This window comes from Bos indicus x Bos taurus, chromosome 3 (genome assembly GCF_003369695.1).
Source record: "Bos indicus x Bos taurus breed Angus x Brahman F1 hybrid chromosome 3, Bos_hybrid_MaternalHap_v2.0, whole genome shotgun sequence".
NCBI lineage: Eukaryota > Metazoa > Chordata > Mammalia > Artiodactyla > Bovidae > Bos > Bos indicus x Bos taurus.
The window spans coordinates 30455549-30666024 of record NC_040078.1 but is presented as its reverse complement, the minus strand read 5'-3'; the positions used below and the strand labels follow the sequence as shown (position 1 = coordinate 30666024).

Here is a 210476-nt window from a genome sequence, read left to right as displayed (position 1 = left end):
TGTCAAGCTTAAAAAAATAAACCTCTGGAATTCCCTGTCAGTCCAGTGCTTAGGACTCTGCACCGCACTTCCACAGCAAGGTACAGGGGTTCATCCCCTGGTTGGGGACCTAAGATCCCACATGCCACACAGTACGACCAAAAAAAAAAAAATCTCTAAAAGTATATGGAGGGCAACACATGAAAAATGGTCAAGATCATTCATGTTCAAGGAAATGTTCCCCAGTACATTCCAGCTAGAAAGGGAAAGTTAAAAAGATCAGCAATGTCAAGTGCTGACAAGAATGCAGAATAGCTAGAATTTTCATACATCATTAGTGAGATTAGCAAATGGTATAGCCACTGAGAAAATAGTGTGATAATTTCTTACAAAGTTAACCATGCATTTGCCATGACTTAGCAATTCCAATGCTGGGCATCTACCCAAGAGAAATGAGAGCATATGTCTGCTAGACCCCTATGTGAATATTTACAGCATCTTAACTTGTAACAGCTAAAAAGTAGAAACAGCTCAAATGTCCAACTGGTGAATGGATATACAGAGTATGGTACATCTGCACAAAGAAATGGGCCTCCTGGGTGGCTCCATGGTAGAGAATCTGCCTGCCAGTGCAGGAGACTTGGGTTCAATCCCTGGGTCAGAAAGAGCCTCTGCAGGAGGAAATGGCAACCCACTCCAGTATTCTTGCCTGAGAAATCTCATGGACATAGGAGCCCGAAGGGCTACAGTCCATGGGGTCACAAAAGAGTCAGACATGACTTAGCCACCAAACAACAAAATAACAACAAATACTCCTCATTAATAAAAAGCAAAGAATTACTGAAAAATGCAACAACAGGATGGATCATAAAACATTATGCCATTGTGAAGTCAGACACAGAAGGCTGCTCCCAACTGTTTTTACTCAAACACTTCTGACACTAAATGTGTGGGTGATTTTCACACCAACAACCCCTTTGCCAATTCTCCAGACACCAAGTGGGTGTCCTACAGTTCAATTCAATTCTGACATAAAGTACCCAGAGTTAGCATCAGATTCCACAGATTTAAAGGCTTAGTCTCAGGAGACTGCCTTCACTTCAGATTCCATTCTCAAGTCCCAGGTTGCCACCCGTACTTGTGACCAATCAGCTATAAATTGGGAGTTCCCATGACTCATTTGTCAAGGTTGATAATTTGCTAGAATGGATCACTGAACTCAGGGAAACACTTTGTTTACATGCAGTGATTTATTATAAAGTATACATTTCAGAACAGCCAGATGGAAGAGATTCATAGGGCAAAATATGGAGGGGAGGAGTGGCAGGGAGCTTCCATACCTTAGCTGGGCACACTACTCTCCCAGTACCTTAGGGTACTCACCAGCCAGGAAGCTCTCTGTAGTTTAGGGGGTTTCATTACATAGGTGTGATCGATTATTTTATTGGACATTAATAATTGAACTCAGTTTTCAGTCCGTCTCCCCTCCCCAGAGGTCAGGGGAAGGGGCTGAAAGAGCCAACCTTCTAATCATGCCTTGGCCTTTCTAGAGACTAGCCCCCATCGTGAAGTTAGGAAGCGTGTCTCCAGCCACCAGTCACTTAATTAGCATGGAAAAGATACTCTTATCACTTCCAAGGTTCCAAGGGTTCTAGGAGCTGTATACCAGGACCTGAGGATAAAGATCAAATATATGCTATCATGCCACAGTTACATACTATGTCATTCCATACAGACTTCCCAGGTGGCACAGTGGTAAAGAATCTGCCTGTCAATGCAGGAGATGCAAGAGATAAGAATTGGGTGGGGCAGATCCCCTGGAGGAGGGCATGGCAACCCACTCCAGAGAATCCCATGGACACAGGAGAGAGTCGACACTACTGAGCATTCAGGCATAGGGGAAGCAGGTACCAGGTGCTTTAGTTAAGGAGAGGATTGACTGCAAAGGAGCAGAAGGGAATTATCTGGGCTGTTCGAAATGTTCTACATTGGAATGGTAGTTATTTGACAAAAGAACTTTGTCAAAATTCATTATACTTTATAAAAGGAGTGTGAACAGTATATAAACATACCTTAATAAATATGACTTCAAATAAAAGCTATTTCCTTCTGTCACCTTTTGCAAATGTCCCTTGCCCCTAAAAAGTGTGACTGTAAGTGGGTGTAAAGGAAGGAATAAAAGTTCATCAGTGAACAGCTGGTCTGACTTCCACACAAGTGTCCACTGTCCACGGTAAGCACCAAGAGCAGAACATGATTCAGTAGTATTCTTCATACATCTTTGGGCCAAAGCTTCTGTTCCTCCCTGATTTCAGCCTCAGAGTTCCTCCTCTTTTGGTCCTTCTGCTGTGCCTTTCAGTTCTGGAGACTGAGTAGCTTGAATAACTTCCTTTGGTTGCATCTCTTTACTTTCCTTTTTCTGTTTCTCTTCTGCCTTTTGTTCTTCAGCCTCAAGTCGGTAATTGATGCCCAGGCCGATGAAGAGATAGATGCCAGAGACAATAAGGATTATGCCACATGCCCAATATGTGTATTTATAGTCTCCATATATGTCATTGAGACGACCTAAGGATGTCCAAAAAAAAAAGTTATGTGGGTAAACAATTATACCCTTTCCCAAATAAAGGTTAAGGATCCTTTCAAAGAGCCTATAAATGGCAAATTAGTCTAAAAAGAAACTGCTCAAAATTGTATGATCTTTTGTTTATGATGTAACACTGATTTTAGGGTGTCCCTGCACATTCTGTTATCTTTAGCAACTTGAAAATAATTAAATCTTGGCAAATTTGAATGGAGAAAGTCCTGGAGATCACTTAGAATCAATTCTCTCAATATCCAATGGAAAAATTTGCTCAAAAGAGGTTTAGGAGTCTTGACCAAGGCCACAGAGCTAATTCCAGTCTCCCAGGCCAATGCACTCTTTCTGACATCAGCATTTCCCAAAGAGCATTCCTGGGAACGCTCACCCTCTGCTAAAACATTAACTAACAGCCATACTTTCCACCATTCTAACCTCAAAACAGGAAGATTCTATCATCATTCCCACTGTATAACATAAAAACTGAAGTACAGAAACTTTAAGGAAGTCATCCACGGTCACAAAGCTTTAAGTGAAACAAGTTGGCTTTAAACCCAGGGAGTCTGACTCTGAGGCGTGCACCCATAACTTCTTTGCTTCAGGCTACCTCCCTAACATTTGCACAGTCAAGTAAATTTGGAAATGACATATCATAGTCTTTTCTATTCAAGTTTTTATGAGGTCTGATATTAAAGAAACTTATTTAATCCTCGTTATAGTAAAATTTATTAGCAACTCATCAAACTAGTATTAAGAAATAAACTTTGGAAAACTTGACACATATAAAGGCTATCATAACCAACTCAAATATGATTCCATATGGTTTTCCAATGCAGGGCATCACTCACTCAGCAATACTTAGTTTCTATATATACAGCCCTGGGTCTGCTAAGCCCTGAGTGGAGAGACAGCAAAGGCGATAACAGTTCAGTGGAGAAGAGAAATGTTAATCCAATAACCACACAGACTGTGACCAGTGCTACAGGTGTGTTTGAAGGCAGATAATAGGGGTTTGGGGCTAGCAAGGAGGGTCAGGAAGGCTTTTTTAAAGTGTAAACTTAACCAAGACTTACAGGAGGATAAGAGTTAATCTAAGAGAAAGGAGATGGGAAAAGGATCCGGGCAGAGAACAGCCAGTGCCAAGGCAGGTGGTATGGGGAAACACCAGGTGTGAGAGGGGACCACAGAGAGCAAACTGGGTGGTAGGAAATGAGTCTGGAGAAGGTGGGCCAGGCCATGCAGGAACCAGGAGCCATAGTAGGGAATTTCATCTTCACCCTAAGAACGCGGGAAGCAACTGGAGTGTCCTAAGAGACTGGAGAACAGCTAGAGTGGATATGGGTAAAGTTAGAAGGCTACTGATAGAAGATCAGAGACCAGGATAAGAGCAGTAGTAGTGATGGAGGAAAAAATGAACGGGTTAGAAAGAGATTTAAGAAGCAAAAAAGAACAGGATTTGAAACCTCCTTGGATATACTGGGTTGGCCAAAAAAGTTCATTTGTGTTTCTGTAAGAGCTTATGGAGGAGAGAAGGTGGAAAAGTTTTGACAGGTCAGCAGTGGGTCTTTCATTATGTGTCCTTCTTAACTTTATAGTGCATAATCTCAAAAACATGCATCACATCCAGAAGTCCAAATTATTGTTGTATGTTGTATTACCGATAATTTAAAAATGTAAACTGCTTAGCACTGACTGAGAGAATAATACCTCAGGTTTTATGGTCACTTCTTAGCTATGTGATCCTGGGCAAGTTATTTCACTTTCAAAAGCCTCTATTTCTTTAAAGTGGGAACAATAATAGTCTGACATCATAGTCTTGCAATATATGACAGAATATAGAAATGATTAGGACAGTCCCTGGTATACTGTGAGCCCGCATCTGCTACCTACTGTTATTATTTTAAATATTACTTTTGAAACAAATTCCACAATTAAAAAGAAATCACCAACAGTATTTTAAAGGTAGTTATACATTTTTCTACAATAAATGTTAGGATTTTTTTAAATCAGGAAAATTATTAGAAATACTTAAATTTATAATAGCTATAATAGCTTTTTATTCCTCTTTCAGCTTGATGATTCACTTTAATTCAGTTCTATAAGTATTTGAGCAATTATGCTGTGCCAAGCACTGTGTCAGCCCTGAGGGTACAGAAATGAGGACTATCAAGCAGCTCACTGACTTCTGCTTTCCATCACCTTCCCAATCTTCTCTGCCTGTTTTATGTTAATAGAACCATAGAAACTGGGAGACATACTGTACCTAAAACTGGTGGTCCCAGGAGGACAGGACAGCACTCCACAATGGTCACCAATCCCACAGCACTGGAGAATCTCTGGGGTCCCACAAGGTCCATCAGCGTTTCAAACAGTACGGCACCAAACCACCCAAAAGCAAATCCAAGGACTCCCGAGTAGACACAGAACCCTATGTAGCTGGAAGATAAAGGTACTAGCATATGACATACTCCGTTCATGGTAATAGAAGCAGCCAAAAAGTACTGAATCCATGGTCTTACCCACTTTGTGTTGGCTACAAATCCCATACAAGGTCTGGCTACCATGTCAACAAAAGCCAGAATGGAAAGAAGGAAGGCAGCCTTCTCATTAGAGTAACGTTGACTCTTGGCGTAATTGCTAATAAAGACTAAAGGCGTAGCCACCCCAAAAGACACGATCATATTCCCAGAGAGGTACAGCAGGAAGCCTCTGTGCTTCAACAGGGACAGGTCCAAAAGTTTGTTAACTCTTTGAAAAAGTGATTGTTTCTCCTTTGGGGAGTTTCCGCCATTAACTCCTGTCTTTGGATTACCTGCCCCCTTGTTTGTATCACATTTTCCAGCTTCCTGAAGGAATTCTTTAGACTTCTCTTTCTCTGTAGTGGTTGGCTTGGGCCCTATTGGTCTCATCAGGGCTCCAGCCACACAGCAGTTTAGTAGGAGGCCCCCCAGAATTAGGAAGCTTCCTCTCCAGCCAAAGGTAGCAAAAAGAGCCTGGTTGAGGGGGGCCATGGCAGAGAGGAACACAGGGCTGCCTGCCATGGCTAGTCCACTTGCTAACGGCCGCTTCTTGTAGAAATACTTGCCAATGATGGTCAAAGCTGGATTTAAGTTGAAGGCAAGCCCAAGACCTGGGGAGAGGAGAGGAAAAAAAGAGTCTCATACTATCAGAAACATATTTGGAAATGATTAACTAGGGAAAGAATTGACATGGAAAGAGGTCAAAATCATGAGAGGCTATTATAACTAGTGGGTCATGAAGTGGACTATTATCAAATAAATACAGACATAAAATCTCTTTATGCAGCAAATACTAGATTTATACACACACATACACGTGTGAGTGTGTGTGTGTGTGTGTGTGGCATGCCATGTGGTTTGCAGGATCTTAGTGCCCTGAACAGGGATTGAACCCATGCCCCCAACAGTGGAAGTGTGGAATCTTAACCGCTGCATCACCAGGGAAGTCCCTAAAAAATGTATATTATTAAAAACAATTCTTTTCACTTTAGCAACAAAAAGAACAATAGAGATTCTTTGTCCAATTTCATAATTACAAATGTATTAGAAGTATTGGAAAAGGATAAATAATTGGTGGGCCTACCCTCACAAATAAATAAACATATTGTACAGCTACAGTAATAGAATAGAACACTTACTCAAAATTGAAAAACTGATTTCTAAAAGTGGGAAGAAAGTCCAGAAATAGAACCAAAAGATACATTTAAATTAATAGGGAAAAAATGGATTTTTCAGCTAATGGGGTTGGGACAGTAACTATACTGATAACCTTTTAAGTGGTCTTCCAAACTTGCTTTTCTACAAGGTAAACCAGGTTAGGGTGCTTGCCCGTTTCCATCTCTCTAATGACTGCCTGTCCATAACTTTTCACTCTGGATTAAGAAGTCCTATGACTTGGCTCACACCTACCTCCCTGCCCTCACTTCAGTCTGTTCTTTTTGTGCAAAGTGGAACTATTACTCTAGGTTTCCACAGAGCCTTCTCCTGGCTATCATTCAGATCTCAACTCAAAATCAATCTCCTTCCCCTTAGGGAACATTCGATCCTTCTCTATCAAATTCTGTTTTAAGTCTTTGCAAAGCCCTTATTACTACCTGAATTTTTCTTATTTATTCACTTATTTGTTGGCCTGTTTATTGTCTGATTCCCTCCACTAAAGATCAGGAATTTTGCTTGTCATGTTGGTCTCCCCACAGAGCTTGAACCAGTGCCTGGCATATAGTTAGGGACTCAATGAATAGTTGCTGAGTAAATTAATGACATGAAATAATGAACAGGTTGAATAACCACATGGGAACAAATAAAGTTCTATTCCTTCTTTGTGTTATTCAGATATTCCAGATGAATTAAAATATTTAAATATTTAAGAATTTAATGCAGTAAAAGTATAGATTTAAAAAGATAATTGCCTATTATTAGTATTATCTCAGGTCCTGCAGGTGGGGCTGTAAATTATTAAAACCTTTCTAAAAGAGTACTTGACCAATCGTATCCAAAACCTTTTCTTCCCCCAGCAATTGCACTTCTCCAAATTTATCCAAAGAAAATTATCCTTTTCAAAGATGCATACAGAGGCACTCTCATACAAACACTGTTTATTAAGAGTGAAAATACAAACAATCTAAATGTCCTTCAATTAAAGTGAAATAAATTATAGTACATCTATCCAGTGAAAAAATAATAGCTGCTAAAGTATATTTACTGAGATGGGGAAACTATTAATATGTACATGATGTATTACTAAGTAAAAAAAACTGGTTACAAACATTTCACATAATCTGGTCAGTTTTCATTCCAATCCCAAAGAAGGGAAATGCCAAAGAATGTTTAAATTACTGTATAATTGTGCTCATTTCACATGCTAGCAAAATAATACTCAAAATCCTTCAAGTTAGGCTTCAGCAGTACATGAACTGAGAACTTCCATATGTACAAGCTGGGTTTAGAAAAGGCAGAGGAACCAGAGATCAAATTGCCAATATTTATTGGATAATAGAGAAAGCAAGGGAATTCCAGTAAAACATCTATTTCTGCTTCATTGACTATAGTAAAGTCTTTGACTGTGTAGATCACAACAAATTGGAAAATTCTTAAAGAGATGGGAATATGAGCCCACCTTACTTGCCTCCTGAGAAACCTGTATGCAGGTCAAGATGCAACAATAGAACTGACATGGAACAACAGACTGGTTCAAAATTGGGAAAGGAGTATGTCAAGGCTATATATTGTCACCCTGCTTATTTAACTTATATGCAGAGTACATCATACGAAATCCTGGGCTGGATGACTCAAAAGATTGAATCAAGATTGCTGGGAGAATTATCACAATCTCAGATATGCAGAGGATGCCACTCTAATGGCAGAAAGGAAAGAGAAACTTTAGAGCCTCTAGATTAGAGTCTTTCACCTCATCTTTCACCTCAGCCAGAGTGAAAAAGCTGGCTTATAACCCAACATTCAAAAGACTAAGATCATGGCATCTGGCTCCATCACTTTGCAGCAAATACAAGGGGGAAAAGTGGAAACTGTGACAGATTTTATTTTCTTGGGCTCCAAAATGACTTTGGAATGGTGACTGCAGCCATGAAATTAAAAGATACTTGCTTCTTGGAAGGAAAGCTATGACAAACCTAGACAGCATATCAAAAAGCAGAAACATCACTTTGCTGACAAAGGTCTGTATAGTCAAAGCTATGGATTTCCCAGTAGTCATGTATGGATGTGAGAACTGGACCATAAAGAAAGCTGAGTGCCAAAGAACTGGATGCCAAGGATATCAAACCAGTCAATCCTAAAGGAAATCAATCCTGAATATTCATTGGAAGGACTTATGCTTAAACTGATGCTCCAATACTTTGGCCACCTGATGCAAAGAGCCAGCTCATTGGAAAAGACCCTGATGCTGGGAAAGACTGAGGACAGGAAGAGAAAGGGGTAACAGAAGATGAGATGGTTAGACGGCATCACTGACTTAACGGACAAGAGTTTGCACAAACTCTGGTAGATAGTGAAGGATAGGGAAGCCTGGTGAGCTGCAGTCCATGGGGTCACAAAGAGTTGGACATGACTTAGTAACTGAACAACAATATCCCTTTAAAAAAATTTTAACTTTATTGGAGTATAACAATTTTGTTAGTTTCAGATGTACAGCACAGTGATTCAGTTTTACATATACATATATTCATTCTTTTTAAGATTTTTTTTCTCTTACAGGTTAGCACAGAGTACTGAGTAGGATTCCTTGTGTTATTGTCCTTGTTCATTATCTTTCTTAAATACAGTAGTGTGTGCATGTTCATCCCAAGCTCCTGATTTATCCCCTACCCCTCAACATTTCCCCTTTGGTCACCATAAGTTTTTTCCAATATCTATAAGTCTGTTTCTGTAAATAAGTTCATTTGTATAATTTTGAAAAATTAGATTCCACATATAAGTGATATCACAACATTTGTCTTTGACTTACTTCACTTAATCTCATCCCTTTTTGTTCTAAAAGTTCTATGTGTATAGAAGAATTTTTAAAACAAAAATTTTTGTTTTGTTTTTAGAAAGAATATAGAAAACTGTAGAAAAATCAGTGGATATGGCATAAAAATGTTTTTCTTTTTTTTTTCTTTTTCTTTTTTTTTTTTAAGTCCAGGTTCGATGCACAATACTGGACAAAATGTTTTTTAAATAAATCTTATTGGAGTATAGTTGATTTACAATGTTGTGTTAGTTCCAGGTGTACGGAAAAGTGAATCAGCAAAGTGAATCGTTATACATGTACGCACATCTACTCCTGTTTTTTTTTTAAGATTCTTTTCCATATATGCCATTACAGAGTATTGAGTAGAGTTCCCTGTTCTATACAGCAGATTATTATAAATTTATCTTCTTTACACATAGAAGTGTGCATATGTCAATCCCAATCTCCCAGTTTATCCCTCACCCACCATGTTATCAAAATATTAATGGTAGTTTTCTCTGAACTGTAGAGCTTTGGGTGTTAACAGTATTTATATTCAGCAGTTCTGTTTTTTAAATTTAGCTATTAGAAATGGAGTTTTCCCATGTGTGCCCTTTATCCTTTGAAATGTATCTGGCTTTTCTATCAGAAAACTCCTTCTATGTATCTGACATTCTCTCTTTCTCCAATTTGAGCCAGTGTCTTCTTAGGCAGAAGGGGAAACGAGTGGAATGGTTAATGACCTCCCTTTCAACAACTTTTTACCTATCACTGCTATCTTCTTTATAAAAAAAAAAAAAGAAAGAAAGAAAAAGAATTCTCTTTCACTGTATTCATTCAATAAAAAATAATCACTCATTAAGTGTGATTACTTTTACACTTAATGTGAACTTTCTTTAAAGACTGCTTTTCTAATACTATTAAATTAATGTATCAACAGCTCTAAAACATAGTGACCTAGTAATTTTCTAACAAAGAATTTTCATTTTTCAAAAGAATTGGCAAATGGATGCTATAAATAGTCCACAAAGAAATTATTGCCTGAAAAGGCATTAGTACAACTCACCTACAATAACTCCGATACAAAGGTAAAGTTGCATCACAGTGCTACAGAAGGAAGCTGCAATCAAGCCACAGCCTGACAAGCAGCCACCAAGAATCATGACGGGGCGACTGCCATATTTATTCACCAGGACACTGCTGATAGGACCTATGAGAGAACAGACAGGTTAGTAACAATATAGAGGAGAAGCCCAGCCCTCCCATCCACACCTGCTCATACCATTATTGACATGACAGCATGCCATCCCAGAAAATAAACAGATAGAAGATAGTGCTAAAGAATATTGCCTTCTATCTTTATTTCAGAGTCACAGGTTTGTCTTAGGGAAAAAAAATATAGTATTGATTATACATCTTCTATATACCTAGGACATGTTAGATGGGTTTTAACTGAAGTATGAAAGACCATAAGCTAACTCTTTTAAGGCAGAAGAGGCTGCAAGTACTCTGATTATAAGTGCTTATAGGATTCTTCATATATCTAGGATATTATCCACAGATATGTAGCAAGTTTGCTTATTTTAAATTTTTTAAAAGATATTTTAATTTATGTATTCAGTTGCTCTGGGTCTTAGTTGCAGCATATGAACTCTTTAAGTTGTGGCATGTGGGATCTAGTTCCCTGACCAGGGTTGAACCTGGGCCCCCTGCCCTGGGAGCATGAAGTCTTAGCCACTGGACCACCAGGGAAGTCCTTGTTTTAAAATTTTAGATGGAATTTAAACATACACGACTGATGAGATATATGAGCCAGTCTGATCATACTTCTGACTTAAGGGCATATTTACTACAAACTACCTAAAATATTGTTTCTCATAGAAAATAACAAAAACCAAAACAGGCCTACAAAATAAGAATGCCTACCATCACCACTTTTCTTCAACATTATACTGGAGGTCCAAGTCAGTGCAGTAAGACAGGAGGAAAAAAGGTGTAAGAAAAGGAAGAAACCAAAGTATCAGTATTTGTAGAAGATTTGTTTGTCTATCTAAAATTTTTGAAAAAGAAATCTACCAATAAACTACTGGAAGTAAGAGTTTAGCAAGCTTACAGGATATATGATTAAAGTACAAATATCAATTACCTGTCTATACCCAGCAGCCAACACAAAACATATTTTTAAAGAAAGCTATCCTTTATAATGACACTGTTTTCTATTATAAGTGAACCAACAGAGCACACAATTGCTATGTTTCATTGTTAGAGTGAAAAACATGATTCTAATCCCATAACTCCAATAACTAACATTTCAATTATTTTTACTGATAAAGATATCAAGAGCAAAAAGTACTTAATACAGAACTTCTGTCTACCCACTGAAAGTTAAAAGAGCAAGCCTTCATGGGTACTTACCTCCAGCATACATGACAGCAAACACGATGGAAGATAACCATGACACTTCGCTGGTGCTGGCTTTAAATATTTCTCCAATTTCTTTGTAAAATACACTAATAGATTTGCCAAATGCACAAGCGAAGCCAATGGAAATGAAAGCTCCAACTACCACTGCCCACCCCCAGCCTCCATCTGGTGGGGTATATCCAGCTGGACCTCCATTTGATGGTGGCATTGTAAGTAAAGATGAATTCTAAAATCCAGTTCAAATCCAGATATCTAAAGGGTATGAAATAAAAACAGTACAGAACAAGCAGATCAATACCAAAGCACTTCCAGAAAATCCCTTACATTTCTGAAATAAATAAATAAAGGCATATAGCCTAAATTTTCTAAATAAAAGGTCAAACATTAGATTCTCATTTAATGGGCTGGAAAGTTATCTCAGTAAAGTTTGTTTTTCATCCAGACGCTTAGACTTAAGTTTTTTGTTGTTTTACTATTATGTGACTAGAAAGGGAAAGTGAAGTTGCTCAGTCGTGTCCGACTCTTTGCGACCCCATGGACACCAGGCTCCTCCGTCCATGGGATTTTCTAGGCAAGAGTACTGGAGTGGGTTGCCTTTTCCAATCAAACCCAGGTCTCCTGCATTGTAGACAGACGCTTTACCGTCGTCTGAACCACCAGGGAAGTCTCCATATGTGACTAGAAAGATTCCTAAATGATAGCTAGCCAATACAGTTTAAATCTGCAAAATGAATCCTGATATCAGAGACTAGTAGTTTTAAACCAAAGATTTCACTTTTTCTTAAGCCCCAGCATTAGTGAAAAACATAGCTAGAAAAAGAAATTTAATATGATTATGAATTACCAGCAGGTGGGAGAAGTTAAGAGCAGATTTACCAGTCTAGAGAAATTAAGTTCTCCTTGGATTTACTTAAACCGGATTCTATTTTATGTCAAAATTAACAACAATGATATGTTATCATACACATTTCTGGCCACCCTAACATTACCTGGAGAGATCTAGTACAATATTGATACTGTACAATGACAATATGATATAAATGATATAAAATGGTTAACAATAACAATATCACATTTCACTATTCCTTTTTAATACAAATTCTACCTTCCTCTCCATAGAAATTAACTTTTAAATAGCTCACATTCTAACTAAACACTTCAAATATAATTTAGAAAGTGATGCTGTAGTGATTAAAAAAAAAAACTCAGAAAGAGTTCTGCCTGAGAAGCTAAAAGACTAAGTTTTTAAAATAAAACTTTTATAGAAGTTTCTAAAACCTTTATAAAATTATAAAACTCCCAGAGTTTGCTAACTTTTGTTAGACTTTTTATTACTCTTATAGATAGTAGTTATAAAAAATAATTTTCTATTAGTTGCTGGTGTATAAAGACACAACTTATTTGTTTAAATAATAGCTTTACTGAGATATAATTCACATATAAAACTTTAAACTTTATATTTCAGTGGTTTTCAGTATATTCACAGAACTATCAACTATCATCACTAATATCAAGCATTTTTATCACCCTTGAAAGAAACCCTGTACCCATTAGCAATTTTATTGCTAAATATTATTTTTTTATGATATTGTAAATCAAATTGTTTTCTGAATATCACTTTTGGATTTTTCATTGCTAATGTCTAGAAACTGATTTTTTGATGTTAATTTTGCAGCCTGCAAATTCGCCAAACTCATTTATTAGTTCTAATAGGCTTACCTAAGTATCTGTGGATTTCTCAGGATTTTCTATTTACAAAAGCACGTAATCTGTGATAATTTTACATCTCTTTCATTGCCTAATTCCTTGGCTAAAACCTCAAGTACATGTGGTGAAAGCAAACATCCTCATCTTATTTCTGACCTTAGAAAGAAAGCTTTCAGTATTTTACCATTAAGTGTGCTGTTAGCTGTGGGTTTTTGTAGATGCCCTTTAGCTCAGATGGTAAAGAATCCACGTGCAATGCAGGAGACCCAGGTTTGATCCCTGGGTCAGGAAGATCCCCTGGAGAAGGAAATGGCAACCCACTCCGGTACTCTTGCCTGGAGAATTCCATGGACGGAGGAGCCTGGTGGGCTATAGTCCATGGGATCGCAAAGAGTCAGACACGACTGTGTGACTAACTTTAACTTTATTAAGTTTGGGAAGTTTCCTTCTATTCCTGGTTGTTGAGTATTTTTATCAAGAAGGATGTTCAGTTCAGTTCAGTTCAGTCGCTCAGTCATGTCCAACTCTGCAACCCAATGGACTGTAGCACCCCAGGCCTCCCTGTTCATCACCAACTCCCAGAGCTTGCTCAAACTCATGTCCATCAAGTGGGTGACGCCATCCAACCACCTCATCCTCTGTCGTCCCCTTCTCCTCCTGCCTTCAATCTTTCCCAGCATCAGGGTCTTTTCCAATGAGTCAGCTGTTTGTATCAGGTGGCCAAAGTATTGGAGCTTCAGCATCAGAAGGACATTGGTCTGTGGCAAATGCTTTGTTATGCATCTATTAAGATGACCTTGTGGTTTGGGACCTTTATTCTATTAATACAGTGTGGTTTGACTGACTCTTTTAAATTTTGACCCACTTACGAATTCCTGTACTCCTGAGATAAGTCCCAGTTCGTCATGATATATAACCCATTTTAAATGTTGTTGGATTCTGTTTGCTCATATTTTGTTGAAGATTTGTGTGTCCACGTTTACAAGGGATGTGTAGTTTTCTCCTCTTGTGATGTCTGATTTTGGTTTCAGGGTAATTCTGGCTTCAAAAAACAAGTTGGGAGGTGTTCTGTTCTTTGGAACAATTTGTAAGAGTTGTGTTTGTTCTTTAAATGTTTCATAGAATTCACCAGTGAAGCCATCTAGGCTTCAGGTTTTCTTTGTGGGTAGTTTTTTTTTGGTGTGTGTGATGATTATGTCAATCTTTTTACTTTCTATAGGTATATACAGATTGTCTATATCTAACTTGAGTCCTTTAACAGTTTGTCTTTCTATAAATGTATTTATTTCATTTAGGTTATCTAATTTGTTGGTCTGCAATTGTTCATAGTATCCCTTTATAATCCCCTTTTTATTTCTGTAAGATTAGTAGTGATATATGAAGAGTTGCTCAGTGGTAAAGAATCCACCTGCTAATACAGGAGACATGGGTTAGGAAGATCTTGGGTCAGGAAGATCTTGGGTCAGGAAGATCTTGGGTCAGGAAGATCTCCTGAAGAAAGGAATGGCAACGCACTTCAGCATTCTTGTCTGGGAAATCCATGGGCAGAGGAGCCTGGCAGGCTACAGTCCATGAGGTTGCGAGAGGCAGACATGACTTACAGGCTAAACAGCAACAATGCCATGAAGAGTTTCAAGAGTACGATTAGAGGGAACAGGCCTCACAAAATCGACCTCACTTCTAACACCATCTGCAAGTTTAGGCATTGGAGGTGCGGGTGTGTGGTGGGAGGTAGTTTCACAGTCAGGTTTGGCAATTCTACAGGACTCACAGAATTTACTGAAAGCTATTATACCCATGATACAGGGGAAAGGACACAGGCTGAAATTAGCCACCGGAAGAAATGCACAGGGTAGGGTTTGGGAGAGGTTCAAGTGGGGAGGTTTTGATCATCCTCTTTCCATGAAGTCATGGAAGCATCACCTTCTCCCAGTCACAATGTGTGACAATACAGAGTATCACCAACCAGGGAAGCTCACCTAAGCTTTTAGTGTCTAGAATTTAATGGGACTTGATCACACACTGCCCACATGACTGCTGAGTGTTAGTCTCCAGCTCTTTTGGAGATTGGAAAAAAGACAATATGGCTAAAAGGCCTAGCAAAGACACTCTTATCAGACAGGACTTTTCAGAGGGCTAGAGATCATATTCCTTGTTTTTCATAAGGTTAATTCTTTACTATACCTACTGTATCTTGCATTTCTGACTTCAGTAATTTGAGTCTTTTCTCTTCTTGGTTAGTCTGGCTAAAAGTTTGTCAATTTTATTGATTTTTATCAAACAATCAAACTTGGTTTTATTGACTTTTTGTACTTTCTAGTTTATTTCTGTTCTAACCTTTATTATTTCTTTCCCCATTTGCTTACATTTAATTTGCCCTTTTCTCCCCACATTTCTTACGGTAAAAGTTTCCGTTATTGAGATTTTCTCTGTTTTTAAATATAGATGTATATAGCTATTGATTTCCTGCTAAGCACTGTTTTAGCTGTATTCCAGAACCTTTGATATTTTGCATTTGTTTTCATTCATCTCAGTGTGTTTCCTAATTTTTTTTTTTTTTACAATTCATCCTGTGAACCACCACTGGTTATTTAGGAATGTGTTGACAATTTTCACATATTTGTTCATTTCACAAATTTTCTTTTGCTATTCATTCCTGATTTTATTTCACTATAATCAGAGAACATACTCAGTCCTTTCAAATGTACTGAGACATGTTTTATGGCCTAAGGATGGTCTATCCTGGAAAATGTTCTGTATGTTACTTGAGAAGAATGTGTTTTCTGCTGTTGTTAGATAAAATATTCTATGGATGTTTGTTAGATTTATTTAGTTTATACTCAGTATGTACTTGGTTGTTCAAGTCTTCTATTTCTTAGTTGATTTTCTGCCTAGTTATTTTATTGAAAAAGTGAAGTAGCTCAGTCATGTCCAACTCTTTGCAAACTCATGAACTGTAGTCTACCAGGCTCCTCTGTCCATGGGATTTTCCAGGCAAGAGTACTGGAGTGGGTTGCCATTTCCTTCTCCAAGGGATCTTCCTGACCCAGGGATCAAACCCAGGTCTTCTGCATTGCAGGCAGACGCTTTACCCTCTGAGCCACCAGGGAAGCTTATTTTATTGAAGTTCTGTTGAAATCTTCAACTATTGTTACTGAGTTGTCTATTTCTCTCTTTAATTCTGTCAGTTTTTGCTTTATGAATTTTAGGGCTCTGTGGTTAGGTGAATATATGTTTATAATTTGGAGAAGGAAATGGCAACCCACTCCAGTATTCTTGCCTGGAGAATCCCATGGACAGAGGAACCTGCCAGGCCATAGTCCATGGGGTCACAAAGAGTCAGACACCACTGAGTGACTAACAACAACAACATGTTTATAATTGTTATATCTTCATAGTGGATTAACCTTTTACCATCATAACATGTACTTATTTATGTCTAGGTCTCTTTGGTTACTGTTTCCCCCTGCATCTGTATACTCTGAGTCAGTCTGCCTTTGAATCTATAATGTGTCTCTTGTAGATAGCATAAGGTTTGATCCAATCTTCCAATCACTGGTCTTTGATTGGAGTGTTTAATCTATTTACATAGTGGCTCAGACGGTAAAGCATCTGTCTGCAATGCAGGAGACCGGGGTTTGATTCCTGGGTTGGGAAGATCCCCTGGAGAAGGAAATGGCAGCCCACTCCAGTACTCTTGCCTGGAAAATCCCATGGATGGCGGAGCCTGGTAGGCTACTGTCCATGGAGTTGCAAAGAGTCAGACACGACTGAGCAAAGGGAAGAAGAAGAAAAATGATAAGGTAGGACTTGAGTCTGCTGTTTTACTATTTGTTTTCTCTGTCATGTCTTTTTTGTTTTTCTAGCCCTCCATCACTACCTTCTTTTATGTTAGGTATATATTTTTAGTGTGCCTCTTTAATTACCTTGTTGTTTCTTTTATTATGCTTTTGGTTATTTTCTTAGTGGTTGTCCTATGAATTACAATTAACATCTTAAAACAATCTAGTCTGGTTTAATACCAATTTAATTGTAATAATGCACAAAAATTTTGCTCCTGTACACTATCCCCTTTCGCACTATTGTCTTACAAATGACCTCTTTATATAAGCCTATCAAAAGTTGTATAATTATTGTTTTAAAATTGGGTTGAAGACAAAAAAAAATGAGTTTACAAAGAAAAAATACATTTTACTGTCTTACTGTATATTAACCAATGAAGTTGCCGTTACTGGTGGAGTTATCTTTTTTCCATGTGGACGCAAGTTATTGGGTAGTGTCCTTTCAATTCATTCTGAAGGACACTCTGTGGTATTTCTTGTAGAGCAAGCTTGCTGGCAAGAAATTCTCTCACTTTTTATCTGGGAATGTCCTAATCTCCCCTTCATTTTGGAAGATAGCTTTGTTGGATATAGAATTTTTGGTTGACAAGTCTTTTTCTTTCAGCACTTTGAATATTTTCTCCCATTGTCTTCTTGCTTCTATGGCCACTAAAGAAAAATTACCTGTTATCTTATTGAGAGGAGATACCCCCCACATCCAAGGTCAGGGGCGGTGGCCGAGAGGAGCTACCCCATGTGCAAGGTAAAGAGCAGCGGCTGTGCTTTGCTGGAGCAGCTGTGAAGAGATACCCACGTCCAAGGCAAGAGAAACCCAAGTAAGACGATAGGTACTAAGAGAGGGCATCAGAGGCCAGACAGACTGAAACCACAATCACAGACAACTAGTCAATCTGATTACACAGACCACAGCCTTGTCTAAATGAAACAAAACCATGCCGTGTGGGGCCACCCAAGATGGACGGGTCATGGTGGAGAGGTCTGACAGAATGTGGTCCACTGGAGAAGGGAATGGCAAACCACTTCAGTATTCTTGACTTGAGAACCCCATGAACAGTATGAAAAGGCAAAATGATAGGATACTGAAAGGGGAACTCCCCAGGTCAGTAGGTGCCCAATATGCTACCGGAGATCAGTGGAGAAGTAACTCCAGAAAGAATGAAGGGATGGAGCCAAAGCAAAAACAACATCCAGTTGTGGATGTGACTGGTGATAGAAGCAAGGTCCGATGCTGTAAAGATAGGAACCTGGAATATTAGGTCCATGAATCAAGGCATATTGGAAGTGGTCAAACAGGAGATGGCAAGAGTGAACATTGATATTCTAGGAATCAGCGAACTAAAATGGACTGGAATGGGTGAAGTTAACTAAGATGACCATTATATCTACTACTGTGGGCAGGAATCCCTTAGAAGAAATGGAGTGGCCATCATGGTCAACAAAAGAATCCAAAATGCAGTACTTGGATGCAATCTCAAAAATGACAGAATGATCTCTGTTCATCTCCAAGGAAAACCATTCACTATTATGGTAATCCAAGTCTATGGCCCAACCAGTAACACTGAAGAAGCTGAAGTTGACTGGTTCTATGAAGACCTATAAGACCTTTTAGAACTAACACCCAAAAAAGATGTCCTTTTCATTATAGTGGACTGGAATGCAAAAGTAGGAAATCAAGAAACACCTGGAGTAACAGGCAAATTTGGCCTTGGAGTACAGAATGAAGCACAGCAAAGGCTAGTAGAGTTTTGCCAAGAGAATGCACTGGTCATAGAAAATACCCTCTTCCAACAACACAAGAGAAGAGTCTACACATGGACATCACCAGATGGCCAATGCTGAAATCAGATTGATTATATTCTTTGCAGCCAAAGATGGAGAAGCTCTATACAGTCAGCAAAACCAAGACTGGGAGCTGACTGTGGCACAGATCACGAGCTCCTTATTGCCAAATTCAGACTTGAAGAAAGTGGGGAAAACCACTAGACCATTCAGGTATGACCTAAATCAAATCCCTTATGACTATACAGCGGAAATGAGAAATAGATTTAAGGGACTAGATCTGATAGACAGAGTGCCCGATGAACTATGGATGGAAGTTCATGACATTGTACAGGAGGCAGTGATCAAGACCATCCCCAAGAAAAAGAAATGCCAAAAAGCAAAATGGCTGTCTTAGGAAGCGTTACAAATAGCTGTGAAAAGAAGAGAAATCAAAAGCAAAGGAAAAGAGGAAAGATATAAGCATCTGAATGCAGAGTTCCAAAGAATAGCAAGGAGAGATAAGAAAGCCTTCCTCAGTGATCAATGCAAAGAAATAGAGGAAAACAACAAAATGGGAAAGATTAGAGATCTCTTCAAGAAAATTAGAGATACCAAGGGAAAATTTCATGCAAAGATGGGCTCAATAAAGGACAGAAATGGTATGGACCTAACAGAAGCAGAAGATATTAAGAAGAGGTGGCAAGAATACACAGAAGAACTGTACAAAAAAGATCTTCACGACCCAGATAATCACGATGTGATCACTCACCTAGAGCCAGACATCCTGGAATGTGAAGTCAAGTGGGCCTTAGGAAGCATCACTACAAACAAAGCTAGTGGAGGTGATGGAATTCCAGTTGAGCTATTTCAAATCCTGAAAGATGATGCTGTGAAAGTGCTGCACTTAATATGCCAGCAAATTTGGAAAACTCAGCAGTGGCCACAGGACTGGAAAAGGTCAGTTTTCATTCCAATCCCAAAGAAAGGCAATGCCACAGAATGCTCAAACTACCATACAATTGCACTCATCTCACATGCTAGCAAAGCACTGCTTAAAATTCTCCAAGTCAGCTTCAGAAAAACGTGAACCATAAACTTCCTGATGTTCAAGCTGGATTTAGAAAAGGCAGAGGAACCAGAGATCAAATTGCCAACATCTGCTGGATCATTGAGAAAGAAAGAGAGTTCCAGAAAAACATCTAGGTCTGCTTTATTTACTATGCCAAAGCCTTAGACTGTGTGGATCACAATAAACTGTGGGAAATTCTGAAAGAGATAGGAATACCAGACCACCTGACCTGCTTCTTGAGAAATCTGTATGCAAGTCAAGAAGCAATAGTCAGAACTGGACATGGAACAACAGACTGGTTCCAAATAGGAAAAGGAGTACGTCAAGGCTGTATATTGTCACCCTGCTTATTTAACTTATATGCAGAGTACATCATGCAAAATGCCGGGCTGGATGAAGCACAAGCTGGAATCAAGATTGCCAGGAGAAATATCAATAACCTCAGATATACAGATGATACCACCTTTAAGGCAGAAAGTGAAAGAGGAGAGTGGAAAAGTTGGCTTAAAGCTCAACATTCAGAAAACTAAGATCTTGGCATCCAGTCCTATCACTTCATGGCAAATAGATGGGGAAACAATGGAAACCATGGCTGACATTATTTTTGGGGGCTCCAAAATCACTGCAGATGGTAATTGAAGCCATGAAGTCAAAAGACGCTTACTCCTTGGAAGGAAAGTTATTACCAACCTAGACAGCATATTAAAAAGCAGAGATATTACTTTACCAGCAAAGGTCTGTCTAGTCAAGGCTATGGTTTTTCCAGTGGTCATGTACGGATGTGAGAGTTGGACTATAAAGAAAGCTGAGCACCGAAGAATTGATGCTTTTGAGCTGTGGTGTTGGAGAAGATCTTGAGAGTCCCTTGGACTGCAAGGAGATCCAACCAGTCCATCCTAAAGGAGATCAGTCCTGAGTGTTCATTTGAAGGAGTGATGTTGAAGCTGAAACCCCAATATTTTGCCCACCTCATGCAAAGAGCTGACTGATTTGAAAAGACTCTGATGCTGGCAAAGATTGAGGGCAGGAGGAGAAGGGGACGACAGAGGATGAGATGGTTGGATGGCATCACTGACTCAGTGGACATGAATGTGGGTAAGCTCTGGAGTTGGTGATGAATAGGGAGCCCTCGCATGCTGCAGTTCATGGGGTTGCAAAGAGTCAGACATGACTGAGCGACTGAACTGAACTGAATCTTATTGAGGCTTAGTTTGTAATGAGTTGCTTCTCTCTTGTTGCTTTCAAGATTCTTTGTCTTTGTCTCTGAGGTTCTATTCGTTTTTCATTTATTTTTTTCCTCTTAGATTTGATAATTGACCGATGTTCAGGTTTACTGATTCTTCTGCCAGCTGAAGTCTGCTGTTGAGTCCCTCTTACAAATTTTTTCACTCAGTTACTCTACTTTTCACCTCCAGAATTTCTATTTGACTTTTTTGTTTTTAAATAACTACTGTGTATTTGATGAGATGTTGTTCCAAATCATTTCTTTTAGTTCTTTAGACGTGGTTTTAATTCTTTAAAAAACTTTGTAATAGCTAATTTAAAGCCCTTGTCTAGTAAGTCCAAATGTCTATTCCTTGGGGATAGTTTCTATTTAATGACTTTTCTGTCTACAGATCGTACTTTTCTATTTCTTTGAGTATCTCACCTTTTGCTTTTGTTTTTGTTATTGTTGCAAACTGGACATTTAAAATAATACAATGTGGCAACTGTGGCGATCTGATTTCAGATTCACTTCCTCCCCATGGCGAGTTGTTATTGCTGTTTGTTATTCATGTTGACACTACTACTATTGCCCTTTGTTTAATGAATTTCCTAAATAAATTGTGTGAAGTTTGTATTTTTTGTCATATGTTACTCTTGAAATCTTGCTTAGCTCAGTCATCAGCCAACGGTTGGACAAAAATTTTCTTAAAATGCCTTGAATCAGTCAGTATATCTCCCAGGCTTCACCAAAGGGTTTTATGTGCATGTTGGGGCATGCTTTCAATTATCCAGCAGGCAGCTTACAGTTCTGCCTTAGCCTTCAATTCCTGCTTGTATAGAGCTTCAAGGTCAGTCAGAAGAGGGAGATTCAGGCCTTCTCAGGTCTTTCCTAAGCATGGGCCCAGAGTGCCCATGTGCATGACCTTCTAGTATCCTAGGACTATGGCAGAGCTTTTCAAAGCCCACTGTGAACATCTCACTCCCCAGCTTTTGTTTTGAAGTGCTTGGTCAGCTTTTTGTTGCCCCAGTTGTTTTTTCCAATTCAGGCATCTGAGATATTAAGTAATTGCCCCTGATTGTTTTCAACGAATGTCCTGGGGAAAAAACTTTTTGCACTGGGCAAGCTCTGATCAGGTCAAAGGCAAGTCCTGTGAGTTAGAGTTTCCATGACTGTCAGACATGTTGGCTAATAATAATTCTCTAAGATTGGGGCTTTTTTGTGAGTTCCAAACAATTCTGTCCCCACAGTGATTACTACACTGATGAGGTTCAGTTGTTTCTTGATTATATTCTCTTTGGATTACTGCAAGCCTTGGGTTAATTTTGAGTTTTGAAAAGTGAGAGTTTTTTGGGGTGTGTTTTTTTTTTGGCCAATGTTCTTATTGCTTTTATGAAAGAGGAAAGTTTCAGAAGACCTTACTTTACCATTCCAGAAGCAATTCCACTACAGTTGATTTTTGTATATAGTAAACCCACTCCGGTATGGCTCAATGGGTAGGGTCCACCTGCAATGCAGGAGACACAGGAGATGCAGTTTCAATCCCTGGGTCAAGAAGATCCCCTGGAGGAGGAAATGGCAACTCATTCCAGTACTCTTGCCTGAAAAATCCCATGGACAGAGGAGCCTGGTGGGCTACAGTCCAAAGGGTCCCAAAGAATCAGACGTGACTGAGCTACTAAGAAGTCCCCCTTTATCTGAAGTTTTGCTTTCTGCAGTTTTACTCATTGTCAAACTGCAGTCTGAAAATATTACATAGAAAATTCCAGAAATAAACAACTTAATAAGCTTTAAATTGCATGCTATTCTGAGTAGCATGATAAATCTCACACCATCCCACTACCTCTTGCCTGGCATGTGCATCATTCTTGTGCCAGCAGCTCCATGTTGTATGTGCTACCAGCTCATTAGTCATTTAGTAGCTGTCTCAATTTTCAGATTGTCATAGTATGGCAATGCTTGTGCTTAAATAACCTTAATTTTATTATTAAATAAAATTATGTATATAGTGTCTCATCATCAAGAAAAGTATTTACTCCAAAGTTTGCCAAATACATTATCAGATTTGGGAAGTTTCATTCCTAGCTCATTAAGAACTTACTTTAAATCCAGTGACCACTGAATTCAGGTATTTTTCTCCCATAATACCTTCACAAGGCATTTCTTCTTTTATCTGTACAAATAGTGAGTAACATTTATAGATTTTTATTTTTACATGTTAAGCCACCCCTTGCATCCCTAGAATATATCCCACTTGGTCACAATATACATCATTTTTTAAAGTATGTTTCTAAGTTAAATTGTTACTTTGTTTGGATTTTTAAAAAATGTGTCCATAAAGTATTTGGAAATATAATTTTCCCTTCTCATATTGTCCTTTTCTGACTTAAATATCACTTTTATATTAGAGTCATAAAGTAAGTTAGGAGATGTTTTATTTTTTCCTCCTCTCAGAGAGAGATTATATAAGATTGGAATGATCTACTCCTTTTAAGTTTGGTAGAATTTACTGGTAATACTATTTGGGCACTTTATTTTTTGGGGGGAGATTTCAAATCTTATCTTCAATTTTCTCAACAATTATAGGTCTATTCATACCTTCAGCTGCATTTTGAGTCTATCTTTTTAGGATTTTTTCTACGGCTTCTTCCATTTTGTCAAAGTTTTCAAATTACTGGCATAGAATTTTTATATTTTAATCTCTTTATGGATATAGCTATATCCTCTTTATCACTGATTCTTGTGTTTTCTTTTCCCACTTTAATCTCAGGAATTTATCTATTTTATCAGTTATCTTCAAAGAACATTCTCACAAGAACCTGTCCTGAACAGGTTTTTCCTCCAACTGCAGTATACCCATAAAAAAGAACATTTTCAGTTTATCAATATTTTATTGTACTTTCCTCTTATTTCATTGATTTTCTATTATTTTTACCATCATTTGTATTCTTCATATTTGGAATTCATTCTATTCCATTATTTATTTATTTTTGGCTACACTGAGTCTTCACTGCTGTACGTGGGATTTCTCTAGTTGCAGCGAGTGGGAGCCACTCTCTAGTTCCGGTGCTCAGGGTTCTCACTTTGCAATGGCTTCTCCTGTTGCGGAGCACAGGCTCTAGAGTGTGAAGGCTTCAGTAATTGTGACACATGGGCCCAGTAGTTGTGTGGTGCAGGCTTAGCTGCCCTGTGGCATGTGGAATCTTTCCAGACCAGGAATTGAACTCCTGTCCCTTGTACTGGATGGTGGATTCTTTACCACTGGACCGCCAGAGAAGTCCTATTTGATTCCTTTTCAAACATAAAGGCTACTTAGCTGACTAATTTTTAGACTGATTTTTTTTTCTAATATGAGCATTTAAAACTACAAATTTGCATACTATATAGTTTTATATGCAGTACTCTTACTATTGTTTGTTCCAAGTGTTTTAAACATTTCCATTGTTAACCACCCCTCACCGCACCCCCCCCCCCCAAAAAAAAAAACAAAGACTTCCCTGGCAGTCCACTAGATAAGACTCTGTGCTACCAATACAGGGGGCGTAGATCCAATCCCTGGTCAGCGAACTAAGATCCTGCATGCCATGTGCATGGCCAAAAGTAAATAAATAAAATTAAAATTTACACTGTGATTTCTTCTTTGACCCAAGAAGGGGGTTTTTAACTCTCTAAAGGACATCTTTTATTTGCTTTATTGACTTGTACTTAACAACACTCTGGTGAGATGATATGGTTGGTACAATTCAGTTTTTTGATATAAGACTGGCATTTATGGACTGACATATTAGTTTTTGAGAATATTTCATGTATGCTTAGAAAGAATATACATTTTCTAGCTGTTGGGTTGAACTGTTTGTTGAATTAAACTTTAAAAATTTCTAAATCTTTGCTATTTTTCTATTTTCTGCTTCATCTATTAATAATTGAAGAGAAGTATGTTGAAATCTCCTAATGACGATGTTTCTCAATTTTTCTATGTTATACTTTTGGTAATGTTTACAAGCTTAGTTGGCTGATTTTAATCTCTGAGAAACCTGAGGGCCTAAACTGAGGACACTTTCTTCCACAAAGTGGGAGATGCAAATATTTTTCTGGAATAATCTCCCAGAAACTAGGAACTTTATGGACCTGGATGATGTTAGCCAGGATTCCTGGCTTAACATGGAAGCTATGGTTAGTTTTCCTTTGGTGCTGATCCCACGCTTACATTCCAATTACTGGCCCAAGTATGCAAAAAGCACAACCCTATGAAGTTAGGTACTACTAATTTCTAAATCAGAGTTGAGCAAATTGAGGAACAGAAAGGTTAAGCACCTTAGGACATGGCATTCAAACCTAACCAGAACGGCTGCCAAGTTTGTGCTCTTAACTACTAGACCATGTTAGCTCTTACTGTTTTCAGTCTCTCCACACCAAAAAAAAAGGCTGCATGAAAATGGGGACTTTTTATAGTGACATAGCTCTATATGTCCTTTGGCATCTAATAATAGATACTCAACAAATATTTGATGAACAAAGAAAAGAGGAGGCCAATATAGCCAGAAGAGGAAATGAACGCTTAAACTTGAATTACACACAAGCTGCCCTAAATAAACACTGCAAACTCAGAGCAAATCTATTCCAGTGGTTATCTTATCACCCATGTGATGACTCAATCGCATAGTTCCAGCTAGGGAGTCCAAAATCCTGGAGTCACCCTTCTCTCGTGTGCCTGCATGCCCCATATTTTATCGATCTGAATAGCTCTAAATTTGTCCACCTCTCCACCCTCACTGCCACTACGCCTTAGATAAGGTCACCATCTCCCATGGGTTAATGCAATAACCTAATTGTTTTCCCTACTTTCCACCTTTCGGTCTCCCCTTTTCTTTCTCCACACTGCAATCCAAGTGATCTTCTGAAAGTAAAGTCTGGTCATTTTGCCTTTTAAACAATTCTTCTCTGGCTCCAGATACACTACCCTTGGAATAATTTATTAAAGCATTCAAAACCTGTTCTAATCTCATCCTTGTTTGCCCCTTCAACTTAAACTCTTCCTGATTTCCACTATACCCTATGCTCTAGCCTGAATAAGTACTTGAACTTCCTCAAAGTGCCATCTTCTCTCATCCTCTGCCTTTCACACACTTCTGTTTCCCTGTGCTTAGTTCTGGTTCTCCCATCACTATGTTGTTGTTTAATCTTAAAGTCGTGTCCAACACTTTTGCAGTCCCCCATGGACTACAGCCTGCCAAGCTCCTCTGTCCATGGGATTTCCCAGGCAAGAATACTAGAGTGGGTTGCCCTTTCTTTCTCCAGGCGATCTTCCCGACCCAGAGATCAAACTTGCGTCTCCTGCATTGCAGGCAGATGCTTTACCGCTGAGCCGCCAGGGAAGACCCTCCCATCACTTGGCTAACTGCTGTTTGTCTTTTGGGTCTCGTTTTTCCTGAAATGCCAGAGACAGGTTTGTCATCTCTGCTGTGAGCACTCATAGTCCCCCAGTCTTCGTTCTATCAGAACAGCTCTGTTGTGGTATAATCTGTTTGCCCATCTGTCCCATTAAACTGTATGCTCTTGTGAACAAACACCATTATCTACTGTGTTCAGCCATATACTTTCATTATCTAGGTCTGACAGATACACAGCAATTATATTATTTGGAAAATTAAATGAAGCCCCATTTTACTGGTGAAGATGTGCTTAAAGTTGTTAAATGGTAGGAGCACATATCCAAATTCAAGTGAGTCTGGTTCCACAACACATGTACTTTAATGTACAGACCCCCTTTAAAAGGGGAAGATAAAAATTCTTCTGATCATTGGGTTGATAAAATTATCTTATTTGTAATGCTACTAACATTGTAATGCCATTGCTATATTAGATACAGTACTACTAAACAATCACGGTAAACAAACATTAATTTATAATTATATAATTGTAATTTATAACTATGAATTAATGCTGTGATCAGATTAGTGCTATAACAGCAAATATGCTTATCCTATTACATATGTTTTTCCTACTTAAACTAATACTGAATTTGTTTTTACAGTGTTTAGATTATGCCATAAAATCATCTGGTCTACGTTTACCTAAACCTATTACCTAAATATTAAGTATTCTTCCATATTCTTCACTAGCCTGTGTCTTTAAACCCATCCTAGTTTGTGTCTGCATTAATTTTAATCAAATACAAATGCAAAGCACTTTCCTTTTAAAAGAATGGTCATCCTCAATATAAAAAAAGTACTTTATCTATTTTAGATCGTCAATTAAAAACAAATACAAGATATGTAAAATTCTCCTACAGAACTAGTTATCTCTAATAATATGCACACATGAACACAGATATCTAAGACTTATTTTGCAATCTCAATTAAACACACACACACACACACATACACACCCAACCCCGCCAAAGCAATTGTCACCACAAACAAGCCGGGGCCTGGGCAAATTTTTCAGATGCCTCCTGTTCCTTCAGGAAGACTTGAGACTTCATCAACAATGTTCCTTAAGAAACTCTGGCCTTGCCCCAAACTTCTCCAGGACAGTCTGTCTAGAGAAAACATAATGGAGATATGACCAGGACCAGCAAGTTCCACTAGGCTAGGCCTGTTCTACAGAAGCTCAGACAGATTGCTTCAAGTCCTTTAAAGTGATTTGGCAAAACAGCCCTTCTAATATTTAGATATCACCTTCTAATATTTAGAAGCTTCTACGTAGCTGCTAAAGCCCAGAAATTGATGAAATCAAATCAGAACATGAAGGCACCATTATTCTAGGGTCTGGTAACAATTACAGATCCATCTCCTTCAGAGATTTCCTATTATTTTGACTATTCATCAGAATGAGTAAGATTATACCATGACATTATCAGAAATATAATTTTCCACCCACTCCCATTCATTGATGGAGACAAACAAGGATTAGTGAAAGTCCTCAAGTAAATATAGAATATGTCGTACATTTCCCCTGTGTGTTTGGTGAAAGGAAGGAAAAAAAAATCAGGCAAAATTCTTGGTTGATATAAAATCCTAAATTATACAATTGTATCCTCTCTTAATCTCTTCGATTATAAAGTCCTAAATTATACAATTGTATCCTCTCTTAATCTCTTTGATTAAGTGTACAAGTGGCTCCCAAGTCTGTGGTATTCAATCGTTTTGCTGCCCCCACCCCCCCAAAAAAATCTGGAAACTGTAGTTCCTCACACACTGACTACTAAAATGTGTTCAGTTTAATAGTTGCAAATATGTAGTTTCTGGCATATTGTACAGTGTGTTATTTGTGCATTAAATAGATTATTGTCAAAACCTTGGCACTTGAGCTCATTCAGTTTTTGGAAAATGGCCACCATATAACTGGCCAGTTCTCACTATCAGAAAAGGTGTGACCTCATTTGAATTTGAAAGGGAACAGAATATGCCACCCCAAAACATGCCATTTGGCATACTGTTTACTTTGAATTAATATTATTTAAGAAATAACTGATATAAGAAGAACACTCTGATTTTCTGATTTGCTTTGCCCCCATGACAGCAGAACATAAGTCTCCCACTGGGAAAGTATACTCCCACTACTCCCACTTCTAACCCAGGAGGTTAGAAGGCATCCTTATTATCATAGATACGGAGTTTAGGACTGATAAGGCTGTATAAACATATCTTGTTACTTCTTTACTGATTTACCACCCAAGCCAATTTTGTCAATTCTTCACAAATGTATTGTTTCCTTGTCTAGAAGGTAAAAAGCTGCCTGCTTAGGTCACTTCTTTGAGTGTCATATTTTTATGGCTCGCATATGTATGAAATTGTTTTTCTGATGTTAATCTGTCTTACGTCAATTTAATTATTATTAGTTTAATTATTAGACCAACCACAGAGCTTAGAAGCGAAGAAGGGAAAAGTTTTCTTTCCCTACAAATTCAAAGCAGTGAAAAACATTCCTGTTATAACCTATTCCTGTCTCCTTCCAAATTTCTCTCTATGAGGCAATGCATTCTGGATGTTTCTCTTTGTTGGGACTGTTTGCCAAACATTTTGATAGCGTGGAGCAGCACACCAAAGAACAGGGATGAGTGAGGTAGCCTTTCTTTTGTAAAGAAGGAGAAGGGAATAAACAAGGACCTACTGCACAGCAAGGGAACTATATCTTGTAATAACCTATAATGGAAAAGAATCTGAAAAAAGATACATATATATATATATAATATATATATGAATCACTTTGTTATATACTTGAAACACAACATCGTAAAGCAACTATACTTCAAAAAAAGGATTTTTTTTTAAAGACAAAGATGAGATTTAAGTCCTGAGGCATCCACACATCTTACGAGAGCTCATTCTAAATTCCAGGTATATTTTGCAAACTGAGGATTTGCAAAATTAGTCCTTAAAACTATACCACCATGTGACAATGAAGATTACCTGTCCCAGAGCATTGCACCTACCTTTGCTGAAGATAGGATAATAAAATATCTCCAAGATTTCTAAAATTTCCATTTGAGTTATAGAAGCTGTCACATTTCAATTCAAAGGAAACAATCTGGGTTCTGAGGTTAAATAGAAATGCTCCATGGCATAAATTTTACAGATTTTTTTCTGAAGTAAGAGTTAAAACAAAAGGATTAAATGTTAATTAATCTCAGAATACTTATGCTTAAATTTACATACACACCCAATGATGGTAGAGCTGTTTGATACAGTAAGGTTCAGTTGGAACAGCTAATATAATACTTATGGAATCCAATTACACTTTGAGCTTAGTTGCCAGTTATGATTTCTCACAATTTTTTGTATTTATCTTATTTTTAATTTTTTTTTTTTTTTTGGCCACATCTTGTGGCTTATAAGATCTCAGTTACCCAACCAGGGACTGAACCATGGCTATGGCAGTGAGAGCATCAAGTCCTTACCACTAAACAACCAGGGAATTCCCACAATTTGTTTTTTATTTTTTAGTTTAAGATTTATTTTTGCTCCACTGGGTCTTCATTGTTGAGTGCTGTGGTGAGCGTGGGATACTCTCTAGTTGAGGGTGCAAAGATTTCTCATTGCAGTGGCTTCTCTTGTGGAACACCCGCTCTAGAGCCAGGGCTTCCGTAGCTATGGCTCATGGGCTTAGTTGCCCTGTGGCATGTGGAATCTCCCCAGTCCATGGATTGAACCCATGTCCCCTGCACTGGCAGATGGGTTCTCAAGCACAAAACCACCAGGGAAGCCCCTCAATTTGTTTTTTAATGGTTACAATTTTTGGTCACCAACAACTGTCTCATCAGTCTTAACAATAACACTGCCTTGTATTAAAAAATTTATTCCACAGTGTCAAAAGTAAATTTAAAACTGCAAGTATCTTCAGGAAGAAAAAGATTCAGAGAGAAGAAGAAAGTGAATAAAATATAAGCAGTCAAAAGAAAATTTATGGATAAAAAAATTCAAAACCCCGACATCGACTCAACACAATTCTGCCAAATTACCAAATTCCTGTCTTTGTTATTTGAAATGTCTTATTTTGGCATGATTTCTTAAATACCAATTTTCTTCACATTTTAAAAAGGACATAAAAACCTGAAGTAATAGTGAAGAAAGGGAAGTTACAGACTGTGTTCTCTGAAGTCCTTTATACCATGCAGGAGAGTTTTGCTCAGTAGAATTCCAGATTATAATCTAGGCTATCATATATAAATGTTATTTTCTGCAGCAATCCAAAATAGACTATTCAAAACCTAAATATACTATTTTTACTTATTAATATATGACTGATTTTGTCCCAGGGTTTGAGGCACAAAGGTATTGGTACTTTAAAATAACAAACAAACAAGAATGGAGTTAGGGTTATGGTCATCTACATTACTCCTTTTGAATAGAAATGCTAGTACACCACTGCCAGTATCTACTACATACCCAATTCTTTGAGGCCGAGTTGGGAAAATAAATAATCATAAAGAAGACAGCAGAGAAATTTGTTTCTTTTCTTGAAAAAAAAAAAAGTATGAATGGCTCACAGAAATACTTAACATTATAACTAGCTCCATGATTTTCAATAGTTTTATAGTTCATAGTTAGTTTTATGTAACAGTATCTCATGTGCTTAGTTGTATCCTACTCTTTGGGACCCTTTGGACTGTGGCCCGTCAGGCTCCTCTGTCAATCAGATTTTTCAGGCAAGAATACTGGAGTGGGTTACCATTTCCTCCTCCATGCAATCTTCCTGATCCAGGGACTGAACTCACACCTCCTGTGTCTCCTGCATTCTAGGCAGATTCTTAACCTGCTGAGACACTGGGAAAGCCCTAAAATATCTCATAGGTTTTTAAATTTTATTTATTTTTAATTACAGGAAAATTGCTTTACAATGTTGTGTTGGTTTCTGCCATATATCAACATGAATCAGCCATAGGTACATGTATGTCCCCTCCCTCTTGAACCTCCCTCCTACCTCTCACCCCATATCACCCCTCTAGGTTGTCACAGAGAACCAGATTTGAGCTCCCTATATCATGCAGCAAATTTCCACTGGCTATCTAATTTTACATTCTCACAGGTACTGATGTTGTTTTGTTGTTGTTTATTTGCTAAGTCTTGTCCATCTCTTTGTGACCCCAGGGACTGTAGCCCTCAAGGCTCCATGGGATTATCCAGCAAGAATACTGGAGTGGGTTGCCATTTCCTTCTCCACGGGATCTTCCTAATGCAGGATCAAACCCCTGTATCTGGCACTGACTGCGCTGGCAGACAGATTATTTACTGCTGAGCCACCAGGGATGACTAAAGACTAAAATTTTACCTCTACGATTTACTCATCTTTCTTAAAAGTTTTCATCTCAAATGCAAGACAACTGAATTTGTCTCTTTTTAGTTCTCTCCTGTATATGTAATTGTTTAATATCCATGACTGAGTCTGAACATCATTATAACTGTTACATCTGAGCTCATTACTTCAAAGAAGTAACAAAGTTGTTTTGTAAAGAAGCTGATAATCCACAAAAGACTAATAAATTAAGTATTGTTTGTCTAACATTACTTACACTAAGCACAGATAAATACTTATTGGCAAGGTTGTTTTAAAGGGCCTTTCTGGACACTAAAAACATATCAAAAATGAAATTTTATTACCTCAAAATACTATTATAGGTTAAACTTAAGGGTCCTTAAATGTTGACAATGTAAGTCCTAGACTATTCTATCAGTAAAACAAAAAAATCACTTTATAATACACTTACAGTAATTTCAACAATCTATTTAACTTCCCTTAAAAAAAAAAAAAAAGACATTAAATTGCTAATCTACTCCCCTTCCGGGCTGTTTTCTTTTTTTATAATTTATTTATTTTTTTATTTTTTATTTTTTTATTTTATTTTATTTTTAAACTTTACAATATTGTATTGGTTTTGCCATATATCAACATGAATCTGCCACAGGTATACATGTGTTCCCCATCCTGAACCCTCCTCCCTCCTCCCTCCCCATACCACCCCTCTGGGTTGTCCCAGTGCACCAGCCCCAAGCATTCAGTATCGTGCATCGAACCTGGACTGGCGACTCGTTTCATATATTATATTATACGTATTTCAATGCCATTCTCCCTTATCATCCCACCCTCTCCTTCTCCCACAAAGTCCAAAAGACTGTTCTATACATCAGTGTCTCTTTTGCTGTCTCGTATACAGGGTTATTGTTACCATCTTTCTAAATTCCATATATGTGCGTTAGTATACTGTATTGGTGTTTTTCTTCCTGGCTTACTTCACTCTGTATAATAGGCTCCAGTATCAGCATAGTGCAATCACAACAGAGTGAGGTCAAGGGGTGCATTCCTAATCTGCATCCCAAATCTGAGTCATCAGCCTCTAGAGGTGTTACTGGCAACTGGTATGACACCGGCCTATACATTCGAGTGAATTACTGAAGACAAGGTTTGGGACTAATTTAAATAACGTAACTGATGTTACTGGATCCACAAGAAGAGAGAATTCCATGGGTCATGGTAATTAGCTGAAAAATTGCGCAAGACACACTGTTCCATTTAACTATGCTTATGGGAATTTCAAAGACAGCTACTACCTTAGAAACTCACAAGAGTGGAGAGAAAGTAAAATAATACAAAATTAAAAATTCACATAAAAGGGAATTCCCAGGTGGTTCAGCGGTTAAGTATCCACCTTTCAATTCAGGAGACCTGGTTCCATCCCAGCTCTGAGAACTAAGAACCCCACATCAGGGAGGAGGGTGCAGCCGCGGGGAACTATGCCAAGTAGCCACAATTACTGAGCCTGCTCCAAGCAGAAAGATCCAGCCTTAGGCAACTAAGACCCAAGGCAGTCAAATAGATAATTTAAAGAAAAATCAGTAAAGATTCTCACATGGTGGTTTAGTCCCTTAGTCTTGTATGACTCTTTGCGACCCCACGGACTGTAGCCCGCCAGGCTCCTTTGTCCATGGGATTTCTCCAGGCAGGAATATTGGAGTGCGTAGCCATTTCCTCCTCCATGGGAATCTTCCCCACCCAGGTAGTAAACCCGGGTCTCCTGCACTGCAAGCGGATTCTTTATTGACTGAGCCACTAAGATTCCCATCAGTTCAGTTCAGTCGCTCAGTCGTGTCCGACTCTTTGCGACCCCGTGAATCGCAGCACGCCAGGCCTCCCTGTCGATCACCAACTCCCGGAGTTCACCCAGACTCACATCCATCGAGTCAGTGATGCCATCCAGCCATCTCACCTTCGTCATCCCCTTCTCCTTCTGCCCCCAATCCCTCCCAGCATCAGAGTCTTTTCCAATGAGTCAACTCTTTGCATGAGGTGGCCAAAGTACTGGAGTTTCAGCTTTAGCATCATTCCTTCCAAAGAAATCCCAGGGCTGATCTCCTTCAGAATGGACTGGTTGGATCTCCTTGCAGTCCAAGGGACTCTCAAGAGTCTTCTCCAACACCACAGTTGAAAAGCATCAATTCTTCGGCGCTCAGCCTTCTTCACAGTCCAACTCTCACATCCATACATGACCACAGGAAAAACCACAGCCTTGACTAGACGGACCTTTGTTGGCAAAGTAATGTCTCTGCTTTTGAATATGCTATCTAGGTTGGTCATAACTTTCCTTCCAAGGAGTAAGCGTCTTTTAATTTCATGGCTGCAGTCACCATCTGCAGTGATTTTGTGAATAAGGAGGGTTCCACCAGCCTGAGGACTGTCAGAGGGCAGGGGAGCTATTGCTAGGGTTCAGTTCAGTTCAGTTCAGTCGCTCAGTCGTGTCCGACTCTGCGACCCCATGAATCGAAGCACGCCAGGCCTCCCTGTCCATCACCAACTCTGGGAGTTCACTCAAACTCATGTCCATCGAGTCGGTGATGCCATTCAGCCATCTCATCCTCTGTCATCCCCTTCTCCTCCTGCCCCCAATCCCTCCCAGCATCAGAGTCTTTTCCAATGAGTCAACTCTTTGCATGAGGTGGCCAAAGTACTGGAGTTTCAGCTTTAGCATCAGTCCTTCCAAAGAACACTCAGGGCTGATCTCCTTTAGAATGGACTGGTTGGATCTCTTTGCAGTCCAAGGGACTCTCAAGAGTCTTCTCCAACACCACAGTTCAAAAGCATCAATTCTTTGGCACTCAGCCTTCTTCACAGTCCAACTCTCACATCCATACATGACCACAGGAAAAACCATAGCCTTGACTAGATGGACCTTTGTTGGCAATGTAATGTCTCTGCTTTTGAATGTTCTATCTAGGTTGGTCATAACTTTCCTTCCAAGGAGTAAGCGTCTTTTAATTTCATGGCTGCAGTCACTAAGCCATGCCAACAAGGTAATGTCATCAGAGTCCGACACGACTGAGCAACTGAACTAACTAGAAGAGTTTAAGGATTAGAACGTTACAGGTGGCAGGGCACGCCACGCCAGAAGAAAAACAACTCCTGCCCACCTACCCCTAGCTGAGGCACAACCCCACTCAGAGATGTTGCAGGCAAGAGATTAACCAACCCTATCAGATTTTACACCCTAGGTCACTCTACTCTTCCTGCCAAAGCATCCCCACGGGGGATGAAACGATTTCCCCCAGATCACCACCCCAGATCACTCGTCTCCCCTAGCGGGTAGCCAGGACAACAGCCTCTCGGTGATTCACAGGCGCTGCCACCAACTAAGCCCCTGGCGGACCGCTCCCATCCCCGTCCCGGAGACCAAGCTCTCCGCTCCCCAAGGCTCCCTCCCGCCCAGCCCAAGCCGCCAGGGCTCCCGGCTTGCAGCCAGCCATCATCCAACTAACCGAAGTCCGCGGCTCCCGGCGCCGCGTGTGCATGAGCGTGGGCGGGACAGACCCGGATGGCGCTTGGCAGAGCTCACCTCCGCAGCACGCGCTCAGCACGCAGCCGGAGTTCTCCAGAGTTCCGCACGCACCGGTTCGCAGCGGTGGAACCGGTGGGTGCCGCCGCCTTATACCCCGCCGCCGGGGCCGGAGCTGGCGCGCAGTGGGCGGAGTCGGCCCTCCCGGCCACCCCCCTCCCCCCCCACCCCACAGGCGCTAACTGCACTGTGGCGCCCTCCTGGCCGCGGGCGTCGGCTCCGGCCCCTCCAGGTGTTCCTCCGCCACCTCCAGGTCCCACCGGCACACTTGCGTGACGCCAGTGTCCGCCTCTCCCTGAGTCTCTGGAGGAGAAAGGGGGAAAGCCGCCAAGGACGGATGGGGCGTGCCCCCAGGGCCTTGATTCAGGTTTGAGGGGCGATGGTGCGGGGAGGAGCGGGGGACTGATGGAAGTGGGGGACCCGGCGGAGTTTGAATGGACGCGGGTGTACCTTGAACCGCGGAAGAGGCCAAGAGCCAGAGGTTAGGAGGTGGGCTGTGACCTGGCCACTGGTGTTCAGTGACCTCAGGGAAGTCACTCAAAACCCTCAGGGCCTGTTTCCGCTCTTTAAAATGGCAACAGTAATATTGGAGACCTCATTTAGATTTTAATGGTCTTTGAGGGATGGTAGGTACATAGAGGTCGGGAAAGAAGAGCAAGTCAGAGGGTGGCAAGATTGGTCCAGAAGGGTAGGGGTGGGTGTGTGTGTGTGTGTGAGAAACATGGAATAATGCAGAGGCCAAATTTCTGTAGACACAGTATTTAGGACATGATGTAATTATGGTTGGCAGTTTCGGGGGAGGGGTGGTTGTGTTGATTATATTACTAAGCACTTCACGTGAACCTTCATGACCCTGTGAAGTAGGTTCTGTTGACAGTTGACAGATAAAGAATCCAAGGCTCAGAGAGAAGCTGAGTAACTTTACAGAAGTCACTGACCTAGTAGTGGCCAACCTTTGAATTCAGACTTCAGAGGCCGATTTTCTCATAAGAGCCTTGGTTCTTAAGCAAGTCCGGATACCAAAGTGTATCTGTTAAAAGTTATATAATTTTTATTTAAGAAATACCAAAAAAGTATGTCGAAGGCCCTTGTCGTCAAAGAATTTAGAAATTCTTTGTGACTGCTGAGATACAAATCAGCCTACATTTGCTGAGCATTTGCTCATGCCAGGACCTGTCCTACTGCTCCTCTCTCGGTCTGTCTGTCTTTCTCTCAGTTCAGTTCAGTCGCTCAGTCGTGCCCGCCTCTTTGCGACCCCGTGAATCGCAGCTCACCAGGCCTCCCTGTCCATCACCAACTCCGGGAGTTCACCCAGACTCACATCCATTGAGTCAGTGATGCCATCCAGCCATCTCATCCTCTGTCATCCCCTTCTCCTCCTGCCCCCAATCCTTCCCAGCATCAGAGTCTTTTCCAATGAGTCAACTCTTCTCATGAGGTGGCCAAAGTACTGGAATTTCAGCTTTAGCATCAGTCCTTCCAAAGAAATCCCAGGGCTGATTTCCTTCAGAATGGACTGGTTGGATCTCCTTGCAGTCCAAGGGACTCTCAAGAGTCTTCTCCAACACCACAGTTCAAAAGCATCAATTCTTTGGCGCTCAGCCTTCTTCACAGTCCAACTCTCACATCCATACATGACCACAGGAAAAACCATAACCTTGACTAGACGAACCTTTGTTGGCAAAGTAATGTCTCTGCTTTTGAATATGCTATCTAGGTTGGTCATAACTTTTCTTCCAAGCAGTAAGCGTCTTTTAATCTCATGGCTGCATTCACCATCTGCAGTGATTTTGGAGCCCCCCAAAATAAAGTCTGACACTGTTTCCACTGTTTCCCCATCTATTTCCCATTAAGTGATGGGACCAGATGCCATGATCTTCGTCTTCTGAATGTTGAGCTGTAAGCCAACTTTTTCACTCTCCACTTTCACTTTCATCAAGAGGCTTTTAGTTCCTCTTCACTTTCTGCCTAAGGGTGGTGCCATCTGCATATCTGAGGTTATTGATATTTCTCCCGGCAATCTTGATTCCAGCTTGTGTTTCTTCCAGCCCAGCGTTTCTCATGATGTACTCTGCATAGACGTTAAATAAGCAGGGTGACAATATATAGCCTTGACGTACTCCTTTTCCTATTTGGAACCAGTCTGTTGTTCCATGTCCAGTTCTAACTGTTGCTTCCTGACCTGCATACAGATTTCTCAAGAGGCAGGTCGGGTGGTCTGGTATTCCCATCTCTTTCAGAATTTTCCACAGTTTATTGTGATCCACACAGTCAAAAGCTTTGGCATAGTCAATAAAGCAGAAATAGATGTTTTTCTGGAACTCTCTTGCTTTTTCCATGATCCAGCGGATGTTGGCAATTTGATCTCTGGTTCTTCTGCCTTTTCTAAAACCAGCTTGAACATCAGGAAGTTCACGGTTCACATATTGCTGACGCCTGCCTTGGAGAATTTTGAGCATTACTTTACTAGTGTGTGAGATGAGTGCAGTTGTGCGGTAGTTTGAGCATTCTTTGGCGTTGCCTTTCCAATTAATTCCTACAACAACTTTTGAGAGGAGACCTTATAGTTTGTTCTGCAAATGAATAATCTGAGACTGAGAAGTGGAGTTTGTGGGGTTAGGCTTTGTGCCCTCCCCTCACCCACTTTGCCTCTGTTCAAAGCAAAGTTTTCAGTAAGAATTCAATGCTAGTAGAAGACACTGCAGAATCTATGGTCAAGTACAGCTTATGAGCAGTAATTGTTTTTTATGTTCATAAATGCAGAGAAAGAAGGCACTTCATGTCACTGGAATGTCCAGGACTTAGATCAGCAATGCTTCAGAGTTGTTAGAGTGGAGGCAGCATTCGGGGTACGTGGTAGACAGATGAATTAGGAAGACAGTGGGAAGCTCTGGCTCAGGGTTGAATTTATAAGGGTCTGAACTACACAATGACAGTGTGAAGAGGTAGATAAGAGGTTCCCAGGAAACTTCTTGAAGGCTCATGAAGCAACAGTATGGTGAGTTCAGAATACAGACTCAGGAGGCAGACTACCTAGTTTTCAACAAAGTACCTTAAGGTTGCCAGGAGAATAAAATTAGGGTTGTGAAGCACTTGGAACAGAGGCTAGTATACAGCAAGTGCTCAATAAGTATTTTTAAAACATGAATAAATAGGAAATTAAGGAATAATTTCATTTACAACAGCATCCAAAAGAATCTCAGTCATGTCCAACTCTTTGCAACCCCATAGGCTGTAGCCTGCCAGGCTCCTCTCTCCATGGAATTCTCCAGGCAAGAGTACTGGAGTGGGTTGCCAGTCTTTTCTCCAGGGGATCTTCTCGACCCAAGGATAGAACCCTGGCCTCCTGCATTGCAGGCAGATTCTTTACCATCAGAGTCCTCAGGGAAGCCCCAAAACACCTAGGGAGTTGCCTAAACTCTTTGCAACCTCTTTAGTTAAAACACTTAGGGATAGATTTAACTAAGGAGGTTGTAAACAGTTTAGGCAACTCTACTGCCCTATTTCAGATACCATCTGCAAGGTTGGGAGTCTCCAGGGCCGCCCTGACTTCAGGCCATCTGGCCACAAATTCAAGTATTCTCATAACCTTGCTTAGACTCAATAATTTGCTACAAAGATTGGCAGAACACACTGAAAGCTATTATATACACAGTCACATTGATTACAGAGAACGGATACATTGAATTGAGGCAGCAGTAGGGCAGCATCTGGGAGGGGTCCAAACTGGAAGTTCTGGTTGTCCTCTCCAGGTGGGGTCCTGAGTGGAGTTGTCTCCTCTCATATATGATGTGTGAAGTGCTCTAAGAATATTGCCAATCACAAATGCTCACCGGTGTCCAGTGCTTGATGAGGCTTCTTTACTTGGGGAGAATTATTGTCCATGTGATTGAACTAAAATCTCTATCCACCTGCTTCCCTGAAGTTTGGGCTGTTATCTTGTGACACTCAGTCTTAACTTTCCAGTCACATTGTTGGCTTTTCTAACGTTGTCAGCTGTACCCTGAGTCATTTCATTAGCCTGAACTATGAAGGGGCCCACCCTGAGACACCTTATTAGCATAAAACTATGAAAGTTGGTCTGAGAGACTCCACTATGAATTATACTCCTGTCTCTTGGGAAATTGCAGGGGTGTGGAGGTCATCTCCCTGGAGCTGGGGCAGAGGCCAGACCTCCCTTTAGGAGGCCAGATTCCTTACTACACAAAAGTGAAAGACTTGCACACTAAAAACTATTAAATATTGCTGAAATATACTAAAGAATACCTAAATAAGTGGAAAGACGTCCATGTTCATGTATTGGAAGACAAGATTGTTAAGATGGCAATACTACCCAGCTTGCTCTACAGATTCAATGCAATTCTGATTAAAATGCCAATAGCCCTTTTTGCAAACGTGGAAAATACATATGGAATTGCACAGGACCTTGAATATTTAAAATATTTAAGAAGAACAAAGTTAGCGGACTCACATTTCCTTATTATAAAACTTATTACAAAGCTACAGAGATCAAAACATTGTGGTGTTGGTATAAGGATAGATAGACAAGAGAATAGAATTAAAAGTCAGAAATAGACTTATAAATCTATGGCAAATTAATTTTTTTCTGACCATTCAATGGGAAAAGAAAAGTCTCTTCAACACGTGGTTCTGGGACAACTGAATATCTATATGCAAAAGAATGAAGTTGCACCCCTACCTTATGCAATATACAAAAATTAAAAATGGATTAACTGATAACCTAAATATAAGAACTAAATTATAAAACTCTTAGAAGAAAAATATGCATGGTAAATCTTAATGACCTTGCATTTGGCAATAAATTCTTAGATATAATACCAAAAGAAGAGTAAAGAAGAAAAAGATAAATTGGGTTTGATCAAAATTAGAAGTCTTTGTGCATCAAAGGGCATTATCAAGAAAGTGAAAAGACAACCTATAGAATGGGAGAAAATATTTGCAAATTAGGGTCTAATGTCCAGAATACATAAATAACTCGTACAACTCAACAACAAAAAGACAACCCAATTAAAAAATGAGCAAAGGACTTGAATAGGTGTTTTCCAAAAAAAATGTGTTAGTGACCAACAAGCACATGACAAGATACTCAACATGGAGAACAGTGTGGAGATTCCTTAAAAAACTGGAAATAGAACTGCCTTATGACCCAGCAATCCCACTGCTGGGCATACACACGGAGGAAACCAGAATTGAAAGAGACACATGTACCCCAGTGTTCATCACAGAGCTGTTTATAATAGCCAGGACATGGAAGCAACCTAGATGTCCATCAGCAGATGAATGGATAAGAAAGCTGTGGTACATATACACAATGGAGTATTACTCAGCCATTAAAAAGAATACATTTGAATCAGTTCTAATGAGGTAGATGAAACTGGAGCCTATTATACAGAGTGAAGTAAGCCAGAAAGAAAAACACCAATACAGTATACTAACGCATATATATGGAATTTAGAAAGATGGTAACAATAACCCTGTATACGAGACAGCAAAAGAGACACTGATGTATAGAACAGTCTTTTGGACTGTGTGGGAGAGGGAGAGGGTGGGATGATTTGGGAGAATGGCGTTGAAACATGTATAATATCATATATGAAATGAGTCGCCAGTCCAGGTTTGATGCACGATACTGGATGCTTGGGGCTGGTGCACTGGGACAACCCAGAGGGATGGTACGGGGAGGGAGGAGGGAAGAGGGTTCAGGATGGGGAACACATGTATGCCTGTGGCAGATTCATGTTGATATATGGCAAAACCAATACAATATTGTAAAGTTAAAAAATAAAGAAAAAAAGATACTTAACATTATTAGTCATTAGAGAAATGTAAGTTGGAACCACAAGATGCCAGCCTGTACCAACTAGGATGGTTATAATAATAATTTTTTAAGGAAAATAAGAATTGGCAAGAATGTGGAGAAATCTGAAAATTTGTACATTGCTCATAAGGTATAGCCACTGTGGAACAGTTTGGCAGTTCCTCAGAAGTTAAACATAATATTACCACATGACCCAGCAATTCTACTTCTAAGTATATACCCAAAGAATTAAAAGCAGGTATTCAAACACATTTTCTGTGACCAGTGCATTCTCTTGGCAGAATTCAGTTAGCTTTTGCCCTGCTTCTTTTTGTTCTCCAAGGCCAAACTTGCCTGTTACTCCAGGTATCTCTTGACTTCCTACTTTTGCATCCACAAAAAAGTTCTTAATGAACCAGGTTACTACGACGGTGTGGTCAGTCACCCAGAGCCAGACATTCTGGAGAGCAAAGTCAAGTGGGCCTTAGGAAGCACTGCTGTTAATAAAGCTAGTGGATGCAATGGAATTCCCGTAGAACTGTTCAAAACCCTAGAGGATGATGCCATCAAGGTGTTGCATTCAATATGTCAGCAAATCTGGAAGACCCAGTAGTGGCTACAGGACTGAAAAAGGTCAATCCTCATTCCAATTCCCAAGAAGGAAGTACTAAAGAATGTGCTAACGATCGGACAGTTGCATTCATCTCCCATGCTAGTACCTGGAGGAGGGCATGACAACCCACTCCAGTGTTCTGGCCTGGAGAATCCCCATGAACAGAGGAGCCTGGCGGGCTACAGTCCATGGGGTCTCAGAGTCGGACACAACTGAGCATCTAGGCACAGCACCCATGCTAGTAAGGTCGTGCTTAAAATTTTTTGCATGCTAGGCTTCAGCATTATGCAAACCAAGAACTTCCTGATGTCCAAGCTGGGTTTAGAAAAGGAAGAGGAACCAGAGATCAAATTGCCAACATTTGCTGGATCATAGAGAAAGCTAGGGAATTCCAGAAAAACATCTACCTCTGTTTCATTGACTGCACTAAAGCCTTTGTGTGGATCATAATAAACTGTGAAAAACTCTTAAAGAGATGGGAATACCAGACCATCTTACCTGTCTCTTGAGAAACCTGTATGGTGGTCAAGAAGCAATAGTTAGAACCCTGTATGGAACAACTGATTGGTTCAAGATTGAGAAAGGAGTACGACAGGGCTGTCTGCTGTCACCCTGTTTGTTTAACCTGTACAGTGAGCACATCATGAGAAATGCCAGGCTGGATGAGTTACAAGCTGGAATCAAGATACGCGGGAGAAACGTCAACAGCCTCAGATATGGGGATGATACCAGTCTAATGGCAGAAATTGAAGAGGCACTAAAGAAGCCTCTTAATAAATATGAAGGAGGAGAGTGAAAGAGCCGGCTTAAAACTAAATATTAAAAAAACTAAGATCATGGCATCCTGCCATGGAAAACTAGAACAGACAGCTTTAATGTGTATACTTCAGGTCCCACAAAACAACTTGTATCTTCTCATAAACAGTGAATATTTCATGAAGAGTAAGGCTTTGGAGTGGGAAGAAGTGAAGTCGCTCAGTTGTGTCCAACTCTTTGCGACCCCATGGACTGTAGCCTACCAGGCTTCTCCGTCCATGGGATTCTCCAGGCAAGAATACTGGAGAGGGTTATCATTTCCTTCTCCAGGGGATCTTCCCAACCCTGGGATTGAACCTGGGTCTCCAGCATTGGAGGCAGACGCTTTAACCTCTGAGCCACCAGGGAAGCCTTGATGGCTCTTTTTCTGCAGGCAATTCTCTGAACTCTTCTAGGCTTCAGTTTCCTCACCAGGTACATTGGAGATAATACCTACAAACCTAATTTGTTGTGAGAATCAAAAGAGAAAATAATAAGTGAAACTGGGAAAGTACTCTGAGAATGTTTTTTTATCATGTTTTTATAAATTATCAGTTGTTTAATTGCTAAGTCATGTCTAATTCTTGCAACCCCATGGACTGTATAGCCCACTGGACTCCTCTGTCCTTGGGATTTTCCAGGCAAGAATACTGGAATGGGTTGCTGTTTCCTTCTCCATTGTATCTTCCTGATGCCAAAGGTCAAACCCATGTCTCCTGCATTGGCAGACTTATTCTTTACCACTGAGCCACCAGGGAAGACCAAATTATCAGTAAAGGGTGCTTAAGTGAAACTGAAAGTCGCTTAGTAATATCCGACTCTTTGCAATCACATGGACTGTACAGTTCATGGAATTCTCTAGGCCAGAATACTGGAGTGGATAGCCTTTCCCTTCAGAGTATCTTTCCCACCCAGGGATCGAGCCCAGGTCTCCTGTACTGCATGTGGATTCTTTACCAGCTGAGCCACAGGGAAGCCGAAAAGGGTGCTTAAGGGGGAAAGAAAATTCAGAAATAAAGAAGGTGGGAAGAGGAAACAGTTTGAGTGAACTGGAGAAAACGATAAAATAAAGCAGGTGTATTCTTACTCTTTTTCCAGATGTCATTCTTATTTTAAGACAGTATAAGATAGGAATTTCAGGGTTGACAGTCAGTTCAGTCACTCAGTTGTGTCTAACTCTTTGCAACCCCACGGACTGCAATATGCCAGGCTTCCCTGTCTAGCACTAACTCCCAGCGCTTGCTCAAACTCATGTCCATTAAGTCAGTGATGCCATCCAACCATCTCATCCTCTGTTGTCCCCTTCTCCTCTTGCCCTCAGTTTTTCCCAGCATCAGGGTCTTTTTCAGTGAGTCAGTTCTTCAAATCAGGTGGCCAAATTATTGGAGCTTCAGCTTCATCATCAGTCCTTCCAATGAATATTCAGGACTGATTTCCTTTAGGATGAACTGGTTTGACCTTGCAGTCCAAGGGACTCAGGAGTCTTCTCCAACACCACAGTTCAAAAGCATCAGTTCTTTGGCACTCAGCTTTCTTTATGGTCTAAATCTCACTTCCATACATGGGACTACTGGACACCATAGCTTTGAATATACCGACCTTTGTTGGTAAAGTAATGTCTCTGTTTTTTAATATGCTGTCTAGGTTTGTCATAGCTTTTCTTCCAAGGAGCAAACATCTTTTAGTTTCATGGCCTCAGTCACCATCTGCAGATGCTTGGAGATCTTGTACCTAACCTCCCACATTATGCAGATGTGGAAGCTGAAAGCAGAGACTGGAACAGTTTCCTCAAACCTCAGCTAATGAATGGTTTGACCACATGAATAGACAGACTTCCTGAACTTTACTGTCTGAAGCGTGATCTTGAAGATAAAAGGTATTTCTGCACAAGTATCTTTACTGCACACCAACACAAGAGAAGACTCTATACATGGACATCACCAGATGGTCAACACCAAAATCAGATTGATTATATTCTTTGCAGCCAAAGATGGAGAAGCTCTATACAGTCAGCAAAAACAAGACCAGGAGCTGACTGTGGCTCAGATCATGAACTCCTTATTGCCAAATTCAGACTTAAATTGAAGAAAGTAGGGAAAACCACTAGAACATTCAGGTATGACCTAAATCAAATCCCTTATGATTATACAGTAGAAGTGAGACTTAAGGGCCTAGATCTGATAGATAGAGTGCCTGTTGAACTATGGAATGAGGTTCGTGACATTGAACAGGAGACAGGAATCAAGACCATCCCCATGGAAAAGAAATGCAAAAAAGCAAAATGGCTGTCTGGGGAGGCCTTACAAATAGCTGTGAAAAGAAGAGAAGCGAAAAGCAAAGAAGAAAAGGAAAGATATAAGCATCTGAATTCAGAGTTCCAAAGAATATCAAGAAAAGATAAGAAAGCCTTCTTCAGCAATCAGTGCAAAGAAATAGAGGAAAACAACAGAATGGGAAAGACTAGAGATCTCTTCAAGAAAATTAGAGATACCAAGGGAACATTTCATGCAAAGATGGGCTTGATAAAGGACAGAAATGGTATGGACCTAACAGAAGCAGAAGATATTAAGAAGAGTTGACAAGAATACACAGAAGAACTGTACAAAAAAGATCTTCATGACCAAGAGAATCACGATGGTGTGATCACTGACCTAGAGCCAGACATCCTGGAATGTGAAGTCAAGTGGGCCTTAGAAAGCATCACTATGAACAAAGCTAGTTGAGGTGATGAAATTCCAGTTGAGCTATTTCAAATCCTGAAAGATGATGCTGTGAAAGTGCTGCACTCAATATGCCAGCAAATTTTGAAAACTCAGCAGTGACCACAGGACTGGAAAAGGTCAGTTTTCATTCCAATCCCAAAGAAAGGCAATGCCAAAGAATGCTCAAACTATTGCACAATTGCACTCATCTCATATGCTAGTAAAGTAATGCTCCAAATTCTCCAAGCCAGGCTTCAGCAATATGTGAACCGTGAACTTCCTGATGTTCAAGCTGGTTTTAGAAAAGTCAGAAGAACCAGAGATCAAATTGCCAACATCCGCTGGATCATGGAAAAAGCAAGAGAGTTCCAGAAAAATACCTATTTCTGCTTTATTGACTATGCCAAAGCCTTTGACTGTATGGATCACAATAAACCGTGGAAAATTCTGTAAGAGATGGGAATACCAGACCACCCAACCTGCCTCTTGAGAAATCTGTACGCAGGTCAGGAAGCAACAGTTAGAACTGGACATGGAACAACAGACTGGTTCCAAATAGGAAAAGGAGTACGTCAAGGCTGTATATTGTCACCCTGCTTATTTAACTTCTATGCAGAGTACATCATGAGAAATGCTGGACTGGAAGACACACAAGCTGGAATTAAGATTGCCGGGAGAAATATCAATAACCTCACTTATGCAGATGACACCACCCTTATGGCAGAAAGTGAAGAGGAACTAAAAAGCTTCTTGATGAAAGTGAAAGTGGAAAGTGAAAAAGTTGACTTAAAGCTCAACATTCAGAAAACGAAGATCATAGTATCCGGTCCCATCACTTCATGGGAAATAGATGGGGAAACAGTGTCAGACTTTATTTTTGGGGGCTCCAAAATCACTGCAGATGGTGAATGCAGCCACGAAATTAAAAGACGCTTACTCCTTGGAAGGAAAGTTATGACCAACCTAGATAGCATATTCAAAAGCAGAGACATTACTTTGCCAACAAAGGTCCGTCTAGTCAAGGCTGTAGTTTTTCCAGTGGTCATGTATGGATGTGAGAGTTGGACTGTGAAGAAGGCTGAGCGCCAAAGAATTGATGCTTTTGAACTGTGGTGTTGGAGAAGACTCTTGAGAGTCCCTTGGACTGCAAGGAGATCCAACCAGTCCATTCTGAAGGAGATCAGCCCTAGGATTTCTTTGGAAGGAATGATGCTGAAGCTGAAACTGCAGTACTTCGGCCACCTCATGTGAAGAGTTGACTCATTGGAAAAGACTCTGATGCTGGGAGGTATTGGGGGCAGGAGGAGAAGGGGACGACAGACGATGAGATGGCTGGATGGCATCACTGACTCGATGGACGTGAGTCTGAGTGAACTCTGCGAGTGGGATGGACAGGGAGGCCTAGCGTGCTGCGATTCATGGGGTCGCAGAGGCAGACACGACTCAGCGACTGAACTGACTGAAAGGGGATACAGTGCCCTCTAGTGGCTTTTTATTTTATTATACAAATCCCCGTTCACATTTCTGCAGAAAAGAACTGAGATGATGCAAGGTAAGGCAGAGGAACCAGAGATCAAATTGCCAGCGTCCACTGGATCATACAAAAAGCAAGAGATTTCCAGAAAAACATCTACTTTTGCTTTATTGACTACGCCAAAGTCTTTGACTGTGTGGATCACAACAAACTGGAAAATTCTTCAAGAGATGGTAATACCAGACCACCTGACCTGCCTCTTGAGAAATCTGTATGCAGGTCAAGAGGTAACAGTTAGAACTGGACATGTAACAGCACACTGGTTCCAAATCAAGACAGGAGTACATCAAGGCTGTATATTGTCTCCCTGCTTATTTAACTTCTATGCAGAGTACATCATGAGAAACACTGGGCTGGAAGAAACACAAGCTGGAATCAGGATTGCTGGGAGAAATATCATTAACCTCAGATATGCAGATGACACCACCCTTATGGCAGAAAGCGAAGGAAAACTAAAGAGCCTCTTGATGAAAGCAAAAGGAGAGTGAAAAAGTTGGCTTAAAACTCAACATTCCAAATACTGAGATCACAGCATCTGGTCCCATCACTTCATGGCAAATAGATGGGGAAACAGTGGAAACAGTAATAGGCTTTATTTTGGGGGGCTCCAAAATCAGTGCATATGGTGATTGCAGCCATGAAATTAAAGACTCTTGCTCCTTGGAAGAAAAGCTGTGACAAACCTAGACAGCATTTTAAAAAGCAGAGATACTACTTTACCAACAAAGGTCTGTATAGTCAAAGGTATGGTTTGTCCAGTAGTCATGTATGGATGTGAGATTTAGACCATAAAGAAAGCTGAGTGCTGAAGAATTGATGCTTTTGAACTGTGGTGTTGGAGAAGATTCTTGAGAGCCCCTTGGACTGCAAGGAGATCAAACCAGTCAATCCTAAAGGAAGTCAGTCCTGAATATTCATTGGAAGGACTAATGATGAAGCTTAAGCTCCAGTACTTTGGCCATCTGATTCAAAGAACTGACTCATTGGAAAAGACCCTGATGCTGGGAAAGATTGAAGGCGGGAGGAGAAGGGGATGACAGAGGATAAGAGGGTTGGATGGCATCACCGACATGATGGCCATGAGTTTGAGTAAGCTCTGGGAGTTGATGATGGACAGAGAGGCCTGACATGCTGCAGTCCATGGGGTCACAAACAATCGGACATGACTGAGCAAGTAAACTGAACTGAACTGAAGCTGCCTTAGAAACGTCCCTTATAGTTATTTTCAAACTCAGAAAGATTTCAAGAAATTTTTTTTCCGCTTTATTTATTTTTTAATTGAAAGATAATTGCTTTACAGAATGTTTTTGTTTTCTGTTAGACATCAACAAGAATCTGCCATAGGTACACCCGTGTCCCCTCCCTCTCAAACCTCCCTCCCATCTCCCTCCCCATCCCACCCTTCTAGATTGTCACAGAGCCCCATTTTGATTCCCTGTGTCATACAGCAAATTCCCATTGGCTACCTATTTTATATATGGTAATGTAAGTTTCCATGTTACTCTCTCCATCGCATCTCACCCTCTCCCTTCTCCGCTCCTCCTGTGTCCATAGGTCTCAAGCAAGTTTTTTTTTTTTAATATATAATTTCATTTGTATTTTATTTTTGGCTTGCTGGGTCTTCGTTGCTGCACAGGCTTTTCTTCAGTTGCAGTGAGCATGAGCTGCTCTCTAGTTGCAGTGCACAGGCTTCGCACCGCAGCGGCTTCTCTTGTTGTGGAGCACAGGCTCTAGGCCTGTGGGCTTTAGCAGTTGCGGCTCCTGGGCTCCTAGAGCACAGGCTCAGTAGTTGTGGAGCATGGGCTTAGTTGCTCTGAGGCATGTGGGATCTTCTTGGACCAGGGATCCAACTCGTGTAGCCATCAGGGAAGCCCTCAAGCAAGGTTTTTGGTTTTTGGTTTTTTTTGGTTGCACTGCGTCTTTGTTGCTGCACACAGGGTAGTTGCAATGAGCAGAGGCTGCTCTCTAGTTGCAGTGCGCAGGCTTCTCACTGCAGCGGCTTCTCTTGGTGTGGAGCAGCTACGGTGTGTGGGCTCAGAAGTTGCAGCGCTCAGGCTTAATTGCCCTGAGGCCTGTGGGATCTTCCCAAACCAGGGATCGAACCCGTGTCCCCTGCATTGGCAGGTAGATTCTTAACCACTGGACCATCAGGGAAGTCCAAGCAAGTTTTAACTTGAGAAATTAGGGGCTAGGATGAGAAATATCATTAAAGGAAAGGGGTAGAGGATTTAAGTGCAAAATCAGAAATGGTGGCTCAAACGGTAAAGAATCTGACTGCAATGCAGATTCTATCCCTGGGAAGATCCCCTGGAGAAGAGAATGGCCACCCATTCCAATATTCTTGTCTGGAGAATTCCATGGACAGAGGAGCCTGGCAGGTTACAGTCTGTGGGGTCGCAAAGAGTCAGACACGACTGAGTAACTAATACCTAATGGTGAATACATTGCTCAAATATTTTATCTGGAAAATACAGAAAATAAATTTGTGTTGTGTTTTCATTGACAAACTCAGTGAAATAAAAAAGGTTCATTTATTGTTTTATTGACATATAATCCTTATAACATAAAATCCATCATTTTAAAGAATACATTTAAGTGATTTGTAGTGTATTCACCACGTTGTGCAATCATTACCACTATCTAATTGCAGAATATTTTCATCTCTCCCCACATCCCCACAACCCCCAAACAAATTAGCAGTTAATTCCAATTCCCCCCTTCTCTGGGTTTCCAAGGTGACTCAGTGGTAAAGAATCCACCTGCCAATGCAGGAGATGCAGGCAAGAGAGGCAGATTCAATCCCTGGGTTGGGAAGATCTCCTGGAGGAGGAAATGGCAACCCACTCCAGTATTCTTGCTTGGAAAAATCCCATGGACAGAGGAGCCTAGTGGGCTACAGTCCATGGGATCGCAAAGAGTTGGACACGACTGAACAGCTGAGCACACACTCACCCTTTCTCCCATCCCTTGGCAACTGCTAATGTACTTTCTGTCAATGTATTTGTCTGTTGTAGATATTCGATATAAGTGGAATCATACAGTATGTGAACTTTGTGTCTGGCTTCTTTCACTCAGCATGTTCAGTTTTCACCCATGTTATGCATGTATCAATGTTTAATTTCTTTTTATAGCAAAATACTATTCTGTTGTGTAGATATATCACATTGTAATTATTTGTTTATCAGTCCATTGGTATTTGCGTCGTTTACACATTTTGACTATTATGTATCGACTTAAAAAATATTCACATCCAAAAAGCTGAGAGTTGCGTTTTATTTACTGGAAATGTTTTGAACTTTAAGCCTGGGAGACAGGATCTCAAGTAACCCTGAGAGAACTGCTTCCTGGAGGTGGAGGGAGGAACCAGGTTATATAGAAGTTTTGCAACAAAAGACAGGTAGTCTGACTGTCAGAGGTTTTTTTATAAATAGAGAAAACCAAATATCCCACGTTAAAAAATTTAGCACTTTTCTGTGTAGGGAAAGATGCAAGAATCTGGGCTCACTGAAACCTTTCCTTTGGTAGGCACCTCGGCCATCTGGGGCCAGCTTCCTGTTTTCACAGACTGAGCTTCCTTTCCTCAGGGCAGATTTGTTTCCTCTCTTTTATTTTTTATTTGTGGTAAAATACACAAAACATAAAATGTACCGTCATAACTGTTTAAGATACATAGTTCATTAATGTTAAGTATATTCGCATTGTGGTGCAGCCAGTTTCCAGAACTCAAGCTTGCAAAACTGAAATGATGCCTGTTAAGCAACCCCCACTCTCCTCTCCCCTCGACCACCAATCTACTTTTCTGTCTCTATGAATTTGATGATTCTAGGTTATCTCATATTAATGGGATTATGTAGTATTCGTCTTTTTGTGATTGACTTATTTCACTTAGCATAAGGTCCTCAAAGTTCATCTGTGTTGTAGCATGTGTCAACATTTCCTTTCTTTTTAAGGTTGAATAATATTCCATCGTAGGACTTTCGTAGTGGTTCAGTGGTTAAGACTCCACGCTTCCACTGCAGGGGATACAGGTTCCATCCCTAGTCAATCCACAGCTGCACAGTGTGGCAAAATAATAATAATAACAACAAAATAATAGTATTCTGCTGTGTATATATACCACATTTTATTTATTCATTTCCTTGTCGATGAACTCTTGGGTTGCCTCTACCATTTGGCTTTATGAATAACACTACTATGACTGATGCTGGGAGGGATTGGGGGCAGGAGGAGAAGGGGACGACAGAGGATGCGATGGCTGGATGGCATCACTGACTCGATAGACGTGAGTCTCAGTGAACTCCGGAGTTGGTGATGGACAGGGAGGCCTGGCGTGCTGCGATTCATGGGGTCGCAAAGAGTCGGACACGACTGAGCGCCTGAACTGAACTGAACTATGAACACGGGTGTACAAAGATTTCTTCAAGACGCTCTTTTCCATTCTTTAAATGTATGGTTAGAAATGGAGTAGCTGCATCATATATAAATCTGTTTTTAATTGCTTGAGAAACTGCCACGCTGTTTTCCATAGCGGCTGTACTATTTTACATTCTCATCAACAGTGCACAGGGGCTCCAATTTTTCCATGTATTCTAACATTTGTTTTATTTATGTATGTACTTTGGCTGTGCTGAGTCTTCATTGCAGCGCTCCGGTTTTCTCTAGTTGTGGCACACAGGAGCTTCTCTTCATGGAGCGTGGGCTCCAGAGCACACGTGCTCAGTAGGTGCAGTGTGTGGTCTCTAGTTGTGGCTCACGGGCTGTAGAGCGCACGGGCTCAGTGCAGTGTGTGGTCTCTAGTTGTGGCTCACGGGCTGTAGAGCGCACGGGCTCAGTAGGTGCAGTGTGCCGTCTCTCTAGTTGTGGCTCATGGGCTGTAGAGCACACAGGCTCAGTAGGTGCAGTGTGCCGTCTCTGTGGTTGTGGCTCACGGGCTCTAGAGCACACAGGCTCAGTAGGTGCAGTGTGCCGTCTCTGTGGTTGTGGCTCACGGGCTCTAGAGCACACAGGCTCAGTAGGTGCAGTGTGCGGTCTCTGTGGTTGTGGCACTCAGGCTGTAGAGTGCACAGGCTCAGTAGGTGCAGTGTGTGGTCTCTAGTTGTGGCACTCGGGCTGTAGAGCACACAGGCTCAGTAGGTGCAGTGTGCAGTCTCTGTGGTTGTGGCTCACGGGCTCTAGAGCACACGTGCTCAGTAGGTGCGGTGTACGGTCTCTCTAGTTGTGGCTCACGGGCTGTAGAGCGCACAGTCTCAGTAGGTGCAGTGTGCGGTCTCTGTGGTTGTGGCACTCAGGCTGTAGAGTGCACAGGCTCAGTAGGTGCAGTGTGCGGTCTCTAGTTGTGGCACTCGGGCTGTAGAGCACACACGCTCAGTAGGTGCGGTGTGCAATCTCTAGTTGTGGCTCACGGGCTGTAGAGCGCACGGGCTCTCTGTGGTGTGTGGGCTCAGTTGCCCTGTGGCATGTGGGATTCTAGTTTCTCAACCAGGGATCAAACACGTGTCCTCTGCATTCAAAGGCAGATTCTCAACCACTGGACCATCAGGGACGTCCCCTCAAACGCTTGCTCTTTTCTGTTCTGTTTTCTTTTTTATAATAACCATTCAGTTGGTGTGAGTTAGTATCTCTCTGTGGTTACGATTCCCATTTCTCTAATGACTAATTATATTGAACATCTTTTATGTGTTTGTTATCTATTTATTATATGTATCCTTGGAGAAATGCATTATGAATCCTTTGCCCATTTTTGAACTGGATTGTCTTTTTGTTGTTGACTTGGATGAATTCTTTATATATTCTGGATGCAAATTCTTTTTATCAAGATACATGATTTGCAAAAGGATTTATTTTAAATTTGTCTTCTATTGGGGTATACTTTACATAAAGTGAAATATACAGATCTTAAGGGAGCAGCTGAATGAAGTTTGACAAATTCATACATCCCTGTAACTCTCATCCAGGGCCAGTTAAAGGACATTTTTGTCACTCCAGATAATTCCCCTGGGACACTTTCTGGTCAGGACCCCCATTCCTCTCTACCCAATGCAATGACTTTCTTTATTTCTGTCAATAGTAATTAGTCTTGTATGTTTTTGAAATTTATAAAACAAGTTGTAGGGACTTCCAGGAATCCACATGCTGCAACTAAGACCCGGTGCAGCCAAATACATTTAAAAACAAAACACCAATTGTGTAATATGGACTACTTGTGTCTGGCTTCTTTTACTCAGCGTTACATCTGTGAGATTCATCTGTTATTATTGCATGTATTCAGTTAACACTTTTTATTGCTGAGTTTTAAATTTTGATGTAGTCAAATTTATTTACTGTTTTCTTTTGTGGGGGAGGGCTATTGTTGTTTTTTACAGACAGTGCTTTTTGTGTCCTATATGAAAAATGTTTTCTGACCTCCTATTTCTCTACCCCCAAGTTACAAATATATTTTACTGTATCTTCTTCCGAAAGATTTATAATTTTAGTTTTCACATTTAGGCCTACGATGCATATCAAATTAATAATTTTTGTTTAACATGCAGTGAGGTTGAGGGGTAGTTGGTGTTCATTTTTTCTCCCACAGTTATCCAGTTGTTCCAGCACCGTTTATCGGGGAACTTTTTCTTCCTTCATTGAATTGCTTTGGTTGTTTTGTTAAAATTACTATAGGGTACAGTCTATTTTTGGACTCTCTGTTCTGTATTACTATTTGTTCATTCTATTGCCATGACTACCTTGTCTTTCAATATTATAGCTTTTTATTTAATAAGTCTTGAAATGAGGTAAAGTTTGCCCTAGAGCTTTGCCCTTCTTTTTCAATATTGTTTTAGTTATTCTGAGTCCTATCCACTTCCATGTATATTTTAAAATAAGTAGTTGATTTCAACCAAAAAAGCCCTCATGGAGTTTTTATTGGAATTGCCTTGAATCTATAAAAGATATGATGAGAATTATCATCTTAACAGTATTAAGTCTTCTAATACATGAACATAGTATATCTCTTCATCTGTTTAGGTCATTTTTAGTCTTTCAGCAAATGTCTTGTTTTTAAATAGAAAATTTGCACAATTTCATTAAAATTATTCTAGATATTTTTGGTTATTTTAAAATAGCATTGTTTTATTTTAATTTTTGAGTTGTTCATTGCTAGTAGAAATAAAATTTATCTTGCATATTAAATTTGTATCCTGTAACTTTCCCAAATTCACCTATATTTCATCATTAAGTTTGATGTCAGTTATAAGATTTCATATACAACCTTATTAGATAAATGAATTTCCTTTCAACTCTTAGTTTATTAAGAGTTTTAATCATGAACAGGTGTTAAATTTTATGAAATGCATTCTGGATGTTTACTGAGATAATTACATGCTTTTTCTCCTTGGTAAATCACCCTATTTTTTTTTTTTAATGTCTTTTATTATGGAAAGTTTCAAATGCATATGAAGCGAATAGAGTAAACTCCTAGGCCGCCATACCTAGCTTTCCTATCATGTGTACCTTCATTAACCTCCACACTTAAACACCCTTTCAGGTGCTTTCCCTTGAATTTCCTCCGTCTGTCACTTTCTGATTCTTTTCATTCCCCATTTTCTCCCTCTTTCACTCTCCCTCCCACCTTGTCTTTCTCCTTCTGCCTCTTTCCTTCCCTTTTTCCTCCCCTCCCATCTTTATCTTCCTCTTCTCCTCCCCTTCTCTCTTTCTCACATCCTCCTCATCTTCCTCTTCTTCTGGTAAAGTTGACAAACTCCTCATTGTTATTTAATTAAGATACATGAACTCACATAAAACTCTTTTCTTGTATTCCCTTTCATAGACTTCAAATCAGCAGTTTTCTGTATGCAACGTAATCTATTAGAATCCTACCAGAATTTTATCAAGCACTGAAATATTATACATTAGTCATGATTATCAATCCCATCAGTGTAGTCTAAAATACGTAAGTGCATTAACTGTAACTTAGTTAATTGCACAGCCTTCTTTCTTTCCTAAGACATGTTAGAGCCTTGTATCATTTTTCTATTTTGGTAAATAATCTGAAAATGAATTGCATATGGCTGTGCTTAAAAAGTTGTGATATATTGTGGAAAATAGGAGCTACACAGAACCAAAAGACGACCTTTAAGTGTTATGTTTTTTGACTTGGGGCCCATGCAAGTTAAGTGAAAAATTTGAAGTTTATATGGGGTTTTTTTGTTGTTTTTGTTGCAGGTTTTACTCTGAAGAGGATAGAATGAAAAACGAGATCAGAAATCAGCTTGTTATGAAGCACATGAGAAAAAAAGCAAAAATAAGGTAATTTGGATGTTGTATGAGAGAATATCTTCAGGCCTATGCTTATTTTTCAAAATTAAAAAAATTTTAATAGCAAAATATAGCTGGAAGAAACAGGATAATAAGGGATAATAAATTAATTCCCATCTTACTTTAAGAGGAATAACTTACTAATAGAAGTCATGTAGAATAGCCAACGAAATTAAATGTGTGAAATCAAATGAAGTGAAGCTTAATATTTTCATTATCTGGGTACTCTTAGTAGTGTTTATCTCATCAAAAGTGTTGATCTGAAGGTACTGTCACATATTAGTAAGAAATTGGAAAATCATCTTTTATCAGGTAGCTTCATTTTTTATATGAAAGATCTAAAAATAGTTCTAAACATATTTGTGCTATTCCAACCCTTAACATTGTATGGAAAAACTTAGAGCAGTTAAATTTTGTTTTTCTGGGAGAAGATTGCATTAGCTTATCACCAAATTCCTCCAAACATTTATTTGCAGGTGCTGGTAATACACACCATTTCAAACAATATTTCCACAACAATCATCGATCACATGAACATGTACTCCCATAGCCAGATTCCAGATCCAATAAAAGCATTTGCATTTATCCTTCTTTCTCCTCTACCCCCAAATGGGAAATAAACAACACTTCAAACTAGGGAGCTACGGGAGACAAGGTGGAGCTGGGCTGAGGGCAGGAGCTGCTGGGCACAGTGATCGCATTTCTTATCCTTCCCTCCCTTTCTCCCCTATCCATTTTAAATTGAGGTAATACAGGTAGAATTATACATATAGATCTTATGTGATCAGTTTAATGAGTGTTGACAATCTTATATTCCTTTCTAACCACCATATGAAGAAAAGGTGAGGAACATTCTGGCACCCCAGCAGGTTTCTTCATGCCCTTTCCAGTCTGTTCTCTCTCTTTCCAAGGAAACACATTCCTGATTTCTCTCTCCACAGACTTGCTGAGGCTGGTCCTGGGCCTCATATATATGGAGTCATACAGTAATGCACTATTTCATGCCTGGCTTCTTTCAGCATGTTTCTAAGGTTTATCCACGCCGTTGCTGAGTTCAGTAGTATGTTACTTTTAGTTGCTGAGTAGTATTTCATTATATAAATACATTAATACCACATTTTTTGAATGTTTATTTTTTTTAACAGTTTTAGGTTTACAATAAAACTGAGAGGAAGGTAAATAGATTTTCCATATACACATGCATAGCCTTCCCCACTGTCAACATTACTCCCCAAAACACTATATTTTACCAAAAATGACCCTACCTTGATGTGTCATAATCTCCCAAAGTTGATAGTTTACCTAAGGGTTTATTCCTGGTGTTGTATGTTCTACAGTTTTCAACAAATATATTCATGTATCCACCTTTATATAATATCATACACAATATTTTCACTGCCCTAAAAATCCTTTGTCTTCTGTCTTTTCATTTCTCCAACACCCCCCAACCCTTTCATATCCCTGACAACCATTGGTCTTTTCACTGTCTTTTTAGTTTTCTTTTCCATGATGTCATATAGTTGGAATCATATAGTATGTAGCCTTATCAGATTGGCTTCTTTTAGTAATATGCATTTAAGATTATCCCATATCTTTTCCGGAGAAGGCAATGGCACCCCACTCCAGTACTCTTGCCTGGAAAATCCCATGGATGGAGGATCCTGGTGGGCTGCAGTCCATGGGGTCGCTAAGAGTCAGACACAACTGAGCGACTTCACTTTCACTTTTCACTTTGATGCATTGGAGAAGGAAATGGCAACCCACACCAGTGTTCTTGCCTGGAGAATCCCAGGGACAGTGGGGCTGCCGTCTATGGCCTGATAGTTCATTTCATATTAATGCTGAATATTATCTCATTTTCTGGGTTATGTTTATGTATCTGTTCATCTACTGTAGAGTACCTTGGTTGCTTCCAAGTTTTAGCAATTATGAATAAAGCCGCTCTGAACCTCTTTGGGCAGGTTTTTAAGTGGATATAAGTTTTCAACTCTTTTGGATAAATACCAAGGAGCACAATTCCTTGATTGTTTGCTAAGAGTATATTTAGTTTTGTAAGGAACCACCAAACTGTCTCATCTTCCAAAGTGGCTGTAGCATTTTGCATTCCCACCAGTGATGAATAACAGTTCCTGTTGCTCCACATTCTCCCCAGCATTTGGGGTTGTCATGTTCTAGATTTTGACCTAATTAGGTGTGTGGTAATACCTTACTACTGTTTTAATTTGCATTTCCCTGATGATGTATGATGTGGAACATCTTTTCATGTGCTTACTTGCCATTTGTATGTTGTCTTTGGCCCATTTTAAAATTCAGATTTTCTTATTATTCAGTTTTCAAAGTTCTTTGTATATCTTAGATAATAGTCCTCTGTTAGCTGTGTCTTTTGCAAATGTTTTCTCCCAGTCTGTGGCTTCTTTTCTGATTCTCTTTATAACTTTGTTTCACAAAGCCAAGTTTTTAATTTTCGTGAAATAAAGTTTATCAATTATTTCCTTCATGTTGTACACCACATTTTTAAAAAGTACTTGTTGATTTAATTATTTGGCTGCTCTGTGTCTTCACTGCTGCATGTGGCGCTTTCTAGTTGCAGTGAACGTGGGCACTCTAGGGGTGGTGCCCGGCTCCTCACTGCCCTGGCTTCTCTGTGGCAGAGCGCGAGCTCTAGGTGCGTGGGTTTTAGTAGTTGTGGTTTGAGGGCTCTAGACCGCAGGCTCAGTAGTTGTGGTGCTTGGGTTTAGTTGCCCCAGGCATCCCAGAGCAGGGATTGAACCCATGTTCCGTGCATTTAGCAGATTCTTAACCACTGAACCTCCTGAGAAGTCCTGCACCACCACTTTTTAAACCCATCCTTCTGTGTGGTGGCTCAGAGGTTAAAGCGTCTGCCTGCAACGCAGGAGATCCAGGTTCGATCCCTGGGTTGGGAAGCTCCCCTGGAGAAGGAAATGGCAACCCATTCCAGTATTCTTGCCTGGAGAATCCCATGGAGCGAGGAGCCTAGTAGGCTGTAGTCCATGGGGTCGCAAAGAGTCGGACATGACTGAGCGACTTCACTTTCACTTTCTGTGTGTGTGCTTTTAGTTCATTTCTCATTTGAGACCTCTGTAACAAACACTGCTGTGACTGTGTAGTTCTCTTTGGTAGATATCTAGAAGTATAATTATTAAGTCATAGGGTAAAGGTATGTTTGAGTTCATTGGAAACTACTAAGTCCTCCAAAGGGGTTGTACTGGTTTACCAGCAATGTATGATGGGTCAACTTGTTTCATATTCTTGCTAACATTTAACATTGCTAGAGTTTTTTTTTTTTTTTGACTGTGGCCATTCTGATGTGTAGGAAATGGTGCCTAATTGTGGCACCTAATTGTGGCATTTTAAATTATATTTTCTTGGTGACTCATGAGGTTTAGTACTTTTTTGTGTGCTTGACATCATATGTATTCTTCTTTTAAACTGAAATATACTTGATGTACTGTATTATATTAGTTTCAAGTATAGTGATTCAATATTTTTATAGGTTATACTCCATTTAAGGTTATTATAAAATATTGGCTATGTTCCCTCTGCTATACAGTATATCCTTGTAGATTATTTATTTTGTACATGGTAGCTGTACCTCTTAATTTCTTACTCCTATCACTCTCCTACCCTCTTCCCTCTCCCCAGTGGTAAGCAATAGTTTGATCTCTGTATCTGTGACTCTGTTTCTCCTCTGTTGTATTTATTCATTTGTTTTATTTTTTAGATTTCTCATGTAAATGATAACATCCAGTATTTGTCTTTGTCTACCTGACTTATTTCACTTAGTGTAATATCCTCTATATCCATCCATGTTGCCTCAAATGGCAAGATTTCATTTTTTTGTTTGGCTGAGTAATATTCTATTGTATGTATACACACACACACACACATATGTATATATGTTGTTGTTTAGTCACTAAGTCATGTCTGATTCTTTTGCCAACCCATAGACTAGCCCACCAGGCTCCTCTGTCTGTGGGATTTCTCAGGCAAGAATACTGAATTGGGTTGCCATTTCCTCCTTCAGAGGCTCTTTTGACCCAAGGATCAAACCCATGTCTCCTGCATTTGCAGGTGGATTCTTTACCACTGAGCCACTAGGGAAGCCCACTGTATGTATATATGTTCGCCATATCTTCTTGTTAATTCATCTGTTGATGGACACTTTAGTTGCTTCTATATCTTGGCTATTATAAATAGTGCTGCAGTGAATATCAGTGACTTCCCAGGTGTTTCAGTAAAGAAATGGTAAAGAATGGTAAAGAATCCATCTGCCAATGCAGGAGATCCAGGAGACTCAGGTTTGATCCTTGGGTCGGGAAGATTCCCTGGAGAAGGGCATGGAAACCCACTCCATTATTCTTGCCTGGGGAATCTCATGGGTGGAGGAGCCTGGTGGGCTATAGTCTATGGGGTCCCAAAGAGACAGACATGACCGAGTGAGCGCACATGCATGAATATCAGTGTGCTTGTGTCTTTCAAAGGAAATTACAAGTATTCATAAGTTTCCCTCTTAATAGTTCAACATACTCATCACTAACTGCATGCATATGTGCTCAATCGCTCAGTCATGTCCAACTCTTTGCAACCCCATAGACTGTAGCCCACCAGGCTTCTCTATCCATAGGATTTCACAGGCAAGAATACTGGAGTGCTTTGCCATTTTCTTCTCCAGGGGATCTTCCTGACCCAAGGATCGAATCTTTGTCTCCTACATTGGCAGATGGTTTCTTTACCACTAAGCCACCTGGGAATCCCATATCACTATATTTCAATATTTGTTGATAATATTTTTTCTTTTCAGGAAAATTTAAGTGAATATATTTTATAATTGTAATTGGTAATATAAACTTATTGTGGTCAGTGACTTTACCAGAGTGAACTTTTGATCATTATAAGATAAAATTTTGTAACTGGAATATTATACAATAATTTCTTCCTCCATTTTATTTTGTTTGGACAGTACTGAAATGATTGATCAAAATAAGTACTCACAGATATAGCAGATTTTTAAAATATCTCATGTAATTTTAGGAAATTAAATCCAAATTTTGTAATTTAGGTCACTCTTCAGTGACATTAATTCTAAAGCTGGAAGGAAATATATTAAACATTTTTCTTTTCAGGTTGGAATCAAATTGTATCTAATAAGAGTTCAGATTTTTTTTCATATATTTAATAGTTGGGCATAACTAATCTCAACTAATAAAAAATACTAGAAGTGTCTGTAAGTGTTCACTGATTATTATACAACTGATCATTGCAATGTGGTGAAAATTTGTTCCAAAAAAATGAACCTTATACATTTGTTGTTTTTTTTTTGTGTGGATGTCCTGTGTTATCTGCTCATGTGTAATATCGTACAATCTGGATTTTTGAGAAGGAGCTACCATCTACCTAGTCAACCACATATTCAGTTCAGTTCAGTTCAGTTGCTCAGCCGTGTCCAACTCTTTGCGACCCCATGAATCGCAGCACTCCAGGCCTCCCTGTCCATCACCAACTCCGGAGTTCACTCATACTCACGTCCATCAAGTCAGTGATGCCATCCAGCCATGCAAAAAAGCAAAATGGCTGTCTGGGGAGGCCTTACAAATAGCTGTGAAAAGAAGAGAAGTGAAAAGAAAAGGAGAAAAGGAAAGATATAAGCATCTGAATGCAGAGTTCCAAAGAATAGCAAGAAGAGATAAGAAAGCCTTCCTCAGCGATCAATGCAAAGAAATAGAGGATAACAACAGAATGGGAAAGACTAGAGATCTCTTCAAGAAAGTTAGACATACCAAGGGAACATTTCATGCAAAGATGGGCTCCATAAAGGACAGAAATGGTATGGACCTAACAGAAGCAGAAGATATTAAGAAGAGTTGACAAGAATACACAGAAGAACTATACAAAAAAGATCTTCACGACCCAGATAATCACAATGGTGTGATCACTGACCTAGAGCCAGACATCCTGGAATGTGAAGTCAAGTGGGCCTTAGAAAGCATCACTACGAACAAAGCTAGTGGAGGTGATGGAATTCCAGTTGAGCTATTTCAAATCCTGAAAGATGATGCTGTGAAAGTGCTGCACTCAATATGCCAGCAAATTTGGAAAACTCAGCAGTGGCTACAGGACTGGAAAAGGTCAGTTTTCATTCCAATCCTAAAGAAAGGCAACCACATATTAAGAAGTTTATATTAAGTATACAGCAATGCATAAGAACTCTTCAGAAAGCTGAGTTTCTGCCAAGGGAGGACCCTAGAATGCCACACTTAAAAATCAAAGGAGGTCCCTGGCAGTCAGATTCAGCTGATATAACAGATTAGTCTTTTTCATCCCTGCCTGGGAACACTCTGCTCAGTACTATCTGCTGTGGTGCAGGAAGCTTTGTGCATAAAGAGGGCGCCACCAGCCTGAGGACTGTCAGAGGCAGGGGAGCTATTGCTACGGTAGCTGACTTTTTTTTTTTGCTTCAGGGCACTAGGCTAGTTGGAATGCCTTGGAGAGTCCAGCTGGAAAAAGTCACAAAACCTATGCAAGGCATCCCAAATAACCACTCTTAAATCAAGGTAGAGGGTTGCCTCTTGAAGAGGTTTAGGACCTTCAGTCCAGGAGTGATTGGCACTTCATTTGATTTTACATGGAGAGGAAGAAAAGAGTTTTTAGGATATTTGAAAACTGCCCCAATGACCTGGTTTCATTGGAATGGGCCCTTTCTCTTCTGAGGCAGTCACGCTGCAGTTGTGGTATGGCAAGAAGAAAAGTATTTTGGGAATAGGGAGTATGTTAGCTTGGAACATAAAACTCACAAGACCTTGAACAAGTCATGTAACCTCAGTTTCCTCATCAGTAAATGGATTCTGTGGCAGGACTGCATAAAATAATCTATGTGGAAGTACCCAACACTAATTCTTAGCATATATTGCTAAATCTGAATAGTCTCCTAAGTAAAATAGATATTCCTTAACACACCAACAGATGCTCTGAGAGAAGGAGAAAAGAAAGGGGGGGACTTTTGGGGGACTTCCATGGTGGTCCAGTGGCTGAGACTCTGTACTCCTAACACAGGGGGCCCAGGTTCCATCCCTGGTCAGGGAACTAGATCCCACATGCTGCAGTGAAGATCAAAGATCCCACATACCCCAACTAAGACCTGGCATGGCCAAAAATAAAATACTTTTTAAAAGGAAATTTTTAATCGAACTATTACAAAATAAATTAGGTGGTTCATGTAATTGTAGCTATTATCATTTCACCTTTTAGAATTGAAAGGGATATGAAATATCAGCTGAGATAATGCTGAGGTAAATACATGTAACTTTTGCGTCTTGTGTACTTCTGATGAGGGCTTCCCTTGTGGCTCAGCTGGTAAAGAATCTGCCTGCAATGAGGGAGATCGGGTTCGATCCCTGGCTTGGGAAGATCCCCTGGAGAAGGGAAAGGCTACCTACTCCAGTATTCTGGCCTGGAGAATTCCATGGACTATACAGTCCATGGGGTCACAAAGAGTCAGACACGACTAAGTGACACTTTCACTTTCACTTCTGGTGAGGCCAAGTCACAAGATGGCCTTAAACATATACAATAGACACCTTTTATTCTTGTCCGACTAACATCCATTCCTCCTTTTTATGTTTATAGCATCTGGTTTTCCTCTGTCATGCTCAGTTCATCAGTCTTGGGGGAGAAGAGTCCACCCCAGCTTCAGAAGTGGACTTGCCAACCAGGCTTTGCCAGTCAGAGCATTACATGTATGGCAGATCCCATTGATTGGTGAACCTAATTCCCATTCTCAATCCCCTTCTTCCCAGCCTAACTCAACTAGAGAGTCTGGAAGAGCAAAATACTTGGCTTCCACCTCCCTTGAAGGTAGGGGTAGCCTTGTGACCCACTTATGATCAGTGAGTCATAAGCAGAAGTCTGCCAGGTGGTTTTGGGATAACTTTTGCTTTCTCCAAAGAGGGACATTTTCTTCCCATAGCATCCTTTTTCCTGCCTAGAACCTGGATGTGGTTTTTTGGAACTGCAGCAGCCGTCTTGTGGGTAAAAAAAAAAAAGAACTAAAAAAAATGTTAATCCATTGAGTCATCAGCAGTGGCTATCTACTCCACACATCTTTTAATATAAGGAAGGTGAACTTCATTTTGTTTTATCAAGTTTGCTGTTGTCTGCAGTTGAAGGCATCTCTAATTGATAGAATCTCTCCTTGGCTGTACTGATTGATTCAAGGATGGCCGTGTGACTCAAGTTAGAGCAATCAGAGCCAGTGAGACTCAGTTTTAGGACTCTCACTGAACTGTAAGAATAGAAGTTCTCTATCTGTAGTGTTAAAACTCTTTTTAACACTTTGTGACCCCATGGACTATAGCCTGTCAGGCTCCTCTGTCCATGGAATTCTCCAGGCAAGAACACTGGAGTGGGTTGCCATTCCCTTCTCCAGGGGATCTTCCTGACCCAAGAATTAACCCCAGATCTTCTGCATTGCAGACAGGTTCTTTACCATCTGAGCCACCAGGGAACCTGAAAGTAAAAAAAAAAAGATATTAGCCTAGAATGTCTGGCAGCCAACTTGCCCCAACATGTAATCAGCAGGATGAGAATGAAGCCAGTAAAGAGGAAAATGCAGATGAGATAGTGAATTATGATGATATCTTTTGAATCCCTGATTCAGATTTGCCTAAACTGAGACTGCCTCTGGACTTTTTAAATACAGGATGCAATAAATCCCTCTTGGCTCAAACTTGTCTGAGATATGAGTTTTCTGTCACGTATGATAACCTGACTAATACTTCACAATGTATTACCTGTGCTGCTGCTAGTCCATATTTTCTCCTGCCTTCACTGCCGCAGGTAACTAAGAGCAGGGCTTAATATTGATCCCTTTTTAGTGAGTTCCTTCCTCCTTCAGTTTCTCTGCTGATGCTTTTGTGGGTCCACCCCTCCTGTCCATGTATAGGGACAGGCCTCTCTTCTTGGTGAGAAGAGAGGAAAGATCCACACATTTTAGCTGAGACTTTCCAGCACAGGGAAGAACCGTGTACATGTTTCTTCTCCAAAATTCATGAAAAGGTTGTTCAGAGAGGAAAGGGAGACTAAAAGACATTGCTGGGAGGAAGGATAATTTGGTTTATTACAATTCAATTGTTTCAACTCCCCCCTCTGCTTACTATCATGATCATACAGTAAATACAGAAAGAGGGAATTCCCTGGCAGCCCAGTGGTTAGGATTCTGTGCTTCCACTGCCCAAAGTAGAGATCAGTGTGTTTCTGTAGTCTTCAAAATTATATCTGCTGGCAAGCATTCTTTGATAATCAAAACAAAATGATGGTTGAGTCAATTTGATAGCAACAAACCAGGTGTTCAGGGCCAAGGGATAGAATAGTCTGGTCCATTGTCAGGAGAGTCCTCACCACTGGACTACCAGGGAGCTGCTGCTGAGTGCTGTGTGTGAATGTGCCGCCTTCAGGCTCTCACGCCCACAGCTCCAACAAAACTGCCTGTGCTGATACGAACACACTGCCAAATTCAGTGGTCAGTTCTTGGTCTTTTTACCTCACCTGACTGACGGTATGTTACGCAGTTGTTTGGAGTTCAGGTAGTGAGGCTGTCAGGACGGTGGACTCTCAAGCCAGCAAAGGTTCAAAATTAGAGCTCCAACCACCACAAGCTCTGTAACCTGGATCAGTCAGTCAGTCACTTCAGTCACTCAGTAGTGTCCAACTCTTTTCGACCCCATGAATCGCAGCACGCCAGGCCTGCCTGTCCATCACCAACTCCCGGAGTTCACCCAAACTCATGTCCATCGAGTTGGTGATGCCATCCAGCCATCTCATCCTCTGTCATCCACTTCTCCTCCTGCCCCCAATCCCTCCCTGTTTTCCAATGAGTCAGCTCTTCGCATGAGGTGGCCAAAGTATTGGAGTTTCAGCTTCAGCATCAGTCCTTCCAATGAACACCCAGGACTGATCTCCTTTAGGATGGACTGGTTGGATCTCCTTGCAGTCCAAGGGACTCTCAAGAGTCTTCTCCAACACCACAATTCAAAAGCATCAATTCTTCGGTGCTCAGCTTTCTTCACAGTCCAACATTCACATCCACACATGACCACTGGAAAAACCATAGCCTTAACCAGACTGACCTTTGTTGGCAAAGTAATGTCTCTGCTTTTGAATATGCTATCTAGGTTGGTCATAACTTTCCTTCCAAGCAGTAAGCGTCTTTTAATTTCATGGCTGCAGTCACCATCTACAGTGATTTTGGAGCCCAAAAAAATAAAGTCAGCCACTGTTTGCACTGTTTCCTCACCTATTTGCCATGAAGTGATGGGACCAGATGCCATGATCTTCGTTTTCGGAATGTTGAGCTTTAAGCCAACTTTTTCACTCTCCTCTTTCACTTTCATCAAGAGGCTTTTTAGTTCCTCTTCACTTTCTGCCATAAGAGTGGTGTCATTTGCATACCTGAGGTTATTGATATTTCTCTCGGCAATCTTGATTCCAGCTTGTGCTTCTTCCAGCCCAGCGTTTCTCATGATGTACTCTGCATAGAAGTTAAATAAGCAGGGTGACAATATACAGCCTTGATGTACTTCTTTCCCATCTGTTGAACCAGTCTGTTGTTCCATGTCCAGTTCTAACTGTTGCTTCCTGACCTGCATATAGGTTTCTCAAGAAGCAGGTCAGGTGGTCTGGTATTCCCATCTCTTCAGAATTTTCCACAGTTTATTGTGATCCACACAGTCAAAGGCTTTGGCGTGGTCAATAAAGCAGAAACAGATGTTTTTCTGGAACTCTCTTGCTTTTTCGATGATCCAGCGGGTGTTGGCAATTTGATCTCTGGTTCCTCTGCCTTTTCTAAAACCAGCTTGAACATCAGGAAGTTCACAGTTCATGTATTGCTGACGCCTGGCTTGGAGAATTTTGAGCCTTACCTTACTAGCATGTGAGATGAGTGCAGTTGTGTGGTAGTTTGAGCATTCTTTGGCATTGCCTTTCTTTGGGATTGCAATGAAACCTGACCTTTTCCAGTCCTGTGGCCACTGCTGAGTTTTCCAAATTTGCTGGCATATAGAGTGCAGCACTTTCACAGCATTGTCTTTTAGGATTTGAAATAGCTCAACTGGGATTCCATCACCTCCACTAGCTTTGTTTGTAGTGATGCTTTCTAAGACCCACTTGACTTCACATTCCAGGATGTCTGGCTCTAGGTCAGTGATCACACCATCGTGATTATCTGGGTCATGAAGATCTTTTTTATACAGTTCTTCTGTGTATTCTTGCCAACTCTTCTTAATATCTTCTGCTTCTGTTAGGTCCATACCATTTCTGTCCTTTATGGAACCCATCTTTGCATGAAATGTTCCCTTGGTATCTCTAATTTTCTTGAAGAGATCTCTAGTCTTTCCCATTCTGTTGTTATCCTCTATTTCTTTGCATTGATCACCGAGGAAGGCTTTCTTATCTCTCCTTGCTATTCTTTGGAACTCTGCATTCAGATGCTTATATCTTTCCTTTTCTCCTTTGCTTTTCGCTTCTTTTCTTTTCACAGCTATTTGTAAGGCCTCCCAGACAGCCATTTTTCTTTTTTGCATTTCTTTTTCTTGGGGATGGTCTTGATCCCTGTCTCCTGTACAATGTCATGAACCTCCATCCATAGTTCATCAGTCACTCTGTCTATCAGATCTAGTCCCTTAAATCTATTTCTCACTTCCACTGTATAATCATAAGGGATTTGATTTAGGTCATACCTGAATGGTCTAGTGGTTTTCCCTACTTTCTTCAATTTAAATTTGAATTTGGCAATAAGGAGTTCATGATATGAGCCACAGTCAGCTCCCGGTCTTGTTTTTGCTGACTGCATACAGCTTCTCCATCTTTGGCTGCAAAGAATATAAGCAGTCTGATTTTGGTGTTGACCATCTGGTGATGTCCATGTGTAGAGTCTTCTCTTGTGTTGTTGGAAGATGGTGTTTGCTATGACCAGTGCGTTCTCTTGGCAAAACTCTATTAGCCTTTGCCCCGCTTCATTCCGTATTCCAAGGCCAAATTTGCCTGTTACTCCAGGTTTTTCTTGACTTCCTACTTTTGCATTCCAGTCCCCTATAATGAAAAGGACATCTTTTTTGGGTGTTAGTTCTAAAAGGTCTTGTAAGTCATCATAGAACCGTTCAACTTCAGCTTCTTCAGCGTTACTGGTCAGGGCATAGACTTGGATTACTGTGATATTGAATGGATTGCCTTGGAAACGAACAGAGATCATTCTGTCATTTTTGAGATTGCATCCAAGTACTGCATTTTGGATTCTTTTGTTGACCATGATGGCTACTCCATTTCTCCTAAGGGATTCCTGCCCACAGTAGTAGATATAATGGTCATCTGAGTTAAATTCACCAATTCCAGTCCATTTTAGGTCACTGATTCCTAGAATGTCAATGTTCACTCTTGCCATTTCCTGTTTGACCACTTCCAATTTGCCTTGATTCATGGACCTGACATTCCAGGTTCCTATGCAATATTGCTCTTTACAGCATCAGACCTTGCTTCCTTCACCAGTCAAATCCACAACTGGGTATTGTTTTTGCTTTGGTTCCATCCCTTCATTCTTTCTGGAGTTATTTCTCCACTGATCTCCAGTAGCATATTGGGCACCTACCGACCTGGGGAGTTCCTCTTTCAGTATCCTATCATTTTGCCTTTTCGTACTATTCATGGGGTTCTCAAGGCAAGAATACTGAAGTGGTTTGCCATTCCCTTCTCCAGTGGACCACATTCTGTCAGACCTCTCCACCGTGACCCGCCCATCTTGGGTGGCCCCATGGACATGGCTTAGTTTCCTTTAGTTAGACAAGGCTGTGGTCCTAATGTGATTAGATTGACTAGTTTTCTGTGAGTATGGTTTCAGTGTGTCTGCTCTCTGATGCCCTCTCGCAACACCTACTGTCTTACTTGGGTTTCTCTTACCTTGGATGTGGGGTATCTCCTCACGGCCACCCGTCCTGACCTTGAACGTGGAGTAGGTCCTCTAGGCCCTTCTGTATCCATGCAGCCGCCACTCCTTGGACATGGGGTTGCTTCTCTGGGTAGGGACCTTTAAACTCTGTGCCTCAAAACGTGGGGGTGATAATAATATCATCTAATTCATAACGTTGTTGGTACAATTAAATTGTACCAAGAACAGTAGTGGAAGTAATAGTAGTAGTATACTGCTTGACTTGGCTTCCAGAATCTCATATTCACTCTTTTTTTTCTGACTTCACTAGCTACTTCTCCTAAACTTTTCCTGCATCCTTCTTATTCCCCTGATCTCTCAGGGTGTCTCGGAGCTCTGTCATTGTACCTCTTTAACTGCATCACTCTCTTGGTGAGCTGATCCAGCCTTATGATTTTAAATACTATCCATGGTGGACACTCTGATGGGCCATCAGATGCACCTTCAAGGAAGGACTTGTGCCCCAGCTGCTAAGGCTGTTGTCAGTGGACAGGCTTCATCTGTCAGCCCTCTCAGGGATTACCTCAGTTGACAGAACCTCCTCGCCTGAGGTCATGTTCTTCTGGAGATGGTCAACATTTGATAACTGGTTGAGGCAAGAGTATCAAGGGCTTACTATCTCAGCCTCACATAGGACAACTCTGACAGCCCATTTCAGCTCCAGAGCTGCTCATGTAGTCATCTCGGGTTGTCAGGCCTGCATCATAGCTCACCTCCCTCCTGCCTTCCAGAGATGTTGATTCCAATGACATTCTCTATTCAACATTCTAAACACAGAAGTCTGCCTTAGAATCTGCTTCCCCCAAAATCCAATGGGATGCTATTTATATGTTGCTCCTGCTACTGCTAAGTCGCTTCAGTCGTGTCCGACTCTGTGCGACCCCATAGATGGCAGCCCACCAGGCTCCCCTGTCCCTGGGATTCTCCAGGCAAGAACACTGGAGTGGGTTGCCATTTCCTTCTCCAATGCAGGAAAGTGAAAAGTGAAAGTGAAGTTGCTCAGTCGTGTCCGACTCTTAGCGACCCCATGGACTGTGGCCCACCAGGCTCCTCCGTCCATGGGATTTTCCAGGCAAGAGTGCTGGAGTGGGGTGCCATTGCCTTCTCCGATTTATATGTTGATGACTCTCAAATTTGTATGTTGATGACTCTCAAATTTTACATCAACAGTCTAATCTTCTCTGAACTCCAAATGATATCGTTAACTGCCTCCTTGGAAATTTAACAGACGTCTCAAATTTAACATACCTAAAATTGGGCTCTTTTTTTAAACTAATTTTTTGTTGAAGTCAAGGCTATGGTTTTTCCTGTGGTCACGTATGGATGTGAGAATTGGACTGTGAAGAAGGCTGAGCGCCAAAGAATTGATGCTTTTGAACTGTGGTGTTGGAGAAGACTCTTGAGAGTCCCTTGGACTGCAAGGAGATACAACCAGTCCATTCTGAAGGACATCAGCCCTGGGATTTCTTTGGAAGGAATGATGCTAAAGCTGAAACTCCAGTACTTTGGCCACCTCATGCAAAGAGTTGACTCATTGGAAAAGACTCTGATGCTGGGAGGGATTGGGGGCATTAGAAGGGGACAACAGAGGATGAGATGGCTGGATGGCATCACTGACTCGATGGACGTGAGTCTGAGTGAACTCCTGGAGTTGGTGATGGACAGGGAGGCCTGGCGTGCTGCGATTCATGGGGCCACAAAGAGTCGGACACAACTGAGCGACTGATCTGATGTGATCTGATCTGATAGTTGGTTCACAATGTTTCAGATGTACAGCAAAGTGATTTAATTATGTATATGTAGATATAGATATATGGAGAAGGCAATGGCACCCCACTCCAGTACTCTTGCCTGAAAAATCCCATGGACGGAGGAGCCTGGTAGGCTGCAGTCCATGGGGTCGCTAAGAGTCGGACACGACTGAGCAACTTCACTTCTACTTTTAACTTTCCTGCATTGGAGAAGGATACGGCAACCCACTCCAGTGTTCTTGCCTGGAGAATCCCAGGGACAGGGGAGCCTGGTGGGCTGCTGTTTATGGGGTCGCACAGAGTCGGCACGACTGAAGTGACTTAGCAGCAGATATAGATATAAGAATATATATTCCTTTTCAGATTCTTTTCCATTATAGGTTATTTCCATTATAGGATATCAAATGTATTTCCATCACTGCAGGTGGTGATTGCAGCCATGAAATTAAAAGACGCTTACTCCTTGGAAGGAAAGTTATGACCAACCTAGATAGCATATTAAAAAGCAGAGACATTACTTTGCCAACAAAGGTCCATCTAGTCAAGGCTATGGTTTTTCCATTGGTCATGTGTGGATGTGAATGTTGGACTTCGAAGAAAGCTGAGCACCAAAGAACTGATGCTTTTGAATTGCGGTGTTGGAGAAGACTCTTGAGAGTCCCTTGGACTGCAAGGAGATCCAACCAGTCCATCCTAAAGGAGATCGGACCTGGGTGTTCATTGGAAGGACTGATGCTAAAGCTGAAACTCCAATACTTTGGCCACCTCATGTGAAGAGTTGACTCATTGGAGAAGACCCTGATGCTGGGAGGAATTGGGGGCAAGAGGAGAAGGGGACGACAGAGGATGAGATGGCTGAATGGCATCACTGACTCGATGAGTTTGGGTAAACTCCGGGAGTTGATGGTGGACAGGGAGGCCTGGCGTGCTTCGATTCATGGAGTCACAAAGAGTCGGACACGGCTGAGTGACTGAACTGAACTGAACTGAATAGGTCCTTGTTTTTTATTTGTATACAGTGTATATATGTTTATCCCAAATTCCTGATTTATCCCTTCCCCCCCCTTCCCCTTTGGTAACCATAAGTTTGTTTTCTGTGTCTGTGAGTCTATTTCTGTTCTGTAATGAATTCCTTTGTATCATTTTTTTTTTTTTTAGATTCAGAAGTGATACATATTTGTTATTCTCTGTCTGACTTCAGTTAGTAGGATAATCTCTAGGTCCATCCATGGTGCTGCCAATGGCATTGTCTTATTCTGTTTTCTGGCTGAGTAATATTTCATTGTGTGTGTGTGTGTGTACCGCATCTTCTTATCCATTTGTCTGTTGATAGACATTTAGGTTGTTTCCATGTCTTGGCTATTATAGATAGTGCTGCTGTGAACATTTGTACATGTACCTTTTCGAATTTAGAGTTTTCATCTTTTCTGGATATATGCCCAGCAGTGGGATTGTTGGATCATATGATAACTCTGGGTTGAGTTTTCCTAAGCAGTCTCTGTGCTGTTCTACACAGTGAGTGTACCAACTGACATTCCCACCAACAGGGTAGGTGGGTTCCTTTTTCTCCACACCCTCTCCAGCATTTATTATTTGTAGACTTTTTGATGATGGCCATTCTGACTGGTGTGAGGTTTTGATTTGCATTTCTGTGATAATTAGCAATGTTGAACATCTTCTCATGTGCCTGTTGGACATCTGTGTGTCTTCTTTGGAGAAGTGTCTGTTTAGGTCTTTTGCTCATTGTTTGGATTTAAGTTGTAAAACTGCTCTTAACGTTCTCATTTCCAAAACTTTTCTTCTTCTCCTCCCAGTAAATGACAATTCTTTCAGTTGTTCAGACCAAAAACTGGTAACAGTACTTGATTTCCTCTGCTTACTTTATACAGGTGTACCCTAATTCCTGCTATCAGTAAATCCTATCTGCTCTACTATCAAAATGTATTATAAACCACTTATCATTTCCATTGCTAACAGCTTAACCTACACCACAATTATCTCTGCTTTGGACTAATTTTATACTCTTCTAACTGAACTCCCTTCTTGTCTTTTCCTCTTCTACATTCTATTCAATTTATCTTTTAATGTGTGTGGGTCAAAATACAGATTTTGTTGTTGCTGAGTAGTTGATTTACAATATTGTATTAGTTTCAGGTGTACAGTATAATCATTCAATATTTTTGCAGATTATGTTCCATTATGGTGTTATTGTTTAGTTGCTAAGTTGTATCCAACTCTTTGTGGCCCCATGGACTGTAGCCCTGCAAGCTCATCTGCCCATGAAATTTTCCAAACAAGGGTACTGGAGTAGGTTGCCATTTCCTCCTCCAGGGGATCTTCTCTACCCAGGAATCGAACTTGCATCCCCTGCATTGGCAGGCAGATTCTTTATGGGTGAGCCACCAGGGAAGCACTATATTCCCTTGTAGGTTATTGCAAGGTAATGGGTATAATTCCCTGTGCTATACAATAAATCCTTGTTGCTTATTTATTTTATATATAGTAATTTGTATTTGTTAACCCCATGCCCTAATTTGCCCCTCCCCACTTCCCTCTCCCCTTTGGTAAGCACAAGTTTGTTTTCTATATCTGTAAGTCTGTTTTTCTATGTCTGTGTTTCTGATTTGTATATAAATTTAATTTGTATTTTTAGATTCCATATATAAGTGATATCACATACATTTGTTTTTTTATCTGACGTATTTCACTAAGCATAATATTCTCTAAGTCCGTCCATGTTGTGCAAATGGCAGTATTCATTATTTTTATGGCTGAGTAATATTCCACTGTGGATTTATATAATAATATTATATATACATATGTATATGTATATACACACCTGCTACTGCTAAGTCGCTTCAGTCGTGTCCGACTCTGTGCAACCCCATAGACAGCAGCCCACCAGACTCCCCGTCCCTGGGATGCTCCAGGCAAGAACACTGGAGTGGGTTGCCATTTACTTCTCCAGTGCAGGAAAGTGAAAAGTGAAAGTGAAGTCGCTCAGTCGTGTCCGACCCTCAGCGACCCCATGGACTGCAGCCTTCCAGGCTCTTCTGTCCATGGGATTTTCCAGGCAACAGTACTGGAGTGGAGCATCTTCTTAATTCAGTTATTTGTGATGAGCACTTGGTTTGCTTCTGTGTCTTGGCCGTTGTAAATAGCAGTGCTAAACATTGGAGTGTGTATCTTTTCAGTTTACTGTTTTTATTTTTTCCAGATTATATACCATAGAGTGAAATTTCTGGATCATTTGGTAGTTCTGTTTTTAGCTTTTTAAAAAAAATCTTTTGGCCATGCATGTGGTGTGCGTGTTGGATCTTAGGTCCCCAACCAGGGATCAAACCCTTGGCCCCTACAGTAGAAGCATGGAGTCTTAACCACTGGACTGTCAGGGAAGTCCCTATTTTTAGCTTTTTGAGGAACCACCATACTGTTTTCCATAGTGGCTTTGCCAATTTATGTTCCCACCAACAGTGTACAGGGATTCCCTTTCCTCCAAATCCTCTTCAACATTTGTTATTTGTAGAGTTTTTCATGGCAGTCATCCTGACAGGTGTGAGGTGATACCTCACTGTGGTTTTGAGTTGCATTTCTCTAATAATTAGCCATATCAAGTATATTTTAATATGCCTATTAGCCAGAATCTCTGTGTCTTCTTTGGAAAAATGTCTGTTCGGGTTTTCTGCCCAGTTTTTGATTGTATTATTTATTTCTTTGATATTGAGTTGTGTGTGCTTTTGTATAGTTTGGATATTAACCTCTTGTTGGCTGCATCATTTGCAAATATTTTCTCCTACTAAGTAGGTTGTCTTTTTATATTATTGATGGTTTTTTGCTGAGCAAAAACTTTTAAGTTTAATTGGGACCCATTTGTTTTTTGTTTTTGTTTTTTTTTTGCTTTTATTTCTTTTGCTTGGGAGACTAATCTGAGAAAATATTGCTATGGTTTATGTCAAAGAGTGTTATGCCTGTGTTCTCCTCTAGGAGTTTTATGGCCTTGTGTCTTACATGTAGATCTTTAAACCATTTTGAGTTTATTTTTTATGTGGTATGAGGGAATGTTCTAATTTCAGGGTTTCACTTGTAGCTGTCCAGTTTTCCCAGCACCACGGCTGAGCTGACTGTCTTTTCTCCACTTTGTGTTCTTGCCTCCTTTCGTCATAGACTATTTGACTCTAGATGCGGGAGCTTATTTTTGGGCTCTTTTCTGTTCCATTGATCTGTGTGTCCGTTTTTGTGCTAATACCATGCTGTTTTGCTACATTCTATTTTAGATCGAGTAACTAGAATGATAGTACTAGGTATAAATCACATCATGTCACTCTCCACCTCAACACCCTCCAGTGTGAAAAGAAAAATAAAATTGGTAAATATCTATCCAGACTTAATAGATAAATAAAATGTAGTGTGTGTCTACACACACACAGTGGAATATTATTCAGCCTTATAAAAGAATGAAATTCTGATACATGCCACATTTTGGCCAAACTTTAAAAACATTTTGCTAAGTGAAGTAAGTCAGTCACAAAAGCACAAATGATGTGTGATTATACCTATCTGAGTGGTATCTAGAATAGTAAAATTTTGTTTAGTTGCTAAGTTGTGTCCAGCTCTTTTATGACCACATGGACTGGGGGCCACCTGGCTTCTCTGTCCATGGGATTTATCAGGCAAGAATACTGGAGTACATTGCCATGTTCATCTCCAGGGGATCTTCCTGAGCCAGGGATTGAACCCGCATCTCCCGCTTGGCAGGTGGATTCTTCACTGTGGACTCACCAGGGAAGCCTATTTAGAAGGGAAGTCACACTTAGAAAGACATGAAGTATAATGTGGTTGCCAGGGCCTGGGGGTAGAAGGGAGTAGGAAGCTGTTGTTTAATAGGTATAGAGCTTCAGTCTTGCAAGATAGACAGTCTGGGAGATTGGTTTCCCAATGTGAATATACTTAACACTATTGAACTGTCCACTTAAAAATAATTCAATTCAATTCAGTTCAGTTCAGTTGCTCAGTCATGTCCAACTCGTGACCCCAAGAACCGCAGCATGCCAGGCCTCCCTGTCTATCACCAACTCCCGGAGTTTACCCAAACTCGTGTCCATTGAGTCGGTGATGCCATCCAACCATCTCATCCTCTGTCGTCCCCTTTTCCTCCTGCCTTCAATCTTTCCCAGCATCAGGGTCTTTTCAAATGAGTCAGCTCTTTGCATCAGGTGGCCAAAGTATTGGAGTTTCAGCTTCAGCATCAGTCTTTCCAATGGACACCCAGGACTAATCTTTAGGATGGACTGGTTGGATCTTCTTGCAGTCCAAGGGACTCTCAAGAGTCTTCTCCAACACCACAGTTCAAAAGCATCAATTCTTCGGCACTCAGCTTTCTTTATATTCCAACTCCCACATCCATACATGACTACTTTGGCAAAGTAATGTCTCTGCTTTTGAATATGCTATCTAGGTTGGTCATAACTTTCCTCCCAAGGAGTAAGCGTCTTTTAATTTCATGGCTGCAGTCACCATCTGCAGTGATTTTGGAGCCCCAAAAAATAAAGTCAGTCACTATTTCAACTGTTTCCCCATCTATTTCCCATGAAATGATGGGACAAGATGCCATGATCTTCGTTTTCTGAATGTTGAGCTTTAAGCCAACTTTTTCACTCTCCTCTTTCACTTTCATCAAGAGGCTCTTTAGTTCTTCACTTTCTGCCACAAGGGTGGTGTCATCTTCATATCTGAGGTTATTGATATTTCTCCCAGCAATCTTGATTCCAGCTTGTGGTTCATCCAGTTCAGCATTTCTCATGATGTACTCTGCATAGAAGTTAAATAAGCAGGGTGACAGTATACAGCCTTGATGTACTCCTGTCCTGATTTGGAACCAGTCTGTTGTTCCATGTCCAGTTCTAACTGTTTCTTCCTGACCCGCAAGAGGCAGGTCATTAAGATGATAAATTTAATGTTATGTGCATTTTACCACAGTTAGAAAAATATTTTAATTAAAAAAGAGAAGAAGTAGTGGAGCTAGGATTCAAATCCAGGTCACCTGATGACAGTGCATGCTCCTAACACTAGGCTACATTTGTCCTGCAGGTAATAAGACCCAGGAGACTTAGACAGCTGTTTATCTGGCAGCCCATCTTGCCAGAGCATGTCCCTTTGATTCCACTTATATGCGGAATAGGCAAATTCATAGACAAAAAGAATAGAGGTTACCAAGGGCTGGAAGGAGGAAGGAATCGGGCGTTATTGTTTAATGGGTACAGATTTTCTATTAGAATAATTAAAATGTAGCCCTCATGCCATAGATCATTCTTTTCTCTTGTGACATGACATCTAATAACTGAATAGTGCAAATGGTATTGCCAGAATAAACATTTTTCTGATTGCTACTTCTTGAAATTCATGCTGCTGCTGCTGCTGCTAAGTCACTTCAGTCGTGTCCGACTCTGTGCGACCCCATAGACAGCAGCCCACCAGGCTTCCCCATCCCTGGGATTCTCTAGGCAAGAACACTGGAGTGGGTTGCCATTTCCTTCTCCAAATTCATGAGGGTTCTTCAATTCATAATGAGGTTATAGTTCATTTGGACCCAAACTTACCTATATTGTTCTGTTCTAATAAAGCCCAATCTGAAGATCTCTGCAGAGGTCTTTCAGGGGTTTACTTAAGCACCCACCTACTTTTCATAAATACGTGTAATTTAGTTGGTAACTTGTGTCTGACTCTTTGTGACCCCATCCTTTTGTCCATGGGGTTTCCCAGGCAAATACTGGAGTGGGTTGCCGTTTCCTTCTCCAGGGGATCTTCCCCACCCAGGGATCAAACCCTGTTTCTTGTATTGTAGGTGGATTCTTTACTACTGAGCCACCAGGGAAGCCCCTCATGGATTCTTACTAGGATTACTAGGACTTTAAAAGCCTTAGATTACCTTGTTATTTTATGTCCATCGAATACATAGTTAACATTTTGTTGCATTCTAAAGATGAAGTGAGCTCTAGGACTGGTATCAGTCCATTTAATTTTTTAGCTAAAATATCCAAAGTTTTCAAAGAAAGGTTACAATTCTGTCAAGCCAAAGCTCATTTCCTAGGGCGTGATTTAGACCAAAAAGGCAAAGCCCTCACTTGCAGGCTTGAAAGGCTTTATGGAAGCCTTTCATTTTTCCAGGCTTATTTTCAAGCCAGAGGATTCTTGGCTAGGACTCCTAATTATTGCCAGCAATGGGTCCCCAACTTTTCTGAGGTTGCCATTTAACAAAGTTCTCAGTAACTCACCCTCTTCTTTGAAAACCTAAACATGACCAGGCATTGTGTGATACAGATTTTGTTATCTAATCATCTCCTTCAATCTGGAACTAACTAATATTATAGATCTTTTTTTGTTTGTTTGTTTGTGTATGTGTGACCTGGACCTAGGCAGGCCCTTGGTGTTCTGACTCAGTTTCATAGGAATCTGACTCAATTCTGACTCAAAGCATGGAGACTAGTTGCTTAACACAGCTCTCTCTAATAATAGGTTTATAATAACTTTTTTTATGTTGATTTTTTAAACTGAGTACCTTTCAAACCCCAGTGGATTGCAAAATGCCCCTTCTTGTCCTCCTCTTCACCCTGGTCTGGGCTACCATCCACTGGGGGCCTACCTTAGTCCTTTCAAGCTGCTGTAACAAAATCCCACCGACAAGATAAAGTTTTTATAAACAACAGAAATTTATTTCTCACAGTTCTGGAGGTGTGATGTAGAAGATCAGGGTGCTAGCACAGTCCGGTGAGGGCTCTTGTCCAGGCTGTAGGTGTCTCATTGTGTCCTCATGTGGCTAGAGTTCTCTCTGGAGCCTCTTTTATAAGTTACTAGTCCCATTTATGAGGATCCCCCCATAACTGAAGCACCTCTCAAAGCCATTACCTATTAATACTACCACCTTTGGTGTTAAAATTTCAACACATGAATTTGTGGGGTTCACAGAATCCCAGGGACCGGGGAGCCTGGTGGGCTGCCGTCTATGGGGTCGCACAGAGTCGGACACGACTGAAGTGACTTAGCAGCAGCAGTAGCAGCAGACATTCAGACCACAGCAGAGTCTGTCCTCAGTGGCTGTGAGCTAATTCTCCGTTAAATCAATCATCCAGTCTCTTTCTAATTCCCTGCCCGTCTTCAAGATGATGCCGCAGAAAGACAAGAAGCCTGAGAAGTCAGCCTGGAGGTTTAATTTGGACCAGGCTCATCCAATAGAAGATGGATTTTTGATTCTGGAAATTTTGAACATTTTTTTGTTAGAGAAAGTTAAAGTCAATGGAAAAGCTAGAAATCTTGGGAATGTCGTTCATATTGAATGCTTCAAGAATAAAATGATTTTTCCTGAGAAACAGTTCTCCAAAAGCTATTTGAAGTATCTTACCAAGAAATATCTTAAGAACAATCTTCATCGTTGACTTTATGTGGTTGTATCTGACAATGAGACTTATGAACTTTATTACTTCAAGATTAGTCAAGATGAGGGTGGATTTGAATCTGAGGATTAGGTAAAACTGCCCCTTACAGGGCTTTGTTTAGTAATAAAACAAATGAGGCATACAAGAGGAAGAAACATCTAGAAACAGACTTTTAGTTTATTAGTGAATAAAAAACATTGTACTCTATTTTTAAAAAATGAGTCACCCAGGAACGCATACCTGGACTGATTTACCTGTGCTTCCTTCCACCCCATAGATTTATTGTTTCACCTAACAATACTTTGGAAAATCACCAAGAGGTTTGCAAACCATACAGGCTAGACCCCATGCAAAGCCTTCCCTGTGGAGATGAAAAAGGTAGCACCACAGCAGTGTCACAGGAGGTCTGCTGAAACATAAAATTTAAATAAAGCCCAAAGCTTTATAGCATAATACCCCAAATGTTTGTGCTTTGATAAAAAATCACTCATACCAAGAATCAGGAAAATCTCAATGTGAGTGAGAAAAACCAGTAATCAGATACCCATATCTAGATGGTATAGGTGTTAGAATGACTTGTCGAAGAAAGATTTTGAAGCAACCATCATAATAACGTATCAGTGAGCCGTTATGAGCACACTTGAAACCCATGAAAACAGAAAGTAAGAAATTAGAAGAGAAGGAAGGGGCAAATGGAGATTTTAGGACTTAAATATAAAATACAGTAAGTTCAAACAAAAAGTTCAGTGGGTTGGCCCAATAGTAGAACTGTGGAAAGAATCCATGGACTTGAAAATAGAACAATAGAAAGTACTCAATCTGAACAACAGAGATAAAAATAGAAAAAAATGAACGTAGAATCAGGGACTTATGGAGCTATATAAAAGATCTTAGTGTTGTGGCACCAGAATCTTGGAAAAAGGGTAGAGATTAAAAAGTACTCAAAGAAATAATGACTGAAAAATTTCCTAAGTTTCCTGAAAATTTGTCCAAAAAACATAAGCTTACAAATTCATGAAACTGATGAACCCAAATATCATAAACCCCAAAACTTTATGCCAGGGCACATCATAGTCAAATGTTTGAAAACTAAAAGCAAAGAAAAAATTCTTGAAAGCAGCAAAAGAGAAAAGATGTATTATTTATAGGAGATAAACAATTTGAATGACAGCAGGTTTTCTTATCAAAATCCATGGAGGCCAGAAAGAGGTGGCATGTTTTTCACGTGTTAAAAGAAATGTCAACCCAGAATTCTATATCCATCAAACATATCCTTTAGGTATGAAGGAGAAACCAGGACTTTCTCAGAGGGAGGAAAATTAAGAGAACTTTCCCAGAAGACCTATCTTAAAGGAATGGCTAAAGGAAACTCTCTAAACAGAAAGAAAATAATGAAAGAAGAAATCTTGGCACATCAGGAAGGAAGAAAATAAAAGACAAAGATTAAAAGTATAGTGACAACATATTGAGATAAAGAATACTTTGAGGAACTTCCCTGGTGGTCCAGTGGTTAAGAATCCGCCTTCCAATGCAGGGGATGTGGGTTCAATCCCTGGTTGGGGAGCTAAGATCCCACGTGCCACAGGACTACTGAGCCAGAGCATTCTAGAGTCTACGTACCACAACTAGAGAGAAGCCCATGTGCCGCAAGGAAGATGCCAAGTGCTGCAACTAAGACCCAACAGCAAAATAAATAATATAGGAGCCACCAAAATGTCCATTGACAGAAAAATGGATGAAGAAGATGTGGTACATTTATACAAAGAAACATTACTCAGCCATTAAGGGAGTGCCATCATACCATTTGCAGCAACATGGATGGACCTAGAGATTGTCATCCTGAGTGAAGGAAGTCGGACAGAGAAGAACTGTTGTATGACATCCCTTATATGTGGACTCTAAAAAGAAACAATACGAATGAACTTACAAAGCAGAAAGAGAGAACAAACTTGTGGCTGGTGGGCAAAAGGGATCTTTAGGGAATTGGGGGTGAGCATGTACACACTGCTATCTTCAAAACGGATAACCAACAAGAATTTATTTTATAGCACATGGAACTCTGCTTGATGTTATGTGGCAGCCTGGATGGGAGGGGAGTTTGGGGGAGAATGGATACATGTGTACGTATGGCTGAGCCCCTTTGTTGTTCACATGAAACTGTCACAGCATTGTTGATCGGCAATATCCTAACACAAAATAAAAAGTTAAAAAAAAAGACTACTTCGAATTGCTACTATAGGTGGAGAGAAGTCCCGCTAACCCATATCAGAGAATTTAAATTGTGTTTTTGTAAGTCCTTACAGTTTTGTTTGATACTTTCTTCTGCAGTATATCCCATTTATGCTGACTGATTAAATCACAATGAATTGTTTTAACTTTGTGATTTTAATTTTCAATTATATTTATGTTCACTATAAATCTTTAAAAAATATTAATATGAAATTTTAAATTGTCTTTAAAAAATCCATATAACTTACCTAACCCTATAAGAGTGAAATCATTATGACCGGCTCAATAAATTCAGAGAAAAATATTGTCAAAAAAAAGTAATTAAAGGAATACTCAATTAGAAAGAGAAAGTAGATCATGGGTGAATTGAATAGAATATAGACTTTTAGAGTCAGAAAGACCTACATTCAAATTATGATCATGTCATAAAATTTCCTGAAAGTTTGACTCTTCAGAGACTGTTTCTTCTTTTGTAAAATGAATTGTTTAGAAGATTAAAGGAGGTACTGCTTATCAACAAGCTGTCTACCACATAATAGGGGCTCAATACATAACTGTTACTGATAACATTTACATAGGATATATATACATCCTTAAAAGTCCTGTACTAGCGGAAGACATAAAAAGAGAGGATCTGTTTGGGAAAACATATGAACTAATACTTGTATTTTAAGAAGTCCCAAAAGGTTAAAATCTATACTACATAAATACCTTATTCAAAGTTATACTTTGTTTTATTCATTTTTTAAAAATTATTTATAAAAGTAATATTTTTAATTGAGAAAGAAAATCACACAAAAAAATAATAGTAAGAAATCAAGAGATGAGACAATGAGATGAGATGGGACAAACAAGATGAGGTTATAAGGGCCCTGCATGAGTGCTTTTTGAATTAGCAGCAGACACTACTTCTCCCAAACCACTCATCTGTAAAATTGTCCCTGTCAACCACACTTGGGTATGACCAGTGTGGGAACAATAAAAGGCACACAAAAATGATACTTTTCCTAAATGTGCCATATTATCAATCTTATATTTAATTTTGTTAAGCTTTGACATGTGCAGAATTCCATCAAAATGTCTCTGTGTAATTTCATGGGAAGTATATTTAACCAAAGCTCTCTTTGGCTGATCTTGAAGGAACCATTTTCCAAGCTTGTTTGCCCAGCTGCTGCCTGGAACCCGTGGGGCTAGGATGAAATCAGTGATGAGGTTGGCAGGTGATCAGCCAGCCTTGAACAGAATATTTCAGATAATCGCCTGTATATTGCTTTTTAAGCTTCTGTAGTTTTAACTTTAATAGATTTTTAATATTTTAAACATGTTTTAAAGTTCACATATTTTTAGTTTTTGCACAAAGGCTCAAGTTGGATCCAAGTTTTTGTCCTGCTATTGCAATGAGAAGGTACAGGACTTGTTTTTAGTCCCATCGTCCTCACTGAACAGTGGCGCCTGTGGCCAGTCTTCCCGGGCCCTGCTAACGTGGGCACTGCAGCACAACTCAGAAGTTGGCCACATTTGGTTATTTGACTGTGTCAGCTCTACACATTCCACTTAACATTGCTGACTTTTGAGTCACCCGTAGAGACATGACTTCCTGCTTCTTCTCGGCAGCTGAGAAGACTGAACATCATAAAGGAGCTAGTCAAGGCCACATACGTGCCTCTACCATTCAAATTTTGAGTCCTTTTCCATTAACACACAGACAGCACTGACACTTGAAACATGCCACTAATTAAATGCCTAGATGTGAAGAAAAAATAAATAAGATTATGCTTAAAATAGGCCCTCAATAGATAGAAAATGAATAAGAAGAGATAACTCATAAACAGAAAAAGAGTAGACTACTATGCACAAGTAGAAGGGAAAATGTTTATCTTTAAGAATTTTTTTTCCAGGTGTGACAGCATTTAATTAATGAAAGAAAAAATTACATTTCCCTGTGACTTCTCTGGTAGTCCAGTGATTAAGACTCTGCACTTTCACTGTAGAGGCATGGGTTCGATCCCTGGGCAGGGAACTAAGATCTTGCATGTCACAGGGCCCATTGCGCGTGCGCACGCACACACACACACACACACACACACACACACACACACACACACATTTCCAGCCTCAGTCTATACTTGTAGGATCTACTATTCTATTGAGATTTTCTTGGGCAGTGTGTCATCTAAGGTGATCTAAGAATAATTTTTTTGAACAATAACATCTCTTAATTATTAAAAAAAAACCTTATAAAAAATGTTTAATGAAAATACCCAATTCTGATGAAGCTGGGGTGAAATAGGCGCATTCATCTAGGGCTGCAGCAGCTCAAGTTGATACAAAGTAGACTTGAAAGGCCAGAATCTCATGAAAAATAATGCAGAATAGTTTTGTATTGTATTACTCCCAGAATATATGATTAATAGTTTGATTTCCTTAACAGTAAATTAATGTGTGTGTGTGCATGTGCTCAGTCAAGGCTGACTCTTTGTGACCCCTTGGACTGTAGCCCACCAGGCTCTTCCCTCCATGGAATTTTCCAGGCAAGAATACTGGAGTGAGTTGCTGTTTCTTCCTGCAGGGAATCTTCCTGACCCAGGGATCGAACCCATGTCTCATGCATCTCCTGCATTGGCAGGCGGATTCTTTACTACTAGCTTCACCTGGGAAGGACAAATTAATATGTACAGGATAACAAACTACAAAAATGTACAGGTTGGGCTTACAGCCTTTTTTGAGGTGGTCAGTTCTGAGGAGTCCAAAGAATTAGCTCACCACTTCAGCTTTTCCAGCCAGTCTGAGTGTCCCATATCAAATGCCTTTCTACTCAGAGTACCTAGAACACCCAGAGGGGTTTCAGTTCCTTGTGCAAAACCCTAACCACTGAATGGGTTTGATAACATAGGGAGCAGTGTAATAGACTCAACCGGATGAAAATAGCATTACTGCTTGCTACTGTGAGTTTCTCTCAGTTCATTTCAGTCAGTCACTCAGCTGTGTATGACTCTGTGAACTCATGGACCGCAGCACGCCAGGCCTCCCTGTCCATCACCAACTCCCAGAGTTTACCCAAACTCATGTCCGTTGAGTCAGTGATGCCATCCAGCCATCTCATCCTCTGTCATTCCCTTCTACTCCTGCCTTCGATCTTTCCCAGCATCAGGGTCTTTTCAAATCAGTCAGCTCTTTGCATCAGGTGGCCAAAGTATTGGAGTTTAGGCTTCAACATCAGTCTTTCCAATGAATACCCAGGACTGATCTCCTTTAGGACTGTTTGGATCTCCTTGCAGTCCAAGGGACTCTCAAGAGTCTTCTCCAGCACCACAGCTCAAAAGCATCAATTCTTCGGCACTCAGCTTTCTTTATAGTCCAACTCTCACATCCATACGTGACTACTGGAAAAACCATAGCCTTGACTAGATGGACCTTTGTTGGCAAAGTAATGTCTCTGCTTTTGAATATGCTATCTAGGTTGGTCATAACTTTCCTTCCAAGGAGTAAACATCTTTTAATTTCATGGCTGCAATCACCATCTGCAGTGATTTTGGAACCCCAAAAAATAAAGTCAGCCACTGTTTCCCCATCTATTTGCCATGAAGTGATGGGACCAGATGCCATGATCTTAGTTTTCTGAATGTTGAGCTTTAAGCCAACTTTTTCACTCTCCTCTTTCACTTTCATCAAAAGGCTCTTTAGTTCTTCACTTTGTGCCACAAGGGTGGTGTCATCTGCATATCTGAGGTTATTGATGTTTCTCCCGGCAATCTTGATTCCAGCTTGTGTTTCATCCAGCCCAGAGTTTCTCATGATGTAGTCTGCATATAAATAAGCAGGGTGACAATATACAGCCTTGATGTACTCCTTTTCCTATTTGGAACCAGTCTATTGTTCCATGTCCAGTTCTAACTGTTGCTTCCTGACCTGCATACAGTTTTCTCAAGAGCTAAGGCAACCTAAATCCCTCTTAATACTAAAAAGCTTATTTACTTCTTGTCGATCCCTTGCTGAATAGCTACAATGTTGAGCTCCAAATCAAGTGTCAGGACTTAATATCTCTGCTAGAGAAAGGTGCATCTTAGGCCAGACTGGTGGTGCCTGGGACCTAACCATGGCCCTCCCTACCCCACAGGATGGTGTTTGAAAGGCCCTCATGATGAGTCCCTGGGAGAAGTTTTGTGCAGTTGGATGATACACTTGGTCACATTAGACTCCAAGCTAACATCCATCTGGTTGATACTGTGCTGCTAAGTCTATTAATACCTACAATGGGTGATTAGCCATTAACAAATCATGTTATTGTTCTACTCTAACCACCTGTCATAAAATATTCAGAGCGAAAAACGAGTTCCAGTTTAAATGGTCTGGGCCTCCCAGGTGGCACCCATGGTGAATAACCTGCCTGCCAGTGCAGGAGACCGAGAGATGCCGATTTGATCCCTGGGTCACTAAGATCCCCTGGAGAAGGGCATGGCAGTCCACTCCAGTATTCTTTTCTGGAGAATTCCCATGGACAGAGGAGCCTGGCAGGCTACAGTCCATAGGGGTCGCAAAGAGTTGGACACAACTGAAGTGACTTAGCACGCACGCATACATGCAGGCCTTTGGTCCAGTTCGGTAGGGAGCTCAGGTTTTATCATATTTTTGCATAGGCTAGATGTGGACCACAAACGGAAGAGTCCCAGGAGAAGCACCAAATGGCCCACCTCACACGAAGGTAGGGGCCTGGGTGGTGCAGGAATATGTGATGGGAGGAATGTCCAGAGCCCTCCCGATGGCTAGTCCTATCCCGAGCCTGACACTGACTCTGTAAGAGGTCCAGAGCCCTCCCGATGGCTAGTCCTATCCCGAGCCTGACACTGACTCTTGTGAGAGGCCACCTAGGGCTTGCTTGATGGCGGAGTAGAGTATCTATCCTCCCCGAGGTATTTGCACCCTTATCAAGAGAGATACTTCTGAGAGGCTTCCCTGGTGGCTCAGATGGTAAAGAATCTGCCTGCAATGCGGGAAACCCAGGTTCAATCCCTGGGTTGGGAAGATCCCCTGGAGAAGGAAATGGCAACCCACTCCAGTATTCTTGTCCTTGGAGAATCCCAAGGACAGAGGAACCCAGCAGGGTAGCTGAATCTTCTGGAAACTCCCTGGGTAAAGCGGGTATTGATATTTTTCAGGAGGCTCTCCTTTAGGCAGATAAGATTTCTTTCTGTATCTTTTAAAGCTTAAAATTTTCACTTTACCAACTGTGAGGGGCTCAGTGGCTCCACACCTCTCACCCTCCCAAACACTTGACTGGCTTCCTTACTTAGCATGCTATCGGCTGTGTTCTGAGAGAAAGCAGAATCTACGTGTCCTGAAACCGAGGCTCTGAAATACGTACTGAGACAGGAGGGAAGGGGGAAGCCTACAATCCTTAAAGAATGACACAGCTGTTGAGAAAACTGACTATGACAAAAACTGGGTAGAGCAAAGTAGTCCTAAGATGGCAGAAGATTCGATGTGCAGTGGTCCTGAGCCTCATTATAAGCTCATTGTAAAAGGTTAACGTGTGCTGCAAGAACACACCCACAGGCACCATGGCAGTTCCGAGGTATTTCATAAAAGGCCAAAAAGTGAGTGGCCCAATTCCTGGAATTCCCTGTCTCTTCCCCAAAAGAGTTGTAGCAATCTTCCTGCTTGTTAGCCTCAGAAGTTACCCAGCCCTTAAAAACTAGCCACCCCATGCGTCAGGGCGGCTCTCGCCCTCTGAGATGGAACGCTTCTGCCTGTGGAATGTGTCTCTCTCTGCAGACCTGCTGTCACGGCACTGTGGCTCACTCCGGAAGCCAGGACCCTCGCTTGGTATCCATTCCAGGGACTCACTTAAGACCTAGGACATGACCATCCCCGTCCCCCATTTTCCTGCAACATCTCTACAAAGGAAGAGGAAGAAGGTAGTCCCTCTCTCCTTCCCCACTTTTCCTTTGATTATAAAAATGTAGGCAACTTAGTTCTTGAGCCCTTCTGCCTACCCGTTTCTATCCCTCACAAGTGTAGTATATTAATAAATCTACACAAATTAGCTACTAAACCACCACCACCACTTCTTACCTATCACTTTACCCCTCACTGAATTCCTTTTGCACTGAGACATAACAAACTTGAGCTTCATTCAGTCCTGGGACAAGTTGTGCAGTTTCAATACAGTAGCCATTCTGCTGTATTCTACTGATCTAAGCAAGACACAAGAACAGACCAGACTCAAAGATTGGAGAAATAGACTATACTTCTGAGGGAGGGAGAGCGAAGAATCTGTAGCCATATTTAATCTTCCACAAAGAGTTTGACTGGTATACGGAGTTGTTATTGTTGTTTATTTGCTAAGTCATGTCCGACTCTTTGCGACCCCATGGGCTGTAGCCCACCAGGCTCTCTGTCCATGGGATTCTCCAGGCAAGAATACTATAGTAAGTTGCCATTTCCTTCTCCAGAGGGTCTTCCCAACCCAGCTATTGAACCTGTCTCCTGAATTGCAGGCAAATTCTTCACCACTGAGCCACTGGGGAAGCCGGGAACATGGGTTAGGTGAAGGCAAACCATCCTTTGCCTTACTGAGCTGGAGTCTTGAAGGAGCCATAAACCTCCTTCCCTACACACTGCTCTGCTCCCTTTAGAAAGAAATCAGCAAAAGCCTGATCACTCCCAAAAATGTTCACCCGAAGCTCCCAGCATCTCTCCCTTCTCACAACCTCTCTCTGTTCTGTAGCTAAACTACAGCCAGGCTCTATGAGCTTGATTTGTTTTTGTTTGTTTTTAATTTTGTTACTTGTTTTTGGCTGTGCTGGGTCTTCCTTGCTGTGCATGGGCTTTCTCTAGTCGCAAAGATTAGGAGCTATTCTCCAGTTGGGGCATGCAGGCTTTTCATTGCGGTGGCTTCTCTTGTTGCAGAGCATTGGCTTTAGGTGTGCGGGCTTCGGTAGTTGCAGCACACAGGCCGAGTACTTGTGGTTCACCGGCTCAGTTGCCCTGAGACATGGGATTTTCGTGGGCCAGGGAGCAAACCTGTGTTCCCTGTATCGGCAGGCAGAGTCCCAACCACTGGGCCGCAGGGGAGTCGGCTCTGTGATCCTGGGCGTGCCACTTTTCCTCTCTGGCCATCCCTCTCAGACACCCACTGCTCTCCCCACCTTTCACAGCCTGAGAAGTCAGCTCAGAATGAGTTGAGTGGAGAATCAGAAAAGCTCTTTGAGGCTCCTTAGACCTCCCAGTCACAAAAGAAAATTTAGGATAACAAATCTGGGTGGAAAATGAACGGTAGAATGGAAGGGCCTGGTGGGGGCACTCACAGGAAGTGGCATGGAAGGGAGCTAAGAACAGAAAGTCACCTTTAACTTCCCTGCCTCAGAGGGGTCACATGCTGCCCTAGGCATTAACTGTAACACTTGGGGCCAGTTGTCTTGCTGAGATGATAGCAACTAATAGCCCATAATTACCCATAATGACTTCACAGGGCTCAGCTCAGGTAGGAGCCCTGGCATTTCCAGGTAATGGCTTTTATTCCCTTTTAATTTTGAGTGTGTTAGCTCCCTGTATGGACTGAAAGGCATTCATTAACACAAGTGCCTTTGATAATTAGGTTGATTTTGACTCATGTGCTTTTCATTAACTACTTCAAGTCAGTATGGGTTAGGGCCCCACTTCTGGGCCAGGACAACAGAGACAGAAAACTCAAAGTTTTCTCAAAAGGGGTCATTGGTGTCCAGAGAAGACAGAGGGAGCTTCATTGCTGTGCTCCTGGGGGAAGAGGAAAAGCAGGCGGAAGACGCTTGAGGGGACAGCTGCAAGGGACAGCACCCACAGGCTGAGCCTGTTTTCTCATTGGTGAATTGAGGCTTACAATTGGAATTGATCAGGGATTCCTGCCTGCATTTTTATTCATGTAAGGACGAAAGGCTTCCCTGGTGGCTCAGTGGTAAAGAATCTGCCTGCCGATGTAAGAGATGCAGATTCGATCCCTGGGTCAAGAAGATCCCCTAGAGAAGGAAATGGCAACCCACCCCGGTGTTCTTGCCTGGGAGATCCCAGGGATGGAGGAGCCTGGCAGGTTACAGTCCATGGGTTTGCAAAAGAGTTGGACACAACTTAGCAACTAAAACAACAAGGAAAAATAATGAGGTGAGACTTTGAAATTAAGTGGGAGTCCTGACGTGGACAGCTCATAGATCCAGGTAATCTCTGCCTGGTTTGTCTTTGACTGGGCTATTTTACAACCTGTAGAGGTAAAAGTTTAAATACACACGCATGCATGCATGCCTAGTCACTTCAGTCGTGTCTGAATCTTTGCGACCCTATAGGGTGTAGCCTGCCAGGCTTCTGTGTCCATGGGATTCTTCAGGCAAGAATACTGGAGTGGGTTGCCATGCCCTCCTCCAGGGGATCTTCCCGACTCAGCTATCGAACCCAAACCCTGGTCTCTCAGTCTCCTGCATTGGTAGGCGGGTTCTTTACCACTAATGCCACCTCATAGTAGGGCAATTAATTCATTTCTAAAGAAATGCAAACTGGCCATTTCACAATGGATGCTATTGATTCCTATGGGTATTGGCCAGTTTTGCCAGTTCTTTGAATTTCCAACTATTTGTTTATTCATTTTGACATTCCTTATCTGACTATAAATCTGTAGTCCTTTGGCATTCTTTGGACTTGGTTGTAATACCTCAAGGCTTCCTCATTAAATAATGAGTTAAGTTTTTGACACAGGTGCATTTTGTATCTGAGTAAGAGGTGTATCCTCTTCACATCTTACAGAGAAGCGTAGGTGATCCAGAGAGGGGATGGGACGTTCTCAGGATCACACAGCTTATTTGTGCCAAAGCTGTGACCAGAAGCAGGTTCTTTTGACTTATCTGTGTTTGGTAATCCCTGATGTAACTCACAGAATTGTCATGAGAGCCAGAAGGTGGAAGAGAAAAAATGGTGTGAAAAGTGAGACACGCTGCTGTGAAGAGGTGAGGGGTTCTTGTGTAGCAGGTCAGGGTGGGGAGTGGAGGCTTATCAGGTCCTGGGTTTCAGCCCCACCCACCAGGCGTGTGAGCATGGCCAGGTCATTCCGCCTCCCTCAGTCTTATTACCTGCCCTGCTTACCTCACAGAGCCCTGGTAAAGAGGAGGTGAGGTGAGAAAGGGCGCTTGCAAAAGAGTTCTGATGATTTTTTTAAGTGTACCCATGTATTCTGATACTCCTCTCTTCAAGAGATGGAGCCGCATTCCCCTTGCTTGCATGTGGGCTGTATTTTGTTAGATGTGACTCAATTCTGACAGGGTAAAGCAGAAGTGAGGGTTTGTTATGTGTGTGACTAGGTCATGAAATAGCATGGTGGCTTCCACTTGGCTAAGCTGTCTCTTGGGTTTCTCTTGCGGGGAAAGCCAGCTGCCCTGTCTTGAGAAAACTCAGGAGAGGCCCTCATGAGGAACAGAGGCCTCCAGCCAACAGCCACGTGTAGTCACTTTGAGAGATTTCAGGGCTGATCAAGGAAAAAGATAACCAGGAGGTTGGCAGTAGCAGACAATGAGCTTTATTTGGGTTTACACTGGTAAAAGGGCTTTCAAGTCCTTTATAACATGAGACCTTCCATGGTCAGTCACTTGGGGCCATCACCGAGAAAAGGAGGGCAAGGAAACTCCTGGAGGAGAGGGAGATGGAGAGGCCCCCTCATGCCTAGATGATGTGGTCCAGCAACGTGATGGGGAGTCTCACGATGAGAGAGCCCCAAGGGGCAGCGGTAGCTTGGATCATCAGTAGCCCCAGAGTTTACTGTACTGATGGCTTGCAGATGGGGTTCAGTGTGGGGAGGAATGCAAAGCAGGCAGGGTCCAAATGGCTAGAGATAAATTTAAAACAACTGGGGGTGTAAAAATTTGAATTTGGCACCAGTAGGCTCTTGAGCCAATGGTCTCAGCTGGCTGTGAGGGGCCATCTTTGCCTCATTAAATAACCGTGTCCATCTTAGAAGCAGAGACTTCAATCCCAATCAAGCCTCAGGTGACTGTAGCCCCAGAAGAACTTGACTGAAATTTCATGAGAGACTCTGAGCCACAACAACCCAGCTGCCACATTTCTAACCCCCAGACACTGTGTGAGATACAAATGCTTGTTGTCTTAAGCTACTAAGCTTTGGGATCTTTGTTCCACAGCAGTAGATAACTGATACAGATGCACAAAGCCAATCAAGTGGCAATAAAGGCTGGCTTTGTGCTCACTCCCTCTTTCTCCCAGGAGACCAGTTGTTGCTTTGGGACCGAAAAGGCACAAATCCCATTAGCAGCAGCCGCTTGCTTTCTAAATTATTTAGCCCTCCTTTGCCTTCATCCACGCCCCAGATCTTTTAAAATATTAAGACTTTAAATAGGCTTGGGCTTCAGCTTGGGAACCTATCGATACATTTCTCTCCCACCCTGCCACACTCTCCTCAGCCCAAAGCCAGAACGGTCTTAAAGAAAGCTGTGTCTGCCCTGATTGATCTTTCCCCTCGGCTGTGGCTCAGTGTGATTGACTCCAGCTGAGTTCTAAGTAGGGACTTGGCTTCACCAGTCCTGGGAGCTGGATGATGGCACTGCCAAGTTGGCGGACACCTGTCCCCTTCCAGTCTCACCACCCTCAGCCTGGATGTTCTTTCAGGGCTCTGGCTTGAATCTCTCCTGATCCAGCTTAAATCTGCACCCTTCTCACTTTCTCGACAAAGGAGTTTCTTCCCAGCAAATGCAGCCTCCTGTTTGCCCCAGCTCATGGGGCTTTGTCAGAACTGGTGGTCTGAGCAGCTCCTCTCGCTCCCAGCATGGCCCATTGACCCCCTCCCAGAAGAGGACAAAACCCACACTGTGTGTGGCATGCTTCATCATCAGCCAACTGTCAGCTCCCTTGCTGCCCCAGGGAGGCCGGTGAAGCTTCTGGGGATCCCTGCACCCCACACAGCTGAGACCAGGAGAGGAGTCCCAAGCTCTCTTCTCAGCTCTGTCCTCTGCTCTCCTAGGGTGGCTCCTCTTGACCTCTCTGTCCTCACCTGCTAGTCGAGTGGGGGGCATCTGTCTGTCTGGGCTGCAGAAGCTTGCGTCTCCATTTGACCTGTAGAAAAGCCAAGACAGGCAGTCCAGCTTGGCTGGGTCCCTGGGACTGGAGTTCCTGCTCGGTGCTCAGTCCCCCAGACAGCCAGGCTAGCCCTCACCTTCCACCCAGACCCTGCACTGGGGGTGGGAAAAGTGGGCCCCGGGATTCAGGGATGGTTCCCTCCTGTTTCCCAGCCTCCCCCGGGGTTCTTCCCCCGTCTCCTCTGTCTAGTGAACTGGGACGCTTCCTTCTGAGCTCAGTGCAGAGGCCACCTTCTCTGATCCTTCCCTGTCCCCTCAGAGGAGGACTGGAGGACCCGGGCACCCCTCCAGCCCCTTCCCATCCTATCCCGGTGCTTTGGGGTCACTCCCAATTTACACTTATTCTCTCTCCCCCTGTTGATTTCTCACCTCCAGCCAGGACAGGAAAGGGCCCCTGGTGCTCATGGCTGTGTCTGTATTTCAGCCCTTCCTGGTTGTTGCAGCCGTAAGTTTGAGAACCGCTTGGCGAATTCCCAGCCTTTCCTGACTAGGGTCAGCTTAACATACCCCAGCTTGGGCTACTGGAAGGGAGGGCGCAAGATCCGGCTCAGCCCAGGAATACCTCAGAAGGGCCTTGGAAATGTCTGACTGGAGCCAGCGGCTGACTGGGCTGCTTACAGAAGGCCATGGGCTGTCCAGGCCATGGGGTGACCGTCTTACTACGCGTCGGCTCTGCTGTCAGGGAGCGGTGCGGCGCCTCGGCTGTGGGTCACGTGCACGTCCTCAGGGCTGCTGAGGGGCCGGGGCAGGGTCTACACATCCTGTGTTCCTCACAGCCAGGCCCGTCCTGGCCCCACACAGAACCTTGTGCTGTGGCTCTGCCTGGCAGGAGCTGACTGGTATGAGAAGAGCCGTCAAGCAGTCCCCACTGTGCAGGCACCGGAAGGGCCACTCTGAGATGACATGTCCCTTCACGGTCAGCGTTCCGCCAGGGCCCCATCAGCCGGGTCAGATCTAACCGCGTCGCTGTGCTGGGAGGGAGGCTGCGCTAGGTGACTCCTGTAAGCTGTCAGTTGGTCGGTATGAATTCCTTTCCACCACAGTTTAATACCTGAGTAAGTAAAGTTCCTGTGGTGAGCCCTTAGGTGATAGGTGAGGGAGGTAGTTTTTGGACAGTGGATCCAGGTCAGCGTTTCTGAAATCACTGCTCCTGGACAGTTAGTACCCTGTTCCTCTAACTGAGCTGGGTCACCCCAGCTGACCTGTCCCTGAGAGGTAGGAGCCAGGGTCCTGATTGGGGTGGTCTGTTTCCTCTACCCCTTCCTCTCTGCCCTCCCCTGGGAGTTCCATAGAAGGAGTGAGTAAGGAAGAGGCATCCAGAGTCAGACTCTCTCTTTAATTATCATCCAGAAGTTCCAAGAGAAACCAGCTCATTCCAGTTCCCACCACGCAGAAAAGTGAAAGTCGCTCAGTCTTGTCCGACTCTTTGCAACCCTGGGGTAGCAAGAGACTAGCCTCACCTGAGGAGGGCTCACGGGTGCTCTGAATGGAGCACCTCCCACCACGCAGAAGCCCTAAGGAAAACTTAAAATCCTGTCTCCTTTTTTTGTGGGGGGTGGAGGGTAAGCAATTAATGAGTGCTCTGTTCATCATGATGGAGATCAGAATTGTGATTTGTTAGCAAGTTTTTCATTTTCTTTCACTTTCTTGAGAAGTGGCTTCAGTGCAGGAGAGGAACAAGAAAAAAAGGGAACTAATACTTAGTGAGCATTTGTTAAATGCAGCAGGATTCTTAAGGGCTCTCATGAAATTGCTACCAGTTGCACAGTTCCTGTTCCCCCTTCTTAACATATCAGGAGGAAATACGTGATTTTCCTTTGGTCAACACAAGACCTGGGTGCAAAGGTAGATATCTCCATTCAGAGCACCAGTGAGCTTTCCTCAGGTGGGGCTAGTCTCTTGCTTCCCCAGGGACACAAAAATTTATCTGTTGGCTGGGATCCATGAAAGCCTCTCTCTCGCCTTCCAGGCTTCTGGGCCCCTCCACACACATACAGAGGCATATGTGGAATTTGAATATGTGAATAAGCAGGATATTATTGTATACAATGCAGTGTAAACTGGAAACAGATTGACAGTTGCCTGTTAAATGGGACATTTGTATACCCTAATACCCAGCATCTTATTGCTTATATATACATAGGGAAATGTTAGGACTGTATACCGGAACACATGTACAAAATGTCTTGGTATCATTGTTCAAAGTGAAATAGAAGTAGAAAACAGAAACAGTCCCAGCATCTATCAAAAGGTGAATGGGTGAATAAATAATGGCATATTCACTGTATGAGCTGGGATCCAGTCTGGAAAGCAGAAGTTACACTTTCAATCAGAGAAGTTATTACAGTGTATTGTTAGCAGATGCCCCTGAGGGCTGAAAGAAGACAGAGGGAGTGCTGAGCTCGACCCTTAATAAAAGTCAGAAAGCATCTCCCCGCTCCGCTCCGGGGTGGAGAAACAAAGGGTCAGGAGAGGGTTTTATAGACTTTGCAGGAGCTTGGAGGAAGAGCTCTAAGGAAGTGGAACTCTGACCTCCAAGGACAGGGCACCACCCACTGCTGCCTCTGAGAGGAAGTGAGAGGTTTGAGGGGAGTGAAGAAAGGACTGGAGGCTGGGGTTAAGTGCCACCACTGGAGAGTCACTGGAAGGAACCAGGGATGGAGATAAACAGTAGTCTTTTCTTCACTCCTCCACCCTTTAATTTTTCTTCAGTGTCATTAGCAGAATCTAACAGGATGCCAACTGAAAATGAGTCAAGAACCTAAATGCAAGAACTTAAAAAAAAAACAAACATTTATTTTTTATTTCTTTTTGGCTGTGCTGGATCGTTGCTCCACCAGTTTTCTCCAGTTTCTCTTCATTACAGCACACAGGCTGGATCGTTGCTCCACCAGTTTTCTCCAGTTTCTCTTCATTACAGCACACAGGCTTCTGGTTGTGGTGCCTTCTCTTGCTTCGGAGCGCAGGCTCTAGGACATGCAGGCTCTGGAGTTCCGCCTTGCCGGCTCTAGTGCATAGGCTCAGGCTCAGTGTTTGTGGAGCATGGGCTTAGTTGCTGCTAGGCCTGTGGAATCTTCCTGGACCAGGAATCGAACTGGTGTCCCTTGCATTGCAAGGTGGATTCTTAGCCACTGGACCACCAGGGAAGCCCCAAACTACACACTTTAAAATGGCTAATTTTAAAAGGAAAATTGGGGTAAAAAAAGGCAAGAGAAAATATGAAATTTAGGACAGTGGTTACTTCTCGTTTGGGGAGAAAGAAGGGAATGGGGATGAAGAGCAACACAAAGGAAGATGCAAGTTGTTGACATTTCAGCTCTCTTGTTGGGTTGCAGCCTCATGGGTGTTAACCATATTATGTTTTATAGATAATATTTTCTTACGTACGTGTTTTAAAATGCATTGTTGTTCAATCAGTCATGTCCAACTCTTTGTGAGCCCACGGACTGCAGCATGCCAGGTTTCCCTGTCCTTCACTATCTCCCAGAGTTTGCTCAAACTCATGTCTATTAAGTCGATGATGCCATTCAACCATCTCATCCTCTGTCATGCCCTTCTCCTCCTGCCCTCAGTCTTTCTCAGCATCAGGGTCTTTTCCATTGAGTCAGCTGTTCGTATCAGGTGGCCAAAGTATTGGAGCTTCAGCTTCAGCATCAACCCTTCCAATGAATATTCAGGGTTGATTTCCTTTTGGATTGACTGGTTTGATTTCCTTGCTGTCCAAGAGTCTTCTCCAGCACCACAGTTTGAAGGCATCAATTCTTCAGCAGTCTGCCTTCTTTATGGTCCAGCTCTCACACCCATACATGACTACTAGAGAAACCATAGCTTTGACTATATAGACCTGTCGACTAAAAAAAGATGTACAACTTGGGAGTTGTGAGTTAAGTTTTATTGGGGGCAAAATGAGGACTGCAGCCCGGGAGGCATCCCCTCGGATAGCTCTGAGAGACTGCTCCAAAGCAGCAGTGGGGGAAAGTCAATATATAAGGTTTTGGTGAAGGGGGAGTTCCATACCATGAAGATTTATTTTATAAAAAGTTTGTTGCTAGTCAGGAGGACCTGATGTCACCATGAAGGGATTTAGTGCTTTTCTAGATACGAGGAGATGCAAAGATTGGATCATAAAATTTGTTCCTAAAACATCTGTCTAAAGATCTGTCCCACCAGATTCCCTTGAGCACAGAGTGCCTCACTCCACCCTGAACTCCCTCAGTGAGTGTTGAAGGTCAACAATTTTGACACTGCAGGGTTTGATCTCCGCAGAGGCAGATGGCGAATGCCCTTGTTGTTCATTCATCGGCAGCCATCTTGGCAAGTGCCAATCTGTAGTCGACAGACCTTTGTCAGCAAAGTGATGTCTCTGCTTTTTAACCTGTCTGTGCTTTTTTAACCTGTCTAGGTTTTAACAGCTGTCTTGGAGACCCCGGTTTGATTTCCTGGGTCAGGAAGATCCACAGGAGGAGGGATAGACTACCCACTCCAGGATTCTTGGGCTTCCGCCTGCAAGGTGAGAGACCTGAGTTTGATCCCTGGGTTGGGAAGATCCCCTGGAGAAGGGAAAGGCTACCTACTCTTGTATTCTGGCCTGGAGAATTCCATGGACTGTGTAGTCCATGGGGTCACAAAGAGTCCGACACGAGTGAGCGACTTTCACTTCACTTCTAGGTTTTAAAATGCGTAGAATTTTGAATTTTAAAATATAAGTGAGAAAACCTTTTACTCAGAGATAAAAGGAGGGAATGTAGCTTGGAGGCAGGCCAGTTGGAATAGTGGACATGGGCGGTGCAGAGCCCTGACATCTGTGGGACAGCCCGGGAGGGGCTACAGGAGGAGGGCAGGGGGTGTGCAGGAAGAGGGCAGCCCGGGATCCTGGCGGTGGGGCTGCAGGGCCGCCCTTGCCCACACGAGGGCACCCACACTACTGCATCTAAGCGGCGGTGGCGGCCGGGCGTGCCAGGATGGGCTGGGGACAGGAAAGGAAAGCAGCCCGGGAGAGGCCTTCTGGGGAAAGTAGGGTGGAGGAGAGCATCCTGTCCACCTACAGACTGGCCCCTCAGCTTTCTTGTGTGGTCAAACCTTGAAGAGAGTCAGTGTGAGATTCGAATGGAAACAGAGCCGGCTTTCAGGCTGGGAGGAATTCATGGGAGTCTCCATCAAGCCTGCCTGTGGGGGGCGGGGTGGGTGTTTGCTATTTATTGAGGGGTGTGTGGTATGCCTGTGCTGTGTTGGGAGTGACTATTTAGGTTAGAGGGTGTGGGTGTGTGTTTTCCCCAGGAATATAGTGGAGAGTGGGAGCAGGGCGTGGAGAGGGGCTGTTCCTGCTTCCCTAGGGTCTGATGTACAAACAGGAAGGGGAACCTGCAGCAAGATCCAGCTGGTGAGGACTCAGAACTTTTCCCCCTCAGAGGAGCCCTGGGTGTGAAAGAGAAGGGAGGAGCCTGGCTGCTGGCCTGTGGAGGACACCTCCCTCAGTCTGGCCCAGCAGGATTGTGTATCAGTGCCTTCCTCGTGGGTCTGCAGACAACCCCCTACCCCACCAAGCCTTCTAGTGATGGCTCAGCACCCAAGGCTAGCATGCCACAGGGCTGCCAGACCCTGGATCCTGCCTCTTCCTGCTGCTCCGGGACTTGGTGTTACAACTTGTGCCCCAGGGCATAGCCCAGCAGAGGTCTGTGACCTGAGAAACCCTGCTGACCTCACTTTAGACCAGAACATTTTTTTTCTCCTAAAACCAGTGGCAGGGAGCCCAGGTTTGAGGAGGGTATGAAGAGTGGGAGAATACGCCATCTCAAATACGCCTCCAGGGCAGAAGGATTATTTTGAGCTGATTATTTTCAGAAACTACAGACAAAGGAAGCTTCTGAAAAACAGTAGAAATGACTCTTTTGAGAGAGATGTGCATTTATAAAAGAAATCTCCATTTGCGAGGGTGTCTCCCTCAGTGGGTGGGGAAGTTGACTATAAATCACAGAATTATAAAAATCTGTGGAAAGGGCGTTTACTTAAATCTACATAACAAACCTTCCCCTTGTTTACTCTGCTTTTCCGGGTAATCTCCCAGAACTGGCTTGCTCCCTGACCTGCCCTCACCTTTGCTTCCTGTTTTTGGCGGAAGGTAGTGTTTAAACTGCTAGCTTAGACCCCTTGGGAGAGTTAAGTTTTTGTCCCTGGGTATCTCCCTGGTGTACAAGTATATGTGGATAAACTTTGGTTTCTTTCTTATCTTTTTGTTTACAGAGGTCTCAGTTGAGAGCTCAGAAGAGTTGAGGAAAGTTACTTTTCCTCCCCTATGGGGGATGGGGGTGAACGGGGTTGAGGGGACAGCTAGGGGGACCTGGAGGCTCCTCCCCATCCCACCAGTCACAGCTACTGCGTGTAAAAGTGCTCTGCGGGCTGTATCCTGGAGTCTCAGCCCAGATTTGAGAGCATTATAGTGGAAATTAAGCCCAGGGTGGGAGCCTCTGGCCAGTAGGCTGAGGCCCCAGGGCAGTGTCCCAGAGCAGAGAAGAGAAAGTCCTGCAACTCCTCAGTCAAAGGAAGAGGAGGGATAGGAAGTCACAGGTGTCCTCTGGATGAGCAGGACTTTGCGGTGCCAGGAGACACCCTGTGGGGGAAGGAGAACAAGAGCGAGGCTCCAGACATCTCCCCAGTGGCCTGGCCCTGGCTCTGTACACCTCATCTTTCTAGGCGCCTCATTTCTAGGTCCAGCCAAACAACCATGAGGAAGCTGTGAGAGAACAACATTCTTCTGGGATGGGACCACCCTGGGGAGTAGCGGAAACCTGGCTGGTTCAGGGAGCAAGGCTTAATGACCATGTAGTCATTAAGAAGGCATTAGTGGGCTTCCTTGGTGGCTCAGTGGTAAAGAATCTGCCTGCTAATGTAGGGGACATGGATCTGATCCCTGGTCTGGGAAGATACCACATGCCACAGGACAAGTGAGCCCATGCACCACAATGACTAAGCCCTCACTCTAGAGCCCATGAGAACAAAAAGAGAAGCCACTGCAATAAAAAGCCTGCAAATTGCAAGTAGAGAGTAGCACCTACTTGCTGAAACTGGAGAAGTGCCATGCACAGCATTCAAGACCCAGCACAGCCATAAATAAATAAATCTTTTTTAAAAAAAGGCATTAGCATCAGTCCTGGGTTGGCTGAAATTCCACTCAGCCACCTACTAGCCATGGGAACTTAAATGAGCAGATTACTTAATTTCAGTTTCATCATCTGCAAAATGGGGACAATAATTACATTGCAGAATTATGAAGATATAGAAATTAGGAATGTGGAATGCTGAATCAATAGTAAATGCTGTTACTATTGAAACTGACACCCCCCCCAAAAAAAAATAACAACTGAGTTCCTCTGCTGAGTTTATGCTTAATCTGTCTATGCAAAACTTTATTCCCTTTCTTGTCCCACATGTGTTCCCTTCAGGATTGAGGATTATCAAAGATAAAAGTGAACTGAAACCTAGCAGAGGTCTCCCAACTACAAAAAACCTTTCCATTTGTAGGAAAAGGCCTTAGTCTTCTAGGCCTGAGTAGATTCAAGCAGTTACTGACTAGGGAAGTGAGGGAATGCTGAAATAAAGGAAAAGCAGCCAAGAGACAATAGTTGAGTGATAAATCAGAGTCCTGATATATAGCAATCCGACATGTATCTTTGAGTTGTTCTGCAGGAACTGAGACCCCTACTCAGGTGGAGGTCAAGCCAAGCACAAGCACACAGATCCAGACTGGTAGGAGCCAGAAGGCTGGTGATTAAGATTCCTGAATTATCACCCTGTTACCTCATCACCAGCCAGTCAGAAGAAAGTCATGCACCCTGCAGCCCTTCACCCCAAATGTTGCCTGTAAAAACACTTCCATGAAAACCATCTGGGAGTTTGGATCTTTTGAGTGTTCAAGCCGCCTCTCCACCTTGCTGGGCCCTGCTGTGCCTGCCTTCATCACAACTTGGAGTTAGTAAGTTGGCTTTGCTATGCCATGAGCAAGCAGACCCAAGTTCAGTTCGGTAATAGTCATTATTTTCCAATACCCAGACCCATGTAGGATGGATGGCTCCAGGCCTCTCTTCCAGGCTCTGACCAAAGCCAGCCTGTAATTTGCCTGTACTACGGTACTGTGATAGTGAATCACTAAGAAGATTCTATGTTATAACAGGAGTGGATTCATGTCTCTCTGTTGAAAAGAGCCTCTGGGGAGATGCCTTGATTCCAAAGGCTGAGTCTGTTGGGTGGTGGGCCTGTCCTTTCATCAAGAATCTCACAGCAGAAGGAACATAGAACTTTCAGAGAAGGAGACCGGGGGTGGCGTCTGTCTCCACTGCCTGCCTCAATAGAAGCTGGGGGCCCAGGAGCTCTGTGTAAGGCTGTGCTGATGTCCCTTGTACCTTTCCTATCTTGAGGGTCAGAGGTCAGGGGTCAAGTCCCTTTGGTGGTAGGATGAAGAGAAAATGGCCTGAACTTAGGCTTTCCTAAATTGTAACTTGTATGTACAGCTTTCTCCTTCTCTCTGCTCTGGAGTCTCTCAGACATCCGGTTAAAACTCCCTTAGGTGAGGTAGGGAGATGCCTCCCTGGTTCATAGCACATAATAGCTGGTTAATAAATGTTGCTGGAACTGAATTGCATACAGCCACTAAGGTCGATGGGAGGGAAGGGGCTTTATGTGAGTTCAGTCTACAGGCAGGAGCCTGTAGGTGGGCACCACCCAGGATCAGGTGCCAGGAGTTGATGGGGGCCCCGCCCTTCCAGGTGTGCCTGCTGCTGAGACCTGGCAGCCACCCTGAGTTTCGCCCTGTTCCCACTCCCACCTTACTCTGTCCACTCTGCCTTGTAAACTCGATTGAATCTGCTCAGCCTTTTCTGTTGTCCTCTTCTTGGCAACCCTGTTTCCAGCCCAGACTACTGTAACATCATACCTGAAACCCTCGCTTCCAACTGATTGCACAAAATGCATCGAAGTGATATCACTGAAACCAGAATGGGAGAGTCTTCTCCCTGCTTAAACTCCACTGTGTGTACCCACTGCACTTCCCTGGTGGCTTGCCTGCCAATGCAGATGTGGGTTTGATCCCCAGGTCAGGAAGATCCCCTGGAGAAGGAAATGACCACCCAGTCCAGAATTCTGGCCTGGGAAATGCCACGGACAGAGGATCCTGGTGGGCTACAGTCTATGGGTCATGAAAGAGCTGGACACAGCAACTAGACAACAGCAGGCATCCCCATTGCCCACAAGATAAAGCTCAAATTCTTCCAAAAATGACATGTAAAGCTGCATGCTCCTGCTTTCTTCTCCTTTCTTATACACGCCCCACCCCACCCTCACTCTGGGCACTGGTCAGACTTAACTGTCCACTAGTGGGGAATGCCAAGCACTCTTTTTTATCTTGCAGGGTTTTGTGTATGTATATGCTTCCTCAAGGTGGAAATTAGCACACACACACACACACACACACACACACACACACACACACACACACACACACACACACACACACACACACACACACACACACACACACCCCATTTCCTCCTGCTTAGTCTGGTTAATTTCTAGCTCTCCTTCAAGCCTCTAACTCCGCTGCTGCTGGGAACTGGCACTTGCCTCTCTCCCCTCCCCGCCCCACCAGTGCTGGCCTGGGTGTCCCCTCTCTGTGCTCTCAGGCCTTTACAGAACACTTTCGCATCAACTCCTTGCCTTCGTGATCCCAGTGTTTGCTCCCCTGGACTCTTCTCACTACTTCAGGATCTGGCCCTGCCTTGTTCACTGCTGTATCTCCAGGCCCTGGCCCAGCGCTCGCACGTGGCAGGCATGTAGCCATAACCACTGTAACATTTGCCAGAGCCCAGGACCTGGGAGGGTGCCTCCTGACATAAATGCGGTTAATCCTCACATGGTTAAATAGCACCCAGAATCCATTCCCACCTGTTTCTTGTCCTATAGAAGCGGAAAGCTAAAGCCTTACCTCCCAGACTCACTTCTTTGGGAGTGGTGGGTGCACACTGAGACCCTCACATGGGATTTGGAGGGTGGAAGGGAACCAGAGACCGCCTTCCTGCTGCTTTGGCTGCTCCCTTCTGGCAAGCAGGGTCACACAGATGGGCATCATTTCTGGCAGCGTGTCCAGTGTGCGGTCCCCACCCCTAGCAGCAGCAGTGGAGCCCCTGCCTGCTCCCGGGATCACAGCCAAGTCAGTGTATCCTGAACTGAGAACTCGGGTTGCCAGTGGCAACCTCCATTTGCCCACCTTCCTCTCCTGCCCAGGACTAGGGAGCAGTTCTCCAGAGACTCAACCTTACCTCCTCTCCTCCCCCATCCAACCATCCCATAAGCATCTAGCCCTGTCTCAAGTCACTTTGCTCAAAACACCTCGAGTGGTTCCTATTTCCTGCACTGAACTCCGGCTGATACGACCGTTGTCATCCATATTTTACAGATGGGGAAACCGAGGCACAGGGAAGCAAAGTGGTCTTCCCAGAGCTACACAGCTGGTGAGTGGTAGGGCCAGGCTCGAAACCCAGGTATTCCTGAGCTCTGAACTGTTAGCCCACCAGGCTCTTCTGCCAATGGTATTCTCCAGGCAGGAATACTGGAGTAGGTTGTCATTTCCTTCTCCACGGGAACTTCTTGACCCAGATGGAACCTGCATCTCCTGCTTTGGCAGGTGGATTCTTTACCACTGAGCCATCAGGAAAGCCCTCCTGCCAGCATACCATCTCCTGTTAGGCAGCTAAGAGTATAGAGGAAGCCAAAGGATTGTCCCGTAAGGAGAAAAGTAAATCAAAGCAGTTGGTTGACACTTAAATACTAATTCCTTTAGTATTTAAAGGACACCAGTCTTGCTGATGACATGTGTGGGCAGCCACTGGGCTAGCCCGTCTCCCTGGACAGATCCTCCTCTGGAGTCTTCACTCACTTATTCATTCTTTTATAGATTCAACAAATATGTGCTGTCACATAACAAGCATAATCAGATCTTCCATGCCTCACACAGATGTTCCAGGGGAAACAAGTCTGCATTTCGTTGTTGACTAGTCCCTCTTTCAACATCCCCTCTTTCCACAGGTGGACACCAATTAGCAATGACTCCAAGCGTGCCAGTTGCCTGTGAGACGTGGGGAGTGGTGCTGGATGCCTATGCCTGTAATGAGGATTTACATTCCTAGAGATCTGAGATAACTCGGATGTTAATTCTCCACAGCCACAGGTCTGCCAGCAGAAGTTCAGCCAAAAGGTAGGAAGGGAGGGGAGGGAGCCTAACAATGGGTATAGAACACAGATGCTTTTTTACTCATTTCTCTGAGGCTGTGCATAGGCTTCACAGGAATCTCCTGTGTTTGTCCCTTTATAGACCTGGGCTTGGAAACTTGCTGGTAATTCACTCGAGCTCCTGCAGGTCACCTTCTGGATTTTTAGGGTCCTCATCACACTGCACCGTAAGCATCGATTTTCTGTTGTTGCCCTCATCAGACAGACGGGCCCTCCTCCGTTATCCTGCGTTCCTAGTCTAACGCAGGGCCTTGGGCACGGTCTGCGTCTCACACTTGCTTGCCAGTCGTTTCTACCTTGGTGCCACCACAGGTCTCTCTGGATGCTTTTCTCCAGGAGAAATGTCGCTTTCTCTTTCTCTACCCGGCTCAAATCAAAAGGGCTCAACAACTGTGCATGAACTGTCTCAAGGAACTCAGAGTCTGGTACAGGTTTAGAAAAGCAAACTGATGTGTGCCATGCACTGCAGTGCTAGGAAAAACTGTAACAGACTTTGAAATGGGCAAAGGCTCACTGAATGTTCTTTCAGTGGAACGCTCTGAGTTGTCTAGGATTCCGGGCTGTCTGATCCTCTAGGGAACTAACTGCGCATTTGATTGTCTTTTGCTGGGCCATTTTATAACTCTGCAGTGATGGAAATTAACTTGTAGAGGGCTGATGATGGTGCACATGCTTCCTGTCTGATGTGCGACACAGACTGTTTCTGTTCAAGGCAGTGCAAATGAGTTTTGTCCAGTAGAGAGTCTGTTGTTGTTGTTCAATCACTGAGTCATGTCTGTATCTTTGCGACCCCATGGACTGCAGCACGCCACTTCCCTCCACTGTCTCCAAGAGTTTGCTCAAATTCATGTCCATTGAGTCGGTGATGCCATCTAACCACCTCATCCTCAGTTGCTCATTCCCTCCTTTTGCCTTCAGTCTTTCCTAGCATCAGGGAATTGGCTCTTTGCATCAGGTGGCCAAAGTATTGGAGTTTCAGCATCAGACCTTGTAGTGAATATTCAGGGTTGATCTCCTTGCAGTCCAAGGGACTCTCAGGAGAGATAAGTCTCTATAAGTCCAATTCTCATTTAAAAGTTGTAAGATCTTACTGATTCTTTCCTTAATTAATGAGTTATATAAACATGTTAATTTTACTATTTCTCTATGGGAGGCTTGATTTTGCCACTTTCACTGTTTGTGACAGAGGCAGTGAAAATAGGTATTGAGTGTTTATTCTGTGTCAGGAAGTATGCTAAGGGTTTTATAGTTGTTGTATTTAATTCTCATAGCAGCCCCATAAGGTAAGTTATATTTATTAGCCCCATTTTATAGATATAGGAACTGAAGCCTAGAGGTTAAGTAACTTGCTTAAGGACCGAGAGATAATCAGTGGTCTGTCTGCACTTTGAACCCAGAGACCTGGGATTTGACACTAAGATTCATGCTCTAACTACATTGTAGACAGAAAAAGACACTCAAAAACAAACTGGGGCAGCCACTGTGCAAAGCAGTGTGGAGGTTTCTCAGAAAAACAAAAATACAACTACCATATGACCCAGCAATTCCACTCCTGGCTATATGTCTGGGAAAAGATACATGCATCCCAGTGTATATAATAAAAGCATTATTTGCAACTGTCAAGATACGGTGACTTCCCAGGTAGTCTAGTGACTGAGACTTTGAGTTTCCACTGCAGGGGGTGAGATTTCAATCCCTGATCAGGGAACTAAGATCCTACATGCCATATGGAGTGGCCAAAAAACTGAAGAAGAAAAAAAAAAAAAGGATACGGAAGCAACCTAAGTGTCTATCAACAGATGAAAGGATAAAGAAGTGGGTATATACACATACACACACACACACACAATGGAATACTCATGGGAGGTCCTGCTGTCAGTCACTAAGTCCTGTCTGGCTCTTTGCAACCCCACAGTCTATAGGCTGACAGGCTCCTCTCTCCATGGGATTATCCCATTAACCCACTGGAGTAGGTTGCCTTTTCTTTCTCCAGGGGATCTTCCGGACCCAGGGATTGAACCTGCATGTCTGGCATTGGCAGGCGGATTCTATACCACTGAGCCACCTGGGAAGGCCACAGTGAAATACTATTCAGTCATAAAAAAGCATGAAAATTTCCCATCTGCAGCAACATGGATGGACTCGGAGGGTGTTACACTGAGTGAAATAAGTCAGACATACTATATGTTATCATTTGTATGTAGAATCTTAAAATTACAATAAACCTGTGAATAAAACAAAAAAGCAGCCTCACAGACATACAGAACAACCTAGTCCCACTACCAGTGGGGAGAGAGGGGCAATATAGGGGTAGGAGGAAAAAAATGTGTTATTAAGAAGGGATTATATGAAATCATATGTGTGAAACTTCTGAAGATTGTAATGCATTCATCTCCTCCTGAGAGAGCACCAAAATCACAACTAGCTGTTGGAGAACCATCAAAAGGAGGATGCTGGAACCCACTTACAAAGACAAAGAAGAAGAGACAGTAGGAGGGGTGCAGAAATGATAAAATCCAATCCTAGACCTGTCAGATGGGCAACCCACAAACTGGAGAACAGGAATACCGAAGAAAGTCTCCCACTGTTGTGACAGTTCTGAGCCTCATATCAGGCTTCCCAGCTTGGGGATCCAGCAAAGGGATGGGGAATCCCCTGGGAGTCTGACTTTGAAGGCCAGTAAAATATGATTACAGAACTTCCACAGGACTGGGGAAAGAGACTCTTGGAGGACACAAACACAACCTTGTGGAAACTGGGACCCAGGAGAAAGGAGCAGTGACCCCACAGTAGACTAAGCCAGACCTGCCTGTGAATGTCTGAGGGTCTTCTGCAGAGGTGTGGGTCAAGAGTGGCCTGCTGCAGGGACAGGGGTCCCAGTAGCATCTGTCCTGGGAGGTACCTGTTGGTATAAGTCCCCTTGCTAAGTCACTTCAGTCGTGTCCGACTCTGTGCGACCCCATAGACGGCAGCCCACCAGGTTCCCCCATCCCTGAGATTCTCCAGGCAAGAACACTGGAGTGGGTTGCCATTTCCTTCTCCAATGCATGAAAGTGAAAAGTAAAGTGAAGTCGCTCAGTCATGTCCGATTCTTAGCGACCCCATGGACTGCAGCCCACCAGGCTCCTCCATCTATGGGATTTTTCAGGCAAGAGTACTGGAGTACTGGAGTGGGGTGCCATTGCCTTCTTCAAGTCCCCTTGGAGGTTGCCAATAGCCCTACCACATAGCCTGTAGACTCCAGGACTGGGTTGCCTCAGGACAAGCAACAGGGAGGGAGCTCAGCCCCACCCTTCAGCAGACAATTGGATTAAAGATTTACTGAGCAGGGCTCTGCCAACCCAGATTTCCCCATAGCAAGTCCCTCCCATCAGACACCTTGCACAAGCCTCTTATCCTCATCCATCAGAGGGCAGACAGAAGAAGCAAGAACTACAGTCCTCCAGAAGGAAAACCACAATCACACAAGGCTAACCAAAATGATCACATGGATGACTTGTCGTGGCAAAGGGGCCTGTGTAACTCAATGAAGCTATGACAAAATGTGGCCCACTGGAAAAGGGAATGACAAATCACTCCAGTATTCTTGCCTCAAGAATCCCATGAACAGTATGAAAAAGCAAAAAGACATGACACTGGAAGTTGAGCCCCTCGCCCCCAGGTCAGTAGGCATCCAGTATGCTACTGGGCAAGAGCAGAGAAATAGCTCCAGAAAGAGAACTGTGCCAAAGTAGAGACAAGGCTCAGTTGTGATGTGTCTGGCAGTAAAGTCAAGTCTGATCTTATAAAGAACAATATTGCATAGAAACCTGAAATGTTAGATCCATGAGTCAAGATAAATTGGAGGTGGTCAAGCAGAACATGGCAAGAGTGAACATCAACATTTTAGGAATCAGTGAACTAACATGGGTGGGAATGGGCAAATTTAATTCAGATGAGCATTACATCTACTACTGTGGGCAAGGATCCCTTAGAACAAATGGAGTAACCCTCATAGTCAACAAAATGCAGTACTTGGGTGCAACCACAAAAACAACAGAATGATCTGTTCATTTCCAAAGCAAACCATTCAAAATCACACTAATCCAAGTCTGTGCCCCAACCACTAATGCCAAAGAGTATGAAGACAAACTTCTAGACCATCTAGAACTAACACTCAAAAGAGATGTCCTTTTTAAAATAGGGAATTGGAATGCAAAAGTAGAAACCCAAGAGATACCTGGAGTAACAGGCAAGTTTTGCCTTGGAGTACAAAATGAAGCAGGGCAAAGGCTAACAGAGCTTTGTCAAGAGAACATGCTGGTCATAGCAAACATCCTTTTCCAATAACACAAGAGACAACTCTACACATGGACATCACCAGATGGTCAATAATGAAATCAGATTGTATAGAGCTTCTCCATCTTTTATATTCTTTGCAGCCAAAGATGGAGAAGCTCTATATAGTCAGGAAAAATAAGACCTGGTGCTGACTGTGGGTCAGTTTGTGAGCTTCCTTTGCAAAATTCAGGCTTAAATTGAAGAAAGTAGGGAAAACCACTAGGCCATTCAGGTTTGGCCTAAATCAAATCCCTTATGATTATACACTGGAGGTGATGAATAAATTCAAGGGGCTAGATCTGGTAGACAGAGTGCCTGAAGAACTATGGATGAAGGTTCATAGCATTGTATAGGAGGCAGTGACCAAAACTCTCCCAAAGAAAAAGAAATGCAAGACGGCAAAGTGGTTGTCTGAGGAGGCCTTAAGGATAGTTAAGACACATGAAAGGCAAAGGAGAAAGGGGAAAACATACCCAAATGAATGCAGAGTTCCAGAGAATAGCAATGAGAGATAAGAAAGCATTCTTGTGTGAACAATGCAAAGAAATAGAGGAAAACAATTGAATGGGAAAGACTAGAGATCTCTTCAAGAAAACTGGGGACATCAAGGGAATATTTCATACAAGGATGGGCACAATAAAGGAGAGAAACAGCAAGGGCCTAACAGAAGTAGAAGAGATTAAGAAAAGGTGGCAAGAATACACAGAACTATACATAAAAGGTCGTAATGACTTGGATAACCATGATGGTGTGGTCACACACGTAGAGCCACACATCCTGGAGTGTGAAGTCAAGTGGGCCTTAGGAAGCATTACTACAAACAAAGCTAGTGGAGGAGATGGAATTCCAGCTCAGGTATTTCAAAATCTAAAAGATGATGCTATTAAAATGCTGCACTCAATACTTCAGCAAATTTGGAAACTCAGCAGTGGCCACAGGACTGGAAAAGGTCAGTTTTCATTCCAGTTCCAAAGAGGGGCAATGCCAAACAATGTTCCAACTACTGTAAATTGTGCTCATTTCACATGCTCGCAAGGTAATAGTCAAAATCCTTCAAGCTAGGCTTCAACAGTATGTGAACTGAAAACTTACAGATGTACAAGCTGGATTTAGAAAAGGCAGTGGAATCAGAGATCAAATTGCCAACATCCATTGGATCATAGAGAAAGCAAGGAATTCCAGAAAAATGTCTACTTCTGCTTCATTGACTATGCTAAGGCCTTTGTGTGGATCACAACAAACTATGGAAAATTCTTAAAGGGATGTAAATAACAGACCACCTTACCTGCCTCCTGAGAAACCCCTATGCAGGTCAAGAAGCAACAGTCAGAACCAGACATGGAACAACAGAATGGTTCAAAATTGAGAAACAAGCTTGCCAAGGCTGTATATTGTCACCCTACTTATTTAACTTATATGCAAAGTACATCATGCAAAATGCTGGGCTGGATGAATCACAAGCTGGAATCAAGACTGCCAGGAAAAACAGCAACAACCTCAGATATACAGATGATACCACTATAATGGCAGGACGCAAAGAGGAACTGAAGAGCCTCTTGATGAGGGTCAAAGAGAAGAGTGAAAAAGCTGACTTAAAACTCAACATTCAAAAAACTAAAATCATGACATCTGGTCCCATTACTTCATGGCAAATAGATGGGGAAAAAGTGGAAACAGTGACAAATTTTATTTTCCTGGGCTCTAGAATCACTGTGAATGCTGACGGTAGCCATGAAATTAATAGACACTTGCTTCTTTGAAGGAAAGCTGTGACAAACGTAGACAGTATATTAAAAATCAGACCCATTACTTTGCCAACAAAGGTCCGTCTAGTCAAAGCTATGGTTTTTCCAGTGTCATGTATGGATGTGAGAGTTGGACACATTTGAGCACTGAAGGAGGCTAAGCACTGAAGAACTAATGCTTTTTAATTCCCTTGGACTGCAAGGAGATCAAATTATAGGATTTAAGTCCCTTGGACTGCAAGGAGATCAAATCAGTCAATCCTAAAGGAAATCAACCCTGAATATTCATTGGAAGGACTGATGCTGAAGCTGAAGCTCCAATACTTTGGCTACCTGATGCAAAGAGCTCACTCATTGGAAAAGACCCTGATGCTGGGAAAGATTGAAGACAGGAGAAGGGGTTGACTTAGGATGAGATTGTTGGATGGCATTATTGACACAATGAATTTGAGCAACTCTGGGAGACAGTGAAGGACAGGGAGCCCTGGCATGCAGCAGTCTGTGGGGTCGCTAATAGATATATGCCTTTGCAACTGAACAACAACAACACACTATAGAATTTAAAGAATCCTTCATTCAGTTAAAAAAAAAAACCAGATCAGTAGGACAAGAAAAATGATCTGGGGACTCAGATAAGGCCCCCTGTAAAAGCAGGCATGAACCAAGTTTCAGAAGTCAGATAGAGGTGGTGCTGAGGAGAAAGGAGAAGGGGCTTCTGCTGCTAAGTCGCTTCAGTTGTGTCCGACTGTGTGTGACCCCACAGACGGCAGCCCACCAGGCTCCCCCGTCCCTGGGATTCTCCAGGCAAGAACACTGGAGTGGGTTGCCATTTCCTTCTCCAATGCATGAAAGTGAAAAGTGAAAGTGAAGTCGCTCAGTCGTGTCCGACTCTTAGCGACCCCATGGGCTGCAGCCCACCAGGCTCCTCCGTCCATGGATTTTCCAGGCAAAAGTACTGGAGTGGGGTGCCATTGCCTTCTCCGGAGGAGCTTCTAGGCATTAGCATTTAGGAAGGCAGGGGTCTGAAACAAGGTCTTAGTTAACTAAGTAATTCAGTTGGGCTGGGGAGCAGGGTGCGGGCTTAGGACTGATGCAGAAGCTAATTAAGAAGGGCCCTATGGGTCCTGCTAAGGACTTCGGACTTTATCCTCAAATTACAGGATTTAAAGCAGAGTAAGTGATTAATGAGTTTTATTATCCTTATTGCTTTGAGGTTATAAAGGCAGCTGAAAATCTGGCCTTTTTAGAAAAGTCATTTTAGCAGCAGTGTTGAGGCTGGATTGAAGGTGGTGAGAACTGACAGGGAGGCTGTTAAAAATGAAGCCTATGGCAGGGAAGAGGGCACTGTAAGGAGAAACAGTAAGTCAAGTCTAAATATTTGGACAACCAAAGAGGAATGTGGGGGTGGGAATGGGGAGGGGTGTGGAAGGGGCTGCTGCGCAGATAAAGCTCACACTCTGCTGCAGGCCTGTTTATGCTCATTTTTTAAAGTTAACTGATTTATTTGGCTGTATCAGGTCTTAACTGTGGCACACAAGATATTCATTGCATCATGGGGGATCTTTCCCTGTGGAACAAGGACTCCCAAGGGTTGTTTTTTTTTTCTTTTGGTTTAGTTGCACCATGCATCTGGCATGTTAGTTCCCCATCCAGGGACCGAACCTATCCCTGCATCCCCTGCATTGCAAGGGGGTCCTTGTTTATGCTCATTCTTAGCATCTGAGAAACAAGATAGCGCTGGGAATTTAAAAGGTTGTTACCAAAAAGCCTCTAAAGTTCCCATGCTGAAAAGTATATATAAATAAGGCCTAACACAAAAGCAGACCCCGGTTTCATTCCTGGGTCAGGAAGATCCCTTGGAGAAGGCTTAGGATACCCACTCCAGCATTCTTGGGCTTCCCTAGTGGCTCTGATGGTAAAGAATCTACCTGCAGTGCAGGAGACCTGGGTTCGATCCGTGGGTTGGCAAGATCCCTGAAGAGGGCACGGCAACCCACTCTAGTATTCTTGCCTGGAGAATCCCATGGACAAAGGAGCCTGGCGGGCTAAAGTCCATGGGGTCACAAAGAGTCGGACACGAATGAACGAGTAAGCACAGCATAACACGAAAGCACCCAGGTGGTACTAGTGGTAAAGAACCCACCTGCCAATGCAAGAGATGCAAGAGACATGAGTTTGATCTCTGGTGGGAAAGATCTCCTGGAGAAGGAAATGGCAACCTACTCCAGTCAGTGTTGTTGCCCAAAGAATCCCCTGGACAGATGAGCCTGGGGAGCCCATGAGCTGCAAAGAGTCAGACACGACTGCAGCGACTTAGCAGACACACATTTTTGTTTTGGTTTCAAAGGAAAAAAAAATAAGATAGGGAAAGATAGACCACAATGACAAGAACTATTACAAACCTTCTCTTGATAACTATAGATGTACAGATCGTCAGCAGACCAGGTGATTTTTAATCACCTCCTGGCTTCTTAATGGCTGCTAGCCACTTCCTCTTGGGACCTGGCCAGAGTAAGCTCCGGAAATGCAAATTTTTAATTCTGGAATCAGTAAAGCACATTAGGAAAGGAAATCTCACAAGTAAAGAAATCACATTATGAATTCCAAAGCCAAGGAAAATGACTGTAAGTCAGATTGTGAATTCATTGGTGCAGAGTCCAAGTGATTGGTCTCTATTCATCCTTCAAGATTACCCAGGATACAACCTTTCTCATTCTTGTGTGTCCAAACTTCCATCCAGTACAACCTTCAGCTCCAGCAGTTGAGCTGTATGCAGGGGTTGGGGAGAGTGGTAAAACCCAGTTAAAGGGTGTTTTTCATTTATACCCACTGGTGGTGCAGTGGTAAAGAATCTGCCTGCCAATGCAGCAGATGCAAGAGACAGTGGTTCAATCCCTGCGTAGGGAAGATCCCCTGGAGTAGGAAATGGCAACCCACTCCTGCATTCTTGCCTGGGAAATCCTGTGGACAGAGGAGCTTGGTAAGCTACAGTTCATGGGGTCACAAAGAATGGGACATGACTCAGTGACTGAGCACACACACAACACACACCCCAGGATATTGCATGAATCAGATGATATACTGGAAAGGCCTTTATGTACTCCAGTGATTGTTCTGCTTGATGACAACTGACCCTATTTAATTTTTAAAACTACTATGAGCTCAACTAGTACTACTGTTCAGTCAACTGTATGCAATGTACATTCACAATCCTCACAATAATTAACTTGCCCAAGAATATATACTTTTCTGTCTGCTTTAGGCCCTCCTGAGGTTGGGTTAGAGACTTCTCCATGGGATGTCCTGTCACAGCACTTACTGTGCAGTCTTCCCTCTGGAATAGAAGCTGTGGGTGCCAGGAACCCTGAGCATTATTATGCCTTCTATCTAGAAACCAGATAAGCACATAGATAGCACTCCAAAAATACTAGGTGAATGAATTAATAAAAGTTTTATCTTATATCCATATTCCTGTTTTCCTTATAACTTACTCTTCACTGTCTGCTTTCCCTTACTACAAAGTAGGTAGGATGCATGCATGTGAAGACATTATTATGTTCATGGCTGGATTCTCAAAACTTAGAACAATGCTTGGGAACTAGTAGTTCAGTTAAGTCGCTCAGTCGTGTCCGACTCTGCAGCCCTATGGACCGCAGCACACCGGGTTTCCTTGTCCATCACCAACTCCTGGAGTTTGCTCAAACTCATGTCCATCGAGTTGGTGATGCCATCCAACCATCTCATCCTCTGTCGTCCCCTTCTCTTCCCACCTTCAATCTTTCCCAGCATCAGGGTCTTTTCCAATAAGTCAGTTCTTCGCATCAGGTGGCCAAAGTACTGGAGTTTCAGCTTCAGCATCAGTCTTTCCAGGAAATCAGGACTGATTTCCTTTAGGAGGGACTGGTTTGGTCTTGCAGTCCAGGGAACTATCAAGACTCTTCTCCCACACCACAGTTCAAAAGCATCATTTCTTCAGCGCTCAGCTTTCTTTAACATGCTGTCTAGGTTTGTCATGGTTTTCCTTCCAAAGAGCAATCGTCTTTTAATTTCATGGCTGCAGTCACTACCTGCAGTGATTTTAGAGCTCAAGGAAATAAAGTCTGTCACTGTTTCCATTGTTTCCCCAGCTATTTGCCATGAAGTGATGGGACCGGATGCCATGATCTTAGTTTTCTGAATGTTGAGTTTTAAGCCAGCTTTTTCACTCTCCTCTTTCACTTTCATCAAGAGGCTCTTTAGTTCTTCTTTGCTTTCTGCCATAACGGTGGTGTCATCTGCATATCTGAGGTTATTGATATTTCTTCCGGCAATCTTGGTTCCAGCTTGTGCTTCTTCCAGCTCAGCATTTCGCATGACATACCCTGCATATAAGTTAAATAAGCAGGGTGACAATATACAGCCTTGACGTACTCCTTTCTCAATTTGAAACCAGTCAATTTTTCCATATCCTGTTCTAACTGTTGCTTCTTGACCTGCATACAGATTTCTCAGGAGGCAGGTCAGGTGGTCTGCTATTCTCATCTCTTTAAGAATTTTCCAGTTTGTTGTGATCCACACAGTCAAAGGCTTTTGCGTAGTCAATAAAAGCAGCAAAACTTTGCCAATATGTTGTACCAATTTATTCAGCCACCAACTGATGACAATTTATGATTTAAATCATGTTATCAATGTAGTAGGGAAAAATTCAAAGCTCATCAGTCTTTCAGTTTACATTAAGAACATTTACATTTAAGAACTAGGTAGAGAGGACTTCAATCATGAGTGGCTGCTTATTATATTTCTGCTCTTTTTAGAATCAACACAAATATTGAAGGAAAAGGATTATCAGTTACTAATCAGGTGCCTCTTCCTTGTAGGGGCAGTGTACAAAGACCAAGGGCTTTGGGATTCAAACCTACCTACTTAAAGAGCACCCCTCTCAGGCGGTGTTAGTTTTCATTCATTACCAAACAGGAACCATTACATTTCTAAGAGTAAAAGGAGGATAGGTCTGAAAGGAGTTTGATCATTTAGCTAAGAGTCTTACCTTTAAGAGTCACTCCCAAACTACCCTCTGTGAGGCTCCACCCACCTTGGGAATTAGAAGAGCTCAATTTTTCCCCAAGTACTACATATCTTTGATATATATATATATATATATATATATATTTTTTTTTTTTTTTTTTTTAAATAGGTGCTTACACTTATTAAGCCCTTGCCTAGTACAAGCTGTCACGTATCAACTAAACTTCATGACAGCCCTGGGGCAACAAATGGCATTAATTATTAACACCTTTACAGAAGAAAACACCTGATGCTTAGGTTTGAGGTCACAAAGCCTTTGTTTGAACCCTGGCAGTCTATACTGTTAAACAACCAATAGGCTGTGATTTCTTTACTAGCTATTCCAGTGTCTTCTAGCAAGTCATGGTAAAAAGCCAGCAAAAAGTAAATCAGTGCTGTATAGCCAAGAAGAGATATTCTACTGAATGACTGTCACAACGGCCCAGACTAAGTGGGGAAAGGATGACTGAATCTGAAATCTTAAAGCTAAAACACATTTCAGGAATGATGTATTTGAAACCGCCTTGCTGCTGCTGCTGCTAAGTCACTTCAGTCGTGTCCGACTCTGTGCGACCCCATCAACGGCAGCCCACCAGGCTCCCCCGTCCCTGGGATTCTCCAGGCAAGAACACTGGAGTGGGTTGCCATTTCCTTCTCCAATGCGTGAAAGTGAAGTCAAAAGCTCAGTCGTGTCCGACTCCTAGCGACCCCATGGACTGCAGCCTACCAGGCCCCTCTGTCCATGGGATCTTCCAGGCAAGAGTACTGGAATGGGGTGCCATTGCCTTCTCCGTGAAACCGCCTTAGATGCTTCTAATCTGAAGCAACTTGGCTTAATTGCTCACATTTGGGCAAGCCAGGCAAGCTTGGGCCATCACTTCCTTACAAGTTTTCATAGCAGCCGAAGTCTGTCATTAACCTCTTTCTTCAAGTACCTGATCTGATTATTAAAACAAGCCGTGTTGCAAAGGTGGACATACACTGTTCACCTTTCCTCATCTTTCCAACGACAAGAGGGCGGGTGATGCACGCCTGATAATTAAATGTATTATACTATGAACCATTTCCTAGGGAAGATGTAAAACTTGGACATTGAGGTTTTTCATATAAACCAATTCTGAATTTATCAATCTGAAATTCAATATAATAAAACAAGAATAAGATTATTCATTAGTATGATTAAATCAGGGATAAAAATACCTCCCTGAATTTTCTATAGTTTGTTTTAGCATCATCCTTTTCTGAATACTTTTGTAGAAATTATTTTGAATAGGTTAAGATGATTTCAGTTCTCAAAAAATGACTATATAATGTGATAATATGGTCTTGTTGCCATGATCATCTGCAACTGTCCAGTCTACCAGTTTCTTAAACAATTTTTCAGCTTTGAATTGAGACTATTTCAGAGCATACTCTTGACCAGTCCCACGCCTCTTTGGGCACAACAATCTAGACAGCTATATGTTTTGTGACTTAACAGAATGTGGGACAGAGGGAAGCAAGGATAGGCAGGCACTCTATTTTCCCAAAGCAGCCACTGAAACTCTGTCAAGTGAAATAAAACTTAAGAAGTCTAGTCAGTCCTTACATGGAGCAAGGGACAAGACTGCCCAGTCAGAAAGCTCAGATGCGTCCGGTGTTGAAAACAGCACTGCAGCACGAGAGGATTAGCTGATTGTTAGCAAGGACTAGATGGCAGAGCAGGCCTATATTGGGCTTTAGTGTTGGCTCTGTTACCAAAACTGATCCTGAATAAATCCCTTAAGCCTGTGTCTTCAGCGGGGAAAAAGTCAGAGTTGGATTGGGTGGTAAAAGGTTTTGTTTAGTCCAGCTTTGAGCCAGTTTTTAACCTTTTGCTTCTGAATACAGCAACTTGAGAACCCTTCCTCCTAATAAATGGTGATCATTCTGCACCAAAATTTCATCACTTCACTAACAAGTTTCAGGTAGTGGAAAAATACTAAGCAGGGTCTTATGTATAGATGCAGCTTAACAACTGGGATGGGGGAAAATAATCTTATACTCCTGGTTTACTCCCCCACCCCACATTTTTTACTTAGGGTGATCCTCACTTTTTAGAAAGGGAAAGAGGCATACAGAGGTTAGGTCGGTGGAAAATGGCGGAGTCCAAACTGGAGCCAAGCCTGTCAACAATCACAGCAGGCTTCTCCCCTAAAATTCCTCCTCCATCTGCCATGATACCTGAGCACAGAAAGGGAGTTTTCATTGTGTCCTTAAAATTAACTGCTCTGCTTTCAAAACGCTTTCAGAGAAGTAGTTTTAAAAAATTTCTCTCCTGCTTGCCTGGAAGAAGAGGTTAAGGAGAAAAATCAAAATAAGCCATATACACAAATTCCAATGCACATGTGCTGAATTTTTAACATTAGCAAGGGCCAGATTGAATCTTGATAAAGAAAATGAAGACAGACAATATTTTCCTCAAGAAAATAAACATTTGGAAGAAGAAACATTTCTTAAAAAAAAAAAAGAAAGAAAATTTTTATTTTAAAAAGCCAGCCTGTTAAATAAGGTTTTATGTCTATACTTTCACACTGTCAACCGCAATATTTTAAAATGCATTGAATATAATTCATTGAATGTCTAACATTATCTTCCTGCTGTAATTTAAAAGATACTAGGTTAAAAAAAATTTACAGTTTTCATTCTGGTCTGTCCCCCTCCCTATCTGTATACTAAACCCATTTCTTTACATTTCAGATAAAGTGAAAAAGGGTCACAAAATCTTTAGGGTTGTGTGAAGAATAAGAATATGCCCAATAATTCTAAGCAAAACATAATTTCCTTTAAGGCCTTATCAGAAAAAGAAAAGGAGTTATTTATTGATAAGCCAAAATAGCAACTTCTCTCCCAATCTTATCCCTATTGGTTTCTGTGGGCCAAATTTCTATGGTTCTCTTTAATTAGCAAACACTACAAAGACTGAGTATCTCACACTCAGTGCTAAGCTAGATATGGATATAAATGAAACCACTGGGAATCAAAGGCATAAAATTCCAGGAAAACAGCAACAAAAAAAGATTCCAAGTCTCACAGTTTAACTGAAGTTTTGGAAAAGTTTAAGCTGAATTCAGCTGCTGTATGAAATAGCTTTCTACATTTAATTTAGTGAGGAGGCACGAATACATAGTTGTGTATTTTAATACTAATTTTTACATTGAAAAAAATAGAATGTAATCTCAAAAAGGGCAATTATCTATGACTACGCAAAATGTATCTTTGGAAAGGGGAAGAAAAATAGTAATTTAATGAAATCAACTCTCAAGCACTTGACTTCTAATAAGCAACCCAAGAAAAGACACTGGAGGGTTGATGATGAGTAAGTACAATGCATCCAGAAAAGCCAAGATGTTTTCAAAGTTTCATGCCTTAAATTTCCTAAATACATATCTAGCAGGCATATATGCCAAGCAACTACTGATGCTAGGAAAATATTTTAGTCAGGGTTTTATAAAACCACCAACTTTCAAATCTTCTAGTGACAATATGAAACAAAATTAATTTAAAATTTTAGATTTGCCTCAAAGCAGTTATTTTTATTTGTAACGGAACACTGAAAATGGATGAGTTAAGCAGAATAGTTTTAATAGTTAAGGCTCCCTAAAGACTAAAACTTAAGGCACGTATTATAATCTTCATGACACTGTTAAAAGCAAAGATTTAAACAAACAAACAAACACACAAACTGACTTCCTTTTCTCATTCTTTTTCAACCACTCCCTTCCCAAGGCTAGGCATTTTTAATCCAGGCTACTGGTAAGGAGTGAAACAAAAATTCCATCAATAAACCCCTGGTATGATTCCCACAGAAATGTCCAGTATTTGCACTGAGCACCACTGGTAGATCACAGGCCAATAGAATATTTTGGGTCATGAGCTGCACCATTTACCCTTCAGTCCCACAGGTTCAAACTGGACTCTCCGCCTCTTTGGGGTCTTCTTCTGTGGCTTTATGTTCTGGAGATTCTGCTGCATCGATGACTTCTTTTGGCTTCTCAGCAACATCTACATTGGTCTCCTCATCTTTACTTTCCTTTTTCTGCTGCTTCTCAGCTTTCTGTTCTTTTTCAAGAAGTCGGTAATTGATGCCCATGCCAATGAAAAGATAGATGCCTGCGACAATAAGGATTATGCCACATGCCCAGTATGTGTATTTGTAGTCTCCATATATGTCATTGAGACGACCTGAGGAATGTAAAAAAAAAAGTTATGAGGGTAAACAATTATACCCTTTCCCAAATAAAGTTTAAGGATCCATTCAAAGAGCTCATAAATGCCAAATTAGTGTAAAAAGAAACTGCTCAAAATTATTTGATCCTTCGTCTATGATGTCACACTGATTTGGGGTGTCCCCACACATTCTGTTATCTTTAGCAACTTGAAAATTATTAAATCGTGGTAATTTTGAATTGCAAAGTCCTTGAGGTTACCTGGGGCTCTCTAGTGGATCAGACAGTAAAGAATCTGTGTTCAAAGCAGGAAACCTGTATTTGATCCCTGGGTCAAGAAGATCCCCTAGAGAAGGGAATAGCAACCCACTCCAGTATTCTTGCCTGGAGAATCCCATGGACAGAGAAGCTTAGCAGGCTACAGTCCAAAGAGTTGGATACAGCTGAGGGACTAACACTTGAGATCACATAAAATCAGTTTTCTCAATATACAATGGAAAAATTTGCTCAAAAGAGGTTTAAGAGTCTTGCCCAACGTCACAGAGGTAATTCCAGTCTCCCAGGCCAATGCACTTTTTCTGACATCAGCATTTCCCAAAGAGCATTCCTGGGGACACTCATCCTCTGCTAAAACATTAACTAACAGCAATACTTTCCACCATTCTAACCTCACAACAGGAAGATTCTATCATCATTCCCATTGTATAACATAAAAGCTGAAGTATAGAAACTTTAAGGAAGGTCACAAAGTTTTAAGTTATACAGGTTGGCTTTAAACCCAGTGAGTCTGACTCTGAGGCGTGCACCCATAACCTCTGTGCTTCAGGCTACCTCCCTCATGTTTCCGTAGTCAAGTAAATTTGCAAATAACACACCACAGTCTTTTCTATTCACGTTTTTATGAGGTCTGATATTAAAGAAACTTATTTAAAGAAACTTTGGAAAACTCTACACATATAAAAGATATAATAACCAATTCAAATATGATTCCATATGGTTTTCCAATGCAGGGCATCACTCACTCAGCAATACTTAGTTTCTATATATTAATACAGCCCTGGGTCTGTTAAGCCCTGAGTTAAGAGTGAGCAAAGGCGGTAACAGTTCAGCAGAGAAGAGAAATGTTAATCCAATAACCACACAGACTGTGACAAGTGCTACAGAAATGTTTGAAGGCAGAAAATAGGAGGTTTGGGCCAGTAAGAAGGGTCAGGAAGGCTTTTCTTTTCTTGGTAAATATTTATTAAATGGAAAAAAAAGTTTACTAAAAAAAAATGCTGGGGGTTGGTTAAAACTCTATTAAGGAGAGGGCTTCCTGGGCTTTCGCTGGTGAAGAATCCACCTTCCAAATGCAGGAGACATGGGTTTGATCCCTGGATTGGGAACATCCCTTGGAGGAGAAAATGGCAACCCATCCCAGTATTCTTGCCTGGGAAATCCCATGGATAGAGGAGCCTTGCAGGGTACAGTTCTATAATAAGCAGGCATTAAAAATATTTTTTCTCAAAAAAAAAAAAATTAAAAAAAAAATTTTTTTTCTCTTTAAGGAAATTGATTGAAATGTAATCAGTGCAAAGAGGTTCCAAAAGGTCATTTACGGCACTGCACACATTTTCTTTGAAAGAATATGTGCTTTTATCTGTTCCCCCAAATAGCAAATTAGCTACCAGCAATGGTCTCTGTGTGGTGGGATAACAGGTTATTATTTTATTGCTTGCCGTTTTCTGTTAAAGCCTTAAGACATGCTAACAAAATAGTTTACCCCAGTGTGAAACTCAGTACCAGGAAGGTTTTTATCTTAAAAAAAAATTTTTATGACTGCACCAGGTCTTCATTGTGGCACACAGGATCTTAAGTTGCGGCATGCAAACTCTTAGTTGTAGCATGTGGGATCTAGTTCCCCAACCAGGGATTAAACCCAGGCCCCCTGCACTGGGAGCAAGGAGACTTAGTCACCAGACCACCAGGGAAGTCCCAGGAAGGCTTTTCTTAAAGTGTAAACTTAACCAAAACTTACAGGATAAGAGTTAATCTAGGAGAAAGGAGATGGGAAAAGGATCCGGGCAGAGAACAGCCGGTGCAAAGGCAGGTGGTAGGAGGAAGCACCAGGTGAGAGGGGACGCACAGAGAGCAAACTGGGTGGTAGGAAATGAGGCTGGAGAAGGTGGGCCAGGCCATGCAGGAACCAGGAGCCACAGTAGGGAATTTCATCTTCACCCTAAGAACGCGGGAAGTAACTGGAGTGTCCTAAGAGACTGGAGAACAGCTAGAGTGGATATGGGTAAAGTTAGAAGGCTACTGATAGAAGATATGGATGAGAGCAGTAGTTCTGATGGAGGAAAAATGGGCAGATCAGATAGAGATTTAGGAAGGAAAAATGGACAGGATTTATAGTCTCCTTAGGTATAGGGAGGGCTTCCCTAGTGGCTCAGATGGTAAAGTGTCTGCCTACAATGTGGGAGACCCGGGTTCAGTCCCTGGATTGGGAAGATCCCCTGGAGAAGGAAATGGCAACCCACTCCAGTACTCTTGCCTGGAAAATCCCATGGACGGAGAAGCCTGGTGGACTACAGTCCATGGGGTTGCTAAGAGTCAGACACGACTGAGCGACTTCACTTAGGTACAGGGAGGAGAGAGGGTAGAAAAGTTCTGATGGGTCAGTAATGGGTCTTTTGTTATGTATCCTTCCCAACTTTATACTGTATAATCTGAAAAGCTGAGTCGCATCCAGAAGTCGAAATTATTGTTGTATTTTGTATTAATGATAATTTTTAAATGTAAACTGGTTAGCATTCTTGAGAGAATAATACATCAGGTTTTATAGTCACTCACGAGCTGTGTGATCCTGGGCAAGCAAGTAATTTCACTTTCAGAAGCCTCTATTTCTTGGTTTATAAAATGAGGACAGTAATAGTTCAACATCATAGACTTGTAATATATGACAGAATATAGAAAATGATCAGTAGGACAGTCCCTGGTATACTATAGCCCTCACCTACTGTACCCATGGTACCTACTGTTATTTTTAAATATTTTAATAAATATGTGTTTGAAGTAGTTTTTATTCTTCTTTCAATTTGATGATTCACCTTAATTCAAGTATTTGAGCAATTATGATATGATAAACACTATGTCAGCACTGAGGGTACAGAAATGAGAAGGACTATCAAGCAGCCCACTGACTTTTGTTTCCATCACCTTCCCAATCTTCTCTGCCTGTTTTATGTTAATAGAACCATAGAAATTGGGAGACATACTGTACCTAAAACTGGTGGTCCCAGGAGGACAGGACAGCACTCCACAATGGTCACCAATCCCACAGCACTGGAGAATCTCTGGGGTCCCACAAGGTCCATCAGCGTTTCAAACAGTACTGAGCTGAGCCACCCAAAAGCAAATCCAAAGAATCCCGCGTAGATACAGAGCTCTATATAGGTAGAGGATAAAGGTGCTGCCAGATGACACAGTCCATTTGCAATAATAGATGCGGCAAAAAAATACTGAACTCGAGGTCTTACCCACTTTGTGTTGGCTACAAGTCCCATAGAAGGTCTGGCTACCATGTCAACAAAAGCCAGAATGGAAAGAAGGAAGGCAGCCTTCTCACTAGAGTAATGCTTACTCTTGCCATAATTGCTAAGAAAGACCAATGGTGTAAATAGTCCAAAAAACATGAGCACATTTCCAGACAGGTAAAGCAAAAAGCCTCTGTGCTTGAACAGACTTAAGTCCAGGAATGTATTAAGTGTTTGGAAGATTGATTTTTTCTCTTCTTTGGGGTTTCCTCCAATGAGATCTGTATTTGCATCACTTGCCCCCTTTTTCGTCTCATATTTTCCAGCTTCCTGAAGGGATCCTTTAGACTTCTCTTTCTCTGCAGTGGTTGGCTTGGGCCCTATTGGTCTCATCAGAGCTCCAGCCACACAGCAGTTTAATAGTAAGCCCCCGAGAATTAGGAAGCTTCCTCTCCAGCCGTAGATCATAAAGAAAGCCTGGTTGAGGGGGGCCAGGGTAGAGAGGAACACAGGGCTGCCTGCCATGGCTAGTCCATTTGCCAGCGGTCGTCTCTTATAGAAATACTTGCCAATCATGGTCAAAGCCGGATTTAAGTTGAAGGCAAGCCCAAGACCTGGGGAGAAGAAAAAAAAAGAATCATATATTACAATAAATGTCAGAGACATATTTTGCATTACTTAACCAGACAAAGAAATTAAAATAAGAGGTATATAATTCAAAAAGATAAAAATAAAATGGAAAGATATTCTGTGCTCATGGACTGGAAGAATCAACATTGTCAAAATCTCCTTATTACCTAAAGAAACCTACATCTTCAGTGCAATCTCTATCAAAATCCCAAGGACATTTTCCACAGAAATAGAACAAAAAAATTCTAAAATACATATGAAACCTCAAGAGACCCACTGTTCATCACAGCATTATTCTTCCTCTGGGGATCTTCCCCACCCAGGGATCAAACACGCATCTCCTTCATCTCCTGCACTGCAAGCAGATTCTTGACCGCTGAACCACTGGGGAAGCCCAATTGATAAATATATGCAACTAAATACTACTCAGCCATGAAAAAGAACAGAAAAAATTGGCTATTTGCAACAACATGGATGGACTTGGAGGGTATTATGCTGTGAAATAAGTCAGACAGACTAAGGCAAATACTGTATGTTACCAGTTATACGTGGAATCTAAACAATACAAACTAGCAAATATAACAAGGAAAAAACAAGACTCAGAGAACAACCTGGATGTTGTACCAAATAATTCGTGCTTTATGTTTAATACTCTCTGGTGCTCCAATAGATGTCTATTCCCTGGTAAGAGGAATAGGTAATAAAATAGTAACCAGTGACCACTCTTGCAACAAACTGCAGAACACATTTTATCTACAACCATTGACTATTCTTAGGACAAGAAATAAATGATTTCTTTCAATTCATTCATTTATTCAACAATGTATACCTATGGTATGACAGCAATTTCTTTAAAAATTCTTTCTATTGCTCTTAAATTGCTTGTCAAAATGATAATCAGCTAATTTCTATGAGGGACTTTCATTCAAAATATCTGAAAGACCAATGTAGGTGAATACCAAATAACCAGCAATATTAATATATTGAAAATGAATCAACTCACCTCCAATGACTCCAACAGAAAAGTAAAGTTCCTGCACAGTGTTACAGAAGGAAGCAGCAATCAAGCCACTGCCTGACAAGATGCCACCAACAATCATGACTGGACGACTGCCATATTTATTCACTAGGACACTGCTGATAGGACCTAAAAGATAACCAAACGTTCAGTAGTACACAGGCACTGATCACTGCATTAAGTGACAAGTCCTCCAAAATTAGCAGACACACAAAGGCAATGATAAGAATATTGCTACCTATCATTATTTCATAGTCTTATAGGTATGTGTGCTGGAAAATAAAGATGGTAAAAGAATCATTAACTCTGTACCTTCTCTGACTTGAAACACTGGATGGAATTTTACTAAAATATAAGACTCTAGCCTATCCTTAATCTTTCTCTTATAAGGCAGAATAGGCTGAAAACACCTTGATAACATGTTCATAGGCTTCTTGATTTATCAAGGATATGATCAAACACATATTTAGTAAGTTTGCTCTATATTTTTGGACAGGCAGTCTGATGAGATAATGTGGTTTGTGTTATATTTTTTAAAAACAAGAAAAAGCAAAGGGAAAAATAATTATTTTTTCCAAGTTCAGTAGTTTTGTGATTAGGACATCTAAATTTAAAACAAAACTGTTCCTAATTACACCTATATATCTCAGGTACTGAATTGAATGCCTTTCAACCTGGTTCTATGCTTATATTTTGTGGTATCAAAACTATGAAAAAATGTTCGTAGGAGAAGATTTAGTCAGATAATGGTCAAAACATCATCAGGTCTAACAATGCAAACAAGATTAAATTTTCTCAGCTAAAGATACGCATACCAAAAAATCAGTTTTTCCTTAACGTGAGAGAAGAAACCAAATAAATGTGTAGTGTTATAAGAATCACGAAACGATTTTGTGCATTTCATGTATTTTTCAAATACAAAAAAATCAAATGGCCTCTCTCTACTTGAAATTGTAACTCCCCTTTTAAGTCTTAATTATGTGTCTTATCCAAAGCAAACAATGTTTCAAAAGCTGTTACACAACTTTTAAGTAGACTAACAATATTTGTTGATTACAAACTTGAATGACATTCCACATTCACTGAATTTCATTTATTACAAGAATACTTACATCCCTACTTGGTGGCTCTGGACATGACAACTTTGTTTACATGACACCTGGTTAAGGCAGATGACTACAAAAAGAAAGGGTCACTGCAAGGATCATCAGGGAAGGGGACACAAGGAGAAGAACTGATATTTGAACTTGCAACATCACAAAGCTAGCGAGAACCAAGTTTCAAAACTATCCCGTTTTCTCTCCATTACATATGTGTTTCTGGAACTATGGTTTCAGAGTTACAAAGCAGAAGACATACAAATTCAAATTTTTCTTCCATTAGCACAGTAAATTCTTACATTATTCTGTTTATTCTATCTTAGCTCCTGAGAAGATAGTAAGTCTATTTTTAAAAACAGAATACACATATTCTGAATATCGTATGTATATACCATATGTATGGGGCTTCCTTGGTGGCTCAGACAGTAAAGCGTCTGCCTGCAATGCGGGAGACCCGAGTACAATCCCTGGGTCAGGAAGATCCCCTGGAGAAGGAAATGGCAACCCACTCCAGTATTCTTGCCTGGAGAATCCCATGGATGGAGGAGCCTGGTAGGCTACAGTCCACGGGGTCGCAAAGTCGGACACGACTGAGCGACTTCACTTTCTTTTCCCTATACCATATGTGTATGTATGTACGTTCAGTTGTGTCTGACTCTGTGGGACCCCATGGACTGTAGCCTGCCAGACTCCTCTGTGGGATCTCCCAGGCAAGAATACTGGAGTGGGTTGTCATTTCCTTCTCCAGGGGATCTTTCCAACCCAGGAATCAAACCCAGTCTCTTGCATCTCCTGCATTGGCAGGCGGATTCTTTACCAGTGTGCCACCTAGGAAGCCCTGTATATGTATACATACATACAATAAACACGCAAGAAGTAATTAAAGCTTTTGATATCCTAGTATTTCAGAGGACCAATTCTCTTTAAAAGGCTGGGTCAAGAGATGACTGCAAGAGAGAATTCAGCCTCAACCAGGGATGTGTCTAAAGAAGTTTTCATCAAACTTCTAAGTCACTTCATGAAAATATTAGGCCACGGCTGGTTTGGAAATAATTTGAATTTACAGTTTATATATGATGAAAGAATTAAATACTGAAAAAATATCATTAGTCATTAAACAGATTTTTGTATAATCAGAGTTACAAAGCCCACAAAGACTGCCACATTGTTGACACTGTGAAATAAAAGTAAAATGCTGTAAAGTTTGAAGTATTTTAAGTTAGGAATGTTAAGATGACATTACTGTGGAACTAAAAATATGTAAATTCATACTTTCATGTTAAAAAAGAGGGAAAAAAATCCAGCAACCCAAGAGTAGGTAACTGTAGGTAACTAAGATCCTATCCTTTAAAAATATAATTTAACAAGAACCAGTATGTATCTGTGAACCAAAGCACACAAAAAGAAATTAAGAAGAGAAAAGGAAGGAAGGAGGAAGGCAGGCAGGCATGAACCCTAAACCACTCCTAAAGCAAAATGATTAGGGTTGAGGGAGTGGCCCAAATGCACAAGTTAAAGGTTAAGGCAGTTTTAAAAATAATTCTTAAAGGGGCCAACCACCTAGGAGCCAAACAAAACAAAATAACCATTTGGTAAAAATTATGCCACGAGGTTCTTGATATGCAATTCGTCTTTCAGAGTTATTTCAGGAAGGATGACCCCAATTAGCTATCATTAAAAATAGAGAAGGGTACAGTTTATAGGCCTATTATAACACAGATTCAAAGAAATGTGCTAGTTATCTCTGGGTGAAAACAAGAAACTGTTCTCCCAAAAGAAAAGTGTCATGTGCAGTCAGCACTACTGACATCACTTACTTCTGATGCAAAATGCCAACAGCTTTCAAGCTCTTGCTCTCAGAATTACAACATGTGAACCTGTTGTTTGTAGTCAGCTTAAAAATACTCTGAACACCTGGAGTACCTCTAGATAATATCAATTTCTTCAAGCCATCAGAGTCAAAATCTGATTAGAAATCCTAGCAGATGGAGTTCAGAGCCTCCAAAATTAATGGTTCTCAGAAGCTAGAAAATGTCCAAAATCCCTTTTAATTTCTCTGGACTCATGAAAAAAAAGTAATATAATAATAAAAAAAAGTACTTAATCTTATAACAGACAAAACAAACATGCATTCAGAATTTAAAAAGCACAAAGAAACATTCTGCAGAAAAAAAAATAAATCTTCGATCTCCATTCCCACTTTATGTCCCCTTAAGGCAGCCAGCTTACCCTTTTTCTGTGCAATGAGATTAAGCACTGAACTAAATTATGACTTCAAATACTTATTCCTGTTTCATGAGTTGTTTACATTATTGTCTCAACAGGATTACAGACTTTTCAAGGGAGAAATCAAGATCAGTGTCCTCTATAACTTAGACCTAGCCTAGTGAGGAATATGTGTGTACAGCTTGATAATATGGGTTAAAATATACATATATATATTGGTGGAATCTGCCACCAATTTAGAAGCCTAAAGCTAAGCTTTTACAGATGAAATACAGAATCTCTTTAAAGGCCTTATGTGAAAATAATTTGAGGTACTAGTGAAAGTCGCTCAGTCATGTCCTGCGACCCCGTGGACTAATATAGTCCATAGAATTCTCCAGGTCCGAATACTGGAGTGGGTAGCATTTCCCTTCTCTCTTCTTGGGATCTTCCCAACCTAGGGATCAAACCTAGGTCTCCCGCATTGCAGGTGGATTTTTTTACCAGCTGAGCCACAAGGGAAGCCCAAAAATATTGGAGTGGCTAGCCTAGCCCTTCTCCAGTGGATCTTTCCGACCCAGGAATTGACTGGGGTCTCCTGCATTGCAGGTGGATTCTTTACCAACTGAGCTATTAGGGAAGTTCCTCTGAGGTACTAAATTATCATTAAAAAAAAAAAAGCGAAAGCTTGGCTACATAATCAACATGTGAGCTGTCAATCCCAGTAAATAAATACACTTAACTTTAGAATTTCTGCTAACTAAGCAACTACTTATTATTATGAGAGGTTTTGACTTTTATATGTTAAATTGTGATTTGATGTTCCAAGGCAAACAAATAACCCCAGTTATTTTAAATGATGTTGAGGTAAGCAAGTTACTCTCCACATTTCCTTCACTCCTTTACAACATGTGGAAGAAAACAGAAGGGTAAAAAATGATAAAACTTAAGCTGAGATGCAGCTGAAATGCTGTAGAACTAATTACATCACAAGGAACAAAACAAGGAGGGGTTTATCCAGTTCTTTAATTCTAACACCATGAAAAGATTTTACGTGAGACTTTGAACTGTGATAGTCAAGTTAGCCTGATTTACTTCAATCCTCCCAACATCAATTAAAAAGAATTTTTATTTACATTTATATCAAGAATCTAGCAGAAGCAATAAGCAAAATCAGTTGTGCACATGAAATTTTTCTAAGAGCTTTAAGTCCAATGATACTGAGCTGGAACAAAACCTAACAATTTCTTATTTCTGTTTTTGGAATACTATAGTGCAACAAGCAAAGCAAGAGTTGTCATTGTTAATTAAAATTAAAACTGTGATTATTTTAAACACAAAGCTTTAAGGAGTATGATTTCAAACCTCATGAATAAAACATTTTTTAAAAAGTTACCTAAAACAAAGTATCTGGTTGCTTAGTGAAAATCAAAAAATCAGGCCTTAGTGGATACTCACCTCCACCATACATGACAGCCAACATGATGGAAGATATCCATGACACTTCACTGGTGGTGGCATTAAATATACCTTCAATTTCTTTGAAGAACACAGTAATAGATTTGGGGAACGCATAAGAGAAGCCGATGGAAATGAAAGCTCCAATTACCACTGCCCACCCCCAGCCTCCATCTGGGGGGGTGTATCCAACTGGACCTCCAACTGCTGGTGGCATTGTAAATGTTGATAAATTCCAAAATGCAGTTCAAATCCAAGTATCTATACAATACAAAATTTAAATGCAATGTCAGCAATAAAGCACTCCCATCTAGAACTCCCAACAACAAAGTACACTTTACACGTAGCTCTCAAGTAACAGAACTATTTTTCAATACTCTATGAAGGTTCTAGGTTTTAATACAGGCTTTGTAAGTTTTTCCCCTTTCTCGTGTATTCTTCAATACTCTTTCTCTTTTAATATGCTGACTTAAAAGTAACAGGAAGTAGGCACCTGACTTACTAGATACATAGCAATTTGCAAAATACAAGATCATTCTGAACACATAAGAATTGCATTTAATGAGCTGGAAAATAATTTCAAAAAGTTTCCTTTTATCTATCTAATTTCTTTGGTTAAACTCCTAAACATATAAGTTGAACTATAAAGTCAAAAGATAGTAGTTTCAAATAAAAGATTATCCCTTTTTCTTGAAGCTACCCAATACTAATATTTAGCAAGGTTTAGACTGTTAGATTTTGAATAGTTTTGGAAAAGATGGGAGTGGGTGTTTGATAGTAGGCTTACCTGTTTTCTCATGAAGGTCTCTTTTATTTTAAGCCAGCTTCCACCCTATGTTTAACTCATCCTACAACAGTATGTGAGTATGTCCACTTCAAATTATCTTCAGTCAGACTGTATTACTACAATAAATATAGGTCATAGATGACAAGCTCACTCTTGGCTGCAGCTGTCTTTAGTCTAAAACACAAATCCCTAACTTCACACTGTAGGAGCAGTATATTGGTTATCTTCTAAATACTGTTCTTTCCAATCCATCTGAACACTTCCAATCTGATTTAAGACACTGGACATTGTAGGGTAAGGAAGAAGACAGTCCCAAAGGAAGGTTTCTGTAAAGGCAAGGATATAGTTTCCTCACTCCTACAACATTGCACTAAAGGTTCTAAGCCAGCTTGTGCAGGCAAGAGAAAGAAATTACAGGCATAAAGACTAGAAAGGAAGAAGTAAACCTGTCTTCATTCACAGATGAAAAATTGTCTATGTGCATAATGCTAAGAAATAAAAAAAGTATTAGAACTAAAAATGAACTTAACTAGATAGATCTCAGGATATAAGACCAATAAATTGAAATCAACTCGTTAAGCCAATTTTGAGTTTTCCTTTCATCTAATTGGGCTTCCCTTGTGGCTCAGCTGGTAAAGAATCCATCTGCAATGTGGGAGACTTCGGTAGGGAGGGTTGGGACATCCCCTGGAGAAGGGAAAGGCTACCCACTTCAGTATTCTGGCCTGGAGAATTCCACGGACTAAGTCCAAGGGGTCACAAAGAGTCGGACATGACTGAGCGACTTTCACTTCACTTCACTTTCTTCATCTAATTATGAAAAAAAAAAAAAAAACACTTGAATTTTTTCAATCAAAGAAGCACTAAAAGATTAATCTGCCTCAGAATGTTTACACACAGAGAAACCCACAGACAGTAGAGTCACTTAACACATCAAGCTCTGACTCGAACAGCTAATTCATGCTGGACATGATTAAACTTTGAGCTTAGCTGCCAGCTACGATTTGTCCCAGTTAGTTACAGCAGTTACAATTTTTAGTCACTAAGACTTGCCTCATCATGTTAATAATATCTTATCCCATTGTGTAAAAATTAAGATTTAAAACTTGAAGCTTTAAAAAGATTCATTAGGAAATAAGTACAAGAAATAAGAGTATCCAAATTTTGAAAGAAAGAACACTTCAAAACCCAGACATGGATTCAACAGTTCTGCCACCACCCAAAAAATGCTTGTCCTTCCTAACTTAAAAATTCTGACAGTACATAATAGAAGGTGTGTAGTATCATCTAAACAAACTATTTTCTTTCAAACTGACCAAACTTGAGCTATGAACAAAAGGGTTCATTCAAAAAGTAAAATATGTGAGCAGGCTTCCTTGTACAGTATTCACAGCCCCAGTGAGAAGAGGGAATGCGCAAGTCCAGAGGCGAAAAGAGATTAAAGTTTTATATTTTAATCCTTACAGTGTGCACAGTAGCCTTCTTATTAGCTATTAGTTTATGACTCTCCAGTAGTTGCCTGATAGTGATAGGAAGATTTTTTTTTTTTTAAGTGATAAGATAATGAGAAAGTTCTTCATCAATTGACTGGGAAAGAATAGGAAACAGTAAATAATCCTAACTTTTCTTAGCAATGATGGTGGTGACAAGAACCACCTTCTAGATTTTCTGATTTCTCTCCTTTTCTCATAACTCTCAGGAATTGTGCAAGTAAACATTTGGAAATTCAAAGTTGAGCTTCCTACCCTTCATGCTCTGCCCCTACTCTAGAAGAGTTATAAAAGCCCCTGCAAATAGTATTCATTATGTTCTCTACACTTTTTCCATCAACATTTAAAACAACATTTTAAACACTTTTAGGAAATGACAATGGCCCGTATGTGAACTTAAAAGAGCAGAAAGTACCTAAAACCAATTATCGAAAAGAATTTGTTACTAAGTGTAGACCAGTTTTACATATCAAATTCACAAAGAACATTCAAATCCAGAAAGGCTGATTAACTGAAGCTATTGATGCTGAAGTAGCCAATCTACTGCTCTCTATAACTGGCCCCCAGTCCAGCTTCACGGCTTTCAGAACCACTTGCCCCAAGGTAGACCGCAAGATTCAAGGTCTAGGAAACCTCCTTTGCCTTTTCTATTTTAAATGGAATACAATGAAGAAAACCAAAACAAACTTTTAAAAAAAAAACTACAAACAACCAGAAGGCACCAAAGAAAATGAGAAAGGAGGGAAAGGGACAGGGCATAATCTTTTTTTTTCCCCCTGCAAGATCTTAGTTCCCTGGCCAGGAAACACCAAGCCCTACCCACTGGACTGCAAGAGAATTCCCAGGATACAACTTTTAAAACAAGGTCATAGCTGTTCAGGACAAAAACTGGTTAGAACAGATCAGGCCCAAGATGGTGGAAGTTTCAACTTCATGGATGTTGAGCATCCTTACACATTCATTATTACATATTAGCATACGCTACATGAACACACCCATACATGCTATAACAGTTCTAAGGTCAACCATAAAAGACCAAAGAGTCGGTGGTGACCCAATTTCTAAAAATCTTTGCTCCTTTCCCACAAAAAAATGGAGTAATCCTCCCCCATAGTGAAATTAGCCAGCCCATAAAAACTAACACCCCATACCCTGGGGCCGCTCTCACATTCTGATACAGCCCACACTCTATGGAGTGTTATCTCCCAGGGCTGCTCTTGCCTTTTGAGATGGACCACATTCTATCTGTGGGGTATGTATCTCCCAGGGCATCTTACCTTCTGAGATGGCACATACTTGTCTATCGAGTGTTTATCTCCTTAATGGACTTCCCTGATAGCTCAGTTGATAAAAGAATCTGCCTGCAATGCAGGAGACCCTGGTTCAGTCCCTGGGTTGGGAAGATCCCCTGGAGAAGGGAAAGGCTACCCACTCCAGTATTCTGGCCTGGGAAATTCCATGGACTGTATAAGTGCATGGGGTCACAAAGTGGTGGACAATACTGAGCAGCTTTCACTTTATCTTGAATAAAACTGTTTTCCCACTTAGTTCTGGGGCAGAGCCTCTTGCCTACCAGTTTGTATCCTTCCAAGCATCCTATACTTAAATCTGTTTCTTGTCAATTGCTTTTCCTCTCACTGAATTCCTTCTGCACTGAGACAGAAAGAACCTGAGTTTCATTACATCCTGAGACCAAGTGTGTGGTTTCAGCTGAGAGATTGTGGATTTGTTCAGTTCAGTTGCTCAGTTGTGTCCAACTCTTTGTGATCCGACTGCAGCACGCCAGGCCTCCCTGTCCATCACCAACTCTTGGAGTTTACTCAAACTCATGCCCATTGAGTTGGTGATGCCATCCAACCATCTGTCGTCCCCTTCTCCTCCCGCCTTCAATCTTTCCCAGCGTCAGGGTCTTTTCAAATGAATCAGCTCTTTGCATCAGGTGGCCAAAGCATTGGAGTTTCAGCTTCAACATCAGTCCTTTCAATGAATATTCAGGACTGATTTCCTTTAGTTTGGACTGGTTGGGTCTCCTTGTAGTCCAAGGGACTCTCAAGAGTCTTCTCCAACACCACAGTTCAAAAGCATCAATTCTTCAGCACTCAGCTTTCTTTATAGTCCTAAACCAGAGTTTGTGTGTTCAAGTCCCATCTGAGAGGTATGTATGGGTTCGAGGTGTGCAGTTTCAAAAGGATAAATACTACTGTAACTGATTAGGCCAACACTCAGCAGTTTTGAAATGCATGATTTTTGATCAAATGGCATATAAAGAACTTTTAAGAATCTCCCTTATCATTCAAGGTAAACCCAACCAATATTATAAGAAATTATACATAACACCCTTGAAGAGAAATGAACTATTTCCTAGCCAGAATGCTTCAGAATACATGAAAATTGATTCTAAATCTTGTTTTTAGTTTAACACATATTTATAATTCCCAAAATGTCAACATTCATTACTAATTATTTACAGATTTAAAAATAATTTACATGATCAGATCATCCTACAAATAAGGTTTTTTATCTACAGCAATTCTAACCAGATATGTTGTTGGAAAAAGAGATTTTAATGGTCAGCTTCTTCAGATGATTGTGTATATTCTCTGATATGTTACCCAAAGTTGAGAAGTGATGCCTCCTTGAGACCTCCCCTGACTTCCCAAGTGCAGGTTCAAACAGTTGCTAATCAGGAAAGGGAGAAAATGAAGAAACCAGGATCAGTCAAGAAACAACAGTTCAGTTCAGTTCAGTTGTTTAGTGTGTCCAACTCTTTTCAACCCCATGGACTGCAGCAGCCTTCTCTGTCCATTACCAACTTCCGGAGCTAGCTCAATCTTATGTCCATTGAGTCCATGATGCCATCCAACCATCTCATCGTTGTCCCCTTCTCCGCCTGCCTTCAATCTTTCCCAGCATCAGGGTCTTTTCCAGTGAGTCAGTTCTTCACATCAGGTGGCCAAAGTATTGGAGTTTCAGCTTCAACATCAGTCCTTCCATGGAACACCCAGGACTGATCTCCTTTAGGATGGACTGGTTGGATCTCCTTGCAGTCCAAGGGACTCTTCAAGAGTCTTCTCCAAAACCACAGTTCAAAAGCATCAATTCTTTGGAAACAACAGTGTTCAATATTAATACTATACAGTAGCTCTTTAATATTGCTATAGTGACCCCATTTTACAAAGGTGAATCTGAATTTTCTTGTATCTTCTTTTAGAAATGAGGATAAAAGCTTTATAAGTAATATAGAAAACTGATGAAGCTGATCGTATCTGCAAATAGTCAAACATACAAACTTAAAGGGAATGAATATATTTACATGTGTATATTTATAGTATGTAGATACTGACTTCAAAAAGAAAAACATGAAGTTCATTAGCTATTAAATATACCATCCGAGAAGAAAAGTAATCTACAGTAGGAGATTAAACCCTCTTGTCTATAACAGCTTCCTGTGTGTCATGCTGTATTTCTTATCCATTTCACTCTTGCCACTATCCAAGCACAAACTGTGGTACAACTTTATGAACTATATCATCCCAAAGAACAAGGGTTAGTTTTTATTAGTGCAATAAAAAAAAGCATACTGTTAATAAAGATTCTTTCAGAGGCAGGATTTTAGGGGCATTAGATCCCAAGAGGATCAACTGTCAATATGCTAAATCATCAAATTTCATCTGATTGTTATTGCAATTAAGACTTTCAAAATTATGAACTGTATAATCATTTAAAAGTTATATTAGGATACACACCACTTTTTTGCTTTCATATAATAAAATGTGAGTGCCCCCCATTGAAAAGCTGTAAACAAGACAGGCATGGTCCCTGCCATTGTAGAAATTAGATTCCAAGGAAGAAAGAAAACAAACAGGTAAACAAATTAAGTAAACTAAATATGTTCTGCTGCTGCTGCTAAGTCGCTTCATCATGTCTAACTCTGTACGACCCCAGAGACGGCAGCCCACCAGGCTCCTCTGTCCCTGGGATTCTCCAGGCAAGAATACTGGAGTGGGTTGCCATTTCCTTCTCCAATGCACGAAAGTGAAAAGTGAAAGGGAAGTCGCTCAGTCGTGTCCGACTCTTAGCGACCCCAAGGACTGGAGCCTACCAGGCTCCTCTGTCCGTGGGATTTTCCAGGCAAGAGTACTGGAGTGGGGGTGCCATTGCCTTCTCCGAAATATGTTCTAAGTATACCTAAAACTTTACAATGGTTGGAGGTTGGGAAGGGGAGATAACATCCTCTTTCCACATCCTTATTGTTTGACTTCTTCCAAAGAACATACATTGCTTTATAATAAAGAAAACAGAAAGCAGCAAAGTTTTAAAAGATGACGAAGTTATATGTGCTTATGTGACTAAAAACGTTAAATGCACCTGTCATTCTATCATCCTCATGTAGTGAAAAGTGAAAGTTGCTCAGTAGTGTCCGACTCTTTGGGACCCCATGGAGTACAGAGTCCATGGAATTCTCCAGGCCAGAATACTGGAGTGGGTAGCCTTTCCTTTCTCCAGGGGATCTTCCCAACCCAGGGACTGAACTCAGGTCTCTCGCATTGCAGGCAGATTCTTTACCAGCTGAGCCACCAGGGAAGCCCTGGTATAAGCCCTCGTGTAAGTTAGTTACATTTAATGTAAATTCTAAACTTCTTTCTAGGATAGTCATGCATAAACACAAAAATAAACATGAGACTGTATTTCATGCTTTATAGCCTGCTTTTCCTATTCAATGTCTGAAGCATTTTTTGATACGTGCCTAGTTCTGTAACTTTTTTTGGCTACACTATGCAGCATGCAAGGTCTTAGTTCCCTGATCAGAGATTGAACCCATGCTCCTGCAGGGGAAGCATGGAGTCCTAACCACTGGGCTGCCAGGGAATTCCCTCTAACATTTTTTTAAAATAGTGTTATTCTATTCTGTGGATGTACCATACTTTAAAAAAAAAAAATCACCTATTGTTGAGCACATAGATTGTTACATGGAATTTCTACAAAATTCTAACGTTTTTAATTCATATTATAAAAAATAAAAGGAGCCTATTTTTCACTCTTTCATTGTATTTTGTGGCAAAAGCATTTTAAAACTAAGAATCACACTAATATTCAGAACTCTGAGAACAGTATGTCAAAAATGTTAAGGTTCACTTTAGACAGGCAGTAACATTTTTTTCTACATTAAAAAAGAAGCTAGTGCTCCAATATAAAAGTCTTTGGATTAATTTAGGGCTGAGCATGAATTAAAATCTTTGGGTAAAGGTGGACATCTACTCAAAGAAGTAGCAAATTCATTTTTTTTAAAAATATTTATTTATTTTTGGCTGTGCCCTGTCTTCAGATGCTTGCAGGCTTTCTTTCTCTAGTTGCAGGCACTCTCCAGTTGCAGAGCGAGGGTTCCGAGGGCTTCTCACTTCGGTGCTTCTCTTGTTGCAGTTCATGGCTCCAGAGCATGGTCTCAGTAGTGCACAGGCTGAGCTGCCCCACGGCATGTGGGATCTTCCTGGACCAGGAATCAAACTTGTGTCCCCTGCACTGGCAGGCAAATTCTTAACCAATGGATCACCAGGGAAGTCCGACAAATTCATTTTTTACTTTTCACTGCAAATTCCTAACTTGCAGAACACTATCCCACCTCAGTGTGGTTAGGCATCTGGGCTACCCTCAAATGTCACACCACAGAGAAGCTAAAGTACTATATATCTGTATATAAGTATTTTAGAAAATAGCAGCATAATTAACTAAACAAAAAACCATGAGATCAAGTTAATTTAAGTACTCTAACACTGGGGCTTACATATGGGGTTAAGGAGGCAAATGAAGATGTCCAAAGATTAAAAAATAACTTCTCTGGGGGAATACCCTGGCGGTGCAGTAGTAAGGATGCTGCGCTTTCACTGGTTTAACTGCTGTGGCAGTTATTTGCTCATTAAAAAACAAAAAAGAACTCATGGATATTTCAAAGCTTTTAAGACACAGTTGATACTCACAAGAGGCGCCAATGCTTTAGGATACCTTAAAGATCAATTCAGAAACAAAAGCAAAGACAGGAGTATAAATATGTTCCAAATCCAGAAGCATTTAGTAATTTTCAAAAGTGAAATTATTTTTCATTAATACCATAAGTTTATTTAATGCTAAAAGTCTATTTCAGTCCACTAATATCATTACTGTTTTTCTGAATATACCTTGCCACGTGAAATTAATGGCCTCTATGACAACTTAACTCAATGCTTCTTGGCTGCTGCTGCTGATGCTAAGTCACATCAGTCGTGTCCGACTCTGTGCGACCCCACAGACAGCAGCCCACCAGGCTCCTCTGTCCCTGGGATTCTCCAGGCAAGAATACTGGAGTGGGTTGCCACAGCATGCTGAAAAAAACTAACAGAATAATTCCCACATTTGTTTCTTTCTTTGTAAGTAACTATTTCCCTCACTAGCTTAGGTGTGTGCTTCTAGATCTTGAATTAAAGACAGAAGCTATTGTTTCAACTTATAAAAAAGCTAAGGAACTCCCTGGCAGTCCAGTGGTTAGGATTCCATGCTTTCAGTGCCAGGGGACACGGTTTGGTTCCTAGTCAGAGAACTAAGCTGGGTGCAAAGCAAAACAAACAAAAACAAAACAAAACAAAAAACATCAACTAATCCCTCCTCCAGGACCAAATGATGTTAGGATTCAAAGAACGTGACTTTCCCAGTTTTTGAGGGTGCAGGGAAAATATGAAACAAAGAACCCTCCAGTGATGTTATGCTTTCTGTGTTAAGAAACACAGGCAGAAAGGTTTTTTGTTTCAGCACATAGAGCTTACCTGATCAGTCTCACTTTCTGAGTGATTACTACAGCAGATTTTGTCTTTTTTTTTTTTTTTTAGTTCTACCAGTTTATTGCTACCAACCTGTGACCCTCCACCCTCATGCACACATGCTCAGTCATGTAACCCCATGGACTGCAGCCTGCCAGGCTCCTCTGTCCATGGACTTTTCCAGGCAAGAATACTGGAGTGGGTTGCCATTTCCTTCTCCAGATTTTGTCTTCTTTAATGCTTCATTTTCACTTGATTCCAGCAGATTAAGAAAGTTGGAGGCTGTGTCCTCCAAAGGTAGGTTTTGCTTGGCAGAATTTCAGGCTATATTTTGGAATACCTTTATATGTTGTTTTCTATAGCACTACAAATATATATTCAACAAATCAATATCTAAGTGGGCCATTTCAGTTTATTATTATATGACCTACCTTGTTCCAAAATCTAAAGAAGAAACATAGTGGACTGAATTAAAATTATAATTAGACATACTGTCAAAACAGTGTCATTTATGTTACACTTTGAATATAAATGAATATTTGAATACAGTTAATGGTATTTCTGTTAGACTCTACTTCACTACCAGTATTCTGAAGCTTAATGGGGAAAATTACAAATTATTAACAGATAAACAACAAAGAAAGCTTTTCCTTTTCTTGCAAAAGGCTGAGTTGAACTTCTCACAGTGGTAATTAACACTATACTTAGTTTCATATTAAAAATTTTTTTTTGAAACCCAGAAGCAACAAAGTAATATGTGGACATTTCATTTCATAGCTTTATTTTCATCCTAAAAGTTTCAAGCCATATTTTAAAATATGTATTTCTTCATCTTTTAGTGAGTTCTTGTATACATATTTGTTTAGTAAATATCCTTTGAATTGAGTCTGAACTTCATTACTGTGCTACATTTGACCCTCATTATCTCAAAGAACCAAGTTCAATTTTCTTACTTGTCTTATTAGTACAGTCAAACTACATAAGAGTATTGAAACTGAGTACTCTTTGGCATTAAAGCATTATCCACCATTCTCAAATGTTTGTTTACAAAGCTTTTTAAGACTAGACACTAAAGATGTATCAAAAAAGTCAGCATTATCACCTCAAAATATACTATAATTAAACTTAAATACCCTTTTTAATTGCTGACAATATAATTTTATGTTCTAAGATAATAATCAGTTCCTTTATTAGAAATACGTAATTTTCAAGTGAATGTTTTATTTTCCCAGAAACAGGTAATTGTTAAGCCATTTCTCTGCCCTTTGCTACATCAAGTAGATATACATCTAGGAGATGGAGACAGTAATTTTAAAAATATGCTTCCTGAATACAAGGGAAAATTATTCTGTCTCAATTTGTGACACTCATTTTATTCTCCCTTAGCATATTTGTTAATGTTTAGTCGAGTTGTTTAAGTCATGTCCGACTCTTTGCAACCCCATGGACTGCAGCATGCCAGCCTTCCCTATCCTCCTTGATCTCCAGGAATGTGATCAATCTCATGTCCATTGAGTCAGTGTTGCCATCCAGTCATCTCATCCTTTGTCATCCCCTTCTCTTCTTGCCCTCAATCTTTCCCAGCATCAGGGTCTTTTCCATGTGTTGGCTCTTCACATCAGGTGCCAAAGTATTGGAGCTTCAGCTCCAATTGGAATTCATATTCCAATGAATATTCAGGACTGATTTCTTTCAGATTGACTAGCTTGATCTCCTTGCGGGCCAAGGGACTCTCAAGAGTCTTCACCAGCACAACAATTCAAAAGCATCAATTCTTTGGCACTCAGCCTTCTTTATGGTCTGACTCTTACATCTGTACATGACTACTGGAAAAAACCATATGGACCTCTGTGGGCAAAGTGATGTCTCTGCTTTTTGATACACTGTCTAGGTTGGTCAGAGCTTTTCTTCCAAGAAGCAAGCGTCTTTTAATTTCATAGCTACAGTCCCCCTTTGATCCCTAGGTCAGGATTTATGATTTAGTACACAGAAGTCGATGGCCAAAAAATTTATTTACTTAACTGACATCATGAGTTGTGTGCTGTGTTGCATCACAGGTTCTGGCTAACTTCATTCTCACATCAGAAGTACAGGAGTTAGGAGCAGGAGCTCTTAGCTTTTTTGGTGCCACAGATTAAATTCTAAATTTTACACAGAGGTCAATGAAGTTTTTCCCCAACCAAGTTCATAGCCTCCTTGAATTCCTTCCAACATGGAGTATCAACCTGCATATCTCAGGTTAAAACCTCTGATTGGGGAATAGAAGAGAAAGTTAATAAAGTAAAAAGCTTTGGTTCTCAAAAGCTCAATAAGGCAATTTACAAAAGCTCTGTTATTATCCAAAACAACACACTAAAACAGTGTCATCAGGTCTTCATTCATTCAATAATCTTCAGAAGATTTATATAAGAAGAGCAAAATCAGAGGGAAGAAATATTTTTCAGTGAATGATCAAATATGAAGCTTACACTGCCTGTATATTTTGAGGAATTTCTCCTTTATATGAAGGCTAAATCACTGTAATCAAATCAGATTCAATGTTATGAGTAGTTGTAATCAGCAATAGGGTAGTTTGGACAACCAGAGGGGCTAGATCTCACTGTTTCTGCATAAATGGTGAGTAGCACTCTTCAGTGACTCAGCCCATGCAACCAATAACACTGTTGTGGCTGTGAACTCATGTAGTTATTGTGCATAATGTACCCCTAGAAGAGAAATCACTATTTCAATAGGATTGTAACTGCTCTTTTAATCACTTCTCTGCAAGACACCACAGCTCACAAGTCACCTATTCTAGTCTTTCTGCCATAAATCCATTATGAAATGGATCCTACAACCAAAAAGAAAGAGGGGAAGCAGAAGGGGAAGAGGCATAAGAAGAGGGAGAAGGAGGAGGAGGAGGAGAAGAAATTACAGAGGAAAAAAGAAATATTTGTCGGGGAAAATTAAAAGATGAATAACATACAACTTAAAAGGTCATGCTGCTGCTAAGTCACTTCAGTCGTGTCAGACTCTGTGTGACCCCATAGACGGCAGCCCACCAGGCTCCCCTGTCCCTGGGATTCTCCAGGCAAGAACACTGGAGTGGGTTGCCATTTCCTTCTCCAGTGCATGAAAGTGAAAAGTAAAAGTGAAGTTGCTCAGTCGTGTGCGACCCTCAGCGACCCCATGGACTGCAGCCTTCCAGGCTCCTCCATCCATGGGATTTTCCAGGCAGGAGTACTAGAGTGGGGTACTGCTGCCTTCTCCTAAAAGGTCATGGTACTAATCTAATAATGACAACAGCCTAAACTAGGGGTGGGGTGGGATGAGAAAAAGTGGACATAAGAGATAACCAAAGGAAGAAGGGGTTGACACTTAAATGCATTTGGTAGGGAAGGAGCCCACTAGAGAAGTATTAAAATGACTCAGATTTTAAGCCTGGCTACCTGGAGTAATCAATCCCTGTCCTCAAGGAATTTAAAACCTGTAATCTGGTTTAGATTTGGTTTAGATTTGGTAGTAAGTGATTCTACCAGAAATTCCTTCAAACCTATTGTAACAGATAAGCTCTGCAAGAAAGAACAAAGACCAAAAGAATCCCTGCCAATTTAAGAAATTCTAAATGTTCCAAATACTAAAAGCCATTTGAAACATTAAGGACAAACGCTAAAAAACATTCTAATAAAATATGTACTGGCTTTCAAAGAAAATATACCTTGGTACCTTTAAATACATTTCTCCAAAAAGACAGTATTGCAATCATATATGATATGATATGATATTGTGCTTCCCTCGTAGCTCAGTCGGTAAAGAATCTCCCTGCCAATGCAGGAGACCTGGGTTCAAGTCCTGGGTCAGGAAGATCCCCTGGAGAAGGCAATGGCACCCCACTCCAGTACTCTTGCCTGGAAAATCCCATGGATGGAGCAGCCTGGTAGGCTACAGTCTATGGGGTCACAAAAAGTCAGACATGACTGAGCGACTTCACTCTCACTCATGATATTATATTAAGCACATAAATTTTTAACTTGCCCTTCCTATTCAAACTAACTCTTTTTTGTAGAGGTATTCTAGCTACTCAATTAAGACAGAGGGACTTCCCTGTGGTCCAGTGGTTAGAATCTACTTTGCAATGCAGGGGACATGGACTTGATCCCTGGTCAGAGAATAAAGATCCTACATGCCTCAGAGCAACTGAGCCTGCATGCCACAACTAGAGAGCCCAAGTGCCGCAACTAAGACTCAACACAGCCAAATAAATAAATAAATATATTTCTTTTAATTAAGAAGGAATGTTAGAATTAAACTGCCATTTGCAAACCACCAATGAAATAACAGAATTAGGCCATCAAGATAGCAGTATGAGGGACAAACATCATATTCCCCCCAATAGAAATACACACCATCACCTATGAATTATATTTGCCTTTTCCACCACACCATACCTCCTCTCAGAAATCAAACCTCAATCTAGCTACCAGTTTACAGAAAATACAATAGAACATGTTAAACTAGGACATGTTAAATCTATACCAGTGGGACACATTCAACACAATCCAGAATGAGGGAAACTGCATAAAAATAACCTGGTACCTTCAACAAATAACTTAAGAGGAAAATAAGAAAAAAGGGAAGACATACCAACCAAAAGTAATGTGTGGTCTTATTTGGATCTCAAATCAAACTGATCAATTATTTTGAAACAGTTTAGGAAAATGTGAATACTGCTTGGTTATTTGGTGATGTTAATATTTAAAGGCAGAACAATGGTTATGGTTGTTTCTTTAAAGCGTCATCTTGGTTTTTTTTAAGGAAGAGTTACTTTAAAAGTTTTTTAATTTATTTTTTGTTGTGCTGAGCCTTCAGTGCTTCACGGTTTTCTCTAGTCGTGGCAAGCAGAGGCCACTGTCTAGTTGTGGTGCTCGGGCTTCTCATCGTGGTGGCTTCTCCTGTTCAGAGCACCTGGTCTAGAGCCTAACTGCTTCAGTAATTGCGGCTCCCAGACTCTGGAGCACAGGCTCAATAGTTGTGGTACAAGGACTTAATTGCTCTGCAGCATGTGGGATCCTCCGGAGTTCAGGAATCAAACCTGTGTCTCCTGCATTGGCAGGCAAAGTCTTTATCATGGAGCCACCAGGGAAGCCCAAGAGTTATATCTTCTAGGGATATACTAAAATATTTACAGGTGAAATACCTCTATCTGTTTTGCTTCACAATAATCTAATAGGGGGCAGAGAGAAGTAAGTAGGAGTACAGATGAAACATTATTGGCTGTTTGAAACTTCAATTGGGTATTGAAAGTTGCCATAATAAATTGTATAGAAGGGGAAAAAATCACTAACTGCAAAAAGACATTTCCAATCTTTACCAGCTGAACAGCCCTGGGCTAGTCACATAACCTCTTAGTGTCCACATTGGGTAGATGGAGAAAAAAAAAAAACAAAAACCTCATATTTGCTCAAGCTAGAAACCTGGGAAATATTTTTAACTTCTCTGGCTTTCCCTGTCTCCCACATATGGTCTATCATTGAATCCTGTCTGTTTCCCTCTCTCTTCCATTTTCCCCATACTGTCCATCTTGTCCATCACTGTGATCTCACAAAATTCCAAAAGCCTCCAACCTATTCTCTACTTTGTAATCAGAGTGGTATTTCTAAAATTCAGTCTGATTGTGCCCTTCCCAACCCCATTTATAACCATTAAACTTGATTCATTTAGCTTCAAGAGCACTTCCTTAAATCTTTTTACTTAGTCCCTTCTTTACTTAAAATGACTAAGGCCTTTCATTATCTGATATTGCCCATCTCTCCAACTCCCATCTTTCCGTGTTCTCTGTGCTCTATTTTTATGCTTTAGCAAAACTCTTTTAAGTTTTTCTAATGTACCCTGTATTCTGACTGCAGCTTCAGTACTCAGATCTGGAATGCTCTTTTCACTATTACTCTCTGGCTTTAGCTAACTCCTATTCATCCTTCAAGTCTCAAGTTAAATCGCATTTCCTTGGAGAGGCGTACCTTTGCTTCTATACTAAGCTGGGAGTTATCTCACACCTACATAATACAGTATTTGTTCCCATAGGAACCTCTAGGAACCTCTACTTCCTCTATTACGTACTCAATAGTTGTTTATAAAGAGCATATGTTCTGGTATTTATATCAATATATATTATGCTTTCCAGTTAGACTATAAACTCCAGGAATGATAGGGCTAGAACTTATTTCCCAAACAGGGATCAAACCTGGGCCTCCTGTATTGGGAGTACAGAGTCTTTTTTTTTTTTTTTTTTTTTTTATTTATTTATTTGGCTGCACCAGGTCTTAGTTGTGGCATGATAACTCATAGTTGCAGAATGTGGGATCTAGTTCCCTGACCAGGGATTGAACCTGGGCCCCCTGCATTGGGAACATGGAGTCTTAACCACTGGACCACCAGGGAAGTTCCAGGGCTAGAACTTGTTCTTGCTGAATCCTAGGTGTCTCTGAATCCTAGTGGCTGGTAGCCAACAAATCAGGTCCCATCTTCCTAATCCTCTTCTCTAACAAAATGCCATGTAGACATTTGCAGGGACCTAAATCCTTCATAGGAAGGCATATTATGAAGTGGATGGAAAACACAGTTAGAATGAAGGTATAAGTTGGGAAGTTACTAATTATTCAAAATAACTTTTTTGGCATAAGATAATTCATATCTAGGGCTTCCCTGGTAGCTCAGATGGTAAAGAATCTGCCTGAAATGCAGAAGACTGGGGTTCAATCCCTGGGTCGAGAAGGTCCTCTGGAGAAGAAAATGGGCCTGGAGAATTCCACAGATAAGCCTGGTGGACTACAGTCCATGGGATTGCAAAGAGTCAGACATGAATGAGTGATTCTCTCACACACACAGATATTTCATACCTATATTTATAATTTTTAGAGAAAGTTCAGGAGTGCTGAACTCATTAAATGGGAGTCAAAAGTTACATAATTCTCACCTAACCATTAAAGTTTTCAGAACTAAGATTAGAAGTCACTTAACCTCTAACAGTTTCCTAATCTATAAAATAAGGAAAACTGACCACCTGGTCAGTAAGATCTTTTCCGGAGTTATATGAATTAACATTTAAAAGGCCAAAAGATACATAAACTATTTAAACACTGATCAGTTGGTTCATCCTATGGTAGCATGAATCTTTTTCCTTTTTAATCTGTTTAGGTATGTTATAGCCTATTATGTTAAGCTTACAACTAAACCTTTAAACCTATTCAGCTATAAAAATATCCCCAGACCATTAACTTGCATTTTTAACAAGGGTCAATGCAGTCCAATGAAAGAACAGCATCCAATCCCTGAATTAATTACTAAAGTTCAACTTGTGTTTAAATAATACCCAATACCTGTTTTAAGGGCTAAATGTCTTAAACTATTTATTTTCTCTATGGCAACCTGAAGGCAAAATTGTACCCTAAGGCATAAAACTTGGTCTTATGGGTATTTTTAGTGCCTAACTAAAAAACTACACTAAAATACATATTCTCTGCATCACCTCACTGGGCCGGTAGCAGCCATCAAAATTGCTTATTAATGGCTAATTCCTACTTACACTCTAAAAAACTCACAATTCAGAGTTCACCGTATCATATTCCCCTAGTAACTATATCCACATTTGTTTTATCAGGGCACTGAGGTGTCCACATTTTATTTCAAAACCAGAATAATTTTTGGAAAAACAAGTTTCAAAACTAGTTATGACAGAGCAGATGCCAAGTATAGCACACTAGGAATCTGACTCAAGTAGTACTTTTTTGGGGGGTTAAGATTAATTACAAACTAATTTTGGCAACTGCCTGTCGCATTTGAGTCGTGACAAAGAAATGAAATGTTAAAACGCACGTGGGGAGAAAGTATGTATCTGGAACAAAAAGCGAGCATCATACCGAGTGTAATGCTATGCTTCAGACTCCTCTCCTCAGGGCCGCCTTAAAGTCCCAGAGTGAGGGCGCTGCGGCGGACGTTCCGCAGCCACAGGTTGAATGACAAAGAGTTCCCGTCAGCACGACTCCGGGAGTCTGCCAGTTGCAATGTTCCCTCGGCAAAGTCCACTCAAACCCTGCAGTCACGTCTTGGCTACGGGGACTGCAGTTCCCCCGAGCCACTGCCGCAAGTCACCAGGTGGGACAAGGATTGGCTGGCCGAGGAGGTTGGGGCGGGCGTGCCACGAGTCCAAAATAACTCCCGCCCTGAATCCCTACCCTCGGAGAACACTGCCAGCAGCTTGAAGGCACCACGTGAGTCAACCTCACGTCGTCCCTTTCCCAGATCAAGCATCTCTTGAAGAGCCTACTTAAGACTAGAGGGGAAGCGACTTTCCCAAGGTCACCGGCACCACTACCCAACTCCCCGGCCAGGCCGGTGGCCCGCACCTGACAACGGGGCCGCAGCTCTGCTGAGAGGCGCTGTCCCCAGCGCTTCAAGGTCTCCTTCAGCAACGCTGCGCTCCGAGGCCACGTGGCTGCGGCGGTCCTAAGCCCCCGCCCGGCCGTCCCCCCTCCCCTCGGAGACCAAGCCCTCCACTCCCCCACGCCTCCCTCCAAACACGCGGAGGAAGCAAGGACACCGCAGGGTCCCCGCCAAGCACGCAACTGGCCGTTAACAACTAACCGTTATACGCGGCTCGCGGCGCCTAGCGTGAGCGTGACGCGGCGGCGCGGCTGGAGTTTTCGCTGGGCCCACGGTCCAGGTCGCGTCCTTTGCCGGCTGCCTAGTTCGCTCGTCCGGGCACCCACGCGCCCGGCTAGTCACGTAGCAGCTCGCCAGCACTTTGTCGGGCCCGGCCCGCGAGGCTGCCTTATAACCCGGGGCCGGAGCATGCGCACAGGGGGTGGAGTTGGCCCTCACGGCCACCGCCCCCTCCCCCCTACACTTACACCCGAACCGCGACTCGCGCCTCCACAGCTCTCAGGCGCGCGCCCGCAGAGTCGCTTTCTCTCGCTCGCGCGCGCTGGCGCCCCCCTCCCCGCCACGTGACCCGCGGCCCGGCAAGACCCGCGCGCGGCGCCCCCGCTATGCGGCAGGGACCTTGTAGCCGCGCTCCTCTGCGGAGTCTCCCCTTCGGCCCGCCGTCGGAGGACCTCGGGGTAATCTACTCGCCTCTGGGACACCAGCGTCGATCTCACCCTTAGTCTCTGGTGGAGAAAAGGGGAAAACTGCCAAGGATGGATTGGGCGTGCAGCCTGGGGCCTGACTCAGGTGTGGGGGGCGATGGTGCGCGGAGAAGCTGGGAACTGACTGGAAGTGAGGGATTGGGCGGGGTTTGAATGGACGCGGGTGCATCTCGGACCGGGGAAGAGGCCGAAAGCCGGCAGTTTAGAGCGCGGGCTGCGGCCTCGCTTCTTGAGATCAGTGACCTCGGGGAAGTCACTCAAATCCTCAGGGCCTGCTTCCTGCTCTCTGAAATGAAAACAGTAATACAGGCGACCTCATAAGGGCTTTTGGTGATTTTGATGAGAGAATTTATGGAACTTTTTTACATTTGATGAATGGTGAGTATGAACACAGAAGACGGGAGAAAAGAGCTGGTCTGACGGTGGTGACACTGGCCCCACGAGAGGATCTGTGTGTCGGAAATATGAAGAAATGAGACTGCAGAGAGGCCAAATTTTTATGGACGCTGAGGGTTTGGAACAAAATATAATTATAATTAAAGGTTCTGAAGGGCCGATTATATACTTAGCAGTTCACCTGAACTATCCTCAGGACCCTATGATGTTGAAGTGATCAAACTGAATAAACATGGAGTGCCTCTGATGTCCGAGACTTTTGAGAAGTACCGAAAATGTATGGATCAAGGCGCCTAACTTAAAGATTTTGGGGGGAGGTCGAGTCAGATGGAGATAAACCAATGTTGACCAGCACAGGAAGCCTGCGTTCCTCTCCTCCCCTCACCCCTCCTTACTTAATTCTCTTTACAATCCCGAGTGGTTCAGCCTTTTGTTTTGCAAATGAAGAATCTAGATTGTAATGGAATGGGCCCTGAGGGATACGATTCTGAAAGTTTCCAAATACTTTCTCCCTCTCACCCACTCCGCCTCTGTTTCATGCTAGAAAAAGTTTTCAGTAACAGTTCAACATGTTAGAAAACAGCATGGAATCTACAGCCAAGTGCTACTTATGAGCAATAATTGCTTTTTACCTTTGATAAATACAGAGAAGGAAGGCTCTTCAGGTCCTTCAGTTGGTCAGGACTTCAGCAGCACTTCAGGACTGTGACGGGTATAAGCAGCATTCAGGGTAGATGGAAGCGAGTTAGGAAGACAAACTAGGACTGGTTCAGATATGAACTGTCAGGACCTGAACGGTGGAATGTAGGAGGAGCATAGTATAGTAGATTCACAATATGGACCCAGGATCAGATCTGAATTCGAGCTTGAATACTTGGCACTTACCACGTCTTTGTCCTTAGGTAAATCACCCCCGCTCCCACGCCCCCGCCGCTGCTCTGAGCCTCATTCATTCTCTGCTTTGTAAAACAAGGACAGTACCTTCCTCATAAGGTTGTTATAATAATAAAATTAATATTTACTTTAGTGTCTGGCATATAGTAAGAACTAAATAAATGTATAACTAGGGGAAACTGTGAAATTGAATGCTAAAGATTAACCCTAAAGTTCCCTCACTTGGTCCTAACAGTGTAGTCACAGGATCATACTTGGTGATGTATTGTACTTTTGTATTCCTTTTCTTGAAGATGTCCACCAAAAATATATATACCACAAGCCCCATAAAATCTGGATCTGCCCCTAGTAGGCTTTCTAATGTGAAAAGAATACAGGCTTTGGAATCAAAAGACTTGTTCCCAAAACTTATCCCTGTTACTTTGGGCAATTAATTCACTGACCTATTCTGGGCCTGTTTTTTTTAACCAGGTAATTTGAAGATAGTATCCATCAATCTGAATTGTTGTGACAGTCAGGTAAGATAGTATTTGCAAAAGTGATTGGTGGAACTTGATAAGTGCCCTATAAATGTTTATGAATTAATATTATAATTTTTCCACAAAGTTTATAAAAGGCAAAGATAAAAAGCAACTCCATTGACATATATACACTACCATGTGTAAAACAGATAGTGGGAAGCTGCTATATAACACAGCAGGCTCAGCTTGGTGCTCTGTGATGACCTAGAGGTGCAGGATGAGGGGAGAGGGAGGGAGGTTCTAGAGGGAGAGAGAGAGATGTATACTTATAGCTGACTCACATTGGTGTACAGCAGAAACCAACAACAGTGTAAAGCAATTATCCTCCAATTAAAAAAAAAGCGATTCCAAGATTCTTAGCTGAAAAAGTAAAAACTGGGGTGGGTGAGCTGGCAAAAGTGATGAAATGGTACAGGTAAAATTCTTGCTTTTCTGCCAGGTTTTCTTCCTGATTAATCCATGAGACATTGAAGAGGTAAACTAGTAAGTGTAAAATCAGAAATTTAGAGCTGAGAGGAGGTTGAAAATCATTTAGCATAACTCCCTAATTTTACAGAAAAGGAAATTAAGACCCAGGGAAGCTAAAAGACTTTTCTGAGGCCACCCATCTAATAAATGGCATGATCAGAAGAACCAGATATCTAGGCTGAAGGTTATTGTACCAAGGAATTTTTAAGTTAAAAGCATTTCATCACAGGGTCTTGCAAAATCAGAGAAGGTATGGTGCTCTCTAGTGGCTTTTGGCTTTATCACAAAATTTTCCAGATAGACTTTTCTATTTTAAAGGTTGATGGACTGTTTGCAAGCTTGTTAATAAGTGAGCAAAATCTCTGAAGATTTCAAGGTAAGAGTTATAACTTCACAAATTAGTAAGAGAATGAGAAAACGCAAATTTTGAAGGTTCAAAACAACTAGTTACTATTCAGACTGAAAAGCTACTCAATTTTTTTATCTGGAAAAGGAGAATAAAATTACTGTGTTTTTTCTGAGTTCAGCTGCATACTTCACTTCCATTCCCTCAGTTACTCCATCATTTCTGTGAGATAGGAAATAACAGGAAAGCATTCTTTTAAAACACAAGAATACTTAATAGATTAAAAATGTTTCCCCATTTAAAATTTATAGTATTTCGATTGGGAATATGGGAAGAGAAATTTACAGAACTATCCAAATAGGGAATAAGAATATTCCTTTTTGACCTGTTTATCCTCTTAATTCAATTTGATTTCAGCCAAATTGGGTGAGGCTCTTTTTTCCGAAGTCCTTTTCCCATATCGTCATTCCATTCAGTGGTCTGATGTGACTTGTCTCCTCCTTCTTGCCTCTGCCAGCACAGGCTGGTTTGGGCTGATGCACTTCATAATCTACATCACTGATTATGATCTTTCCTAGCAAGCATTTGTTTTAGGCATGGTCCTACATATTTACCAGACCTGTCTACTTTCTTGACCCTGGCTGACCCTGAGCTTGCTCCTTCCTTCTTTTTTCCTCTCTCCTTCTGTCCCTTCTTCTATCCTCACTCCCTCCCTCCCTTCCCTCTTCTAGGCAGGTGGGCTGAGAGTGGGGGAATAATAATACCAATAAATTGATGATAGCTAAGATTTAGGGGATATTTGTTATATGCCAGGCATTGATTGATCTAAGCACTTTACTCATATTAACTCATTTACTCTTCATAAAAATGCTATGGACTGGGTACTATTATAATCCCCATTTTACAGACCCGGTGGCTCAGATAGTAAAGACTGCCTGCAATGCAGGAAACCCAGGTTCGATCCTGGGGTTGGAAAGATGCCCTGGAGAAGGAAATGGCAATCCATGCCAATATTCTTGCCTGGAAAATCCCATGGACAGAGGAGCCTAGCAGGCTATAGTCCATGGATTCGCAAAGAGTTGGACACGACTGAGTGACTAACACTTTCACTTTCACAGTTACAGAGGTAACAGATACAGAGAGGTTAAGTAACCCAAAGTCACACAATTAACATTGGAGTTAACAGAAAATAGTCATTATTTGGTTCTCAGTATACCCGCCTGCCAATGCAGGAGAGAAATAGATGCAGTTTCAATCCCTGGGTTGGGAAGTCCCCTGGAGGAGGGCACAGCAACCCACTCCAATATTCTTGCCTGGAGAATCCCATGGACCTAGGAGCCTAGCGGGTTAAGGTTCATAGGGTTGCAAAGAGTCAGACATGACTGAAGCGACTTAGCCTAGGCTATAAATACATGAGTAGAAATGGTCATTTGCGACTTATTAATACCATAGGAGACTAATCAATAGACTTTGAAGGTCATCTTAGGAAGACCATGTTCTAAGTTGCTTCTACCTCAGCTAAACAATCATTGCCAAAAATCTATTGGCCATAAAAGCTGCCTTTGAAGCTAGAAAGTTCCAAGAGAACCAACCCCTGCTTATCTGAATCTGGAATAGTTGTGAATCTCTGGGCAGCTAAATTGGGGGTGGAGATGTTAGGACATCTTTTTGAACAGCTAAATTTTAAGGTCACCTATATTCCAGAAAGTTCTGGGTATCCTGGCACCTACATTCCATGCTGTGAGATCCTTCAGTGAGAGTACTTGGACTCTTCTTATGGCCTTCATCCAACAGCAGCAGCAGGCAGTTGGAACTCCTGAACATCTGTACCTCAGACCTAGTGTGAGTCAGGAGAGGGTTGCGTGCAGGAGAGGGAAGCCTCTAAGGTCATAATGATCAGCTTTATGTATCCACTTGGCTGGGGAGCCAGGCCTGGTTGTTCTAACTGAACCTTGATACTGCTGCACTGGTGTACAAGATGAGGCTTGAATAAAGCACAGAAATCAATCTGTGGTGACCTCTGAGAACCCTGAATCTTCCACAGTGCCCTGCACCAGACAGCACCTGTGACACCTGTGAAGCTGTATGTCACACTAGGTCTGAGGTACAGATGTTCAGGAGTTCCAACTGCCTGCTGCTGCTGTTGGATGAAGGCCATAAGAAGAGTCCAAGTACTCTCACTGAAGGATCTCGCAGCATGGAATGTAGGTGCCAGGACACCCAGAACTTTCGGGAATATAGGTGATCTTAAAATTTAGCTGTTCAAAAAGATGTCCTAACATCTCCACCCCCAATTTAGCTGCCCAGAGATTCACTTCACCTGTGACAGGTGAAGTCGGGGACTACCAATACTACTTCTGAGCTGTGTATTAATAAAGTGAAGCCTCTCCCCACCCAGGAGTTCAGATGTCATGCCTATCATATTTTACCCTGACAGGCCTATTTTTTGAGGTTGTAGAATAAGGCCATACTCCTTTGGATAGGGTATAAAGGTTTTCCTAAATAAGGTAAATGTTTTCATCATCAGTTGCTCAAAGAAGAAGAGAATTCTCACAGAGGACAATTTGGAACATGGAACAGGTAAGGTGGCACTTCTCAATTTACCTTCTAAGGGTTTGGACTTAGAGGAGTTAAGAAATGTTGAGGATCCCCCTCACTGATGCTGGGGAAATGGCCTCTGCCACAGAGTTTCCTAATATTAATCAGGCAAAGAGGATTTCCTGGAGACCCCAAAATGAAGGTAAATATTTATGTTTTGTTAGTCTGCTTATTGAAACATCACTGTACTTACCCTTGAACTTCAGTCATGTTTCATCTAAATCAAGGATTCAAATCAAAAAGCCCTCAAGAACTAAGAAAAGGTAATCAGCTCACTGTAAGATAGTAAAGACTTTCCTGGGTAACTCATTTGGTGAAGACTGCCTGCAATGCAGGGGACCCGGTTTCCATCCTTAGGTTGGGAAGATTCCCTGGCGAGGGAAATGGCAACCCACTCCAGTATTCTTGCCTGGGAAATCCCATGGACAGAGGAGCCTGGCAGGCTACAGTCCATGGGGTCTCAAGAGTTGGACACAAATGAAGTAGCTAAACCACCACCGCCACCACCAAGATAGTGAAGAACAGTGAGCAGCATGGAGAAAGAGTTCATACCCATCTAGACATCCGAGTTCATGTTTTTCAAATGAAACATTTACCCATATAGCACTAACAGTACAAGTTTACCTGAGATTTCTGCATAACGTTATTCAGTAATTCAAAGAAAATAGAACTCTTTAAATTCCAGACTTTTTAATAATAAGTGGAAAACAAAATTATGGGGGGGGTGGGGGGGTGCGGTTAGAAAGTGAGTAATGGGTAGGCAGATGGGGAATAGGGCAAACAAATATTGTAGCAGGCTAGTCTGCTCCAGCCTGGTCTCTACTGAAGTATTTAAGAAGCAGACAAAAGGGGGAGTGCTCCTTCCATGCCCCAAGGTCCTCCCCATGGTGTCAGTGATGATTTAAGAAAGATCTTCAAGGAAAATCTTAGAACAAAAGTTTTCGTGACAAAGGTTTGACAGTCCCCTCCCTATGAGGAGAATCTCCTTCCATTATGATCTTTGGCAGATCAGGATTCAAGTTTAAGAGACCCTGTGGATTGCCTTATAACTTCACCCACAGTTTTCTCCTATCCCAGGTCCATGGTTCCATTTTGGTCACCATGGCCACAGTAACTGAAATGGTCTGCTTCATTCTTTGCAGTGGACAGCCTTCAGCCCTGTAGTCCAAACCAACTGCTTAAAGATGAGTTATTTTCTCCCTAGTGTCTCAAACTCATGGTCTCAGACTGAGGATTTTAATTTTATCTTGCTTTTGGAGAGCCCCCTTTAAGGCTCCATATACATAATGCCTCTTACTGTTTACCACTTCTAATCTAGTAGCAAAAAAGGAACTGGAATATCTTGTAGTGGAATATCCTCTGTTCCATGATGCCTACCTCCAGGATAGCTGGTCTACCAAGTGTCCCCAAACCAGAAGTATACTAACTCTTACCAAGCTCAGAGTATACCATTCCACTGCAGCTGTTTTGTTGTTTTTCCACCACTCAGTCATTGTTTTGTCTCAGGGATGCTTGCCATAACCACATCACCAGGAACCAGGATCTGAAGAAATTCCAATAATGAGTTTTTTGCTCCTGTTTCCAATGAAAAGATAAATTAATCTTGGCGCCTTCCAACTTCATATGAATCCCCTCTGGTTTGCTAGTCATTTCATTGACCAGCCCAGGTGAGACATATGCATGAAACAGCCCAAATATGCTTTAGCCATAACATGGGAATATATAATGCAGGCTATGTTGATTACCAGGCTCACTTATGGAATCTGGTGGGTTAAGTGAGGTAAGGTAACAAAGATCTTCCACCAATAATCTAGGAAAATCTCGTCCCATTCCCCCAAACTTACATGTATGTTATTAAGCTATTCTTATGCTTAGTCAGAAAGTGAGTAATTTTTCACTTATAATTACTGTAAGGCTCTGATGTAAACCTTAGTCTAATTCATAGCTAATTCATAGAGTCCAGCTCTTAAGTGCTGGACTATTTCATTTATCTAAAGTTTTGAGGTCATAGGGAGGGATGGGGATGAGGAAGATAAGAGGCAGGAAGGGAATAGATGGCTATTGTATAGTCCCAACCCTGAGCCTTAGCCATTGTACATGCTGTTTCTTCATGGAAAGCGTTTCCTCCATGTAGCAGGTGAGCTGTATACAGAATAACATGGAGATGAAAGAAAAGCAGATAGACTAACAAGGGAGTAGTTTTAGTATTTCTATTATATAACTCAAACCTCTATGTAATCCAGTTTAGCTGCCCCACTAATTAATGTGAATTAATAATTCTCATAATTATGTTTATTCACCAGGTTCTTTCTACATAATTATTGTTTACACTTTAATAAATTGCTTAGGAAGGCCACCTCCAAATCCAAATTAAGTGTAATGTTTCGTTTCCTATTTTCTTCCCAGGGGCACATGATTATGTTGGAAAAAGCTTTGACCTGATAATTAAGTTCCGTATCTTGCTCTCCCTCCTCGAGAAGACTTAGATCTCTGCTCTCTCTTTAAAACATTACATACTTATAGGCTTTGCCTATCCAACGGAAGGACTCTTCTAGGCTGTAAGTGGCTCTCCTGAAATTTTAAGGATTTCAAACAAAAATGCATGCAGTCTTTGTACTTTAAAATTCAGGCATTCCAAACTTCTAATGTGTTGTCTGTGATTAAGAATGCAAAAGTCACAGGATTCAGGAAATATCTTGAGAGTATTAGCCACATGAACATTTTGTGATGTAACTTATACATTTTTTTAATATAGAAAGCTTTTCCTCAGGTCAGCAAAGCAAATTAAGTTTCAAAGCTGAGGGGAGGGAATGAAAGGTTATGTTTTAAGGTAGATTAAGAAAGCCTGTGGTTTCCCTTGTGGCTCAGTAGTAAGGAATCCGCCTGCCAGTGCAAGAGATATGAGTTCAATCTTGGGCTGGGAAGACCCCCAAAAGTGAATTTTTTATTCTTATATTCAAATTATACATGGAGTTCTGATTCAGTTAAGTTTTATGACATGAGAATTGTCAAAAAGCAATACATTATTACTGTATAATTTATTTCTGTTTATTTTAAATATCAGTAATCTCTGTTTTAAGCTTGTTCGGGAAAGAACAGGCTATGAACTTTTCTCAACCTTTGATGCAGAACTCAAGCTGAACTGGCAAAGGACATTACCTCAAAGAAATTATTTTTTCTTAAACAATTTAATTTTCTTTTCTCCTTCATAGTGTATCTCTATAAACTTCTTACAACAGGGACTGTTTCTTCTCTTGGTATCATACAGATTGCTTTATATAAACCTATATGTATATGGCTAATACAAATTGGTTGATATTTCAGAGTGGTGTCAGATGGTAAATAGCAGCTAACATTTATGCAACACAGCCTCTGTGCCAGGTACTGTTGTAAGCATATTGAGAGCGAGTTTGTAAATCCAGTTTGTTAGCCTAGGTCTTCAACTAATGCAATCAACTATATAGTGCTGTATTGTAATGCATTTATAATACTTTCCACACAAATAATACATAAAAGACAAACTCAAAAAATAAAACATTTTAAAATCTTACAATACAGTACCTTGAAAAGTACAGTAGTATCAGCTATATCCCTGCTGCTTTTATGCTTGCTTCCAAACATCCTGGGCTTGAAATAAAGATACTGTGCATGTGTATTAAGTCACTTCAGTTGTTTCTGATTCTTTGCAACCCTATGGACTGTGGCCCACCAGGCTCCTCTGTCCACTGGGATTCTCTAGGCAAGAATACTGGAGTGAGTTGCCATGCCCTCCTCCAGGGGATCTTCCCAACTTGGGCATCAAACCCGCATCCCTTATGTCTCTTGCATTGGCAGGCGGGTTATTTACCACTTGCTCCACCTGGGAAGCCCAAAAGATACTGCAATACTGTACTGTTGTACTCTATGCAATACTATACGGCAGAGTACACAAAAGCACAACACTTGGGGATGTCCACATGTGGCAATGACCGTGTAAGCCAGACACGTGAGCTAATTTGCATCATTTTGGACATGTGAACATTTTGGACAGGTTCACATCTGTGAAAGTTCACAACTTAAAGGTTGATACATAGGAGTCTTACTTTATTTTTCTGGTAAAATGCTTTAAAAATTTGTGCTGCCATTAATTCCACAATTCAGCCTTCACTCCCTCAACAAGAATAACTAGAATTCCAGTGTCTTCTCTTTATTATTTTGACTCCAATAAGATGTCACTTTTTAGATCCATGCTTGCCCTCAAGACTTGACCTGAGTATGCAACTGGGCTTCCCAGGTGGCTCAGATGATAAAGAATCTGCCTGCAATACAGGAGACCTGGATTTGATCCATGGGTTGGGAAGATCCCCTGGAGAAAGAAATGATTACCCACTCCAGTATTCCTGTCTGGGAAATCCCATGGGCAGAGGGGCTTGGTGGGCTATAGCCCATGGGGTCAAAAAGAGTTGGACATGACTGAGTGATATCACAATACAGTTGGTTATCTTGTATAAAGCAAAAAACAGAGCCTTAAGTAACTTTGTATTTGGTATAAATCCTTGATTAGCTTCACTGAAGTAGTAAGAGATACTATGAAAATGTTGATTAGAATTTTGCTTGCTATACCTTGCATAATTTTTCAGAAAAATATTGGCCAGGACAATAAATATATGCCATATATATATGACAAAGTGAAAGTGACATCACTCAGTTATGTCCGACTCTTGGCGACCCCATGGATTGTAGCCCATGGAATTTTCCAGGCAAGAGTACTGGAGTGAATTGTCATTTCCTTCTCCAGGGGATCTTCCTGACCCAGGGATCAAACCCGAGTCTCCCTCATTGTAGGCAGAGGCTTTACCGGCTCTAGAACACAGGCTCAATAGCTGTGGCTCATAAGATATATATATATATATTGATATTGATATTTCTCCCGGCAATCTTGATTCCAGCTTCTGCTTCCAGCCCAGCATTTCGCATGATGTACTCTGCATATAAGTTAAATAAGCAGGGTGACACTATACAGCCTTGACGTACTCCTTTTCCTATTTGGAACCAGTCTGTTGTTTCATGTCCAGTTCTAACTGTTGCTTCCTGACCTGCATATAGGTTTCTCAAGAGGCAGGTCAGGTGGTCTGGTATTCCCATCTGTTTCAGAATTTTCCACAGTTTATTGTGATCCACACAGTCAAAGGCTTTGGCATAGTCAATAAAGCAGAAATACATGTTTTTCTGGAACTCTCTTGCTTTTTCCATGATCCAGCAGTTGTTGGCAATATGATCTCTGGTTCCTCTGCCTTTTCTAAAACCAGCTTGAACATCTGGAAGTTCATGGTTCACATATTGCTGAAGCCTGGCTTGGAGAATTTTGAGCATTACTTTACTAGCATGTGAGATGAGTGCAATTGTGTGGTAGTTTGAGCATTCTTTGGCATTGCCTTTCTTTGGGATTGGAATGAAAACTGACTTTTTCCAGTCTTGTGGCCACTGCTGAGTTTTCCGAATTTGCTGGCATATTGAATGTAGCACTTTCACAGCATCATCTTTTGGATTTGAAGTAGCTCAACTGGAATTCCATTCATGGCATCTGGTCTCATCACTTCATGGGAAATAGATGGGAAACAGTGGAAACAGTGTCAGACTTTATTTTTTTGAGCTCCAAAATCACTGCAGATGGTGATTGCAGCCATGAAATTAAAAGACGCTTACTCCTTGGAAGGAAAGTTATGACCAACCTAGATAGCATATTAAAAATCAGAGACATTACTTTGCCAACAAAGGTCCGTCTAGTCAAGGCTAGGTTTTTTCCAGTGGTCATGTATGGATGTGAGAGTTGGACTGTGAAGAAAGCTGAGCGCCAAAGAATTGATGCTTTTGAACTGTGGTGTTGAAGAAGACTCTTGAAGAGTCCCTTGGACTGCAAGGAGATCCAACCAGTCCATCCTAAAGGAGATCAGTACTGGGTGTTCATTGGAAGGACTGATGCTGAAGCTGAAACTCCAATATTTTGGCCACCTCATGTGAAGAGTTGACTCATTGGAAAAGACTCTGATGCTGGGAGGGATTGGGGGAAGGAGGAGAAGGGCACGACAGAGGATGAGATGGCTGGATGGCATCACTGACTCGATGGACATGAGTTTGCGTGAACTCCTGGAGTTGGTGATGGACAGGGAGGCCTGGCGTGCTGTGATTCATGGGATCTCAAAGAGTCGGACACGACTGAGCAACTGAACTGAACTGAACTGATATATTTATATACATAAAAGTTCCCTATCACTTATAATGTAATAAAGATTAATGGGTTGGTTCAATTTAGAATCTAGCAAAATGACAATAGTTTTTTCCTTCAATTCAGTCTTTGTTTTTCTTCTTAAAAAGCCATTTAGTTTTCATGCAGTTATGACATTTCACCATTTAGCAGTGACAGGAAGTTTGATAAAACTGCCATTAGATAAGCTTGGGACCTGACTTTTTATTTTTTTTATTTTATTTTTTCTGACTTTTTAATAGTAGAGTTAATGCATCTTCTTCTAGATCACAAGAAGTGTTTTTTCCAATGAGTAGTAATTTCATAGATTTAGGCGGATGAAAGATACTCTAGCTTTGTTTACTTAGGAATGTTTAAAGCACTAGCCTAGAACCAATTATAAAAATGTGGTTCTTCTATTAACCAATGCACTTTTTCTAGCTGTTCCACACTTCTGTTGTTTCTGAAGACATTTACAGAAAGTTTGCTACCATTTAGGCACATTCATTTTAGCAATACCACTGCTATACTTATGGATTCCACAAAGCTTTAGTAATCCAAGTGCGTGTTTAAGACATTCATTGTACTTAATTCATCCATTTATTCGTTCCATATTTATTGAATTCCTACTAGGGAAGTCCCATAGTTTTTTTTATATATGCATATTATGGTAGCATAATGTAATATACTATTCTGCATTTCTCCTTTTTTCATTTAACAATTTCTAATTTATAAGATATATTGTTCTTTGGGCACATTAAATTCATTTCAATATTATGACCAACACATTTCAATATTAAAGTTATAGTAAAAAGATAAGGAAGTAGAAATGACTTCCTGGTGTTCCAGTGGTTAAGAAACTACCTTGCAATGCAAGACATGGATTCTATCGCTCGTCTGGGAAGTGAGATCCCACATGCCGCAGAGCAGCCGAGCCCTCGCTCCACAACTACTAGAGAGTCCGTGTATCACAATGCAAGATCCCACATGCCACAACTAAGACCCGACACTCTAGAAAAGACTTTGAAATGATTTCCTTAAGTCAACAGGGTGCTGTTTATTACAGAATCAAATGTCTACCTTTTCTAAAAAATAAATTATAAATATACACGTGAAACAACAACCAAAAAAATTAAGAGGAAAGAGAATAAGAGTAGATATATGTTCAGGAAACGGAGAAGGCAATGGCAACCCACTCCAGTACTCTTGCCTGGAAAATCCCATGGATGGAGAAGCCTGGTAGGCTGCAGTCCATGGGGTCGCTAAGAGTCGGGCATGACTGAGTGACTTCACTTTCACTTTTCATTTTCATGGATTGGAGAAGGAAATGGTAACCCACTCCAGTATTCTCGCCTGGAGAATCCCAGGGACGGAGGAGCCTGTTAGGCTACCGTCTATGGGGTCGCACAGAGCCGGACACGACTGAAGCGACTTAGCAGCAGCAGCATGCTGAGGAAAGAACCTATATAGGCTCAGAAAAAGGTAAAAGGGCAATAAACTATGTAAAGATGTGCTTTGTGATTCTGTACATGGTGTTACAGGTAGTTCTTTGGAATGATAAACTATCAACAATAACCTGCTCAGCCAGTAAGTCAGAGTCCAGCAAGGGGGTTCTGTGGGTTTCCATTGTTTCTAGCTTAGTGTTTTTTCTGAGGCGTCAAAGAGAGCATCACATTTGTCAGGACCACTGAAAGCCTTTAGTTTTGTCTTTCAAAAAGTTCTAATGAAATGGCTAGATGGCAGCCGCTTCCAAGGTGTTTATGTTTCTATTTACCTAGCCAATCCACTCACATAATATGAGTCAAATTGTCGGATACCTGAATGTAATATTTCTGTTCTGCCATCATAATTTTGATCTAGTCTAGGACGCTATACATTTAAAAATGAATACCTGCAATGTGTATTCTTCTAGTTCATCCAAGATTCACTTACCAATGTTTAAAATTTATTATTGTTCAATGCAAAAAATTAATGAAGTCTTAATGTCTCATTAAGAGTATTTCATTATTAAAATGTTAATGGAAAAGGTGCTTCAGGATAGGGTCTTGAAATGATTTACTGGTAGCTTTGGGATTTAAAAAGTGAAACATAATTATAAAATTATTTGTGGATAGATAAAAGGAAAACTGTAAAAGAACATTAATTGAAGCTTTGGTCTGGGACCATAATTTTGGCGATTTTTGATCTTCAAAAACAACGGAGTCTTATGGTATACATACAATGGAATATTACCCAGTCATAAAGAAGAATGAAATAACGCCATTTGTGACAACATAGATAAACCTAGAGGGTCTTATGCCAAGTAAAACAAATCAGAAAAAGACAGATACTGTATGATTTCTTTTATATGTGGAACTTAAAAAAATAAACATAACAGAAATAGAGACATAAATTTAGAGAACAAATATGTGGTTCCCAATGGGGAAGAGAGAAGTAGATGAGGGAGATTAAGAGGTACCAACTTCCAATTGCAAAATAAAATGAGTCATGGAGATGAAATGTACAGAGTGGGAAATATTGTCAATAATAATGTAGTATTTGTATATGATGACAGGTAATAACTAGATTTATCATGTGACTATTTTGAAATGTACAGAAATATTGAATCACTATGTGGTAGAACAGGAACTAAGATAGTGTTGTAGGTCAATTATACTTCAAAAACGAACTCATAGAAAAAGAGATCAGGTTTACGGTTACCAGAAGCAGGGTGTTTGGAGAAGAGGCAGTTAGATGAAGACAGTCAAAAGGAACAAACTTCCAATTATAAGTAAGTACTAGGGATGTAATGTACAAAATGGTAAATATAATTAACACTGCTTTATTTATATATGAAAGTTCTTATGAGAGTAATCCTAAGAGTTTCATCACAAAGAAATCATTTTTTTCCTATTTCTTTAATTTTGTGTTTATATAATATGATGTATGCTCACTAAATTTATTGGGATAATCATTTTATGGTGCATGTAAATCAAGTCATTATGCTATAGGTTGTGACAAGTATCATGATATCATTTATATGTGAAATCTGAAAAATGATACAAATGAGCTTATTTGTAAAACAGAAATAGAGTCACAGACATAGAAAACAATTTTACGGTTACCAAAAGGGAAGGAGGGCAGGAAGGGATAAATTAGGATTTGGGGATTAACAGAAACATACTAATATATATATATAAGATAGATAAGCAACAAGAACCTACTGTGTAGCTCAGGAAACTGTGTTCAGTATCTTGTAATAACCTATAATGGAAAAGAATCTGAAAAAGTATACATATAGACATATATATATATAACTGAATCATGTTGCTGTACACCTGAAACTAAAACATTGTAAATCAACTATATTTCAATAAAAAATAAATAAATTTAAAAAACCTGAATCTTCAGGGCACCTTCTAAAATCTACCCCATCAAAAACAATGAGGCATTTGAGAACATCTCAAAAAGAAAAGTGGTGAGTGGGAAAATGGGCAAAAGACTGGAGTAGATATTTAACTGAAAAAGAGAAATGCAAATGACCACAGAAAAATACAGAGAAGTATTGAATAATAACCAGATATGGATATCGACAAGGATTTCTCTAAATTATAAAATCCAGGTCTTTAATAAAGAGCTTTTCACAAGGCATATTGGCAAAGATGTATTTAAGTTATAACTAATTTTATAACTCTCAAAGGGAACTGGAAACCAGCACTCTCATACATTGCTAGTAGGAGTAATTCTAGTTATGAGAATTTATCTTTAGGAAATAATCAGGTTTTCTTGTACAAATTTGTTCAATACGGTGTAATTTATAATAAAGACTATAAATAACCTAGATGTTGAATAGATGAGTTAAACTGTGGTTTTTCTAGATGATGGATTACAAATGCGGCCATGAAAAACATTCATGCTTTAGAAAAATATGGAAAATATTTATGATATATTATTAAGGAATGCAGTTTTCAAAACACTAAGTACAAAGCTATCACGGTTATCTTTTTAAGTAAATATGTGTAAAAGTATGGGCGCAAAAGTAATGTTAGAAAATTATAACTCAAAATGTTAAGAAAACCTTTTCCTCAGTGATGGGATAATAGGGTGGCATTTATTTAAGTCATGTCATGACTACTGAAAAAAGGAATACATTCTATATAGCGAGAGCTATTTTGTTTTAAGAATCTGTGGTAAGTGACTTTTTTTTTTTAATTTGAGATTGAGTAAACAAGGATGACAAAGTGGGAGAGTTTTCCTGTCAGATCAAATCATGCACTATTCAAACTGGAGGATGAGTTAGAAATAACCCAATTCCTTTTATTTCATAGATGAAAAAATGAAGCCCGAAGTTATCCTAGGGTACACAGATAGTATTTCAAATCCAAACAATAACTGGATTTTCTAATTCCTAGAATTTTATCTCATCTTTCTTCCTTTCTACGTATTGCATAATGGCAGAAAGTGAAGAGGAACTAAAAAGCCTCTTGATGAAAGTGAAAGAGGAGAGTAAAAATGTTGGCTTAAAGCGCAACATTCAGAAAACTAAGATCGTGGCATCCGGTTCCATCACTTCATGGCAAATAGATGGGGAAACAGTGGAAACAGTGGCTGACTTTATTTTGGGGGGCTCCAAAATCACTGCAGATGGTGATTGCAGCCATGAAATTAAAAGACGCTTACTCCTTGGAAGAAAAGTTATGACCAACCTAGATAGCATATTCAAAAGCAGAGACATTACTTTGCCAACAAAGGTCCGTCTAGTCAAGGCTATGGTTTTTCCAGTGGTCATGTACGGATGTGAGAGTTGGACTGTGAAGAAGGCTGAGTGCCAAAAAATTGATGCTTTTGAACTGTGGTGTTGGAGAAGACTCTTGAGAGTCCCTTGGACTGCAAGGAGATCCAACCAGTCCATTCTAAAGGAGATCAGTCCTGAATATTCATTGGAAGGATGGATGCTACAGCTGAAACTCCACTACTTTGGCCACCTGATGGGAAGAACTGACTCACTGGAAAAGACCCTGATGGTGGGAGAGATTGGTGGCAGGAGGAGAAGGGGACAACAGAGGATGAGATGGCTGGATGGCATCACCGACTTGATGGACATGAGTTTGGGTAAACTCCGGGAGTTGGTGATAGATGGGGAGGCCTGGTGTGCTGCGATTCATGGGGTCGCAAAGAGCTGGACATGACTGAGCTACTGAACTTAACTGAACTGAATAGTTGGCAACCGTGTTCTTTTAAGTCTGAGAAAAGAGATGGAAAAATTTTAGGATTTTGCTATATCTTAAAAACATGGTAACATATTATTTTTTAATTGTTTTCTTCATATTTTTGAATTGTCACTTCCCTCCCCTCACCCCCCAGAATTACTCATATACTGTACTTATCTTCAGAATAGTTCATTTGAAGTAAAATCTATAAATACAACTTCATGATACTGATTTAACTATCTCTTATATCCTCCCTTTTTACCCAGCTACCTTCCTCAAGATCACAGACTGATTATAAAAGGTAACAGTATGGTCTAAGAAGCCCTGATATAACCTCACTGCTCACTTTATCCCACTCCTTTCAAAGCAAATCCATCATTCAAGTCGCTTCAAATTGGGTCTAATATCTGGTTGTGAAAAGATTTCTGACACAAAATCATTTAAATGTGGCTTCCCAAAGGTAGAGCAAGCAGCCTTGGTGCTCAGAGACTGCTGTCATTTAGATGAGAACAGATTATTGTCATCATTATGTAATCTTATTCGTTTTTTTTTTTTTAATCTTGTTCTTTATAAAGAAAACAATTTGGCATTTATTTTACGTTGGTCTTCATAGCTGCATGAGGTAATTTGGGGAAGTAATCTGAATGACTATCTGACCCAGCATTTTTGGAAACAAGTAACAGTTTTCAGCACAAATACTTCATGGAAATCTCCAAAGTAATATATTTTTAAATGATCAGAATATCAGAAACTTTTAAATTTTTGGAGATTGTTAGTATGCAAACATATTTCATTTGCTGACATCTCAGTCAAATCAGGATCTTGCTGTTGAATCAAAGAAGCCAAAGCCTATAAAGGCTTTCCTCTGTTATCGTCCCTATAAATAATAGATTCATTCTACTTTAATTTACCTGGGGAGGTATACACAATATGAAAAGACAAAGTCTTGGCCCTCTGTAGGTCTGTCTGGTCTACTAATGGATAATGTGGTGCTTACCTGAGACCTCCATGAGTTTAGTCTCTACTCTGTCTTCAAAAGGAGAGAGAATACATTGTCCTCTGGCTTATCCAAACTGGAGAAGACAGCAGCTGTATGTGACTTTGTATCTGACATGGTTCTGGCATCTGGACAGAATCTTTTTGGTAGTCTGTGCTTTGTCACTTTCTAGCAAGTACAGCAAGTAGGCACCTGGGCCTAACACTTAACCACTCCATAGGGCCCCAGACCTCCTTGAAGGTAGGAGAAAGGGGTTCCAGTGTTCTCAGCATTTAGTTGTCAGCCTCAAATGGACCTTAGTGTTCAGTTAATGAACAGGCGGCATGCCAGGGAGAGATACATGAGCTTAGATCTCAAAGGGTTGTATTCTCTGAAGCTGAAATCATAAACCAGAACATCTGATGTGTGTCTCATAACACAATGAAGGCGGGAGGCCTGCTGACGGAAATGTCACAGGCAGCTGCTTTTAGCACTTGGCTCTCACCAATGAAGCTCCTCTCTCCACGACTACACCCCACCCTCTTCCTGCACGAAAACCATTTAGGGCTCATTCTCATCCTGCATAGCAAGAAAGAAGCTGCAAATTCATATCTGTTAAATCAGTCTAGTCTGTGGCTGGTTGATGTGCCTGGTGGATTATAAGAGTGACTGGCTCAGCCACTGTTTTGAATCAGGAAAGGGAGACAATTATGTGCCTTGCCCTGAAAGGTAAGGAACATAGCCTATAGTCCTAATAACAGTGTCCTTTGAACATTGCTTAAATTGCTTTGTTCTCCTCCTGCTGCTAAGTCGCTTCAGTCGTGTCCGACTCTGTGCGACCCCATAGACGGCAGCCCACCAGGCTCCCCCGTCCCTGGGATTCTCCAGGCAAGAACACTGGAGTGGGTTGCCATTTCCTTCTCCAATGCATGAAAGTGAAAGAGAAGTCGCTCAGTTGTGTCCAACTGTAGCTACCCCATGGCCTGCAGCCTACCAGGCTCCTCCGTCCATGGGATTTTCCAGGCAAAAGTACTGGAGTGGGGTGCCATTGCCTTCTCCTACCACTATATAATAAAGCTATATAATAAAGCATTTAATGCTGAGTGACTTCCTAGCATGGTTGTGAAGACAAGGTATTCCCTCCATCTGAAATTCTTCCCTCACTTGTCTGACGCCAAATCCTCTTTATCCTTTAAGTTGAAACCTCAATTTCTTGAGGAGAGCTTCCCTAATCCTACTTTCTTACTTCTCAAAAGCAAGAAATCCCCCAGTTTATCACTCTGTAGCACCTGGTTCTTCCCTTTTTACAACCTGTGTCATGCTTAATAATTGTTCACTGTCTGTCTTCCCTATTAGATTTTAAGTTCCATTAGAGTAGGAATCTTATCTGTCTTTTGAACCTGACTCTCCATGAAGCACTGTGCTTTGCACATATTTGGTGCTTAATAAACACGCTGTAATTCATGGGGTCACAAAGAGTCGGACACGACTGAGCAACTGGACTGAACTGAACTGAAACATTTGTTGGATGAATGATGAATCGCTTCTTATAATCACTTTTAGGTTCCTTTGTGAAAATCAGTGTTGAACTCTCTGCCTTCCTGACCAGGAGGTGATACTAAGATTAGGTGTTGAATCCGAGCCAAAAGGACTGTTATTTACTGTTCAGTTCCCCGTACCCGACTGCTGCTCGCCTTTTCATATCACCCAAATCTGAATTCGTATCATCAGGGCGAATTATTTTGCACTCCCTAAGCAATCATTTTTATGAAGATTCCAGTCTGTGTTCATTTATAAGTGAAACCAAGAAGCCTACCTGGCTTTTAGAATTGAGTGTTGTTTCCTAATATTTTTGTAAATTTAAAGAATCATTAAGCTCCTATAGAAAAGATTTCGTGTGATCTATTAATAATTACTTGGAGAATGAGTTTGCCAACTTCAAATAAATTCTTACCCAAACACCTGCTTGTTGACTGTAGGTGTTTTGGAAATACTAACCTGAACTTGAGTATCTAATTCTATCTAGAAACTTTTCAGAGTAGATTCAGAGTCAAAACAAGGAAAACCAACATGATATGCCACTTACTAATTCAGTGATTTATTAATTCAGTAATTATTCATGAACAGTATAAGCCAAATACTATTCTAGATATTTGGGAATATCGGTAAATAAAACATTCTTGTGCTCAAGGAAATAGTGATAGGACTATCGTAGGATAGACTGCAGTCACCAAATATTCCTTTGCTCCTCTGCTTTTCCCAGCCTTCCTTCAGCTACGTTAGGGTCAAGTGATGTCTTCTGGCTCATATCCTTAAGGAAGTCTTGTGTCACTTTCAGGCTGAGGAAGTTATAAACCACTGTGCCTCCTCTGACCCTTTCACCCCCTCACAGAGACCTCAGGAGTTACATGTTCCACATGTACAGCTGAAAGATTGTAGATCCTGAGTCATCTTGGTTAATCGAGTGAAGGTGTGGAATAGAACAATGCACCCTTTACTGCCTGCCAACCTGGGCTAGATATAGGGCAAAGTGTGAGATATATAATTTTACTGGTTAAGCCATTAAGAATTCAGGGTTTGACTGCTAGGATAGCTAGCATTAACTACCCTGAGCGATACAACTTCTATTATTTATTCAACACCTTTTGTGTGCTAGTACACAGTTCTAGGCTGTAAGAGTGATTTATTACTGTTACAGCCATGACAATCACTTCTCTTGCCAAAAGCGAGGCATTTTTAATACTCATCCTGAACTATTACATTCATTCTCATCAGGTATGCTCTTTTTTTTTTTTTAAACGGTAACTCTTAGAATAATACGAGTCTTGAAATCTTACAGGGAAAAAAAGAGTGTTAGGCTTATTCTGCTGCTGCTGCTGCTGCTGCTAAGTCGCTTCAGTCGTGTCCGACTCTGTGCGACCCCATGGACTACAGCCCACCAGGCTTCTCCGTCCATGGATTCTCTAGGCAAGAACACTGGAGTGGGTTGCCATTTCCTTCTCCAATGCGTGAAAGTGAAGTCGCTCAGTCGAGTCCGACTCTTAGCGACCCCATGGACTGCAGCCCACCAGGCTCCTCCATCCATGGGATTTTCTGGGCAACAGTACTGGAGTGGGGTGCCATTGCCTTCTCCGAGGTTTATTCTAGATGACTGAATTTGAAGCCCTTATCCTGATCTATAGCTGGCTGAGTAGGTTATTTAATCTGCCTTGTTTTTCCCATCGATAAAACTTGATGTTAATATTTTGCTCCTAATATCACAAGGTTATTAAGATGACTACAATGAGCTAATTTTATAAACTGTGGAGCATTTATACAAATATAACACGGCCATCCTCATCAAATTTAAGACACGACCAATTTTAGGACACATCATTATTTTATATACTGCTAACAAAGAAAAGAATGCCACAAGTTAATCAATGGGGCAATGCTTTCTATTCATGCGGCCCTTATTAAAGACCTTATTAAGTTTATTTGAGCATGTATTTTTATCATATATTACACTAGTGCATTTTTCATACTGTTCATGGAGTTCTCGTGGCAAGAACACTGGAGTGGTTTGCCATTCCCTCTTCCAGTGGGCCACATTTTGTTAGAACTCTCCACTATGACTTGTCCGTCTTGGGGTGCCCTGCACCACATGGCTGATAGCTTCACTGAGTTATGCAAGCCCCTTCGCCATGACAAGGCTGTGATGCACGAGAGTTGGACCATAAAGAAGGCTGAGTGCCAAAGAATTGATACTTTCAAATTGTGGTGCTGGAGAAGACCCTTGAAAGTAACTTGGACTGCATGATCAAACCAATCAATCCTAAAGGAAATCAACCCCAAATATTCATTGAAAAGACTGATGCGGAAGCTGAAACTCCAATACTTTGGCCATCTGATGCGAAGAGATGACTCATTGGAAAAGACCCTGATGCTGGGAAAGATTGAAGGCAAAAGGAGAAAGGGGTGACAGAGGATGGATGAGATGGTTAGATTGCATCACCGACTCAAGGGACATGAAGATGAGCAAACTTCAGGAGACAGTGAAGGACGGGGAAGCCTGGCATGCTGCAGTCCTTGGGGGTCACAAATGGTTGAACACAACTTAGGGACCGAACAACAAGAAACACTATCGCATCAATAAAAGGGAAACTATGAATGTTACAGTAAGTCTTCTGCAGCGTTCCTTAAGCAGGGTTCCACCATTTTTTTTTGTAATTTTCTTCCAAGCTCCTGATATCCAATCTACAAGTTTTGATGCTGGTGCTTTCTTGATCTTACCAAAAGGTGTTAAGGGAAGGTTTTCAGACAACAATTAGGATTCATATTTCTTGTGTAAATGGTGCTTAAATGGTTTTGTTTTTGTTTTATTGTTTTTTTTTTTACTAAAATGTCCGTGGATTTTAGTTATCCTGTTTGTGGATGAGCGGGCAATAGCAGCTACATGCTGCCTCCTCCTCCTCTTCCTCCTGCTGAGAGGTAAAAAAAACTGAAAAAGACCAATTGTCTCAATTTTAGAAATGTTAAAATGTGAAAACAGATGTATCTCGAAAGAGAGAAAGTTGTTTTTTTTTTTTTTTACAAAGCTCTGCTGCCCAGGAACTCACATCAGTCTTTGATCGCCATCCTATCGTTAACATTCCAGTCCAGGCCATCACAATCTTAAATTTAGGACAATGCAATAAGAACAGTCTGGAGTGTAGGGGAAAGGGAACTGGCTTTGGTGTCTGAAGACCTGAGTCTGACTCTCAGCCCTGTGGTTTTTCAGATGAGCTCCTTTGGAGGTCGAGTCACTATTCTTTGGGGAAACACCTAATTCTGAAGGTTTTGGGGGGTTAATGTACACAAAAATACTTTAACTGTAAAATATATATGCAGAGGAAAAAGAACTAATGGTTGTGGAGTGCCAGAAATGGTACTGCTTACTTTGCTTGCATTATCTCATTTGATCTATGTAAATACTAGTGTTTGTTGCTCAGTCACGTCCGACTCTGCAATCCCATGGACTCTAGCCTTCCAGGGTCCTCTGTCCATGGAATTCTCCAGGCAAGAATTCTGGAATGGGTTGCCATTTCCTTTTCCAGAAGGAGTTTCTTGATAAGTATCTTGCTAAGGTATATACTGTCTTGATCATCTTGCTATCTAATCCACTTAATGCTGTATTAAGCCTTTTCCCTAAAATACCTCTTTTCTTGCCTCATACCTTAAAGCAGAAATCATATATTCTAGTGTTTGGAACATGAACAAGTTGATGACTATGAGCCGGTCACGGAGCTGCAGCCTCTTACTTGCTTTTCTTGCCTTGCAACCAGAAACACTTGAAATGAGAGACCCTTGAGCTACTACTGCCTTCTTTGTGACTCTGTCGCCAAAGCCAGCCCCCAAGGACCATGCAGAAAGTTTTAACTTATTGTAAAAGTCTAAAATGAATCTAAGATTCAGGGTGTTAATCTGAGCAAGCATTAGACAATGTGAACAGAACAGGTGTGCAAAGTTGGCATCCAAAAAAATCATAGAAAACAGAGACCCCATTGAAAAGAATATAGTTTTGGGGACTGTAATTCTATTCATGGGAGGGGAAATTACCAGCAAGAAATCTAGTTCTGGGGATTAGAGGTATAAGGCAGGAACCTCTTTAAAACTAGATTACCTTTGAGACTGAATCTTTAACTAGTGACTAAGTTTTCTCCTGCTCTTCTAGCAGGAAGGTTCTGAATTCTTGAGTGAAGCTTAAACTGCAGGTTAGGGTTATAGATTCAAGCTCAAAGGCTAGAGCATTAAGAAGTTAAGAGCTAAGCACATTGTTACACGAAGTATATGAAATGCTATCTCAAAATATAAATAGGTGTGAGTAAGGTGGAGTGGGGTGGGGTTTAAAGCAATAAACTTTATTATATTTCAAATGTCCACAGAATAGCTTTGTGAAGCCTCAGAGGAGTAAAGACCCACAAAAATTGGGGGTCTTCAAGGCTCATCTAAAGGCCACCATCTTAGGACACATTTTCCAATAGCAGTGCTAAAATGTTTAATTTATAAAGTGAAAGTGAGCTCACTCGGTCGTGTCCGACTGTTTGTGACCCCATGGACTGTAGCCTACCAGACTTCTCCGTCCATGGGATTTTCCAGGCAAGAGTACTGGAGTGGGTTGCCATTTCGTTCTCCAGTGTAAACATTGATTAGTTTATGTGTATTCACACTGATTCTACGTTAAGATTTTAAGCTTGAAGGCAGTAATAACATCTTACTTTTTAAAATATTCTACGTGTGCAATACCTAGCATAATGCTATATAGTGCTAAGAAAACTTATAAATGTCACCCTTTTCCATTTGAATCTGGCAGAGATTGTATCTTGCATGATCTCTATAAAAATGAGAAACTGGATTACTTTTTGGCATTCAGCACATAATTTTCTGAGAATACAGCCACTCCAGAAAATCTATCTTATTTTCAGAACTATTGCAAAATCTGACGCTTCTCTTCACTTCACTGGTATGCCCTTGTAATTGCCAAATGTGGCTTTGCCTCATGGAAATTCTATGGATTGCCAGCCCTTGCAGCTGTTGACCCTTGAAGTCTAATTCTCCTATAACATTAAATCAAGCAGCATTTCTTAGTGACCTAATAAGAACAGGCACTGAGCTAGTTTCCATCAAAGGCAAAGGTACACATTATCCCTGCCCTCAAGTAGTTTTTACAAAAACAAACATGAATATTTAAATAGTGTAAAGACAACTGATAGGAATAGGAGAAAGGATAGCAAAGGCAATGATACAGAAAAAAAATGAATTTACTGGAGGACAAAACATCTTTTTTACTTCCTTTATCTAGAAAGCCAGGATCCCAGTGTTAGAGCTGTCTGTGTGCTATGTTTCTTCATGCCACTATTTGAGGTGTGCTTGTGGAAGACATATGATGTCCTTGTCCTATACGTGGACCTTGGGCCCTTCCTGGATTTTAGGCTCTCATCTCTTGACCTGAGGTTACTTAATGGCACTCATGGAAACCCTGCTTTGGGAAATGTTCGCCTCCTCTCTTTACTTCTAATTCTCTATATTAGACTTTATACTCTTGTTGGTTTTGTTTTTAAGTTTTCTAGACCTGCGGACCTTGGGCTGGTACATGCTCATAGGTGCTCATTCGTGTCCAACTCTTTGCAACCCCATGAACTGTAGCCGACCAGGCTCTTCTGTCTATGAGATTTTCCAGGAAGAAGACTGGACTGGTTGCCGTTTCCTCCCCCAGGTGATCTTCCCAACTGAGGGACTGGGATGTGTCTCCTGTGTCTCCTGCATTGGCAGGCAGTTTCTTTACTACTGTGCCACCTGGGAAGCCCCTTGGGCTGGTACCAGGCCACAAAGATACTCATATTGTCACAAGACTTACTTTCTTCCCCTAGGATGTTGGGCCAGAATATATATGATTTCTACTCATCCTTTTCACTCTGCCTAGAATATAAACTTCCTGGAACAGCCTTTTCTGTGGGGATGAAGAGACTGTCAAAGGCAGTGTAGTAGCCACTGCCTCCTGTTCCTTCACCTCATTTTCCCTATTCCCTCCTTACCCTCTCTCCCTTGGCGACTTCGTCTGTTTCCCTAAGAGAATGAATGTTCCAAGTCTTCAATCAATGCGCTCTAAAAGGAGAGAGAGCCTAAGAGTATGAGTCAACTTTATTCTTGGTACCGAACGCTGTTTGTTCTCTTGTTAGTTGCCCTGAGGAACAGGGAAGTACAGCTTCTATTTCTTACATCTATTTTTCTTTTCCTTTCATAAAAGGGAGGTGAAGGGTAGTCAGCACATTTCATTAATTTAAAAGAGATCCATTTAAAAGAAAATGATGAAACACTGAGCCCCTGTTATATACACATGCTCTGGGTGCATAGGGCATTATGAAATATTTACTTTATGGTGCTTAACATGTTACAATTGACTTTATTAACCTTAGTGTTGACTTCTTAGACAACCCCAGGAGATGAGCAGGCATCTGCCTGGTGGCCTGATAGTTGAAAATGCTCTCCTTCAACTTTTCCAGATTTGAAGAATACATCTGTTATCTACCGTTCTGTCCTCACCTTATATTTCAGTGATTTATAGATGTACCTAGGTTTCCATCGGGCTTCCCTGGTGGTTCAGTGGTAAAGAATCCACCTGCCAATGCAGGAGATGCAGGTTCCCTGAGTTGGGAAGATCCCCTGCAAAAGGGAATGGCTACCCACCCTAGTGTTCTTGCCTGGGAAATCCCGAGGACAGAGGAGCCTGGTAGGCTGCAGTCCATGGGGTCACAAATGAGTCAGACGGGACTCAGTGACTAAACAATAACAAAAAAGGTCTCCATTAGAATGTAACCCCCTGAAAGAGAGAATCTTGTTTTCTCCTTCATCTTTGTTTCCCTCCACGTCATCAAGCTGCACATTCACATTGCACGTGCCAATACTTAACAGATGTTTCTGAGTCAATCAGTTAAGCAAGCCTTGCCAAAGTGGTCGCCTGTCACTACTGCCTGGCTTTGTGGAAATCTTTCAGCCCTGAATGTTGGTTCTCAAGAGTGTTAAAAATAGCAACAATAATAATAGGTATTACCTGTGGCAACCAGGAGCAACAACTGCTGTGAGAACCAATGATAATGAGAGAAAGGACAAGGAGTTATGTTTCGAGTACAGCCAATCAGACCCTGCCTCAAACAGAGCCAGGGGACAGCTCCGAGGAATTATGTCCAGAAGGGAGCTGCTGGAGAACACCCACATTCATCACCAGTATCTATGACTTTCAGCACTCAGAAGACTGCCTCTGAGAAACGTTGCTCTGTGTCTCACACTGGGAGTGAGGAAGGGGAGCCTCTCTCTCTGGGCTCAGTCTGGAAACTTGAGTAGTCCCCTGACACGAGGATTGCTGAGAGACTGAGCAGATGCAATAGGAATGCCTGTGCTCTTCCCTGACTGCCTATTTTGGCCATCTCCCTGCTTTTAGTCTCCTCTGTGGAGGGTTCAGAGGCTTGAGCCAAGCCAAAGATACAGGAGAAAGATCTGGAATATACCTCAATGGGTAGAGCCAATTAAGACAGAGGGGAGTGTACAGAGAAGAATGTTCAGAAAACAAACTCCTTGCAAGAATCTGGAGTAATAAAGGGCCCAAGTCTTCTACTCAGTTAACCCCTGGACACTGGTGGGAGCTTCATTTTAATGTATGATTGTTGGGGAAAGGTGCGTGCATGTGCTAACGTGCTTCAGTCCTGTCTGACTCTTTGTCACCCTGTGGACTACAGCCCGCCAGGCTCCTCTGTCCAACCGATTCTCCAGGCAAGAACACCAGAGTGAGTTGCCATTTCCTTCTCCAGGGGATCTTCCTGATCCAGGGATTGAACCTGTGTCTTCTGTGTCTCCTGCATTGGGAGGGGGGTTCTTTACTAATGGCACCACCTGGGAAGCCCAAAGTTGGTATGATAAATCACGATATTTGGAGTGGGTGGACCAACAGTCTAGTCCCCTGGTTGGCCTTCAGTGGAAAGAATCAGTAGACTTCCTGATTCACCCTGCCCCTCTCTCAGCACCATTAAGAGATCTCTCCAGGGAGAGGCTGTGGCTATTATTGAGCCTATCCAATGTCCTGTGTTTATGCACTGGAAGTTCAGGGTCTGGTAGACCCGGATTCTCCCTATCCTGCAGAATGGAACTGGGATGGTAGGCCTTGAAAGTCAGGGGTTCCCACTCTTGTACCTTCCCAATGTGGCAGCCCAGTAGTCTAGAGCTGGGAAAATACTGCACTGGCAGGACCACCTTCCTTTCCCCTGTACCCTGAAGATGTGTCAAGTCCCCACCTGCAGAAGGAGAGGAGAGGAACTTGTCCACGCCCCCTTTCCCCTGTCACCTGCTGTTCACAGCTGCCATGTAGACACATTGGTAGTGAGGCATCCATTGTATGTGAAAGTGTTAGTTACTCAGTCATGTCTGACTCTTTGCAACCCCATGGACTATAGCCCACCAGGCTCCTCTATCCATGGAATTCTCCAGACAAGAATACTGGAGTAGGTTGAGGTATCCATTACTTGACTTTAAACTCTGCAGTTACCCTGGGTCCAAAGGTTCTGGGAGCAGCTTCCCTCCTTTAAGTCTTTAATTAATTTATTTTTAATTGAAGGATAATTACAGCATTGTGTTGGTTTCTGCCATGCATCAACATGAATCAGCCATAGACATACATATGTCCTCTCCTTGAGCCTCCCTTCCACCTCCCACCCCATGCCATCCCTCTGTGTTGTCACAGAGCACAGATTTGAGCTCCCTGCATCATACAGTAAACTCCCACTGGCTATCTAATTGTACATATGGTAAAGTCTATGTTTCCATACTACTCTCTCAATCCGTCCCACCCTCTCCTTCCCCCATTGTGTCCGTGAGTCTGTCCTCTGTGTCTCCATGGCTGCCCTGCAAATAGGTTCCTCAGTACCATCTTTCTAGATTCCATATATATGCATTAATGTGTGATGTTTGTCTCTTTCGGACTTCACTCTGTATAACAGGCTCTACGTTCATCCACATCATTAGAACAAACTAAAATACTTTCTTTTTTATGGCTGAGTAATAGTCCACTGTGTATGTCTACCACAGCTTCTTTATCCAGTTACCTACTGATGGACATCTAGGCTGCTTCCATGTCCTAGCTACTGTAAATAGTGCTGCAATGAGCATGGGATACATGTGTCCTTTTCAGTTATGGTTTTCTCCGGGTATATGCCCAGTAGTGGGATTGCTGGATCATGCCTTCTTTAAGTGCTGACTGCTCTACCCGGTAGAGCTTCCAGCCTTATCTTCACTAGTTCCGAGCATTCCATGTTGTTTTCAGCAGGAGACTCCCAGGCATTCTGGAAGCTCTGCATGGGAGTAGGAAGGCTACTGTTGATGTAGCTGCCTGGACCTACAGCAAAGAGCCAAGAAAAAACAAATCATTTAACACCGTGTGCACCCGACTCACCCAGAGCTGGCACAGCCAGTGGAGTCTGCAGAACTATGTAAATCTTCCTCCAAGCAGTCTATCTCTTCACTAGCTACAGAACACAGTGTTATCTTTTAGTTTTTAGTTATTGTTGGACTCCTTTTGACCCCATGGACTGCAGCACGCCAGGCTTCCCTGTTGTTCACTGTCTCCCAGAGATTGCTCAAATTCATCTCCACTGGGCCAGTGATGCTATCTAACCATCTCAACCTCTTTCATCCCCTTCTGCTCCTGCCTTCAATCTTGCCCAGCATCAGGGTCTTTTCCAATGAGTCAGTTCTTCAAAGGTAGCCAAAGTATTGGCCTTTCAGCTTCAGCATCAGTCCTTCCAATGAATATTCAGGGTTGATTTCCTTTAGGATTGATTGGTTTGATCTCCCTGCAGTCCAGGGAACTTTCAAGAGTCTTCTCCAACACCATGATTCGAAAGCATCAATTCTTTGGCATTCAACCTTGGACAGCAATACTGTCTTGTTTCTGAAGCTAGAAAGCCAACCAACAAGATCTTCAGAAAGGAGAAAACAGCTTTCACCAGAGGGATGGGGTCTTGTCTTTTATTGTTGCTGTCAGTACTTCTGGACCTCAGAGAGAGGACTCCCCAGCAAGAACCTGGAACTAAAGTGGCTTTTTTAGATATAAACCTTCAAATCAATGTGTAATGGACCAGTGAATTATTGTTCAAAAACTTGGAATTCCCTGGCAGTCCAGTGGTTAGGACCATGCTTTCACTGCCCAGGGCATGAGTTCAGTCCCTGGTTGGCAAGTCACGCAGTGTAGCAATACATAAATACATAGATAAATAAATATAAAAATAAAAATCTTAGTAAAAGAAGAATTATGCTGTAACCTGAAAAAAAAAAATTAACCTAAAATCAGGAAAGAATTGGTCATTCCCCCCTCCCACCAAAGGAAAAAAAAACACAAAACAGGAAGAGAAGGGTCTAAGAAGCCAATGCTGGTAGTGTTTATCCCAGCGTTTTTGAGTGAGAGGTTATATTGGCCTATTCAGTTCTAGAGGCAAGTAAATTACTGCTTTGGAGCTGGATGAGTTTGGTTCTATCAAACATTCATACATAAAACAGACACCCTCATATCTAATTCCATGCTCAGCAAGCAGCCTGCCCTTAGAATCTGATTCTCAGGTGCTGGTTACAGGACACAAATGTTTTAGCCGTTGGCTATTCTATTTTTATTCATAACTTTCATTGTGGATAAACTGGTCTCTGATTTTGAATACCAGTTTCTGGAAGCTTGGTTATGCTCTGGGAGATAAATCCACAATCTATAATAAATTGAATTTCTAAGCCTATAGGACTTAGGGCCAGAACCTCACCCCGGTGAATCATCAAAGTAAAACTTTGCCCTGGAGGACCTTTTTGGCTCCTGGAAGCTGCCTGACTGGTTGCTGGTCAGTATCCTTCCTATTCATACTCTTATTAAAGTTTTAAGATCTAGTGAGGGTTTTATCAATATTCAGGGACTAGCAGGATAGAATTGTGTTTGGGATCCTGGTCTGGAGTCAGAGAGACTTATATCTATATATATATATATCTTATCTTCCATGTTTAACTTTAGCAAATTGCATAATCTTTCCATTTCAATTTTTCTCACCTGTGATCTAGGGATAACAAAAGTGTCCACTTCATATAATTGTTTGGAAAAAAAACATGAGACAGCATGTTAGGCACTTCATGCAGTGCCTAGCATAAAATAATGCTTAATAAATAGTAGTTAATTTCATTTTTATAGCTCTCACTAGATGCCAGGCACTAAGCTAAGGCATTGATATATTTGCCCCAAATCAAACAGCTGGCAAGTGGCAGAGCTGGGCATTGAACCAGGTCAAAGCTAATGTATTTGACTACTAGGTTAAACTGTCTTTGATGGCTTAACAAACACAGTGAAACTTACCCTTTTGAAAAGTGTCCTCTCCTTTAAAGGAATACATTTGGAAGACTCTGTGTGTATTCCTAAGCCTATTTGTAACTCCTCTTTTGGACTTACCTAAGAAATCTGTGATATATTTTTGGAACATCTTTAATAAGGCCAAATCTTTGTTCTTGGATAGAAGATTTGATCTTGTTTAATAACTAAAACTTAGTGCCAACCCCAGTAAATAAAGTGGAGAATTACGATGGTAAATGCCTTCCTTGGTCAAAAACCATGAGCTCTAGAAAGCAGTTCCATAGTTTTGACAGAAGCAGTAACTACTTCATCATCAAAGAGTGTTTTCTATTGTTACTTCACTCTCCTGCCACATTGGTTTTATATGGGGTGAAGTTGTAAATATGTATTGTTACTAATAAATTAGATTAATTTCAAATGGTTGAATTATTGTAACTAAAGACTAATTAGTGGATTAATATAAACATAAGGAAAGATCCCAGTGAAGGCCTTGTCCTTTTAACAGTTCAATTATTGACATGAAAATATGCTCATCAAACCTGTAAGTCAAACAAAACTGGAAATGGGTGATTTTAGAAAAGCAGGCAGAGGTGGGCAGTTGAAAATTTAACAGACTTAAATGTAAGGTACTTTACTTCAAGCTAGAAAAAAATAACCGCATGTACAAGATAAGCAATACAGAGTAGCAGAAGCACATGAGAAAAATGCTTGAAAGTTTGAGTAGATAGGAACTCAATCTAAGTTAATAACTGCCAAGAAAAATACTATGATATTAAGCTAAATTAAAGGAAGCATAAGACCAAATAAATCTTTCACTTTTTACTAAAAAAAAAAAAAATAATAATAAAGGAAGTATAGATTCTGGACAAAGGAGGTGACATACTCTGCTGATTAGCTTTCTAGAAATGACAATATTGGGCTTCCCCGATGGCTCAACAGATAAAGAATCCATCTGTAAGGCAGGAGACGGAGGAAACTTGGGTTTGATCCCTGGGTCAGGAAGATCCTTTGGAAGAGGAAAATGAAACCCACCAACCCACTCCAGTATTCTTACTTGAATGATCCCATGGACAGAGGAGCCTGGTGGGCTACAGTCCAAAGAGTTGGAAAGAGTCAGATAAGACGGAACAACTAAGCACAGGATCAAACTGTATTTGGAAGAGAGTAATCATGATGGTAAAATAATATAAGAAATGTTGAGTTGTTAGGAGATGTGTTCTTTGAAGGTGGAAAGACTGGGGGTGGGCATGATTGATTTCTTTAAATATTTAATGTGTCATCACATGGGTAAGTAATTAAGTTCATTCCATTTTGTAGTCATGTGGTAGGATAAGAAATGTGAATGGAAGCTTCTTTGAGATAGATTTTTAGTTCAGGATGCAAAAGAAAAGTATAAAAGTGATTAAAATGAAATGAGGCCTCAGGAAAAAGTTTCTCCATCACTTGAGGTGCTCCCAGAAAAACAGAAACTCAACTTCTATCTTTCTCCCCAAGAGAGGACTCAAGCCCATTAGATCCTATCACCACCATCCAAAAACAACCTTAAAGCACCCACATGTGTTGTGAAGCTAAAGAGAACAACCATCCTGATTTTCCGAGGACTGAGGGAGTGGTTTCTTGGCGTGCAGGACTTAAAGAATGCTAAAACTAGGAAAATTCTCAAGGAAATATTGATGAGTTAATCACCCCAGAGGTGAAGGAATTTTAAATAAAGTAGGTCCTTTAAGGAATGGTTAAAACAAACAAAAGATATGCAATCAAACCTTCCTTGAACCCACACATGAATAAATGAAAGCATTGTCCATTCTCTTCCATATAATAGAAATTTCTAGATATTTAACACTTACTTTTAAAATACCAACAGGGTTTTCCTGGAGGCTCAGTGGTAAGGAATCTTCCTGCCAATGCAGGAGACATGTCTTTGATCCCTGGGTTGGGAGGATCCCACATGCCACAAAGCAACTAAACCCATGCACCACAACCATTGAGCCTGTACTTTGGAGCCCAGGAGCCCCATTTACTGAGCCCACGTGCCGCAACTACTGAAGCCTGCACACCTTAGAACCAGTGTTCAGCAATAAGAGAAGCCATCGCAGTGAATAGCCCAAGCATTGCAACTAGAGAGTAGCCCCCACTCACCAAACCTAGAGAAAGTCCTCGAGCAGCAACGAAGACCCAGCACAGCCAAAAATAAATAAGTTTTTAAAATACCAACATATATATATGTTAGATTCATAATGTCCTAAAACATTTTAATAGTTCCCTATGCTCTTAATCAATGTGGAATACAGATTTGTCTTTTTTTGAAAATATACTAAGAAAAAATTAGAATTAGAATATACAGCAATAAAACAAAACAGGTAAGACTTAAGTTTTAAAGTCTGACAGAGGTGGGTTTGAACTTGCTTCTATTAAGTACAACATGTGAGTTTGAGTGAACTCCGGGAGTTGGTGATGGACAGGGAGGCCTGGCGTGCAAGTCATGGGGTCGCAAAGAGTCGGACACGACTGAGCAACTGAACTGAACTGAACTGTCAAGTTACTTAATCTGTGCCTTGATTTTATCTGTAAATTTAACTATAAATTGGGAATAACATTTGTACCTGCTATGCAGAGCAGTACCCAGGAGACCATAATAAGCACTCAATAAGTGGTAGGGACTTTACCATTATTATTAATAACCAGCAGTTATTTTCTGTGCTGAATAGCTCCAGCTGACTGCACTGTCTCCTAGATCAGCGGTTCCCAACTTTTTGGCCCCAGGGACTTGTTTCATGAAAGACAATTTTTCCACGAATGGGAGCGGGGGGTGGGGAGCAGCAGGTGAGTGAGCAAAGCAAAGCATCTTGAACTTTGCTTTGCTCACTCCTTGCCATTCACCTCCTACTATGAGGCCTGGTTCCCGTACCACGGCCTGGGGGCTGTGGACCCCTGTTCTAGATGATCTGAGCAAACTCTGCTGTCTGTTCATCCTAAAGGAAGTCAGTCCTGAATGTTCATTGGAAGGACTGATGCTGAAGCTGAAACTCCAATACTTTGGCTACCTGATGTGAAAAACCAGCTCATTTGAAAAAACCCTGATGCTGGGAAAGATTGAAGGTGAGAGAAGGGTACGACAAAGGATGAGATGATTGGATGGCATCACCGACTCAGTGGACATGAGTTTGAACAAACTCCAGGAGTTGGTGATGGACAGGGAAGCCTGGCGTGCTGCAGTCGCAAAGAGTTGGACATGACTGAGCAACTGAACTGAACTGAACTGATGAAGGCATTTGAAACTCCTAAGGAGCAAGGTGTATGTGCTTTTTGATGGCTATTTACTCATTTATATCTATTCCCTGCACTGTGTTCCAAATACTTGGGTGTCCTGGAAATATTACTTACCTATAAGTGTGAAATTACAAAAATCAATCAATTAATCTATGAATTTTACCAGTAGTTAACTTGATCATTTTCAAACAGTTTTTCAGTCTCCTTTCTTTGTCCTACAACCCATTTTGGACCAAAAAAACACCCTTTTTAATTTTTTTGGTTGTTCCCTGCATCTTGTGAAATCTTAGTTCCCCAACCAGGGATTTAACAAGAGCCATGCAAGTAAAAGCACTGAGTCCCAACCACTGAACTGCCAGGCAATTTCCCGCAGAAATCTTTATTCTTTGCTAATGGCTGCTCAAATACCAGAGTTACTTGGATGAAGTGTGCATTTGAACGTTATTAGTTTTCTCAGAGAAGCCTAGTTTTCTAAAGCACAAGAATGAGACTTTTAAGACAATAATTATTTTTCCTTTATAACCTTACCCTTGACCCTATACTGAAAAAGCAATATATAAACATGTTGCTGTTGTTTTAGTTGTTCAGTTGTATACAACTCTTGTGACCCCATGGACTGTAGCCTGCCAGGCTCCTCTGTCCATGGGATTTCCCAGGCAAGAGTACTGGAGTGGGTTGCCATTTTCTCCTCCAGGGGCTGTTCGCAGTCCAGGGATGGAACCCGTGTCTCCTGCACTGGCAGGCGGATTCTTTACCACAAGTCACCTGGGAAGCCACAGTATATAAACATACATTCAGGAATCAGAAGAAGACTGTGTATGAAGGATCATGGAGGCACACGACACGGCTGTACTGACTTTCCCTCCCCACTTCCTCTCCTCCCACCTGCAGGTCTAACCATTCCAACCCAAATCTGTGGGTCACCACTTCATCAATTGCACTCCTCACTTCACTACTGGACAGAAATTGCCCATTCAAGTTTTTCTCTTAAACCCACAGTCCAGCTCTGAAATGTACCTTGGGAGAGCAAAGTCAAGTATAGTGACATCACACGTGTCTGTTTGAAAGTCACAGAGTTGTTTTTTTTTTTTAATCTCTTCAGCCCAAAGTTAACCTGTTTGGAACTGACCACTGGGAGTTGGCCTCCTGTCTAAAGGTTTAGCTGTGAGTAAACAATCTAAAAAAAAATTTTTAAGACCTTATTTTTGATCAGACTGTTCAAAGGACTTTTGTGGGTAAAAGTTCACTAGGCTGAAACAATAGAAACATTGGAAAGTGGAATATGGCCTTCACTGTTAAAGCAGAGGGTCTTAGTTCACCTTTGCTGACCTCCATCATAGGAGAGTATAGATACACTTAGTTCACATTTCAGAACATTTTGCAATTGATCTTTTTTATAAGAATATTTGTTATTTGTATGTATTTGGATATGCCGGGTCTTAGTTTAGGCACATGGGATCTAGTTCCCTAGATGCTGGCACAGGGATCAAATCGGGCTCACTGCATTGAGAGCGCCGAGTCTTAGTCACTGGACCACCAGAGAAGTCCCCAGTAGATCTTTAATATAATAATAGAATAATCCCTTAAAAGATACTGTGTTCAGCAGTTGGGCATTTATCCAGGTCTAAGAAAAATGGGGAACAAATTTCAGCAGGGTTGATCTTCACTAAGCAAATAACCTCCTGAATCATTTTTTTTTTCTCCTAAATCATTTTTAATGATTAGAAAGTGAAAGGAAAAAAGTAGCAGGAACTTTCCCACTCCCTTCTCCTGTATGGATCCCACTATAGATTCTCAAATTACCTCGAAAGACCACTCAGAACTGAACACATAGCCAGTCTAATGCATCCCCTTACTTAAACCTTCCTTTTTAGTTTTCAAGAGATAGTTAAAGTAACCTAATCCTTCATTAATGAGCCTCTAAGTTAGGAGAGGCCGAAACTTAGTACTATTTCAAGAATATGAAGGTAATTACATGTCCATGAGTTTACCTATGTAGTTGTGGTGACCATATGTCCTAAATTGTCTGGGATAGTCCAGATTTCACACAACTGATCTCAGAAGTTCTTTACTTCTCAGACCATGAAGATCAGATACTTTTCAGTTTCTAAAATAAGATTATTTTAGCTAAAGCCTCATATGATCGGTTAACAGTAATGATGTGCAAAGCTGTTTCAGGCCGAGGGAAAGATATTGAAGAATATAATCATCTTCCGCCCCCTAATAACATCTTTCTAAGGTAATAACTCATCATATTGCCTATGTGAAAGAACAGGGGTTATCACAATTATTGTTAGAATTATTATGATCCTCTCCTTACTCTAGTGTATGTGGAGAAGGAGAGGGAACTGGTTCATGTCCCTCTGAGTTGTTCCCCTTCTAGTTGGAATTAACACACTCTCCCAAGTCCCCACTGCATCCTAGGCTCTTCACCAGCTCTTTCCTCCATCATGAGTCACCATTCAATGTGGATCACTGTCTCGAACTCCTGGATAGTTCTCTTTTCAGACTGTTGTTCCCTGTGATGGGTGCAGCATCCAAATAAAAGTGAGGCACGGTACACTTCTCTGTACAGTTTCATCCCTTTATTCTCCATACCTCCACTACACAAGGAATGCAGGTCTATTAGACTTAGTGATTGATGGAGTAACTTAAAGAAATCACAGTATAGGAAAGAAAAAAAAATTGTTTTAACCAATGCAAAATCTGTGATAGGTGCTCTATTTGAGCTGCCTTCGTGGAGGTCCAATCCAGACTTCAGTTTAATCTCATTAGTTAGAAACTTAGGCAACATAGACTTGATGCTTCCAGAATGAAGTCCATATTTCACTTGCAAATCTCTCATTGCAGAAGTGGTTTTAGTCTAGTGAACCTGCAAAAAGACTGTAGAAGGGAGGCCAACATAATTAAATGCCCTGACACCACCACCACCTCCATAAGAGGAAGTCCAGAGCTGAAGAACAAAAGGAGATTTGTTATAGTTGATTGCTAGATTTTTTTATAGATCCTAGTTTTAGGGTACCAATGGGAGTGCTGCATAGTGACCTTTCTAATAGTCCCAGGAAAGCAAAGAAGACACTAGCTACATCTTTCCTAGATGATTGACATGTAGATAACCCAGTCTATAATCTTTCTACCACACTCTTGGGTCTGAGAACCCTGTCATTTCCTAACCTCTGCTGTGTGGCTGTCCACCTACTTTGGGAACCTCTAACCAGTATCCAAGGAATTGGTCTCATCCCAGTAACTCTCTCTTGCTGCTCCCAGTGGCTCATCCTCTGAGTCTGAGTTATTTAGTCCAAAAAAACCAAATGCTTCAGATATCTCTCACAGAATAGTCCAAGTGGGCACATGGGTCCTCCAAGTATGATTCCTACTTAAGTCTCCTCACCACTGTGAGTAGCAAATATGTCTCTTTATCTTTAAAATTGACCAGCCAGTTACTGCTGGAACACAGATGCATACACATATACATACCTTTCAAGGGCAAATGTTAGATCACAGAAACAACATAAAATCTAAACTAAAGCTCTTAACCTGCTTATAAAGGGAATTCATCCCACAGATATGTCTCATTAGAATGGTGTTCTGTTGTTGTTGCTGTTTTAAATAATTTCTTATGTCTTCAGAAAGTGTCAGTCACTCAGTCATGTCTAACTCTTTGCAACCCCATGGGCTGTAGCCCACCTGGCTCCTCTGTCTATGGAATTCTCCAGGCAAGAATACTGGAGTGGGTAGCCACTCCTTTCTCCAAGGGAATCTTCATGACCCAGGAATCGAACCTGGGTCTCCTGCATTGCAGGCAGATTCTTCACCATCTGAGAGGAGGCATGCAATTCCCATTTCCCCTCGTGAGGATAGAGTTTAATAATTTAAAAATTTCTTCTATCATGCCACCAAACATTTTTATTTGTTCAACAAATATTTATTGAGCTTCAACTTTAAGTCTGGAGAAGGGCATGGCAACCCACTCCAGTATTCTTGCCTGGAGAAGTCCATGGACAGAGGAATCTGGCAGGCTATAGTCCATGGGGTCACAAAGTGTCAGACAAAACTGAGCGACTAACACACACACAACTTTAAGTCAGGCATACTCATACTCAGAATAGGGTAATGAGCAAAACAAAGCTCCCTGCCCTCATGAAGCTTACGTTCTAGTAAAGGAAACAATTTCAGTATCCATGGTAAAGAGCCTATTGTTAATGTCTATAATACTGAAGATTTAATATACTCTGGATTTAATTCAGAATTATCTGCATGCACATTTTCCATGTAACCAGGAGATTTTATCTCAACTCATAGTAATTGCATGTTATTAAATATCCATTTAGTAAGGAAATGTTCAAACATACCCAGTCTGAAGGGCCAACTCATTGGAAAAGACCCTGACGCTGGGAAAGATTGAAGGCAGGAGGAGAAGGGGACAACAGAGGATGAGATGGTTAGATGGCATCATTGACTCAATGGACATGAGTTTGAGCAAACTCCAGGAGATGGTGAAGGACAGGGAAGCCTGGCATGCTGCAGTCAGTGGGGTTGCAAAGAGTCGGGCACGACTGAGTGACAGAACACCACCACCACCCAGTCTATGACCAGTTAACTCAATAGAGAGAGAATATTAATGCCATCAAGGTCATTATATTTGGGCTTATTTTATGTGCAAATTAGTTAATACCCTTCAGCCTCATAGCCACAGACTACTTTGCTAACTGGTCTTTCTGCAGAGGCCTGCAGTTGGCAAGAGCAATGAAGGAATGATAGATTAGGTGTCCATTAGCACCTCTGGGAAAACAGTTTAGCATTCGCTTCCTGATGATAGTGTTCCAAGAGGCATGGCAGGACAATAGTGTCATTGTGATAAATATGGCCCAGGGCAGTCTTCACACTGAAAATTCTCCAGGTTCCCTTCAGCCCCCACCAGCCAGGCGAATCACGAGAGAATTCTTTTCCTTGGATGAGATTCTTGGGATGGAATTTGCAGTCCTTTCATTTCTGTGTTGCTTCTGTGGTATTGTCTTGTCTTCAAGAGAGTTTCTGAATTAAACTGCTGATGCAAATAATTTAAGAATGACAAATGAGTTGTTCTGAGAATTTAAGCTGATGCCTTCTGGTATGTTTGAAGGGCCTGGCTGCTAAGGTTCCATGTATGTGAAGTATTAGGAATGAGTTCATTAGAAAAAGAGAGAGCCCATTAAAAGGAGAGAGGTAGGGTTGGGAAAGAAGAGTGATTCTGGGCACAGACCAGATTCATATTTGAACCCTAGGGAAAGGGAACTAAAATCAAGGGCATGCAAAACCCAAGAGTCCATTCCATAAAATCTCTATGAGCCTTTCCAGATCAGCTGTGTCACTGTGTGAAAGAAACTGAGGGTGAAGAGTGATTTTGCCAGTTGGAATTTCTGTTGTAAGAGTCTGTAATGGCCAGTATCAAGCCCCCACCTCCGAAAACAAAAGTAGAGGCAGCACCATCCTCAATGAGCACTGGCAACGTAGCACAGACACCAGTGGTTTCAGGTGCTTTGGGGCCTGTCATCAGTGTGTGTGTACAGGTTGCCTTTAGAATGGCAGGAGATTATGCCGAAGTGAATCAGAGAATCAGGAGAGTACATGCAGGGGTGGCTAAGTGCAGTAGTCAAGACTGGTTCCAAAAAAAAAAAAAAAAAAAGACTGGTTCCACAGATTTCTCACTGCCAGAGAAGTGAGCTGTGACATGGAAAGGGGGAAGGCTAAAATGAACCCTGCAATACTGGGCTGGAATTGGAATTATTGATAAGAGCACATTGTTTTATAAGTGTGTGAGAGAGAGAGAGAACAAGCGAGCCTGAGCCTGTACTCTGAGAGAACCTACAAGTTATGACACAGCAGTATGAAATAGTACACTTAGAACATTAATTTTTCTAAATACTTTTCTCCACTACAGAAACCAGGATTTCTTAGGTAAGTGGCTTACTTCAGGGCCCGGGCTAGGAAAATATAAGAAAAACCTGAAATATATTGTGTCATAAAGTCAGGAAGCTTAAAGAATTTTGGAGACATGTCAAAAGGACAGTTGGAAAGGACTGCTGCTGTTGCTGCTGCTAAGTCGCTTCAGTCGTGTCCGACTCTGTGTGACCCCAGAGACGGCAGCCCACGAGGCTCCCCCATCCCTGGGATTCTCCAGGCAAGAACACTGGAGCGGGTTGCCATTTCCTTCTCCAATGCATGAAAGTGAAAAGTGAAAGTGAAGCCGCTCAGTCGTGCCCGACTCTTAGCGACCCCATGGACTGCAGCCTACCAGGCTCCTCTGCCCATGGGGTTTTCCAGACTAGAGTACTGGACCACCACTATGCAAATCAGGGACAATTTTAGCATCATAATAGTGTCAATAACAGATACCCACTGAATAAAATAAGAATTTATGCATCATAATGGTATAAATAAATTGGCAAACAAATCATAGAGAAGAGAACATTTTTCCTTGTGGTAGAATGCCAACTAAAAAATACAGTGGGAATGATAGAATTATAAAAATCCCCATTTGGCAATCACTATAGTAACACTGACTCTGGCAAGAGTCATCAATGGATACTAAAACTAGTGGGTAAAGTTTGTTGAGAAACAAAAAGTTTATGTAGTCTCAAAGTATCTCCCTATGAAATAATTAACTTTAAAGGAAAAATAGTAATTTTAAAATAGAGACACCTGGCAGGCTCTACCTTAACAAATCATTTAAAAAGAACAATTCAACTCCTAATATTACATACTCAGATCACATCACTTCTGTGTTATTCCTGCTTAGAATGCGTAACCTGAAGCTAATCATGAGGAAACATCCAACAACCCAAGTTGAGGAACTCTCTACAAAATAACTGACTTGTAACTCTTCAAATATTTCAAGGTCACGAAAGAAAGAATGTGGAAAATTTCTTCCGGATTAAAGGAGACTAAAGATACTTGACAACATAATGCAATGTATGATTTGTATTTTTCTTTTACTCTAATGGACATTATTGGAACAATTGAGCAAAATTTGAATGAATTTATAGATTAGATAATATTATTAAATCAGTATTGACTTCTTAATTTCCATAATTGCACTGTGGTTATGAAAGATATTGTCCTTGTTTTTAGGAAATATACACTGAAGTACTTAGGGGAAAATGGTATCATGTCTATATCTTACTCACAACAGAAAAAAAAAGTCAGAAAAAGTGATAAATAAGTAAATACATACACATGTACAGAGGGAGAGTGTGCAAGCCCACAGTAGGTATTTTTTTAATTAATTATTGATTTATCTTTGGTTGTTGGGTCTTGTTTGCTGCATGTGGGCTTTCTCAGTTGCAGCGCGTGGGCTTCTCATTGCAGTGGTTTCTCTCGTTGCAGAGCACAGCTCTAGAGCTTTCAGCCTTCAGGAATTGCAGCACACAGGCTCAGTAGTTGTGGCGCATGGTCTTAGGTGCTCTGAGGCATGTGGGATCTTCCTTGGCCAGGGGTCGAACCCGTGTCCCCTGCATTGGAAGTGCGGGGTCTTCACCACTGGACCACCAGGGAAGTCCCCACACAAGGTGTTGACCTAGGTTACTAAGAGAAAGAGTTGACATTAACAAACAATGTACATAAGACCACGGTCAGAAATTCTGAAACCATGCCCTAAAGCCCTTTCATGGGGTACCCAGTGCCAATTTATGTAGTAAAATAAGAGAGAGCCCACAAGGCAGAGGTTTGAATATCAATGAGTCATTCTTTATGTTTGAGACACCTTTATAACACTCTTCTAACAGAAAATCAGTTTGATTCATCTCAACTTCTATTCACAAAATCCTCTACCGAAAATTGTTTCTTTAACTTTCATTATGTTCACGTTGAGTCACTGGAATCACAAACTCCACACAGCTCTCCTGCTTGAACAATAGAATAATTTTTTTTTTTTGGCTACGCTGTGCAGCACGCAAGATCTTAGATGCTCGACCAGGGATCAAGCTAGTGCCCCTATAGTGAAAATGTGGGGTCTTAATCACCGGACCACCAGGAAAGTCTCAGAATAATTTGTTTCCCCATGCATAGATTTAATACAGATGAATTAAAAACATTTATGTAATATAGGGATAAAATATTTTGGACCCAAAACCTGATTAAAAACCAGCCCAGATCACAGATTACAAAATACCGCCATCCCCTCTTATTATTTGTTTGCTCGCTTTGCTCTATTATTCCTATATCACTTGTGGACAGGAAGCAGCCATATTGAAATACAAATTTGACTTGTTTCTTTAAAAAAAGAAAAACAAATAGATGGTTTATTCTAAGAACATACAGGAACTTATATTCTAAACGTCCATAAATACATTTTCTAGGGACTCTTATCATCTTAGAACGCTACTACAGCTTCTCTTTAATCTTTTTAAACATCCTGTTACATAAATTGTGACTGTATCTATAGCAGGAAGAATAATAAGATAATAATTGGTCAGACATCAAAAGCACTTGGGTGGGTCTTATAGGGACATTTAGTCTTCTCTCCCATCAACACCATGTTCTTAAAATTTTTCCCAACTACATTAATCTATTTTTTGTTTGTTTCTTCTTTTTCCTTTCCCCTAAGTAATTACTATGAATTTTTGCCAGATCAGAAATTTTTTCCAGGAAGAGACTCCAAGTATTAAGAAAGCAGACAAACAGTACCTGAAGATAAGATATAAACTCCTTCCAGGCTCGCCTTTGATTTCTTTCTCCATATTGAGTGGAATTAATTGGTGGAGTTGCACGTCCTCAGTTTTCTATGACAGAGAGGTACTATCTGATCTATGCTAAGAATTTCCTATTAACTTTCATGGGATATATTTGGAACTGTTCTTACCACCTAGTATTAAACAGTAAGAACCACACAAATTGTCATATGTAGGCTGTGAATCATATATATATACATCCAGCAAGTATTTCTTGGTCATAAAGTGTTAGGAAGAGTTTTAGAAGCCATTTAGCTTGACCTCTCTTTCATCACTTTTCTGACAAATGGTCGCCAGCTAAGACTATTGTTGTAACAAGGAGTTCCCTATGGTGTGGGGCAGCCCATTCCGTTGCTGGACAGCTCTCGTTGTAACCCTTGCCTCTTGCTGTGATTATTTGCAGCCTCATAGAATATGTCTACCCCTCTTCTGTAAAACAGCCCTTTAAACATTTGGTGACTGCTAATTCATCCTAAGCTATCACCAGCTATTGATTATTATGTCCTTCAATTTGATTATTTTTCAGATCACATTGATAAATGCATAAATATCCAAAAATTAACAATAGTTAACTCCAGAAGGCAACTCATGGTTATGTTTTCATGTTTGCTTATGTGTAAATTCTAATTTTCACAATAAATATTTATTCTAATAACAATGACAACATTAATTATTTTTATTGAGTTTCACCTAGACACCAGGTCCTGGCATGTGTATATTATTATCCTCAGTAATCCTGAGAGATAGAAGCTATAATTATCCTCATTGTACAGATGAAGAAACTAGGGCATAGAGGAATTAAGTAATTTGCCCAAGGTCACATAGCTAAGTAAGTGGCTGAAAAGAAACTGGAAGCTACGCTTGCCTGATTCTTAACCAATTGTCGTATAACAAGAAAATACATTTCTCTTTGCGGGGGAGGGGGATATTTGTTTTATTTTTAGTATTTTATACAGAAACATATACAATATGTTAGATTTGATCTGAACAACATAAAGTACACTGCGATTATTATGTCTTTTGATTTGGACACAATGTAATCTGTTAATGTCCCTATGACTGCATTTGATTTTTCACCTGTGATGTGAGATTATTGGCTCATATAGAGCTTTCCAAAAAATCATTTGGTTCTTAATTTTTTTTTCTCCCTTGACTTCCTTTTGCACATCCTCTGTCACCCCATCAATTCCTACCCCACAAATAACCATTTTATCAATCTAATTGTTAACAATTTTCTATATTCTCATATGATTAAGTGTCAGTCAGTCAGTCAGTTCAGTTGCTCAGTCGTGTCCGACTCTGTGCGACCCCATAGACAGCAGCCCACCAGGCTTCCCGTCCCTGGGATTCTCCAGGCAAGAACACTGGAGTGGGTTGCCATTTCCTTCTCCAATGCCTGAAAGTGAAAAGTGAAAGTGAAGTTACTCAGTCTTATCTGACTCTTAGCGACCCCATGGACTGCAGCCTACCAGGCTCCTCCATCCATGGGATTTTCCAGGCAAGAGTACTGGAGTGGGGTGCCATTGCCTTCTCCGTGATTAAGTGTAGACAAATACAAATGTACACATATTCAATATAGGGTTTTTTTGTCATTTAAAAAAAGTGATTTCTTTTTTCTTTTTATTTTTTATTTAAAACAGTTTCTCATCTAAAATCCCTCTAAATCAATTGTCAGAGTACAAATGTATTCCTTTTAATGGATGCTTCTCTCTGTCTTTTTTAAGTACACAAAACTTTTATTTTATGTTCATTTTTTGGTTGAAACAAATGGCATGTGAGATCTTAGTTCCCCAACCAGGATTCAAACGCATGCATGCCCCCTGCTCTGGAAGTGTGGAGTCTTAGCCACTGAACCACCAGGGAAGTCCTTTAATGGGTATTTCAAAATGTGGATATACTGCAAGTACCACAACATTGCTAATCAGCTATACACCAATACAAAATAAAAAGTTTAAAGTTTGAAAAACAAATGTGGATATAGTAAAAAAAAAATTTGCAACCTTTCCCCTATTGATGGCATACATAGTATTTTTTTTAAGATTTTTTTTTTTTTTTGATGTGGGCCATTTTCAAAGTCTTTATTGAATTTGTTACAAAATTGCTTCTGTTTTATGTTTTGATTTTCTGGCCGAGAGGCATGTGGGATCTCAGCTCCCCTACCGGAAATCGAACCTGCGCTCCCTGCATTGTAAGACAAAGTCTTAACCACTGGACAACCAGAGAAGTCCCCATATAATGTGTGTGTGTGTTGCCTGTTGAAACAGTGTGCCAAAGTATCCTTGTACATCTATATAGAACTTCGTTGTCTTTATTTCAGTAGTTTTATTGAGGGAATTCCCCAGTGGTCCAGTGGTTAGCGCTTGTGCTTCCACTGCATGGGGCGTAGGTTTGATCCCTGATGGGGGAACTAAGATCCCACAAGCCATCCCCAGAACTGAGATTGCTGAGTCACATTTTTGAAATAATAGCTGTTGCAGCTATTGCTTGCCAAAAAGGCTATAATAACAGCTACATGAAAATACTCTTCACTCCACATCCCTGCAGCGGTATTGCAGTCTATTCAGCAACCATTCTAAGAAAACCTCTGTGAAACAAGAAATCAAAGGAAACTACTTAAACATAATAAAGATTATTTACTGCAAATTAATACCAATTATAATTCTAACTGGCAAAATATTAAAATTCTCTCATTCAAAATTAGGAACTGCACATTGAGCTTTTAATAGAAAAGATTTCCCACGTCTCTTTTATGCTTCAATTTAAAATTGATGTATATTACACATATAAAATGAACAAATCATAAGTACACAGATCAGTGAGTTATTGCAAAATAAACACATCCATATAACCGTTGCCCAGGTCAAGAAATAGACACTAGCAGCACCTCAAAATCCTTCTTCATCTCCCCCCATCATTGCTCCCTTCCTCCTTCCTCAAGAGAACCAGTCCTGACTTTTAGCACCATAGAATAGTTTCCCTTGGTTTTGAAATATACAGAAATAGAATAATGCAATGCATATTCTTCTTTATGTCTCTGGTTTATTTCCCTCAATATCATCTTTGTAAAGTTTTTCATATTGCAGATAGCAGCAGTTCACTCATTTTCATTGCTGTGCAGTAATTCATTGTATGAGTAAGATATACACTTATTCGTTCTACTTTTGATGGACTTTCAGCTGCTTTTGAACCTGAATCCTGTCATCCAGTGTGTCAGCCACCAATATTCCCAGCTTTTTTTTTTTTTTTTTTCCTCTAAAAGCAAGGCTTTATAGGGCCCTTCCAAAACAGTGGGAGGGAGAACAAATCACAGGTTTGCTTGGTTGCTGGCTTCCCTAAAGGGGAGGGAGCGAGCCTGTTCCTTATATGTGGTGAGGGTAGGGGTGTGTCTGGGGGGCTGGAAAGGTAGCTTGAAAATGTTAGTTGCTCAGTCATGTCTGGCTCTTTGCAACCCCATGAACTGTAGCCTGGAGGGGTTGGCTTAGGTGATTTCAGAACTCTCGGCTTTGTGTCATCAGAAATTCGGATGATTTCATCATCTGTGTCTACAGAAATCATTGACTTTTAACCGTTTGACAAGACCAGACATATTTGTGTCAGCCAGCTAGAGATCTCCCTTCAGGTTAACTTTGATATACTAATAAGTATTATTTGGGTAAAAATGTTTGACTAGCTATAACTATAGCTAGCTATCTATAGTATCATTGAACATACATTTCTACACCTTATCTGAGTCAAATTAACAAATATTTCTTGAAGGTCTACTGTATTCCAGGTACTGATTGGGATTGAGGATTGAATAAAACAGATCAGATCCACAGCCTTGCTGAATTTATGTTTTAGTTGATGAGACAGATATAAACAAGCAATCTAGATAATTTTACTTAAGTGCATGAGAAAGTGAAACAGGGCCACCAGTTAGGAAGTAACAAGGATGGTGACAGGCAGCATTAGAAGGAGGTAACTCAGGCAAGTGTGACATTTCAGGCAAGAGGAATAGCTAACACAAAAGCCCTGAGGAGGGGATAAGCTTCAACAAACAGGAAGGTTAAATAACTTAAATGGAAAGTAGCCTCTAAAAATTGTATTAAAAAGTTTAAAGAAAAGAAGGTGGCTAGTATATCTGAAACACATTTTCAATAGAAGCAAGTGGAAGAGAGGTAGGCAGGAACCAAACTGTTTAGGTTCTTGGTGTCTTTGTGTTCTAAATGCAGTGGTGAGATGGGTAAGGAGATGCAAACCCAGATCACTCTTTTTTTTTTTTTTCCAGATCACTCTTCAAGGAAGGACTTGATGTCAAGACATGAAGAGTATGGTCTGAAAACAGTCTTAAGCTGACAGCTTTTCCATGATCTGCTTCTGTTGCAGAGCCTCACTGGTTGAGAACCTTCCCTTCGTGGGAAGCCAGGTGGTGCACTGGTAAACAATCCGACTGCCAATGCAGGAGATGCAAGAGACACAGGTTCGATCCCTGAATCGGGAAGATCCCCTGTTCTTGCCTGGAGAATCCCATGGACAGGAGCCTGGTGGGCTACAGTCCATGGGGTCAAAAAGAGTTGGACACAACCAAGTGGCTAACCTTTTCAGTTTTTTGGTTGTTGGATAACTGGTTTGTCCCAAGCATATTGATCAGTTGACTCACTGAAAACAAATTTAGTGTGTCTTTGGATTTCTTTAATTTACCTGCCCAGTAATCACGTCAAAAAAGGAAACAGCATTAGTTAGTGTCTGTGTGATACAGCCCCTAGGTTCCTGGAGAGGCTCGCTCTTGCACTCTGCCTTCTGTCTACTGCCTTCTGACCTATGGCCACCTCAGTTTGTTCTCTGTTCCTCTGCATGCCAGGTTTATTGCTGCCTCATGCCTTTTCACTTGTGGTTTTCAGATTGTCTCTGTAGCAATACTTCTTACCTAAATTCTATTCATCTGTGGGGCTCAGATTACATGTGGCTGGCTCACAGAGAATTTCTGTAGCACTGCCCTCTTCTGCAATGAGGCTAGTTCCTCTAATCATGTTCTCACACGAATGCCTGTGTTTTCTTTCATAGCACTTATCACAAGTTGTAATTATGCTGTAATTGTTGTTATTGTTTGTTTTCTTCCCTGGAGTTCCACAAGAAGCAGAAAGGTGCTGTTTTGTTTTCTGCTTCATTTTGCTAGTGCCTTGGAGAGTGACTGGGATCAAGTGGGTAGACAATAAATGTTTATTGAATAAACAACTTGTCCATAGTGGATCCAAGTTGGCACTTAAGGCCAATTCCTTTAAATGCTCATTAAACATTTTGTAATAATCTACCCCAAATCTTCCAGGAGTCATTGAAGATTTGAAGATCATAGTTTTTAAGGTCTCATATTTTCCCATGTGAAAAACTTTGCAGGGTAAAATTTATTAATTATATAGATTTAATTTAAAAGTAGTACCAAATGTTTAGAATGAAACAGGCAAACAAACCAACCTGCTTTATGCCCTAGTCTTACTCTCTAAATAGGCAACTATTTTAAACTAAGCAGGTCTGGTCAATCCTTTATTATTTTTTTTAATTTATTTTTATTTGGAGGATAATTGCTTTCCAATGTGTTAGTTTCTGCTGTATACCAGTGTGAATCAGCTGTAAGTATACATATATCCCCTCTCTCTTGAGCCTCCTTCCTACTCCAACCACTGCCCCCCACCTCTTTAGGTCGTCACAGAGAACCAGGCTGAGCTCTCTGTTATACAGCACCTTCCCACTAGCTTTGTATTTTACACATGGTAGTGTATATATGTCCATGGGGTCGAGAAGAGTCAGGCACGACTAAGCGACTTCCCTTTCACTTTTCACTTTCATGCATTGGAGAAGGAAATGGCAACCCACTCCAGTGTTCTTGCCTGGAGAATCCCAGGGACGGGGGAGCCTGGTGGGCTTCCATCTATGGGGTCACACAGAGTCGGACACAACTGAAGTGACTTAGCAGCAGCAGCAGCAGCAGTGTATATATGTCAGTGCCACTCTTTCAGTTCACCCCACCCTCTCCTTCCCCCGCTGGGTTCACAAGTTCATTCTCTATGTCTGCATCTCTATTCTTGCCTTGAAATAGATTCATCAGTACCATTTTTCTAGATTCTGTATATATGTGTTAATATACAATATTTGTTTTTCTCTTTCTGATTTACTTCACTCTGTATGACAGACTTTAGGTTCATTCCACTCATTACAACTGACTCAAATTCGTTCCTTTTTGTGGCTGAGCAATATTCCATTGTATATATGTACAACAATTTCTTTATCTATTCATCTGTCAATGGACATCTAGATTGTATCCTCTGTCTTTAAAAGAAGCCCTTTGTCACTCTTGAAAATCAGTCCTTTACCCTCTGATACTTTTTCCATTGTCAATTTTTATAATATTTCTATTTGCGGTTTTTACAATATTAGCTATTTCTTTCACTACCTCTTGGTATCAGTATTAGAAATTTTAGTTTGTTCAACATGGCAAAATATCTCAAATAAGCTCCCCATGGTGGTATTTCAAGTTTCTTGCCTATGTTTGTCCTTCCTCTTCCAGCGTGAAAATTATTATTTTTTTAATTGAGTTATAACTCACAATCCAATCCACCTTTTGAAAAACATACCTTTTTTGATGAAGAGGGAGGAAAGAAAAGCAGACCTTATGTGGCTTACCAGCAGACATATGATTGCTTTCTAGCAGTGGTCTCTTGCCTGGGAGATGACCTGAGTTCCAAAGTCAAGGTAAGGAGGGAAGACAATAGTCACACTGACAGGGGGAGGAAGGAGAGTGCATGCATAGATTGTCTAGTCAGAAAGAAGGAGTGACTTCCTTTCAACAATTCCTCTCATAACAAGTTTGTCATTCCTTATTTCACAGCAAATGGTCTTCGGTCAAATATCATAGGCAGAACTAGATACAAATTATTTTGTATATAGTTTGGAGTTACTGCTACATAGGTCCTTTGTTTCCTATGTTGGTTGTGCTGGGTCTTTGTTGTGCACAGGATTAGTTGCCCTGTAGCATGTGGGGTCTTACTTCCCCGATCAGGGATGGAACCCGTCTCACTTGCATTGGAAGGTGGCGTCTTAACCACTGGATTATCAGAGGAGTACCCTCAGGTCCTTTGTAAGAACCTCTTGTACTCTAGACATTGTTAGATCCTTTGTAGTATCGTGTAAACATTAAAATATCACAGGCCAGGGAATTCCCTGGCAGTCCAATGGGTAGGACTCTGTGCTTCCACTGCAGGGAACACAAGTTCTATCCCTGGTCAGGGAACTAAGATCCTGAAAGCTACCAGGTCATAAATAAATAAATAAAATATCATATTCTAAATCAAATATGAAATTTTGCTATACAATTTTGACAAAATTTTGGGTAATTTTTGTTTTGAAATTATTTAAACTACTATGAAAGCGAAAGTGGAGAGTGAAAAAGTTGGCTTAAAACTCAACATTCAGAAAACTAAGATCATGGCATCTGGTCCCATCACTTCATGGCAAATAGATGGGGAAACAGTGACAGACTTTATTTTGGGGGGCTCCAAAATCACTGCAGATGGTGACTGCAGCCATGAAATTAAAAGACGCTTGCTCCGTGGAAAGAAAGTTATGACCAACCTAGACAGCGTATTAAAAAGCAGAGACATTACTTTGCCAACAAAGGTCCGTCTAGTCAAGGCCATGGTTTTTCCAGTGGTCATGTATGGATGTGAGAGTTGGACCGTAAAGAAAACTGAGTGCCAAAGAGTTGATGCTTTTGATCTGTGGTGTTGGAGAAGACTTTTAAGAGTCCCTTGGACTGCAAGGAGATCCAACCAATCCATCCTAAAGGAAATCAGTCCTGAATATTCATTGGAATGACTGATGTTGAAGCCAAACCCCAATACTTTGGCTACCTGATGTGAAAAACCAACTCATTTGAAAAGACCCTGATGCTGGGAAAGATTGAAGGCGGGAGGAGAAGGGGACGACAGAGGATGAGATGGTTGGATAACATCACCAACTCAACGGACATGAGTTTGAGTAAACTCCAAGAGTTAGTGATGGACAGGGAGGCCTGGTATGATGTTGTCCATGGGGTCGCAAAGAGTTGGACACGACTGAGCGACTGAACTGAACTGAAACTATTAGAAGTAGTAATGTTTAATTTATGTTTGCTTATCGTTCCTCAGAGATTATGCAATCTTATGAATTTATGTAGAATGAAATAAAATCTAGCCTTCACACGCCTTTCAAACATAATGCATTTATTTTGATTAATTTTATAATTGATAAACTTCACATGATACATGTGTGGACATTTGTTTTATTCATTTCAAAAAATTGTGCAGAGATATACCTTTGTTTTAAATGTTAGTATTTTAAATACATTTAAATACACTATAAATACATTTAAAAATGCATTACATAAATTCACAGAAACCCAATTAACCCAGAAAAGTACAAATAAAAAAGTAAAATCCTTTTTCCTAGCTGGTGTTCCCATTTTCTAGAGTCTAGAAGCCACCACTGTTGATAGGGCCTTGTGTGTGCTTCCAGAAATTTTGCATGCATATCCCAGCATGACAATGAAAAAAATTAGTAGTCGATTTAAGAAATAAATAGAAAACTTTGTTCAGGCCAACCTGCAAATTATTACCCAGGAGATAAAGGAAATGGAAACCTGCTCCAACATTTTTGCCTGGAGAATCCCTTGGACAGAGAAGCCTGACGGACTACAGTCCACAGGGTGGCAAAGCGTCAGACATGACTGAAACAACTTAGCATACATGCAGCATTCTGAGAGCTCTGAGGACTATTCTGCATCTTGAAGGTCAAAGCATATATAAATATATAAGTTTTTTGAGACAAAGGGTTATACATCAAAATAATATATTGACAGTTTACATAGTCCAACAAGGTGAGTAGTGGCTTATTGTGACCCCTTACAGGATTGAGAAAGGAATGTTATCTCCTAAGGTGTTACCTGTTGGTACCAGGAGGAAATAGCTCTTTTTTTGGTGAATGAGCATTCCTGTGTCTTCTAAGGGGATCTAGTTAATGTATAACGCAGGTGCACAAGGCATGCTAAAGGGGAAGGGGTGGTGGCTCAAACAGGCAGGGAGAGAATTTTATGTTTAACATTTTTCTTGTCCTGTCTTAAAAATAACTTTATTTCATCAATTCTCTCTTTTGATAATTAATCAAAAGGTGATCAAATATTTGGTCCCTTGATGCTAGGATGGTTGGTTACCTCCTGTGGTATACCATGTCCCTCGATGCCGGTTCCTAATAGCCCAGTTCTTTCTTTTCTCTTAGGGGAGTTGTACTGGTAGGATGTCTGGCAAGGACTGACAGTTAATTTCAAGTGGTCCAATAGGACTTATGCCAATTTTCCCTTGCATGTATACTGTGCATGTCCATTATTTTATAGAGAACGATGGATGTGATTAATAGTTTCAAATGGTTTGGATATTTTCTAAATGGGAGTAGGTGATACACAACATAAAGGCAAGAAACTACTATTAATATTTTTTAAGTTACACAAACTGTTATTAAAATGTAGGAGTAACTATCATTAGCAAAGATTTAAGCCAACATCCGCCTGAATCAAACCGTCTTCCTAACATTTCACTTAAACTGGAAAGAGGATCATTCAGAGTGGAAATTTGATTTTTCTTATGTGTCATAAGGCAGGTTACATTAGAAGACTCATCAGGTATAAAAACACAAATCTTGAAGGTCAAAGCATATATAAATATATGTGAATATATTCACTGTGTGTGATAGTGCAAGTTGCCCCTGTAGGACTGCTTTCCTCATCATGGAAACTTCTTAACTGAACAAACTAATGACTTGGTTTCATGCGTGCATGCTCAGTTGCTAAGTTGTGTCTTTGTGACCCCATGAACTGTAGCCTACAGGCTCCTCTGTCCATAGAATTCCCAAGCAAGAATACTGGAGTGGGTTGTCATTTCCTTCTCCAGGGGATCTTCCCAACCCAGGGATCGAATCCATGTCACCTGCTTGGCAGGCCGGAAGCCATCTGACAAGCCCAGTGATGGTTACTACCATTTAAAGCTTACTGGCTGAATTTTGTTGATGCCTCTTTATAAATAATGACATATTCTATTCCAAGTGAAGGAACAAATATCATGACCAAATAATCATACCACTGAAACACTAATTGAACAGGTGTGTATATTAAGTCGCTTCAGTTATGTTCGACTCTTTGCAATCCTATGGACCGTAGCCCACCAGGCTCCTCTGTCCATGGAATTCTCTAGGCAAGAATTCTGGGGTGGATTGCCATCCCTTCCCAACCCAGGGATCGAACCCATCTTTCACGTCTCCTGTATTGGTAGGCAGGTTCTCTACCACTAGCGCCACCTGGGTAGCCCAATTGAACCTAGCAGGCCAAATTAAAGACAGGTTGGCAGGGACTATTTTCAAGGCTACCCATAGGTGACCTTGAGCCTAAGGAAAACCAATTGTTCACCTTCCTAACCAACCTGGGAATAGCTAAGGCCATAAATTTGTTCCATAAATCTATTGGGTCCTGTTAGGAGCTACTCAATATATTTAATATCTAGTGAAAAGGAATATTTATAGATAGATTAAACATAAGAGTTTAATGTAAGAGTGTCCCATTTCATAAGAGTGATTATCATCAGTACTTGCATGGTACCAGAATTCCTTTCTTCTAAGCTAAAATCGATAAGGGCCTTCCAATTAGAACCTTGGAGAGGAGAGATCCACTGAGGCAACCCAGAAATACTGGACATAGGTAATCAACCATAAATCTAGCAACTGGGTTGATTTTTGACATTTGCATAAGCCTGAGCTCAAGAAAGTAATGTTTGGTTCACAAACAAAAGTGTGATCAAGTCTCAAAGTAATTATTACACAGGTCTGGTTCGGCATCTTGGAAGCCGTCTACTTCGGATGTTGTCTTCTTCTTGTCCTGGTCTGGTACTGCTGGTCTCAGTCTAAGAGGGTGTCAGAATCAGGAGTTTCAGTCCATTTAAGAGAGAAGGCCTGATATGGCCCCTTCCAACAAGGCTGTGGACAGTCCTTTATCTGATGTCTTTTCCAGTGTGAATAATCTTCTGGATGCAGGTCATGAGGCATCTGATCTGTATCCAAAAATAGATTACTGTGATAAACTTCAGAAATAAACATAGAGTATCCTTTTAATAATTCAATTAAGGGGCTTCTCTGGTGGTACAGTGGTTAAGAATCCACCTTCCAATGCAGGGGATGTGGATTTTATCCCTGGTCAGGGAACTAAGATTCTCACATACCACAGGGCAACCAAGCTCACATGCCACAACCACTGAGCCTACCTTCCACAGCTAGAGAGAAGTCCACAAGCTGAAAAGAACCTCTTAGCCACGACTAAGGCCTGATACAGCAAAAATAAATAAATATTTTTAAAAATAAGTCTTAAAAAAATTCTATGAATCTTCTTGTAGATGAGGCATTTTTGCAAAGACATCAAAGTAATGTCTTAGAATGACAAAAGACTTTAAAGGTATAGCTAGCCTGGAAAATCCCGTGGATGGAGGAGCCTGCAAGCCTGCAGTCCATGGGGTCGCTGAGGGTCGGACACGACTGAACGACTTCACTTTCACTTTTCACTTTCATGCATTGCAGAAGGAAATGGCAACCCACTCCAGTGTTCTTACCTGGAGAATCCCAGGGACGGGGGAGCCTGGTGGGCTGCCGTCTATGGGGTCCCACAGAGTCAGACACGACTGAAGTGACTTAGCAGCAGCAGCAGAGATCTGATTACAATGCAATTGACAAAAAAACTTAGTTATTGCTATAATGTACAACATTTTAAGATCATAATTAGAATTATGACTGGTAGCATTATACCAGAACATATCCAATTTTAGAAATTTTATATAATTTATAAGAATATTTATATTAATGACATTTTATCCATACAGTGCAACCTGAGAAGGTTTATCTCCACTCCACTAGGCAATGCTTCCCATATAACCCAACATACTAAACAATCCTAATTGTTTTAATCTCTCTCTGGGATGCTTCAGGGAGCGTCTAAAGTATCCCCAAATTAGCTGGAGGCAGGAAAGAATTTTGTGTTTAAAAATTTTCTTGTCCTAAAAAAAAGTTCTTGCCCTGCCTTAAAATAAAAATAATTTTATTTCATATATACATCTATAAAAATACACAAATGGTATTGCATGATGTGTACAGTGCATCATGATATTTTTCACTTCCACTAATTACTATGGAAGTTTTTTTTTTCATACCTATGGATTTATTTCATTGTTTTCAAATGTTGTATAACATTCTGTAAGATGAACTATAATATATTGAGCTAGTGCCCTGTAAATATATCTTCTTAAAAAATGCTTGTCTTTTGGGGTATAGTGGCATTGTGGGTGACTTTTTCTGCCTTATATTTACAACAATATTAAAGCGTCTATGCTGTTCCTATAATTTTTTTTTTGCCATGTCACTTGACTTGTGGGATCTTAGTTCCCAGAACAGGGACTGAACCAAGGCCCTCAGCAGTTAACCACTGGACCACCAGGGAATTCCCTATAATTAGCTATTTTAATTTTTTTTTTAAAAAAAAAAACATCTTTTAGGGTGTTGTTTGCAATAACAAAATTCAACAGGGGACTCTGGGATTCAGTAAAGACTGAGAAGGGGCATTTGAATCTACTCATTCAGGAATAGATAATGGCCCCTAATTACATTTTCAATAGAGGTCAAAACCAAATTATTGCAAGTTAAGAGGTGAATGTAATTGCCAGGCAGATAATTTGTTAGAGGAGTTTGCCAAAGATTGGTGAAAACAGGACAGACTCTTTGAAGAGCAGCAAAGTTGGGCAAAGGCTTTGTTCAAATTTGGAAAGGCACGGACAAAACAGGTGTAAGGTCTGCCTCCTTAGCTATTTTGATTATAAGCTTAAAGAAGACCTGATTAACAGTGGAGGGTTGATAGTGTTGCAGGAGGGGGGCCCCATCCAGGGCCCAAGAGTGGGCTCTTGTTTAACACTCAGAAATGAGTTGTCTGAGGAGACTCGCATGCTGACATAGCAAGAGGCGTTATTGGGAAGGGCGCCGGGGGTGGGGAGAATAGGAGGGTAAGGGGTACCCAGGAGGACTGCACTGCCACATGGGTCACAGTCTTGGGTTTTATGGTGATGGGATTAGTTTTCTTTCTGGGTTGCATCTTGCCAGTCATTCTGACTCAGGGTCCTTCCTGGTGGTGTGCACATCACTCAACCAAGATAGATTCCAGCGAGAAGGATTCTGGGAGGACATATTGACTGGTGTCTATAGTCTCTCCTTTTGAGCTTTCCAGAATTCTCGTGGGTGCTGGCTAGTTCTGTGTCCTGACCAGGATCTCCTGTCCTACAATAGCTCATGCAAATGGTTACTGTGGTGCCTGGCCAGGGTGTGCGGTTTCCATTTCTCCTATCAGTAGCAGCCTAAGACAATGTCCTCACCTTTTTCTTTTTGTTGTTTTACTTGGTAAAAAGGGAGTGAAGGTAAAAGGTCCTCATAAATTATGATCTTGTGAGGTCAGTAACCAGGCACTTGGAAGGGGAGGAAGGCCTTGATCATAAATCCCTCACGGTTCACCCATAAGCAAAATCTAGTTTGTGTCAAGCTGGCTTCTTGGAAAATGTGAGGAAATCTATTATATTTAAAATCCTAAACTCATATTTGCCTCAGTGAGGGTCTTTTTGTTTTGTTTTTGACCGTGCCATGCAGCATGCGAAACCTTAGGTCCCCCCTGCTGCTGCTGCTACTGCTAAGTCACTTCAGTCATGTCCGACTCTGTGTGACCCCATAGACGGCAGCCCACCAGGCTCCCCCGTCCCTGGGATTCTCCAGGAAAGAACACTGGAGTGGGTTGCCATTTCCTTCTCCAATGCAGGAAAGTGAAAAGTGAAAGTGAAGTCGCTTAGCTGTGTCCAACCCCCAGCGACCCCATGGACAGCAGCCTACCAGGCTCCATCGATGGGATTTTCCAGGCAGGAGTACTGGAGTGGGGTGCCATTGCCTTCTCCGTACCAGGGATCAAACCCGTACCCCCTGCTTTGGAAGCACAGAGTTTTAACCTCTGGACCGCCAGGGAAGTCCCCTTGGTGAGGGTCTTTTGAAGAAGAAAATGGAGAGAACAAAATAACCAGAGAATATGAATTAGGTTGATAAACAGGAATGACTTAGGCAAAATTATGTACTTTGAGAGTTACCCTATTCTGGTGTAGTTCTAGAAGTCATGTCCTCATCTTTGTTTAATATGAGGATTAGCCCTCACTTGGGGGAATTTCCAGCTAGGTTAAAGGGGAAGGTGGTACCAGGTCAGTGAGGATATATTTAGGACAAAGCATTGGGCCTTAACACACACCTCAAATCACATCATTTTGAACAGGAAGGGTTTCCAGCCATCCCAGTTCCAGCCACTGCAGCACTGAAGGTGTGCCCTCAGGGAAATTCAGGATCAAGAAAAACAGGAAGCATTCTGTGCCTTGGGTATTAGCCTTAGTTAAGATGCATATCTAAGGAGTAATTTCAGTGAACCCAGATCCTTGCATCTTTCCAAAACAGAAGAGTGCTAAAATCACCAATCTGTAGCATCTGTTCTTTGTGATGAGCAGTAATCTTTTGATGTTTGACTACATGTTTCCAGCAAAAAACTCATATGCCCTGGGACTTCACTGGCGGTCCAGTGACTAAGACTCCACACTCTCAGTGCAGGGTGCTAGGGTTCAATATCTGGTCAGGGAACTAGATCCCACATGCCACAACTGAAGATTCCACATGCTGCAGTGAAGATCAAAGATCCCATGTTCCACGACTAAGACCTGGTGCAGCCAAATAAATATTAAAACAAAACAGAAAAACAGGGGCTTCCCTGGTAGTTCAGTGGTAGAGAATATGCCTGCAAATGCAGGAGAATATACAACTAAGCCGGTGTGTCACAACTCTTGAGCCTGGGCTCTAGGACCCAGGAGCCACAACTGCTGAAGCCCATATGCCCTAGAGCCCTTGCTCCACAGCAAGGTTTCTTGAGGAGAAGCCTGAGCACTGAAATTAGACAGTAGCCCCCCTGCTTGCTGCAACTAGAATAATGCCTTCATGGCAATGAAGACCCAACACAGCCAAAAATAAACTTAAAAAAAAAAAAACAATAAAAATCTCATATACCCTGGCTTTCCCTTGACCTCTTTGGAACAGTTCCTCAGTTTTCTGAGAAGTTGTCTCCCAGGCTGTAGTACTCAGTTCAGTTCAGTTCAGTTGCTCAGTCGTGTCTGACTCTTTGCAACCCCATGAACCGCAGCACACCAGGCCTCCCTGTCCATCACCAACTCCCAGAGTCCACCCAAACCCATGTCCATTGTGTCGGTGATGCCATCCAACCACCTCATCCTCTGTTGTCCCCTTCTCCTCCTGCCCTCAGTCTTTTCCATCATCAAGGTCTTTTCAAATGAGTTAGCTCTTCGCATCAAGTGGCCAAAGTATTGGAGTTTCAGCTTCAACATCAGTCCCTCCAATGAACACCCAGGACTGATCTCCTTTAGAATGGACTGGTTGGATCTCCTTGCAGTCCAAGGGACTCTCAAGAGTCTTCTGCAACACCACAGTTCAAAAGCATCAATTCTTTGGCGCTCAGCTTTCTTTATAGTCCAACTCTCACATCCAAACATGACTATTGGGAAAACTATGGCCTTGACTAGATGGACCTTTGTTGACAAGGTAATGTCTCTGCTTTTTAATATGCTGTCTAGGTTGGTCATAACTTTCCTTCCAAGGAGTAAGCATCTTTTAATTTTATGACTGCAGTCACCATCCGCAGTGATTTTGGAATACAGAAAAATAAAGTCAGCCGCTGTTTCCACCGTTTCCCCATGTATTTGCCATTAAGTGATGGGACCGGATGCCATGATCTTAGTTTTCTGAATGTTGAGCTTTAAGCCAACTTTTTCACTCTCCTCTTTCACTCTCATCAAGAGGCTCTCTAGTTCTTCTTCATTTTCTGCCATAAGGGTGGTGTCATCTGCATATCTGAGGTTATTGATATTTCTCCCGGCAATCTTGATTCCAGCTTGTGCTTCATCCAGCCCAGCATTTCTCATGATGTACTCTGCATATAAGTTAAATTAGCAGGGTGACAATATACAGCCTTGACATACTCCTTTTCCTATTTGGAACCAGTCTATTGTTCCATGCCCAGTTCTAATAAGATCTTTGAAGCAAACAACTCAAAAATTTTAGGTTGTGCATTGTTCTGCAGTTGATACCCTGTAATGAGCATTCTCTTCTAACACCTAGAATCCTCTGTGTTTAGGTTGAGTCAAGGCCTCTGAATACTCTCTGGTGGCCAGGCTAGCTGTGGGGAAAGGGGGAGGGGCGCGGGCAGGTGAAGGGCTCAGAGGAGGAGGAAAAGTGACTTTTCATGTTACCTTTTCATATTTTGAATCTCTTGATTTTTTTTATCATGGAAATATTTCATTCAAAAATATAAGTTGTTTTAAAGACTTGATTAAGGGAGGGGTGAGAGGAAGGCTCAAGAGGGAGGTGGTATGTATATACATACAGCTGATTCATGCTGTTGTACAGCAGAATGTAACACAACATTGTAAAGCAATTATACTCCAATTAAAAAAAAAAACTTGATTAACACAGAGAAGAGAAATTTGGTTTTGTTTTCTGGTCAGCATGGGCTCCTGGATTTACTTCATTTCATTCCTACTTCTTCATTTGATCTGTAATTTCATAATGTGATGTTTTAGTTTAGGGCCCTCTCCCTGCAAACCACATCTCCAACCCAAATTAACTAAACAAGTCAGCTTTTCTTTCACCACATCTTTGTTTCCCATCAGCAAACAAGACATCTTGCTAAACACAGACTAACCACCTGAAGCCTGACAACTGAATTACAGGCAGACGCCAGCCCTGCCTGCTATTAGCTGCATGACCTTCAGCAGGGTGCTCATAAAACATTCTGGAATTTGGTTGCTTCATGTGGGGCTGAGGAAGGTGCACTCACGAGGTTAGAGGTCAAAGGGCCTAGACTCACTTTTTGGTTCTGCCACTTGGTTGCTCTGTAAACCTGGGCATGCTGCTTGGCCTATGAGCTTCAGTTTTTTTAAAAAAAAATAGCAATGAATCTTCTTTCCAGGGAGGTTGTGAAAGTGAAATAAGAAATGTCAATGTACCTGCTGTCTAGAACAACTGGGCTCTCAACTCTTATTAGTGTCTTTTCCTTCCTCTTTACCTTATTTCCAGTTTTGTTTTAAATTGGTAAAATGAGACTTTGTGAACTTTGTAAAGCCTGCCTGTGACTCAGGCCCTCTGCCTTTCATAGTGCTTCACAAACTGTGAAGCAGAATTTTGTGGTTGTTTTGGCACTAGGCAGACTTGGGCCCCAGGCTGTGAATTTCTCTGTCCTCTCTAAATTGTGTTTGAATTCCAGAGGAGAGCTCTGTTTTTCTAGGTGGAAATTAGGTAAACTTTTCCAGGAGCTTGCCCCAGGCATCACGCTGGGGGCTGGGAGCTCCCTCTGCTAGATCTTCCCAACGTTTTCTCTGGGCTCAGCAACGCCAAGCCACCTGAGTTGTCGGGTAGGTATTGTTCTTAGAAGCCACCTGGATGCTGGCTCAGTCTCTCTCAGGACAAGAGAAGCTGCTTAGACGTTTGAAACATATCATTGAAAACCTATTCACACTTACAGGGAAGCCAAACTGATAAGGATGATAAGGATGATGAGGATGATGACAATAATAATAAGCCCTACCTGCTGCTCACTATGTATATATACTATGCTATGGGAGAAGCCAGGATGCCTTCAGCCTAGTCACGTGAATTAATTTTTAAAGCTTTTATTGTATTTCTAGCTTTTCTGAAGTTTTCCTCCTACAGCACATGAAAGTGTAAGATCGTAGTTTTAAACTTAGCCATACCAAGATGAGGAAAGAGAGAAGACAGTTAACCCCAAAATTAGTGAAGTGAAAGTCGCTCAGTCATGTAGTTTAGAAATGAGCCAGAGGTACACATGGAAGTTTAGAAGACTACATTAAGACACTTGACAGGGAAAAGATAAAAAGAAAGAAAGAAAAGAGACACTTGGGGGAGTTCCCTGGTGGCCTAGTGGTTAGGATTTCTGGTTTTCATTGCTGTGGCCCAGGTTCAATCTCTGGCTGGGAACCTGAGATCCTGCAAACTGCTAGGTGCAGCCAAAAAAAAAAAAGGAGTAAGAAAAAGACACCTGGCATTGCCACTCAGAGGATTTGTAAGGTTTATTAAACAGCAACTCTCCCTGGCCCTCAGCATTTTTGTCTTAAGATGAGGGGGATTGGTATCAAATCCTCCCTAGCTCTGACTTTCCTAGGCCAGATGCTTACAAAGAAGTTCTTTTGTTTCAACCATGTCCTTTCCCATGAGCAAGGGGGAAGAAAGAAAGGATCCCAATTTTTATATTTTATAGAGCAAATAGCCTATGCCAGGCACTGCATGAGCTATTTTGTTTACATTAATGTATACATTAACTCCTAGAACAGCATTGCTCTGTTAATTTGGCCAGTGGTCTTAAAACGGGGGTGGCAGTGGGAGTGCATTGCCAGCAGTACCATCACAATGTTCTCTTATTTCTGTCTTATCAAGAAAACAAGAAAGTAGGGACTTCCCTAGTGGTCTGTTGCAGGGAAAAGCCAATTCTGACTCCATGTTGGAATTGTTTCTTTGACTTGCTTTTTGTTGCTTTTGTTGTTATAATCATACATAATGGTCTGTCTCAGAGAATCTTGCCCTTCTGCCTGACTGGTAAACTAAACTGCCTTTGTTCAGAACCCTGCCCTCCCTTTAGATGGCAAGAATGAAGAAATTAATACATTCCCTGCCTGAGGCTTGCCCTTCTAGGAGATATTTGCAAGATTAATGGCCACCTCCCCCAACCATCTTCGATCTATAAAAAGAACCTGACATCCAGCTCCAGATAAGATGGTTATTTTGAGTTAGTCTGCCATTTTCTTGGTCAGCCAGCTTTCTGAATAAAGTCAAATACCTTGCCTCAACACCTCCTCTCTCATTCATTGGCCAGTCCTGCAGTGAGCAGAGGGAGTTTGGAGTCAGTGACAGTTCAGTGGTTAAAAATTCTGTCTTCCAATGCTGAGGACATGGATTCAATCCCTGGTTGCCAAGATCCCACATGTCTCGAAACTAAGCCTGTCCACCACAAGAGACCGTATGTGCCGCAGTAAGACCCAACGCAACCAAATAAATATTAAAAAAAAAAAAAAAAGTAATTAATAAACATAAATGGATAGACAGAAGCATGTATACATATGTATTTATTACAAATAACATATTTTCATGTGGTACATAATTTAAATTTTACATTGAGGTGCAAAATTAAAAAACAAAAGGAGTTGAAACTATATGCTGGACATTGGCAGTAAGATAATCCCAGTTAATCTACCAAGCATATTTTATTGGGGTTAACTGAGAGTTCATAATATGTCCAAATGAAGTTTCATGTATAAATCACAGGTGAACTGTTTCCCAATCCATCCTTTCTGTCCTTTTCCCTACTTAAATTGCACATGGGGAACTTATCTGACGGTTCAGTGTTTAAGAACAAGGCCGGGGGCTCTTTGATCCCAGCTGGGGGAACTAAGATCCCACAGGCTTTGTGGCCTGAATAAAAAAAAAAAGAAAATGTAATTCACTAAATATTCTCATTGTAAAGTAATCAGAAAGCATAGAGAAAAGACTTCTGGGCTGTTCTCCCCTCTGCCCTCCTCCCCACCCCCAACCCTGAACTTACTCACCCACTTATCCAGTCCTCTCCTCAGAGAGCCACAATTATTTACTTTTTTTTGGAGTGGGGGTGCTCTACTAGGCCTTCATTCCTGCACAGGCCTTTCTCTAGTGGCGGCAATCAGGAGCTAATCTCTAGTTGTGCTGCTCAGGTTCTCATTGCAGTGGCTTCTCTTGTGGAACATGGGCCCTAGAGTGCTCAGGCTTCAGTAATTGCGGCTCCTAGGCTCTAGGGTGCGACTTCCCTTTCACTTTTCACTTTCATGCATTGGAGGAGGAAATGGCAACCCACTCCAGTGTTCTTGCCTGGAGAATCCCAGGGACGGGGGAGCCTGGTGGGCTGCCATCTATGGGGTCGCACAGAGTCGGACACGACTGAAGTGACTTAGCAGCAGCAGCAGCAGCAGGCTCTAGGGTACAGGCTCAATAGTTGTGGCTATTGGGCTTAGTTGGTCTGAGGCATGTGGGATCTTCTCAGAGGGATTGAACCCGAGTCTCCTGCATTGGCAGGAGGATTCTTTACCACTGAGCCATCAGGGAAGTCCCACAATTCTCTTTTAGATGTGTATTCCAGCTCTATAAAAAGTAAAGTTTCATCATTGATATCCTTAAGTCCTTGCTTTAAGGAAAAAAAAGAGAGAGACTGGAAAGAGTAAGGGGAAAATGGGACTCGGTAACCTACAAAACTTTTGGGCAGGATGTTTTTAAAATGCAGGTTCAGAATGGGAACTTGAACTGTGCCTTGAACTTTCCAGCATGAGCATCTGGCTACCCCCACCTTGGTTAATACTGCTGATTGACTGTCTCTGGCACTGGCCCACCTGCCAGGGACAGTCAAACACAGGAAAGCTGACAAATTACCAGCATCTTTCACTTTTTCATTTTTATTCTTTATATTTATCAGTCTCCCATACTCGGATGATGGCTGAGAATGGGAGTTTCTCTTACACACAGTAGCAGAGACAGTTTCTCTTTTTCTCTTTCTTTTCTAAAGGACAATGTCAAGGACATGTCAAAGCCAGGTCAGTAAATGTTACATCAGAGATACTGCTGCTATATTTACTCCCACTTGCCCTTCAAGCAAAGTAATTTATATGATGAAAAACAGCAGAGACAAACCGACCTGGGTATCTTCAGAGAAAGAAAGCATTGAATTTTAAAGCTGTGTGTGGTCTTGGCATTGCAGTTAATTTCTCTGTGGACTAAATTTCCTTTTTCTCTCTTTTCCCACCTTTTTAGAATTCTCTCCGAAGAAAGAGTTAAAGAGACATGGTACTTCATCCCAGGCCTGCAGACCTGCAGTTGCTATTCAGGATTCAATTCATTCCAGGCTGTCACCATAGCCTTGAGATAAGAGAGACTAAACAGACAGGAGAATGACGAGCAGAATTACCACCAGATTGGCTTCTGTTCCACTCCCACCCTGAAGCCCTCTCTGGGAGTTTTCATTCTTCAAACCTCAGTTTTCTGCTTTTTAATCAATTTTGTTTGCGTATTGTTTGGAGAATAAATATTAATAAGGTCTTGTGGGGAAAGAAAGGTTATTCAGTTTTGACTCCATTCAATAATCATTTCTTTCTTAAAAAATTGAAGTACAGTTGATGTTGGGTTTCCAGATGGCTAAGTGGTAAAGAATCCACCCACCAATGAAGGAGACATGGATTCAATCCCTGGCTCAGGAAGATACCCTGAGAAGTAAATGGCAACCCACTCAAGTATTCTTGTCTGGGAAATCCCGTGGACAGAGGAGCCTGGCAGGCTACAGTCCATGGCTTAGCAAAAGAGTCAGTTACAACTTAGGGACGAAACAACAACAATAACTTGATTAGCAACTGTTTGAATCTGCCCTTTGCAACTCAGGGAAGATTGTGGAGGCTGGGGTCTTGCCTGCAAGAAATGGGAGACAGAAAGGCCTCTGTGCCTGCT

General features: G+C 41.3%; 2 protein-coding genes, 2 long non-coding RNA genes and 1 pseudogene across 4 annotated transcripts; 3 read left to right on the top strand and 2 right to left on the bottom strand.

Annotated features, from left to right (window-relative positions):
* Window positions 1-885: 885 nt before the first annotated feature.
* On the bottom strand, window positions 886-35368 carry LOC113889450 (monocarboxylate transporter 1-like). The gene is made up of 5 exons (XM_027536134.1): window positions 35282-35368; window positions 11441-11701; window positions 10092-10235; window positions 4821-5687; window positions 886-2544 (listed from the first exon to the last, which is right to left on the bottom strand). Exons 2-5 carry the CDS (start codon window positions 11655-11657, stop codon window positions 2297-2299), a joined length of 1476 nt encoding a protein of 491 aa, XP_027391935.1. The 5' UTR covers window positions 11658-11701; window positions 35282-35368; the 3' UTR covers window positions 886-2296.
* A 114-nt stretch (window positions 35369-35482) lies between these two features.
* Window positions 35483-210137, top strand: LOC113889452. The gene is made up of 6 exons (XR_003510265.1): window positions 35483-35725; window positions 55020-55103; window positions 96020-96127; window positions 102691-102859; window positions 193042-193233; window positions 209790-210137. It is a non-coding gene; the product is annotated as an uncharacterized LOC113889452 (long non-coding RNA).
* On the top strand, window positions 78011-78394 carry LOC113889451 (annotated as a pseudogene).
* On the bottom strand, window positions 116480-146028 carry SLC16A1 (solute carrier family 16 member 1). The gene is made up of 5 exons (XM_027536133.1): window positions 145800-146028; window positions 128116-128376; window positions 123338-123481; window positions 121452-122318; window positions 116480-118205 (listed from the first exon to the last, which is right to left on the bottom strand). The coding sequence occupies exons 2-5, from the start codon at window positions 128330-128332 to the stop codon at window positions 117928-117930; spliced, it is 1506 nt and encodes a 501-aa protein (XP_027391934.1). The 5' UTR covers window positions 128333-128376; window positions 145800-146028; the 3' UTR covers window positions 116480-117927.
* LOC113889453 lies at window positions 148416-155077 on the top strand. The gene is made up of 4 exons (XR_003510266.1): window positions 148416-148957; window positions 151455-151507; window positions 153032-153192; window positions 153932-155077. It is a non-coding gene; the product is annotated as an uncharacterized LOC113889453 (long non-coding RNA).
* Window positions 210138-210476: the final 339 nt, after the last annotated feature.

What these genes read in the sequence shown, in the direction of transcription:
- LOC113889450 (XM_027536134.1), bottom strand. Translation starts at nt 11,657, where the DNA reads ATGCCACCATCAAATGGAGGTCCAGCTGGATATACCCCACCAGATGGA. An exon ending in TGCTGTCATGTATGCTGGAG is followed by an intron (nt 10,236 to 11,440) that starts GTAAGTACCCAT and finishes GTTCTCTCATAG; the next exon opens with GTCCTATCAGCAGTGTCCTG. An exon ending in CCTGGGACCACCAGTTTTAG is followed by an intron (nt 2,545 to 4,820) that starts GTACAGTATGTC and finishes GGACATCCTTAG; the next exon opens with GTCGTCTCAATGACATATAT.
- SLC16A1 (XM_027536133.1), bottom strand. Translation starts at nt 128,332, where the DNA reads ATGCCACCAGCAGTTGGAGGTCCAGTTGGATACACCCCCCCAGATGGA. An exon ending in GGCTGTCATGTATGGTGGAG is followed by an intron (nt 123,482 to 128,115) that starts GTGAGTATCCAC and finishes GTTATCTTTTAG; the next exon opens with GTCCTATCAGCAGTGTCCTA. An exon ending in CCTGGGACCACCAGTTTTAG is followed by an intron (nt 118,206 to 121,451) that starts GTACAGTATGTC and finishes TACATTCCTCAG; the next exon opens with GTCGTCTCAATGACATATAT.